This window comes from Anser brachyrhynchus (genome assembly GCF_964034855.1).
Source record: "Anser brachyrhynchus genome assembly, chromosome: 1".
NCBI classification, from domain to species: domain Eukaryota; kingdom Metazoa; phylum Chordata; class Aves; order Anseriformes; family Anatidae; genus Anser; species Anser brachyrhynchus.
Window position 1 is genome coordinate 13,129,071 of NC_137694.1, and position 254,294 is coordinate 13,383,364.

Genomic DNA, 254,294 nt, shown 5'->3' on the forward strand with positions numbered 1-254,294 from the left:
AAAGTATTTTGGAAAAAAACAAACTACTGGGTGACTAACGAAGTACACCTCCCTAACTCTCTCTGTTTATTAATGTGACATTTGTTTGGAACTAATGTGTACAATAAATAAGAGATATTTTTAGGACGTGCCAGGGAAATGTATTCAGATTTTGAGAGAATAATTTGAATGTATTTGGAGTGTTGTACTTTATCAAAGGAAAGGTTGTTACAACATACAAATACGGTATTAAAAACTAGTGGCTTCTGTGGATTCCAGCGGAAACAGGAAATCAGGCAAATGACTCTAAGAATGGGATTTTCACACCTGACTTATATCAGCTCAGAGCTGATGTAAGACTCCTCTTACTGTAAGTGGAGAGAAGCAGGTGCCCCCACAGACAAGTAACCCCACGCTCAGGCCAGCAGAAGCTGAAGCAGGCCTAACTGCACCCCAAAACCGGGAAGAGCAGGGTCGCCAAGGGCCTTTGCCCACCATGAGTGGTTTGTTCCCACCTCTGTACAGTATCCTCATTATTGTGGGTGTAAGGGTTCAGTAAACTTGGTGGGTAGGTGATTTTACTGACACCAGTCCCTCCTAACACCTGCTTTCTCTCCTCAGGGTTGTTTTTCAGTGGGATCACTTCTCTGGTCTGGAAACTACGCCTGTGGTGGATGGGCAACGGAGAAGAGCAATGCTGGGGAAAAATGACTGTTTTGTTCAACCTGAGAGCTGGAGGAAAATGTTTGTCAGACTACAGCAAAGGCTCTGAATGAGCCGTGCAGGTCTAACACCTCACTGCTGCCAATACAGGGAGGTCTTCAGTTCTCTTCCCCTTCCTGCTGCCAGCACCACGTTACCACCACTTCCTTTTGCAATGGCTCTGGCACGTGTAAAAACCCTCTGTGACCTGAGACACCTTAATCACCCGGCAGAAAACAAAATCATTTTAAAAAAAAGTCAATAGATTTTATGTGGGTTCATGAGTAGAGCTGGATCACAGGTGTCATACGTACAGCAGAGCTGGCAAACATGGAGATGGGATGACCTGGGGATGAGGGTAGGAGAAAAAAATCAAGCTAGGGGAAGTCTGACACCATCCTCTCAACGGTCAGGAGTTGTTAGATCAGCTGCTCATCAAACCACACCCTCAGGGCCCCTTCTCATAGCATGCTACATGAGATCTAATTGCAGGCAGACACTGGAAGGGACAGTCCCGCTTTCCTCCAGGCCTCCAGCTGCACGTTGCTGGTAGGCATGACTGTAGATGGGAGGGGAGACGAGGCCCAGCAACCACAATTGGGTTGGATTTGTAAAATGAGCCTTAAAATAAGTGCCAAACCTAGGCTGTATCGTAGAATCATTAAGGTTGGAAAAGACCTTCAAGATCATCTGGTCCAGTCATCACCCTACTACCAACGTCACCCGCTAAACCATGTCCCTAAGCACCACATCCAGCCTTTCCATTGCCCTCTGGGGTTCTTATATTTTTTCATTAATTAGCAGGAGCCTAGACAAAGAAGTCATACTAGAATCCTGTTTTCGAGACTGTTGAAGCTCAATAAGATGAAATTCAACAGATGCATTCATCCTGTGCTGTCTCTGGCTGTAGTCTCCACTGTACCACGCTGTAGCCTTGCATTTTGAAAGAATGCATTTGTATTAAATATATATATATATATTTTTTTTTAATAAACACAACAGTGAAAATGAAAGCACATCTAAAAATGAATTGGAATTGATCTGCTGATAAATGCATTATTATATCTCTTCCTTAAACAGTAGTGAATCTGTTGCAGAGTATTGACAGTGCTCTCTTACAATACAAAATGAAGTCAAAGCTGAAAGATCACAAAGGAAAAAAGAGCAAGTTTCAAAACACTACTGGCTAGTCCTAATGAGGCTGTAGCTGGAAGAATAAACACAGAGCAAAGAGTTCCTTCAACAGCTGTTGAGACCATGTGTGTTCGTAGAGCTTTCATCAGAGCTAGTAGGGGTTATTCTGTGAAAAGAACAAAGGAGCCTTAGAGCCTGGGCCACGAAGAGAGAACTGGCGGAAACAAAAAGGCCACTTGGGATACAGCCACAGATTGCGTTTGGCCCTGGTCTGTTTCCCTCCCTCACTTTGAGGAATACCTTAATTGTTTTTGAAGTCTCCTCAACTTGAAAGATGTTATTGGCTTGAGAGTGTTATTGACTTCAATGAAACTGTTTAAAGAATAAGGTACTGCTCAATATGAGCATGAACAGCAAGACAGATCTTTTTTTCATTAGTAGTTAAAAGACTATATCGTATGATTAATTATTAAACAAAGCATAGAAAAGACATGTCCATGAAGCACTGGGTCTGTGTTGGATGCTGACTGACTTCAGAGAAACTACTCCGATTTATGTTGATATTCTGTGATTAAAGATACTGAATAAGATGTGATTCTCACACTGAAATAAAGATATTTTACTATACCACCATTGAATTATGGCCTTTATTTTTACTATAAAAATTCTGATTTCTAATTGCATCTTATTTGTGTTTAATAAACATATTGACCACCTCCATCAGGAAAGCAACTTATTTATATTTTCTGTGTTCAACTGGTTGAAAACATTCTTCAAGGAAACAACTGTCTAGACAAGATCACAATAAATCCTCTGTTGCTAGAGTGGTGGGAAAAGAGGTTGTCCTTGGTAAGCAGCGCTTTCAAAAGCAGTTATGAGCTGTTTGCCAGGCTGCCATGAGTTTAAATAATTATTTGAGATATACGTTCTGGTGGTTCCCACTAAGATAAGAAGTCTTAAGTATAATTTTCTGATGTGGAACACATTGATGATTTATGACTTTATATATAGTTTTTTTCTTCTCACCATGATAGGCATGAACGAATCTTTATTCTGTTGAGAGCCAAAAAGTATGTTGCATGGGTTAATGCCAAGTTGGCAGTCAATGCCACAGCAACCTCACGCTTGCTTAAAGTTATGATTTTGTAATTCCTGCCACATTAACTTTTTGTAGAATAAAGATAGGCACATATGCAATTAGCACAACAACTTTTGTCAGTGGCAGAATATCCTGATGTTGGTTACAATATGATCAGTAGGGCTGCCATCCCTTGCTGGTGGTAAACTTATTAATCCTGATTCTGTTCAAGATCCACTTCAGCTAAAAATTCCAGGGAGATCCTCCCATTAATAAGATAGGAACAGATTCCTGATTTAAAATAAAAAGGTAGAAAAATCTAATCAGTCAATTTTTTCTAAGAGCTTTATTTTCACATCCCTATACTGCAAGTTGCTGCATCAGGGTTGGCTCCTGTGCCTACACGCAGCTTTAGTCTCAAACCTAAACTATGATCATCAGAAAGGGAAACAAAATATAAATAGAAAGTGAAATTCATGATTTGATTTCATGATGTAAGCAAAAAGGAAGCAAAAATCAGAAATGGCTTATAACACTAATTTCACTTGGCACAGATGAGTATGCTGTTTTTTCTTTTTTTTCTTTTTTTTTTTTCAAGACTACATCAGGACCTCTGTCTTAATTCAAAACCTGCTGAAGTAAATGTAAGGTTTTTTTTTGTTTTGTATTTTTTTTTTTTTTTTAGATGTTTAAGACTTTTTCATCAAGCTTTTAATTTACTGTTTGTAAATTGAGGTGGTATTTTAAACTGCACTATTACTTGAAGTATGCCGAATGAGTCAGTTCTGTGGTTTCTGAGGAATGTGTTGTGCTTCTAGGAATTCAGCCTGGATATTTGGTTCTGCAGACATGGCCTATAACATGTAGAGCCAGACTGTCAGTTCAGGGAATCATGAGTTTTATAGAATGAGATCTAAATCTGTGAACTATTTTTTTGCAGTTGTGAAGGAAATGGGTATTTGCATTGAACATTAAAGGTGGAAGTGAGAAAATAAAAACAGCAGATAACAATAGGAACACAGGAAGAGAAAGAAGAAACACCATCCCAGTTAGAAGTATTTGGCACTATTCAGGTGACAGCTGCTGTAGCAAACACTTAGTGAATATCTTGAGGAGAAAGAGCAGGAGCAGATTAAGTTTCCTTTGTGTCATTGCAAATTCTCATGCAGGACAGTTTGTTTGCTCTGCCGCACCTTAAGTGTCAGACTGTGAAACCCCAAATCTGCTATTGTCTGTTGTTTCTTGAAAGATGGGGTAACTTGTACATGTTAATAAAATAGGCACTCTGAGTTTCACTTTAAGGTTAATGCTGAAACCAGTTGTCAACATTTTATAATCTTTCTTATGATAGTTTAAAAAAATCTGACTGTAAGAGTTAATTCAGAAATTGCATCACTTTCTGCATTTACTGTAAAGCTCATTTATTTGATTGGAAATGTTTCTAGTATTATCTGTATTAGACAAACACACAGGCAGGCAAAAAAATTGTTATTTATTAAATATATTTTCAGGAACTAAATGCAGATATAGGTATTCCTAATGTACGTCATGACTGTAAATTACAATGACAAAGTTAAGCTCTCAGAAATAAGAAATTGCCAAATACGCTGTTCATACTAGATAGCTGTCTTTGAAATATCATTCATCTTGTAGTATGCAATTCTTGTTCCTTAATATTTCACTTTTATTTTGTTCATAGGGTGGATCAGGTTTTAGAACTGAAAGAAGATATAACAAATGAGACTGTTATCTGAACCAAAAATGGTTTTATTATCATTTTTTTTAATATAAGTTTCTGTATTTTTTTTTTTTGAGGAAGAACAAAAAGCACAGCTAATTACTTAATGGAATCAAAATGAAATTCCCAAGCACTTTCCAAGAGTCATCAGCAGTGCTGGATATTTAAGAGTCACATACCTCTACCACTGGAACCAAAACAACTGGCAGAGGTAATATCTTTTTATACGGATAAGCCACTGGAGAACAGTGGATTTTAAATAATTTGCTGGACAACAGAAGAGCTCAGGAATCCCAACCTCAGTTCTGTGAAGACTATCTGACTTCATTTCTACACAGGTTATAAACCTCTGCCTTGTCTTTCCAGATTTCCTGTCCCTTCTGTTCTGGCTCTGTGCTCCTATCAATTCCTTCAGCTCCTGTTGGTAATGTCTTCCCCAGCTCTACTTGGTTGCTTTTCTTATGTTCCTGTGTTTCTGAACCCTGACAGTCATGTATCACCTCATCCCTTCCTGTTTCTCAAATCTTTTCGTCCGTCAAGCTACCACTTCCTCCTCCTTCTCACTGAAAAGACAGGGAAACTTCTGAGAGAGCTTCTCTTGCCTTGGTTTCAGGGACGAATATCAGAGATGCTATGCACAGGCCAAGACTGAACAGATCTCCGCCACACCCACTCGTCTGTATAGCTACTCACCAGCTTACATCATATGAGAACATTTTCATTTTCCTTTAACTGCGTTGACCAGCTTAAGTTCCATGGCAGAGCCGGCAGTTACTCTGGTTAACTCCTACTGAAAGGCCTTTCACATATTGCACAAGATATTCTTCTTAGAAGAACAGCATCATCATATGATTCTGTCTGTAAACATTAGAGAATAATTCATCCATCAACTATGTGGGCTGTCTTTCAAAAACTGTACTAAGTGACACAGTTGATTTTGAAACAAGAGAACCGTGACAGTTTTTTTTTCCTTCTTTCAAAGAAGGACCATCAGACCGGGCAGCTATATTTGATTTTCTTTCTTTTTGCTTTGCATTTGGAGAGCCTACTGTTATAGGTACACACCTCCACATTTTTTGCTTTATGGTAGGACAATGTAAAATTCTGCCAGTTGGCCTCATCCTAGCCTTAACTGAACTCTGTAGCTCTGGGCACAGGAGATTTTCTCCATGTGAAAATTTCCCTTTTTGCACATAGTTAGAGAATCAGTCATTTCTTTGGCTTGGCTTCCCTCCTTTGCTTGCTTCTCTTTTTGAATCAACTCCAAATCTTTTTGAGTCAACTCCAAATACTCATAATCATGAATTACCCCTACCTCATCTCTTAGAAAACACATCCATTTGGGATCTTATCTCTGTTTTCTGCCTCTGTCTCTGAAATAAATATTCCAGATTCTTGCACAATCACTTGATCCAATGAGCTCTAAGAAAAATGATGATTATGAAAGTTATGATAAACTTGTAAAAGTAGCCAAGAGAATTTGAGAGAAAGCACTTTTGCTTTGCAGCTGATTGTCAACTTGCCTCTCAGCTGGACTTTGCAGTTGTACCAGATTCTGATCTGGCCTTTATATATAGCGCCAAAGCTTAGCAAGGAAGGAAAAAACTTGGTACTGGATTACCTCTTAGAACTGGTTCAAGCTGTTCTGTACTTGCAGTACGGTGGTTTGGTGTGCGCTATTACAGCCCATCCACTTTTCTGCCACTTTTAGCTGCTGACATCAGACGGCATCAGAAGGGAAATGGTAATTACAGGCGTGCTATAGATAGCCACGAAGCAGCATCTTATCAGCACTGCAAGTATTTTCAAACGCTTAAAAAAAAAAAGTCCTTAAGTTCATGGTAAGCTTTACCTCCTTTGCTATTTCACGATTTCAAGGTGGATGAACAGCCGGATCAGGCCAGGCCTGGGCTGAGAGGACATCCTGAGGTCCGAGCTGGGCTGCAAATGCCGTTTGTAGAGACTCAGCCTGACTGACGAACAACTGCAATGTGCAACCTGGGAAAACAGGGACTGTTAATGGAAGACGTCTAACACGTCTAAGCTGAATGTGAGACTGGCAACCGATGACCAAGGCCTTTTAACCAGCGGCCACCAGCTGCCTTCGCTCTGACACTTTGACTACACAGGCAATTCCTCAAGGCGCTGTGAGTCAGCCAAGCTTACAAACAGCAGAGATACGCGTCGGGAGGAGCACTTCCTCCAGCTCCACAGCTCCGACAGACAAACGACAGCCTGCGGGTCCACCTGAACCCACACCCACACGGCAGCCGGGGCGCAGCAGGCTCCGCAGCTCCTCTCCCCGCCGTGCCCCGCAGCACGGAGGGGGCCGGAGCGAGGCGGGCCGGCGGCTGAGCGACACCAGCCGGGCCCAATGCGCTCCGAGCTGCCCCGAGGGGCAGGCCCATGGCGGCGGCCGCCCCAACAAGAAGCCGCCTGGGCGAAGCGGGCAGCGGCACGGCCGGAGCAAGGGGGGGGGAACGGGGCCGCCCGATGGCGGCTTGAGGAGGCGCCGCCGCCGCCATGTTCCTTCACCTGGCGGCCGAGTTCGACCTGCAGAGGGATGTGGGGCCCTGGCTGGCCGAGCGGGGTTGGGCTGCGGCTCTAGGTAACGCCGCGGCGGGGGGCGCCGAGGAGAGCCCCGGCCTTTCCTCTTTCCCTCCCTCCTTCCTTCCCCCCTTCCCTCCCCGGCGCGGGTAATGGCGGCGGCGTTGGGCTGCCCCCGGCCGGGGCAGGGCAGGGCGAGCCCAGCCTCGCTGTGGGGGGCTCCGCCCGCGGGTACGTGCAGCTGGGGGGGCGACAAATTTGGGGGCTTCAGGGCGCTTTTCACATCCCCAGAGCTCTTCTGCACCTCACATCTGATTCGTTCTTCCTCACGCTTTTTCTTTTTCTCAAAAAAAGATTTTTTAGTACGACCGCCTCTCCCACCCTACTACCCTTTCTGAGGAGTCTCCACAGCCCCACAGGAGTCTCTAAACCCCCCAGCCAAAAATAAATAATAAAAAGCAACACTTTCGTCTGCTTCGTGAAGGAGTGCTGATTAAAATTAGGTAGCGTTGGGTGTCACGCCATAGAGCAGTAGTGAAATTAGCGAGCGCTTGGTGTAGTGGTGGTTGGAAAAAAAAACAAGAATGACCCCACTGTATTCTTGGCCCTGTGGTTTTTCACTTGTGTTTGTTCTCATTCATCTGCAGGGAAGTCAGTTCAGCGCTGTTTTTAAAAAACTGATGGAAAAAGAGAGAATTTAAACCCCATAACAACAATTACTTCAATAGAAATAGATGGTGGTTGATGCGCCATGGCGAGAACTCAAAACCTCAAGTCCTTTGGTTGCTTTTAATTAACTAACCTGCTTCACGTGTTACGGGGCTGTTATCAAATACTTCTTTGGAGCTTCTTTTTTGTAAATCAGAAACTATCATTTTTTTTTTTTGGTTTTATAAAAACAAAGTTAATTCCCAGGCTGTCTCTGATGAAATCTGTTAAAAGTTATTTCACGTATACAAGACAGTTTACTGAAGAACAGTCAGTGTGCTATCCCCTGAAGGGTTTTGAGGTAAAATTCTGAAGATCTTGTAACATAATCAGTTCACCTATGCATCCATGTCATAAAGATACCAGAAGGGTGCTGACTTGTGTTTGGGGAAGGGACAATCATTTCAAGCTTTCTAAAATGTAATGCAAGCTTTTTGTTCAGTAAATGAGCCTGATAATGCAGAATCAGAATTTCGATTGGAAGGCGTATCTGATCCAGTGCTAACTTCTCTGTATTGCGTTTTAACTTCTCTGTATACAGACTTTTTCCCTCCCCTAGTGTGATGCTCGCTTTTTAGGAACGTGCAGGTGAGAGGTGGGAATTTGTAAAGATTAATTTAAGCATCAAAGAAATACCTATTCACAGAAAGCAAGTCATTTTTAGGAGCCCAGATGCTTTTGTGTCAGTAACTTCAGATGCTGTACATATATATTATTTTATTTACTGCCCTTTATTTGAAAGCCCTCGGTAGTGTGTGAGAATTTCTAATGGCATGGGAGCTGGCAGTAGCTATGATCAAGGGAGGGAAGTGGTAAGTGAAGAGAACCAGCCTTGTTCTCTCTTCCATTTATTTTTGTATGAGCTGCGTATAATGGCCTTCAGGAAATCAAACTGCATTCTCCTGAGTATGTTGATAAGAGTTGTTTGCTGGGCAGGCAGGTTGGGTTGGTTTTTCTTTTTCTTTTTTTTTTTTTTCAGCCCTTCATCTGCTAGTCTAAGCTGTGGAGATGAGGAAGAAGTGTTAATTCTACATGCAAAGTTTTACTGCAGGATTTCCCAAGGGCAGGGATGGTTGCCACTTCTTCTTTGGCTACGTATTCCCACCGACAATGTACAGTGACATTATATTTGTTTCCCAAACACATCTTTTTCAACATCTTTAAGATCTCTATGTTGGAAAATCAAGAAATTCATTGGGACGGAGGTTTCTCATGGACCTTCTTCTCTAGCTAAATCTTTTTCTGAGAAAGTATTCTGTGAGAGAGGTGTGATTTGCGTAGAGGATGTTGTAATCTTGAAAAGTTTGTGGTGGTTGCTAAATTCTGGGAAGTTTCTGCTAAAAGAAGAGTGGAATGTATGGTTAGCTGAGACTTTCTCAGTTGTCACTGGCTAACCTTAGCATAGTGGTATTGTTGTGTACTTTGAGTGATCTGAAACCAGGAGAAAGTGGTGTGTTTTATGCACGTAAGGATTTTTTTTTTGCCCTCCCACAACAAAATTATTTGCCTCTGATATTTCTAAACACTTTTTTTCTTGTCACCACAAGCTGTACAAGCTAATTTGTAGTATCAGATTCGTGAAACTAAGTTTCATGCTGCTTACTCCTGTCCAGGCACAGTGATAACTGAAGTAAGCAGCGTTGAACTTGCCTAAAAGCTTGCCAGGAGTTGTGGAGAGTTCTTGTTCATGCTTACCGAGCTACCTGTATCTTAAAACTGGGGGCAATCCTGCAGCTCTCAAGCTTATTAAGAGCAAAATTCATTCTTCTAATGAACGTTCAATCTGGGATCAATAAATGTTTAGTGCCTGCAGTGATTAGAAAAGAGAACGCAGAATCAGGAAAAGATGCGTTTCTGGCATGTGGAGTGTATTTTCCTCCTCCTCCTCCCCAATGTTTTCTTGTCCTGCGTTGCTTAATTCCCTTGTAGCTGTAAATATATTGCATATATGTTTTGTTTGATCTTGTGGGTCTTGTTGCTGTAGAACTAATCTCTGAAGATGTGGTTTATTTCCAGGTATTCCTTTGGGAGGCTGAGGGGGCGGCTGGGACAAGTGACGCTTTTTCTCATGCTTAGTTCTGTCTCCCTGTAGTGTTCTGAGGGTTGGAGCACAACTTAACCGTTTGAATCATGTGTGTAAGGGATAAATGCATTTTTTGTTTTCTGGGAGTGTAAACCACTGAGTAATCACATTCTATTTTCATCAGAAAAGATTGTGGCAATTTAGAATCACAATTGTAATGAGGAGGTAGGAATTTAGAAATGTAATTATTTTCTGTGTGCTTTGAAACCTTACCTATTTTGTTTTGAAGTTCATGAGATTTAAATCATAGTCTAAGAAATATTCTGTCTGTCTTTACAGAAGGTGGTAATTTTGGCATGTACAAATAAGTATTTATATGTAAAAACGTACTTAATACCTTTGCTTAAATTGTGCATATGTATGATAAACTAACTCAAGTGAAAATCTTGTGCCTTTTGATACTTATTTCAGATACTTCTGAGAATTCATCAGCACTCTACGTTGTAAATGTTGAAAGAAATGGAAAAATTATTTATACCTGGAAGGTAAATCTCTCTTGGAGCTTAATGAAAATATTCCTGAGAATATCACTATATGTGTGCCTACATTTACTTGAGTCTCTGCATCTTATTTTTTTTTGGGGGGGGGGGTGGGGAGGTGGAGGTGGAGGTGTTATAACATGAAAACTTGACTGATTACTTGGAGGTTTGGGCGATGGGAAAATATGCATCTCCACTTCAGACAAAGGTTAAGAGTGATGAAACAGAGTAAAGTACTGACTGACCCGATCAGGTCATAGGGTTTTTGCTGTTGATTTCTTGGGGCCAGAACCTCACCCTGCATGACAAAAACATTTCTTTAACAGATAAACTCTTCATAAGCAGCACATTCTTTCACTCTGAGAGTTTCTTAGGGAGGTCTGACTCTTAAATTCGCTGCTGCAGTTAAACATTTACTCCTACCAATAAGTATGTTAAGATGCCATAAATGTAACACTAACTCTGCTTCTATTTTTCTTTTTTGTTATTTTAAGAAGTTACTTTACTGTAGCACTTCATTGCAAGTACTAGGAAGTAATCTTAGTTTATTTGATGTTTCGAAGTACGTAGCACTATCATTTTTAATATAGGAGTCTGCTCTCATGGCATATATATTGCTTTTAGATTGAAATTCATGTAGTTCCAAGGCTTTTCCAAGTGGTTTGGGAAGGCTTCCCGTTGAGGGGACAAGCTGCGGTTCTTTTCTGTGCAGCTCAGAGAAATCTGTAAACCCAGCTGGATTTTGGAGGGTCTTGGTTCTTGGGAGGTACGACTGGAGACAGCAGATTGCAGTAGGATGAGGCTGTCTTGCATTCCCCTCTGGCTCAACAACGCTAAAACTCTCCAGCTTCACTAGGGTTAAGGGAAGAGGTGAGGCCTTCAGCAAGGTATAGTGCACTTCAGCTGTGGGTGGATGTTTCCTTTAGCACCAGCGTGGGGAGGGGAGACTGTAAGGCAACAGGAGTCATAAAAACAGCGCTCAACGAAGTGTCAGTTTTTTAAATATTGCTCAAATCTCTAAAGATTTAATAAAGGCAATCCATCTAGCTCCTTAAAGGAGATCTGTGTATGTGTGATGTCGCTGCTTTCCAGCACCTATGGAATATCACACTGAGCTTGGAGTAACTCCTTTCTTTCTTGGGCTTTTGACAGCAGAGTCCGGCTGCCTCGTGTGGTGTTCCAGCTCTTGCAGCTGGCAGAGGGGGGTGAGATTTAGCTCAAGGTTTACGCATCTAAATGTAGGTGTCTGCTCGCATACTAGATGTCTAAGATGCCGTTACAGTCAGTGCAGATCTGGTCAAAACAGGGGAATTTAGAGGAATGGCTGCCTGTAGCCTCTGCTTTGGGAGGAGGTGTGTGAGGTGGAGAAGGTGGACAAATATTTGCCAGGCTCTAGTGAATGAATTGGCCAATGACTTGAAGGAGGATTCAAACACCTAACCCTGAACCTGGAGGTAAAGCCAACGCCAAAAATGTTCGCTGTTGTTTCTCTTTCCTGATTCAGGGAATCAAGTGGCCTCTGCAGCCTGTGTGGTAGGGATGGCTGGGTGACAGAGGCTGAGAACTAGAGGTAGTGAAGTCACAGCTCTGCTGTAGTTCTCACCTCTGTTATGCTAGCCTGAAGGAGGTGCTGCTGCCCCTTACTTTCCTGTTCTCTTACCATTATAAAGTAGTCTGATCTTTTTCTTCTTGAATGAGTCAGCCTGCAGAAGGAAGAACCAACGTCTGGGTTCTTTCTGTATTGGGAAGATTGCTGACATACTTGGTTTGCTTTACTGTAAGTGTGGTTCATTGGTTGTTTTTTTTCTTTTTTCACACTTGCTATGGGCAAACTGGAAGATACTTCCTGGAGTGTTTTCACAAAGAACAAATGTGTCTTAAGGTGGTGTTGCATTAAATATGTGATCCTTCTCCCAGTGGAAGTTGTTCGTAGTGTGTGGTACGCATTTCTTTCCTGCCCCTTTCTTTTCTGTCCTTGTGGTGACAAGAAGAACAATGACTTACTAGAGTGAACCCAGAGGAGGGCCACGAGGACGCTCAGAGGGCTGGAGCACCTCTCCTACAAAGACAGGCTGAGGGAGTTGGGGTCGTTCAGCCTGGAGAAGAGAAGGCTCTGGGGAGACCTTAGAGGGGCCTTGAAGTACCTAAAGGGGGCCTGCAGGAAAGCTGGGGAGGGACTCATTGTCGGGGGTTGTAGGGATAGGACAAAGGGGGAATGGCTTTAAACCCAAAAAGGGTATAGTTAGATTAGATATAAGGAAGAAATTCTTTACTCTAAGGATGGTGACACAGTGGAACAGGCTGCCCGGAGAAGCTGTGGCTGCCCCATCCCTGGAGGTGTTCAGGGCCAGGCTGGATGGGGCCTTGGGCAACCTGGTCTGGTGGGAGGTGTCCCTGCCCATGGCAAGGGGGTGATGCCATGAGATCATCTTTAAGGTCCCTTGCAACCCAAACCGTTGTATGATCAATAGAAATTCTGCTTGTCGGCTGGAACTGTTGGTACCAACTTAGATGTAAATTAGTTATGTCTGCATCAGCTGCAGAAACACCTTGGGACAGCGATATCTTAATGCAGGACTGAAATTTTAGGACTGATTTTTATTTTTTCAAGAGTAGAATGGTATTTCTAAATGTCTCTTCACAATTAGAAGACCAAATGCCTTTCCCCTGAAATCAGGAGGGTAGAGAATGAGCTTTATTTTCAAGCGTGTTTCAGAGTATTGCATAGTACTGTAGATTTGAAAACGTCTGTCTTTCGTGACATTGAAAGTTGGCATAACGGAAGATGTTTGTAACAGAGATGAGTGCTAGTGCCAGTGCTTCTACTTCGCAAATCTAGAACAAGAATCTTTGCAGGAAACCTGAAAGCAAGTGTATTAGCTGCTGCACTGGACTGGACGCGGATATAGCCCTGCTACCAGTCTTGTAAAATATATTTTTCAGTAGTAAGTACAGAGGATGTTGGAGTTTGACACATTTGGAAAGAACGGCTATTTGTGAAATCCCTTTTTTAACCTTAAGCTAGTAGGCCTGAAGCCCGTGCCTTAACATAAAGGCATTTTGTTTCCCTTGTTTAAACTAGAAGTCAAAAGAATTTTGTCACTGCCACAACAGTAATGAAATACTTAGAAATAGACCCTTGAGGAAGAGAATACTCAGGCTTTTGCTTTAATTTCACAAAGCAGGATGCCATAACTCTGTAAATAACCATAGATTTCTACCCTTTCCCCCCACCCCTCAAGCTGTAATTAAAAACAATGATGTTCATTGTTTGAGTACAAACTATGTGGCTGGACTTAATTCCAACAGTTTAGCAATTTAGTGCATATACCTAGAGTATCTTGCGTTAATGGATTTCAGCTTGATTTGAAAAACAATATATGCTGCAAGGCAAAATTATTATTTTTTTAAATTGAAGCAGAGTTTGCAAATTTAGAGCATATTAAAGGGTACCAGAAAGTAAGTTTTGATCTGTATAGTCTTAGGGATGTCCCAAATACTGCATGTTGTTATCAATAAGCATGGTGTCATTTGAGCTTGTGAAACCTATTTAGCCTTTAAATAATTGTTTCGTAAGGTAGAGCTGAAATCCTTTTTCCAGCTTCCAGCCAGATCCCTGGAAGCTGTGTTTGGTGATGTTTGATGTTTTGTGATGTGTTTTGGTGTGATGACCCAAGTCTGTGAGATTTGGAATACCAGCCTTAAATCTTCCTGGGGCCAGCGTGGTGTCTCCTTTCATTCCTGCAGTGAGATCTCTTCCTTGCTGTGTAACCAAAACCAGTTTAGAACCGAAGTGAGAGAGGCAAGTGGCATACGGCACAGCTAGTGGGCAGCGGATTGGCTGTGTTTCAGCTTTGTCATGTGTTAATTCTGAAAGGGGAGGAAAAAAAAAACACCACATTGTTCTCATTCTTGCCTCTCCTTCTTGGAATTAGATAATTAACTGCCTGTATTACAGGACAGGGAAGTGTATGAGGGTGTGTGCCAAGGAAAGGGGGGAAAAGAGGAGAGAAGGGTAGGAAAACAAACGAACAAACAAAAAAAAGTGTTTAAATTTGTATGCACATTCAGTGTTCATTTGTTATCATCTATAGGGAAATCAGAGAGATACCCATATCGGACTGTACGACCTTCAAACTAAGGAAAATGAGGTGAGAACAACACGGTGCTTCTACCTGGTGAGGATAATGCTATAGCACTTTAGATTTTGATGCCTTGCAACACAGTATGTCATCTCCATAAGCATTTAAATGTTTGTTTGAAACAGAGGAGAGAAATAGAAGGTACTCACATCATGCTCAGCAGTATTAAGATTACAGAACATGTAAATGACTTGGGAGTAGTAGAGTGTCATGTCTGGAGTCTTGATTTCTAAACAACCAATTCAAGATTCCCTCTGAAACGGAGCATGTGCCCTTAAAAGTAAATGATTTTTTGTTCTGTATTGCCAAGTGTGCCTCCTCGGTCTGTCTGGTGCTGCCACTTGTGAGAAAAATAGCTAAAACTGAATGCACCACAGTTCAGTGGTTTGAGCCGTGACAACGAGTCTTTGCAGGTGTCCCAAAACAGTATGAAATGGGTAAAATTTAAAAATGATGCAAAGGTTTGCTGTACAGCTCTCGTGGCAACTACAGCTCAAAAGAACCACTAAGAAACAAACAAATGAGAGAAAGGAGAAGTGATACAATTGAGGCTTGAAGTTCTTCTGACTTAAGAAGGATTTGATCTAGAAATAAAAAGGTGAACTGCTCAGTGGTGTTTTCCTAAGGAGGAGTAATTAAATGGTTTTCTTTATGTAGTTAAAAATAATAATTTATTATTGCTAATGTATTTCTCTATAGCATCTCTATATGTTTGAGAGAGATCTACGCATTATCAGTTGTTCAGTCAACAGTGAAAGGACATTACTGGGTAAATATGTTTCCTGATTCATCTTTTTGTCATCATTAAAAATGATTTAGGTTAGTTGTATGATACATTTGGGTCTATAATTACATTTGGGTCTGTTTTGAACTGTATGTTGCTCACAGCAGTGTATGCATTTGAGTGGATCCATCACCAAAAAATGTAGGTAACAATACTATCATTACTGTTACATTAAAAGAAAAATCTCCAACACACCCCTTGCTCACTTCCCTCACCTGCATTTATATATGCCTCCTACATCTGGAGGAGCTTCTGTTGTTTCTTAAAATGCGTATTTTTGTAAAATGTTTGTGATGTTTGCTAGCCAAGAGTGTTCAGTAAGATTAATAGCATGCTTGCTGTGTTCTTTTTCTGGATTAGCGGTCAGCTTCCGTCAATACACAGAGGAAGAAAGAGTGAGTCAGCTGTTACAGTCAGGTACTACAACTGGATTGTTTTAATACTGTTAGAAATATTTTATTCTTTCTTGTTTCTTTTTTTTTCTCTTAGTGATAAAACTGTATATATAAAAAAGGCTTACCTAAAACATGTTCTTTTTGCAGTATCCAAATATTTAACCTTGCTAATTGAAATTCATCCCGTTAATAACGTGAGAGTCCTGAAGGCTGTGGATAGCTGCGTTCGAGTACAGGTAAGTCATTCAAGTAATCTGAATGCAAACTTTTTTAATCCACTGTGCTAAAGTGAAAAAGTGATTGAGTGCAGAAAAGTCTCATGTTTCTTGCAACTGTTGTAGAGATAGTATACCACTGTTTTCATTACATTAAAAAAAAAAAAGAAACCTTATGAAATGTTAGAGTATTTCCTTAATGTGAAGACTACTTTTTTCCCCTCTCTTGTCTCCCTAAGCTTGTGATAGTGATTGATGACTCAGTCTGTAATAATAGCTGTTCTTATTAATTGAATGTCATGCATGTGCTTGGCTTTATTTAAATATATGTAACTATTCGGCTAAATAAATACTTTAGATAAGTGCTGTAAACAACTTTAGTTATTTACTTACTTTTGTGAAACTTTCTGTATAGTTTCTTTATCCAGTTGAAGGCAGAAATACTTCTACAGAAAGTCGCCTCTTGCTAGTTTCAGAAGATAAATGTGAGTTAATATTTCAAAAGTACATTGTCATTCTTCTCCTTTAAGATGACCGTCATGGATTGTTTTTTGATAGGCTTTTATTGGGGAAAAAACAATGAAAAGGAAGTTTGAACTATCCTAGGTATCCTGAATATCTTTCAAAAGCTATATGCTTTAATGAGATTTTTTTCAGTGTTAGAAGAACGGACAGCTCTGACTACGTTTTTTTCTTGGTTCATGCATTCATCAGTCATCTTAAATTTTAAAAAAGCTACATTATACTTTTATAATTGCCTGTAGAAATTTAGAGCAGCCCCGTTGATTATGACAGATGGGTTCGGACTTAATAGCATCGCAAGGGGGATAAGAACAGGGCAAAGGTTCCTTGGATTCAGCTGAACGTTGCACGTTGCGCCTAATGTAGTGGGAGTTTCAGCCTAATGACTGAGAATGGGTAGAGGGGGACACTTGCAAATGGCAGTCTTGCCTTTACTCTTATCAAAGACTGACATGGATTTTCTCATCTTTTTGGAGAGGCCTGTCTTTTCTGCTAAGCTAGATGCCAACTGTTTAGGTAGCTGGAGTAAAGTAGGCAGAGTTAATCTCATAATCTGTTCACATAGGGCTTTGATCTATATCAGTCCCATTTATAACATCTGTTGGATTAATTTTGCACCTTTGATATAGGTAGACTACCGATAACTATTAGCAGCTTTGCTTGGGAAGGCTTGCGAGGCAGTATTCCTGCTAGGAAGTGAAACGTGGCTAGGGCAGCATGCAGCCGTGCATGCTCTTTCTCTGCAAGCATTCTCCTTGGCTTGGTCTGGCATGTTTCATGTAGCACTCTTCTGACAGTGCTGCAACGATGTGGGCAGAGGACTGTTTGCCCTGGGTGGTACAGCTGATGCCACCCTCTCTCAGGAGAGGAAGAGTCCAGGTCTCTGCGTAGGCACGTGTACTCATACATCAAATACCTCCTCTTGCACTGAGTTGAGCTTTCTTGGGTCTAAGGGGTTCCCATAATGTTCTAAGAAGTGAAATTGTTTGACTATGTAAAAGCACGTTAAAAATGTATGTTTTTACTGAAATGTTTTTTATTGTTTTAAAGATATTGAACAATTTGATATTTGTGTTGTTGTGGAAGAAGAACACAAAGTGGTAAGTCTCAAAAAATTCTTGAGTTTTGAGGTGTTTTTGCTTTAATTGAAAATTTAAGCATCTATCCTTTAATTTTAGCTAGTTGTATTTGTAACTTGGCAACTTACATTGCTAACCACAAAGCTGATTAAAAAAATTTATCAATTTATGAGGAAAGTTACTTTTTTGTTGTTGTTTCTGAATGTGTTTGAATGTTAGAATTTGGAAGAAAACAGTGTATATTTATTTTTAAACCATTCAGTGTACTTGTAGAGTCACCTTCCTGACTTTGCCTTCTGGGAGTCCAAGTGTCCCAGGAAAAGATTCATTAAAAAAAAAAAGACATGAAACTTAGACTCTGAGTACTGTGAATGTTTCAATCTTTTTTTCCCCTCTAATTTTTTTTTTTGCGTTTTAAACATCAATTTATTTTCAGCAAACTGAGTGTGCATGTTCCACTTAAAGCACTTAGTAAGCATACATCTAATATAGTAACAAAATGTGTCACAAACCCCGATGTTTCATTTTATGGAGAAAATGTAGGCTCTGGAAATACTTAGTAGTTGAAGTACCCTGGAAACTTTCCGACCTTGAACCTGAGCATCTTGCACACAGCAGAGGTGGACCTTGTACTGCTGACATGCAGCGTATTCCCTTCAAGCACCATAGTATTTGAGCCTCTTCTGTCACTGCTCTTCTCTTTAAAGCACACTCTGTGTGTAATCATTACAAAACCTTACTTGATGACCTCTAATGCTCCTTCTTTCCCTTTAGGTGATTCAGAACTCAGGTCAGCTTCCAAGAGCCAGAGTTGCAGATGATCTCATTTGGGCACAATGGGATATGACAGAACAGAGACTCTTCTACGTTGTTCCAAAGGTGAAATCAACGTTATCCTAGTGGTTTTGTTCCTGTCTGTCTCATGACAGTGAAGTTTTCTGAGTGTGTGATGTAATTATAGTGTGAGTTTGGTTTTCATTATAGTCTGTCTTGTTATTGTCTCAAATAACCCAAATCAAAAGCCAGGCTTGCTTGAACAGCCATTTGTGCATAGTAATTGCAGGAAGACTGATAGTCTCAGTGCTTCCTCTAAAAATGGATGGGTTTGTTAGCTTTCTTGGCTTTAAAAAGGTCTTTTGTTCAAAAGGATCTGAATCTACTAAAAGCTGTGGGGAGTGTATTGCCTCTGTTTTACAGAATTCACATCTAGAAGGTACGTTGTACACAGGCTTACTGAATGAGGTTACAGTCTTGGCTAGAAATGCTCAAATTCTTCAAGTTTTTTTTCTTTGCTTGTTTGTGTGTTTCGTCTGAGGGACTACTTGCATTTGATGTATTCTGCATAAATGAAAGTCTACTTTTCTCGGCTTTTCTTAGCCACTAAAAAAGATGTGTTAGGAAATAACAGGAAGTGAACCACGATGGAGAAATATATTCCTGTTTTTGTTTCTCAGATATCCTTTTTGAACTGACCAAAATAAGATATGGTTCCTTTTGCCGTGCAGGTAGCTGCGAAAAAGTTTTTGTTTAACGTTCTAGAATGTGTGTGTGTGTGTGTGTGAGAGAGAGACATGCAGTGCTGTGCTTGAAGTGAGGGCCCACGCAATTATAGACGATTGGTAGATAATGATCTGAGACAGGAAGGAAGTATGTCAGAGTGCCATTGTGGGGGGTTATATGTGGTTTTTAATGTCTTCTTTTGTCCCCCTAACTTCTGCATATTTGTTAGCAAAGCGTGTTAAGTGTGTAGAACACCGGGGAATCCACTTTTCAGTCTATGTGATGTGCATATTTTTAATTAGTTAAAGAACATATCCTCTTCATTCTAGGAATCAAGGTGTACTTTAAAATGTGTCCAGTTTTATCCTGATGAAAATTTTAACTCAATAGTAAGTAATTAGTATTTTATTATATGATAGTTTTGAGTTGGATGTAATTTTATCTTCCAGGCACTGATAATGAGATCAGTTTCAGTGTCTGTTCAATCGTCAAAAACAGACATTTTGCAGAGGGAAACTAGTTTCGTTTTTTCCTTTTTTTTATGTGTTTTGTTTTTTGTTCTCGTTTTGTGTTCTTTTCAAGAATTTATTCATGCATATTCAGATTGCACCATAGTAAGGTAATTTCAGTGGAATTGCACAGATACTGACCTAGAAGTATGTGCTATTCATGATATTACACTGATCTTATACTTGGGTATTGAAAAGCGGGATTATCAAATACACTAGACAAAAACTGTGGACTACTGAGGCAGTTTTAAGTGAGACAGAAAAATCTGTTGCTGTCAAAAGACAGAACATAAAAACTAGAAAAACTGAGCATAATAGGAGGTTAACTATCTCACAATTTCTATATATATATGAGTCTTTTATGATTTTTCTGAGACAGTAAGGATTGTAGGGGATCTATAAACTTTTTTTTGTCTTTGTTATAACGTTGAATCTATTGCAATGTGTGTGGCACATTCTACTGGGCTGAAATGTTAAACATAGTTCAGTAATCATACTGATCTCACTAAATAACAGGTTTGGTTTTGGTTTTTGATTAACAGCTGGAATCACACCTGGATATTTCTGTAAATGACACACGAGTAAAGTAAGGATTTGTTTGTTTTCCTTTTACTTCTCTTTATAAAATCTTAGTCTATATATTAAAATTTGGTTTAGAACCATAGTATCTTTGGAGTTACCTGTGTGGGACTGGAACATAAGAATAATTTGAATGACACACATTTTTGTGTCCAAACCTCCAGCTCTTCTCATTTTCATCAAGGTCAATGGTAAAATGCAATTTAATCCTTGACTGCTTTTTTGGTGCTACTTTTGAAAATGATTTGTCTGAAGAGCTAGCCATATGTTAAAACATAATTTCTCTGAGTATTTGGTACCTATTTAAAGAGATTTGCTTCGGTCTTGAACATGCTGTAGTAGTGATGTGGAAATTCCTGTCAAGGGAAGCTCTCAATTTTTAATTGCTGTTGCATGTTTTACTGGGCAGTTAACCAGACCAGTAGCTCCTTTTTATTGTCCACGAGGCACTGCCTGTGCTCTTTTTGTTCTCCAGCGTGCTATTTCCAGGCAGCCCGCAGTTTCAAAGGGTGCGACTGATATGATTCTGGCTGTGCCTACAGTGACTGCATCTGAGCTTGTCTCCTTAAGGCTCCCTTAGGTTCCCTCTTAATTGAGGAAGAGCAGGATTTCGTAATTCATCCCATCCTCGTCTATCTACAGTTAGTTGAATTTGCGTTCCAAAAGGGCCTGTCAGATATCAGTAACTGTTCAGATATCAATATCAGTTCAGATATCAATAACTGAAGGTAGCTGAGTAGCATCCTACCCAGAATGGGGTGCTCAGAATGTCTCAGCGCTATGCAGAATGCTCAGTACAGTGCTACTGCACGTGCAGGTTGCCCTAAATGGGCAATATATACTCTTGCTGTTAGTACTGAAAAAAATCCAACTCTTCTAAGAGCTTCAATATTTTTTTTTTTCCAAAATTCTTACGGAAACCTCGGGTGAATCTCACTACAGGAGAATAATCCTTCTGGGAAGGGCAGGGGGTAGCCAAACCAACCAACCAAAAACCCCCAACCCCAAAAACCAAACAAACCAATCCAAACTAGACTGACTAGAATTATCTGTTGTATGTTCTGCATGGGAAAACTAGGACTTGTAGATTTTGAAGATATGAAGATGTGAATAATGAAGCTGCGCCACAGGTGGTTCAGGATGGATGTTAGGAAAAGGTGCTTCACCCAGAGGGTGCTCAGGCACTGGGACAGGCTCCCCAGGGAAGTGCTCACAGCACAAAGCCTGCTGGAGTTCAAGAAGCCTTTGGGTAACACTCTCAGACGTGATTTTTGAGTAGGCCTATGTAGAGACAGGAGTTTGTAGAATCACAGAGTGGTTTGGGTTGGAAGGGACCTTAAAGATCACCCAGTTCCAACCCCCTGCCATGGGCAGGGACACCTCCCACCAGCCCAGGCTGCCCAAAGCCCCGTCCAGCCTGGCCTTGAACACCTCCAGGGATGGGGCAGCCACAGCTTCTCTGGGCAGCCTGTGCTAGGGCCTCACCACCCTCACAGTAAAGAACTTCTTCTAAATGTCTAATTTAAATCTACTCTTTTTTAGTTTAAAGCCATTCCCCCTTGTCCTATCCCTACACCCCCTCACAAAGAGTCCCTCCCCTGTAAAGGGGAAAAGCCTACAGCTTTCCTGTAGGCTCCCTTTAGGTACTGGAAGGCTGCTCGAAGATCTCCCTCGAGCCTTTTCTCCAGGCTGAACAACCCCAGCTCCCTCAGCCTGTCTCTGTAGGAGAGGTGCTCCAGCCTTTGAGCATCCTTGTGGTCCTTCTGTGGACTCCCACTAACAGGTCCGTGTCCTGCTTGTGCTGGGGGCCCCAGAGCTGAATGCAGTCTCCAGGTGGGGTCTCAATACCAGAAGGGGACAATCCCCTCCCTCGCCCTGCTGGCCACGCTTCTGTTGATGCAGCCCAGGACACGGTTGGCTTTCTGGGCTGCAAGTGCGCATTGCTGGGTCATGTTGAGCTTCTCATCCACCAACACCCCCAGGTCCTTCCCCACAGGGCTGCTCTCAATCCATTCTCCACCCAGCCTGTGTTTGTGCTTGGGATTGCCCCAACACAGGTGCAGGACCTTGCCCTTGGCCTTGTTGAACCTCATGAGGTAGCACAGGCCCACCTCTGCGGCCTGTCCAGGTCCCTCTGGATGACATTCCTTCCCCCCAGTGTGTTGTGTTGGACTTCATGATCCTTGTGGGTCTTTTCCAACTTGGTATGTTCTGTTATTCTGTGAAGAAAAAACATTAAAGCACAACCAACATGAGACAGAAAAAGAATATAATTTCATCACACATTCCACGTGTGATTTTTTTTCCCTTTCCTTTTCAAGTACTTCCACTGGAATCAGTGCGCCTGCTTGCAGACTTAAATGTAGCTTTACAGACACAAGAATGGTTCAGAAGGCACAGCCACAGAGTTCACAGGCACAATGAGTGACTGGATTTCCGATGCTTGTTCAGAACTCACTTGCGCTTCAAAGTTGGAGTGGTTGGGTTATGCTGCAATAAGTGCATATGAAATCAGGCAGTTGTAATAAAAATTGTTGGTTTCTGGTAACAGTGCAGCCTTGCGATTCTTATATCTAACAGAATTGAGCTGATTGCTTAAAGCCTGATTTCACTTGCATTAGAGAACATTTCATTATAATTCATTTGGTATGTTTGTATTACGTTGTGACTGTTATGGTCTTTGTGTTGTGATGAGTCACAGTGGATGAAGAACTGATTTATTTAATGAACTTTATTTGCTTATAGACTAGTGAATTTTGGATATGACGACTGCCAAGACCAAGATGTTACATCCAAATCTTTGAATCTTCAGGTTTTTACAAGTAAAGCAGGTAATGAATAAATACAAATGTTGTCATATTACTATGTTCTCCACATGTAATTATCATACAGTGTAATCATAATTGATTACTAAGAATTTCTTCACAATACATTATAAATATTTATTTTTTGTATGTGTGAGACTTCTTTATTCCTTTAGAGTATACTTGACAGATAACTGAGGGAGAAGGCAAATGTACACAGCTTTTTTGTTGTTCAGTTTGTTTACCCTCTGAAAGCTGCGTAGCAAGTTAAGCCGAAGACTACTTTGGGTTTTACATATTGACACTAAGACAGTGACTTAGAAATTTTCTGGTAGGTCAGCTCCAAAGAACCGATATAGTGCATCCATGCAGCGAAACGGTTCTGATTAAGCACGCTGCAGCATTTTCTTGTAGTTTCAGAGCGGGGGCGATCCCAAAGCTTGGTTGTGTGTTACGTTAGAGCAATTTAATGTTAAAGCTGACCAAAAATATGTTTGAAAGTAAACGCAAGGAAGGTGTTGGTGAGGTCTGTTGGCCCGGGTGTCTGGCATAGCTTATAATTATGTTACAGAGTGCATGTGCATAAATGGAGCATCTGCATTACAGATTGCAAGAGCTTCACATAAATGTCAGTATGTGATAGTTAGCTGGTCTAAGTATGTGATACCTGGTGTGTACTGAGTATGTGAAACTTAGTGGTTTAATATGTTGGTATGTTCCTTAAACCTTTAGGATTTAGGTTTTAACCTGCGTTCTAATGCATCTTAGAGCTTTTTTTTTGGTTAAAAACCAGCCTCAAGAGATACCTGTTCATCACAGACGCTTGCAGTTTCAACTTACAGAACGTACAGCCAAGCAGAGATGGTATCTGGTTAACCTTTGAATAGTCTACAGAGTTGTATAGAGGTGTGATGTGTCACAGTAGTGGCTTTACATCTCACTTTTTAAGGATGCTTTTATGCACATGGGTGAGTTGCTGAGCTGTTTGCCAGTTGCCTTGAAGTGACCATGAAGGCAAGTCAAGTGAAATAGTTTCCTTATATGGATTTTTTTCTTACCAAGGCGGACGGTACACTTAAAGATTAGAGGGAAGGAACTAGAAGCAAGAGAAAACCAAGTTTCCGTCTAGCAAATATAGATTAGGTTAGTTTTACTCTGTTAGCAAGACTGAGTATTTTTATGTCTAAGTATTTTTATGTCTATGCCTGTCTAAGAATGGAAAAAGTTATTGATTCATATACATGCTTCCTTTTAAAGCTACGCTTTGCTAGGGTTTGCTTAGAGTCAGTCACCTCCTTTTAGACAAGGATGAAATTCAGTCTTCCATCAAGTCTATTGTTTGATTACCCTGAAATAAAATGTTATTTTCAATCTGGCAACGCAGTATTTAAATTCTGTGTGGAACCTCTCACATGTTGTACATTGTGCTTAATGTAAATCTCATAATTTGACAATTACACTTACAAAGTTACTTTATTGTATGTGGCTCTTCACTAGTTGTTTTTTGAAACTGAGGATGACATTGCACAGTTCATTTGGAGTAACTGCAGTTCAGAACAAACACTTTTGGCAGTGAGACCATATGTAGTTGAAGGATGGTGTGGGTAATTGAACTGAAATTCCCTCTTGTCTTTCTTGCTCAAGGTGATTTACAAGAGTAAACTGCATTCTCCTTCAGGCACAGACTATGCCTTCTGTGGAACTGCTAGCATGCTTCAACTATCAGTGCTGATATTCCTGTTTGTATCATTTAGATATCACTGGCAAAGAATAATTGGCATAACTTCTAAATGGAATATTCCACGCAACTTCCCATTTAATGAAACTATTATTGGCTACTGCCAATCTGAACTCTGAATGAAATCACTCTTTATTTCTCAAACTGCTGCAGCAGAAGAAAAGTAGCCCTGTTCTTTACACTGGGCAAAACAAGACAAAAAGTCTCCAGATAAAAACTGCTGTGTACTTCTGGATTAGCTTAGATCAAGTAGATCTAGTCTCAGAATTAACTTGGTATGCTCAGAATTCAGTAGTTCTTTAAACAATACTTGGCTGTTGTGTTTTCTAACACTTTAGAAGTTAAATTTACTTGGTGTTCCAAAAAAAAAAATGCAGGTAGTAAAATGAAGTAAACACTGCGTTACTCTTACCTAACTTTAGCTGCCTAAAAGCTAAGCATCTGGACTCTAATTATGGAGAGAGAGGCATCTCCAGGGGATGGTTGCCTCTATCCATATTTTATCATTTGCTTTGTTTGGGTGGCTGAGGTTAGCTGAGGCAAGTCATTCCCAAGCCAATACACCTAAACAAAGTGCACTAGAGTCCTGTGTCATATTTGAACTGTGGTGTTCAGATGCCATGTTGAGAAACTCTTACAGCCTTACATCTTAAGGTTCTGCATGAACAGAAACCAGGAATTTGAAGTTAAGGTTCCTACAGAAAACTTCCCATCTCCGTGTGTATTTCATAGGAGACTCTTAGAGTTTTGGGGGTGTGATGTTAATATATGAAGCGGCAGAACTGTAGTTGTTGTTTTCCTAATGTTGCTGAATGTAGTAACTCCTCACGGCTACCCTGTGTGAGTAGAACTTTACTTTTAGATGCTGTTTTTTTTCTTTGTTGTGGTTGAGATCTTTTTTTTTCCCTGTTATTTCTGTAAAGATAAGAGTCTGTCCAAATATATCTTCGTGTGAGTTTTCTCACATTATGGCATTTAGCTTCAGCTCGCCCTGCTTGCAAAGGATTTTGAAATGGATGGGTTTGGTCATGCAAAGGCAGAAAGCTTTTACCATATAGGTGCAATAGAACGATAAGCTTTCCCTGAATCAACACAACCCAGCTCTGATTTGCAGAGAGCACTGGTGAGGATAAGAAGGGAATTTGTCTTGCATTGCCAGTCTCTGGCTGCACTAATGGGACTGCCGAGGCAGTCTCAGATGGAACCTTGCTTGGACAGATGAAAACGTGTGCGTCTCGCATCAGCAACTGTGTTAACAAAGCACCATTTGATATTTTCTATTGCTTGTAGTTCGGCTTATGAACATTTGGACCAGGATCCTGGTGTTGAATATGTACGTCCCAGTAATAGTTCCCTGTAGCCACTGTCGTGATCAGCTTGCCTGTACACCCAGCGGCACTTCAGCCTGAACAAATTGACTTGCACTCACTTGCATGCTGCACAATTTACAGAGCAGTGTATGCAGTAGCCTCCTGCATTCACGAAAGACATTTGTAGTGTTGGAAGGGAGCTTTTGGGAATGAAACAGCATTGTGGGTTGCTGGAGCTTCTCCAGTCTTCCTCACGAGTCCTGATGCTGCTACTTTAAAAATTATGCATGCTCTGACAGATGCCAAGTGCTCTGGCAGCGTGCCCTGTCTGTTGTCTAAACGACTTAAATATCCAAGCAAAACTGTATCGAGCTTCCCAACACGATTCAGTCTGCTAAGGATGAGCAGAAGAAAATGACACCTCAGGAGAAAGTTTTTACCTTCCCCACAAGTGTGGAGTGCCTCAGCCAGGTCTGTGTCATGGCCATGGTACAGCTCTGTGGTCTGAAGTACTAGGCATGTAACCAAGTAAAATACCTTGGTAACTGTGTTTTTGTGTTTGTGCTTTTGATGTGCCTTTTTCTTAATCCCTCATATATATATATATATATATATATATATATATATAAATATAGACCTTTCTTTTCTTTTTAGTAGAACATTTGTTTACTTTTTTTTCCTTCTTAAGTGATAAACTTTCAGCAAAGGTAAAAGGTGAACAGTTATAGGCGTAGCCCATCTTTCCCAACTGTATTGGGATAATGTGGTTTGGGAGCTGTTTCTAGCATGGAGGCCAAAGCAGCTTGCCCCAGAGCCTTGGAGTTAGCGGATTGAAGTTTTTGTTAAGAGACGTAGGGAGGGCAAACACCCAATGGAGTCAAAGCAGTCTGTCAGTCTGACAGAGTTAATGTGGATGGGGCAGGGGGAACCATTCCTACACAGAGCATCTTGGCTGTAATAAACTTGTGACAAGGACTGACTTCTGTCCTAAAAAAGGAATTACAGCTCTTCGGGCTGGAAAAAGGGAGAAGCGACTGTCATTTCTAGCTCTAGTAGCATATCGTGCTGCTGCCAATATGAAATTATTATTTAGAAAGCAAACAAACCATGTTTGTTGTTCCATGAGTATTTGATAGTCCCTTAACAGAAAATATCTAGAGATTGAAACAGACTGAAGAGAGAGAGGCTTGATCAGTTTTCTGGCTGCAAGAATAGTTTCTTCTGGGAAAAGCTAAAAATGTACTTCTTCAAGGAACAACAACTGGTCATGTCAGAACTCACAGCTCCATTGTGCCACGCTGTCTCCTCTGGTCTCCCTTACTCTGTGTTTCCCTAGGTAAATGATGGTTGGAGGTGCATAGTCTATATTTCTGTAACCTCTACCTTTTTTGAGAGGTGGTTATTGGTAGTTTCTAATTTGAAACAGCCTTGCTTTGGTTTTGTGCATTGTAAAGGTGTTGTAAGTATTCAAATGGACCAATCAATTTTCTTTTTTCTCTCTTTAGGAGGCTTGTGCGTGTGTTGTAGTCTAGCCTCTGATATTCCTGATGAAATAACATACTCCATATATTTTTTACATAAAGGTAAGATTAACCTGTTGTGCTGACTTTATTTTGGAGAACGTCACTTTGCTGAAGGAGTTGCAGAATACTTTGCAAAACAAATAACTACCGAAGCCTGCAGACAATAAACTACTGTCGCTGGTGTTCTAAAGATAGCAGCTGCATTTGTCTGCAGACTCATCTTTCCTGCTGTAGACTTCCTGCCTGATGCTGAATTAATAGCTTCAAACCAGTGACTTCATGAGTGGCTATTAGTCGGGCCTCTTATTTCTAGCCAGGCTTTCTGACACGCTGAGCGCAAACAACATCAATGAAATCTGTGGGAGCCGCAGGTGTGTTGTACTTATGCCATAAGGCATTTGTATGGGAAATTGAGCCAACAGCTCTTCGCGTGAATGTCTGTTCAGAGTCCCAGTTCAACGTGTCATTTTCACAGCGAGAGGTGCAACACCCACAGACTTAAGAATGGTAGCTGCGTAAGTGGTGCTCTAGCTCTGAATTTTAAGTTATTTTTTTCTTGAAAGTAATAAAGAACATTATTTAACAATATTTTATTCTGATCAGAGGAAACCTTCTGATTAGCAAGATCTTTCCTCATTTGATGTATGGAAGAGAGGTGAATTATTTCTCAAGTGAGAAGCTGCACAGTGTGGAGAACCTGTGTTGAAGCGAACAACAAGCTTCTGTTTTACTTGAAGTCTTTGTTTTCGTGTGTCAGGAAAATTTTCATGTGTCAGTTGCACTAATGGTACTTTGCTGCTGGAACATTGTGGGGTTGGGCTAACTGCATTTTTTGGCTTGAAGGCATTAACAATTTTGGAAAAGTCCATTTTGTTTTGTGGCAGCACTCTGCAATGTGCTGATCTGCAGGGGAGGGTTGGCTTCCCCAGATGTTCTTGATGTGTAGCTGAAGGAGGGGGGTTGCGTGGCTTGGAGCCAACCGTGCCCTTGTACATCCGCTTCTGTACCAAGAAAAGAGTGAGGATAAATCTGGTGACACTAACCAGCTGCATCTGAAGGATGCATCTTCAAGGAATGGAGTTGCTTGGGGCAGAGCTGTTTGTGGATTCACCTAAGATTCACCAGTTGTGGGAGAGAATTATAAGACTGGTCCTGAGGTATTGCATAGAAGCAGCAGGGTATCAGGAGTGTAAGCTGCATTTTAGAGACATAAGGACTGTGCTGCAGCGTCTCTGTGCTCAGAAGGAATCTTCCCCTTAAAGGAGGTCCTAGCAGTTTCTTGCTGTGACATAAACACAAACATGATGATGCCACAGGTGTGGTCTGCAGTGCTGCTATTAGTTTGCACGTGTGCTCAGGTTGGCAAGTAACAGAACAGGGTGGTGAAGTATGCTGATTCATTTAAAGAAAACTTCAGTCAGTATCTTATGTGAAAAACTATTTATTTTTTTTAGGTATTCCTTCATCTGTTGTGTTGCTATTGATCTTGGAGGTCTCACTTTTTCTTTTTTGCAGCAGAGGGAAAGCACATATCTCTGCTAGGGTCAGGAATCGAAGTGCTGTCCCTCTGCATGAGTGGCATGGCTCATGATCTACGTTTTTCCTTGGTGGTTCTGCAAACTGGGGGCCTATTTTATCTTGAATTTTCATGCAGGATTAAGCAGCATCCTGATCGTGACACCATTCAGCCTTTAGGATGTGGCAGCATGGAGAATCGGTCATTTTCTTCCTAGCTATTTTCATCTCAAGCTTTTCTGAGAGATTGAGGAGAGTGAAGGGATCTGTGTCATTCTTAGTGGGTGCCAGAGGAGGTTTGGTGCGAGCCGAGAATAAAACAACAGTTGTGCTGGTGCAAAGCCATGCAAGCACAGTGAGTCTAAAATTAGCATAGGTTGAACAAATCTGAAGTGAACCATAGCAAGAGGGCGTGCAGATGAACAAACTGGAAATTTTCTAAATCAATTGAAAGACCACCAAAATGTGAGGTACAGGTACGTAAAGGATTTGTTTTTTTGGGGGGTAGGTATTTTTGTACAGGTTTGCTCTCAGTTGGAATGCTTCTTTAAACGTGAACATAGACTGCGCAGTGCATGGCCAATTTCCTCACTCTAAAGAACCGCGTTGTGTGGGTGCAGGTCTACTAAGTATGCAGCAACTCTGTGCAGTATGAAGTAAATCCATCTGTGCAGACAAGCCCATAAAGCAGTCTTAAAATATCACTGTTTGGGTATATTGGCACTGCTGAATTTTCTAGCTATAAAGTTATACTTGGCTTATAACAGATGGATTTATTTTTTTAATATATTATGTTTCCCTAGGTTATAGCAAAACTTTTACGGTTTCTCTAGAAAGAACAGAATCTCATCAATTGAAGGAAGTGGCCTTTTTGAATCTTGGTAAGTTAGTCATGTTGTTTCCCTGTGTGCCTGCCACTCTCTGTCCCCAGCAGGGAGACAAAGGTCTAACCCTTTTCTAGGAGGAAAGGATTTTTTTTTCTTGGCTTTAAGTAGTTAAGCTATTTTGCCACACTTTTTTTTTTTTTTCCTTGCTTAATTTTTATATTTGGCATTTGATATTGCAATACCTCACTGTTAGTAAGCAACTTCCTCTGAAATTGACTCAGCTTCTGCTCTGGAGATCAGCTGCTGAGTTCTTGAGTGTCTCAAGCCTCTTGAAACCTGGAAGCCCAAATGTGTTGCTAGTATTTCCTGTGTTAATACAACAGCAGCTTTTAATTAACTCCTTTTATATTTCCTAGATATAATCAATTCCATCAAAGAGAAGTGGGCTAAGATGGGAATCATGTGAAACAGCCTCTTAAAGCAAATAAATGAGCAAGTGCTAAATTGACCACTGTTATTTCTTTAAATAGATTACTATGTTGCTGCTTATTTGCCTGGCCAGTTCCTGCACCTCCTGAATATTCAGCATCCTGACCTACTGTGCTATAGTTTATTTCTGACAGGTATAGTAAGACTGCTACATGAAATGATTTTATTGTTATAGTGGCAAATTGTTTAAATCTTTTAATGGGGAAGTTGCGTTTTGTCAACATTTCCTTTATTGCATAGTGCTCTGAAAAAGTGGGACTGAAAAATAAAAGCAACATTTCTTCTACTTTCCATTTAAAAAAGTTTCTGAAATGACACTTCAAACTTGATCTGTTATGTACTTCTTGCTTGTTATGAAGTGCACCTTTTGCTGAATTTGAAATTCTTTGCTTTAGTTTCATAGTTCCCCTTCACCCATCTTTGCACATGCTTCTCAGTCCTCTGCCGTTCTCGAATTTCACATGGAGATGTAAATTTGATTTTACATTTCCTTCCTCCAATTGAGTTGCTCTAAATGTGTGTGTTTGGAGGGTGTGGGGAAAGGAAATCTGTATTTCCTTCACCTGATCAGGCTGATGCAATTTGATTTAGTCTCATCTGAGAGGCACATTATTTCATTTCCAATAAACATGTCTTTATGGGAAGTGGGTTATTTTTGGAAATGAAGGGCCTTTGTTTGAAAACAGAAATCCATTCTTCTAATTGGTGAAGGAAAGGTAAATAATGGGGACTGGTGCAGGGGCATCACATGGGGCTAATATCTGTTTTAAATATCTAATTAAAAACTCTTTTGCTAGAGAGGAGTGGAAAGCATTGCTGTTACATGCTGAGCCTGATCCCTCTTATGCAAAGGATCTGTAATCCCGCTTTAATAGTAGTGTGGTGGTGAACCTTAGCACTAGTGTAAATAAAGTGGTTTTGACCTGATGGCTCAATCAGTAACCATAGAGCAGACCCTTCCTCTTCTGGCCACTGGGAGAGATGGTGAGTGGTCTGCCAGTACACGGTTGTATCATGGTGCTCAATGCGGGCAACTCTGAACCGTACCAATGCTCTCAGGTGCCAGTTCTATTGTTGTATCCCTGTTACTAGCCTTGTGCCCTTCTCTGTTCTGTCCTTTGTACCCTGATTCATCACATTACTGCACTGTGAGCCTCAAATCTGTATGCCTGTTCTGACTCAGCAGTAGGGAAAGAGGATTAGATGTGGACTGAACTCCTGATTTACTTCCTTGAGCCAGCCAGCACCATTCCACCTCCTGGTCAGCATAATACCAGGGCAGCTAGTACAAGTGGCAGACTGCTCCTTACTGCTGGGGGACCCGGGAGTCTTGAGAGAAGTACTGGTAGCAGACAAATTTTATATTTTTATTCCTTTTTCTTCTCAATCCTGTGCTCTTCAGGTGAGGATGCAAGAATTGACACGCTGCAGAACTGCTCCATCCGGTCCCCACTCATGTCAACAGTCTTGGATGGCTGCGTAGGGAGAATGTATGCAGTGAGCATCAGTGACAGTGCCTTATTACGGTTCCTGCAGAAAAGCAAACGAGACAGCGAGAGGTTGGCAGCTCTACATTGTGCTCTTCTGTGTGTCAGAAGTACAGCTGACTTGGAAATGAAGGTGGGAAAAGAACCTTCTCTGAGTTCTTTCAGTGAATGATGTCTCGTACAGAACAGAGTCAGGGCATGATATAAGTCAAAGAAGAAAAAATTTGATCCACGTGTACTTTTGGTAGTGCCAAGAGGCAGCTGGGGTGCCCAAGGTCCTTTATTGGTGAAAGCTGTCCTGAAAACATTTATATCTGCATCACCACTTTGTGCAAAGTGTTTGATCTGAAACTAAGGTTTCTACAGTTCATTTCAAGTCCCTTACGTATCTCTGTTTAAGCGTGTGTTGTGACAAATCCCTCTGTTTCCATTTGACAGATTATTTGGTGGATTTCTGAGAACCTGTCAACGTGTCATTCTTTTGACCCCATTCAGGAATTTATCATCGGTAGGTATTTCTTTTCCTGCATACTAAATTTTCTGACATAACCTAATTATGACTTAAGGAGAAGCCACAACATCACAAACTGATTCTCTTCTTTTCCAGTTTTTAAACTGTGATCTGTGTTCACTGAGCTGCGTATTGTGGTGTTAGAGACAAATTTAGTAATTTAGAAGATATATAGAACCTCTCAAAATCAGAATGGTATCAGAATTTTCAAATGCGTTTTTCTGTCTAGTGGGACAAATAGATTTATCATTATTTGAGGTCACTGGAGATCAGATTCTCCATCTGCCTCCTGTCTTTGATAGCTGGGATGTAAATAACTGGGATCGGAGAGGAGGAACAAATCTCTTCCAGCCCAGCCCAAGCCATTTTTTCAGAAGGATTTGGCATATCAGGACATTCTCCTGTAATAGCTGACTCCTCGGCATAGCCAGTGCGTGCACTGTGCGCCCGGAGCCTCCATACAAAGGACCCCTGCAGTGCTGAGCTGTAGCCAAGCAGCTGACCCGGCCCTGCAGCCATCTGGACTTCCCTTCCTCCTTTTGTGCAGAAAATGGGACCAGTTCCACCATGGAGGAAGCTGTTTCAGAGACAGCAGCAGGATTTGTCCCTAAACAAGTGTTGCATAGATAAGGAACTGCCTGTGAAGCCTGTTCTTGATAACTGATGGTTTATACAGTCACATCTTTCTGAATCTTTTTGCGTTGTGTTCAGCCTCCCTGTATTCCCGAATGTGTTCAGAAACGCACAACCTGGATAAGCTTTTGCCCTACACATCACTGCTGGACTGGATTGGGGTAAGATAACAGCTGGTACTTTAATAGCTAGAGGAAGTTTTTTTTTTCTGCTTTAATAAAACCTTTAATTATATACATCCTTAGACGTGGTCTAAATCCACATCTGTGCTTTATGCACGTTTTATTTTGTTAAGTCTTAACCCTCGTGGTGTTTTCCATGAGTCCTATATTTTGTCAATAGATAACAACATTTATAAAATGAGAAGAGCTACTGTAATGGAATGGATGATTAGACTTCCCAATTTTCTAATTCAGGTACTAATTTATTGATGATTTATAGGTTTATAATGAATACTAAACATACTTAAGCATAATGCTGAGGTTACTTCTAAGACAAACAGCATCAGCAGAGTTAAGATGTATGAGTAAGCTTGCAGAACTAAAACAACTTTAGGCAAGATCCCACAGTTAGAGCAAACAGCTAATTTGAATTTTTCTTATCTGTAACTGTTCTAGTGTTGCCCTTTTCTAAATGGGATGAATGAGGGCAATGTATTCCGTTTTTCTTTTTGGCAAAACTGGGTGTATAGTTTTGGCTAACTAGGTTATTTTGCAAAGGAGACAGGTAATGGATATTCACTTAGATAACCAAACAGGCCCATGTTTTATGTGGACTGATTTATGTTTTTATCATTTGTCTGTATTTCTAGGTTATCCCTGGAGTAGTCTGTACAACAGACATTATTTCTCTGCCTGTGTTAGAGGTAAATTCTAGTATAAAAACACATTTGTATCTGCAGGTTAGGAGCTGCTTTTCTGGGAGGTGGGAGTGGGGGAAGTGGTGGTTCTGTGGAGAGGCTCAGTACTAACGAAGTGGTGTCCACACAGCCTTGCCTAAAAGAGGGGTGAACAGAAAATTTGCTGTTTGAGATGGCATATACGTTTACTAAAATACCAGTTATCCAAATGGATGGGTGCTAGCTCAAAGATGTATTTGTTTTCCTTTTCTGGGCAGACTTTTCCCATTCAACAGGGAAGGTCCTCTAAGAATTAATTGTTAGTTTTCATTGATACCTCTTCATTTGTGACTTCAGATGGAGGCAAAATTAACACAATGGTTATGTAGGATTTCTCACTACATGTCTGCACTTTGGTGTGCTTGAGGGATATTTCGTAGTGCTGTCATTGGTACCAGTGGTTCATGACCTTCTCGCTGTGTTTTGTCCAGAGCATCCTGTGATTGCACTGATGTCAGGGCTTTGGCGGGCTAAATCTAAGCAAATTCCTGTACAGCGTGGAAAAGGTGGTGAGCTGGATGGGGAGAGCACATGCTGTTTGGGTAGGAAGCTGTACTTTCCATTGAAAACAAGATGAATGATTCTTCCCATCTTCCATTCCACTCCCTCAGCTCCAGTTCAGAGAAACACTTGAATTTTTCCTAAGCGTTCCCCACAAAATCTGAAAGAGGCTTTTAATAAGCCGCATGTTGTGGAGGGCTAATGTGAAGAGTCAGAGCTGAACCCAGCAATACTGGCAACACACAGAAGACTCTGGATACATGAGAATATTGTTTGTAGTGTTTTAAAGAGGTGAGAGTCTCCTGATGCTTACAATTAGCTTATAAAGCTTCAGTTTTCATAAAATCTTCTTAAATTGGTGAAATCACCCCACTAATCACTCACTCTTCAATAGTGCATCACAGCTGTGCTGCTAGAGTCACACGGCTGCTGTCAGGGAATCGGGCTTTGTGTGCTTCGCTTGGGAATGCTGCCCTGAGAGATGGGACACCTGGGAAAATCAGATCTTGGGAAATTTTGTTGCTAGATAATCTCTGTAATTCACTGAGGTCAAAGTTAGCAGGCATTTAATTTGTCTGAGATTGAACCTCAAGCCCCTGGGGGCAAATGCCTTTAGCAGCTATACTTCCTGATTGTGGAACTCATTTCCTATTTCTGTCTGAAACCTAAACAGATTGAAAAGGTCAGAGTTGAACTAAAGACAAATATTTCCTGCTACTTTTGACTGCAGATCTCTCAGACTCTTGAGTAAGGACAATGATGATGGTACACGAGGTAAAGCTTAATGCTTTGCCAGCTTTGTACTCCAGCAATGCAGAGCCACCATGGCTCGAGTTCAGCTGCTCAGTTGATGGAATTTCATTCCATGGGTGTTGTTGACATCACGAATTCAGACCTAGGTGATGAATCTGGGTCTTTAAGTGTTATTTCTGCAATAGATCTTACGGCATTTCACAGAAACAAAAATGGATTGTTGACTTGAGAAGCTTTTTGGTCTACTCAAGCCAATGAACTGTTGAGAGCCTTTGGGAGGGCTATATCCATGTTCACCAGAAAAAAATTGGGCTATTTGGGTAAAGGTATACTTTATCACTAAGTTCCTGCTCAGCAAGAGATACAGAGAGAATAGGTGAGAAAAGGGCAATGGTCAGAGGTTGTCAAAAAACTTTACGTGAGGATTGAGATTAATACGGGTCTGGTTTTTCTTTTTAAACACAGAAACCAAATTTGAAGGGGTGCAATAGGCTTGATCAGAAGGGGGGAAGAAAAGGGCAGGAGGAAGAAGGGAAGAAAATGGGAGGAAATCCAGGAGAAGAGTGAAGTTGTGTAGTGTAAGCTGTTGTCAGGGAGCTCAGCACAGGAAAAGGCAGCCTATCCGTCTGGTGCTGAGCCACTGAGGCAGAGTGAAGTTTTATGGTGCGTGCAGCTACATGGTTGGTTACATGGCGCTCTGCACACCTTCACTGCTGGGTGGACATGTCACTGCAGTTCCCCAGGTGAGCATGGGTGCCTCTTAAAGGTTATTGGCATCTTTCAGCCCTCACAGAAGTATAGCAGAGAGCTGTCTTCATCTTCATTTAAAGCAAAGCTACTTATGAAAGGCTTCATGGCACTTATTCATGGACTGCAAACTGGTAAGGCCTGACTTTGACTTCTGGAGGTACAGTGTCTTTTAGGTGTTCATACTTAGGTATTAATTTCTGACTGTCCAAAAATGTCAGCAAAATAACCACCGAAGGCAAAGGGGTCTCTTCTTTCCTGTCATCGGCCTGATGATCGTCAGGAAATAACAGATTCAAGTGATCTTTTATTTTAAACTTCTGACTTCTTAATGAGATGTAATGCAATGCAGGTTTTCAGTGGTGTCTGCTTTTAATTCTGAAGTCTACCGCTTCCTGTTTTAGCCTTGATATATTAAAGAAACTTGCTGTCTTGCCTCCCCTCCTACCACACATCAAACAACATTCACTGTGGCCTGAATGCAATTTTGCAGTGGTGTTGCTGTCGCAGTTGCATAAAGTGGTCACTAGATGATATCCTTACGCTATATTCCTGATATTTCTCTCATTTCACATTGGTAGCACTCAGGCAACGTACTGCAGTGCTAGTTTGTAGATCTTGGTGGTTGGCTCCAGCAGGGTGAACATATGGTGCCATATGCACTCCTAGCTTCCAGCTGCTTAATGTAACACGAAGCAAGAAGTACATTTTCTGCTGCATCTACAACAATAAAACAGCAATCAGCACTGGTGGCAAGAGGGAAGTGGCTAGCAGAATTGAGTCTCTGCATTTTATTTTCCTTGGCAAATTGTAGGTTATAGTAGGAAGTGGTTTTTAAGGGCTTCTGAGGTTTTCTTGTTATTGTCATAGGAAAGTGGGGAAGAGGGCAAAATCCAGCATGTTATAGCAAGCTGGAGGAACATTGTGAACTGTGTAATTCCAAAAGCTTTCTGCCTTCAAACACCACTGCTGTGATGTCTGTACTGGGAAGGTAGATGTATATACTGGGGGTAAGAACTGTTAGTGCCATCGCTTGTTTTCAAAAACTGCCAAAGAGAAGTGCCTTAATCCCACCTCTTCCTCAGCAAAGATCACATTGCTCTCACTTTATAAACAGAGGCCTCAAATCTTTATACCCTGTCCAAGAACTAGCTCAGGAAACCAGTGTGTTTGTGTGTTTTTTTGTTTTTTTTTTTTCCTCCTGCCTGTTCACAGTTGAGTTTAAATTAATTTCAGCATTAGAGTCAAAGGCTTTGGAATTGCTATGGAGACATTTTGATCTTGTGTCTTTTCTGGGGATGAGGCGCTGTTACTTGAGGCTGGCAAACGGGTGTTTGCAATGGAAGTATATAAGCAGACTGCAACTAGTGGAAGCCTTCAGCTGCCAGGGTCGTGGTGTTGTTTCTCTGTTTGGAACTAATAGAAACCCAGAGTGGGATTTATTTGACCAAAGGTGAGTGCTTGCTTCTGAGTCAGTTGCCTAAGGCTCCTTTTACAGTCAAGTGGAACTCTAGACAGTATAGCCAGTGTAGTCTGGGGTGTAGTTCTTCCCAGCAGAGGCAGTTCAGATGGATTATGACCTGGAAGTCCCCGTGTCTTTGCAGTGACTTCATAGGATCCTAAGGTGGCTAAGTATCTGCATTACATGCACCGAATCTTGAGGTCAAGTTTAGGTAAGTGCTACCCCTGCCGTCAAATTAAGGAAATAAAACTATTGGAAAAAATGGTGGAGCTGATTTTTTTTCTTTTTTCTCTTTGATTACTATGAAGCTACATTTGTCACAGTTCTTTCAAATTCCTTAATGGGATAGATATTTCTGTAATGATGCAGCCTGTATTCATGTTTTCCCTGCAATGCTTTGCAGTTCCAAAACTCTAAAGGCTTCTGGGAGAAACTCAACTCAAACTTGGAGAGTGTGAAGTATGCAGAGCCACACTTGCACTACCACAGTAATGTGCTCAGGAGGGAATGGCGAACCCTTTCAGAAGAGGTAAATACATGTGCCCTGAAATAGTCTCCAGAGCTGCCACTGAAGTGGATGTTTTAAAGCCAGACGTGGAAGGGTTAGGTTTTTTGTTATTGGGAAAAAGAAACGGGAATCAGATTATGAGAAGTGCAAAGACTTGCAGTCATTTACTTATGAGGTGATTGCCTGTAAGTCTTACTCTTTGCAAATAATGTGAGAAACTAAACAAAAACAGAGTTTGCATGTACCTGTATTGTCACATCGGCTAGATGTTTGTGTCTGCGGGTGTGGGGAGTTGGGAGGTGGTTTGAAGCCTCACTGAACATTGTTTCAATTCAAAGTGAAAGCCAATTTAATTTCTCATGTGTGTTTTACCTGGAAACATTATTTGCTTTATTCATTTTGGGATTTTTATTTCTTTATAAAGCAGAAAGAAGAGAGAAGAACCACAACATATTTGAGGAATATTTTTGAAAACGCCAAAAAGTAGGTACCATTTTCTATTATATTTACCCTTTCTTATTTGTTCAAGTATGTTGAAGGATTTAAATGATTTAAGGGATTGTTTAAATAACCAATCAGGTAAATAATTGGATGTCTTGCTCTCAAGAAGAGTATCTGGCTGAAAATCAGTTATGGCAATCCTTGTAATCACTACAGCATGATGTGAAATATCCAGGCCTGTAGAGCGAGGTAATTTATGGTAAACATAAGTCATTCTTGTGCAAACCAGACATACAGTTCTCTTTATCCTAATATCTTTACTAAATATAGTCACATGTACACTTTTTGGATTTCTTTAGCTGCCTTTGAAAGACCAAAGGGCTGTTTCATCTTTTTAATGTCCTTACGAAACCCTTTAGAGTAATGGTTACGAAACAAGCTGATTTTTGTTTCAAACCACAGGGTGCTTTCTCATCTGGACACTTGGGACTCTGGTAAGTAAAACTTTTGTTGATGTAGGCCTCAGCTGTAAGGTTGGTTAGAACATTTCAATCTAGCTGTTGACGGCTGAAAAATAAATTGCTGTGTGTGTTTCCAGCATTGAAGAGTTTGAGGCATTAAGATGAGTTTTTAAATTAGAGGAAAACTTGATAGTAGTGATGGGGTTATATACTGACAAAGAAACCTTTGAAAATAAAGTTCCTCCTTCACAGTGGATCTAGCGTAACATAAGCAGTAAATGTTTGTCTGCCTGAGGATTTCTTCTCCGGGATTTTTCTTCTGGAGCAGAATATTACTGTTGTCTTGCCCACTTAAAGCTGCCTTTGCAAAACAGAACTTGTGTACAGCAGGAAATTATGACTGGTGAAAATCAGTGTGGAGAATGCAGGCATGTAATGAATTTCCCTAGGTCAGGAACACCTGAGAGCTTAAGTGATGTTCAGTTCCTCATGCAAATAAGTAAAACTGAATTTGTTTAAGCAAATTATGTTTTTGTTGTTCTCACATCAGTGTCTTTCTATGTCCCCTGCCACTGTGTGCTATGAAATGATGCTGATCTGAGTGTTGATCACACTTTTGGGTGCAAATTATTGCAAAGAACTTTCAGTGTGTTCATTTCCAGCCCCTAACACAGGTCATTCATACCACTGCTGGTTTTTGCAGTGGGCTCTGATTTTTAGGACTTTTTTGAAAATCAAGCAACAGAAGTTTTTTTTTTTGTGCTGCTAAGTGATGAAGTAAATATGTTTCGAGGTGAGCAGAGATGGTTGGAAAGTAATTTGTAAAAAATGTAGCTGCTTTGTACAATACTGACTAGATTTTGTGGTATGCGATGAAATACAAGTTTTTCTTCCTTTGCTCTTAGTAGACAAGAAGCACTGATTAGGAAATAGAGGGTATTAAATTTCAGTAGATACTATAGGCTCCTTCCACGTGGTTGGAGAATTGTGTTCCTTTACTCAGCGGTCTGCAAGGCTCGGAACACAAGCAGCCAGACCATGGGAGAAAACCAGGGAATTGCAAGGTGACTCTGGTGTATCTACTTCATGTCTGTCCATCTCCTTAGGAAAACTGTGCAGCTGTTTTGGCTTTTGTTTGTAAATGGCAAGATCTAAACGCTGTATGCATTTGCACTTGTGTTACCAGGAGGTTTTCCAAGCCTTTTTCCTTTACCAAATAACCACAATATGATACCTCTCCCTTAAGCAACAAAGAAAAGAGTAATGCAAATGAAGTGTGACAGGCTTGCGTTCCTCTGTGCTCGATGTTGAGTACTTGAGGCAAGGGTGGTAGGTAAAGAGTTATTTTCCTTTCCTCAGTTCTCTCTTACGCAGTCCTTGATTCTGCCACTCAGTTCTGTAGGCGAGTAGATAGAACCACAGCCTCTGTTTGTTTGTGTGTTTCTCAGTGCTTTTGAAGTTGGTTGAAGTTTTGTGATGTTTTTATAGTTTCATGTCCCTGAATGACTCTTGTTCCGTTTATTTCAGAGGAAAGGCTGGTACCTCTCTTTCAAGAAGAAGATCATCAGCAGCAGTTACTAATGGGACTGGTACGTGCTTTTGTTACAGTGTGCGCTAGAGGACGCACAACCTCAACAAATGTAAAGAGTAAGATTGTCAGTTCCAGGGCTTGGTGCTCGCTAAGAGTAGCTGTGGGACACATTTGGTATTTCCTAAGTTCTGGAATTCATGGTCATGATGTCTCGATATCATCTTAATAGGTCATGATATCATAAAGCATGGGGGAAAAACAACAATGGAAAGTTGATTTGTCAAAGAGATTTTCCCCAATACAAATTTTCTTTAGCTAGAAGTTTACTCAGTTCTCCTTGAACTTCATCTGTCAGCTATTTTGGGGCTACTTTACATCCTTAAAATACATTTGAGTGAATTCCCCACTTGCAGTTTCCCTCAAAAGGATGACAGATTTTTTTGCTTCTCAATTTAACACCTTTTTCCTGTCTCCTTTTCCTTCTACCTGTTGTGGTTTAATGAAGCAGGCAGCTAAACACAACACAGCCACTCGCTCACTTTCTCCTTCAGCAGTTGCTGCAACCTGTCATAAAGAACTACATGCAGCAGTCCGGAGTATCCTTTTGGCCAAGAGGCTTTAACCGCTTGGCTTGATTGCAGTGCATGTTTCGCATCCATGGAGAATCTGTGCAGTAGTGTCCATGGTCAAGTCCACCCCGATCAGAGCCCACGTCTCCATTTACAAGTTAACTCTCTCCCAGCCAAAACCACGACACTACCTTCCTGCTAGGACTGCTGTGGCCATTCTGAGGCCGCTGCTTCTTTTGCTTTTTTCTCCCCTGAGGATCTCTCCTAAGGATCTACCATCCTTATGCTTCTGGGTGGTAAATCCTATCTTAAATCCCTACCTGTCCTTCCTCAATCTAAATACACATCTTCTCTTATCTCTCGTTCTCTTGCTGTTAGATCCAAATAAAACTGTTCAGCTTGCATTGGAAGGTCTCAGCACTGCATCTGTGAAGAGTGTATCAACACTGTCCTGTCTGTCCAAATCTAAGGCAAGTTCTCACTCTTTGCAGTCGTGCTGTCTTGTTTCCAAGTGCTGCCTCACATCCTCTGAAATTTCTTTACACATTTCCTCAAGATTATTCAGACAGAGCCAAAAAAAGCAGGTCACCACTGTCCTTTGTGTGTGCTTTCCTACCACCTATATTTCTGCCATGTCTTGACACGTGGAGACTAATCACTTTAAAACTACTAAAACCAGAGATTTTATTCGCATCGGCTTTTCTGTGAGCTTTGCCTCTTCTTGGCAAAGGACCAGGATGGGCCTAATAGTAAACAAGCTACGTGAGGTCAGAGGATATTTCAGATAGGAGGGGGTATAGGTAGTGGTATGGCCTGTATGATAACGAGCACCTGATTTTAAAAACATGACAATGAATATTTACCTGAAGTTGCCATTACTCAGATTCTCAGGTTCTTGGCTACTAGCACAAATGGGACTTGTGCTAGCTTTCTGTATTATAAAACCCTTCAGGTTTATTTGATGTAATAACTACTTATAGTCTCAAAAATCAGTGTTTGTATTAAATTCCTTCCTTCACCCCCATTCTCACTTGGGTTTGACCTGGGGAGATTTAAGACTTGTGAGACTTTTCTCTTCAACATTCTTGACAGTATAGCGTAGCACTCATTTTGCTGAATTTATGCCAAGTAACCATTTTGAATATTCAGATCTGCTGTTGACTTTGGCAAGCTTGTGTGGTAGCTTGGGGTCTCAATCTGATCTGGAATTTTGTAATGGGGAGAAAGCTGTACTAAAGCCTGTTGACCAGGCCCTGCATGTTGTGGGGCTTTTGCGTGCTTTTGAAGAGACCACAAGGACACTGAACTGTTGGCTTCTTTTTTCTAGATGGTTGCTCAGCTAAAGGATCACCTCATGAGACACCTACAGTATGTAGGAAAAAAGAAGATTGACCAAATAGTTCTGGATTATGTTGCAAACCTGGTTAGTTCGATTTCACAGTTGCTGTTGTGAGCAAGCGTGTATTACTGGGGATGAAGGGAGGGCTGGATATGTGCTGCGTGTACCTAGTGTATTTTTGGTGGGAGGAAGTTCTTGTTTAAGCCGTTGAAACATATTTTTCTGCTTAATGTCCGTATTGATAAAGCGAATAATACTTAAATAATATTAAAGAGAGTTGTATTAGGCGCTCAGAATAGTGAAGAAACAGTTCTGTTTACAGCTTGTAGAAATATGATCTACTCCCAGAGTTAAAATCTGAACTCATCCTGAAAGTTGAAAGAACGGTCTTCGGTTCCTGTGGAATACATTGCTACGTGCTTTGAATAATGCAAGTACCAGCAGGCGGAATAGGAACTAAGAAAAACAATTTCAGTCCAATAAATATAGCATGAGAGTAAATCATCACTACTCCTACAAATGGACTTTAATAGGCTTTTTGCGAGTGTAACAGAAGACAGACTTTTGCCTGAATCCATATGAATTACAGCGAAATCTTTCTTTCCAAATTCTTCCTTTTCTGTCTTTGATCATCTTAAAAGAAGCATAAAAAAAGACCGTTGTCCATAGGAATTATTACACCTGGTTTTGTCTGTCTCAACATCAAATCCTTTAAATGCAGAATGCAGAGAGCTCAAGAGCTCGCATAGCAGCTAGTAAGTCATGTTCTTTGTCTTTTTGCTAGCCTCGTCACCAGATTCAGTAGAACTTGGTCCATGCAGCTCTTGGGTTCCGGAATCTCCCTGCGGTGCTATTTCCTACATACAGAAATCTCAGGAAGCTTTCCTGAGGCTACCGGGGTCTGCATGTTTTCTCAAGTCTCCTGCAAATCAGTCGTGCTGTTGATGTTACAGAGTTCTGTGAGCCACTGCAACTTCTGCTGGGGTTACTGACTTCTGTATTCAGGCCTCCTTCTGTAGCTTGACAGAGAGTTTCACTGTTAATCACCAGACTGTTTCCCTGTCTTTATAGGAAGAAAAGAAAAACTAGTGGCTGACTTAAGTAGGAACAGTACAGAGTGAACCAAAGCTTCGTAGCTGATAACAGTACTGAAAGAAGCAGAACTGGAGTGTTTGTTTTGCTTTCATACGTTTTCTAGTTATCATTTGTTCATTTCTAATATAAACTAAGATTAAAAAAAAAAATACTAGAACACCTCCGCAGCCTTGATCTGCAAGACAAAATTATTGTAGGCTGAATCTTGCAGTCAAAACAAATCTCAGCCCTTCCCACCCCCACCATGAGTAAAACTTTAGGATTAATAGTTTTTTCTTTTAAACTTCACTAAAAACAAGAATTCTCTCAACTCCGTTTACGGATTTATTATTCTTGGAAAAGGTGCTATAAACAAAGATCGTATGTCTCTAAAAAGTACTTCAGCTCTTTGGCTGGCACGTGTTGCTAGGTGCTGTTTGGAAATCTTTAGAAACCATTTTATTGTTAGACTTGGGTCTCCCCTCATCCCAGCTAGAAACTCTCACATCCTAAACTGTTCTGTATCCCAAATGTTTGGAGGTTCTTTGGGGAAATTGTTTTGATTCTTCCAACAGTTTTCTGTAGCACATCAGCAATGTGTAGCTGAGCTAAAGAAGCTAATGGAACAGGAAGAGGCTTGAAAAATATTTTGCTTGTCTGTTTGTTTTCTCAAAACATTGTGATGTTTTATTACATTCAGAAGTAATGGAGTAATAGGGTGTTGTGGGACGTAGCCATTGTACAAATCTATTGAGGTTTTACGTTAGAGCAGCCAAGCCATGGGAGCATTAACAGTTTATCTTAAAACAGCATAGTAGTGGTTGGTTGCTATCAGAGAACTGTGCGTAGCAGTATGCAGAGTACTGGGAGGTAGTGTTAATGAACTACCTCCGTGCTAATTCCCTCTCTACAGAGCCTGAAAATACCTGGTTCCCAGTTCACATGCCACCTAGCCTCTAGTATGTATATGTCCATATTCTGTCCTACCTCCCTCCCCCCTATGGTCTCTTTATCTTAGAAAATGTCTGTTTGTTTTACTCTTCTCACTTCAATGAGTCAGGGAAAGGGAGAAATGACAGAAGCAGCTCGCCATCTGCTGCCCCAGCAGCGAGTGGAAGAGGAGACAGAGGCAACAGGCAGCCTGTTGGCACAGGGAAAAGACAGATCAGAGTAAACTGTTGAAATTTCTCTGAAAGTCTCTGTGGTGGCTGCACCTTTTTGGTGGATAACTAGCGACAGACATCAAGTGTGTTCTCAACTGCAGAGGAATAGAAAAGATACACCACTTGGATTTGAGTTTTCTCTGAAGAAGGGTGACTGAAAACTGCAGGACTTACTCCGTTTTCTCCTTTGCTCCTGATGCTTTTCTTTGGTTGCTTCCGTGTCTCTTTTCTTTAGAAACAGCCACAGGAGTTGCAGACTTCTGGTTCCAAATGACCTTAGTGAAACTTCAGTTTACTCAGCACCTTTGCTTGAAAATGTACGTTTCGAGACAGCAAGGCACTTTGCACATGGCAGCTTAGGCCCTGCCTTGCTGTTGATCGTGTTTTCTCTTGCTAGTTCTGAGTGCCCCGAGGGAAATGGATTCAGGTCCTCAACTGGAAAAAAAAACACTCCTGTTGTACCTTGTTGTTAGGAAAGGGAAGGTGGTTTTGCTGTGAAGGCACTGGTCTAGCTTTTCATTTGGTTCCACCAGAGACACGCTGCTAGCCTCGGGCAGGAAGCTGCCCGTGCTCCCCCTGTAAAAAAGATAACTCTGCCTTTCTCATGCGTGTTGTCCTGTGGGTTGCATGCTGAAAGCTGTTTGGGAGGTGACTTCTCTCCCTGTGTTTTCTGTGATGTCCATTGCGGCTGATCCGAGTGAGTTGTGCTGATGGTGTCATGTCACAAGCATGCCAGTATTTAAGTACGTCGTAATAGTTAAGCTGACGGTGGCTTAAGAAGTTGCTTTCTTATATACTCTGCAAAAGCCATGTGGCTGACTGTATTCTTAAGCAAAGAATACTGATTCTGGAGTATCATCCCTGTGAAAATGGTTTTGTTACATAAATAATGACAGGTGATTATGGGGGTTAAGAAGCTTCCCCTCACCTTGACACTGATCTTCAGCTCCAGCTGTAACTCCCCACGCAGAGGCCGTAACTGCAATCTGTGCTGGCCAGAGATGAAAGCCATTGGGCAGCAGGTGTGGTTCTTGTGACCCTTCTCTGAAAACTGGAAATCACTCGTCTCCTGCAAAACGAGTGGAGAAAAGCTGCCGTTCTGCAGGGACGTTAAATGGGAGCTTTCCGCGGCATTCAGAAGTAGGAGCATGGAAATGTTTAGGTGGTTATTCTGAGTCGGGTAGCTGCCTCAGCATCTGCTCTGCAAGGCTGGAGGAAGTTGTGAAGGGCGGAGGGAAAAGGTGCGAAGAGTTTTCTGGCCAGCCCTGCAGAGGAGAGCGCTCAGGAGCGTTAGTGACCGGTATTCCAGGTCTGACCCTTCCATAAGGACTTGTCTTGAGCGTCTGCTTTACCCTCTTGGTCAGAGCTGGGACAAGTTAGAGGTTAGGGTGGGTGGAGTCTATGGGGATTAAAAAGAGTGAGAGAGAGCATTTCTGGATTTTGGCCACCCTTGGGGGAGAAGGGGGCTTATTTCTTCTTGTGCCACCTGTCTCGCCAAACAGGGATCAGGCTTGCTTCCTGAGAGTTTCCTGGGATTGATTAGTTAGGACGCTTTGAGGCCCAGAGATAAAAGGCATAGAGGAAGCGTCTCCGTTCCATAACTGAGATATGGAAGTGGTTACACATGACAGCAGTAAGGGGCTGACTAGAGGAAGTTATTTCAACCTTTTCGTGCATGGTTTCTCTCTTTCAGCTGCAAAAGCTTTGAAAGCCCAAGTGAGAACTGGGCTTGTGGCTTTTGTATGCTGATAGTGTTTTGGAGGACAGCCTGGGAGCAAAAGGAAGCAACAATGTGGGCCAAGAGATTATTTTAATTCACTGTAGACGAGAAGAAAACTCAGTAGAGACTCAGAGGCAGGGAGGCGTTTGCTTGTCTCATCTTTCCTCCTTGCCAGGGCTAGATTTATGATTCCTTCTGTAGACTTTTTTTTTTTTGAATATTCCACTGTCTTTAGCATGATCCAATTTTGTCTGGGCCCTGGGGACCTTTCCTTGCCAAATGCACAGTCACTTGGACACGCAGCTTTTGCTTTCAGGGCAAACAGATTTTTGAGCATTTTATGCAAGAGTGTGAGATCAGTTGATCACTGAGAAGCACGATGTGTCGGCGTGCTGTGTGTCTTGCATAATGCTTGGATGAGCTGGGAGCACTTTAAACTTCTGGAATAGGGCGATCCAGTTACCGTTCAAATTTTAATCAGTTGACCATTTTAAGCCCTGAAGAACAAAAAAAAAAAAAGATAAATGCTGAAATTTTAGTGGGAGGAGTGTGGTGATGAGTTTATAATCTAAAGTGGTGTGTGAAATAAATAAAGGCTAAGGACCTCCTGTACACAGACTCCTAGAAATGTTCAATCTTCTTTTTTGTTTTAGCTGAATCTGGTGCATCGAATAATGAAAGAAGTTTGGAAGAGATATCGGCTTCATTCCTGCGTCTTCTGCTTGTGAGCAAGTCGTTTCTTAAAAGTTTTCAGCCTGCCTTTTGAAATACGGGCGTAATAATTTTGGTCTTCAGCAGTACTTGCCCGAACAGTCAGTCATACTGACGGTCACAGTAAGCACTGTCATTTATTCTTTTAATGATCCTGTTGGTCTTATTGAAGTCAACTTGAATATTAATCGTACAGGCAGTTTTTATGGCTGGAGCTCAAAGCTGCTGAATTCACAGAGCTCTCCAGCTGGGGTGTGGGCGTTGAGCATGTATGAAAGCCAGGTCGCTTACACCAGCACTCAAAATGCTTCACCTGCTGCTGTTGATACCAGGTACTGCTGAGAGACTTGCAAATGCTCAGTAATGGGAGAAAGAGAAAGGGGGCATCACGGAGACTTTGTGTCTCAACACTTGGACGAAAATTTACTTCTATTGGGTGACAGATGCCAAAGCAAGCAAGATGGCATCCCGTGGTGGTTAACTGCTAATGCATAAATTCAGTTCACGTGCAGTACGACAGATTGACCGTGTTACCGGGAGAGTGGGGGTATTTCAGGTTCCTAATATGTTGCTATTTTGTTAAATAGTGAGGAGAGAGGAAGTGCAGCAGAGTTTGCTGTGTTCCACATCATGAGTCGAATTCTAGAAGCCACAAATGGCATGTGCATGCCTTTACCTCCTGGTAAGTCCTGTGTTTTGCTGATTTAGTCCCTGTGTGAGGCAAGCCGTGCTATGAATTCCTCCCAGGAGAGCTCTAGTTGCATGTGTGCCAGGTTTGCTTTGACAGTTATTAAAATCTATTCAAGACAGTTACACAAAACTTGGTGCAAGTGAAACGAAACAAAACTGGGTAGTTACTACAAACAGAGACAAAACACCAGAGGCGTAGTTCTCCATTTTCAGCTTCCAGTGGAGTGCTTGGGCACAGCCCTAGCTCAGAACTAAGATTTAGGCTTCTTTCACCGTGACTTATCTATTTATGTATGTATTTATTTTAGGATAACTGGACTTAAGTGTCAAGAGCTACAAGAGAAAATCCTATCCTGGAGCAAAACCGGGGTGTTTTTTCCTTACGCTGTTGCTCTGCTATTACTCAGTTTTATCCTGCCTTGCTGGAGGAGTTGATCTTGACTGTAGACTTCAGTTTCCTAGAGCTCCTCCTGATCACCTCGTCTTTTCAAAGCACTCGTTTATTTTTGTTAGGGAAAGACTTGTTAACACTGAATATTTAGATTTTCTGTGGCTGAATTTGCCAACACAAACAGGGAATTTACAGCCACACTCTAGAATTAGACTGGATTTTAATCCTTTTAAGGATTAAAAGGATTAATTCTTCTAATGGCTCTTATAGAACGATTGAGCTTGCCGTCATGTTGTTAGCTGTAGGACCAAGGCCTAGCTGTAACTACAGAATGGCAGAAACTGATAGGAGGGTGTTCTGAATTGGATCAGAAAAAAATACCCTACCATCTGTTTCTGCTTTCTGCTCCTGTTTGAACCTTTTTCTAGTTTGCATCTTTTGATCTGTCTTCAATCTGTGAAGCTGGTTTTGGTGTGGTTTTGGTGTACCTCAAACTTAGACCGTGTAGGGGGGCAAATGCTGCCATGTGATGGTGTCCTGCGGTGCAAGACCATCATCTGGCTGATGCTCAGCGGGAAACTCAAGTCTTAACATGGCCTGTGGAAATGTGTGGGTGGCAGCCGCATACTGAGCGTGGTAAAGCCTCCGATTTTGATTAACCGGGAGGAAAGGAGATAAAAGACAAATTAGTGGCATAATTTGGACATAAGCCAACAGCTTGGAGATATTTAGTGTCTGAAATGGCTGTTTTCAGTCCCCTCAGCTTTCTTCTTCCTGACAGGGTTGTTGTTGAGAGGGCTTAGAGGATGCCTATGGGACTTTTGATGAACAGATTTCCTCACTAACTCCAAATGGTTAGAATTTAGGGGACTGTTTGCTTTAGCTAGAGTAATGCTAGTCAATAATACAAAGTTTTGAAAAAGAAAAGTTCCAAATGAGTTTGTCTCTTTCTTTCATAGGTTTTCACACTCTGCACTTGGGGCTTGGTGTTCGATGTCTCCCTCTTCACACTCTCTTACACTATATCGACAACGGAGTTTTGCATTTGACAGAAACGTGTGTCAGGAAACTGCTGAAAGGTACGGTGAGTTTCTGATGGGGACCGATGTCCTTGCGGCCGTTCAGGCTCAGACACAGAACATACTGCCCAGGGGACTCAGCTCTTCTGCCAGCGTGCTGTTACAGTCGAGGTGTAGCTGAGGATGTTGCTCAGCTGAGAGGATGAAATTTGGGCTCAGACTGTATCATTGAGCATTAGTGAAGTTTATGAAATGTCTCTTTGAGGAGAATTTGAGCTTGCCATTTTTCCACTTGAGACTTTTTAGAAAAGTGAATGCTTATGGATCACACTGGAATTGGGGGGGGGGGGAATTCTGTGATTCACTATGAAAGTGCACACTTACATGTAAGGATGCTAGTCTGCTCACTGGTGTCAGCTTTTGTTTTAATTAAGTTTGGAACAAGGTAGTCTTAGTACTGGGATTAACAAATGGCTAAAAATTCCGTGCTGGGAAGTAAAAATTCAAAATAAGCAAACGAAAACCTACCTGACCCAGCATCTCAGTATTTTTAGTAAATCATGAGTTTGTGTACTCCAAATATGATGTATTCTAAATCATTATATCATCATATTCTAAATATGGTGTATTCTAAATGTATCGTTATGTTACCTAAGGGCAGGAGTTGAAACCAGTTCTGTCTGAACCCGTGTCGTCATCAGGAGTAGATCCTGTGCTGTTTGTGCCTTTTCCTCTCAGCAGGAGCTGAGCAGCCTGTTTCCACAGAGGCAGCTTAGGGAAGGAACTAGGATACGTGCACTGGGAATGGTCAAGGTCTGAGGCTTTGGAACAAAATGGGGAGTCGGACAAATTAACAGTTGTAGGCACAGTTAGGATTACACACATTAATCAACTTGTCTAGGTAAGAAGGAAGGAAGAGATGCATGTTTCCTGAGCTACAGGAGCGCTGTGACAGGACTCTACAGCAGTAATGCATTTCATCACAGCTGCAGCCATGTTCTCTTGTGATGTACTGCTTCTCCTGCGTTAAGAGAAAGGACACGATGTTTGTATTAGTCTATGCTTGGTTTTGATAAGTTAATATTAAAAACGTGGGCAGATCTACTTAGTGAAAACATGTTTGAATTACTGTACAAATTATTACCTAAAATGAAGTTATACAAATACACAGAAAAGTGTTTCTGTAAACTGAATCAATGTAAATAACTCTCCTACTAACCCTCGTGTAAAACTAAAATTTTCGTTTCATTATGGAGATACTTCCTCAGAATGTCTTCAGTGGAAGTTGAAAGCTTTAGTTGTGTGTTTGCCACTGGTATTTTTCCTTTTGCTTGTAGATCTGGATGACACGGAGAAGAATGAAAAGCTGAAGTTCAGTATTGTGACGAGGCTTCCTGAGGTACCTTTGGATGTTATTTCTTGGAATTTGGGAGTGGTACAAACTTGCTCCCTGTGCATAGGATCAAGCCAACAGAAGACTTAGCTGCCATTCAAGCAGGGCATAGAAATAACCCAAACCTCCAAAGTTTCTCCATCTGCTGCTCATAACTTGTAGGGTACCATGATAACTTAAATTATAGATCTCTCTGTAGTGTTTTGCAGTGACCCTGCAAGAATCAAATTGACAAGACGGGTGCTGTTCTGCTGAGTACTCATCTGCATAAAGCAATAAGAGTTTTATGGGGTTTAGAGGGGGTTTCTGGATTTCTAATTTTTTTTAGTATCCACAAATGTTTTCTCACTCATGACCTCTTCATCTGTATTTGGTTTATTCATTTTATCAAATACGTTTAAAATTTGGTACAGTAAAAGCTGTAAAATCTGATCCCACCACAACCCCGCGATGATGTAATTACAAGATTTCCCCCCCTGTGAAATCCCTCAGCCTCACCCATGCAGCATGTGACTTGTTTGGGCACATGCTGGAACTTGCTGTCGGTGCTTCTTCGAAAGTTACACCAGAAGAGGAGATGGCCTCCCTCTTTTCCCCTTCTGCTGTTAGCGCACAACGCAGTGCTGCAGAGGAAGCGCAACATCTGTGAGCAGAGAAAAACCAGGGATCCCCCTCTGGGAGTGCCTTTCCGTAGAACAGGCTTTTCTCCACATAAGCTGCTTATTGTTTGTCTGTTATGGACTCGTACGTACGGTTCAAATGGCCAGAAGTGCTGCTTCGGTCTTCCCCTAACAAGGGCTTCTTTATTTGGCAGCAGTTTTGAGAAGGGGTAGGGAAGGAGGACTCCACAACACGTGCTTTGTCCTCTCTCTTGTTTTGGGCCCGGGTTAGCGAGTTGAGGTCATGTGGGGGCCTCTGAGCTGTCAGCCCCAGGCCTGGTGGGTGGGGAACACCACTGAACAGTGCTGAGTGCTGTAGGGGACATGGACTGCCAGCTACACGCAGTAGGCTCAGTGCCTCATTGTGTCTATTTAGAGCTTTGGGAAAAAATGCAGAGAATGGTTTGTTTGCCCAAAAGGACACTTTTGGGGTGACTCGGACTATTTTGAGTTCAGGTTACGTTCACTAGATGACTTCAGAAGCAAGTATTCAAGCAACATTGAAACCCTGCAGAATTTCCTAAATGAACTCTTTCAGTGGTCTGTATTTCATTACAGCTGAAAGTGAGAGAGAAATGGATCTAGACTGGGAGAACAGCGGGAGGAGCCAATTTCACAGCGTTCATATTTGCTTGCTTATTGGTTAGGATCAGAAGCTTTGAGAGACTTCAATTAGAATGTCTTTTGCCTTGGGGAATGTGAATCAATTTTACTGTTTCCCAGGGCAGTGTCCTAAATAATGGGATGTAAAATCTGTTCCTAGTATCTCCTTGTTGGCATTCTGCTTTTGTAAGCTTCCTTCCACTGAGCCTGAGAGAAGCCCTGGTCTGACCAGAGCATTAATAAACGGGGCGTCTTTGCTATTCTTTGGGAGAAGAATGAGTCTAAACCAGAGTCAGGGTAAAGGATAAATGGTCATTTTAAGCCTCAGTTAATGCTTAAGTACACGTGCAAAGTGGGGCAGAGTTAATGGGACAGAATGATTGACTGAAACTTACTGAGTAGCTCAGTGGGCACTGAATAGCAAGGATTTGATTGTTTCCCATGTTCCAGGAGCGTATTGTAAGCTCTTAGCGACTGGCTATGAAAGGGTGGCTCCGTGGATAAAAACGATGACATCTTACCTTCTGTCATCAGTGTTTAAAAGCAAAGTAGTCTGTACAGCCTGGATTTCTTGATTATTTTTTTTTCTCCCTTCCCCCCCCCCCCCCCCCCCTAAGTTTCCACAGTAATGTTCTTTGTTTTCAATTTTTGGTTTTTGCTTACTAGGCTCTCGGTCAAAAGGTCCGTCAGTTGTGGAATCATCCAATAAATGCAAATTTCATTGCACGGAAATATGTGAAACTTCTGCTTGAGAGGCTAGGGAATAGGCAGGTAAGAGCACATAATCCCTTTTTTCTTTATCTTTTTGCTCTGACAGCGTTGAGATTCCTGACCTTGCTGTCAACCATATCACACTGAAGGTAACGCTGAAACTTGGTACTGTGCAACTGTGTGAACTAATCTGAAATGTTCTCCCTTACTTACAGTGTAGCAGGCCTATCTCCGAGAGACTCCCGGTCCCTGTAGAGTTTTTGCCACTTAACTACCTGACTAACATGCTGGCAGAGATAGAGAATCAAGGTAACTTTAATTCTGTACCTTGGAAGACCAGTAAGTGTTACTCTTTGCTCACACTCAGCTATATCTTGAGATACAGATATAGCCGGGTTGTAAAACTCCAGTGCTGTCTGGACATGCAGGTTTGGGTTTCTTTCTGCCGATGGGAATTGTCAGAGCACTTGATCACTGCGCATCTTTTCATCCATATCCTCCACGTGTTGAATCCAGTTGGCAAACTGGCGCAGAGAGTGGTAGGAAGTGTTACTCTGTGCCCACTCTGTGCCCAAATGGGGAGAAAGGCTCATGCATTATGTACGCAGCGTGGTGGCTAAAGCACTGCTTTTCAGCCAGTAAGCAGGGGCAGCCTCAGTCAGATCGTCCACCTCAGGAAAGGCATTCAGGTCACTCAGGTGCTCTGAAGTAACAGGCATCTCAAAGCCGTTCCTTTTGGTGAAATAAGATTCAGATTGGTTAGGGCACTTGCTTCGTACAAGGAAACCTAAGCATCCAAAGACTTTGAATTCCACTGAAAAAGCAAGATGCATAAGGGAAGCATTACGCCGTGTAGCGTTATTGGCCATGCCTTTACCACTGAAAAAATTCAAGTCATGATAAGGACCTGAGTGCTAAAATAGAATTGCCCATGTATGGATACCATCCCATTTAGGAAGGAAAAAGGAGTTAAACCATGTAGATGCATATGAGGATGTGCCCCGATCTATTTTATGTCCTACATTGGACTACGAACATTGCCACTGTACCTAAATCTTGTTTTGGATCTCCAGTGTAGAATTCGTATGGAAATCCCTAGCAGCCTCCAGTGAAGGTCCAGCTTTCCTCTGTATGGGATGTTATGTACTTGTATCCCACTAACAGGAAAGTTTCTGCCATGGGTCAGCATCCAGACAGCTGCACTGAGAGCTGTTTAGTGTAAACAAAACCACAGTTCCACCTATTACTAATCTTTTGTTATTGTAGGCCAAGATATTTAATAGACTGCGGGACTTTGGGTACAAGAACACAGTTCTACAAATACTAACTTTCTTATGGTGTTCTTCTAGGTGTGCATCCGTATGAAAAACAAGATCATGTTAATGTAAGGTTTGTGGAGGAAGCAGCGCTGAAACACACTATGATGCTTCTGGGCCTCAAATATTCCTGAAACAGCTTTCTTCAACAGCACGTTAACTGCGGGACTCAGAAGCTTTTCACACAGAAGTGTGCAACCCATTGTTTGCTCTTTCTTTTTAATTTAAATGTCATGTTGTTTGCCAAATAATCTGCGTTTGGCAGGTTCGGGTAGCCACCGTTACTGACAGAAGCTACTCCAAGCAGCGTTTGGTCCAATGTATTAAGGCTGAAAGTACTGACTTCTAGATAAATCCTAGAGAAATGCACCTGACACAAACCCAGGTTTCCAGTAGGTCTGTGGTTTTGGGTCTGAAGTGGTCAAATAGGTGGAACTAGTGGGTATCAGAGCGTGCTGTGTAAATTGATGTTAAAATAGTTAGTTGACAGATAAGAAAGACAATGCTGAAAAAGGTAGTCCAGTTGTACAGTGACAAGAAGTTGACCGCTCTTTCTCATTCAGATTAATAAGAGCGTTTCCCGGTGTGATTTTTGTAAAATAGGTAAGGATAACAAAGGAGAAATGAGTCTTTGTATATAATGCATCCATAGTAATGTATTCATTCCTTGTGGTGGTCAGGTAGGGCTTCTGCCTCTGGAGTTGGATTCTAAAATATTTGTTTTTATAATTAGCACAAAATGTAATCTCCTTAAAATGTGTGTGACGGGGTTTGTTGTTTTTTTTAAGATGTGTATAATATATTGAATGCAATACAGGGCAAGAAAAAAATTCTTCGGAAACTTGCCTTCACAACAGCTTGGACAGAGTTTTATGTAATTCTTTCCTTCCAACTTCTAGTGTTACAGTTCAAACCTCAGCTTCAAAAAGAACTGATGGAGGTTTTCTCCTCTTTCAATTTTTTTTATACATAACTGAACCAGGTTTGGGTTGTCTTTTTTGTTGTTTTGTTTTAGTTTTGAACTGTGACATTAATTTCAAGTAGTAATAGTGGTTTGGTACGCAGAGAAAACCTTCAGTTCCCACATGTGGGATTTCTGCAGTCTGCGTTGGATTGAAAAACAACTGGATCAAAGCTTCAAACTATTGAACTAGTGAAACTCATTGATAATTCAACAAGCTTTTGGAGGCTTTCACTAACATCCTCTGATACTTTGGGTAGTTTCCTCTTTACTATTCCTTACCAGTTGTATAAAAAGATCCAGTTCTCAGAAGGGTTCAGTACACACTTCTGTCTCAGCAGGTTTTCGTGGTCATTCCCTTGTCATTGCCATTACTGGAGGAAATGTTACGGCTTTCTCAGTAACTCCATGGAGGGAAGGAATATTTTTCTCAATATAATTATTCTTTTTTTAGCAATCCCAGACTGCAGAAAGCTCTGATGGTGTGTTTGTATAAGATGTGGGGACTTTGTTCATGCGATAGTAATAACTAGAGAAGATTTTCTAGCCTTTTTTTTAATGAAATGTGCTATAATAAAATAATCAGATGCAATAAAATTACACTTTTTTCCCCAGGTGAATTGTGATGATTGGTTATTCTTCTTAACATTTAAAAGACTGCACTGCATTTGGCATAGCAGGCTCCTCCTAGCCATAAGGAAGGAACTCGTATCACTGAATGTTTAGCCATGCCTCTGCCACTAAGTACTACTTTGTTTGCAGTGTGGAGTTTGGCTAAACACTAATGGATGTTACTTCAGTGTAGTGTAAATGCTGTTGATTTGTGAGATTCAGCCACTGGTAATGGCCTCTCCTGCTCCAGCTGCTGTCTTCTCAGATTTCAATTGGCTTTACAATTGGTTTTCTGAAGTGTCTCATGTTCGAGCCAGGTTCGCTTGGCTTGAAAGGAGCCAGAGCACCGTAGGGCCGTGGCAATGGGAGGCTGTTTTCATCGTTTGGGATGTAGGCAGTTGGGCGCTGCTCAGCTGTTGTGTGGACACAGCCAGGCACTGCAGCTTGTTCCTCTTCTTCGGCCCGCTGGAAAAGAAACACATCTTGTTCACATGGTGCCTACATGTTTTAAAAATGCCATCAGTACTCTTCTGAGCTCAAATACAGAATGCCCAACAAAGAAATACTGTTAGTCTAATCTTTAGGAAACACAGGTGACTGTTAGTTGTTCATTGAAAAGAATCACGATATATTGACCATGTAGATGGGAGCTTGTCCTTTTATTAAATAATGTATAGTTTGAACGTGTCATGCTTTTGTTATTGAGAAGACAGGTTAAATTAACATAAAAAAATAGAAATATGCAGAAATTGCAAATATGCAAAATATGCAAAAATGCAGATGTAGAAATATGTAGAATATGTAGAAATATCTCAGGAACAAGAGAGTTCTGATGCTTCAAAACCTAGGCTGTATTTATGCTGACAAAAGCTGTTCTTGAAAACTGTCACTGCAGCAAGCTTTTGTCCACAGCACTGAAAGGAAACTGAGTCATAGCAGGAGGAGAAGTGTTAATGGCAGAGGTTTCTTATTCTAAACCAGTTTTACTGCAGCAGTTCTGCGTGACTTTGGGTTCTTTAAATGTACGCACTGTGTATTCCTCTCCCAGCTGTGTGCTCCTTTCAGATTTCCTTGGAGTGATCGAATGAGGGATCCATATAGCAAAGCTCACTTCCTACCTGCAGGAGGTTCCTCAGTTATACACATCTCAGTTGTCTATGACTTTTTCGTCTCTGAGAGCTTTCTGCTCAGGGCTTGGTGGCAGTCTAAACTAAAGAGATCTCAACTGCAGCCAGCTGACTGTAACAGAGCAAAAACTTACTCTAGCTCTGGCTTCAGCTGCTTCTTTATACACCTTCTCGTTGCGTAAAATCTTCAACCATTCAATTTCTGTCTCTTTAGGAGGAGGAAGGCCTTGATCTATCCTTGCTGAAACAGTCATCAAAAATTGTTCTTTGTCTCTCATTTCCTGCTGGAGTTTAATGGCAAGTGCTTGCTTCATGGATAACTCTGCAACAAGAGCCATCATCTTCTGGGTTCTGTCTTTAATCTTCTTCTGTAATTCACTGATCTGGAATAAGTGACAATTATATTTTAGGTCTTCCCCTTAGACACTTACTGGATGTGACACTTCAGTAAGTATAAGGTACGTGAAAACAAGTCAAACTTGACTCTGTTTCCAAAAAACCCCAGTTCTATACTTAAAAATAACTTAGTGAAACAGTATGTGTTTGTTTCCTGTGTACACTCTGAGCCATAGAAACCTCCGCCATAAAAAGTCCCATCTACTCCAGTATAAGTTACGAGGAAGTGTGTTTGTAATTGTAATCTGCCCGTTTCAGCTGAATGCCAGAACTTCCATTTACCTCAAAGGCAGATAGAAAACCTAGATTCTGATTGAGCTTGTGCACAATTAACTTTTTATTAAGAGGTGTAAGAAGTCTGATCGCTACAGGATAATTCAGTGATAATGTGGACACAGCTGTGCTATGGGTTGTTAAGTTATCCTTAGCAGAGCGATGGACAGAAAAGGAACGAGATGGGAATCCTTGATTCGGACTGGAGGTGAGTTTAAATTAAAAAAAAAAAAAAAAAAGCACAAAACAAAATAAAAAGAACACAAAAAAAAAACAACCTCAGAATATTCTTCTTAAAGTGACTGGTAGAGTATTGGGAGGGCCAGAGCAACTGAACTTTTGTCACACTGCCATTTTTGCAGTAATTTATTAGCCAGTGGCCATAATTTCACAAAGACAAATATCAGCCATGTTATTTCCCTTTCTGTAGAAAATGAAAGATTTGCTCTAAAGATGGGTTTTGGTTTAAGCCTCTCCCAGTGCCAAACCTAATAACTAAGAAAAAAAAAAAGTCGACCTTGTCTTACGTTAATTACATCACTTTTTCATTGAGCTCTGCTCTATTTTTTGTTAAGGAGGTGGAGTGAGAGGATTTTTCCTCTTCCCAAATAACGCTACAGGCAACTAAAAGGAAATAGCTATAACTATGTAAAAGTAACTACACTGAAAATCGTAGTTCTTTCCTCTGTGGTTCTCCTTATTTAGGTAACAAAAACTGTGATCCAGTTACCACATTTATCTTTTTTGCGTTGGAGGCAATGTGGGACTTACCTGGCTTTTCCCTTTTTTTTGTTCACTGCCAATGTGTTTGTTATGGAAAGACAGTTAAGTAAACATTGAAGAGGAGGATTCTTCCAAGTTTGCAAGCATTCAACCTGAGAAATAACTAATATATTTTGGTGCAACATCTATTTATGATGCAACTTTCTTTCTAAAAGAAACATTCCCCAATGCTGTTGCTAGGCCCACATTACTGTTATTACCAAATGTCTCATTTTTTACGACTAACGTAGGATTTGCCTATCAATAATTCCAGCCACTAGTTTTGTAATTTGCAAGCAAGTCATCTTACCTCTTGCCCAGATATTTTGTTTCATGTAGGCCAGCAAGCACAGCATGCCATCCCCTTCTTACCCTTGTCGCTAACAGCAGCGTGTCCTGCTGCCCGTTTGCTGCCGTGCCGCGGATTCTGGCTGTTAGCCGGGAAACGTGGTCATAGAGAAAATCCGTCTCCAGCAGCCTCTCCTCTTTCTGTACCAGCTCCACCTCTAGCTGCAGCGAGAGGGAATACACACGACACGGGTAAGTGGCAGGGGAAGGTGCAGCAGGAGGTGTTCTTGGGGGTTGGTTGGAGGGAGTTGACAGCTCCTGAACTAATACCAGCGAACAGCCCTGTTTTTCGCCAGTCATTTTCCCAAAATTTTCACCTGTTCTACCAAATACCAGGAAAAAAATTTTGTTCTTCTCAGTCTTCCGGATCTCCCATATCTGCCTGGGCCCTTTTGGTGGACTGGGGCTTACACTGGCAATATTACTGCCTTGCCATGATTTTCCTGACAACAATGATTATTTTTTTCTAGTGATTTTTTAACTTCTGGTTCCTTGAGTTATGTCATATAGAGAAAAGCTTCAGCTCTTGCTTGAAACAATTTTTCACCCCTGCTGCTAAAAAAAATAATAAAATGTGAGCTCCAAAGTCTAAAACGAAAATCACGTGCAACTAAAAGGGCTTTAAAAACTGAGTAAATTGAAAGAGAGCATTTAAATCTATCTCACAAGTTCAAGAAGCCCAACTTTGTGATGCGTGGGGTTGGAGCAAGAGGCTGTGTTCCAGCGTCCTTGGCTACGCAGAGCTTCCTCCTCTGCCAAACAGTGTGTGGAAGTAAAGCAAAATGTTCAGGCAATTCAGGGGATAACAAGGTGTGTTTGTGCTAAATTACCCGACAAGGGTGTTTGTTTTATCCTGAGTTGTATGTGCAGATTGTAAGAGGACAGCGGGACTGCCTCCGTGTCACAGCGCGTGTGCTGCGGTGGGGCAGCTCAGAGCCGATTGCCGAGGTTGGACGGCTTCGTTCATCGGTTTGCCATTTCGCGTTTACTGTCCTCTGCCCCCTTTTCTGTGCCCTCCCTTAAGTGCATCCCGAGGGGCTGTGCTGAAGTGCCGATGATGTGAATTAACCAGCTAGGGGAGGGTGACGCTAAGCCAGGTGTGCTGCACAGAGCCTGCTGGCCTCTGCTGGAGGAAGTCAAAATGCCCCACATCCATTGTTCCTGGGAGGCAGGCACGGGGCTGCAGTTCCTGCTAACCAGTCATAAATATATTAATTCCTCTTACAGACTGTTTATTTTAGAAATAAAAAACATTTGCTTTTTCTAAACGTCAATCAAAGTGCGAGCAATTGTGAAGTAAGAAGAGATGATACCTGTTCGATCTTCTTTAGCAGTTCGGGTGGCGATGGGTCCGTCCCTCCCAAGTCTCGCTTTCTGCTCTCATTCGCAGGGTCAGCAAAGATTGCCTCCAGCTGTTTAATCCTGTCCTTGCACTGGGAATACTAGCAAACGAAAACCCACAGCAGTTATCTGTGCAGATGGAGGCAAAAAGCCCCGTTATTACTCTGCGACGAGAGGCAGCAGGTCCTGGTGTGTTTGTTTTACTGTGGTTTGCTGTGTGGTTTGCAAACGAAGCACGTGGGGCGCACAGCTCTCAGCCATGCTCACTGACTGCACCTGGTCTTGGAAGCAAGGCTCTGGCCTTGGGGGGAGCATTTGGGATGCAAAATGATGCTGGTCAGAGACTGAAAACGTTTCCCTATGAAACCAGAGGTGGACGGTGGAGGTACAGCATTCTCCTGTCCTATTGCCCTAACGAATGGGGATTTACCTTCTGAACATCTTTGTAAAGTTAGACAAAGGCGGCCCTGGGGGGAGCTGATACCTTCTTCAGCTCCTGCTGGGTGGCCTGGATGAAAGCCGCAGGTGGTTTATCCCAAACCACGTCCTTCGGGCCACACCAGCCTGTGCTGAGGGCCGCCCTCTGTGCCTGCTGCCCATGGGAGGGCAGCTTGGCTGCCTGGGGGGTGCAGGCAGTTTTGCTCCACCCAGGGGAGGGAGGGAAGCCCCGGGGAAGGCTGTGGGCCCTCAAGGCCAGGCTGGATGGGGCCTTGGGCAACCTGGTCTGGTGGGAGGTGTCCCTGCCCATGGCAGGGGGTTGGGACTGGGTGGTCTTTAAGGTCCCTTCCAGTCCAAACCGTTCTGTGACTCTGACTCTCACTGGTGCCCGCTTCCTTCTCCCAGCCCGGTCCCCGCCACCTCTGGCTGCTGCCCCGCACTCAGCTCAGCCCCGCAGGTGCCACCGGGACAAGTGGCAGCACCCGCTGGGCTGGCAGCCTGGGCATCCCGCCGCCCTGCTGCCGAGTGCTGAAGGTCTCGTGCCTGGAGGCTTCCACGTTTTCTCTGCTCGAGTGCCTGGACGCGTACCCTGACGTGACTCGGCGGTGACACTGAGCGCTGGGAGCTGCTGCGACCCGAAGCGCAGGTGTTCCCTGACCCTTCCGACATGAGAAGCTTCCAGAGAAAGCCACTTCCCAGAATACACAGATGGAAATCCACATTCCTCTCTGAAAGCGTCTGGACTTTTAGGACTGACCATGGTTTTTGTGCGCGTTGATACGCACCTGGCCGTCCGTCAGCACATTGTCACACCGCCTTGATCTATCGGCACCACCGGGACACGAGCCCGCGACTTGCTATAAATGCTAACCTCCAGCTGCAGGGGATGACACTGCCAAGGAAACAGTGGTCACTGGCTCTTGAATCTATGAAGGGTCACCAGAAATACGGAGTAAATGTTTAGCTGTTGCTACAGGGATGGGGCTGGTTCACTGAAGTGAACAATTCGTGTTTAACCGCGAAAGGAAGGCTGACGGGTAGTCCCGTGTGGTGAGGGAACAGCCGCAGGGCGCTCGCTCTAAACGCTTCTGGCAAAGCAGCATTGTGCAGATCCTTCTTTTACTCTAAGAGCCGACAGTAAAAACCTTAAATAGCTACAATTTCCTTGTCAAATTGTGATTTGGTTTAAAACGTATGCCATTCACTCTGCAGCTAGTTTCAGGGGTACTGCAAGATTTGTTCTTGCTTATTCTTTAATAAGCAACTAAAACCCAAGCCCAACAACACAGAGAATTGCAAGCGGAAGAACGGGAGAACAGGACGAACACAAACAACAGGATGCAGCAATGCTGCCAGGTATTTTGTATCTATAGGGACAAATAGCTCAACTCTAACTCAGCTGCAAACACCTTGTCGGAGGCAGCGTACCCGTAACGAGAGCAGGGACAGCTCACCAGGTCAGATTTTCTGGGACTGAATGGTTACTTTGGAGAGGAGAGACTAATGCAGAACAAACGCTGCCAAAGCCAGGAAAACAAAAATCTGTAAGAGGTTTCCTGTTAAATACTTACTTTTGTATGCAATATGAATTGGGGTTGATTAAATGCAGGCTAACCCAAATGTATGGGAAGCAAAGCACAACTGGTATGAACCATGATCTTATGTGTCTCTTTATACTTGAAACGTGACAGTCTTTATTTTCTCCTAAGTTGTGGCATTTTCCTTGGGCAGAACTTCAGCTAAGCTCTGAGAGATTCTAAGTCTTAATCGCCCCCAAAAGCCCACCTTTCTTTCTTGGAGCAAATTTGATACAGGGCATAGGAAAAGGCTCTACAAGAGAGGCTCGCTGTGCTTGATTGGAAACAGTCGAAACAGGAAGAATTGCTGAAGAATAAAGAGGCGAGAGGGAACACATACCAGGTAAAGGACTGCTCTGGGAAAGTGGAGGGGCTGGTGCTTCTTCTGGAAAGCTCAGAGAAGGCAGGCGAGGTGCCTAGAGGACTAGAATAGGGCAAATATCACCTGTTTTTAAAAATGGGGGGAAATGGAGGTACAGAATTATAGATAACATTGATAACTTCACTTTCTGAAGAATAAATCTGGAACAAGTCATTCGGCTTCCTTTGTAAATAGCTAAAAAATAAAAAAGGGTGTGGACGTTGGCCAGCACAGTCATGCCGAACCAGTGCAATTACCTACTATGAAAATTTAACGGGTATGTGGATGAGAAACGGTAGGTATCATGCAGCTTAGTTTTTACACAGCTTCAGTATTGTTTCATATGGTATTCTCATAAACAAGCTAAGAAAACAGGGTCTTGACGAAGATATAAGGCAAGTACTACATCAGTAGAATGAGGGTAAGCTGAGAGAGACTGCAAATATTTTGGAGGAGCTGATTCAAATCCCAAATGATCTGAAAAAAGGTTTGAACAAATGAAATTATATCAAACAACACATGCAAGGCGCTGCATATAGGCAGGAAAAATTATCTGTAGGAATACAGAATAAAGGCCAACTGATTAGATACCTTTAAAAACGGCCTGGTATACTTGCAGGGTGAACGTGAATCAAGATGTGCTGCTGCAAGAAAGGCTACTGTCATACCTGGGTACATAAGCAGAATTACAAGCAGCCAGATGCCTGAATGAATCCTCTCACTCTCAGCCACTGCTATTAGGCACTGCGTGTCAAGGAAAAAAATAATAACATAGAAAAAGAAGACAGAAAAGAAGGATCTAAGCAACATTAGCTGTAAGGGCTGATGGAAAGAAGTAGGGTTGTGTAGCCTAACAAAAGGATGGGAGAGGAGCGTGATTAACTTTATTCCAGAAACATGAAATGCTGCTGCAGGGAGGAAAAGAATGATCTGTTTGTCATGTCCCTGGTGGATGGAAGAAAAAAAAAATCAGTAGGCATACATTGCAGCAAGAAAGGATCAGGCTAAAGGTTAAGAAAATCTTTCCTCTGTTAAGGATGCACTGGGACAGCTTGCCTGGGGAACTGGCGTTTCGATCAGCAGAGGTTTGAAAGACCAGCTCAGCCCTCTCAGGAACAGCAGAAAAACGCACGCAGAAGCAGGACTGCCCCGACAAACCTTTCAGCTCTCTACAAGCCCTGGTTTCCTGCCGCTGATGATGTGGTCTGTAGATTTTCATGGGGCAGTATTAAAACCTGGATAAATTTTTTGGCCAAATGCCTTTATGAGATTGTCAGTACATTAGCTTAGCTCTGAGGCATGGAGGTGCCACCTAGAGCACCTTGCCAGCTCAGCGGGTCTGTTCGTTGGACTAATTAATGATTAGTGCCAAGTATTTCTCATTGATGCATGAAGGCAGACTGGTTTTCACGAGTCATTTCAGTCAGCAGGAAAATTCATGTGCAATCAAAATTAAAAAGTTATTCAGTTTTAGGCCCACAGAAAACCGCCTTAGAACCTCGCCAGGCAGTCTGTCTCAGATAAAGTACTTTGAAATATTTCTATTTTTTCTACTTTACATTGATAGTAACAAAAATACCTGGTCCACATTATTAGCACTGGCTTAGAGCAGCTCTGGTATTTTATTGGATAAAATCTATTCATCAGCATTGCTTTCTTTTGTGGAAATGTGCAGCCTTTGGTGTGGAAGTGTAAGAGTGGAACATCCACGAGCTTGATGATTAAGCAGCTCATGTGCAATATGGGAGACCCAGATGAAATTTTTGTTCTAGACACGTCACACAGCCCCCACCTGTGCTTTTCCACTCCCCAGTGGGGACCACATCCACCCAGACAGGGGGGCGGTTGCTGTAGCCTGTTGAATACAATGTGTTCGTTCATCCTTCTGGTCAGAGGTACACCTCCAACAGCAATAGGCAACCCATCTCAGAATAGCTAATTTAGTGATGATTAATGCATTTGGTTAGAATAAGTGATACTTAAATTCAAACAACGTCTCTGAAAAAAAAATCAAAAGATTTCCATCAAATGCAAGCAAAGAGCAAATACTGAAATATTTTTTAACTTGTAATGCTGAAGCTTGTTTTCATTTCAGGTCCCTCTATATTTGAAATATTACCATATATGAAATGATATCTGTTGTTGGAAGATCATTCAGCAAGCAATACCAGAAAGTTTAATTTACCACTGGATTGAGTAAAAAGAAAGAAGTTCTGGGGAAATGGGAAGATTGGGAAATGCAAGAGAAGAGAAAAACAGTACAGAAAAGAATAAGATTACAAAGTTTAGAAAATACTCAAGATTTAAGAAGACAGGAAGGGTAGGAAAGGGGGGAAAGAAAATTTAAGAAGAGCAGGTACAGAATTTGTCCTGCTTAATTCAGACAGTCCAACTGTATTTCAGAAGTAGATGCCTTTTGAGGTACTCTTCCTACATCATTCAAAGTTTCCTATGTAATCAAAGGGGAGAGGTAGGTGCCTCCAGGACAACGACCTCCAAGAGGAACATTTTCCTTGCCACATAAGGTTATCAGGATCTCCTCTGTAGGCAAGAACACCTAACTCTTTCCAGTAATAAACAGACCATATCCATTTATTTGGATAATTTGTCCAGTGGGCTCCTAACATGAACTTAAAGTTGGAGCAGCTGGTAACAACTCTTCAGGTTTCAGCTTGGCATCAGAGGTTGGATTCACAGACAAGATGAGTGATTTAGGTCTGTATTGACCCCACCAAGTCAAAGTTTTGTGCAAATGAGCATTATTGTAAAATACTTGGCACATTGTAACAGAGCAGATAGTGAGTTGGATTTCAACCTGGGGCCAAAGCTGTAATCAGGACAGAAATTGGTGAGCTGAATTTTGCAGCCAACACCAGAATTCAGCTTTGGGCTTATGGCTTTTATTTGAATCATGGAGATAAAGCCAAATGGTTTGAAACTGTTTCTCACTAGACATAATGGCTACTGCCAGCAGGAGGAACAGTACTAATGCTAGAAGGGCTGAGCGCAAGGAGATGGCTGTGTTCATGGCCACTTTGAACCATGTAATACAGCTTCAGTAACCACGGTATTTAGTTACATTAAAAAAGCTGAGAACTGATTGTTTGATTAATCACAATTGTGATTATTGTTCACTGACAAATCTTTGACTTGGGAACATTTATTGAGACTATTCCATGCCTCACAACACTATTTTCCTACTTTTTAATTTTATGCTCTTATTGCAAAAAGACCTAAAGAGCCTGTATCAGCAGCTTCTCTTTAACTGTGATTTCATGTAAACCATCATCACAAAGGAGAACGTTTCAGGAATGCAGAACACAAAAATCAAAGCTTCACTACTGACTCTCAGTTCTCAGAAACTATCTGCCCGTCATTATTGCATTTGTCTCTGTGACTCTCAGTCTCATTCTAAGTCTTACCTTTAAACATCGCTTATTTTCTTTAGTCTATCATGTTGTTTTCGTACTCTCTCTATTCATCATTGAAATCTGTAATTGCACAGTACAGCTCTTTGGGGTATGATTTGTGTAAGGTAGAAAGTTTTATTCTTTTAGCAGAGCATATAATTTCTTTAAAAGACCAAAAGTAACAGAATAGTGCAAGCACTATTTAACAGTGAGTCACAGCTCCCATCAAGCAATTACAGATGGCAATGGTACACCATAATTTACAATTTTGTGCAGGCACTAACTGAGTATGTATGGAAAAAATTACCAACTGGAGATAAGGTCAAAAGTAAATGAGCCATTTCAGAAAGCAAGGAAAGAATGTCCAGAACAATGACGAACACTGCAGTTTGTTAATTGTTTAATGTCATGTTGTAACTAGAACTAAAACTTACACTGTTTTTGTGTAGAAGAAAATGTACATGGCATCATTGTGGGCAGCAGAGTTTCCAGAGTAGGCTCACAGTCAAGTGTGAATTGAGTTATTATTTCAGGAATTTGAAGACCTAAGTATAGCCCCGTCCTTCCACCTACCCCCATCAATACAGTTTTAACAAATTTTATCTCCATTCCCATTTTTTCCCCATGAGTACTATTCTCCAGCTTAGTCATGTTGACATTTACGGCTATGGGGAGGACCAGCTGAGATTCCATAGCCAGGCAGTGTTTGGTATGTGCAAGGCAAAGTGTCAGAGTCATAAGCTAGAAACTCACAAATGTGATGTTAAAAACATGAATCAGTGCTTTGTTTTAAAATACAGAATAACTCAAACAAACAATCAAATGAACAAACAGAAAGGTAAAGGTTTCTTTCCCACCAACCTGTATCTGAAGTACCACCAAATCTGCATCCAGGGCTTTCTTCGTTGGTAGTGCTTTAAACCAAAATTTAATCTGTCTCTTCTTCTCAGCTACCTTCATCTTCAGAAAACTGATCTTTTCATCCATAGCTTGCATCTCAATATCTCCATTTCTACACAACATCTCTTGCATATTTATTTTTTCATATAAAATGCATACCTCTTCTTCTCGACTTTTGAGCAGAAGACCACTGCAATAAGCCCAGAAGGTAAGACTTAAAAATTTTTGGCTCGTATTCAATGCATTCTATTCAAGAACATAACTGGCAAGCTTGAAGGATGATAGTAATAAGCTAGGAAAATGTACCAAAATTTCACAAATGCTATTTTGATATCATTACGACACTTTAAATAGAGAACAAAAGGTTTACAACGTCAAAATTAGAGAACACACAACTGCAGAGGTTACCCTGGTGTTTCATATGATTTTTAAAGCTCTTCTGGCTTCTGTAAGCATTCCTTTTAAAGTGAATTAACAGGATCAGAGAGCTCTACAACTGTGTTTTTATACAAGAGATATACACAAAGCCCAAACAGAGCAGGAGGGTACAAGCTCTCCAGGCATTCAGTAGATAAGCTATGGTACTGTTCTGTAAAAATTCTGTTCTGAAGAACAATTGTCTTTATCTATGGAGAAACAACAAACACCTGTAAAATGCACAGCAGCACTGGCACTGCAGTGAGGCGGGCTGTTTATGAAGCACTGGAGTAAGGCAGCCTTGTAGTATTCATAATTAGACTTGCTCATATGTTGAAAAATATTGTTGACTGATGAATCTCAAAATCACACATTTTATTACATCAAATTCATGTGTATACCTCTCATTTTTTTGCTGAATAGCCCTTTCGTATTTTTTGCGTAGCTGCACAATTTCCTCTTCAATGCGGGAGATAATATTGGTAAGTCTGTCAAGATCCAGAAGCTGTTGCTTTTTCTTTTCTTTCATCTCATCCATGACTCGCTGAAGTTTGGAGTAATCAGTTTTGAGACTGTCTTTAATTGCTACATTACTTGTGTTCTTCAGATGTTGTCTCTGCAGTATTCTTTAACATAACAGAAAAGCAGGAAAGTTTAGTCCTTTTAAATTGAAAGTAATTTCAGCTATTAAAAGCAGAGCTTAAACTAATTCCTAAAATACACAAAGGGTCTTCTATGTCACTCTGCTTGGCAGACACACTACAAGAGGTAGAAAGTCTCTCTGAGAACAGCTTCTCTGTGCGAGTTCTTTCCAGCGTGAACAGATCTGGACTACAGCCCAGCTAAGTGCTTGAAATGGAGCCCTGCACCACAGCTCTATCCTTTACTGGGTAGCCCAAGGGGACATAAGGAATAAAGTTCAAGAGTAGAAGTATAAACTATGATGGGAATTCTTCGTGGGTAGAAAACCTGTCCTTCTCTCCATTTTAAGAGCAATATTTAAATAAGGTCTCCAAGTTTATAGCACACCGCAACACAAGAAAGAACATTATCAATCTCCCTTGTTTCAAAACCTCCCTTGTCTCAAAACAATCCTTGTTTTGAGAAACAAAACAATCACAACATTGATCAGTGACAAGCTCCTCTCGCAGATCCATAAAAATGAAGAAAGGAACACATTATTTCAAGAGACCCTGCTAGCCTTTGGGTGATGGTCCCCTGCTCAAAAGACAGCTTCTTGTTGCCACATGGGTCATTTATTTGCTAACAACAAGGAACTTAGACTTTCTGCATTTAATCTGTGGTTAAGTATCACTTCTTGAGCAAGACACTACCGTAGCTACACTGGGAAGATATTCATGTCAATGTATGAAAGAGGTAGTGAAAGAAGCAACATTGTCCCCTGTTAAAATACAGAACTGCAAATGAAATATCCCGTTTCCCATCCTTGGTTCCAGCATTAAGCTGCTGAATTACTCCGTGCAAAGCTGTGAGCTTCTTTCTGGTTCATTTTGCCTGGGTGTATAACACTTTCCAGGTCCAGAGGGTATTACAGTGTTGAATTAAACTTTTGTAAAGCAAGTTTCAGAGTGAAAGAATGGTAGTATTGCAGAAATGCAATGTATTATTAAATAATTTATGAAGAGCCTTTATCTTTTTGGACTGATGCTCTGTCCTCTAAAATGCGTAGCTTGCAGTTAAGCCAGGGATACAATGATACTAAAGTCTATTACTGGGATTAGAAATATTTCCCATAGGGTACAGAATTACTAATAATTCATTACCTTTAGCTATTTTTAAATCCAGGTTTGCAGAGATCAAAATGTCTGTTGGCTCTCTACTGGAGTATGGTCCAGTATACAACAATAAGTTATTTCTGATGTCTAGACGATATATATACCCGTCTTTTTAGCCTTTCTCCTCCTTTCAGCAGGAATTTATTGGGAAGACCTCAACAATTTTAGTACAAAATATAAGCTTGTGCATTTCAACAAAATGACTTAAATCAATGAAGTGCCACTTCTTTTCCCTCTTTCTCCAGCATGACTTTGAAATCAATCTACACGCAGATTCAAAATATATTTTGAGTGAATGTATCCTGAATACATTCTTAGGTCTGGTTGTGCAATTTTTTGTTGGCACCAGAAAACAAAGTTTGGGGCAAAACAAATTATTTGTAAACTCAGTTTTGGCTGTGCTTCTTTGTATACACAATTAACTCTTTGCCAGCTTCCTGCTTTCCCAGCTTCCAATTTCAGAGACATTGCCATTCCATCTGTGTAGCACCAAGCAGAATATCATCACTAGGATGACAAAAAGACTGCAAAAAGGCATCTTCCCTAAATAGTGATCCAGGAGAAAAGAAATAGAATCACACCCCAACTGTTCCTCCTCACCCTCTTTGTTGTCAATGCAAACTTTCATTTTGGTTAGGATTGTCTGGAAATCGAAACCGTGTTTTCTTTGATCTGAAATAAATGTTATCCTTATAGACTTCAGTTTGAATCTGAACCAAGAAACCTAGTTCTATTTTAATAATTAGGCAGCCACGTTACTAGCTAGTGACTCCTTTACTAGTACCATGCAGCAGCCTGTTGAGGAATAGCTTATTTTTTGGACCTCATTTTTGCCTAAGTATGAGCAAGTAAGAGTACAACAGTGTTGTTCTTATTCACATGCTAGAGGCTTGAGAACTGTGATACAAAGGAAGTGCAGTGACAGTTTCTCCCTTCAAAGGTTAGGAAAGCGAGACAGATGCCAGACAAACTTCAAAAATGCTTCCCTGCCATGCAGTGATGCCCAGCCTAATTGTGAATTGTTAGGGTGATAAGAAATTGGAGCAGATTATGTAAGGGCGTTGCAACATTTTTGTTTGGATCAGGTTTTAAAAATCAGGGTAATAGCTGTCAAGGAAGAAATAGGTGTAGTTGAAGTTGAACTGGATTATCTCTTAGGATTTTCTGTAATTCTTTCCTATTTTTATAGTTGTGATCTATAGCTTAGTTAAAACTCACCTTTCTTTGGTTATAACAGTATTCCTTAAAGTTTCTATTTCATTTCCTATCAGTTTTACCCGGTTTCTAATTTCAGTTGCTTTCTGCTGAGCAGTATGTGCCAAATTTATACATTTATTCCTTTCATTTTGGATTACATCATATATTTTAGCAAATCCTTGGAGTCTGAAGAAAAGACAAGTGTAAAAGAATTAATTATTGTAAGTTAATGCACACATTATCTTGATAAAAAATGCCTTAAAAGGCATTATTTTATTAAATGTATCATTATTATTTTCTTACTGTTTCTGGATTTTTCTTTTCCTCTTTTTATACACTTGTATTTCAAGATCCTTTCTTTTTATTTCTTTAACACTATTTTGGAGTTGTATCTGAAATGTAAAATAGAATTCAGTAAGCACTTTAGAGTTTTCTAATCTAAAAATCTAAAAACTTTAGATTTTTCAAAGAAATATCTTCAAAGAAGGAACTCAAATGGCTACTCCTCTTAGATGAGGAAAAGACAGTAAGGCAGAATTGTTCCAAGAACTTGTTCTAATTATAATGAAATACTTTTACTGTAACATTAAAGAACACAGTCTTTCTATGTATACTAATCTTACAATGACTGTTGTTAATGTAGATAATAGATTTGATGCTGCATCTTAAAATGATTGGTCCCCTGCTATATGGAGTTCTATTATTTCTGTTAATCAGCCTCTCCATCACAATATAATTATCTGGCATATGCACCACTGAAATTGTACCTTGAATTTCTGGTCACTTTTTCAAATAAAATTCCTTTTTCACTTTTTTTTTCTTTCTTTCTTTTTTTTTCTTTTTTTTTTTTTTCTGCCTTTTAAACAATTACTGATGATCAAGTAGAATGACACACATTTTGTTAGGGCTCTTACCTTTTGATTTCAGTTCTGTTCAGCCCTTAATAGTCTGGGTCATTAACCTTTAGTGGACAGGCCTTCTCTCACCTCCCACTGATAGGAGGTCGTACTGGCATTAGGAAAAGCTGGTGGATCTTCGGTTGCAATTCTGGTCAGGTGTGTTAATTTATTTTCTTTATGATTTTATCTGTTTATGGACTTATTTTTAACAAATGTGTAAAGCCTGACATGCTCCTTTGACTCTATTTGTATAGACAGTCAAATATTCCCAAAGTGCTAAAGGGGTAGCTTATCTGATTTATTTTCATCCAGACATACATTGTGAAAGTGTAATCAGTTTGTTCCTGCTATTTAGTGCAGACTGTGCAAAATCATAGGACACGCATGATACTATAATGCCAGCAAACCCAGTGACTATTCAGAAGAAAAAGTTTTCTTTCCCTCTTCCTTCAAATTAATAGAATGACTTAAACCTTGAAGCGTGTCAGGAAAATAAAAATTGGCACCTGTCCTTGGTACAAGTAGCAGGCCTATTATCTTCTAATGTCCATATATTTGCACAATAAAACACATGGTTGTTGTACTTCTGAGAATCTCAGCTGAGGCTATCTGCTTTTCTGCCTCTTTCTTTCAGAATTAATTATTTTATTCTTTAGAAAGAAAACCTCCTTTCAAACACCTTGTTTCAATTGTGTTATGATATTTCAGTACACTATTGCACTGCACCACAAATTGCCACTAAAACAAGAGAATTGTGAGCTTCCTGTGTGGAGGTGGAACTTTGAAGAGGGAAATGAGAGTCTGTAAGGTTCCCCTCACCAGTAATTTAATTTCTCCTTATACCAGCTTTTACTTTAGAACAGGCTTCCAATTATACGAGATATAATTTTTTACCTGGGCTTTCTGAACTTCCCTACATTTTTGCCCCCTCTCTTCAACTTTGAGCCACGTCAGATGTGCAAGTCTGGATAACTCATTTCTGTATTTTTCCTGCTCTTTGAAAAGCCGTCTCTCTTCAGCAATACATTCATCTAACGTGCGGGCATCCATATCTGATATCATTTCCTGAAGAAAAGCAAATTCAGTTCCTTATGCACTGATGCATCAGTGTTGACAAACCTGAAGTTTGAAACACTTTGGTTTTATCTGCAAAGCACACAAATATACAGACTACATGGATTTAAATACAAATATATAATAAAACTGCCTTAAAGATACCAGCTGAAATGTTATGCATAATTCCTTAGCAACAAGTTAAAATATCTTATCACCTCGGAAGTTTCTCTTCCTCAATCTAGCAGGTCTTTCAGCTATTAAATAGAAAAGTAACCAAATTGGAGTATGCACAAATCTTCACTACAAAAGGTTTGGAAAACAAGTTTTACATGAGGAATCTCAAAGAGCTTTGTGTCTTTAAATCAAAATGAGAGGATAACTGGATCAGAGTCTGTTGTAGCCATAAAGTGAAGAGAAATCTGATAACAGACTTCCCAAATTAGAGGTCAAATGTAACAAAATCCAGTGACTGAAAGCTAAAGCTAGACGAACTCAGATGATAAAAGCCACACATTTTTAACACAGATTAACCATCGAAACAATTTAGCAGGAACTGTTGTTGTCTCTCCCACACTGGCAATTTTGAAATCAAGATTTGGACTTTTTCTAAGTTTTCACTGTAGTTCAAAGAAGAGTTAATTCAGGGAACTTCTCTGATCTGTATTGTACTGGTGGTCAGGTTAGATGATCAGAACAGTTATTTGTGTAATCTTTGAATCCACTTACATCCTTTTTAATCTTTAAATAAGCCTATTTCCAGGCTTCACCAACTATATATATAGATCATTACTGACTATTGTGGTCCGTTAAAAACATATCGCATACACAAATAGTGATATGGAAATACCTTTGTATATGTATTCAAAACTAAGCTGAATTCCACCTGAAAAAGCTAACGAATTAAAAGACGGCACAAAATGAAAATGTATATGAGGGTAAGAAGATAAGAGAATATGATCTTAAGAAAAAAGTATGTCTGAAAAATATTGCTTGTTATAAAGTCATCTGTATAGTGGCAAGTACTAATACTCTTACAATTGAAGAATCTGCATTTCCACAGCATATTCAGTATATTTGACAGGCATCGAGAAATCTCGTAGAAGGTGTCACTGCCCTTGGCAGGGGAGTTGGAAGTAGATGGTCTTTAAGGTCCCTTCCAACACAAACCATGATTCTATGAAATAACAAAACTATGAAGATGAAAAATTATAATTTAGCAATTCTGAATTGTCCTTGTTTTAACAAGATACTGTGCCATACCCAAAGAAAATTTATATCCATCATATTTCTAGCTGCAATATAGTTAATGATATTCAGAAGGACTTTAACTAGAAAAAAGATATGTTTTCTACCTTCCAATATGTGACCAGTAACACTGAAATATGTTTTTTAAATATGACAAGCAACCAGTCTTTAAAACTGAAGAAAATACTCTTGCATGTTGTCTCACCAGAAAGATGCAGCTAGAAACTCTCATCAGTTTTTCTTCATTCCTTTTATTCTCATGGCTGTAAAGCAACTGTTACAGTGAGTAAGTATGAGAAAGCAGAACACATCACCTGTTCAGCTAAACTTCTCTTGTTCATTTCAATTTCCTTCTGCAGTTCTCGTCTTCTTTCTAATAGTACTTCATTACTTTTAGGGATAGCTTCTGCCTACAAAAATAAATCACACATTCTGCATGATGCCAACAAAAGATGTGAAAAATGTAAAATGCAGAAAATCTGTTTCAATTAGTTACATACACTATGAAATGATTTTTTTTTCTGTCTTGTTATAGTAGCTAATCCAAGAGTTATTGGTTGTCGAGTAGAGCTCCTCAGCAATACTTGCAAGTTGTTCAAGTTTTTCTATTCAGAATTTAACTGTAAGCACTGAACTTCACAAAGCCCAATTTAAGTAACTGAATTTACACTTGTTATTCTTTTCAGCAAATAAGCCACAATTAAAAAAAAACAGAAAAAACAATTACATAAATATGTTAACTCTGACCTTGCTGAAGGAATAATTAACCAATAATTTTAATGGGGTTTTTATTTCATGCATGTGTCATTTTTTATCATATTTTTTTTTGCTTTAAGTTGTTAAAGTAAGATTTTCCTGTTTCCTCCTTAGCCTTTAGAAAGTCCAAACAAATAACATGGTTATGTGCTATATATTTGTGCTATGTATATTTTTTGTACAATATGGGAGAATCTGTTTATTATAAAATTAAAATGAAACGTGTAAGGGAAGAAATTACTTTCTGATTAAAATACATCTGAACAATCCCACTACAACCATTTGCAGTCGTTACCACTTCTGCTGTGCAAAAGGCTGTGGCAGCTGTAAACAGACGTTTCCACATTTCCATGATGGGATTCAAAAGATGCCATCCAGTTCTTGAGTCTAAATGTAGAAAGCTCATACAAACATCTTTAATCCATTAAGGACTCTTGTCCTTAGACACCAGACAGGACTAAACTTAGGCACTTTTGGCTGTCTTTGCATTGTGTTGCCAGAAGAAAGCACGTCCACGGAGGGAGAGGAACAGCAGCCCTGCTTTGGGGCTGGTGGCAGCCAGGGCCGCCAGTTCTCTTTCACACAGAATGTCGACGTTTAGCAAGAGCTGACCTTTCACAACTTAACAAGAAGAAAAACACATTTGAAGGAAGTGTTTGTGTAATTTCCTTACTCTACAAGCTAGTCGTTCTGCACTTCTGCAGACAATTGAAGAGAAATTTGGGGCAACACACTGATGTACTGCTGTTTCTGCAGTATTTATATTAGCAATTAATTCTGGTGAAAATTTCACTTGGAATCACACTGAATAAATGCAAATCTGGCTTACATCAGTCAAACAGGCACTTGAACTACTTGAATATTAAAATATTTTAACTTCTGTGCTTCCAAATGGAAACCATCTCAAGATAGCAAATGCAAACTAGAATTAAGCTGGCTGCTCCAGTCTTTCGCACTCCAATATTGCATTTGAACTGACTGTGCTGCAGAGCAGGGGTGTTTTCACATTTGCTCTTCTAAAAGAGCAAAGAAGAGAATCAGAGAATGGCGTTGGTGGGCTAAAAAGGCTATATTTTGCTGGCCTGGTTATGTTCTGGTACCATCCTGTAACTTCTGGGGTAAGACATTGCTTGTAACTATACTTTTATCTCCTACCAGCATTCCCTTTCCCTCGCTCCTCATGCATGCTGCAACTGGCAACACACACACCAGCCTGCAGTATAACCTGGCTCAGCACTGAGGGAATTCCTCTGCAATGCAATTTAAACGTTACGGTCCCATTACAGGTCTCCAGCCCTTTCACACAGTGTAAAGTGGTTAGGTTGGGATCTCGCCCAAGACAGTGAACTCTAACCACAGCTGTCAGTGAGTTATGGCATTTGGTTTTAACATTACATGTTTCTGAACAATTGCGATTCTCCCTCCAGGAATATTTCTTCAATAGGAACACAGGAAAAAAAAAAAAAAAAAAAACCACACATTTCTCAGATTCTCTAAGCTGATACTGAACAAAATCTCAGTATGAGCTTTAATGTTAAAGTCTGGAATATAAGCATGCCCTTTAATCAACAGTTCAGGAAACTCAGTTTAAAACTTTTTTGTCTGGTTATATAGAGCTTCTCCCCTCCCCAAGTAGGCTGGAATTACCAGGTAATTAATACACATGTGAATTCAGGAGGAAATTTCAACTTCATCTATGAATATGCCCTATTCAGACAGTAAAAACAATTTTACAGTGATGTAAATAAGACTTTTTTTTCCTGCCTGAATTGCTTAGAAGGATAAAAAAAAAATTGCAGTGACACAATATCAAATTAGGCAACATTAAGCCCTTATGCTTCTAAATCAGATAATTGATAAATTATTCTCCTGGGGAAAAAAAATATACATTTACTTGACTATGCAAGATGAATTTTATAAGATTGACTTTCAATATAGGAAGGGATCTAGGAAAAAAGCTTAAGAAAGAAGGACTAGAAGAATCAGTGATGAGAGAAAAAGAATATGAAAAAGTTGTAAACAAAATATTTTTTTAAGAAAGAATGGGAAGGAGAAAAGAAAGGAATTGCTTCAAATGGACAAACAATGAAACTGCTCTTTAAAAGCAGAATAAATAAAACAGGAAAGAGTAAATCAGTATGAAAAGAGTAATGTGTGAAATAGTAATGTAGGGAGAGAACTGAGAAAAGAGAAATTTGAGTGGAAATGAATTAGGGAATTATATCATATCATTTAATACCAAATTTACGTAGGGCTGGTTTCCTGCCCCAAAGAACAATGTTAAATGTGTTATAAATTATTTAGAACAATGTGCAAGCAATCTTCAAATTTAAAAAAGATGAATCTTTTTGTCACCTGATGTAAGACCTGGGATTCATGCAATACTTGGCTTTATTTGCCAGATACAAATTTCTCTGATGCCAATGGGCAAGCTACTGTACTATGTCACTTCTAAAATGACCATAATCTCGCAGTATTTTAAAGGAAGACATGCTGCCACAGTGCCAATAATCTCCCAGGTCTCTTTGATTAGGATGTTCCCAGCCCAAATTCCATTCCTCAAGAATAGCTCAATATAGCTTGATGCAGTATTTTTGTTACAGCTATAAAACCTTGAGCCTCCTTAGTCGTAGCAACACTCGTGATACTTTTCTGTGCATAGAACACAGAAAAGACACACACTTAGAACAATCTTCTCTCCTTCTGTCTGTTAGGACCAGTCAAAAGATTTCATAGATGGATTTCCTGTAAGAAAATTTGGAATTCTTATGGTAAATATGTTCATACAGACCTCTGATTTGAGTCTCTTGTGCTGTGACTTATCTTGTTCCAAAGACTCATAAATCACATTCAGCTGTAACTCCATCTTCTTTAAATTTCTCAATTCTCTATCTTTCATTGTTTGCTTGTGAATGAGAATATCATGTTTTTGTTTTTTCTCCAAGATACATTTTTTTAAATTATATTCCAGAACTTCTCTATATTAGATACACAGAGAATTTTAGAAACAGGTAACTTGAGCAAGACATGTATGAATCAGGCATGATCATTTTAATGGGGTTTCAGTACTGCATTAATTATCTATGAGCAGCAAGATAAAGTTATAAAATACTGTCACTGGTTGCTTTAAAATTAGCAGGTAACTTTTTGATAGCTTTAATCAATGATAATATTCTTAATTAATTCAATGAGGTTTCACAACCTGTTCAATCTAAATCTGCTAAAAAAAAATCTATAGAAAATAAATTATTACTGGAAGAAGAGGAAAACACTTTTTTTTTTTTTTTAGTATGAGGGAATATTTACATGGTTGCTTCACTCAGACATTTCAATTTACTTTGCCACTATCTAACACAAGATTTCAAAGGCAAAAGCATTGCTGTTGAGGGTATGGCAATGACTGCAACTATACATCTTCCTTTGCAAAGAAGGAATAATGTGAAGCTTGAAATCAACCTAAGAATTTATTTGACTTTATTAAGTACATCTAAGCTCATAATTTCAAGGGAATATGAAAGATATAAGTGGCCAGTCCCCACTGAAATTCAGGAGTATGTGGGTCAGAAATTTACAATGCTCATCTGAAAATGAGAATACTGATTATTTATTTATTTAATTAATTTGCTTAGTTTACTTTCTGTGGGCTACACAGAAAAAAAAAAAAAAGCATCTTCACAGAAGAGATAAACATATTCCCTTTCAGAGCAAAACCTAGAGATTCACTCTCCCAGGATTTTATCAAATACTTTTGCCTTTTAACTTTTTCTTCAAGCCATATCCCAGATTCCAGCAGTTTATATAAACATTTCTGAAGTCAAAACCAAGCCTGACAATTTCTAGTCTGCACTGATTGCAACATAAAACTTGAAAGCATAAGCAATGCAACAGAGAAAAGATCTTTCAGAACAGAGAAGTGCTCACTCACACTCCACGGCTTAGGTCTACTGCTCTAACCTGTCTGCTAGGATTGCTGATTCCTTCTCTCTGCCAATTTCTAGCAATCTTGTCAGAGCAACGCATTCTTGTTGTTTGCTTTCTAGCAAAGCTTGTTTTCCATCCAATTCCTTCATTACATCTTCTCTTTCTTGCAAAACCTCTTCCATCCTTTTTTCAGTGGCTTTTAGGGTATTGTTTAACTCCTGTATTTGGTTATTAAGGGCTTCTTTCTTCTTCTCTGCATCACTGTGGATATATTTTATCAAAACAGTAGAAGTTCACATTTCTACATGTGTACTTACATGTGAAAATGAAAGTTGTCAGTTTTCATGGACACACAAAAGTGTTTCAGTGCCATAGCTGTCTACTTGATATGTTCAAAGACAGATTACATACACTGAAAATTGGCATTGAAAGTGTCAATACAGTTCAACAACAAAATTGCCATGAGACTAATGGGTAGCTTAGCACCTTGACAGTATTATAAAGAGTTAACAGACTTCTGTCACCATGACTAGGTACAGGGTTGTGACACTTCTAAACACGATTCCCAAGGCTGGAAGCTCTGGCGAGTTCATTCTGTGATATCACTTAAGTAGAAAGACTCATTTAAATACCTCATTAATAATCTACACAACGCACTCACTCTTCAGAACTGCTTTCCTCTAGCTCTATAGGGAAAACTTCGTAGATTTATTACAGCACAGTTACATTAAGCAGAGTACTGAGGAGAAAGTAAAGGAAAACCATTACATAAATTTGAAAACTGAGAAACTTAACATTGTCAAGTAATTACTATATTACAAATTGGGACTGCAAGCAGGAGACACAAAACCTTCTGTGTAACTACAAGGGCACAAAAAGCACTGTTCAGCTGGATGGCAATTTGACTGCCAGCATCTGGGAGTGACCTGGCTGACACTGCACAGCAACAATTGGATTTTACAGATGCAGAAAGCAGCACGTCATGCTCCGATGGAGGAAAAAACAGCTACGTGAAAACAGAGAAATGAAAGGCTAGAGGCTGGCTTACATTTCCCAGCTGAAATATTTGACACCAGAATTCACGACGGGAGCTCACAGTAAAACACACCTGACTAAAAAACTGCTCCATAAGCACTGAGGGAAAGGGGTTATTTTGCTCAGACCAGACTGTCAGCTGTGAAAACTGCTGCAGTTTCACTGATACCAACAGAGATAAATTAATATGCTGTCACTGAGGACTAGAATATCTAAAAAAGGTTAATTGCTAGATTACACGGTATACATAGTATAGCATTATTATCTATTAAAACCCAGTAAGTAGATCTGATACGTCTTATTGCAGTGCAGTAAGATGGTTAAGCGATTTTCGGCTAAGCTTTGTTCTAAATTGTTCCTCATTGTACTTAAATTCTGTAGAACCATAGAACGCTTGGGTTGGAAGGGACCTTAAAGGTCATCTAGTCCAAACCCACTGCCAAGGGCCTGGACACCTTCCACTAGAGGAAGGTATTTAATCTTAAATTGTTTCACTGCATATACCATATTTTTTTGTACAGTGCATGGATTTTAACTGGATTGTAAATGCTTTTGAAAATGTTGATCTTTTGAAAATGTTGATCTTAATTTTAACCAACTATATGTAAAGTCTCAATAACAAATGGATGAAAAGAAGTAATACATATATATTTAATTATTTATTGAAAACATACATTTTTTTCCAATTTATCTTCTCAGTTTCTTTTCCAAGTTGTGCTGGAACACCAAGGATCTTAACTAGCTCATCCTAGCAACAAAACAGAAAGGTTAGGTTAATAGTCTCAAAATCTGGTGTGAGTTCAAGAAATTAATATTCCCATTGAACTGCTGTGAAACTAGGCAAGAAATGTATTTCCAAATTACTTGAGCTTGTCCCAGGGAATAGTAGCTGCTACTGCGGAAACTAATCGCTATGGTATTTACCATGTCATTATGTATGCAAAACAAAAAATACATTTGAATGTTCTTAATATGCCTGTATATGTTTCCAATACCATGGAAAGGAAAATTGCGAAGACCTGGGTGCATATTTTTTAAGTCTCTTGGATCTGAGCATATATTAGAGCAGTCTTCAATAACACAGCATAGCAAACATGGCATTCTGAAAACAATTTTGTATTATCAAAACCAGGATTTTTATTATTTCCTGAAGGAATAATAGTGAAAATAGCACAGCAGCATGTTTCATGCTTATTAAGAAATGATTAAATAAGTACATTTAATGATTTGAAATGACAACATCCAGAGGATTCACTGCTCCCTCGGACAAATGCATGTACCCATAAACACATACGTGCACACACACAGATATACACACACACAGATATAATTAATTTTGTGTTACTTTTAAATTATCCTGGTTCTCTAGAAGCTTTTCCACTTCTTTCTTGTCTATTAACATCAGGTTTTGCTTGGATAAAATGTCTTCCTTCATTGCATTAACTTCTGCTTTCCTTTGAATTACTTCTTTGCTGAGCTCGTCACAATTTTCTTTCAACTTCTTAATTCTCTTATCTGCTTCCTTTAAAAATGAAGTAGAAGATCAGGTTATTATTTTCCCTTTTACAGTTGCAGGTTTGTGCTATTAGAAAATTCATTGGCATTGAATTATGATAACATTTTTTTACAACAAGGTATGAAATATGATCAATAATAATTGATCATCAGGATTTCTGTCTGCAAATGAATTTTCCTTATTCACATCCTAGAACTTGCAGCTATCTTTACGTTATCCATTTGCTAAATACAGTAAAAAACATTGTTGAGTAAACTTAAGAATATCGAGATCTTTTATGAATCAGGTATGCACTGCTTGCCCTAAAGTTATCGAACCTGAATGATATACTGTTAATTTTTCTATGTAATTGAAAGAACTCTAGAACTACACACTGTAAAAATATTTTCACTGATGTTTTAATACACTAGCTGACAACATAAAACATGGCTTTTCCCATGTTTCATACTTACACTTTGTTTTGGAATTCTTTCATATTCTTTTTCCAGAAGTGTTTTTTCTTCTTGCAAACTACAGAAAAATCAAAGCAGAGCTAAATATATTAGTAATATATCAAACAATAAGAAAAGTATTGAAGCCAATCTTGTGTTAGATTAAAATATATGGTGATCACTCTCAGGAACAATTTAAAGGTGTCCAAATTTAGGGGAAGATTGCTGAACAGTAGCTGGAACTATGAAAGATACATGCATTATTTTTTTCTACAGTGCACATTTGAACCTAATTTTTCTTAGCTTACAACCTCCTATAGGGGTGCCTCCTTCACCCTTGTGTTTATACAAACAAAATATAAGGGGTCAGAAGGCACACTTCACCCACAGGTCCTCCCAACTGGAGAACACAGTATTTTAATTTGGAGCTGAGGCAAAAGGAAAGAGTAGGTAGGTTATAAATATCCACAAAGACAACACACATCAAAGAAAGTGCAGTTGCTGGTAAGAAACTTTCTTCCTTTGTCTGTTCACATACACTTTCATGGTGTAAACAACTGTAAGTAAAGATCCTTGAACCTAAATGGGCTCTCGTGACAAAAAAAAATGTCCTGAAAATTGACAGGGCTTGTAGACAAAGGCAATTGGGTATAACAGAAAGCTAAATAGAATAGGCAAGGTGATCTTAACCTATGTTCAAAGCTACGTTGCAATTTAATTTCAGACAACAGAGATGATGAAGGAGGGCAGAAGGAGGAAAGAAAAGAATAGGAAAGCTCTGGGTGTATTTTAACTAATGTGAAAAAGATGGACGAGTAAGTACAAAAGTGAAGGTGAACCAACAAGACCTACAACAGGAGCTTCTTGGTGGTGAGTAGGTAAATAGTGCCAAGTATTAAAAACTAGCTTTGGAATCAGTGAAGAAATATATCAGTACAACCCTAGTGCATGCAATGAACATCTCTGATCCTAAATGAGGTGTTTCGGCTACAGCAGTTTGCATGTTGTCACAACCAACTAAACTTAAGTCCATGTACTACCGACTGGGGAACCAGGAAGCAGGTTCTCTCAGTGTAGTTAGTACCTGTGATGACACTTTCTGAGTCTCAGGCTATAAATGAGTAATGATTACAACTGAGGAACGGGTGGAACAGCTAAATTCTGTGTCCCAGACATAGCAAAGAATCAACAGCAGCAATTAATTTTGTGTTTGTAACTCCAGCCAGAGGAAGGGCTGGTTAGGCCTCCTCGAGACTCAAGTAGTCTGTGAGAATCAGCTATACCACTCTTGCAGTAAATGGACCATTAACAGAAGCAGACAAGTTTCATGAAACAGCTTTGTCACTTGAAGCTATAAACTATGCCAAGGGCGCCCTGGGGCAGTCTCACCTACACAAAGCAGCTAGTACAGTTGCTTCTGTATGTGGTCGATATAGAAGAGGTGCAGTCAGTTAGTTATTCTTTTTTCTGTGCAACCTTTCAAGGGCAGATTAAGTCTTTGCGAAGCAGGTGGTGTTGGTCATGGGTAGAGAGTTCAGTCTCCTAGTGGAGCCTCATGAAGGATCCTTCTTTGGATCTTGAGCTCAACTCTTAATCAGTGCTAATGTTTTACCTTTTTTCTTGAATGAATTGTTTCTTATGTTTTGGTCTTCCAACAAAAGGAGCAAAGCTTTTACTCAGAAGCCTCAGGTGACATCTTTCCAATCAGTCAAGGAAAAAAAAGTCCAAAAAGAAAACTGCGTAGTCAATGCTACAGTCCAAAAATTCACAAAGAGGAAGCACTGAATCAGATGGACAACACAGAGGAAATAAAGGCACAGAGTAGATTTTTTTAGTTTGTTTTACAGCATGTATGTATATTTGTTTGGGCAGACTGCAAGCATGCCTCTATAGTGACTGCTAAGCCTAAAAACAATTTTGAATGTCAGTGTTTGAACACCGACAGAGTGAATGAGTGTAGAAAAAGTCTTTCAAAGAAAAAAGCTGAGTTTAGATCAGTCTTCTTCCCCCAAACCCCAAATATTATTAAAATAACTGTAAAATAAAATTTTATTGCAAAGCCTATTGTAACTTCAGAAATTGCAGAGAACAAGAGTGCAGACGGACAAAGGAGTGTTTTGCAGGTATACAGTGCAAGTACAAGTGAGTAGAAGGAAACATCAGGTGGTTTCTTTGCAGCAGTGGGGCTCAGGAGCTCTCAGGAGCTACTCCTGTAGTGTACCTTTGTTTATAGACAACATTGGATCAAACTGAGCTGAAGTTGAGCCACTTCGAATCAGTGATAGCAGCTATGGTTCTGTGCACTATACAGCTGAGTCCTACGTTGGAATGCTACGCTGGTCAAACACAGTATTTTCACTTACCAACAGGTTGCCTAAGTGTATTAATAAGTTAATAAGGACAATTTGTATCCCCAACACATTTCAGCAGGATTCCTAGCAGGACTCCTTGGGACTGGCATAATCACACTAACGAATGTCCACTCTGCACAAACACCCATAGCTTTCTGACTGCCACAAAAACTGATTAAATAAGTCATGCTCAAACTGATTAAAGAGCTACTGCATTGCTCATCAACAGCCTGTGCTGTGCCCTCTTTAATATCACGCCAGATGATCAAAAGAGCAATCCTAAAAACTAGGAGGAGAACATACTTGACACTGTTTTTCTTTTGTCACATTCCTCACTCATGAGGACAAATTCCTGTGGAGCCATTCCAACTTCACAACAAAGGCTCTGCCATCCATCAAAAGTAAAATGATTTGAACACCTCATTTTCTGTGACATGAACAAAGGCAACAGGGAACTGCAAGCACCAAGTGAAGTTGCCTTAAGAGCGAGCAGACCAACTGCTTTCATGCAGAAAACAGTGAAGGGGTAAAAAGAAATGGATGCGAAAGAAAGAAAAGGGTAAAAGACGAGGAGAGGAGAGGAGAGGAGAGGAGAGGAGAGGAGAGGAGAGGAGAGGAGAGGAGAGGAGAGGAGAGGAGAGGAGAGGAGAGGAGAGGAGAGGAGAGGAGAGGAGAGGAGAGGAGAGGAGAGGAGAGGAGAGGAGAGGAGAGGAGAGGAGAGGAGAGGAGAGGAGAGGAGAGGAGAGGAGAGGAGAGGAGAGGAGAGGAGAGGAGAGGAGAGGAGAGGAGAGGAGAGGAGAGGAGAGGAGAGGAGAGGAGAGGAGAGGAGAGGAGAGGAGAGGAGAGGAGAGGAGAGGAGAGGAGAGGAGAGGAGAGGAGAGGAGAGGAGAGGAGAGGAGAGGAGAGGAGAGGAGAGGAGAGGAGAGGAGAGGAGAGGAGAGGAGAGGAGAGGAGAGGAGAGGAGAGGAGAGGAGAGGAGAGGAGAGGAGAGGAGAGGAGAGGAGAGGAGAGGAGAGGAGAGGAGAGGAGAGGAGAGGAGAGGAGAGGAGAGGAGAGGAGAGGAGAGGAGAGGAGAGGAGAGGAGAGGAGAGGAGAGGAGAGGAGAGGAGAGGAGAGGAGAGGAGAGGAGAGGAGAGGAGAGGAGAGGAGAGGAGAGGAGAGGAGAGGAGAGGAGAGGAGAGGAGAGGAGAGGAGAGGAGAGGAGAGGAGAGGAGAGGAGAGGAGAGGAGAGGAGAGGAGAGGAGGGGGGATCTTTTTAAGTACTAATTTCAAAAATGTGAACATTTAAATAATTTACTACATTAATTTTGCATACTTAGCATTCACTTTCATGGATTGCTTTTTACATTTTATTTTTATTTTATTTAAACTCATGGTTTCTTCCTGACATTTTTTTTCTGTTGTGCAAAATAGCTTAGTTTCAAAAAATTGCTTTCATTAGATGCCATTTACCTTTTTACCTTTTAAAAATGCATTTAAGGCATAAAATTAATGTTTCAAAATGTTACTGATGGAATTTATCTTACCCTTATTAGGGTATGGTTTCATGAAGTGTTATGAATCAGTTTAATAGGTTACCCCTAATAAATACGGAGTATCTCAACTCCCACTCCCTGGTATTCTTCTCAGCTTTTGGCCACAGAACCCTCATGCCAGCTCCAGAGTTCCTAAGCTTACAGTTCCTCTGTAACTCATCAAAACAGCAAAAAAATCAACAAATAAGAAACCTCTTTTTCCTACTTTCAGTGAGTTTAAAAGTCTCTCAGAGTTCAAGTAGCTTACTGGTGAGTACCAGACAGGGCAGTGGAGCAGGAAAGGAGCATACACCTGGGGGCAGGGGAGGAGTATTTGCTAATGTTTCTCACTTTGCTCTACTTATTTTCATGAAGTTTAAAAGCAGTACCGTACATGAAAAGCTACCATGGATGCAGATGTAATGAGCTAAGAAAAAAGCATGAGGCATATTGGGCCATTAATGAAAATACACTCCAGATTTCTCTCTGACAGATGTTTGCTCACAGATGCAAACTGCCACAGAAATAAAGTTGTCAGAGAAATTAAGAAATGTGGTGGTAGTTGTCAACAGATGTCCATTTCAGTTCCTCAGCTAGCAGAGAACCAGAACCTTCCTACCGTTATGAAACCCATCACACAGGAAAGTGAACTCCCTCAGCTACCCTTACACAGGTGGGAGTGCTGAGGAACCCACAGAAGTTGCTCAGCACCTTGCAGCTAAAATCTAGTGACCACAAGGACAAGATATCACAGCTGACAAGCTGCCAGCATGACATTCCTGTAAGGCTCTTAACTCCGCTTAGTTTGTATGTGCTGGGAATGCAGTCACAAGTCTAGTTGTAACAAGTTCAATTGTAACCCGATTTACTTATTACTTTTAGTTCTTTACTAAATAAACTATGGATACAAACTGAGCTTTTCATTTTGTAATTACTGAATGACTAATCCAGAAATAATTGCAAGCATTGAAATAATTTTCCATATTTGTAATGCTTGTACAAGGACTAAGTCAGTTTTGCAATCTTGACTTGCCTGCAACAGCACACAGGACTTCATGAATAGCTATTTTGCTACCTGGTAAATGACTGTGAGGGCTACAGGTTAGACTGGGGGGTTGAAAGAAAATTGCTCTCAAGAACGAGGCACCCTTAACCTCATCTATAATCTCGTTACAGATAATTTCATTTCAAATTAATAGCTTACTTTTTAAAATATAGTTTAGATTAGATATTTGTTTATATGATAAATTCATTATTTATCAATGACAAACTAATTGATGCTATAACCTAATAAAACAAAGCATCTCTTCCCTAGTTTGTCTCAAAAGCCAGGGTTCAAAGCCCCCCATGGGCACTAAAATGAAAAATTTAGTGAAATGAAAAATTTCCTCAAGCTAGAACACATCCTTCCTGACCACATTGATCCTTTTTTTGTTCTCTTGCTGATCTGATTTTTCAGAGTATATTTGTACTCAGTGAGGTACTTCAGTCCCAGCTATATGAAGAAACTTCAAGGGTTTGAATGCAATTGCACCAGAACTGAATTGGGATTGTTATTGTTCCTCTTTGCTACATTTACCCAATATTATTTGGGAGGAAGAATATTTCTGGAGTCAGCTCTGAGTTTGGGGTAGTGGTCCAAACTTTATAATGTTGGCAAAATCTTTTCCAGCTGTTATTCACCTCCTGTGCTTGGTGCATAAGCCCCATAAACGGTACAACAGAACAGGAATATAAGCTGGAAGAAGAGTCACATGCCTCTGTTGGAAGGATGTTGCACCCGTGCAGTCACCTTCAGAAAGGATCCCCAACAGCTAAAGCACATCAGAGCTACTTCTGAATAGCTCATGCACTTTGTTTTATGCTATGAAAATATCACAATATTTCTGAAAATGTGCTGATATGACAGTGCTGCAAACAATTTAAATTCACTCTTGGGATGTTGAATATCCAGTGAAATGATAAAGAATTAAAACAAAAGAAAAATAGCACCTTCAGCTGTTGAAAAGTGTACTTGGTCTGGAAAAAAATGTTTACATAGTCAAGCAAATAAGAAATGCAACATGGAAGAGAGAACATAGAAATAGTAAGGGACAAACAAAATCACTTTGTCTATGTTATGGTATATCTCCATGACTCTTGAAGAGAAGAAGACAAGTTTACTGTTGTCAGTTTTGAATCTGAGTGGACAAAGGTTACTGAATGGCATTAGCTATCAGAGAAAGTGAAGGGAGGCAGGACATAAAGGCAGCAGGGACTAGAGAAATGCTTCCGAGAAAAGGGATTAGAGAAACAGGGAAATGGAAGGTCTGCAGAGGCTGTCTCTCACTTCCAACTCAGCAGTATTTCCAAGCAGACAAGATCTTAGCCAAGACAAAAAAAAAAAAAAAAAAAAAAAAAGATAAAGCAATAGATAAGAGACGTGGATATTCCCTTCAAAAGCTTTTCCCCTTCAAGTTTCCTGCCTGGTATACAGAAGAAGGTAAATAAGCAGTATGTTTGTTTTCAGGCTAAACAGCCATTAGTCATAATTCCCAAAGAGAAGTTTTCTTGCAAGTGCCAAGCACATCTGGGACTGTTGTCCAACACAGTTGGACAACGAGGGAAACTGTTCTCCAGCGAGACCAAGGGTCAAGAGAGGTTGGATCACAGGATTCCATCCTTCCCAGAAATGAAGGGAACCTAGCAGCTAACTTACACTATCTTTGATGAGGTTTGCCCTCAGTCCCTGACACTGCCCACGCACATATATATATCTCAGGACATAATTTTACTATGTGGACAAACCATCAGACACAGAGTTCTTCATTTCACATTGATGCTACTCTTAGATCACCTGCTATTCACTACTCTATTCTGGACCCTGATTTCCCCTATATTTTACAGGCACCAACCCATCCTTCCTTTACAAACATGTGTTAACATCCATTTTCTGTTTTTCTTCATAGCTTGTTTCTCATTTCCACACTTAACATTCTTGCTACTTGCCAGAGCTGAGAGGGATGTTAGTGTTGGAGTAGGGTAGAATGAATAGGATTGGCAGCATGCATATCTATGTGGCTCAGAAGGAGAAAGGAGACGCTCAAGGAAGAGGGATCAGCTGAGGATTCCTAAATACAGAGGAATGTATTAGGCTCATGAAATCCTTGCCTCACAAATAGCTGCGCTTTTGGTCGCTCTTAGATACTGCACCATATGTACTTCTGGTCAGACTGTACAGATGGTTTTGATCTCATGCAATACATAAAACCAAACAGAGGAAGTTTCTCATTAAAGTGAAAGAACTTCTTTTTTTTTCATCCTATTGCTGACCCTAAAAAGTATATTTTTAATCCACGCTTTTAATCCACTATTTTAAATTCATATATAAGAATTAATGCAATAAATGTTCAAGGGTAATTGAAATAATATCTAACCGGTGTATCTGTAGAAATCTCCCTTTGACTAGAGGTAGAAAATAGATTGTGAGTAAATATCCCCTAAACATACAAAACCTCATAAATTTTTGGAAAAGTAATGCAAAATTAGTAAAAAATATTTGTAATATATGAAAGGAAATGGGTAAAAAGCATAGTATTTTGAAAAAAAATGTTTTTGGACTGCTTGCAAATTTCAATAAATTCTGTATTTAGTAATTATTTCAGGAAATCTCATGATGTTTAGCTATCTCATAAAAAAATAATTTTTTCCAGATGATTCCTCTATTGCTCCCACTCCCAATTTACTTCCTTCTCAAGTTTCTTTCTCTCTTAGAGCAAACATTTGGCTCTAACAAAAAAAAATCAAGAAAGAACTGCCAGAAAAATCTGCTCTATGCAGTTTGTACAGTGCCCCTGCTCTCCTTGCAGAAAAATAATTTTAACTGCTGAGTTGCTGAGATTATTTATTTGTGTTTATATACCAACTAAACTGTTTTGAAGATGGGTAAAAATAGCAAGAACCCCACAAAATGAAAATATGAGTTCATCTCTGTAGGTACATATTTTTAAAAGTACAATAGCACAGTTTATCATTTTACCATAGAAGCTTCAAGCACAATACACTCATATATGCAGATAATTAAAATGTATATAATATCAAGCCTATTCTGGACTTTTTTCTTTTTATAGAAATGTCAAGTAATCACACCTTTCACAGCAAATTTCTAATTTTTCAGATATGAAAGTATACAAATACTTCTCCTCCTTTAAATAACTGAATAGAAAAACCTGAACAAAGTGTGCTTCTGATGTTAAAAATAGTGTTGGGCCCATTTATGACATTGTTTCCATTAAATCCCAGTCACCAGGTCTCTGAGACACTTTATATTGAAGGTGTCCTAGACTATAATTGTTGCCGTAATTTTTGCCTACCTAAATTTTAATCATAAAATGCAGTAAATCTTAAACAGTATTTCAAAGGACACCAAGGCACCTTCTAAAATTAAAATTATCTGCAAACCACACTATAAATCACACTTCAGAGTAATTTTATTCATCACTAAAACATTGCTGTTACTAGGGCAAATCTGTGGCAATTTGCTTAACAATAAGTGTTAAGAAATGTATCCATGTAAGATGGAGAGGGGACTGAATTACAGTTTACGTTATTATCTTTCTAGATAAACTGTAATAAAAATAAGTGGAGATTGACCATGATCACCTACCATTTCACTCTGAACTGAATTTCATACTCTCTTTCTTTAATAGCATTGTATTCATTTTGGCAACTAAGAAGTTGTTGCCTTATTCGGCAAACTTCACTGGAAGATTCTTCAGGGAACTGTTCTGCTTTTCCCAGTTCATGTTGCTGTTGTTCCAGGTTTACACTAAGACGTTTGGCTTCCTGCAATAGCTGGATCTCAGATTTCTGTAAACTACATTAAATAGAAAAATTTAGAACCAGTCAATAAGAAGCACAAGCTTTGTATTTATATTTCTTTACCTACCTGTAATATTTAAAGAAAGGTTTTGAAGATGAGACTGGATTAAGCTCTGAGTAATCTCGTCTGATCTCATAGTTGTCCCTCTCTTGAAGAGGAGGTTGGACCAGAGACCTCCTGAAGTCTGTTCAAACCTGAATTATTCTATGAACCCATGAGAACAGTGGAATTTTAAGTGATTTTTTTTTCCTGCATACGTAGTGTTGGTGTGGGATTAATCTCATCTAATTTTAACCAGATGCAAGGTTAGTTAGTCTACGTTATTTGTCTAGCACGCCCTAATATCAGTGAAGAGATAGCATTTCAGGTAAATATACCCAAGGCAGATCTGAATTAGTGTGGTGACCAAAAAAAGCAAGGTATTCACCAGAACAGGCCCCATATGGGCTATACAACACCTCCAAGCTCTAAGCAAACACCTGGACACTGACTCAGCGCTGAACTGCACCTTGCTATCGCTGGAGTGTCACTGGTAGCTGAAGTAGCTCTCTTAATGATACCCAAGCTGCAATTACATTTGTGGACTCTGTGGAAATGTATGATAAGGCTCGTAGAACCAAACAATTATCTGACCTCACTTGCGTCTCCAAAGTCTGTCTTCACAGAAACAAATTGTAATAGCCTTTCAATGCTAAGAGACTTGTATTCATAATATGCTTAGGAGCCTTTGTGGTGGTAGCTGAGTAACTGACCTTAAAAACTGTTATTAAACTACATTGGTAATTATGGAAGACTTTTAAGGGGAACTGAAACATGAAAATTCTTATACAATGCAAAACATATAAACCTAGTCTTTATGCTACAAAATTCATTGTATATACCTTCCCTATATTGTTACATTTTAAGTTTTATGCAGTGACATTTTACAAATGATGTGGAAGAATAAAGAACTCTATCACTCTATCAAACTAACTATACTGCACAAACATAGCTGAAATAACATAGCAGGAAAAAAAAATGCTCTGCGTAACATTTCTACTTAGATAGGCACTTCCTTTTTTAAAACAGAGAAAAAGAAAACCACAGACTTGAACAGGGTACAAGAGCGTGCCTTTATCATGAACAAATAACTTCATGTGCTGATGTATTTACATAATAACTTTTTAATAGAAAAATAAATTGAGATATCTATGCAAGATCCTATATGATAGTTGGATCTTACTTACATAAGTCCAAAATAATGAATCTGGTCTGGGGAGAAAATATAATTGGACACAATAATACACATTCATTTAAAACATATTCTTAAATAAAACAAAAATTTTACATAAAATTTCATAAAAGGTAAGATCTTCAATAAAACCAAAATACTTATGATTTACTTTTTTCAAGGTAATAAAATGTTTAAAAAAAAAAAAAAAAAGAATTGAGTGCTGAATCTGGACCAGACCTTGTTCACTATAGTTGCCAACCGCATTTTTTCATGTGAAGATTTAAATTCCAAGGAAGAAATAACTGGAAATATACACAATGTGCACAAATAGAATCCCATGAGTGCAGAAATATGCTTGCTGAGTCTGATGTGGCAGCTTTGGGATTTATGAAGTGATTAATAATTTCACTTAAGAAGATAAGACTCCCAATCAGTCAATGAACTATCATTACCTGACTTTCTTACAGCTTGGTGCATGAGAATATTCATATTTGGGCCACAAGATTGTAGGACCAAACAAGTTTTCAGGGATGAAATATGAGTTCAGGCACTTAAGCTTCAGGTGCAGCCCCACTGCAAAGACGATGAGTGAGACGGCACCAGAAGGGGAGGACAGCCTGTTCCCAGAACTTCGGTAGTGCAGCAAACACAAGTTCAGAAACATCTAACCGCTTGAAGCAAAGTGTCGAAGATGTTATCTGCCAGGTGACATCTCTCAGCTTTTCAGAATGCTGAACTAAGCAAACCTGAAAGGACTATTTACCACTAGGTAAAGGACCACACTATAACTGTGCGCTCTAGCAACAGCCTTAAAAACGATCTGCACACATACTAATTGCATTCATCATATTACACAAATCCATACCAGAGAGATCAGTTACAATAGTCTGGTGGAACTGTCACGAGGATCTACACTTTTTAGGAAGAGGTTCTTCACTGAGAGGGTGGTTGGGTTCCTGGAGAGGTTTATGCCGCATGCCTGTTACTGTTTAAGAGGCATTTGGACAATGACATCAATAATAAGCTTTAATGTTTGGTTAGCCCTGAAACAGTCAAGCAGTTGGACTTTGCAGGGACCTTTGAAGGTCCCTTCCAATTGAACTATTCTACTCTACTCTAATTTCCAGTCTGAACTTCCCCTGACACAGCTTGATGCTATTCCCTTGGGTTCTGTCGCTGGGACTGACTAAAAGAAAGTCACACATGACTTGAAGACCTGCTCATCCAGCATAATTTCTTTCCACATAGCATTATAACAACACTGGTGCACAAAAGACATTCTGCTTTGGGGGACTAAATAAGGAATAGATGAAATTTAACTGTAATAGATGGAAAAAAAAAAAAAAGAAAAAGTTATTGCTCCACAGAATTGTACTGCACATTTAAAGGTGAAGAACTAAAAATTAAAAAAAAATGTATTGATTCTTTCGAGTGCTTGATTATAGGAAAAGAACAAATGCTTTATAAATGATCACAAAGGGTCATGCTCAGTACAGGCTGAAAAGAACATGATGTGAGTCATGAGTGCACTAGGATCTTTTAGTATTTTTCCTGCTCTTCAGAACTGTGACTTTTTCCAAGGGTGGGCAGGGCTTCATCTCAGTTGACTGAGACCAACAGCATAAACATATATTGAATCCATCATTAGGACTCTGTTTTAGGCAACGGAAAACAACAACAATAAAAAACAGATGCTTACAGATGTCTGTTTAAGGAGGAAGTGTATGGACCCTGTCTCTTTCTATTGAGTGTAATGGACTTTAGATACTGAGTTAGATGTGCATGTCTACAGATGTCAACATATGGAGAAGTGAATCCCACCTTTAATATCTGAAAAGTCCTCAAAATATACCAGATATTTTGATGAATTTCTGGTAATTTACTTCCCTTGCTTTCTTTCAGTAGTAAGAGAAATGCATCTAAATGCATCTATGGGAATTATCATTAGGGCTAATTCATGTGTTTTTGTTTTGCTTTAACATATGGCTACATCAAAGTTAAAGAGTGCTACACAGTGCTCTCTGACTTTTGTGTAGAAGTATGGCAGTTATATACTACTGTGAGAGCCACAGAAAGAATGAGAGATGTAATCTGTCATCTAATATTTTCATGCTTTTTGTGAATGGTGTTTACAGCAGTTATATGTACGAGAGAAAAGACAGTTGAGTCTTGTTTTCTCTCGGGCCCTATTCCACTTATAATACACACAAATAAACTGTATTTACATAGAAGAATGTTCTATATAAAGAAATTCTATACAAATACACAAAATAAAATAAGTAGCAACATGATCGTATTTTTTCCAGCCAAAGACTGGAAAATTACACTAGCTAAAGGTCAATCAAGATCAGCAGTTACTGGATTCCTCCTTCAACTCGATGAATACTGATGTAGTAGAAAACTTCTCAATCAACTAGTCCCAAATCCACATAACTTTTAAAGCTCTGAGCTAAATTTACATTTTCTAAGGAGTTGAACTGGTTTAAAAGTGCTGGTTTAATTTTCACTTCTCCAAAACATTTGCCATGCACTAATCTGAACAAAGTCAGATGACTTTTTACACAGCCAGGGCCATGTTCTAGCTCCCCATTTTATGGGGATGAAACTAGAAGACTTGGTCAACCTTAAGGAAAACTGGGTTTTCAGAATCAAACTTTACAGTCACAAATATGAATTACATATATTGCAATACTGCTGCTCTGTCTGTGAGACACCATTCAGTACAGTACAACTGTACCATCTCGTCCCTCTTTTCCTTCCACTCCCACAAGATCTGCTCAAGCCTGGCACAGAGCTATGAGCACGATTCCTTCTCCTGTCTCTTCTCCAGCAAGCACCAGAGCAGGGCAGATTCACAACTACCACACCAAATTTCAGGGTTTAAATCATACTTTGAAGCTTTAGGTTATAACCTTTCAAATTTCTTACCAGACCTGTCTGATGTGACTGTGAATATCCTCAGAGCGTAAAATTCATACCTATTTAGCTGTGGAAGAGTCTTACTTTCCTTCTTAGAAACAGGCCTTTATCTTCTTCAAAGCTCTCTAATACGTTAGCTCAGCAGGTTCAAGTCTTGTCATGTTACAATTCTGGCCACATAATCTTCAAATGTATCTTTATTTTAAACTTGTGTATTATTTACTGCAGTTTGTACTTCCTTCCATTGCCACTATTATTATGTTTATATTAAAAACAAAGATATTGTCCAAACGAGCATTTATGTACCCCAGATTATCTTGAATCTTTGTGTTAAACAATATTTTTTCCTCTTTCACATTGTAAGAAATCACTGTAAGAAAGTCTTAAGTGAGAATTAGGCCTCAACATTATCAGAAAATCACTTTAAAAATTAATGTTTTGGCTACTCAAAGTCTAAACGAAGGTAGAGTGTAAGTTGTAAAATCAAAAATTCACAAAGCAGGAGAAGATACTTAGAAATCTGTGAATATTGTACCTTATCACAGTCTCATGCAGCAGGGTATACTTCGCCTTCAGCTCAGCTACTTTGGAGCCTGAGAGTTTTCCAGCAGAAAATAGCTATGGAAGGGAAACAGACAGTTATGAAATCTTCTAAGCACTAATATTTTCATTATGCTGCAACTTTTTATAACTATAGCTGGCTGTCTTTTTGTTTACTGAGTCTTTGGTAACATACCAAGTTGAACACACAGATGAAAAAATGTTTATTTCTATAGTAATTCAAAGCATAAATAAAATAATATAAAGAAAGTGACTGTCATAACTACACTGCTACCTGCACCAAATTTTCTTCTCTGAGTTTCTGTCTATATTAATATTTCATGATAATTCTGTCTTGACTTTGAACTCAAGCTCTAAGTCACCTATTGCCCACATTGCTTCCCTGGGCTTGGTACATACATACCAGCTGGCTTGTATAGGTGAAACTGAGGCTCAACGCCTGGTTTGTGCTAAACCATCATCTCCATCAGCAACATGGTTGTGAGAAGGAGGAGCTTGGCTCAAGGTAGATCACCCCCAAGCCCCAGAAGGCACTGCCATACAGAATGCACTGCCTTACATACCCAGGCAGGCCTTCAGCAAACACCAGAAGCAAGCCGCTCCACCTACTTAGTTCTACGAAAAACACGTGTGTGAGCAGCATCTTATCCATCTCTTGGGTGATTCCTCAGATGCCTTCAGGGCAGCGGTTTGGCCCAATGAGCCAGTCCTTCTGGTATAAGGAAGGAAATAAGGAATAAATAGGAAATAGAATAAGAGCCCAATTTTGCCATGGGGAGAAACCACAGCAGGAATGCAATACAGTTTCCTGGGATATTTCTTTAGAAAATCTTTTTTTCCCCTCTTTCGGTTACAAGTAAGGAGAATTAGGTACATTCAGTGAAAACACTTAAGGTGATCTGGCTCTATCAAAGTTGAATTGTTTTTACAGAGTCTGTAGCCAGCCTTTTGGGGAAGTAAGTCAAATCTGCAACTTGTATGGGAACGTGCCAAAAAATGTGGTTGTGCAGATCTCCTGAAATAAGAAACAGCAGAAAAGCTACTGCACCACCAGGAAAAGCCCAACAGTCCTGCTTCAATCCTTACATTTGACAAAGCTGCCAGGTAAACTCCTTTTCCTAAACTGAACTAAGGGCCATTTAAGAGACTCATATGTGGTCTGTTCTGTAGATGCTGTTTCCTGAATACCCAGGAGAAACTGTCCATAACCAGTCCTACAGTCAGGAAGCAGAACTCAAGTGAATATATACTCCCAAAGGACGTATATATTTTGTTGATTGCTGTTTGATTTATTTATTCTAAGATTCCCTGCAAATTATTTCAGGATAGCAAGGATGATCCCTATTTTCTGCAGGCCTGAGAAAAGAAAAGCAGATCTGGTTTTCATTTGTTTGAATGAGATTAAAGATAAGCAACTCTCAGATATTTGTTTTGGCATCGTTTATGAGTTAAAAGATGCTGTTCACTTAAGTTCACATTACTAACTAGCTCTGCTGTGAGAAAGAAAATACTCCCCTGTCTCGACCCAATTATTTCTTAGCCTCATGTGGAAGTACCATTTTCCTTTTCCCATGCTCATCTTATTTATACCTGTGACTTCCAGTTCTTCTTACTGCTTAGCTTCTCACTGCAGACATAAGCCATGCTTGACAATGTTTCCGTAGAAACAAACTTACTTGTCCTTGAATGTGTGTCTTTTCCTTTATATGCATAAGTTTTCTACACATCTTAACACTTAATGTCATGGTTCTGTTCAAAGCTAAGAACTCCAAACTACTAAGGCTGGTCCTACATAGTCTTGAAAACCACGTAAGACAGGCTGTATGAACAGCATAACCAGCACGTCAAAATGGGGCGATGTTTGTGAAAAGTATCATCACCATACAGTTCCCATTACTGTAACTTTATCTAGAGAACCATTAGAGAACCAGCACTGGGCTACTCCGATCCAAGGATTTGTTACTGAAGCCCAGCACAGTGTTTTCTCCAAGATTATTGGGAAGGCAGAAGGGAAAGAACCGAGGAGAAGAGGCAAAGGCTTGAGAAGAATTAATCAGTTGTGGAAGAAGGGAGGAAAAGTGTGAGCCAACTGCAGAAAAATTGTATTTGTGGTGATAAAACAGGATGAGGGATGATGCCCCTGATATATGGATATGCACTGCCTTCAAGCCTGCTTTTCCCACTTATGCGATAGTGAGTGACATGTAAATGAAGTGAAACTCAAAAGCTATGTTAGCTGAAACAATTCACTGAGTGCCTAGAAAGGTGATAGCAGTTGTGAATACTTCCCTTACACATTTCTATCATGCTGATGAACAGTAGATTTCCAGTCCCTGAATCCACTGCCTATTGATAATAAAATCACAGAATCACAGAATCGTCTAGGTTGGAAGAGACCTCCAAGATCACCGAGTCCAACCTCTGATCTAACACTAACAAGTCCTCCACTAAACCATATCACTAAGTTCAACATCTAAACGTCTCTTAAAGATCTAGAATGGAAATAGGGCCAAGAAATTGCCTGTCCCTCTATCTGCTGAAAAGGCTATCTGCAGCCCTGAAGTAAAGCTCCTTTTGTGGCCATGGAGTATCCTCCAGCTCAATGGCAATGGCAGGAGCAGGCAGTAAGGAGGATGAAAGGCTCAGGCAGAAAGATTTTATTTTTCATATATAGTGCATAGTCATGCAGGGTGTACACATTGTACTAACCCGTTGTTAGTACAAGATTTTATAGAAAAATATATAATAGCTGGGAAACAGCAAATTTATTCTGCCAACTGTAGGTGGATTCCACCGGCATAACCAAGGATGAGCTAAATTCTAATACATGAATGCCAGTGCTGAAACCCAAACATAAGTATGGATAGAGTCACAAAAGACAGTACAGCCCCTTTGTACCTAAATGCACCTCTTCTTGGACCAGCTTTAATGCTCTTACCCGCTTTAGGACTAGATTTTCACTGTGTTTCCAGCAATTAAAGTGAGACACCTAAGTCATACATCCGTTACTTTGCTAGTCTAACTAAACACCTGTAATTCTTTCTTTAGATATTTGTGACAAATGCCATCAAATGACAGCCAGCCTACTTGAAACAAGGAGTTTCACTTAAAAGAAAGGGAAAAAAAAAAGCAAAAAAGGTACCATTTAAATATACAAATGTCACCTAAATTTACCCTTCATTACAGACCTTCACATGGGATTTGCTGCTGAGCTCAGGAATAGCACAAAGCCTTCATTTAACCAGCAGAATTTTAGGATGTTGTTTTCTGTGAGCTAATTTTTCACTGAGTGTTTCTACTAAACTTCCTCTTTCTCAGGAAATGTGTTATCCCTGTTAAATCTCCTCATTTGAGCACAAACACAAATTACTGTGCATTTCAGTGTTTTTTCATCATATGCATTGCTAAATTGGGGGTTTACCCAATGACAAGACATTTCATGGGTTTAAATTTAGTTGAAAATGATCTTGCATTCAGGCAAAGTTCAAGTTCAAAGTAACTATTCAGTAACTATTCTAGCAATTTTTTTTTCCGCATCGTTTATTCTCAGAATATTTTACTCTTTATTACATAGTATGGAAACAAACACATTTGGCCTTCTTGGCTTGTAATCACAGACCTTGCATATTGTCTGTCTGTGGGGACAAACTTCTGCCCCTGACATTCCATTCCAGGTCATCTCCTCACATATCTTTTCTTTTTTTTTTTTTACAAGGACAAACATCTTATGATGGAGAACAATATAATCCACTAACTACCTCTCTGAGTCATCAGAATAGCATGTGGAAAACTATAATCTAAGGGCAAAGATCCAGAACAAATCTTTGTTCATGAGGATAATTTTTTACTTATATAAACTGACTTAAATAGGGTTACTTGCAAGAATGAGAGTTATTTTCCTTAGCTGAAGGCTGAAACATTGAATCTCACCATAAAACCTTTAAATCAAAATAGACATAAATTTGCCTTTTAATTTTGTTTACATCAATTTGGTTTTAGAAGAAACTGTTGAAATCAGAAATGAAATCATGTCATTAAATTTATGTGTCTGTGCTTACAATGGATTTTGTCCTGAATAGTTGATAATAGGATATAGTAGGTATTCTCTTTCTACTCTTTAAAAAAAATAAATCTGGTAAGGCTGATACAATTAACAACAACAACAACAAAAATTAGACTAATTTAGCTGAAACTTAAGGCTCTGAACTGTTTAGTCAGTATACAGCTATAAGAAATACGTTGTAGACAAATCCAGAACAATTTTAACAAAACTGAAAGATTTCTTTGCTTCTCAAACTCCATTGATTTGTACTAGGAATGGTTACTTATCTCTACATAAAACTGAAGAAAAAAATCTACTATTTTTGACTTTACAGATTGCACAGATAACACAACTGTGGAAAGGAAGAAGCCTATATTTATATACATACATCAATACGAAAGAACTTTTTGTATTATCTTGAAAGAAAGAACAGTTTACAACAGGCTCTGTAATTCTTAGCTGAATGACTTGTGTGTGTGTGTGTGTGTGTGTGTGTGTGTAGGAAAAACATGTATCCCTGTACCCATTTTTTCTAGACTTTACCTGAAAATACTGCCATGAGTTCTGATGGGCTTTTATCTGCCTGTTAATTTTGTGCAAATAGTCCTCCTTTTGTTGGCTCACAGACCTACTCTATTCTGAAATCAGGGACATAGGTAACATCTCTAATAGGACCTATAAAGCACTATAGTGTATGGTAGTAGTTATATCTACATCAAGACTTACACTAGTGTAAACACTAAAAAATCAACCAGAAATATTAAACCCATATATTGAATTTATGGATGTCATTTGCCTCTCTAAACTACAGGTTTTGCATTTGGATGTCAGAGAACTATATAAAAATTCTTGTAACCAGATGCCATAATATAAAACAATTGTACAGCTTTATTACTCAAGTTCAGCAGTAGATTTATTTAAATATCACAAGCTAAATTGGAACTGGAATTCATAAATATTTCTTTTTACCTCTATTTCTGAATGTTCACAATGGATGAGTCATCTTTTCCTTTGAGAGTTTGTCTAACGTGAATTAGGCTCACCTTTGCCTTTACAGTCATAAAAGGCATGTTTTTACACATGATATGTAACACATTAATTCTTAAAAGGCACTAGAGACAAAGCAAAAAACTTTTATTTCTCTATAGCTAACTGATGTTGGCTATGGACACAGACGGAGTATAGATATTGCTCTTTTCTGTCACGATTCTATGTCATGGTAAAAAAATGCTAAGTGTTTAAATACACAAGCACATACAAATCCTGAGTTTACACACACTTTATTTCATTAATCTGCATCTACGCTCAGATTCAAGAGGACCTACTCCATTTCATTTGATCAGTAAGAACTGAGACACATGATCTGACACATTGCCATAGCAGTGTAAATGCAGAATAGCTCAGCTACATAATTAAAATATGGATCTGACATTGATTTGATGATCTTAATTTTGTAAAAATGATTGTTCCTAATATATCTATCAGTGGTTAAATGAAATCTATATTATTTCCACAATATTCATTATAAAAAGCACATAGTCATTAACACAACCTTGTTTTAAAATGCAGCATAATGCAAGTTAATTTCAAAAAATAATAATTGAAATGGTTTAAGTGAATACTCAGTTCCCTGATGCTTTTTCACCTCATCCAGAATAAATTTGATCTTGCGGGCAAATTTTTTATATAAAATTATTAAGAAAGCTTAGCAGTACATACTACTGAATTATATTATCAAAAGATGGACTTTTAATAAAGAAATTACAGTCTCTCACATTTCATCCCAATGGCAAAATAAAGTAAATCTGGTTTAAATAAGAAGTAGTCCACCTTACAATGATCCTGGTCTAGTAGCATTTACAAAGAAAGACATCAAATGTTAGCATTTCAAAGATAAAAGCACCTTTAATGTAGCCAGGAAGGAACACAGATTCTAATATAGGAAGGTCTTAATGATAGTTTGGAATTGTCTGACTAGCACTCAATAAATGGCCATAAACGCACAACCTCCAAAGATAAGTAAGACACTCTGTGTTAAAACATACTGTGGTTGAAGTGATGTATGATAACAGCAGTGTCCATAAAATATAAGGAAAATAAAAGTAAAGAGAGCTAAATTTACAGTACAAGTTAAGGAATGTATGCAATAGATAAAGTCAACCAAAGAAATCAAATAAAGCATCAGTAATCAATGGAGCTAGAAATAATAGTGGTTTTAAACAAATTTTAGAAAAAGTAAAAGCTGTGGTTCAGGTGTATGTGTACTGCAACATCAATATAGTAAATTCTAAATTAAAGTTGTAGAAAAGGCAAAAACACCCAATAATCACTTTTTTTTATGCTTGAAAAATAGCAGAGAGAGATCGGTACCTCCCGACTCATCATTAGAACAGGTAGAATGCTATTTGTTGTAGAGAAGGTTGTAAAGATGCTAAATTTAAATAACATGAAAGATATGAAGATGCTAAACCTTTTCACATCAGTCAGTCAGGTCAGAGCCTAATGTTTCTAAAAGGAATTAGTTAAAGAGCTCTCTGAGCATTATGCATGACTGAAGGCACTACATATGACAGGAATTCACATCTGAAAATAATTTTTTACTCCTCTGAAGAATTCTAAACCGAGTTCATGATTGGAATGTAAAAAGTCATATGGACAAATAGTCTTAATCAATGCAATACTTATAATTTATAATTTATATAAGACCACATGAAATAATAAACACCAATAAATATAAATTATAAGTTAATATTAATAAATATAAACATTAATTAATAAATATAATGTGTAAAATTAATAGATACACATGACAGAAGTCTGTATGGAAGTAGAAGTCCTGTACAAGGTATTTAACGCCCCAGATGTTCAGAAGAGGTGCCTCACAGAGAACATTAATATCTTGTATAAATGTCTTTATTAAAGTCCCCAGATTCCTGTGAAGCCTAGCACCAAGAGTGTTGCCAAGATTATTCAAAACAAAACAAGAGAAAAAAAATCACAAAATGGTCCATCTTGCACTAATTCCTAATAATTGCAACATGGAAATTCAATGTAGGAAACAGAAAATATTACTAACTTGCTTTATTATTGGCTAAAATACTTGAGTTTAAACAACATATGTTTGAATAACATCTGTGTTAATTAAAAAAACAAACAAACAAACAAAACAAACAAACAAAAAAAACACAAAACAGTATACCTTGGTAGCAGTGACTGTAGGTTAGTATTAGAGTTTCCAGGTTTCGATGTTAGGGAAATAAGCTTACAAGTTAGTTCAAAGAAAGTTATCATCAGTTACTTTATTTGTGTGTTCCTCAATGATAAAATAGACAACAGTATTTGCATAAAAACATTTCTAACTGAAGGTTTTGATCATTTTATTTGGGTTTGTTGCATCTGCATTAGCAACTTTTCTATTTAAAAAAATCTGTGTACGAGACTAAGCTCCTATGTTTAAACAAGAAGTTACAGTTCATTCCTCCACCCCAAGATGCACTCATAGTTTGCTTGTAAGACCTCCCATTGCTGGCATAATTAAAATGGTAGTTCTCCTTAGTCGAACTAATGGTCTACATTAAAAACAAGGGAAAGAACGAGTTTGAAACTGGAGTGGAGAGGTGGAAAAAAAGAGCTTGTGAATGACAATTGAAGATGCTTTTTTTCAGTCCTGTGTTAGTTTTCTGGAAAGAATTGAGATCACTTGGTTATACTGGCAAGGGTGAATCTCAGGTCTGGAGTTTGGCATATTGTCAGGTAAATATTCTGAAATTGTTGAGTCTTCCAGTCCTCATCTACGTCAATTATACAGATCATATTTTGCTTTTCTCAGCTTTTATTTCTCATTTTACAATTAACTGGGACCCCATATATTTTTAAACACACTCTAAATTGTTAGATCATCTGGGTAAACTAAAATAAATTTTCCCTATCTAAATGGAGAATTATTGGAAAGTTGGACAAAGATTTGGCTGTGAGTAGATGGTTGCTTGGAAACATCTTTCTGCTTTTTTCCCTGTACTCCCATAAATGTAATTACATAAAAAGTATGAAAGCATGCATCTGATTACTGGATTTACCTGTAACTTTCCCTTTTAGGTTTTCTGTTATGTTAATTTTATAGTATTGTTACCCTCTATTTTGCTTTAGCTCTATTTAACTGATTAACTTGTTCCATTCCATTGCGCGTAATTTTCTAACTGTTACATTTTTGCATGTTACCTCACTATCTGAAGCTTTGATTTTCTCCCAGAAAAACAATACAAAACAAATTTATTTCCTTCAATCAGTACCTCCAATTTTCTTCAGTTTCCTTCAGTCACTTCAACCTAGTACTACATAATCGTATCATATGATAAAGACTGTGGAAAAAGATTTTGCTGAAAGGGGCAGGAACCCTTTAGGTCCAGTAATCCATTAGTAAAACAGAAGAATACTTATGCTTAAATAACAAAAAATACTTCTGCTTAAATGGCTGTTCTGTACCCCTGCATAACTTTACCCAGTGTCCATAACAGCAACAAGTTCACATTTACTGTCTAATAGCTTCTTGTCAGAGCCCTCTTGAACATCTCTTGCACAAAATTCCAAGACAAAGTGAACACAGTCTGAGATTACATACAGTCTTTGCAGGATCCCAGGGAGTTCTTGCATATCCTTTCAGCTTGACTTCAGGTCCACTAGCTTCTGGACAAAGGATCACAATATTTTTTTCCAACACAGGAAGATGGGTGTAGATGAGATGTTGATAAGAAAAGTATGTCAGAATAGGCATGGAAATTAAAACCATGGAAGCAAGAGGACCCACCTTGTACCTAAGGTGCTTTTCCATGTGATCAGAGCTAGAGAAGTCCATCCCTAAGCGCATCAGCACCTCCCCACTAGAATTTTTTCTATTTTAACAGATTACATTAAATGCTTTTTGGCAGTCAGCTCAAAGCAATACATCAAATAACTCATTTGTGATTTCAAAACAATTTTTCTGTAACTCCAATATCATATAAGTAAGAACTATAAGAACTTCTGACTTTTCCAGTTTTGAATTTCAAGGCATTTTATACTGCTTTCAGAATTCTCCAGAAATGAATGAAAATAAGCCAAATTTTCAGCCTAAAAAGATTATGTAATCTGAATATTTATCTGAATGTCTATCTCACATGTTTTAGGAAAAAATGCATCAAGAAAAGCACAGAAGATAAATATAGCCACCACCAAGACAATAGTGATTAATATCAACTACTCATGATCATTAAAAAAGTGACAAATTTGAAGGCTTCCTAGAAAAGACTTAATTTCAGCATTCTGTAAAACCTCTGCATTTCAGGGAAATGATGGAGCCAACACATGTTTCTAATAATGCTTGTAGATGTTGCAGAATAACTAAAATGTATTCTAAGCTTTAGTGGGATAATACCGCTTTCCACCTCTTCATTCTGAGCTGTAGGTTGTTTAGTTACAGCAAGACATTGTGACTACACTTACTGTTATTTTAATGCATAGAATAACCCAATGTTTTATATATATATATATATTTAATTTCAAACATCTAAAGATCTCCTCAAACAAGTATTTTGTCTCATAATAGGAGACAACAGAAAAATATCCAGGGATTAATATATTTTATAGTTTGTGTATATACAGGATTTAAGTATAGTATTAACCACTTGGCAAATGGTTCTTCTTGCCAGTCTGCTGTGTAAGTTTGGAATTTTCTCTCTCTGTTGTTTATTTGAAGAGCTTTTCTTACCTCCTTTGGATAATATTTAAATGCTTAAACATTTAGGGAAGAAAAAAGGATAAATGTTCCACTTTGAACAAAAAGCTCTGTATCTCTGTCAAACTCCCCATTTAGTCCACAATGTTTGGACATTTACTATATTGCTCAAGTGTTTCTTAGTGTGGGGAGAAAGCAGCAGTGTCTCCCACTGACTTTTTAGGGGTTATGTTGATATCGCAGGAGGGAACTGGTACAAGCACGCTGAACCCATGCTATGACTCTTGGTTTTTATCCATATTGCTATCAGTCTCCAGATAATCCATTTCCTTCCTTAGAAGAAGTGAGCTAGGGATATTTGCTGGAATTTGGCTTGTCTGTGTCTGTGTTTGATACCTCCAGATTATCTAGACATAAACTTGGACCCATTACAATACACTGAGTGAACTGAAGCTTTTTCCTCGGGTTCAGTCCAAAGCTCAGAACATGTTCATAACTGAGCTTGCACTTGTGCTAAACTGTGCAGAATGGAGCTCAGCTTGAACATGCACCACTGTCTACACAGAAAAAGTAAAGGCTCTAGCTCCTTAGCATCGCTGTTGCCATCAGCTAAAACCGAGGGTGATATGTTAACAATAAGAGGAAGAAAATATGTGGTATAATAATTTGGCTTCTAAATGGCTAAATAGAATAATTTACATTGTTCTTGGTTTCTGACTGAAACTTTCCATGACTTCTCATTAATTCCGAAGATCATGCCCTGGATATTTCAAGATGGGGCATCCAAAAATGAAGGAACAACAATGAAAAAACTATACAGGTAGTAATTTTCACCTTTGTGGCAACATATTTATCCTAAAAACACAAAACTGCCCTAAAAACTATCAGTCCAGATGTCAGAGAATGCAACATTTGTAAGGACTTCTGTGACAATTTCACCTGATTTCCTAAAAAAATGCAGAGAACAATTTTTACATTCCTCAATATTTTTGCCCCAGGTTTTGATGTATGTACCTCAGTACCACAAGACAAGATGATTCCTCAGAATACAAAACTCACTGCTGGAATCAGTCGCTAAGAAAACTTACATCAATGTTGGAAAAGGGACGAGTCCTAAACCATTTAGAGCCAAACCCAACTCCAAGTGCCATCAACAGATAATCAAATATAACTATTTTATGGTTTCTAGATTTGAAAGAAAGAAAAAAAGAAAGAAAACAAAACAAGACAACAACAACAACAAAAATAACAAACCTTTCCAAGTTGTTTGGTTTTTATTTTTTTAAACCAATTAAAAAAAATGCTAAAGAGCAGTGTGAATGACAAGGGTCCTAGTTACCAAATGGCCTTACTTTTTACAGCAATGAAATTTGGTCCAACTTATGAGTGGAAAATTAGGTGAAAATTTCCACAGTCCTAATCCCATTTTCTTGCAAATAAACTAGGATTTCTCACTCAGGCATTCTTTTGAAACATAAGGTCAAGATCAAGCTCAAGTAAATCATACTACTTCAGAAAACAGTTTTCCATGTAAAAGAAACAGTGTAATATCCAGTTTGGCCATACAAGGTAGGTTCTCTCCGCATACACTCCAGGTCATTTGTAAAGTTTAAATGTTAAGGAATGAAAGCAATTATTTCAATCTTTTTATTTTGTTTGTATTTCCTACTCTGTGCAGAGCTGTTAAATATATATATTTAAGTCATTCTTTGCACTTTCCAGAATGTTTACATAGTTTTTATTACAACATATAGTTATGCAAAAAATAAACTCCAAGTAATAAAGGAGAGGCGTAGAATCCTAGGAAAACTAAGGCTGGGAGGAAGCACTGGATGCCATTTAGTCCAACATCCTGTTCAAAGCAGGGCTTGCTTCAAAGTTTGAAAAGCTCCATTTTTAACTTCCTGATGTTTTCCATGGTCATCATTTCCAATCCAAACACTTCAAACTAGCTTTCTATTATCTCCTAACGTTTACGATGAGCTTTTAACAAGGTGACATGTACATTTGTATAAAATCACATTTATGTGTAAATCTCAGTTCCCTTATAAGTGCTATTTTTAGGGGAACACCAAAAAAAAAAAAAAGTTTCTAAGCTATTTTTATTTGGAAGCTGAAATAATGCAAGTATTTTTATTTGGAAACTGATATAATGCAAAAAAAGATTTTTTTTTGTATGTCATGAAGTGATTCACAAATTTGGACCTCTTTCCTATTCCTTAAGTGTCCTTCCATAAGTCTTGAAAGGAGCATACAGACCATCCAGTACAGTCTCACACCAGCTGGTTTTATTGGAGCAGGGTTTTGCAGGAATCAAAAAGGAATTTTCCTGAGAAGACAGCAGGGAGAGGCTTTTGTCTTTGCTGTCATCACTCTTAGAGTGCATTCTAGTTTATTTTCTCCACATACTCGACTAACTATGAGGTCTTCCATGGCTATAGACAGATGAAAATATTCAGCAGTAAATTCTACATTTTCAGCAGGCAGTTCTGCTGATGTTGTGGAAGAATAGAGATACAGGAACTTAGTTTCATGGATCTCTTTCTTTGCGTATATGGTCCTTGCCTTAACAGAAGGAGTGATATTCTCTGGCCACATGAATTTGGTAAGATGTACTACATTTACATTTGTTTATATAAATATGATTTCTACTGCTTATACTCTCTGTCAGTGTCATCTTTTTGCCTGTTATCAGAATTTATACATAAAGACCAATTTAATTAGGTAAGGGAATATAAGTTGCTCTCTGTAATCTGTATCTGAATAATATCAAGATATATAATATCAGTAATAATATATAATATCAACAATATTCAATAAAGAACAATATCAAATGAAATAGGACTGCCTGCCTTTTTGTGTTCTGATTTGTTCTCCTAGACACGAGGGAGTTGAACAGGCAGTAATAGGATCTAGCAGGCTACATAAAGACTGCTTTCATAAAGAATGACTACTGTATTAATAAAGAAAGTAATCAATCAAAAAGAATCTTAAATCAGAATGTGTTTCTAGAAGAGAGTTTTGGCATATATCCCACGTTGTGAGAAAAACTGAAGATGAATCTATCTACTTTTCGTCCTTGTTCCCAATATCCTGCTTCCACAGAACCACTGAGGTCTAAAAACCACACAAAAATATTACTGCAGAAGCTGAATCTTAACACACCTCACCTCTGTCACCAAAGTGATTTATGTGAACGAGCTCACACGTGCTTCAGGTTTGTTCATATCTACCATTCAAATTGCTTAAATAAACCCCAATATTTTGTAGCAACTCTGCTGTAGGAGATGCCAACTCCCAGCAGAATGCCAGAATCAGATGGCAAGCTGTAGTGTTTTAAGTTGTCTTAGTCACCAGTTAAATGAACATCTGCCTGCAGTCTTCACTTTCTTGTTTTCTGTTTGACCTACATTTCATGATATGCCAGAAAAAACCTTGCTCTAAAAAATCATGGGAAATGGTTTGTTCTGTGTTTGATAAACGTTGAATAAACAGTCCTAAGACAAGTTTGTTAAACCAAAATACATTACTTCTTTAACCTTGCAACCACCGGGTAGCTCTGGGAACAGAATTAAAATCTTCAATAGAATTTGAGAATATCATAAGCTCTTGGTTGTTTTCTTTATCGTTAGGAAAATATGTCTGTAAGATGAAGATCTCTTTTCAGTCAGAAAGTCTCTTTTTCCATAGAAGGAAAAACAAATTCTTAAAGAGAAGACTGAAGGAGACTAAAAGCTACAAGAAGGAGACCTTTATCCAATGAAAAAACCTTGACAGAAGATTCTCACTTGTGGTCATCAGATGTTATTCAGTTAGACCCTTTCACAATTGGGAAAAAAAGGTGTTAAAGGTTGTTTTTTTGGGTTTTGTGATAACTTAACTACTTGAAGTTGTAAGTATTATACAGAACTCTCTAGGGCTCTAGGAAATCCCCATCTGGGAAGAAATATGTTGTTTATAAGTAAACTCTCCAGTTCTCAGTTTTGATCTGGTCCTTATTTCTGCTGTTATTTACTTTTGCCATTAGTTAAGCTACATCAGCATATTACCGTGTAAGATTGCTCAGTGGCCCTTCTAAGGTCAAGGACTTGTGAAAATCTCAGTTTTGAAAGTTTGCTTCATTTATCCTGAGGAAGATAAGAGGCACGGAGCACAAAAAAAGGCTGTGGCATACTATTTTGAAGAAAGAACAGAAGCGAGCCAAATTGTTGAGAATGGACATTCCCTGACAGAATGGGAAGAAAGACTGGTCCTCAATTACAAGACTTCTCCATGTGGAAGAAGCATACAGATACTTGATGGAGGAATGGATCCTTCAGGCTCCAAACAGACTGCTGAGAGCATAGCAGCAGAAAATCAGGCTAATAAAAAAATCAGGATGACGGCAGAGCATCTCACGACTACAAAAATCTTATCCAAAGGAGGAAGTAAAGATCCCAGAACAAGGGGATATAAGGGAGCAAGGAATGTATGTCTGAAGACAAAGATGTTTGAAAGGCTTAGATATCCCATGTTACTATCTGAACTTTCTTTTCTGTGTCATTCAGCATAGCTAGAAATTTCTGCCTTCCCTGAAGTTACTCGGTCCTGATGATACCTTCAATGCAGCACAATAGTTATATAATAATACTTGATATGGATTTAAACATTCCAAGGCAACTCATAAGATGCAGTCTACCAAATATAATAATTATTAATTTTATGGGTACAAAAGTTTGTCCAATCCTAGGTCACACAGCAGATAGCAGAGCTCATTGTAAACTGAATGAACAGCAGTGTGTGTGGGGAATATGGTTTCCCAAATAAAAAGGATTTAGGAACTCTCTTGTATTTCTAAAGATCCTCAAAAAAAAGGCTGGTATAGCTTTACTCAGTTTGGCAATAGCAGCCATACAGGGGAACAAGGCTCTGTAAATACCTGATACAAGGACATAGGTTGCTATCAAGCAGATGAAAATATAAACATTTTATTCACAAATTAAAAATGTGCATTTCATCAACTGCTAGAAACATTTCAGTTTCATTTCCATTTGATGCATTTTTAACAAAATCAAAGTGATGTCAGTGCTTTACACCTGCATTGCAGTCCAGGGCTGATCTTTCACCTCACTGCTGGGGAGCTGGACAAAGACAGATTCAAAACCCATTTCCCAAGAAAGTGCCCAAACAATAATACTATGGGGGCATCTGAAGGAATTGTTGTAGCAGGTTAGACAAGTTGTAGTTTTTTTTGTTTGGTTGTTTTGTTTTGTTTTTTTTTCTTTTTGCCAAGCCTCCCCCCTGTATTATCAGTATTTGCCTGTGTTCTCTATAAAAACTAGTAACATTCCAGAGATCATGAATTCTAGAGTATGTGTGACTAATGTCTGTTTAATGTTTAATCTGTAGTACACGTAATTTCAAATAGAGTTTAGGGAAATATGTCATTCAGATTGGACTAATTAAAGAACTGGTGTAAATATCCTTTACTGATGCAAGTTATTTGACCTTTGACAGAGCTATGAATGCACAAAAACATGTCCATTCAGCCCTACTTTGTGGCAGAAGAAAAAAGACCTAAATCATTAAAACCATGTAGGCACCAAGTGACAATGATAAAGGTGGCTGTAGAACAGAAATGAGGAAGTAGATGAAAGCTGTCACCTACGGCTAAGGTATTCTGGGTGGTTTGATTAGTCATGCAAAGTACATGATTAACTCTTGCAGCTGATAGAAGGCACAATAAAAAAGAAGGAATGTAGGAGCTGAAAATCAGGAGTACAGAAAAGAATGCTGGGCCCATCGGAGAACTTTCCTAGCTCCCAGCTGGGCTTTAGATCTAGAATTCGGGGCATGATTCAGAGAACCAGGTTTTGCACTGGGTTTTCTGGACAACTAATCCAAGAGTTAGGATCCCAAGCATTGAGACGGGGGGGTCTTAAGTTCCCTTACTTTCACTTCAAAATGTTCAACAACCAGTTCAAAGAATCAGATAACAATTAATTTTAACTGTGTAGTCCTATAGAATTCATGAATATTCCTGATAACTGTTCTAAGCAGTGGCAGGCAGAATAGGGAGAAGAAAGAGCTGCACATCCTCTTCATGACTCTATCCTGAAAAATGGAAGCAAAACTATATGAATTTCGATATGCTGTGGGATTAAAATAATTTTCATGTATACATTTATTCAATTTTATTTAAAAAAAAAAGTTTAGAAAGAAGGGGACTCAATGTGAGTGAAGCTATTGTTCTGATAAACCTCAAACTGGGAAAGGGGTTGATTTTTACCTTCTCCACCTGCCGTGGTAAAACTAGAGTCTGGTTTTCAAAAACATTTTAGAAACTCAAATGTTAAGAAACATCTTAGAAAACAATTATAACACAGAGTTAAGTAATTTTCCCTAAAAGAAAGTCCATGTACAAGAAGAAATTAAATTAAACTGCATAAATGATCAGCACACATGCATTTCATCGTTTTGCCTACATACACAAGTTCTGAGTCAGGAATAATCACTGAAACATGCTACTTCTGCCAAGCACTACCTACTTTGCTCTGCTATTAATATCACTTGTGATGCAAGCACTCCCACCCATTTCTGAGAACACTGCAGGCAGTCTGATAACTCACAGGCTTCAAGCTGCCCTTATAAAGTTGTTCCACTTTCGCATACTTCCTCATAGTGCTAGTTTCTCTGCGAAGATGAAGCTGCTTGTTTACTTAGTCTTGCTTAAGACAGCTCTCCTGGCTTTAACAAATGTCTTTGCGGTTGTTCTAGAAGATGAAAAGGATGCTAAAGAAGGAAAAATTACTGGTACTTGTCCTATAAAGCTCAAAACTAATGGGGATTGTGATGAAGGAGAGGATTGTCCATATCAGATAAATCTGCCTCCAATGACTATCCAGCTACCCAAACAATTCAGACTGATTGAGAAGACTCTCAAAGAAGTACAGACCCTTAAAGAAGCAGTAAACAAGCTGAAGAAGTGTTGCCAAGATTGCAAGCTGCAGGCAGATGACAACCAAGAAAGAGACAGGAGTAATGAACTCCTGCCACCTAATGCAGAAACTCCAGCAGAAAACAGTGAAATCCAAGACAACAGAGTAAAGGAACTGCAGAGCAAAGTGAACAGAATGGCAACCAGCTTAAAAAATGCAAAGAACCAGATTCAGACCCTGCAGGGTCGTATAGAGAAGATGAGTCTCCTGAATATGAACAATGTGGAGCATTATGTTGACAGCAAAGTTGCTAATTTGACTTTTGTTGTGAACAGTCTTGATAACAAATGTTCTTCTAAGTGCCCAGCAATGCAACCAAGACCTGGTATGTAATCTGTTAATTCTTTATGCCTGCATAAGCTTTCTGTGAATGTTACAAATATTAGGTAAAAGAATTTAGACGTATTTTAAGCAAATAGCTGTGCTTTTAATTTCACAAGGTGTTTGCCCTTTTACTGTTTATACTTCTGTACAAGATTTCAGCTGCCACTAGAGGGTTAGTGAGAGCTGCAGGTGTTCAGTTCCTCCTAGGACTGGACCTGATTGTGGCACTTAAAACACAGATTGACAGAGGAGTTTTTTTTTTTTTTCATTTTAATAAGTTAACATGAAAAACAAAGATATTATTTTACACCCTTGATTAAGGATATCAAACATCAGTGAATTAGATATATTTTCTCCTTGGATGGCAAGGGGCAAATTTACTCTTTAGGTATGCCGTATAAAACTGCATATTTTTATTCAATGTGAAACTGCAACTATTCTGAAATGGTCTGCAAGTCATTATGAAATATCAAGATAATCAAGCAAAAAGTTTAGTTTTTAAGGGGTGGATAACAATTTTTTTTCTACTATCACAGTTAAAATCTGAAAGGCTTGGCTAAAAAAGCTTATTGACAGTACCTCTCAAGTGGGTAATACGTGCACCATCATTTTAATGCTAAACAGTTAGTACAAATCCAATATATATACAGCATAAAGTAGAAAACAGGTGTTTTCACTGACAAACATTTTCTTTTGAATTTTACCTGTCCTAATTAAAAGCAAGAAATGGAACAAATAATTTCTTGTCAATGTTATTTGCTATTAAAGGAAGACTAAAATATTTTTTGTAAATTCATAAAGTTTTTATACCACATGTAAGAATCTCTGCAAACAAGAACAATTCACAAGATTGTAAGTGTATTGTAACACTTAGATATCACACATATGAAGACAGAGGTTTCTACAGACAAAGCAGAGGAAGATCAGAAGGCATTAGTTTTTAAGCCTCTGTTGCTTAGCATTCAAATTTAAAATGAAACTGTTCTTCTGTCTACCCATACTGAAAACTGAAGGCTCTGCAGATGGCACAGTGTACAGCTGAAATTCTTCAAAGTGTGAAAAGAGCAAATCAATAATAATAAAGGTAGTGCTTATACTGTATCAACAATCAGCTTCAATCAGATATAAATCAGTATAAATCAATTACTCTAATTCAGATATAAAACATTCACAGAAAGAAGGAACGGTGTCTGCTACATTGATAATGGGCAATGAATCAAATTCATGCACAGTACTTCAGGATGAACTAAATTCATTTTAGATGTGTCTCACATTTTTACTAAAATGTTGGGTACTGTTCATAGCATATGATAAAGCAGATGTTCCTTATGTTTTAGAGCAACTGATGTCTAAAAGTGTTTGTAGCAACAATATACATACCATGACAACTAGCAAGGATAACAGCTACATTTTCCCCATGTAGGAGGAGCCATTCCTGATTCTACTGAAAGTAATAGCAAAACTTTAGTCAAACAGGAGTTGAATTAGATTATAAAAAGCATTTTAGCTGAAATGAATATTCTCTGTCAATATCTGCTCTGAAACTTAGTCCACAAAAGATCTTACACAAAGTACAATAGATTCTCATTTATTGGACTGAAGACTTAGATTTTGTTTTTAAGCCTCTGATTCCTATACTTTATGCTTCCATAGATGGCCAATTTTCTGTACCAGCAAACAAGGAATCCTGAGTCTTAACCCCTGCTGTAGCCTGAGAACGCTTCTCCCTTTCAAGAAGTAATTCAATTGTTTAACTTTTTTTGGAAAAAGTATGCAATTGAAGTCTGCAAATGAGCATGCTTATCAATTCAAATCTACAACAGAAAGGAACATTGTCAAAATGTTTTCGACTCAACTCAGAACTTCTGAGAGCTCTCTATTACTTATTTAGGAACACGGAATTATACTACAATGCATTCTGAATGCTGTTGAACACAATGTCATTGCTGAGCTGGGGAATCAAAAATGACAAGAAAGATTTTGACTCTGCAGGAAACACCTGGGGGTATTTTTCTTTGGAATAAAACAGTGCTCTGATGAGGGGAAAAAACTGTGTTAATGGTAGATGCTAAACCTTTTTCCCTACTTTAAAGCCAGCAATGCCACATACACAGGAAAGCTCGTCACTTTTCTAGCTGCATGTTTCTAGGAATCATGGTATTACTACAATAGATGAGACAGTTCTACCATGTTTTTACTGCTTCCTAAAGTATTGTAAAATTAAAACATGAGAAATTTCTAATGATGTAATGTTCTGTATCAAATGGCGGCTATTGGACAACAGCCAGCTTAAAGTCATTCACCTGTGAACAAGGTTTTTCTCTGACATACTGCCAAATGAAGATTTGAATTATAGACAGAGCATGATAGTATACATTGAAGTACAATAAAAAAAAAAAAGGAGCAAGAATGTAAACAGTAAGCATTAGAAATATGGACTGAAGACATTAGCCTGGATTTATAGGAGTTAAGGAAAGGATGAAGAAAAGGAAAAAAGGGAAAGCAGACAAAGTGCCCCTCTACTAGACGGTTTTGATACAAAAAAGTAATTTAAATGTTTTCTGGACAGCCATCTGATGATCCTAGGTGGTATCTATAATAATGGGGAGAAAGGAAAAAGAAAAAAAAAGACAAGGTTGTCCCTAGAATTGAAATTGCCATAACACTATTTCCTCTCTAGAGTGTCTCCAGTCCAAAAGGCTGAACACATGCTTATACAGAAATCTCAAATAGCTTTCTTGGGCTTGACTCGTTACATGTACTAAAGGCAAATACAAGTCCAAAATCATGGCAATGTAATGCACAGCTTTAATTAATATCTGACTTTTCTTATTTAACAAAAACTTCAGATTTAATGCACTTGGTAAGAAAAAGAGCCTATTCAAAGCACAGATAACAGCACAATAGAGACGGCACTGACTTTAGTAGTCAGTAGTCTAGCTCTGTAGGCTATATCAGTCTGGATAAAAATTTTGCTTTTTAAAAAAAATTGATACTATGTTTGTTCTAACACTCTCTGTTTTTCCACCAGTTATGCAAATAATGCAGAGAGACTGTGCAGATCTTTATACAGCAGGCAAAAGGAGTAATGGGATCTACTACATTACCCCTGACCCCAGAAATAACAGCTTCCAAGTTTATTGTGACATGGAAACACAAGGAGGCGGCTGGACGGTGCTGCAGCGGCGTCAGGATGGTAGCACCAACTTTAACAGAACGTGGAATGACTACAAAAATGGCTTTGGAAACCTCAGCAGGGAGTTTTGGCTGGGGAATGACAAAATTCACCTCCTGACAAAGAGCCAGGACATGCAACTGAGAATTGAACTTGAAGATTTCAATGGTATCAGAGAGTACGCTAAATATGAACATTTCTATGTGGCCAATGAGTACCTGAAGTACCGTTTAAGCGTTCACGGCTATAGTGGCACGGCAGGAGATGCCCTTCACTACAGCAGGCATTACAACCATGATCAGAAGTTCTTCACAACTCCTGACAAGGACAATGACAGGTATGCCTCAGGAAACTGTGGGGCATACTACAGCTCTGGCTGGTGGTTTGACGCATGCTTGTCTGCCAACCTCAATGGCAAGTACTATCACAAGAAGTACAAAGGTGTTCGCAATGGAATCTTCTGGGGTACGTGGCATGGTGTTTCGGATGATACTCCCAGTGGATATAGGCAAGCCTTTAAATCAGTAAAAATCATGATCAGACCCAAAAGCTTTGTGCCTTAATTCTATACCTTCTCTTAACTAGTTTGCTTTGAATTGCACTCAAGATGATACTTACTCAGTGTTATACTCAGAATTCATATATTCAGTTATGTTTGTTGTAACATAGTTCTAGACAACATATTTCCGTGGTGTTTCCCGTGTAATTATCAAAGACAGCATGAATGATTCTGAACAGTTGTTGCTAAAACTTAGCATAGGTTAAGTCTTGGTATTGTTATATAAATGTTCTAAACATTGCTTTTGGTGCTTTTACTGTATGTGATACACAAGATTTTTAAATAGTCTTCTACAAGTTGTGTCTGAATGAACATCTACATTTTTACCTGAATATAACTCAGAGGAATATCTGAAAACATACAAATTTATTAAATACTTAGAATGAAACTTTGTACCTCTGATACCGCCCAACTTTTTGTATCATCTATCCTTCACAACTTCAAAGATATACCATGGGAATGTCAATATAAATTAGGAAAAGTGCAATATAATATTATTTTTAAAAAAATAGGGAACAGAGGGCCACATGGTTTGCAAAAAAAAAAAAAAAACTTGAATAAAACAGAAAATGAAGATGATTCCTCAGATCTTATTCCACTTATCAAAGATTATTTAAACAAGTTGGTGAAGGAGCTGGGTAAAAGCAAGTGGAAATAATGCATAGAGCACGTAATGAAAGACAACCTTCTTGCTCGTTTCAATTCTTCTGTTCAAGCTCAATGTCCTTTTCATCATTTGTGGGAGAAAGGAACTGTTACATAGCTTATCACAGATTTACATAGGTAGGTGGACAGGTAGGAAGAAGACATATCAGGAAGAATACAAGTCTTTGTATTAATGCCTCTAAGTGCATACCAAAAAAGAGACTTTTAGGAAAAAAAAAAACTTTTAGGTAAGCCAAATGTTATAAGATGGCTCCTGTAGAGACTCAAGCTCTTATTTACATAGTTCTCACTCTATGTACCATTAGACCTTAAATTATATGTAAGATGATAAATAATTTGTAACACAAGATTGTGTTCTCCCCATTTTCTGAGCACCCATTTTGTAATCAAAGAAACTTGAGTAATCCATTGGCCATTACAAACAGAAAAGAGAATAAGTGAAGGAATATTTTCTTCTAAAATAATAACAAAAGAAACAATCAACTTTTTGCATACATCAAGAAGTGCAATTTAAAGACACTGTTATTATAGCTCACATTGTAGATAGCAAGCACAAATTTGCCCACAGGTACCTATTGCCTACACTAGAAAAGACATGTCTCTATAATCACAGCGATTAACATTCTGAGAGGAGATGCAAATTTTCTTAGCAAGAGGTATTTAGCTAATGCTATGTAGCCAATACCAATTTTGACATGCAGACAAACAATTCAATGACCCTATTTCTTTACCAGTAGAAGTATGGTCTTTGTTGGCCTAGTCTTTTTGGTTAAAAGAGACGTTTCTTGGCAACGATAAGCAACAGATCTGTGCCAACAAAACTATGGCCACACCTGGCCGAATACTTTACAAGTAAGATCTTTACTGTTTTTAAGATGATAACCAAAGCTATCATTGTTACAAGTGATGGAAATGAGAAACAGTGGCAATTTCTAGATTATTCAATATTAATATATATATTTTAAGGGAGTAAATACTTTGAAGGAAGTGTAATTTGGTTTTATACATTTCAATTTTAAAGATTAACAGAAGATTTAATTGTAAGATGTATAATCTTTGCTTGAAAACGTTGTGAAGTCATAGAATATTTATTTTAGGATAAAATGGATAGTTTAAACAACAACAACAAAATGTATGAAGTACTGGTTAGAAGAGCAAATATCTAATTGCATATGATTATATTTAATCATTTTGCATGACATGCACAATTTGCTCCCATTCATTATATGGTAACTAGATAAGTATGACTTACAGTATCTATAAGCTTCTACTTGAAAATGTCTTTTTCCTGCTAATTTGTTGGAAGGGAACCTATTCATTTTTTATTTTTATTTTGCTTAAAGAAAACTCTGTAAAAAAGAAATTTTAACAGAATAAGCAAATGTGACTAATATCACCTACAAAACCCTTGACCAACCTCTTAAAGAAAAAAAAAAAAAGAAGAAAAAAAGAAGGAAAAAAAAATGTAAAACCATTGTAATGTTGTTATACAAATCTGCATACTACCTGCCTGGAACTGTTGTAGCTGAATCTCCATCAATGTGTACTAGTTTTACAAAGTGTAACTCCATGTATTTTCTGCAAGCATTATTTTGTTTTTACTTATTGTAAATAAAATTGTCACATTGTTAAAGCTGTACTGCTGTCATATATTTTTATAAAAGAAAATTCTATGAAGACTATGAAGAAAATTCTCATAAATTGTTTACTGATTTTCTGTAAAAAACGAAGCAGTATGAAAACATGGGTATAGTGTATATATACATATATATATAATGTAAAACGTAAATGACCAAAAACATCTACGTGATGTGAGAGTTATGGAATTGCTAGTAACAACAGTTCTTAGCAGATCTATTTTATGACACTTCAGCTGTCAAATAATACAAAGACTGAAATCTCAGACATCTTTTTGAAAGTATTCATATTTTAGAAGAGAAAAACTTAATTTCCCAATCAAGAGTTTACACAACCTGTATCTTTAGCATGAAAGAGAAGAAACAACTCACATGTTTTTTACATTACACAAAACCTCTCAGATAACATGCAGGTTTCATCAATATGTGAATAGAAATAACAACCCAAATTAAAGCATACAATTTTATATACAAACCAAAGCACTTGGTCTCTGCTTGAAGCTTACTAATTCAAAACATGCTTTTTAATGTACTGAAAACATCTATGTAACAAAGATGATCATATGGCAGTACTTGTGGTTTTGATCTTGTTAATATTTAAACTGTGAATTTTAGTAAAAAAGAGTACTAACAGTGGGTTTGCTAGCAAAATTCCTATGGATTGCTTCCAAAAAGTAAAACACAAATCCATCTGCTCAATGTGATCAGCCAAGCAGACTGTAATGTCTTGGCTTTCCATGCATTGTTTAAAAAAACAAACAAAAAAAATCAGAAAAAAAAACACGCAACAAAACAAAAACAGAGAAGAACTGAAAAGATTTGAAAGCATTTTTTGATTTTTTAATATTTTTTTTCTGTCCTTTGTATGCAAATATGTCTCCTTAGTGGTGTTTTTTTGTTTGTTTGTTTGTTTTTTTACTGGGGTGATGGGGGGAAGGCAACAATGCAGTTAGCTCAGATATCTATGTAAGTTATGGACAACAGCTAGTTTGACACTGTGGTGGAAAATAAATTTCCCCTTTTTGATTATTTTTAAAAGAAATTAAGATGGTTCTCAAACCCACACCCAGAACACTATGTTTATGACCTAAACCAAAATCAAGCAAAAAATAAAAAATAAAAGCACCAAATTTACTTAACTTCTATGACACATAAGTCATAGAAAAATCAAAACAGCAAGGGCGTTTAAGTGTTCAAAAAGAAAGGAGATAAGAACTAAATGCATAAATACTGGCCTACCAAAAAAAAAAAAAAAAAAAGAGATTCAAAATATTTTCATCAATGTGTTCTCTCCTCTTTTTTCCAGGAGATAAAAAAAATATGTTATACATGGGCCTGAAGACATTGACATAACTGTCAAAGAAAAACAGCTGACCAATACCATCCACAGTCCCTGATAAATGCAAACATTCCACCTAGTAAAGTGATAGGTTACATTCACAGCTTTCATGAAATTTTTATGGAGTTATAATATTTCTGCCAGAAGTGAACTTGGCCATCAGCCTCAACATTAAGCAGAAACAGAAAACAATGCTTTAAGATGATGTGTCAAATCTAACACTCACACAAGTCAGGAGAATAGGATATGCATCAATACTATTTTTTAACTTCCTGTTCACCTTTTATTCTGATCTAAGTAAAAGAAGAATCCATTTGGAAAATAATAATTGGACAAAAATACCCCCTATTACCTATTATTATAACGTTTACACAATAAAGTCAAACTGTAGGTCTAATTAATAGTACAGTTCTACCCAAACAGTATGCCAACATTTAGAATTACACAGGGGGAAAAAATAAGTGTGTTTTAACTGCTGTTTTCTAAGCAATTACACAGAGTTGATGACTTGTATGGAGAAGTATAATCCACCCTGAGAAACAGAAATTCTCATTTCTATGTGTGGACAGAGAACAAAAGACCCTTTGCTTACCTCTGCAGCTTAGCCTCTATCTGCTAATCCAACAGATAACGGATTCTTCTTAGCACAGATCTTTAAGGTTGTGTTCATTAAGGAGCACTTGAACACAGGTTTTTGGAATCAAAAATGCTTACTGTTCAGTGAGCATTGCTCTGGCTTCCTCACCACATCATTGTGCTGGCGGAACCGCCGTAAGCAAGGGCTGGATATATGCACAGGGTTGCCCTGGTTCGCAATATCAGGTCTCAAATAGGTATTTTGGGTGAGAAAAAGGGAAAAGAAGGAGATAGTTTTGGAACATAAGACAATAATATGCTTGTCTTTTTAAGTCTCGCGAGTCTCAGAAATTTCTGAGGAAAGGCTGAAGCGCAAGAAGACACTGCAATTACAGGTTATTCCTTCTCCCAGCCCCACTGCCTTCAGGGGCCGAAGATCATAACAAGATCTGCACTTGATAGCATAGAAGAAACAACATATTGTAAATAGTGTTTGCTTTCAAACATACTTTTTAGAAATCAAAAGAAATGCTACTTGCTTTATGATAACCTCAATATATCCAACAGACTCCTGGCTTGGTTTACGCTCGATTTCGCCTTGTAAAAAGAACTTCTCGATAGAAAGAGCATATTACATCGGGTCTGTTCTTCCTCCTGCTGGTTAAAGGCATCTGCAGATTCATCCCACTCCTTTACAGCTTCTAACAGGAATTACGACCAATTAGAACAATCAAGTTTCCCATCACAAACGCTAATCAGATTTTAACATCCATTATGCAAAATATTGCTCGTTTGCTGAAAGCTTTTACAATAAAACAGAGACTCCAGCTTACAGCCACATTATAATCCCTAGCTCACTTTCTAAGTGACCATATCAACAAAGTAAAAAATGTTTATTTAATTAGCAGTTAGGTTCCTGTGGGTGGAGGCAACATCTGTCTTTCCTGTCTGTGCCAGCATATTAATATAGCTTTTCTTGTCGTGCCAGGAGACTTTGAAGCATGTAACGTGGAGTGTGCCAGGATCAGCTTAAGTTTGAAAATGTTGTTTGCATTCAACAGCTGTGTTAAGATTTTCACATCTTTGTTAGAGCCCATACACGTTTGGAGTGTACTGAAGCAAATTAGCCACCGCTATGGTTACCAAAAAAAAAAAAAATCTATATTAGTCTATCAAGCTAGCTTTTTTTTTTTTTTTTTTAGGAAATTTTACATTTAAAGTTATATTAACATTTTCGTATAAAAAAATGAAAGCTGTTTACATCTACCTTCTGACCTAAGTTAGGAGAGAATTAAAAAACAGCTTCTTAGCCAAAAAAAAAATATTCAAAATAAAATAAAATAAAATAAAATAAAATAAAATAAAATGCTATATTTTGAGTGGCATTGTCAAATATCAGAATGCCATTAAAAATATATGAACTACTGGTTATTAATGTTCATATCTGAAAGCTGTAGCCAACCTTCATATAATAGCGCAGATGAGTAAAAAAGAGAAAAATGGAAAGTACTTTTTCCTAAAACCACATTCAAGCGCTGAACGTATGTATCATTTCATGGCCAGCTCTTCTAGCTAACAGCCCCACGTGAATCAGCTTCAGATCAGCAGAAGTGAAACTTGCTTGGCATGTATGTCACTGTATTGTTCTGTCTTTGGTAAGCACAGACTTTGCTCTATGTTTCCAGTGGAAGCAGGATTCTGATTAATGTTTTTTTTAATAGCAGATCTCCACTTTTGGTAGTAATGGGTAAGAGGTTCGTTAACCTCAGAAAGACTCCAAGATTCGAAATAGTGATGAAAAATATTCTTTGGTCACTAACTGAGAGTGTGGTGAGAGGCTTTCTGCTTCCCAATGGGTGGTGGCAATAGGATGCTTGGACACTGGCAAAAAGAAACATGGCGTGACACTAGCAATCATAGAAATCTCGCAAAGGAGTTAATTCTTCTGCAAGTTCAGATTTAGCACATAAAGAGGCCGTGTTCATTAGCAGAAAGGGATTACTGTGGTAACTTCCAAACAAGGTACCAGTTCACTGCATCTGGCAAATAGTAATGCACTTTTTATTCAGAAGTGAAGCATTTTACAGAACTAATAGCTCCCTGGAAGCGCCCACTATGAAGAAACGCACGATAAATATTGTAGAATATTTTTTCTGCTATTTTTTTTTAAAAGATGTACACATTTCAGAGAACTAAGAAATATATTTCTAAACCAAGAACATGCCAACAAAAGGAAGAGAAAGAAAAAGCACACCATAGAAAAGCTCAGACATCATTCTTGATTAAAACCTAACAAGAACTGCTGACATTATACTAAGTGAAAAAGGCCTCAAACTAGGGGAGCTACCCTCCCACCATTTGATTTCTCTTTTTTTCAGAAAAAGAGGAGATTGTATCTAATTGAAAATCATTAACACCACACAGACTGATTTATTTCTAATGGTGTATACTAGAAGAAAACAGGATATGAGATAAGACACACAAGAAAAGGAATTCAATTAGAAGTGTTAGAGCAAAAGTCTTTATTCCGAGGACACAACAACTAAGGCTAATAGAAGTGGAAAGTTCATTTTGTGAATATATGACAGTCCTCTAACCAACAGCAGTGGAAGTATTGAGTTAGGTTGATGTCATCTTGGTAATAAATAAAAACGCTGGTGAAAAGAAGCAAGTCATGATGGACTGAGTGGCTTTTGTTCAAACCTCTATCCAGTTTTTAATATTTTAACCAACCCCCTACGGCTAAAGAGCGTTACTATGTGTTACTAAAAGGGAAGGAGAGAGAGGTCTGCATGTTTGCCTTTTTGCAATTTACATATTTTACAATTTACTTTCTGCTATTTACGTGAGAAAAACACGACCGGTTTGACTGGCAGGTTTCCTGCCAGAGGGACTATAACCATTCTCAGATAAGTCTGAAAATATCTAAAGGTGTCCCTTCTGATGAGCATTTGCTGCTCTAAAGGCAGAAATGAGCAGCCAGTAAGCCAGAGAAAATATAATACAATTCAGTTTCTGTGGAAAAAATTTGAAAGCTGTTCCAAGAGACTAAAGCCAGTATCAATGCAGCAACCTCTATGGTGACCAAAGTCATATATTTATCTCTGAATGATGTATAAAGTTCAACAAACAAAAACAAAAATATGGCAGTGAAAGAAAAGAAATGTGAATAAGGGATGAAAAGTCCAACTGACTCATGTAGCACAAGTACTAACTGTTAAAAAGTATGGTAAGTATGGTAAGAATGAATGAGTCAACTAGTTCCCCTTTAAAAAGTGACAAAATGACCAAAAGAGCTCATTATGAAATCCTATGTAAATCGTTTACTTTGGTTTTCCACAGAAATTTTTTCCCAATTTGGGAACAACTTCTAATACTAAAGTTACCTTATATTTCCCCTTAATGGATTTCAATGTTAACTGAGTTAAACAAGTTGGCCTTAAATTTGACATGCAGAATAACCTCCTAGGAAAGAGGTTTTGGGAAAAATAATCAGCCAAATTATCTGAGTATTTCCTAGAAAGAGGCTAGAAAAATAAGTTTTCCCATGATTAAAAATAAGGAAAACAAAGTAGGAATAGAATATATACTTTAGAATATTATTATACCATTTAGTTTTATTTTACTTTGGGAGGGGTGAGGGCATCTTATACCAGGTGTATGCTTCTTGTCAGTATATCAAAAATTCCATCACATCTGAAAATCTTTAGAGAAAATACATGAATATCTGGAAAACAAAGTATTCCCCAAAGTGCAGTTTCCATACTTTCAGTAAATAGGAGGATTTCTGTAAGGCAAGAGGTCAGTTGTCTTTGAGATTTTAACTGCCCTGGACTTTTAAAGAAGAGTTTAATGTTTTAAAGAACAGATTAGACAAATATCTGCTGAGAACTTACTTCAGTGTAAATTGCCCAGGTAGGTGTCCAGACAGGCCTTGAATATCTCCACAGAAGGAGACTCCACAACCTCCCTGGGCAGCCTGTCCCAGGGCTCCGTCACCCTCACCGTGAAGAAGTTCTTTCGCATGCTGGTGCAGAACTTCCTGCGCTGCATGTTGTGGCCATTGCCCCTTGTCCTGTCCCCACAAACCACTAAAAAGAGGTTGGCCAAATCCCTCTGTCTCCCACACTTAAGATATTTATGAACATTAATGCAATAACCTCTATAGCCAGCATACTACAAAAAAACCACAAGATATCTCTATGTCCATTCCCCTTAAAGCCATGACCACTGACAGAAATATCATGGATACCCCTTAAGCACACCATCCCCAGCAAGAAGTATATGCTCTGCTTCTGCTTCACAAAACATTCATATAACTTAGAATAAAAATTAGAGAAGAAATAGGGGAGCTCTAGGTAGCCTATGGTAACTCTTAACAATAAAATATATATTTCAGGTTAATTGTTTTTAATACAATATGCACTGCTATAGCTAGTGAAAGCTAGGGTGCATGGTACCTCATCTAAGCACTGAAATGCAGGACTTGCTGTTACGTCAGTCGATCCCTCATCTCGGGTATAAACGGTTGGAGCTAGAGCACAGATGGGTTGCTCCTCCTCGATTTCCAGTTCTGTGTCACTGGAACTGGAACTTTCTTCACCAGCCTGACTCATTTTTTGAAGCTCTAGGAGGGAAGAGAATAACAAAACTCAGTTAATTAGATCCTGGGATACATATGACTGTGTAAGATAAACAGGTAGTGTAAAGAACACAACATCAAGATGTGCGACCCAATTATTTGAATTATTTTGAATTATTATTCAAATAACAAAAGCCAGAATGTGGGCAGTCTGGCTGGGTCCACAATTATAACTGCATGAAAGACTTCTAAGAGGTAGCATTATCCCTCCACCATTGTTTGAGTACTTTAAAAGTCCTCCAAGAGTTGACTATGCTATCTTTACATAAATGTTCGAGAACACACAGAACAATATTTCTTAAAGAGCAGGCTTTGAATAACAGATTCAGGCTGGAAAACACCTCTGAGGTTATCTGGTCCTCTCTCCTGCTCAGAGCAGGACTAACTTCAAATCTAAATCCAGTTCCTTAGGGCTTTGACTACCACAGTTTTGAAAATCTCTGGAGACCCCAACTGCTGCCTTCAGGTAGATGGAAATGTCCAGGAAGATGGTGGTGGATCTTCTCTCTGCCATCTCCATAGGACTAATGAACGAATGTGCTTTCTCTTCTCTCCACCCAGCGTAAACCCACCCTTCACTTTGCCTCCTGACCTTGCAGGGAGCAAATACATAGAAAGGGAGCCCCTTCACAGAACATAGAGGTCTTGAGGACAAGACACAGTCTAACTTTTGTGAGCAATGTCGTTAAAATTATTTGTGTTTCTAAGTCATTCTATTGTCAAACTTAAAAAGACGAATAAATAAATAATTAGACCAAAAACCACCACTACCAACAAAAACCGCCACCAACAAAAACAAACAAACAGAAACATGCGAAATGAGAAAACATGGTATAATATCTAAGAACAGGAGGTAGAGAAATACTGGAAAAAAAAAATTATCCTAAGATCTCCTCCTGTCAGAGTTCTTATGTAGTACACTAACATTTCAGTTATGGAGCAAGTCACATTTTTAGTATCCGTGACCTGTGTTAAAATAATATGATCCTGAGAAATATCCAAGTGAACTAACCACTCGAGGAAAATCTTACAGGATTTAAGTGATATTTAGATCTCTAGTACAGTGTTGGATCTGGTTTTTGTTTGTTTGCTTGTTTGTTGTTGTTTTGTTCTTTTTCCAAAAGAGTGCTAAAAGAAGCTAACATGCAGATTTTATAAACATAGCTTTAGTATAAACTTTATCCCAAATTAGAGGACACAGTTTAGGAAAAAATACATAGGGAGAGAAATAGAAGAAAGTTGGAACAAGTAGAGTTTTTGAAAAATATAACTTTCCTACAATTATGTCTGGGCAAATCCCACCTTCACAGCTCTCCTTAGGAATAGAAATCTCTAAGATCTCCGCACTTAGAACAGCTAGACCAAGGGCATTTACTTCTGAGCAAGATGAGACTTAACGACAAGTTACTATAACTTTACGTAACTTCACTTTGTGGTTATTATCCCAGTTCAGCACTTCAGGACTATGTTCTTAGGCATTGATTGTCAGGATTGGCTGAGGCACGTGAAAATACAGAGCCAGGAACAGAGAATGGGAGGTTGAATATGGGGGATGCAACGCTCCTGGCACCCTGATCGGACATAGCAATGTCAGTCAGGTCCGTACTTCTCATGACATCAAATATTAATGGCTGCCAAAACCATCTGGCATAACAGTATCTTAAAGAGTTTTTTATATTCAGAGTTTTAAAATATTGACCTTTTGCATGAAGGTGGCACAAAACAAGACAAATGTTTTAGGAAAAAGTTGTATGAGATACAGAATGACCAGAGGCAATAAACACCTTACAAAAGGAAGAGAAGGGATGGAGAACCTCTCTGGCACACAGAAATCTAGCCATGACATAGTAAGATAGGGGAGCAAGTATGTTTGTAGAGCAAAACACAGAGGAAAGTGAAGACAGGGCATATATGGAGGAATTCAAGCATTCCTTCCTATTTCACTAATTCACTACAGTGGGACTTAGATGCAGTGAACTGACAAATAGCATCCCAATATTTTAGTTCAAAATTTTGGGAGAAAGATTGCTGACGGCTGCAAGTGTTACCTGACTCTACTGGATCTTTCTAGAGTAACTATTACTGAAAGTAACTATTATGCAGGGAACATTGTATTCTGCTGTAGTACAGTCATGATAAAACCCCTATCAGCTGCCAAAACGCAGGACTTACACCATATTATCTTGACATCATTCAGCCATTCACATAACATATGGGAGACTTCTCTCCTTTAAAAAAAATTATCATAAATCAAAAAGAATCCAAATTAAAACCATAATAAAATCAAGGAGGGTTTTTGTGAATATGGCAATAGTATATATTGGATTTCTCCAATGAAACAACCAGAGTAATTTTACATTCCAAAACCAGAAATCTGATGGTTCAGAAAGATGTGATTTCTTCATAGCTGTGGTGGGGAAATGGATAAAAAAATGTTGTGCTGTGCATAGCCATCTTTTGAAAAATTAGTTGTCTATAAAGGTAGTGAAACTTGTACTGGTAAGTTTATGACTTTCTTCAGTGCTTTTTGGAATTTCTTCAAGAACAGTTTGACTTGTAGAGAGATTTCAGCAGCTGTATTTGCTTATGGAAAAAAAAAAAAAAAAGCAATTTCATGATCTCTCCTGAAGGAGTCAAAACATTGTGAAACAACTGCAAACACCGCAGAGGCCAAGAAATAAACTCTGAAGCACTGTACATAAGCATGTATACATGATTACTCAAGTTGTTTTTCACCAATAAAAGTGCTGAAATTTTTAGAATATGCATTTCACGTTCATGTCTGCTGCTGGTGCTTTTGTGACTCTGAATATATCGGAAGAATTTAGAAAGTGGGAAAAGCACAAGTGAAAGAAACTCTAAGCAGAGAGATGCCAAAAACTGAGAGCTTCATCTGTGTAGGCATTTTTGTTGATACTTGTATGTGAACCAGAGTTGATGCAAATCAAACACTTGCAGTTGATGCAAGTTAACACTTCTTCAGAGTACGGTAGTACAAAAAAGTCGTTGCTAGAGACTCCAATTTGCTGGGCAGAAAGAAAACAAAAACAATCTCCTGGATGTGACAAGTTTAAAACATAATGATAAGACACAAATGCAGACACATCAGCCAGAGGAGAAAAGTTAGCCTTAGCTAGTGTGATAAGCACTAAGAAGGAAGGGAACGGACTTGCCTTTTCAAAATATTAGGAAGTGGTACTGTAACAAAAGATATACAAAGTTTAGCATTCTTCAATTACCTACTATAGAATTATATTTAAAATCTAGCTTACAGAACATCACATATATGAAGTTCAAAAATCAAAGTGGGAAAATTGTATTTTTGCAGTATCTTATAAATGGTTTAATTCAAATAGAAATGAAAGCTGGAATGATTTCTAAACTTACAGAATAGTTCAATAAACATGAATGTTCTCAAACTCTAGAACTGCAAATAATACCAAGGCCTTGGAATTACAAGTCCATTTTAGAACCCAGGTCAAATCACACTGAGAACTGTCCTGTGAAACAGCTTCAGGACAGCAATAACAAAAGTCCAAAATCAGATTCCCATGACGAATTCCAGCACCTTTACTTCAGTATCTCTCCAGCAAACAGCAGTGTTAATACAAATGCCAGTGCAGAATGCAGAAAGGTCATGCTTAGCTGCACTGGCTCTTTCCAGAATGACAATTGCAAAAAGTAGTAAAATTAGTAAAATTTCATTCTGAACATGAAGAGATACAGCTCCGTGTATGTAGATGCATCAGCTAGGCTAATTAAGAAGACACCAGTCTTGTAAAAGTCCCTGTTGAGGGAAGTATGCTTCACATAATCAACTTCGTTAACATGCAGTGATGAACCCATTAAACCTTATCTTAATTCCTTGCATTTATTAAATGAATTAGAAAAAGATTCTGGTTCAGAAAATTGTCAATCAGATTTTGATATCAGTTTCCCAGTCTTACCCTTCAAGCCCAGCCTGAACGTGATTTTTTAATTTTAAGCACAATGAAAAAAATACATAAAGCACATTATTTTTCTCTAAGCCATTGTTACAGGAATAAAGGTATGAATTCACTGTTAGAGTAACATCAAATTGTTTATGTTGTTATTGCTGGAGACAAAACCTGTTGTATGATGAAGAGAATATGTTAAATTAATGCCTTTTAAACTGTTTTATTAAAACTTGTGTATGAATGTACATTCAAGTTAATTTGTACTTCCAATCTGATAACTTCTGAGGCTGTGAGGTCTGTGAAATGAATTAAAACAATGAGCAGTTATTTGTGGAAGTAGGCTAACTCCAGTGGACATACAGATGCAGCTTATTACTAATATTGGATGCAGGTTCACAGCTGGATTTATAGATGGTACATTATACATTGACATGTGTGCTGCTTTCCTTCATTATGAAAATATAATTTCTTAAACTATTCCCTCACTCATTCTTTGCTGCCACACAAAACTGATATTTCATTTAAGCCAGGTTAGTTAAACTGGTATAGACTGACATGTAAATTTTCCAACCCACCAAATGGTTTTTTGTTTAATACAAGAACACAAGTCTAAGGTTTAGACAAGTTTAAATGAGTAGGTGCAAAGTAAAACTAGGTTGAACTGAGGCCACAGACATGGATCTCCTTCCATAGCCAGCTGCACCAGTGGATGCTGTGCACCGTTTCCTTCTTTTCTAAGGGGGATGTTCTTTCCTTCTCCCTCACCACTGATCTGTGAGAGCAATGGCCATAGGATTAGTTTCTCAGGCAAAATCCACTAAGGAAGCCTGAATATTTCCAAATCAGTGATATGAACATAATTGACTAGAAGTCCGCCACGTTCCCATCTGTCCTGCTCAGAGAGGCAGAGGCAGCACCCAGAGCAGGGAGACAATGACCAGAACAGACGAGCTACTGGGCATGACACCGGGTATCTATCCACATCTTTATGCTGCTTCCTTTTACACACAGATCTTAAAAAATAAACATGGCTCTGAAACCAAGACAACTGACTTTGTGCTTTACACTGAATGAGTAAGAAAAAACATAAATAATTCAGTTGGAACATCTGAACAGCGATACCTGGAAAGACCCAGAGCCAATCTAGCTCAGCACGCCTCCAGCCAACACTGGATGCCTGGGGGCAGGCAGAAGAATCCCTCAGTCACAGTACAGTGATGCTTCCCCGAACTCATCCACTCTCACCTTAAACTCATGCAAAACATTCAGTATCTGCAAAATCTGAGGGAATGGAGTTTCTCACCTCACCTCTGCATGACGTGAACAGTTCTTTTTGCTTGTTTTGAATCACCTAGTTCTTTTACTGCATGAGTCACTGAATAATCTCAACCTTTCTGCGCCACTAGGTGTTTTCTAGCACTGTCTCTTCATTTGGTAATCCTTTCTGCAGGCTGAAGAGCCCAACCTACCTGCTGTTACTGGTATGAAAACCCTTCTCTGCATTCTACTGTCCCTGTCATCTTTTCCAGTTCTACCATATCTTCTTTGAAGAGAAGGGAAGAGATGAGATCTACAGATGATATTGGTAACACAGGAGTACCATGGATTTATTCAATGGCCCAGTGATGTTCTTTTCATCCCCTAAGCTTTTATTTCCTAATGCTTGTTTCCTGAAGTTTACAGTCTAGTAAATAGCAGGACCTCTGTTTTAACTGGGCAGAGCTAGTGGTTCAGCATGAAGGGCTGTGCCTTTAAAACACAAAGCTATGTCAACATTAAGTGATAGCTGAAATTAAAATTACGTAGTATACAATAGGGCATTATACCTGTGTAATTCAGAGTGTTTGATTAGACTGTACAATTCCATAGACAACTATTTTGGGGAAATGACAGCACACTGCATACCTAAATTGCTTAACGATTTCTGTTATGAGTTCCCTTGTTTCTGTTTGTTTTCAAGTCCCTGCTGTTTGGGATGGAATCACCCTGAGCACCCCACAGACTCTAGCTGCTGGAGTTGTAGTTAGATATGGCTAAGATAAGGAGGATTTGAATGGTGAGGTTTGTCACTTCCCTTTTCACTTGGTTTCCATGCGGAACTTACTTTCCTCAGAAAATATCTGGTAACGTGACAAACAAAAAAACAACCCTGAAATCCAAACCCCTGTGTGTTCTGGAGACAGCTTCTCTCTGCCACCCCTGAGCAGAAACTGTTACCATCACTACACACCCACTAGATTACAGAGGAAAACAAACAAAAAAGCTTTGTCTACCCACCAAGCCCAACAGATGACTTATTAAGAAATAGGAAAGTTCAGGGAAGGAGTTCAGAAAGATGCTGAGAAATATAAATTGCCAGCTACAACAAATGGATTAAAATAATGTCATAAAAATATTTCACGGTAGAATCGCATAGGATTTTTTAATAAACTTTAAAAAACAAAACAAAACGACTGTATCCTGACAGCAAAATTCTTAAGCTTTATATGTAGGATCACTGATAAGCAGCTAGCCCTGTGTGTGGTAAACTTTGCTCAAACACTTTCTGTTAACTTGATCTGATTTTTTTTTTTTGAGTGTTCCTTTGGGGACCTAGGAGTTGGACTCGATGGTCCTTTTGGATCCCTTCCAACTTGGATATTCTATGATTCTGAGATTCTGTGATTAACTTGAAGCGTTCTTGCAGGTAGGAACCTCGGCAGGAGAATAACTTCAGCACGAGGATACTCCTGCAGGGCGTAATCAACTGGAAATCAATCAAGAGCATGAAAATGAAAGTGAATCAACATTATAGCCAAAATATAGATGGCATAAGTAAAACTTTAAAAACATTAAGTTTAGTTTATATGGAGAAAGAACTCTTCCTAGCAGTTCCTCTTTTTCAGGGTGTGGGTTTTTTTTTTCAGTATTTATAAATACATTTTGAAGGATGTTTAGGTACCTAGCATGTATCTAATGGAGAGAAGTAGGAAAAAAAAAAAAAAAAAAAAGGAGGAAAAACAAAACTGCGCTGCACTTAGCCAAGGCTTAAACTCCTCTGGTCCCCGCGGCAGCGAAGGGGACTCGTGGGGCCGGCTGCCACCCGGCGGCAGCGCCTTGCAGCGCCTTGTAGTGCCTTGCAGAGCTTTGTAGAGCTTTGTAGTGCCTTGCAGAGCTTTGTAGAGCCTTGTAGAGCCTTGTAGTGCCTTTCAGAGCCTTGTAGTGCCTTGCAGAGCTTTATAGAGCCTTGCAGAGCCCTGCAGTGCCTTGCAGAGCTTTGTAGAGCCTTGCAGCGCCTTGCACTGCTGGCTCACTGCTGCTGCCCCGGCAACTTGTGTAGCGAACAGGTGGATTCAGTATTCGGGCTCAACAGCAAGAATTGCTTAATATATATATATGTGTGTGTGTGTGTGTATGTATATTTCAAAAATCAACTATTTCTAAAGACCTGGAAAAATTAACATCCATCCCTCCTCACGTCCCGAGATATTTCATGGTCCGTTTTCCACTCTCCAGAATCCTATTCCTCTACACTAAGCCAGCGTACGGCAGGCAGGCCCTTTTTGGGCTGCATTTGATGATTCTTGAGGCTGAACAACACAAAGCAAAGCAGTGAGTGAACCCGAAGAGCTCTGCCGGTCAGCACGAGGCCTTACCGAGCCTTCCACTGAGGAAATTACCGCCGGACAAGGAGCGCCAGGGCCGCCTTCCTCCCCCTCGGGCTCAAAAATACGCAACCTGTGGCACAGCGACATAGACAGACGTGAGGGTAACGGGACAGAAGGAGCTGGGCGAGCACATGCCCTATTGCGTGGCTTGTAGGGTTATTTTGGGGGAAAAACACCCTCCCCACACACAAAATACCACCATGGGGTGTAAAAGGGAGGACCCAACAGACATCCCCGGGCTTCATTATTTGTTGTGGTGTGGGGCAGCACCTTTCTGTGCCTCCCTCGGCGCTCGGGGGCACGAAGCCAGCCCTGGCCCCACAAAACTCCCCCCCCCCCGTCCCCTTTTTAATGGCTGTGGAGCCGCACCTCCCCTTTTTAATCGCTGTACAACAGCACCGCGGGCTGGGCGGGGGCACAGAAAGCTTTTAGCTGAACGCAGGGGCTCCCCACTTGCGTACAAGCCGCAGACGACTGTTGTATTTAAGGTGATTTATTTATGGAGAGCTCGTCAAATGTGGTGCCCCCCCCCCCCCCCGGCCTGAGGCGGCCACAGCCCCCCCCCTAGCCTCACCTGCGCTCCCCGCCCCGCCCCGCCCGCCGCGTCCCCGTTCCCATGGCAACGCGAGCCCGCCTCCTCCCCCTCCCCTCAACACCCCCTCCCCTTTCCCCCCCCTCCCTTCCCATTGGCTCTAGCGCCGCCCAATAGCGGCCGAAGGCGAGCCCTCACCTCCCTCCCCTTCCCCCCGCCGCCGCCCAATGAGAACACCCGGGTAGTTTCCGCGAACTACGACTCCCAGGAGCCTCCTCGGCGGGGGGCGCTCATGGCGGCCGCCGCCTGTTTACGAGGCGTCACGTGACCTTGGCGAGGCGGGGAGGGGGAAGGAGGAGGAGGAAGGGGGGCGCCGCTATGAGGGCGCTGCGGGCGGGCTGCCGCTGGTGGCCCCGCGCCTGGAGCAGCTCCTCCGCCGCGCCCGGCGGCGCCCGCAAGCCCCTGAAGGAATGGGAGCTGGAGGTCGGCCCCCGGGGGCGGCTGCGGGTGCGGCTGCCGTGCGAGGTGAGCGTGAGGCCGCTGGAGCCGCGGCGCCGCCCGGGCTCCGACCGCCTGCTGCTGGTCACCGTCCGCGGCGACAGGCGGGACCCGGAGCGCGTCCGGGTGCGGTACGACGAGGAGCTGCAGCTCGCCGCCATCGCGGCCGAAGGCGTGGGCAGCGGGGCCGCCGTGGAGGTCCGGGCGCCGGCGGAGTTCGGTGGGTGAGGTGGGTGGGCAGGGGGGAGCCGGTGCCGTGGGGAGGGCGCTGGGCCGGTGCGGGGTGGGGGTCCCCGGTGGGCGCTGGGCACCTCTGCGGGCGCTTTTGGGGCCGTGAGGGTGGGGGTTGCTGTGTGGCCCTCCTCGGGGGTCAAAATCGCCTGGAAGAAGCGGTAGCAAAAGTAGATGAAATGCCAAGGGCAGCTCTTCTTTTTAGGGCACGTTTCACGTCATCGTCTTGACACAAGGGAAAAGTCTGGGCAAGGCTTCTTGTACGCGACCTACAAGCCGTTTCTGAGAGCCACCATAGCCACTGATACCAACAAACATCTACCCACAAACCATTTCTGAGAGCCACCGTCGCTGCTGGTAACAGCAGACATCTGTACTGAAGCACTGATGGTGGCCTTAAGTTCAGGGATGGCAAAGGGTGAGCTTGCGGGGGTAATTCCCCTCGATGAGCTTAGCGAGCTGTTGACCCAGAGGTGATACGGTTTTGCTGGTTGTTGTTCCCCCCCCTCCCTGCTGCTTTATTTCTTCTGATGCTCTGCTGCAGCTGTGCTATGAGAAATGGTGAATAATCCTATCCAATTCACATTTAATATGTGTCATCTGAGAGGTTTTTGGACCACCGCATTAAATTTTCTCAGTTACTGCTTTTCCTAACTCCTATAGCAAAGGCATTCAGAACCCTTAATCTTTTTACTCATCTCAACTTTGACTCATTTAGGATAGCCATACTAATTCATAGTATGAATTCAACTAGTTCTCTGTCCTGTCTCCAGCAGCAGGCATAAGAGGATGCTTAGGGAAGAGTAAGAACAGGGCAAACAGCCAAGTGTACTGTCAGCTGTTTTCAGCTTGGGCATCTTCTGAGCCTGATATAGCTCAGACCCTCAGTGGATCTCTCATCCAAGTGCTTGTCCATTTACATGTGTAAACAGTGCCGTGGTGAAAGCTTACTGGCAAACTCCATGCCTTTTGGCAAAGGATTCCCTGAGGTGTACTGTCCATTGAACTCCTGCTATTTTCTCACACAAGTGCGCAATGTTCCAAGATCTTCTTCACTTTGTCAGTCAGTTTTAACAAGTCTGAATAATTCAGCTGGTGAAAAGTTTTCAACTTTGCTATTCGTACTGATTTCCAAGTTCACAAAGTGTTTGAGATGATGCATAATTTATAGTTAAAAGTCAGAAAATGATCCAGGACTTTGTCGAAGACTTCTTAAAGTCCAAGGTCAGTGTTTGTGAGCAGATCAAATATTATCAGTGTATTCATTGCCTCTTTCACCAAACAGTAGCAGTGTCATGAGGCAGGAGTGTCATCTGCTTGTAGATTCAAATCTTCCCGAAGAGTTGTCTATCTGCTAGGTTCTTATTTTCTTGGGTTTTTGTGGTTGGTTTTCTTTTTCCCTGCTTGGCACATACAAAGATTATGTTGGCTTCTCTGTAGTTTACTAATAGAGTTCATCCCAGATTACAAACAATCAAACCAAAACCCATCCTTTGGTTTATTACCCTTCATTTCTCTGACACCAGTTGTCTTTTTGTTGTAGTTGTTAAGCAGCAGTCTTATACCTTGTTTTCTAAAGGGTGTTTGAGTGACTAGTTTGTGTTGCTTGATGCTTGTTACTCTTTTTTGAAGGATGGGAGGGGAGAATTCCTTGTGTTAAGACCTGGAAAATCTCAGCCTTCATAAAGAGCTTGAATGTGGAGAACCTTCCTCAAGGCCTTAGCAATGAATTCTAATAAAAAGAATTAATTTAGGCGTTGTCCTATTTTGAAATTATGTTCATGTTATGTATTGAACATCAACCAACTCTGCAGACACTCCCAGTCTCCTTCCTCCCATTCTTGAGATGGGCTTTATTAGCTTCTGGGTTTCTAAGCAAGTCGTTCCACTTAGTTTTGGGGTAAGATTATACAATTTGGGTACCCTGTACAGTCTGTGGATTATAGTCACCTTCTACTACTTGGTGTTTGTTAGACCATAATTAGCACAATGTTAGTATTGTCTCTTTGTGCTATCTAGACATATCCAGAGATAAATCTCTTGATGTAAATATTTTTTTGTCCTCAGTGAAGCTACTCGCCAGTAGCTTCAGCTACTCACTTCAGCTCTGGCATGTCTTTTGGATTCTCTGAGTAGTTGTTTGTTTTTTGGGTTGTTCCTTTTCCTGTGGTAGGAAAGAAATGTCCATTAAACATCAGTGCACAAGATCTCACTCCTCGGAAAATGCATCTCAGACTACAAATAATGTCAGAAAAGGCTCTGGACTCATAGAAGCACAGAATTGGAATCGCAGGATCACTTTGCTTAGAAAAGACCTTTATGATCATGAAGTCCAAAAATGCTGTAAGCATTCGTCTCTCAACATTCTGGCTTTTCTCTGGCCTTCCTTGCCCATGTGAGGGTGTTGGCCCTGTTCTGTTTAGACTGTTTTATCTCAACACTTTTCTAGCACTCGACTGTAAGAAGTTGAGAAGTCGATGTGGATGTCCTTACAGTATTCTAGCTAGTTTCCTTTTTAGAAGTGAAAGCATTTCAGAACAGCTTTTGCAATTTGGGTTGGAACTTACCCAGGAAGCTTTAAGTTGGCTAAAACTCCACGGAACCTGACGAACATTTGCAGAAGGTGCTGGATGACAAGTTTAAATACAGACCTTAAACCAAAGGCAACTTGTATGAGCCCTACCGGGCTGACTGCTGAAGGATGCTCTGTTTCTGTTCCAGTGGCTAGTCTTGTGCTGTGCATAGTCTTTCAATATCCTACTCAATCTGATCATCCTCTGACACATTTAACCTTCACAAATAATAGATGTTGATGAATTGCTCCTTAATCTAGCAGATTTTATATTTATTTTACTTCAGGTTGTATGTATCTTAGCTATTTATTCCCGGGATGGTACAGGCACATAGCTGTAGGTTGTGAGTCTGCTCATCAGAGGAAGGGAATCCCACTTGGCATCTAGATAGAACAGCATGTGCTGACTAACCCTGAAACCAGCTCTCTCTTGTTAGTGTATCTTGACTAAACCCTCAGGTAAAGCCAGCTGAGGTCTGGCATAACCAGAATTTGAGAATCATCCTTCTTTTCTTACTATGTAGTTCTTATGTTTAGTTTTAGTAGGTATGTATTATTAGAATTACAGGGTAATTCAGGTTTGATGGGGGCCTCAGGAGGTTTCTAGTTCCAGGTTTTGAAAACCTCCAAGGATGAAGACTCTACAACCTCCTTTAGCGGACAGTTCCAGTCCTTTTCTGTATTATACCCTGGGGAAGGGACTGTTCTGGCAGCTACGCCAAAATCATGTAGGAGAACCATCAAGTCTGAAGCAGTGGCCAAGCTTCCCTGAGTAGAATACCAAAATTCTGTCCCCTCAAGCATTCGAGGCCTCGGCCAATTTAGAAGACAGTGTTTTTTTGTCTGGTTGTTCTGGTGTCAGTTGTCTCTTTGTGAGACCTTAACTATACCACGTCAGTCTTCTGTAAGCCCATAAGATCACTCTCATTTTTGGTTAAATACTGTAGATTCTTGTAGGTATAACTAGGCAAGCTGAATGCACGTGTGGGTTTTGAAAGCTGTTGTGAATCACCAATATCACAAAATTATGTTATCACTTAAACATTTTTTCATCCTACTTATGAGGGGAGAACCCAGGATCCTGGGAATACTTGTTTCTGCTTTTTGTTCTTTTGTAAATGTAATGGAAAACAGATATGTTTTCAACAGTGTATTTTCTTAAGTCTTAACATATTAACTGAGTTGAGAAACAACAGTCATCAGTGTCTATTCCTAAACATGGCAGATTTACAGCCTCAGAGCAGCAAATACTGTAATCTGATGCCCTTAGTAAATAAAACTGAATTATCTTAACAAGTATGGTCACGTACTGGTAAGCTTCCCATACAAGCAGAGAATTGGATCATCATGAAGTATTTCTAGTGGTTCAGTGCTGGTGAGTCACTTAGAAACAGGCTGATAAGCTATTTATTTTAAATAGTATAGGTTAAGGTGGTATTTCTGGGGTACCTCTGCCTGCAGTCTCATATCACAGGTCTTTTTTTTTTCTCCTGTGCACATTTATTTTCAATGCAAGTCCTTTGCACCTTAAAGATCTTTGTGCGTTCTTCAAGGTTTGCGTGGCTGAAGTTGGCTACAGCCCTCAGCTTTGCCAAGGAGAAATCAGACTATCTGTGGAGCTTTGGTACTGAAATGGATTGTAACCTATTCCTCCTTGTTGGTTGACGTTCTGTTAGCAATATTATCCAGCTCTTAGCCTGCCTCTTCTGGGAGTCACTTATTCTTCCATCAGGAAGCCTGTTCACGTGACAGGCATTCCTTGTCCACTAACTCTTCCTCAGTCAAGGCTAGCAATGCACTGTGACTCTGCAAAGGGTCAAGAATGTATTTCCAGGCCAGGAATGCTGTGTTTCTTAACAGCACGCACATGAATTTGTGGACTTCTGCATCCTATTTTGGCACAGATCTTCAGTACGTCTAGGATTACATTACTAGTCTACTTTTCACATGATGGCTGTAATATACCATGCAGGATCAGAAGTTTTTGTTACCTTTATTCTTAGCAAAGTCTCATTAAGTAGGTATCATGGCTGAACTGACTGTTCTTAAGCCTCATCCTCTTTTTTTTTTTTAACAGAAGTGACAAGAGGTAGAAGCTGCCATGCTGATGGAATTTAAAGGTTTGCACAAGCAAGCTGCTTTTTGTCTTCTCTTCTCTGAAAGCAAGGTAGCAAAAGTCTTGGATGTAGGCTCTCCTGAGGACCATGCAGTTTTCCAGTGGGTGAACTGAGCAGTTTTGAGCAAGACAGCTTGTATTTCAGAAACAATACTGTTTTCCTTTTTGAACTCTCCAGGTTTGTGCTGTACAAGGACATGCTGTTTCAAGCTCAGATGTCCGTGCCTCTATCAGTGTCTCTCTGTGAATTGCATTTAAACAATCCAACTACTTCCCAGGAAAGAAAACACTTTGGAAATGTCTCACCTATGTGTCTCAACAACTTAAAAGCCTGCAGATCAGCATTGATCAAATTGAAATAGCTCGAATACCACTCTGATATTTTTAGTCTGGTGAAACTACCTAGGCTTTGCCAATACAAACATTGTAATGCTGGCCTTCCAGCCTCTGTTAGTCACCAATCCCTTGTCAGCATCCTTTTGTGCTTTTACATGCCTCAATTTAAGAATTTAAATTTAAGAAATGTACAGTCAGGTAAAATCTTGGTCACAGTATCACTTTCTTGGAGGTCTGTGCATCTCCCTCTTTCTCTGTGAGGAGGCTAAGAAAACAGTATCTACAAACAAAAAGGCTTTCTGGGAAACTTGCTTCTCCAGTCCAGTTCTTCTGGCATCTTTTTCTTTTCAAATTGTTGCCCCGCAAATACTGTCTGCATCCTTCACTAACCTTAGCCTTTAGGTAACTGCAGCAAGAAGGTAGCAGTTGTGAAGCAAAGAAATTAAACATATTTTATCTGTCTCCTGCTGTACTGAATCCTCCTGTTTTGTTAGGTGACAAAACCTTCCTTTGTTGTGAGTTGGAGTTTTCTCTTTGTTGTCTGCAAGCTGCCCTCAGTGTGGTTCCAGTGCCTGGTCTGAGCAGCAGTGTGCCAGTTGATCTTCAGCCTCTGCCATTTCGTGGGCCTGACTTGGAGTTTCTTGTTGGGGCAGAGCCTGTTATATATACTCTGATTCTTCTCCTCTATTTCTTAGAATGTTTCCAGTCACCTTAGCAGATGGTGAAGATGAAGGGAGGGCTTTCATAGTTGCTTAAATGAAGGTTTCTTTCCCAGATTTCTCCCTTCCTCGTTCCCCCTGGTCATTAGTGTGCAGTAAGCTCACTGCATCTCTTCTAGCACTAATTACTTGCTTCTTGCAACATATTAAATGACACCTATTACATTCTTCTATATTCTTCCATTCTTTTTCTGATTCTTTTCCATAAGAAAAGACAAAACTTTTTCTTTCTTCTCCTTGCTTTACCTTTTACCAGTGTCTATGGTGGCCATTAAAATAAATGGTTATTACTGCAGTCAGAATCCCCAGATTGCACCTTCTCGCACTTCTCCCTGGTCCTTTGAGCTCATCCCTGAGTTTAAGTAGGAGAAAAATGTTTGTGCTGCTCCTGCATGAGCCCATAAATTACTCACTTGATAGTCACATTATCTACAAGATCCAGTGAGTTTTCTTTATGTCAGCTTGTGAACAATAATAAGGTGAGGTGATTCAGACTGCAAACAGTTACTCAAGCTCCTTCATGCCCGGAGGGTAAGTCAGGCCTTCCAGCAGGCTAGGGAAGAAGGGTGCACGCAAGCTTCTGTACCTATTTTTGTGTTACGCTGCTTGCTGGCTGAAGCAGCACAGGTCTAAGCAAGGTGAACTCTAACTTAATACAAACACATCTCCTGTAATGGAGTGCTGCTACTCCTTATGGTTTCAAACAGCTTGTCAGCTTTTCCACCCCAAAACCTGTGACAGGGTAGAATTGCTAGTAGATATGGTGACTAAGGTAGCTGTGTGGTGGAGGTGGAGTGTAGGAATGGCTTAAAAAAAAAAAATCACTAAAGGACTGTACCTTGCCAGAGGTAAGCAGATGATAATTAATTATACAGCATTTATCCTACTGCATGTAGTTACTGTATTGTAACCAAGTACTACATTAAACAGATCTGAGTCTTATTGTTCTGTTGCTAATTCTCTTTTAATTCTAGATTTGGATATCAAAACATCAGGCACTGGCTGTGTGAAGATTCAGAAAATTGAATGCAGTAACTGCAAAATAGAAACTGAGAAGGGGACTAGTGTCTTGCAGTCAATAAAGGTACAATGAACCCTTCTTATTCTTTTAGTGTTTTAAAAGGGATTGCGTGATGGAATATGGTATAAAAAATAAAACACCGGGTGCCAGTTCTAGAGATTAAAAACCCTTTGGTATTTCTAAATGTTACTGCGTGTGTAGCACCTTGCCTTATTTATTGCATACAATTATGACAAAAAGTCAATAGCCATAAATAACATGAAGTAGGAAGTCCAGGCATCTTTGATAGCTGAAGACAGCAGAAACAGTGGTGCTGCTGCGCGTGTGCACACACACGACAAAAATAAAGTCTGGGAATTCCTTTCTCTGAACAGCAAACTAATAGTTATGTTAGCTCATTTGGGACTATGAGGTGCTTCACAGCATACATTATCTCTTTTTTTTTAACGTCTATTTTTTCTTAATTCTGAGGTACCAGTGCTGTTGACAAACTCTATAGATTAATGTGTAACTTGAAACTGAAATGACATGTCCTAAGTACCCAACTGAATATACTGATAAATACTGTATATGACAGGGTCATGACCTTGTTTTTTTGATCTTAAGACTTCAAGTTTGCTGACGCACTCTTTTGTGGACGTAATGAAAGAATAAGCAACTTAGGTGCTGTTTGGAATAAATTTCACTTAATTAAGATTGTTCGTGCAGCAATTAGTATAAACTCAAAAGATTTTTTTGTTTCTTTTTTAAAGTATTTCTGAGATACGGAAAACCTTCCAACATCTTTTCCTTGCAGTGATAAGAGATGGTTACATAGCATGCATGGGGAAACTCAACTTACTGGGAAACTTAACATACCATAGAGTCAGGTTTACTCCGTGTTCAGTGACCTACAGACAATCTGTATTGTCCAGATTCTGTGTAGTTGAACATACTTTTTGTCAGATTTTTGGTTACTTTTTAACAGTACTGTATGTTACAGATGTTGTGGAACTGGTTAAAAATGAGGACTATATATAACATATATATGTATTATATATATATATATATATATATCAGCAAGTGAAAATATGAGAAACTGCATAAAATGAGAAGAAGCAGTTTTAGCCAGCATTATTGATGGTAATCACAGGATGCCATCACAACTGGCAAGAATTTTTGTGATGTCATGGAGAAAGTTGTCTTCCCTCAAAATCCTAACTAATCTGGTGGCCATCTTTTCTCAGATACTTGAAAGATAAGAGACTTTTAAAATTTAACACTTTGTAAATGAGAAAATGTTCTGGATGCCATCTCCAAGCAATTGGAAGAGAAGAATGTTATGAGGAGTAGTCAGCATGGATTCACCAAGGGGAAATCGTGCTTGACCAACCTCGTTGCCTTCTGTGATAACATCACCAGCAGGGTAGATGGAGGGAGAGCAGTGGATGTCATCTACCTTGATTTAACAAGGCTTTTGTTACGACATCCCACGACATCCTGCTAGCAAAGCTGAGAAAATGTGGGATAGAGGAGTGGACAGTAAGGTGGGTTGAGAACTGGCTGACTGGCTGAGTTCAGAGGGTGGTGATCGGCGGCGCAGAGTCCGACTGGAGACCTGTGACTAGCGGCGTTCCCTAGGGGTTGGTGCTGGGTCCGGTCCTGTTCAACATCTTCATCGACGACCTTGATGGGGGAATAGTTTCTGCCCTCAGCAAGTACACAGATGAGACAAAGCTGGGAGGAGTGGCTGACATGCCAGAAGGCTGTGCTGCCATTGAGCGAGACCTGGACCGGCTGGAGAGATGGGCAGGAAGAAACCAAATGAGGTTTAACAAGAGCAAGTGTAGAGTCCTGCACCTGGGAAGGAACAACCAGACGTATCAGTACAGGCTGGGGCCGACCTGCTGGAGAGGAGCTCTGAGGAGAAGGACCTGGGGGTCCTGGTGGATGACAGGTTGGCCATGAGCCAGCACTGTGCCTTGGTGGCCAAGAGGGCCAATGGGATCCTGGCGTGCATAAAAAGGAGCATGGCCAGCAGGTCAAGGGAGGTCATCCTCCCCCTCTACTCTGCCCTGGTCAGGCCTCACCTGGAGTACTGTGTCCAGTTCTGGGCTCCCCGGTACAAAAAAGACAGGGATCTCCTGGAAAGAGTCCAGCGGAGGGCCACAGTGATGATACGGGGCCTGGAGCATCTCCCCTGTGAGGAAAGGCTGCGAGACCTGAGTCTGTTCAGCCTAGAGAAAAGAAGACTGAGAGGGGATCTTATCAATGTGTATAAATAACTGAAGTGTGGGGGACAGAGGGATTTGGTCAACCTCTTTTCAGTGGTTTGTGGGGACAGGACAAGGGGCAATGGCCACAAAATGGATGACAGGAAGTTCCGCACCAACATGCGAAAGAACTTCTTCACAGTGAGGGTGAAACTGGAACAGGCTGCCCAGGGAGGTTGTGGACTCTGTAGAACCTGAAACCCTGAGCATGGCATCAGCTCTGAAGCCAATCATTCACCTGATTTGTACATTGCCTCCTCCTTGGGTCCCCAGGTCTCTAACTGGGAGGAGTGAGGAGAACACTACTTGGGTTCCCCATCCCTTCAACATCTTTCCAAGGGCCACAAAGTCCCTTTTGATGTTTCATAGTTTCCTTGTTGCAACCTCACTTGTCCCTACATAAAAGAGTAGAAATGGGTGGTAGTCCTGTCGCTTAACCAAGCTTGGTAGCCTCTTTGTGATGTTGTGGATGTGGGTCCCAGGCAGGCAGCAAACCTCTCGCAAGAGATTGGGCGGCAAATGGGCACTTCAGTGCCTCTCAAAGTGGAGTCTCCAATCACCAACACCCTTTGTGCTTTTTTTGTGGCACTGGTTCTTATATACGTGGTTTGCTGGTCCACGTTTATACTGTTGCCCTTTCCTGGGGCTTGTTGTTTTTATTTTTATTTTATTCTATTTCATTTTATTTTTGCCCCAGAGCATCATACCTATTGCATAGGGGCACTTCAGGGGCAAGGGGGAGATTCCTCCTCCTGCTCTGAGCAGAGATGAGGGTCCAGCTTCCCTTGTCTTTGTGGTGGTTTTACCTTGCTAGGCAGCTGAACTCTACCACAACCCCTCTCTCACTCCCCCTCCTCAGAAGAGGAAGGGAAGAAGTAAAGGAAAGAACAACTCAGGGGTTGAGATAATTATTTTTCCCTTTAATTAAATTATTCTTATTAATAATAATCTTTCCTTAATTAAACAATTTAAGAGGAAAAAAGGGAAAGGGAGGGGGAAAAGGGGGGAAATAAAGGCTGTGTGGAAGTGCAGAGGAAAGAAATTACTCTCTGCTTCCCACAACTGAACAATGCTTGACCGTGTCCTTGAAGCAGGGCCTCAATGCACGTAGTCGTTGTTTGGGAGGACAGACGTTTTCGCAATGAGAGCCCACTCCTACCCTCTTCTTCCTTTTTCCACCTTTTATTGCTGTGTGTGACACCACATCATATGGTATGGAATACCCCTTTGGTTGGTTTAGGTCAGCTGCACTGGTGATGTTCCTTTCTCACTTTTTGCCCACCCCCAGCCTGCTGTCTCTGGGAGGGTTAGAGAGAGGCCTGGTCCTGTGCCAGCACTACTCAGCAGCAGACACACCACTGGTGTGATATCAGTTCTGTTCTAGCTACAAGTGCAGAGCATAGCACTGTGTGGGCTGCTGCAGGGAAAGTTAACATCCCAGTACAGTCTTGTGTGTCCATCAATTAGGGCAATTTAGGATCGGAGGCTCCCTTAGCAGTCCCTTGAGAGGACTTGAGGCAGGGCTGTTGCTCAGCCTGTGCCAGCGCTTGATACCAAGCATCAGTCTCTTGCTCAGATTTCCTGGATGATTCACAGCCTGTTAAGCAAGACAGCAACTTGCTCAAAAAGCACACTTGTGACCACGACACCCAGTTCTGCCGTTGGGCCCTAGGGGGACTTCAGGATTCTGGAATTCCCCACAGCTGGGGGTCGGGGAAGCTCTTTCAGCCCTCAGGGGCTCTGTTTGCATGTAGGCATCTGCCATGGGGGTGTCATGGCCCTTCCATCTGGGTTTTGGTCTCAGCCCACAAGAGATGCAGAGGCCATGGTTTTCTGCCTGGCGGACACCATGGCTGGGCTCTTCACGGGCAGGTTACAACCACCATTGGGAAAGAGTGGTGAGGGGACCCTCCCTGCGCGAACCGCCGTGCCCCGCCCTGTCTGCACGTCCTGGCCCCTGCGCGCCCTAGGGGCTGCTTTTGTACGGCCAGGGAGGGGGCGCTGCTGGCTCCGCCCGGTCTTCGTCAGCCTCTCTCGGCTGTCTCGAGTGGCCTCGATGCCGGAAAAAAGAAGCCCTGCCCGCCTCGATGCCCCGCTCCGCTGCAGAAGGCATCTGCCCCGGAGCAGATCGCCTCGACGAGTGGCCGCAAAATGGCGGCGACGCCCGGTGTAAACGGCCCGCCGCTGCCGGCTCCGCCCGCGCCTCGTCAGCCTCCCTCACGAGAGACGCCGGGCCCTGGCTGCTCCCTCGGCTGCCTGGAGTGGCCTCGAGGCTGCGAAAAAAAAGCTCTGCCTGCCTCGATCCCCCGCTCCCCTGCAGAAGGCGTTTGCCCCTGAGTTGATCGCCTCAGATTCTTGATGATTGCGTTAATGGCCTTGATTTTGGAAGCAGCACAAAGCATTGTGCTTTGCGGTTGGCGCAGCGCTTCCGTCATCTGCGCCCCATGAAATGGCTGGTCCAGATAGCCTATTTCACACTTACTTTCACAAACAGACAGTTTCTGTGCATCTGAGAAACCGGTGACAGAAAATGAACATGTTTAGAGAGCAAAAAGTAGGAGAGAAGAGACTGCCTTCAGCAGAGAAGGAAAAGCGGAAGTGTTTATCAAGTTCTACTTTCAATTGTATTTGTCACATCGTAGAAATACTTTTTGAATTACAGGCTGTACATAATACAACTTTATGTGCTCTTGATTGCTAAGCTCAATCTATGCCCACCATTTTCACAGGTTATGTTTTTTAATGGCAACTACACAGTGAAAATAGAAATTCAGACAGTATGGTGGACCGGTGTCTAATCTTACACAATTCTAATTTGCACAGGAAGATACCTCTAGCTAAAAGCACAGCACATCTCCTTTCCATCTTGTGGAGATGTTATAGTCTCTCTTTCAGAAGGAACAGCATTTTCTTGACCTGTCTTTTCTAACTGCGGACTAGAAACATCTTTGGAAATCTTTTGGGCCTTCTCATTCAAAAGTGCATTGCTTTCTGCAGCGGAAAGAATAAAAGAAAAGAAAAGAACAAATGAACAGAAATGCATAGAAAAAAAAGAAGAATCATTGAGGGACATGTTATTGCCTGCTGTTTTGCGGTACCTGAATTCATAGAATTACAGAACATCCCGAGTTGGAAGGGACCCATAAAGATCATCGAGTCCAACTCCTGGCACCGCACAGGTCTACCCAAAATTTTAGACCATGTGACTGAGTGCACCGTCCTAGCGCTTCTTAAATTCCGAGAGGCTTGGTGCAGTGACTACTTCTCTGGGGAGCCTGTTCCAGTGTGCAACCACCCTCTCGGTGAAGAACCTGTTCCTGAGGTCTAGCCTAAACCTCCCCTGCCTCAGCTTGACACAGGTGTCAAATCAACATATAATGAAATCTTTTTCCCTAGAAACAGTAGCTACTGGTAACACTTTAATTGGTTTGCCAGCACAACTTTTACCCTGTTAGAAATGATGTTGACCTCTACCTTTATGTAGCATGCATAGTGTCCTGTGCGACAGTTGATACCATGATGTACCAGCACCGCATATAAGGTGTAAAGGAGTGGTTCTCCAACTGATTGAGACATGTAGGCTTGAAGGTCCAAATACTCAGGATGTTTAACGTCCTGAAAAATCCCAAACGGTTCCTTTACGGCAGTGTACCATGATGATTTAGTAGGTTACAAGCACCACAAGGAACCCTATGTTCCAAGAGCTTTGAACTGTCAAAGTTAGGTGAGGCTCGAGGAGGGCAAGTCGGAGCATGATGCACACACACAAGCTGTGTCTGCATAACAGCTGAGAGAGCCACATGGTATGAGGAGGTGTAGAGTTAACACCCTAGCAAGTTGAGAAGAAAACGGGGTGCAAAATTTTTGGAAGAATTTGTAAAGAGTTAAGAAGATAATGAGACATTGGTATCTTACATTGGCAAAGCAGTTGCTGCTGTCTGCCTTGGACACAGCAGCCTGATACAGCGCCATTTTTTCTTCACGGAGACATTCTCCTGGAAGTCCAGCAGCGTGTTGCCTGTCTTGGGGGAGTTCTCTTCTGGTAGTCCTCTTACACATTTGTGACCACCTACTGCAACTACAAACAGATGTCATAGTTGGGGAGAGGGAGATGGGTGCATGCGTTTCAAATCTTGAAAGAAAAGCATAGGTGAAATGAGCAGTATTGCCAACTTTTTAGCAACTATGTCATATTTTTACTTTAGAACACACAAAGTATGGAGTGTTCAATTTGTGGAAACGAGAAAGCTACAATTAAATTTAACGCATTGTTACCAAAGCAATGCGTCACCAAATCCAAGCTATCTTAACCCAACTAGAAATTGAAGTTATTGCTTTTTTGTAATTGATGAATGCTACCCATATTTTTGATAATATATTTGTAGATTTGGGTTGTCTTCATCGAAAGTTATCTTCTCAAACATAGGACACCATTCTGTTGTATTTTTTTCAAAAAGTACTTAATGGGCTTTTGTCACTCCTCCATAATACAAAAGACAAAATGGAGAAAGCTGGAAAGCTTGTTTTGCATTGATAAGAACACCACGTTCTCTTCCTGGGGAGTATGGGGGGCTGATGATACGAGTGCAGTTGGCCTTTGGTAAATCAGAGATCGAGTGCATTGAACTAAAGCGAGAAATCAGATCAAAGTAGTAAGGCTAACCTTCAGCGTTGCTGTTCTGTCCATTTTGTGTTGACATTTTCTCAAAGATTGCTCTCCCACTTTTCACGCTGGAGTCCACCATAGAAATATGTGAATGGCTCCCAGGCTGACTTGTCGATGTCGGTGGCAGTGAGCTTCTCCCACTTTGCTGTTGGAAGACGTCGAGGGGATGCGAGTTAAAAGCTACTGGTGGGGGACAGATAAGGTTTTAAGGGGGCAGAAAGGATATGAAGAGGCAGGAAGGACATTGGAAGGGGGTGCTGTTCTGGCAGTAGAGTTCTCCAGATGCTCTAGGGTAAATTTCTGTGGCACTGCAGGTTGCAAATTGTGAATTCGTGTGCTGCTGAGCTGATAGTTCAGCACACTGTCATGTTTGGCTGTATCTTGCACTTTCCACGTGCTGTTGTCTCCTTGCAAAACAAGGTTATTTGGCATAGTTGCACGTTCTTTCCTCATGTTTCCAAAAGCACTAGAACCACAAGTGGGATATTGTGGGAATCATTTTCAACTGCAGAACCTTCCTGCACTCACCTTCCTGCCACCCAGGGTATCAGATTGTCTCTTCAGCTCCTTCATGGTGATGGAGAAGGGCTCAATCTGGCAAGCGCCACCCAGGGGTTCCTCCTTGAACACGTCTGCCCTCTCACTGTCTGCTGGGTCTTTCTCCATGGTGCTGCCACGGCTGCTTTTCACTGGTGCCGGGGACCGTGGGGCTGGTGGGCGTTGAAGCTCCAGGCTGGGTCTCGGGGCACTTGCAGACTCCCATCTCTCCTTGAGGAGCTTCACAGAGTCCTTTTGCGGGGTCGAGTCGGACAGCTCCATCGTGCCCTGCCAATGCAGTAGGTACATGATGACGTAGCTTGTACTTCAGACTGGACTTCTCTCTGCAGTGTTGGGTTGTTTGGACTTTTTCTTTGTGTGCTTGCTTTGTTTTGAGACAAATATTTAACCAGGATTTGAGTTGTCTGCAGTATTTTACTGGGGAAGGAGAAGCACAGAAGAAGAGCTAGGTTTCTGCAATCCAAGGGTACTCATGAAGGAAATTCTGTTCTGACATCTACACTTGTCAGCAGTGAGTTTGAATTTAGGCCTAAAGCTGACTAAGCCACATCCCTACCTGCTCGTGGTTGCTTAAATCACTCCAACTTGCTTATAGCAGTTCATTTTTAAATAAAATACTTGATGAAGACTGCATGTCTGAAACTGTCAGTAATTTGAATCGTTTCCTGGGCTTTACAAAAAAGAAGGAAGAAAACTGGGGGAATAAGAAAAACCAAAGAGATTTGGAGTTGGGCTTCAATGGCCTTTAGCATTTCACACCACATTTGCTGACTGCACTTTTTAACTTTTTTCTGGCCACTTGTAAAGCTATCTTGTTTAAATGAAGGGGAGAGCAGACAAGGTATGTACATAATGAGAGAAGGACCAACATGTTGCCACGAGGGCTGTAACTCATTCAAGCCAATGTGTTTTCCAGACCACCACAGCCCAGACCCCAGGACCCAGAGGAAGGGACAGAACAAAAAGTATCTGAGCCCTTAGTTTATGGCCGTGCTGGGAAGGGAGGCAGGGGGATGTGAAAGAGAGGACTGGAAGCCGCTTCAGTTCTTCCATCTATCTGGTGACTAATATTCACCAGCCACATTACTTGGGGATCTCTTCTCCACTATAGACTCCCTGAATGTGCACGTGAGAGCTAGCTGCATGTTTCTGACACCGTCACTTGAAGGGCTTGTAGTTTCTTCTGCAGGTAAGCAGAGCCTCAAGTATCTGCAGCATTTCTTTTTTTTCTTTCTTTTGCCCCCTCCTGCCCATTCATCACATGAACAGTATCAGGCTTCGAGCTAGACAGCCTGTGTCCAAAAAAATGCATGAACTTGTGTATTTGTAAGGAGCTAATCTTACTGCTGAGCTCTTCTCAGTTGAGTTTTCCTCTTGTGACACTGCTGCACTCATTATGTGCCTGTTTAAAGGAAGGCGAATTTAAACATTTTCTTATTCACTGGTCTCATGGGACTAACGAACATGAAGCACGATTCACAGTTCACAGTAAATATCTGAGAAAATCCTAATCCTACCTCTGTCACAGTCGCACTTCCAAGAAGTGAAGATCGCAGGAAGAGGCGCCGCCTTTTAACCTCCCTGTCTGCATTATGGGCACACAGTCAGTCCACATTTCCAGGTTACTGTCTCCATCTGTGGGCATACAGAAACCAAGACAACCAAGTCAGCATCCTGGCTTTTCTTACCCAAAAAGATCAGCCAGAGACACCCGGGGGCAGAATCTGCTGTTGGTGCATAACCCCTCCCAGAAAAAACTTGGTGTCCTTAGGGACAAGTTCTTGGGCGGGCTGTTGCGGTAGATAATAAAAGCCCCCAAACAGAGAGAGCATTGGTTTTACATTTTCATTCTCCACTACTTCAATAACTTCAAATTCTCTCTTAGAGCTAACTGATGAAGTGTTTGACCAGCTCTGGCATGCCATGCTTGGTTTTCTTTCATTTACGAATATTGATGGTTTTGTGTGTGTTTGGTTTTGATACTTCAGAGAAGCATCAAAATGTTGGGTAATTTACCCTTGGGGGCATTCTCTCTTCCTGTAGTACGGCAGAGACTTCTGACTTTCAGGCTACAGCTCTTTGGCCAACAAAACTTTTGAAGGACTCTCTAATAGGCCAACCCATTCTTTCTAAATGGGGAATTAAGGGAGAAATCCAAGCATCTCCCCTATGAGGAAAGGCTGAGAGACCTGGGTCTGTTCAGCCTGGAGAAAAGAAGACTGAGAGGGGATCTCATCAATGTGTATAAATACCTGAAGGGTGGGAGACGGAGGGATTTGGCCAACCTCTTTTCAGTGGTTTGTGGGGACAGGACAAGGGGCAATGGCCACAAAATGGGTGACAGAAAGTTCCACACCAACATGCGAAAGAACTTCTTCATGGTGAGGGTGGAGGAGCACTGGAACAGGCTGCCCAGGGAGGTTGTGGAGTCTCCTGCTCTGGAGATATTCAAGGCCCGTCTGGACGCCTACCTGGGCAGCCTGCTCTAGGGAACCTGCTTTGGCAGGGGGGTTGGACCCGATGATCTCTGGAGGTCCCTTCCAATCCCTACAATTCTGTGATTCTGTGATATAGTTCTATTATCCATGAGACTTCAAGCAGCAATGAAGTGATGCTTACTAATGAACTGAAAAGCAGGCTGCAGAGTAGCCAGTGTAAGACTTCCGAGACCAGCTCCCCTGTGATTTCAGTATAGTTTAGAAGAGCTTGATGTTGCTTCTTTCTTTTCTGTCAACTCATGGACCCTTGTTTGATTCAGAAAATAAGGAAAATGTCAGGAAAATTACAAGTATAAAGGGCGATCCATCCTTGTGGTGTTTTTACTCAAGTGGGCAGCCAAGCTCAACCACAGCCGCTCTCTCACTCCCTCTCCTCAAAGGGAAAGGGGGGAGAAAATACAATGCAAAGGGCTCATGGGTTCAGATAAGGACGGGGAGATCGCTGAACAATTATCGTGATGGGCAAAACAGAGTAAGGAGATAGTAAGATTTATTGCCTATTACTAACAAGCTAGAGAAGTGAGAAACAAAGGAAAGAAACCAAAACCACCTTCCCCCCATCCGCCCTCTTCTACCTCCTCCCCCTGTGTGGCGCAGGGGAATGAGGGAATGGGGGTTGTGGTCAGTCTATAGCACTTCGTCTCCGCCGCTCCTTCTCGGTCACTCTTGTCCCCTGCTCTAACGTGGGGTCCCTCCCACAGGATGCCGTCCTTCCCAGACTGATCCGGTGTGGGCTGCCCACAGGCAGCAGCTCTTCAAGAACTGCTCCCACATGGCTCCGTACCACGGGGTCCATCCCCCAGGAGCAAACTGCTCCAGCACGGGTCCCCCACGGGCGGCAGCTCCCCCCAGACCCCCTGCTCCTGCGTGGGCTCCTCTCCACGGGCTGCAGCTCCGGCCCGGGGCCTGCTCCTGCGGGGGCTCTCCATGGGCCGCAGCCTCCTCCAGGCCACATCCACCTGCTCCACCGTGGTACTCCATGGGCTGCAGGGGGACAGCCTGCTTCACCATGGTCCTCACCACAGGCCGCAGGGGACTTCTGCTCTGGCGCCTGGAGCACCTCTCCCCCTCCTTCTTCACTGACCTTGGCGCCTGCAAGGCCGTTTCTCACTCCCCTCTCTCTCCCAGCTGCTGTGTAGCAGCAGGTTTTTTTTCCCTTCCTTAAATCTGCTCTCACAGAGGCACAAACAACATCACTTACTGGCTCAGCTCTGGCCAGCCGCGGGGCCCTTATCTAACAGGGGGAAGCTTCCAGATTCTTCTCACAGAAGCCACGCCCATGACCCCCTGCTACCAAACCTTGCCACATAAACCCACTACAATCCTTTATGCATGTGTCTGCTATGCTGGTGGCCACAGGAAGCGTCTTTGCTCCCTTAAGCCCCAGATGAAAGGAATGACCTTGTCCCAGAAGGAAGAAAGCATTTAAAATGTAAAGAATCAAGAAAGAACTGCAGGTTTCAGTTAAAATACTTACTAAATAAACTTTCAGTAGATTACAAGGCTCTGGCTGCTTTTTAATACACCGAAAGCATTACCTGAAGTATTCTTTTGAATTGTGGGTGGTTATTGATTGTCTCTGTTCCTGTGACTGTAAATGTTTCAATATATAGAATCATAGAATCAGTCAGGTTGGAAAAGACCTGTTAGATCATCTAGTCCAACCTTTAACCTAGTACTAAAGTCCCCCACTAACTACAGAAGACATTTTACCACTTTCCTTGGTTTCGTTGGCTATGAAGTAGCAAGGTAAAGGTTTTGAATGAAAACTTCCAACCATCTTGGTGTTTGCAGGATTAAAAAATTGTCCAACTACAGCATTTCTTTTAGCTGTACAATCATTTTTTAGTCCAACATTGTTTTTAAGAAGCATTATAGTTCTAGTAAGATAGCTGTAACCCAGTTTTCTAGTGTGGTTTTAGGAATGATGTTCTGTAGTGAGAAACAGAATTATTAATTTCTTGAGTTTTCTTCCCAAGCTTCTGAAAATGTTTCAGATTAGATTCTTTTAGTACAGCATGAGAGCTGACTGTCCTATACAAATTGTGTTATGGAATGATATCACCCTCTCTTGGATGGATTGAGGAGTTTGTTGCTTGACTGTCATGCTCTTGACAGCAAAGCAGGAGACCTTTTCTTTAGAGAAGAGAGCCAAAGATCAATGATCAATGACTTTATTTTTAAATAAAAAAAATCTAGTTGTGGGGGTTTGAAAAGTCTTGATGTTTTTGGTAAACTGTGTGGTGTCTTCATAGAAAACCTAGAAGTTTGCCATCTACTTTTCTTAAGCATGTGTGTAATAGGCCAGAAAAAATGAGTATTCTGGTTTTGTGTTTGTTTGCTTTGTAAATGGATATTTCACTAGTACTTTTGGTGTGGTAGGCGTTTTTCAGCCAGTGTGAGATTTGCAAGGAGTTGGTGATTTTTGCGTTTTCCAAAATATAGTTATGACTTCTAGGTCATCTTTAGAGTAGAAATTATTTCAAAATTCCTTACTGAGAAAGTAGTGCTTCCTATTTTTAATCTCTTTCCTGCTGCTTATTACAACTCATCAGCTTAGCAGTGAGAATAAAACCAGGGAGACTCATTAGTTTTGTTTCTATGTTGAGTGATCACTTCTCACTCCTTGACTATGCCAGTTGTAATAAGAATTTCCAGATGTCTTGCACACAGTCACTGGAAGATCTGCCAGGCATCCTTACCACAGACCAAGTCTGAGCCTGATTTGTCAACGTTCTGCACTGTTGTCCTTTCTTTTTTGAAATGAACAGTTTTTTTTCATCTCTCCTTTAATAGTTGTCATAACCTTTCACCTCTTCCTCGTTCAAACCTCTCTCCTTTGCTATCAGAAGCCCTATGACAAATTACTGTTTTTTCCCTTTAAGCTAGGGAAAATGCACCTTCGTAATGAAAAAGCCATTTGACCATTCTAGCTTGCTTCCTACCCCAGCAAATCCTGCTGTTAGATGTATCCATTGATAATTACCCATAAAAGTCTGATTTTAAGAGGCTGAGGATGTTCTAATAAGTTGGGTGACAGAGACCTGTGTGTTCCCAAAGCTTTATCTATTCCCAAAATGATAGAATAAAAGGGGGCAGGGAGGAGATGAGGAAATAAGTGATATAGGTAGTGGTTTTATTTTTAATTAACTATCTGGCCAACCTGGTAAGTAATTGCTATAATAATTCTTCTGAAGTTACACGTTCATGTATCTTTCTTATAGTGATACCTACACAAAACATCTAATTTAACTTCATTATCAGAAGGATTTTTGTATTGCCATGTTTACTGTATATGGAGAAGATCATCTGTTATATACGAATTTAACAGAACAACTGGCTGGCTTACAACCTTTGAAAGCTCTGAAATGCTACTGTAGTGTCAAGTTAGGGCTGTGCCATTTTATTCTTTAAAAGCCCCTCAATGAAGAGGCAAAAGCAAGATTTGGGTTCACTACGATTAAGAAACACTGGTCTGGAATTTTTCCTGTCTTACGAAACCCTACAAAACTTCTGATTTTTAGTATTTCATCAAAAATGTGTAGGAACAGTAATAATCCATGTTTTCCATGTTGGAAACTTGAATATTTTTTTCCTTAATCTTTTTGCCATTTGATAAGGGCTAGTGAATGCAATTTATTATGACTTATCCAGGCAGGTATTACTTAACCTAAGGGTCATGAAAATCTGATAGGCTTGATTGTCAAATTTAACTTGTTTTCTAGTTGTGATTGTTCTAACCATGTGAATTAAAATTTTTTTTTTTCAGAGCCATAAAATCGACATACGAACGAAAGGTGGCAAAGTAATTGGTCTTGGAACGCTTTGTGGAAATACAGATATTCATGCAACAGAGAAGGGTGTAAGTAAGAATTGACACTTTCTCTCCAGTGACTTGTTCAGCTTGCTGTTGCAAAATGACTACATTTTGAAGAACATGTGCTGAGGAATACTTAATGACCCTCATTGGTTGATTGCCATTTCACTTTTAACTTATGTTTGTCTAACTACCCTATCTTATATTATGCTTGGTTTGGATTAGTAAACAGGCTCCACAGAAAGAGGAGCAATGAGCATGTGATCATTCTATCAGCACTGGGGTTGGGCTAGCTGTTACAACTTACCAGATTTAATTGTGTAGACCCTCACCACGGTCCTGAGCTTTTTATTTGGCTAATGTCTAGACACCTAGATTCTGTAGTAGGCACCTGAGTTTATTTCAGTATCTTATGAATAGTGAGTGACCTGATACTTGCACATGCTTCCTACCTCCAGTTTTATGTAGTAAGAATTAAGAGTAGAAAGTTTCATATATTTGTTTGCAGCTGAGGAAATACAATAATCACATGTAATCCTGCTGAGATGCAGTGAGAATAACCATGAGCAGAAGGTTTTAGAGAAGTAGCTTGCCTTTTTCAGCAGGTGGCAGTATGAGACAAGCCTCATACTATGCTAATCTGGTTTTGTTTCTTAACCTGAGTCGTCAATTCTCCATTATTTAGGATAGTGCAGAGTTAGGATCCTTTACATAATAGCAGTTTTCACACCCAGTCTGGTTCTTAGGCTCAACTTGAATGTTCAGTCTTAATACCCATGCAGCTGGTTGCATTAGGGTTCATTCAGTCAGAGGTATTGATACATGAACATGTGGAGCCAAGTCTGGAAGTAGGTTGGGTGCATGCAGAAGTCTGTCAAAATCACCAAGTACCCTTAAAACCAGCAGCACTGGGAAGAAGCAGAAAGAGTTCTAGTAGCTCTCTTTAGACAAGGATAGAACTGAGACCAGGCTGTTAAGTTCCAGTAGTCCAAAATTGCCTCCGCGGGGTGCCATTTGGTGCTATTGCATGCCTTGTAGATTGGGCTCTGAGATTATATGGTGACTTGTGTAGAGTCAGCTGTGAGCTGTTTTTAACTTCCTGCTGAAAATTAACCAACTTGCCATTGGATTTTCCAAAAGCTGTCAACATTACCTGCATTTCTTTGCAGTGGATGCTAGCGTTCCTTTTCGTGTACGAAGGAGCCCTGAGGCTGCTGTAGCTGAGCTATTTATTGCTGTTTCTTTATGAACATTATTTCATCCCAGCAAGACCTCCTAGCGTAAAGCAGAGTGGGTAAGGTCTGACATGTTCTGATGCCACAGGTGGACCATCAGCACTGGCTGATTAGTTCCTTTAGGCCTTTTTACTAGTTAATGGAGTTGGGATCCATCCCAAGCCACTAGCGATCACAGAAAATAGAAGAGCAGAGATAATTTATAGCCTTCTTACTGCCTGTTATGTCTTCCTGCAGAGGGCTTCTGTTGGAAGGATTTGAAAATTGGAATCCTTGCTTTCTACCAGTGAAAAAGGTTCAGTGCTATCTAGGGGGAGTGCTTTGACCGCTGTGGATTCATGCTCTTTGCAACCTACTAGCACGGTGGTCATCTGTAAATTAGACTCAGTGTTGATTAGTCGTTTGTCCCGAAGTAGTTTGTTACACCAGTGGAGTGAAGGGAGTTTGTTTCAAATGGTGTCTTAGTGGTGCTGATCCAGATATGTATGGTGGAAAAATCATGAGATGTAGATGTATGTGGAAATGAGAAACGTAGTGGTTTTGCTTTGAAATTTTAGAATCATTCGTTTTTTTCTTTGTTGGTGGTGTTTTTTCAGGCACGCTGTCCGTCTGAAGCGATAAAACTTCATGCAGATTAATCTGAAGTGCTTCTTTGTGATTATAAATATTTATACAGTACGTAGTATTGCTAGAAGCTAGTCTTATGGTTGCAAAACTGTAGTAATTCAAAGTGAGCAATGTTAACAGGAATTTGCAGCAATGGAACAGTTCTGGCTCACATTACTGAACTCATTAGAAAAAACTGTTGTGTAGTTAGAAAGGATAGTGTGAGACTTCTTTTCTCAATTGGTCACTTCTGTTAATAATCAGTTTGCCTTACATCTCCCCTGTGTGACCGTGTGAGGTGTTTCTTCCATCAGACGTAGTCATCATTATGTAGTTACGGCTCTGTCAGCATTTCCAGCCCCCTCCTGGAGGTGGGGAAGGGAAGGATGTGGTAGAAGACACTAAACATGTAGAGAATATTTTTAAGGGGGTGAAAATGGAGAAGGTATTAGTAAAATGGTTGAACAGAATAACACGCAAAAAAGCAAAGCGAAGAAAAGTAGAATGTGTGGAAGGAGTCGTTTTTGTCTTATTTAAACATAGCAAGGTGTTAGTTTTCATCTTGAAAGTATGGTCAGGTGTGAAAACAGTCTGATTTGTGATGATGGACTGATCCTTTTTTTTCTTTAAAGGGTAAGAGTCTGAGGGAGCTTGAGCATGTGGTCAGAAACTGTAACTCCCAAGGCTTTACTCTGAAGGGAGGGAGTTTTCCCAGAAAACCTGGTGACTTGATGGACAAAAATAATCAAATCTGTTTGACTGGGGAGTCATTAGCTAATCTGTGCCACGGGCACTTTTCTATATCACTTTTTTAACAGAGCCAAACATCTATGTTCTGCCAAAAAAATCATGAAAGTTAAATAATTTGAGATTGAAAACATATTTCGTCTCAGCACAAAAGCAACCCTATTTTTTCATGCTTCCCCATCTAGAATATTTTTTAGTCTTTTACTTGAGCAGTCTGACTCTTTAACTTGGATTGTTCTGAAACAAATATTCATTATATTGGTAGAGGTTTTTATAGTTATTAGCTGACTCAATATTTCTTTTTATCATGTACTGAGATGAGTTTTCTTCTTCCTGCTGTGCATTTTTAAGAAAAGTACTTGTGTCTGGTAAATAAGATAAGTTAATTAGTGAGCTTGTTTTTAATAAGGTGCCTCACTAGGTATTTATCTTAAATATTAATAGAGTCAAAACCATAACATAGTAACAGATGTAGCTTTTTGCTTCAGGCTTTCATTTTGCTGCTCAAGAATGCCAATAGGCAGGCATTTTATACCCAAACTGTATAGAATTTTTTTTTTTCCCTAAATCATGGCTAGCTCTATTTTTGACCCGCTGATAGCAACAATAGCCCTACTTAAGTTGGCAGGGTACATTGCAAGCTGCTTAAATACCCTCAGAATAGGCTTAGATTATAGGGTCCGGAATGACAATGACTTTTCTTTTATTTGTTGCCCTCAGTATGTGCCACAGCAGTTTTACACTTTGTCATAGTCGGTGCTGGTGACTGAGGGAGTATCGGAGTATTTGGTGTGAAACATTTCTAGGGCAGATGCAATCTAAATTGATGTTTTTTAAGGTATCTGCTTGTTAGAATTTCATTAGAGATGTCAAAATACAGAAAAAATGAATCACTGTCACTGTCAGTAGCAACAGGTTGCTGTAGTTTTAAGTTGTTCCTTCCTAGTATCATTGGTTTTGTTTAGTGCTGATGCTTAGATTCTGCACCGTTACGAGCAGCAGCATCTACAGCAGGGATTGTAGACATTGGTTGTCACATCTGTAATTCTAGCACAGCATTTCGGATAACCAGATTTTCATAAAGATTAACATAATATTTTTCATTATTTGAGACCTACTCTGTATTCTTGCGTTATATCATGTCAAAAGTCTTGAGGCAAGGGTCCCTTTTGTAACCTTTACTTAAGGCATAAAGCTTGGTAGGTATGGATTGATAAGACCACCGTATAATTTGGCTATGGTACAGTCCATGCCTCTTTAGCTAATCTTTTGTAACACAGTATTGCATGGAATCTGCAAGACTGGGTGGTGTTTGTCCGAATACCTCTTACATCATCCAGAGCGTGTTCTTTTATGTAGCATAACACTGAAAGGGGCAGCAGACTTAATTTTTCTATTAACTTTTTTCCCACAGGAAGACAATGTTAAAATAACAAAATGGATGTCAGTTGACATAAGGTAGTTTGATCCTAGTAGGCCATATGTCATTTCATGTAACAATGATTTTGTGCAATTCACTTGAAGTCAGTGTAAGCAAAGTAAAAACAGTGGAATGGGGTTTAAGTCTGACCTGTCACAAGATTCCATCATAAATCAAGTTTAACTTAGTAAGAATAGAATTAAATTCACATGATAGTTGCACAAGAATGTGACTTGTTCTGTTTTGTTCAAGTAGACTTAAAATATGTCACGTGACTCATTACTAATAAATAGGTTATCTCTGCTATCTATCACCTTTTACTTCCCAAATCTGTCCATTGTGCAGCACTCAAATCTTATCGTTTCTTTCCATTTCTATTGGAAAGAAATAAAAATAGAGATCTTATCACTCATTTTTCAAGGCCTTGTATAGCTTGGGGCTTATGTCCAAGGGTAGAGCCCTGAATAACCAAGGTAATGTGAACAGTTATACTGATAGGAAAGAGCAGCTATGTGTTTTTTTTCATTGCAAACCTTCACCAAAGCTATGTCTACAAAGTAAGCCAATTAAAAATCTGCATAAAAAGCTACATTTAACAAGAAAGACACTAGGTATTTTGATATACGGTGGCAGAAAATTGATAATCAACACTGTCATAATTGTGCATGACATTAGTTTTCATTATTAAAGCTATACTTTAATTTTCAAAATGATTTTTTTTTTAAATTGAGCTTTTCTTTCATCCATTTGTGACTGGGTTTTTCACTATTCTGATGGATGCAATTCACAGTAATGTTGTAAAGAATTACTAATTTGTTGGTCAGAGCTCTTAAATGAAAAATGTTTTTGTCTTGTGTAGCTTTTAAGAACTTGATTCAGTTTGTTCTGCTTTCCATTTGTTCTGTCTCATAATACTGTTACTTCCTTCTGCCTCTTCAAACCATGATGACAAGTTTTCCGTTATGTTTATTTAAGTTTATTTCTCTTAGAGTGTGAATATAGAGAAGCTGCAGGGGACGTCCATCAACATAACCACGGAAGATGGGCTGCTGAAAACTAAGTATCTCTATGCAGAGTCTTCATCTCTCTCATCAGTAACTGGTGATATTCTGCTGGGAAGTATTCATGGTAAGAGCTAGGTTAGGAAAATACTGCAAAAAATGTAGTTGCTTTAAAGGTATTAATAATGTTCACAGTAACAAAAGCACTACTGTTATTAGTCTATCACTAAACAGTCAGCTATGCACAGCACATGAACGAAACAATTCTATATTTATTAGAGGTTGAATTAAGGAGAGTTAATTTACCATATAGCATGTTGTATTTACCTTTTAAAATAATTTTATAAGTATGCTTATAAAATAGGAAAAGGTGTATGTTATGGGAAAGAAACATACCAAACATACTAAAGATGTCAAAACGTTTTTAAAATAAGCAGTAACAATTACACTAAAACAAGTAGTAAACAGGCTCTGCCCCACATGCTTTATTTTCCTCTTAGGAAGCTGTGACAGCTTATACTAAGACTCATGTTAGAACTTGGTTCTATCTCAAAGTTTTAAGCACAAATTGTGTGTGTGTACCGACACAATAGAGTGGTGACGGTTTCTGTTCTTGGGGGAGGGAGGGAATCTCTCATCCATCCACCCTTTACTGTCCTTTATCTAGAACTAAAACCAATTAACTTGAATGTCTTTCAAAAATAGGAGTCAGGGTTGGAACCTGGGGTCTTTCTAATTTAACAAAATTCCCACTGAATTCTGTCTGTGCCATAATGCGTTTGTGATTTTTACATTAAGTAAAACTGAAGATGTACAAACGGTGAAAATTATTCAGGTCAGTCCAAGTTCCAGATTTCTAGCTATATACCTTATAAACAATTTGCTGCAATTTTGTGTTATGTCGCTTCAGAAACGATTTTTCATCTTTAAAGGAACAGCTCCATTGTCCGTTCATAGTAAACACAAAACTGTTTTCTAAACCTGCTAGGTAAAGTTCACTTCAGCATGCGTTGGTAGAAGTAAGATATTTTTGTTGTATTTTTCTGACATGTAGGTTTTATTGCTTACTGGTACTTATAGCCAATAAGCTGCTGTTTTTTGCTTTTTTTCTTAACTTCAAACAGTTATAATAATCGTGTGGTGTGATCAGTTTGTGAGCACATTCGTGCATCTGTGCACATCCAAAAGTTTTTTAATCTTGGTACAAAAATGAAATAATAACAGCTGTTGTTAGTGACATACTTCCGTAGTAACGCATCATTTGTAATTTCACTAAAGAACAGTGTGAAAACAAGCACAACTGTATCCAAATTATACATTACTTCAGGGTTATTTTCATGGGCAGTCTACTAAATGGGTCTGGAATGCCTAACATTATTTTAACTGTTTCTCTTAAAAACAATTGGTCTATGTTTTTCACACGCACACAGCTTCAATGAAGTCAAGGGAACACAAACGTTACAAACATGACTGAGTCCTGTTTTGTTGTTAAAACCTGGGCTGTGTAATCCTAGTCGGTGCCCAGGCTTTAGTGGAAACTTGGCTCTGGAAGGGCGTGAACTGAATTTAGTATTTCAGGTCCTGATTTTAAACCAGCTCTGTGAAGAAACACTGGTTATTCGGTATTGTAGACCTTACGCATTCCTATAGCAGTGGTACTATCTTCAATATTTATGCTGCCTACTGCCTCAGATTACGGAGGTATAAGCATATAGCTAGAAGTAAATTTTTCTTTGCCATCACAAAATACACAGCAAAGCAAAACACCAATACCACCATGATACAAATCAGCTGCGGACAAAAGATTGTGGTCAATGACTCTGGTCAGAGTTGTGGTCATTGGCTCAGTGTCCAGGTGGAGATCAGTAACGCGTGGTGTTCCTCAGGGGGCTGGTGTTGGGACTGGCACTGTTTAACATCTTTGTCAGTGACGTGGGCAGTGGGATCGAGTGCACCCTCACCAAGTTTGCCAGTGACACCAGCCTGTGAGGTGCAGTTGACATGCTCAAGGGAAGGGATGCCATCCAAAGGGACCTGGGCAGGCCTGAGAGGTGGGCCTGTGCTACCTCATGAGGTTCAACAAGGCCAAGTGCAAGGTCCTGCAGCTGGGCCGGGGCAATCCCAAGCACAAACACAGGCTGGGTAGAGAATGGATTGAGAGCAGCCCTGTGGGGAAGGCCCTGGGGGTGTTGGTGGATGAGAAGCTCAACATGACCCAGCAATGTGTGCTTGCAGCCCAGAAAGCCAACTGTGTCCTGGGCTGCATCAACAGAAATGTGGCCACCAGGGTGAGGGAAGTGATTGTCCCCCTCTGCTCTGCTCTCATGAGACCCCACCTGGAGCCCTGCGTCCAGCTCTGGGGCCCCCATTACAAGAAGGACATGGACCTGTTAGTGTGAGTCCAGAGGAGGGCTATGGAGATAATCAGAGGGCTGGAGCACATCTCCTGTGAAGACAGGTGGAGAGAGTTGGGGTTCGTTTTTCTTGAGAAGAGAAGGCTCTGGGGAGGCCTTATAGTGGTCTACCAGTACCTAAAAGGGAGCTACAGGAAAGCTGGAGAGACATTCTGTCAGGGAACGTCGTGATAGGACTAGGGGTAATGGGGTAACTTAAAGGGGGGTAAGTTTAGATCTTTGGAAAAAAATCTTCACTCTGAGGGTGGTGAGGCCCTAGCACAGGCTGCCCAGAGAAGCTGTGGCTGCCCCATCCCTGGGGGTGTTCAAGGCCAGGCTGGATGGGGCTTTGGGCAGCCTGGTCTGGTGGGAGGTGTCCCTGCCCATGGCAGGGGGGTTGGAACTAGATGATGTAGTCCCTTCCAACCCAAACCATTATATGATTCTATGCTTTTGCAAGCAATTGCACCTTTAAATGTAAAAGCTAAGTTAACTCATATAATCAATAGGACAACTAGATTGAAGTGCCCAGAAATGTGTTGTCCCACCATATGTTTTGGATCTGAGGTCATTGTATTACTTAAGATACCCTTAGAACAGGGGTTACAATTTCTGTCGAAATATCAGTGAGTACACGTTTCTTTTTTTCCTGTAGCCTTAGACATGGCTGAAGGGAAGGGAGTAAATGATCCCAGTTGAAATGATCTTGCAAGGCAACATAAAGGTAGAGAGAATATGTGTGTAGGTGTTCTTAACTGCTCTTTTGCTTGCTTAATCAGAGCAACCCAGCCTCCTGAGAATCACTGAAACAAACAGAAGGAACATAATGGAAATAATGTAAAGTGATGCCCTTAATTTATATACTAAAAGCCATCTTTTGCCCCTGGTCTTACACTGACCCTGACTTGCAAAACTGTATTTTGAAGTTTTACGGATATGTTAGAAAAAATAACTCTCCAGAAGCAGCAAACAGAAAGTAAACAACACAAACAAAAAGCATTAAGATGCTGTTACAAATTTTCCATTAAAACTATTAGATTTTGGACCTTATAATATTGTGGTACAGTACTGAATTCAGTTGAATGTAATAATCAAGCTAGTAGTTACTCTTTCCTTCTTTGCTGTTGACGTATCCAGAAAATAAATGGCTATATTAAATTCCAAGTGTTGGCCTACACGGAACAATAACTTAACTAAAAGTATGCTTCTGTGCACTGTTCCTAGACATAGCAGGTCACAATACAGCAGGAAACTCCTATCTGCTTTGAAAGCAACTTCTGTTCTAGCTAAATGTTTGAAATGAGGCTATCATACTAATATGTTTACAGTATGCAGTTTTAGTCATGTGTGCAATATGTTTGTGACTGATAGGAGTTTGATTTCAAAATGTTAAGTGTTCTTCAAGGATCTGGTTAATAAAACAGATTAAAAAAGAAAAAAAAAAAACAGAAAAACAACAGAAAAACAAAGAAGAGACCAGTAAATCCATAAGGCCCAAGAGCTGTATTCAGACTGTGTATAATCTTTGGGAGATATATGTTTGATAAAACCTTAAGCTTTTTGTAGGTTGTGCAAAAATAAGTATTAGTAATGATAAGGTGATATAACTATAGTGTGCCTTTAAAAAAAAAAAAAATGCTGATGGTGAGGCCAGACATCTTTCAAATTCACTGCAAAATGCCTTTTTTCAGCTCTGCTTATCAGATCAGCTTAGTATTGTATGGTATATGCTTGAAATGATGAATTTAAGACTATTGATGACCAATTTCTTTTCTAGCTTTTAGTCCATGGACTGCTGAGAAGTACATAGGAGGTCATATAGAGTGGAATGCATTCTACCTTACTGGCTGTTTACTATTCTGTAATGACAGAAGATAGGAGAAGTGCTTGAACAGCTTCTGAAGGATCTGAAAATTTTTGTGAATCCTATGTATTATCAAATTAGACTAAGTTACTGTAATCAACCTTATTTTGGGTCTTCTGTACTTCTGGGGGGAAGAGAGAGTGGTAGGAATGAACTGTCATGGCTTAGTTTTTTCATTTAAAGCGCTTTTTTTCTGAGGCAATTACACATGTATAACGTAACTTGATAGCCTCTTCCAACTTTTAGACTGTTAACAGAAAAGCCATTATGATGTTATGCGTGCATCCCTCATCCTTCCAGATTCTCTTGATGCTATAAGTAAAGGTGAAGATTGTGTATTTTGAGATTTAATGATAAAATACCCAAACCTATTCAAAGCAATGCAAGGTCAGTAAGAGACCATTGTATCTTTTATGCCTTGTACACTCTTCTGTTTGATGTTCTCCAGTCTGCCCAACACATGGAGATCTCCCAGATTCAATGGAGAATGTTGGAAATGGTTTGTCATGTACGTAACAAGAATAAGTTTGGAGGGAGTAGGTAATATTCTGTGATTCTTAGGCAATTTTCCAGGAAGTAGCCTTTGAAGATAAAGCAAAAAGTCCCACAGGTTTGTGGAGGAGGGGTATACACATATATATTTAGGTATACAAAAAAGGAAAATAGGATGAGTAATAAAATATCTTTTATTAAAATACTATAATAATCCATAGTGCTGTTGCAGGCATCTGATCAAGTTTTTTTTTAAAAAAAGGCCAAAAATTAAATAAGAAAAGTGCTCAATTTGGGTCTCTGCCTTTCTTTCCATCACACCCAGTCAGTGCCTTAATGCGTTATTCAGAATATTTTTCTTGCCTGGAATTGCTTCTTTGTTTCCAATGTGTGTTGAGATTTTTGTTTGTAAAGCAATAATAATGAAGCAATATAATTCATTTATACTGTTTTGCTTTTACATGCAATGCAGATATACTACTGTAACTATAACAGCCTTGTATAGGATCACTTTATTTTAGTCTAAAATTTGAGAAACCAGTCACAAATAAGCCACTTTGAATGTTGAAATGTCCTTTTTTTCTTAATAGGTAACACCAGCCTTCAGACCAAAACAGGGAGTATCACAGTAGGTAGGTTTTGCTTTATTTTGCTTTCTTTCTAAGAAAAAGCTTCTTTCTCTCTCTTCTGTCACTATTCACTTCTCCATTTTAAATTGAAATATTCAAAGGGAAAGTAAAAACCTATTTTTCTAATAATCATCAGATGTTTGTCCTCAGTTTTTCAGGAGTATTATTCATTGCTTTGTATTTGAAAGATATTTTCCAAACTTGGCTCTGACAGCCTTCTGTAGTTATGCAACACCAATTCTAGCTTTCCACCATACCCCCTGGGCTTTAGCATTAGACTGAGTCTAACTATTTTCTTTTAGATTAAGTTGGGACAAAAGGACATGAGAAAATGCTAAGAGTACATCAAATGCAATTACTTTGCTTTTAACCCAGTTCTCTATCTTATGTTTATCAATTATTAAATATGTTTAACTTTCATATCACGTAGTGTTATTCATTGATGTTTTACATATTGTGAGGTAGGAAAAAAGCTTGTGAGAACTTAGTATGTCCAAACCATTGTATTGACTATTGAGTTTTCCATTCAGAAATAAAAGTAGCTTTTAAATCTTCTCTCAGCAATTGAGTTTTTATACAGTGGGATAACTGAGTTATCAGTTACATTATACATTCTACTATGAAAATATTAGGGCACCTTCTGTGTTGATGTACTGGAAATTGGTCAAGAAAGTGAGAAACTCAATTTCTGGTTATTTCTGTGGCATTAAATTAAAGTAATAGAGCTGTAGACAATGCTCAGTGAATCTACCTTGAAGGATTTCCCCTTCTGTAAGTAAATTTGGTTATAGGCCTCAGTCTAAGACTTCTGTTAACAACAGTGACTACAGTCACTAACTAGGCATCTTGCAGGGACAAGATGTCCTGTCACAACTCTTCTTATGTTTCTAAGCAATCTATATTAATATTCTTGGAAAATGAATGCAATGCACATTTTTATGAGTTAGTCATTAAACCACAGAATTAAATCAAGCTTGCTAGTCTGTTTTTCCTTCAGTTAAATAAACTCATAGACTATGAAGAGTGTTTGAACATTTCTTAACACAGGAGGTAGTTTTTTCCACCAACAGATGATGATTATTTTCCATTAATTAACCAGGTTCAGCTTAAACGTTAAGAAGCATGAACATTAAGTAGCATTGAACCGACTTTACTTTTTGGATTTCAATTCTGAAAATGTTAGTTACAGTTACTCTCTTCCTAAAGAGCATTAGCCCCTCCTCGCTTTAATTTTGTATGGATTTTTCCAAAGGCAAGTGACTTTTAAGATCCAGTGGTTCAGCTCTGAAAACTTGAAAATGTCAAGTTTTAAGTGAAAAGTTTTCACATATGAGGAATTTATGCCACAAGGTAACTTGTTGGATTGCCGGAGAGCTGATGGGGATTTGCTGATAGCTCTAAGAACAGCTTGGCTCTTCTGTCTTCCTCAGCTGGATTTTCATAGGCATATAGTTACTTGTTTTACTGCAGGCAGAATTTTATCGATTAATTGAAAAATGCAATCATCACCATTCTATGATCTCTAGATTTTGAGTATGTATTTTTCTGAGAGGTTTATTTACCATTCAAAACATAGTTGAGAATGCTGGATTTTTTTTTTCACAGTATTTGAGGGAAATTCTTGGATAATTCTATATTAAAACAGGAAACTAATGCTGTTGTCTTTCACTCTTTAATTTTCTGGGTATTTTTTGCTATTTGTAGAATAGTTTTATCTTATTTATGTATTTATTTTGGGATGACTTGTTTCTGTTTTAAAAAAAAATCTTTTTTTGAAGATCCTATCCAAACCTCAGCTTAATTTTAAGCATCTAACATATGATAGGGTTTCACACTGACATTGTTCAAATATTAAAGTAGGGATAACACTTTTTGTCTATACCATGAACTTTGTTAGCTGCAGACAAATTGTTTTCCAACCTCGTACTAAAAGCTTTCTACTTCTAACACGTTTTGTGGGTTTTGGATGGGTTCTTAATTTGAAACAACCAGACCTATTTTTACTTCTAGCTTACATTATTACTTAGGAAAGTCATTAGAAATCTGAATAATCTTATAAAAAACAGTGGAGTACTTTGTTCTTAGAGCTAATTTGAACTTTAAGTTTCTACTTGGTAAGTTCATAGGAAAACTCAGGTTGGGAGACACCACAGGATGTCAGGGTCACAGAATGGAAAGTACCTTTGGAGCTCATCTTGCCCAACACCCCTGCTCAGTTTGTAGTCTCCAACCTCCTGCTCAAAGCAGTATCAGCTGTGAACTTGCTCAGGGTTTTGTCCTGTAGTCTTGAAGACTTCCAAGGATGCAGACTGTACAGCCTCTCCAGGCAAACTGTTCCAGGGCTTAACTGCCTTCAGTATGAAAAAGATTTTGGATATATCCAGTCTGAAACTCTCTTGTTTCAAATTACATCTTTTGTGCTCTTACTTTTCTCCGGTCTAAGGAGACAGATTTTCATCTTGATCACCTCCTGGCTAGGTGAGGTGACAGCTCACCAGGGGGCTGCTGTCGGTCTGCTCTCCACGCTGAGCGAGCCCTCACCTCCTCTTGGCAGGGAAGGTGCTCCATGCCCTGACCATCTTGGTGCTTCTCCACTGGGTTGACTCCCGTTTATGAATGTCTGTCTTCTATTAGGAGCTCTGGAACTGGATGCTGTGTTCTAGATGTGGTCTAACAGGTACTGGGTCAAGGGGAATAATCTCCTCTGTTGATGTACTGGCCGTGCTCCAGTTAATGTTGTCAGGGATTCTGTTGGCTTCCTCTTCTGCCAGGGCACATGGCTGGCTCGTGTTCAGTCCAGCCAAAACTTGTTTATTCCTCAACGTTGTTGTCATCGTCTGATTATTCTCTACTCTGCTGCCAAGCCAAATTTTACCCTACCAGCTCAAAAAATAAAAATAAAAATAAAATCTTTATTACTTACCTTTAGCCCAAGGGAAACAACTTCTAGATTTTGGTAAGAATAACACTGATTTATGGGCAGCAGGGGTGTACTTTGGAAAGCACTCAGACATCCAGGAAAGTCCAGTTATCTTTCTTCTTCCCCATACAGATGCCAGTGTCAGTTTGTGGTATTCTGCTAACTTCTTCCTTCACAACCCATGCTGGAGGACCAAAAGGCATCTGTGACTTACTATGACAGACTTGCTGTCTAAAATGAATTGAAACCTAGCAATTCAGAGCAAAGTTTTAACTCTTATCTGAGGACTATATTCAAATATCAAGTAGCTACTATCTAGGTTTTTGAGAAAATGAACTGAGGTGTCTAAGACCATCCGTTGTGATTTGTAAGTGTTACTGTAAGGCAGTTCTGTAGTACTGAGACAGAAGGCCAAAATTTTGAGAGGGCATTGACTGTGAAAAACAACGTTTAGACATATTCATAGAATCAAAGAATGGCTTGGGTTGGAAGGGACCTTAAAGATCACCCAGTTCCAACCCCCGTACAATGGGCAGGGATGCCATTTGTTGAAGATTGTCATTTTTCTTATGGTAGCTAATCTTTGGACTTTCTGTAAAATACCTTTTTAAAAGGTTACTCCATGAAAACAGTTCTGGGCATTTTTCATGTTCTCCTTAGAGTAATATCAGCATCTTATTTCACATATCAGTCTTTATCTCAGGCAAGGTATTGTTCTTAATGCTTAACAACTTTGTTAAGGACATCTTGCTTCACTGGTTTGTTTTGTTGCTGTTGGGTTGGTTGGGGTTTTTTTTTGGTAGTAGTAAATACTTAAATAACTGAAGTTGCTCAAGAGTGCAACTCTTGAACAGATGGTCATCTGTTCTGTTTCCAGTAGAACGATTCATCCTTGTATTTCCCCTTGAGTTGTCAGTCCTTGGGAAACTGAATTTGAATTATGCACTCTTTCTTGTTTCGGCTCTCTGTTACTCACATTAACCTCAGTTAATCACGGGCATGTATTTAAATATAAAAATATATTGCCTTACTTTTGTTCTGTCATAACTGTAAATTATATGTTGTCTCTATCGTTATTAAAGTTATGTATTTTGTCCTACCGGATTCTGTTTTTTAATATAATTTTTCCTGTTGAAATAGTTATTTATTTGAATTTGCCTTTCTTAGTTATAGAACCTTGTCTGCACTGTTTTTAATCCACTTTTCTGTCCTGTCTTCCTCCCCACTTCTCATTTGTTTAAGTTACAAAGATGCAAAACTTAAACAGCATCTTTAATAGACTTTGCAGAAGTGATGGGAAACTTTAAGTCTCTTGGTATTATTTGTATCTAATTTCATATTCATCAAATTATTCCATAAGTCACATTCAGTTGTTTCTATAAAACATATTTCCTGTTGTTTCTGTAGATCAAAGCTGAACATGCAGTTTAATGTCATCTTTAGTCTTTGGTTAATGCTGCCAAGGTTTGAAACTTGGCTGTAGTTTTTTCTTCCATTAAAATAAAAAACCTTTCTGTTCACTGTTGTACTATAGAAGTCAAAATCTGTCAAGTCATCCTCCCAAAACAGTGTTCTCCAAGGGCATTCTACTTTGTCTCAAGGATTTTTATTGTTGTTGTTTTGTGTTGTTTTTTATTTTCCAGGTAAATCTGTTCCTCAGTGAACCTATGCCTATTGCCATCTTCCTGCATCCTTTAGTTTTTTATGCATTCTTCAAACAGAATCCAGTCTCTCACAAATTTAGGGTTCTATTCTTTTCTTAAAGAATTGAAAATGGAAAAAATCAGCAAAAAAAAATCTTGTAGTGTGGCTACTAGATTCACAAAAGGAATCTTTCCACTGTGAAGAATTTTACAGGAGCCACTTTCACATTTGAAGACTGGGAGTTAGGAAGGATTCACTGAATAACCATTAGTCTCTGTAAAGTACCATCAACTGATGGTGTTGTACAGACTGCTAACAGTTGTTCTCCCTGGAGAGGGTCACTGTCGTATCACAGAAGTCTTTTTTTTCTTCATAGTGCAGAAAAAATGAACTAATAGTATTTTTTGTTTAAAACAGAAGAATTAGAGGCTGGATATTTCCTGTGTCAGTTGCCAACAAATCTCTGACAAAGTTATGTGGATATTCAGTGATTGGCTGTTAGTACATTTGATTGGTGTATTTGGAAAAACAGCTTTTATGGGATATTGTCTATCTGCTGGGACCAACATTTTTAATAAAAAGGTTGATTTGTATAAACTTTACCTGTTCCAGTATGATTACCTGTTTGAATATTAGGAACATCCTTTTAAAAAGATATCAGGAAAATGTTTCATTGTGACTTACCCAAGCAAAGCTTTTTCCAGTTCATTAATTTAAATTGACGAAGAGTTAATTTGTTCCTTCAGATTTGGACCAGAACTTCTTTAACATAAAATCCTCTGAGAAGGGAAAAGCGTTCACATCCAATTCTAGTTGTTCTTGTTGTTTTTTCTTGTTGGCCAAAGATGGTGTCAGTTTATCAGCTGAGCAAATGTGGATTGGCTACTTTTTCTTTTTTATTACATTAACCTACCAAAAAAATTTCGTTTTAGCTGAGGGACGATAATCCCTTTCCATGTTTCGACTGCTGTAATGCACTGATCTTCCCCATCTGTGCCTGGGATCAGAAAAGCTCCAGATGAGTTTGTTTATGTACAGAAAGCCTTAATTAATGCTACACATCCTTGTTATGATTAATCAAGCTTATTCTCCCATTAATATTTTCACTTTTAAAATAACAAATTTCAGTCTGGTTTGATTTTTGTTGTTTAGCGAGTTCTGAAAACTCAGCTGTGCTTCTTGTTCTATGCACCCCCAGAAACTAAGAACATTCTCATTCAGTATTTCAAGATTTTTGGCTAATATTTTTGTTCCTAGTAGCCTTTCTGATAAGGTGCTTCACTCACTCCCTTTTGCTCATGTACGTATGTAATTTTTCTTCACCCTTCTCTACAGTTGCTTCACAACTTCTTTGCCGTTTTTATCAGCTATAGATCTGTTCAGTAGTTAAAAAGTTAACTGTCCAGGACCTCATTGTAATACCGTGGAAATCTGTGTGCTTACAACTGGAATAGGTTGCAAATTATTAAAGAATACTTCTCAAGTATACAATACAAATAATGCTTTTTTAAGGGCTTCTATTTCTAAAAAAGGTTGTTCAGAAAGTTTTGTTGTCGTAAATTACAGCTAATAAGCTATAGAAGAAAGTGTACGTCTGTTTATTCCAGGGCAAAGAATGAATGTTGATTCCCTATGTGCATTAAATTACAGTGGTTATTTCAGACGTTTGTTTAAAATTCAGAGTTCTTCCGTGTAACCACACATTAAACGCACAACTGCCTGTTGTTTGTCTGTGGTAACTTCCATGGGTAAAGTTCCCCCTGTGCAAAGTCCAAACAAATGAACTCTTTTGGAAATTAAAATAGGTCTTAAATGTTCAGATTTTATGCTCAATCTTCATACAAATGTGAATTTGTCCTTGTGGAAAGAAGTAGGCATCGTTATACGTGGGCAGAAGGAGCGTTGTTGAGCCCTAGTAGATCCTACAAGTCCTGCAGGGGTTTGGCTTTGGGACCAGTGCATGCCATAATTCCAGATTGGGAGGAAAACTTTTGCTAAGAAACCTGTTTTTCTGAGCAAAGTCTGACATTCGGTAAATGAGTAGAAGATACTGCTGCAACATACAAGAATTGATGAAGTCAATTCAAACAACAAATAAAGATTCTAGCAAATATTTATTTAAACAGAATGATCAATAACATGTTTTTAAACCAATGAATGATACACAAATCCTTTCATTTTCTTTTTCTTTTTTTTTTAGATTCATCAGATGGAAGTCTAAAAGCTTCTACACATCAAGGGGCAATAGATGTTTATGTCAGTCAACTAAGAGAAGTGGATCTGAAATCCCAGAAAGGTTAGCAAACTGCAACAAATATATTTTTTTTAGCAACTAATGATATAAAAGAAAGATTAGGGTTTTTTGTTCATCTGTCTAGAAAAGATTATTTTGAGATTTTTTCATTATCTACTTTCTTTTTTACCTCATTATTAGATACTTATAATAGAATAAACTCTGTAAGGGACAATGATACTTAAAATGGATTACAGAATTTTTGTATTTTTAATACTTTCTCATTATTTTCTCAGTCTACCCAGCAGAATTCTGCAGAGTTGACTTGGATTACAGTCTTTGTCTTGAAAACGTTTACTCCACGACACTAATATGTATATTATTTATATATATCTATCTTTTATATATTTGTACATAATGGCAAACATCATGCATTTATACTGCTTTTTCCTGCCTTTTCCTAGTGAAATATCCAATTATTGAAACAGGCAGAAAAATAGAGATGAGAGTGCCTTAACCATTTATCCTTTTTTTTTCCTCATGATTACTCACTGGAACTTTGCTTTCTAGTTAAAAGGTCACTCCTAAAGTTGGATTCATAGTTTTGCCATTCAGAAGTTATGATATCGTAAATAACAAAGCCCTGAAGACATCTTGTTAATCCTACTTTTGGAGAAAATAAACAAGCAAACAAAAAACCCTCCAGCATTCTTGTGTTAACATCATGGTGTTTTAAAGGAATATGGTATTTGGTAGCTTCCTCTGGTTGTCTATGAGATAATCTTATGCCCTATTAAAACTTAGCAGTTAATCAGAAGGGAAATCATGAACAAAATGCCTTGGAATCATATGTGCCATTCTTCTGTCCAAACTAAGGTGGTTCCATGGGTACAAATAAGTTTATTTTTGTATTATTTCTTAGTTACGTTTTGAATCGTTAAGTTATGTCTCTTTAAATTAGTAGCAAAGAAGAATGTATTTAATAAAAGCTAATTCATGTTACTTTCAAAACATTGCCTGACATCTCTTCTGGCAGCACAGTTTAGTATAGGCAAAGTTGATAAAATTCTGTTTTCGTTTACCCCGTAACTTTGGAGTAACTGCTGACAGCTGCTGAGTAGAAAATGTCCTATCTGTGATAAATTAGCTGCATGTGTTGGATTTTATGAGTCACATCACTGAGCTACTCTCCAAGGAGGACCTAAAGAAAAGACCTTTCCCCTTTCTTATCCTAAGGCTTCTGTGAATCCAGCAAAATTTAGGCCTAAATTCTACTGGCAGTTATTTCTTCAGGAGTATCCCTGGCAATTGATTCGCCCGAATTTAAATTGCATAGATAGGGTTGCTTTCTGATTGCCACATAGTTATTACATCAGTTTTATAATCATGTTCTGTTTCAGTGTTGGAGATAATGTTTGTGTTTTTCTACATTGATTACTGAAATTGGGTAGAAGCTAAGAAGTGTGTCTACAGAGCTTATATTTTAAATACTGCTTGGTTTTTGTTTCAATGTGCAGGATGCAACCTTCAAACATTGTGACTAATTCCAAATATGACTAACAGTGGTAGGTTGGGGGCCCAGAACTTGCCTTCAATCTGATGCATAGAAGCATGGATTTCGGGGAAGCAGACGTCAGAATTACCATTTTTTTTTTGCTAGTGTTAACAGACTGTAAGTGGCATCCCATCATTCCAGAGGAGCAATTCTTTTATAATGTGCTTGTATTGTACTACATGCTGGATTAATCGTCAAATCCCATGTCCATGCTCAGGGATGTAAATATGCAACTAGAAAATGAAACTAGAGTCATAATATTTGTTGAAATCTGTTTTATTTGCTTCTCTTGGCAATCCCCATAATAAGGTCCTCTAGTGAGAGATGTTGCTAGGAGTGTATGTTAATTTTCATAGTGTCTGAAGAAATACTGTGATCCCATTTTATAAATGTGACATACCTTCATTTGTCATAACCAGAATACTGTATCTGTGTTTATCCTTTGACAGAAAAAAAAAGTTACTGTGTCTGAACGCTCTTAAAAAAAATATGATTTGCCTTAAGTTATCTAAATAATTGCCTGTTTTGTGATTTGATCGCAATGTTGATCTAACTAGCTTTCGTTTAAATTTATATCAGGTTCTATTACAGTCAAGGTACCTGCCTCTCTCAAAGCCTATTTAGAGTTGTCTGGAAGAAAAGTGGATGTGAGCTCAGAGATCCAGTTAAAAGATACACAAAGTGCCTCCAAAGATGATCACGTTACTTTAAGTGGTAAGGCTTACTAATCTTGGCTACCATTAAATGTCTGTCTGGCCTTAGTCAAAGACATCTACACTTTCGTTTGAGTTTATTGCTCTTGGCCTCTTCCTGTTTCATCTGTTTCAGCTTCACACATCTGCTTGTGCCATTGTACTCTCCATGTTACTACATGGCGCTTTTGTTTTGTTTGGTAAATGATTTGCAAATACAAACAACTGCTTCTCTAACAAAAATCTTAGAGCCAAATTCACCCTCAGCATTATTCCAGTGAATTTGTGGGAAGGCTGAATTTGACCCATTGCTTTGTTGGCTTAAGCAATCACATGTAATAAATCGCCAGGGAATGTCTATTAAAATACAATGAAAATTGTTCATCGTGCATCTCCGTTGGGTGGGAGGGTGAATTAAAAGGTGCGTGTGGCAAATTTATAAATGTACGGTATAAGTGTTAAACAGAGTGGGTTAGTCTGAGAAGTGATGGGTGGGAGACAGCTAGGAGAAGAGCAGAAGTTGTTGGAATATGGAGGAATAGAGTAGATGGAAAGGTGCTTGTGGTTCCTGGAAACATTATTCTAATGCATTTAAAATTGAACATGCAAACCCCAAGTCTTGCTGTTTCCTGCTACAGAAAACAGCCCTACAGTTCATTGTCAGGGTGTGTATTTCTCTCCTTTCTCCAGACCTGTCCATCCAGAATTTAAGGCTGTTAGTGTTAGCAGTTACTCAGTTTGCTCAAGAGGCACTGTTAATGTAATGTGTCTGAAGGCTCCAGCTTTGTTTGTGGAAGTGTTACATCGGTATGACCTGATAATGATAACAGATTGGACGAGGGTTTGAGTTTTTCTTTGTTTTAAAGCTATGAGAATATGTGCAAAACTTCTTTTCTTCCCCAATTTAAAATGGTAATTCTTAAATCCTCAAAGTTAGGAAATGCTAGAAGTGTATGTACATAATCTTAATGTGTAACCTGCATGTATGCAATAGTCTTGAAACGTATAGGCATATCTCTTCCAGCCTTGAACAGTAACTAGCATCCAAGTTTATTAGCAGTAATTAAATACAAATTTTTGAAAACAATGGTTAAAACTCCTCAGGCTGGTAACCTGCAGAAGGGCCCCAGATTCCAGTCAGGCTCTAGGTAACGAACAGCCTTGGCACTAAAGCAACACAACTCCCAGTGAATGAGGACCACTGGCCGGTCATCTTGCTGCTCTGGCAATGCTAAAGATAAGATTAGTGTTTCAAATATACACAGATGAATGGCTTCTCTGGGTTCATGATCCAGTCAGTGTTTATGTAGCGCAGTCATCGCTGAAGTGGAAGCAGTTTTTCAGCCTACCATACTGTACATAAATGATCCGGGCAGTTTAGGCCAAAAGCGGCTCCAAATTAGCTAACCCTCAAATATACGGATCTCAAAGCCAAAATCAGCAACGGTTATGCAAAGGCACCAGCATTTGGCCATTGATCGTAGCTGTTTTTAAGAGGTTACAGCATTGTGCAAAAAAACTATTAAATGTAGATGTAAAATTATCAGAATACAGGTAAATGGAAAATAGACCCTGGGAGGAATTTTCTGCAGGATGCAATTCAGCTAAACTAGTGCTGGGCTGAAGTGGCTTGTCTTCATCTTACAGCAGGCCTTTAGCTTTGTTGAGTGTTTTCTCTCATAATATAAGCAATGATCAGATTCTCCTGCTCTTTGCTCCTCTGCTCTATAAGAAGCAACAAACCTGAAGGGAGACAAATTATTTGGTTTTGGCACGTGCTTTGTTCCTTCTCTTACTCTTCTGAAAATAGCTCTTTGGCTTTCTTTGCCAAGTAAGTCAGTAATGTTTCTTTGACATGGCAAGGGAGAAGCTTCCTGCTTCTCCTTCTCTTTACCTTAACCCATAAGGGACACTTATTCTTTCTGCAGCCAAGCACTTGTCCCTTCGTTCTCAACAATCTCTTCTTAAAGTTGATATATGAGAATTTTCTTCTACAAGTAGATGCTGAAATAATTAAAATAACATTTAATACCATTTCTATATCATAAAATCATTGTTTACTGTTTAAGTTTTAAATACAGAGTCTATAGCTATCTTTCTTTAGCTGCAACTAAGTAAACGTAAAATGGGGAGAGAGGAGGGGTTTTGCTGAGTGGGAAAAAAAAAACTTATTACAAGAGGCATGGCAGCTCAGATTTTTATGCTTCTGAGGTCAAAGGTTTGTTTAAAAATAGATGGTTTTTCAGAGACTGGCCAGTTCTCATGTGGATAACACTGGAACTGGCTGCTTTCAGGAAGCTTTACTTGCCTCTGGGAGTATCGTGTGAGAGGTTAGAGAGGAGGCTCTCCAGTGAGAGTTGTGTGAGTTGAGTGAATGTGCACCTCACTATCACCTGCTCCAGGAAGGCCTTCCCTCCTGCTCTTACTGCAGCTATCACCCATGTTCTCACCTTGCTTCAAGGCTCCCACTTCCACACTGAGTGAAGAGGTCAGCACGCTACAGTCCCCCACGCAGTGACATCCAGGGTTCTGCAAGATAGCCAAGGAAAAGACCTGGGTGTAGTCAAAGCAAGAAGATGAGAGCCTGGAGTGAGAGCTTCAGAGGCAGGGTGATGAGACTGTGAAAAGGTGTTTTCTTCTGTAGAACAAAGAGCAAAGGACTTGCCTGCAAAATTGGCATGCTTGTCAAGGAAGGGATGGAAGTAGAGAACAGTGCCAGGGAGTTCACTCTTTGGCAAGGATAATTTGCAGATATAAGGCCTCTGTTTCCTTGACATCAGTAGGCACTCTTGTAGTGTGGTATGACAGTTATAAAAACAGATTTTTCATGCTAAGCACTGCTCCAACGTCTATCTGTAAAACCATTTCTTTGGCCATCTAGTTTGAGAGTATTTGATTAATACCAGTAACTTCTGGTGGTAATCATGTCAAGACATTTTTTTACGTTCCTTGGCGAAGAGGGTAGGAAGAGAGGGTTCTTATGAGAATGTTCTGCAGGCTTCTCAAGCCCTTAAGTCTTGCTGCTAAATGACTCTGCCTTCCCTATTTCTCCAGGTCTGCCTGTACTCTTAAATCAGCTCATTTAAGAAGCCAGCAGAGACCATTAACTATATCTGGAACTACATTTGGAATTAGGAATGGTAGCAGGCTGATAAGTGATTCCGTGATTTAAGCAGAAAAGGAGCTCAGAATCACAGAATGGTTGAAAGGGACCCTAAAGACCACCCAGTTCCAACCCCCCTGCCATGGGCAGGGACACCTCCCACCAGACCAGGTTGCCCCCATCCAGCCTGACCTTGAACACCTCCAGGGATGGGGCAGCCACAGCTTCTCTGGGCAGCCTGTGCTAGGGCCTCACCATCCTCAGGGTAAAGAATTTCTTCCTGATACCTAATCTAAACCTACCCTCTTATAATTTAAAGCCATTTGTCTTTGTCGTATCACCACACCCCTTGACAAAGAGTCCTGCCCCAACTTTTTCCTGTAGGCTCCCTTTAGGTACTGGAAGGCCGCTAGAAGGTGTAAGCTTAGGAGACTCTTAAGGGTCATGAGCATGTTAAAAGGAAAGATTAAAATTAAAAGTAAGTGATATGTAAGTTCAAAGTTTAAAGGTAGGAACCTATGCATTCCCAAGGTAAGGAGTGTTTCAGTAGAAACATTGGTAAATGGGAAGAAATAATGTTACACAGCTGCAAAAAATTAAAATAAAAAATAGCGTATTAACAGAACTGTTCAGTAAAACTCAATCCCCTAGCTTTACATAGCATTAGTAACACTGCTGGAATGTGTCCAATTTTGAGTCCACTTCAAAAAGGATGTGGACAACTGTAGAGACTTTGAAGGAGAACAAATACTCAGAGACCTAAAAACATGAGAATAAAAACTAGTCTTGTTTTCTTCTAAAGAAAATGAGACTGAGGGAAAGTGAACTTTTTCACTATGTAAGAAATTGCTGCAGAGATGGAAAAAAATGCATTGTTCTCTGCACCCATGTGATGCAGCTAGAACTTGCAATTTGACCTTACAGAAAAGAAGGCTTAGCTAAATAGTAAGATAAGCTTTTTGGTAGTAATTGTAAGGTAAGTAACTGTCAGGAGAGGACACAGTACTTGCAGTACTGCAGATTTTGAAAAACAGCCCAGTCAAGCATGTCAAGTTAATTGGATCCTCTGGAAATTGCCTTTAGCCCTGCCTCCTCTTGTCCTAAGCCGATGTGGCCATCTGCTTCCACCTACTTTAAAGGAACTGCAAGGAAGGCTGTGAGGCATGTGGGTGGATAAATCTGGGGAGTAAATGATTGCAGTTAGTGGGCATGCAAACTTTGCCAGCTTGTGTGTTGACAGCTGTAAGTTCACTGGAAAAAGTCTTGCAGTCATTCCTTTGGATCCTTGTAGCTGATGGTATCAATTTCCAAATCTAACTGGAATATAATCCAGATTTACATGGTGTAAATCTTCTGTCTCTTGAGTGGTGCCAGTGACTCATCTGATTCCAGATCTTTTTCTACCCTTGGTCCCAGTTCCAGTGCCAGGTTCATATCCAGCAGCCACCTTTGACCTGATGCCATCCATCTACTTGGAGCCGAGTGAGCTTTTAACTTTGGCGGTCTCTTGCTCCATCTGGTTTTCAGTCGTTGTGTGGGTTTCCTTGGTAAAAGTCCCACCGTGTCACAGGTGCTGCTCAGTGACTGTGGATGTTTGTCTTCACAGGTTACTACAAACTTCCAAGAGGTTGGAAAACCACCCTCTTCATATCTTTCTGCCCTCTGACAAGGAACAAACATATTATTTGTGAAAGTCTTTCTTATCCCAAGTCAAGAAGCATATTTGTTCCCTTATTTTAGCCAGCGTGACAACAGCTGCAGCAGTTCACAGGTTTCTTAGCTTTTCTTACTAATCCCACCAATCTACAGCACTAACACTTCACTGAGCCATATCCAAACAGTGTTTCTGTGAGCTATCTGGTGACCAGGCACACTCACAATAGGGCTCTCTCTTTCACGTTAACTTACACCTTTCCTAAGATGTCTGTCCTGGGGATGGAGAGGAATCTCCTGTTGTCTTCTCTAACTTTTTTTTTTTCCTGTGAAAGTTACCAGATACATGTTGCCTCTAATGTATAGACTGATCCATCATCCAATTATTCTTTTAATGACTAGGAACTCATTAGATGGCCGTCTTCTTCATGTGCCTCTGGAGAGAGTGAGTCTGTCCAGTTATCGGATCCCTTTGGAAAGATGGGCATTGGCACCACCATGCTATCTCTGACTTGTTGGGTTTCTCCAATAACTCAGTTCAGTCTTTTTACCCTGTCCGGTTCTCCAGGTAGCTGGTGGTGAGTGGCACCTTTCTCCTCGCAACAAGCATCCACTCAGGCGTGCACTGAAATAACGAGGGCTTTGTGTCTGCAGGAGGCTAGGTCTGGATCCCTCTCTGGACTGTATGGGATTTAGACAGATTGTTTGTACCTCAGTCTCCTTCAGCAGTAACTTCTCACGGCTCACAGAACGGCTCCTTGTCCCGTGGTACTGTGAGAGCTGCCTGTGAAGTGTTGGGGGCTCACCTTTGGGGTTGCTTTGAGGTTCAGCTCAGCCAATGTGCAAGAAGAGAGCTGACTGCATGAGGGTTTTATACCGTGTACAAGGCTTTGCGGATGTATTTATTGCTTTTGGTATCAGAAATTCTGGAGCATTTAGGGTAATTTCTACATTTTTAGCTGCATGGAATTCCAGGGTTAAACACAAACACAGTTGCAGGGGCAGTGAATATCGTGAAGCAAACAACTTGCCTTTAAAAGGGAAATAACTGAAAGAGCTTGTATCAGCCCTCGGCTGCAACTTAAGGTTCTGAAACTTAACAGCTGCGAAAGCCTACCACTCCCTTTCCCCCCTCTGCAGCTGACTTGTCTCTGCTGCATTCAGTTACAGCTCTGATCCAAGGAGTAACACTACTTGCTGTTTTCTCATTGTTTTCTCTGTTCTCAAGGCGCTTCTTCAAAACTTTGCTTCTTTCCTAGAAGCAATTTTTATTGAATCTTTGCCAGTAGCATTGAGTGAGAAGAGCTTTGTTTTACAGTTTTATACTCTCCCTCTAAACACTGTCCCTTTGTGAAGCTTTGATCCTTAAGTTATATCTCAAAAAACAAACAAACAAAAAAGGCTCTATCTGGAAACGATTACATTCCTTCAAGTCAAATAAGAAGTTAGTCCAAATTTTAAAAAATACATTAGATGAGACACTATCCTACAGATTTTTATTGGTTTCAGCTTACATTTAATTCAAGCTGTTCACAGCATTGTTGAGATGCACCACAGTGCTGACAATATCAGTGAACAGCATTTAAAAAACTTCCTTTTTCCCAAGTCTTATGCTATGAAGTTGGCCATGTAGCATGCTGGTGCATCTGCCTTTTCCTGAGTTCATGCTGGTGTCTTGACTGGTGGGTTTTGAAATGAAGTCCTTTTGTTTTGTATTCTCAATCCAACAGTTGTTTGGCTTTCATGATTTAAAAATGCAAACTCATCCTCAAAATCCACTTATGTTCCCACAGTATGGGCAGTGAGTATAGCTAAGACCAAATTGCGATCAAAAGGTCTCCAGCTAAGCCTTGTTGCTTGATTAGCACCTCCTACACAAAGCTATTTAAATATCTGAAGCTTGATTTGAACCTGCTACTGGCAATAGGATTAATAACCTTAAAATACTTTGAAGATCTGCATCCCTGGGGAATGGAACTTGATACTGAGTTTGCTGCAGGCTGTCTTATATTTTTGCATTCCCTTCACAGGCAAATCTCCAAAAGAAGCATAAGGAACAAAACATTTTTCTAAGTTCACGTAGCAAATACAAAATGAGAAACAGAGCTCAGACAACAACTAAGCATTGAAATGACTCGTTAATTTGTCTCTGTGTTTCTTCAAAACTCTTCTTCATCTTTTTAGCAAAAATGTATCAGGATGAAATGAACAGGGCTGATTCTGTGCATCAGTGTTTGTTCCTTCTGCAGAAGTACAAGACATGGTGACAAAAACATGAGAGGGGGGAAACGAGTAGGACCAAGCACTCCAATATACACTTCCTGAAAATACATCGTTGTCCTGCATTTGTTGTGTCTTCTCCCCTTAGAAAGACAACTGTGTTTTCAGTGCTTGACTGCTAAGGGATCAGCAGAAATCTTCCTTTGCATTACTTCGTTGGTTCATATTTTTGACACCTGGAGACTATTTCCTGTTTAATATTCAGACTGTTCTAATACTTTAAGGGCTAGAGACAGTTGTGTTCATTTCTGTTCTCTGTTCTCTGATACAGTACTCTAGTACAAATCACATTCAAAGAAGCTTTCTGGGCAGTTGAATGAGAATACAACACATTTGTTCAACTTGCTAACGATCATCATAGATTTATTTGAAGTCCATAGTTAGATGGAGGATAGAACTGTGGATTCTGCCTTCCAGATCCTACCTTTCGAGTAGGATGGATGTAGTAAGTGTGTGGTGTGCTTGAGAATCCTGCTACTTTGCTGTAGCCGGCAGTGCAGAAATTGTGCTAGGACATCTGCGTGGTGATCCTTGAAGGCGTGTTGCAGTCTGTCAGCAAAGGATACAGAAATACTTCTTCATTCAATGGGCAAACTCAGTCAGCGTTGGACTCCTCTGAAAATCCTGTATTTCTAAACAGTGCCTCAGCCTGCTAGTGCACTGAAGTGGGCTTGGCCCGTAACCTTAAAGTAATCCCAGTTAGCAGTACCAAAAAGCTGAAACGCAATTGAAAAATTCTGGCACGTTGGCTTGAGTTGTGGAAACCAATGCAGTGATGTCAGTTGGAGTTTCGCCACTGGTTTTGACATGGCCAAAATTTTACTTCGGCTGTGTTACAGGTCAGAGCAGAGCATGTTTGCAAAGTTGTTTCAGAATCTGCCTTCCTGCCATCTCTCATGCTATTCCAGGCTCAAGTTAGTTCTAAACTTAGAATTCGCTCAGGCACATGAACACTGAAATAATAATAAAAGATACTTTGTAAAAATAAACCAGAGTGAAGGTTGATCTTCTGATAAAGGCACTGATTTGGGACTTTAAAAATCTGTTTAATTCCCAATTTGGTCACAAGTCTTTTGTATAATTTGGAAGGTCACTTAATCTCTCTTGGCCCCAATTTCTAAATTGTAAAATGAGGGTAAGTTGAACTTTCTCCTTTGTCTGTTACACAGTGAGTTTTTCCGAGCGTGACCTTGCTTGCTAAGTTTATATGAAACATGTAAGAAGGCAGACATCTCGGGGTTGTGGGTTTTTTTAAGCCATTAGCATAAGAAAGCAGTAATAGTAACACATCTAGTCATTTGGATCATCAGGTCCTACAGCATCTCTTTTCCATGTTTACAGTGGTGATGAAAACTTCAAATTACATAACCAGACCCATGTTTGATGTGGTTTTTATTATGGGCTAGGAAATATGTCTATGATATTGTATAATAAAAAAAACCACAGTAAAAAAAATACTGTAATAACAAAATATGGGAAGTGGGATGTATGCAAAGAACTATGTCAAAAAGGAAGTGTCAGAAGCTCTGGTTAAATATACATAAATTCTACCAAAAAAAGTATTGAAAATATTTCCAGGGAGCTTGAAAAAAGGTGGTATGAAAGTGATACGTTTACTGAGTGCCAGAAGAAACTAAACAGAACTCTCTTTTCCAGGTCACATGAATCAAAGTAATGAAACAGACAAGTGGATCAAGGCTGACACAGAAAGTGGCGAAGTACGTCTTAAAAGCCAAAGCTGGATCCAGTCTGTGAAGCTGAAGGTTTCATAAAGGCAAAATAGCCAAAGCGATCAAATCAAGAAATTGTAAAGGAACATTTCTCTAAAACTAAGAAACATTGTTGATACGAATTCTTATAGGAGACAAACACTATTTAAAATGAGGGCTTTTTAAACTAAGATTTGCCTGTGACAGTGGCTGGTTGTTAACAGGTTTTGTTTACTTTTACTGTCTTTTAGGAATTACACCATTTAACATATTCAAAATTTGTATATCCAAGTCAGTCTAAAAGCTGGTAACTTTCAAATAAAAGTTGGGGGCTATAAAAAAACAACACAAAAACAGCACTTTCAACACCTGGTATTTGAAAATATGAAAATTTACTTCTAAGGTAATCTGCTCTGCAAGCTATATTATAAATTTTATAGAAATATATCTTTCCTGTGGGACTTATATTGGTTTATGCAAAATGTGGAGAATTTTCTTCAACCAAATTGTGTATTTTGGATGGGATAAAACCACTTTCAGAGCTGTAATTCTTACTTGGCCTTCTTGTTTTGTGTTTAACTCCTAAGCAGTTTCTGCCTTGTCAATGGGCACTTTATGTGTCAAACTATTAGTCTGAAATGATGACACCCATTCCATGTTGTCCTGAACCACTTGTGGATAGAATTAGCAAGTCTATCTCTGTCTACCATTTGTCTACATAGAAAAACTTTAAAAATAAATTCTCAAAAGTGCAAAAGGTCTGGCTGATTTCAAGAAAGAACACTCCACCACCAGGACTTCAGATAAGATTCCATATGAATGTTCTCCTAAAATAAAAGCTATTATTGGAAGCTATTGGGCTAATTAATTTAATCTGTTTGATATGTTTCCAGTCATTTACTATCAGCCTTGCGTGACCGGACTCTAAGCTCTTGGAGGCAGAAAGGCAGAGGAAGGCGAGGGAAGTTTGTGTGCCCTGCACAAGAGACCATTGTTTTTATGGAGGACTTTGTGTTACTGTGATACAAACGCACAGTAAAATAAACGGAGCTTTTAAAAGCCTTTCCGTTTATGTAGGGCCCCTTGTAAAAGAAGTACTGAAGTTTGTATTTTACAACTGAAATGCAGGAATACCTGCCAACTGAGTGGATGGAGAGTAGAAGAATTTTGAGTGTCGGCTCAGGTTTTAAATATGTGTGTATGTACTTTAGATCATAATCAACATAAAATGAACTTCTCCTTTCCTTTCGGATTCCAAAAGGGGAAGTTGCCCCTTGCTAATTTTCTGCAGAAGGGCAGTATTTTTACTTTAATTAAGGGTGGTAAAAAATTCCACAGTTTCCCTTTGTGTGTACTGTTTGCTTGGATGGGGTGGGCATTGTTGTCTGTGGCAAATTATATATATATTTTAATATGCTAATATATAAAACAGTAAAAATATAATTACTAAAAGCAATATAATATTACTAGTTATTACTAAAAGTTATTATACTACTGTTAAAAGACATACATTTAATAAATGTATAATGGTTTTAGGTTTCCTGAAAAATTTTTGAAACTATTACTTCCTGAGCATAACAGCAGACAAAGTGAAAGAAGCACTCCTAAATTTATACTGTATTTGAAAATAAGCGTAGTAGATATTTCACAAAACTGAGTCCATTCAATGGTTCCATTATTCACCCAGAATACAAAGATGGTCAGCCTCAGCAATTAAGGTCTTATTTTTTGGGACTGCTGCATCAGCTATTTAGGGGAAAACATAGTAAGAAAGCATGTTATTTCCTCCATGTTCAAAATTCAGCAAGCTAATGCATTCATATTCTAAAACGTGCTGTAATTAAACGTAAGGACAGCCAGTTATTTCCTACAACAAGTTTAAGTAAGCCATCAGAAAAATGTTGCTACCGATGAAGCTACTCTGACTATATTCCTTCTAAGCTAATAAATGCTGAGACCACTAGAACTTTAACATAAAATATCAAGAATGAGCTGAAGAAAGTTAAATGTTTGGAAGTTTCCGCCAAAGACATTTGAGCGGTGCTTTCTTTTGCTATAATGAGGTGAAACTTTATATCTCTAGACAAGGAAAGATTAGTGGGTTATCAGTAATCATGATTTGAAGGGCATATCCCGTGTATGCTTATGGCCCGTTTCAGGGGAAACCATGTTCTTACAGCTGGAGAAAAATTAGTCTGTAATACTTTTCTCATCTGTGCTCCTTTTCCTTTGAAGCTCCTGGCTTTGTCTGCTGCCAGCTAGCCTGTAGTTCAGCTCTGAAAATGTAACCATCAGCTGGCTTAGAGAGGTGAACTTGCAGCCTGAGAGGGCTTTGTAAGAATTAGTGCTCTGGGTGCACAAGTGACTGTTGAAAAGTAGAACTGTGCTTAAAACTGTGCTTAAATGTGCACGTACAGTTGTGTATTAACAAATAGGCAGTCACTGTGCTTCCTTGTTCAAGAACACCACTTGACGAGTGTGAAATTCTGTGGGAAGTCTGAGTGTTTATGTTCTGGAGAAGACCTTCCTGGCAAACGAGAACCCCAAGCACATACAGATTTTTTTATTGCTTACTCTGCGTGAGACTACAAAAACTTCTCCATATTGAAAGATGAAGACAGCTTGAACCAACATCTGAAAGTTAGTAATGCGTTTCAACGCAGCTGTCTTGCTTGAAGGCATACGTGCTGCAAGAAGGGTTCACAATGCATGCTTACTAATTCAATAAACAGTCTTTTATTAAAGGATGATTAATTTTAAGAAAAATACTGTGTTCTTTTCATGCTCTTGTGGGAAAAAAATAAATAAAAACCCAACTACAACACCAACCTTGAGCTGTAGGTGTTGCACGATTTCTTCATTTTTCATTTTGAAGAGTTTGTTTAGTCAGGCTCTGACTTGTGTTTTTTGGTGAAGGTGTTACCACCCCTGACATACCCAAGCCAGGCAGGAGGATCAGCATCGTTATATTTTTCTTCCTCCGATTTGGCTGTATATTTTAAGGCAGCTTGCCTGCAGCAAGAGTTTAAAACAATATATATGACGAGGAAAAAAATTTTGCAGAGGCTGTTCCTACAAAGCACACTAAGAGCTTCTTTGTCTTAACTGAAGCTCTCAATATTATGAGAGGTGTCGTGGAAACTAGGAAAGATGGTAATTAGATCAGAGTCACAGAATAAATTGGGTTGGAAGGGGCTGTGGAGATCACTTAGCCCTGGTGCTGCACGAACCAGCTCCAAGTAGACCAGGTGGGCATGGCTGTGCCAGCTGAGCCCTGAACGTCTCCAGGGATGGAGATTGCACAGCCTCTCTGGGATCTGGTTCAAGCGTTTGACCAGCCTACCGATTAAAAAATAGTTTCCTTGTGTGGAATCAGAGCGCTCTGTATGCCGGCTTGTGTCTGTTACCTCTTATCCCAGCAGTGTGCACCTTTGAGAAGAGTCTCACCTTCTCCTCTCTTGTGTATCCCCTGATCCCAGCGTTGCAGGCAGCCATAAGGCCTCTCCCGCCCCGTGCCTTCTCCTCGTGACTGAACAAACCAATTCTTCTGGGTGCTCATTTCATACCCTGTGCTCCAGCCCTTTGACAGCCTTGATGGCCCTCATCTGCGTTTGTTCTGGCTTGACTGGGGAGCCTGCAGTAGCTGATCCAGGAGAGGATCGCTTTCGGGGCCCAAAAGCACAGCCTGTGCCATGGCTCCCTGTCCTACTCAGCCAGTAGCTGTCACCTCTTTCCTACTTCTGTGACCCCTCTGATCTGCCCCAGCATTTTGTGGCCACTGCCCCCTTGCAGTGTTGTTAGAACACAGAAACGGGGGAAAGTCAGGCCTGCTGAGACAGACCTCAAAAATAAGTTCATGAGCAACCCTCCCCTCTCCCTCCTTTCCAGGCACCGTGTCTCCCTATCAGCCCAGCAGCTTCCATTGGCTTCCCCGAGCTGAAGAAACTCGACCCATCGCTTGCAGTCTTTTGAAAGCCTGTTTCTTTCCATCGCTTCTGCAACTTGGCTCTTGGCCTGCTCCCAGCTGCACAGAGCAGCCGCCCCCCAGCCTCCCTCCCCTCTGGCTCTTGCCTCGCTGTCTGCAGGCCAGAAAGCTCCCCCGGGCCGAGCACACGCATGTGCTGGCTGGGGAAGAGCCGGCTCCCCGCATCTCCCATCCTCGTCAGGCAACTCAGCCTGGCCTGGTGTGTCACAGCCACTGCATGGTAGCCTTCCTCCCTCCTAAGCTCATACAGTATACGGTGTATAGACAGCACTAGGAAAAAAAAATCCAAACGGAAATGGTCTGTTATCCAACAGTAATGTCACTACGATATTAGTAATATTATTATTTTTTGCTTTTCCAAAGCGAAAACCAAGAAGGTGGTTACAAAAGAGCCAGACATACACAGCTGTCATGCTTGGGCCACCACAGCAGGAAAGGGCAAGTGGGGAGGGTTGGAAAAGGAACACAATTAGTGAGGCGGGGAGGGCTCCTTTTCAACCACGGCAGGAGATTTTATATTTTTTTAGGTAGAACACTGACACACTGTATTAGCCACATGAACACAAGGCTGGATCTGTTTTTATATTAGGGAGGCCTGCGCCGCTGAGGAATGTGTGCACAAGTTATATGAGCTATAAGCTCTAAGCTATAAAATAAAAATCATCTCATCCAAGTCCAAATTCCTGTTTTTCATGGAAACTAATGTATAGTGCCTGTCTGAAGCATGTATAGGGAGAGCTGTTACTGTTTTTTTGGAAACTTTTGCTGTCCCATGCCTGGAGCTACAGTTGATTAGTTTGCCAGAAACAGCCATTCGTTAATCATCAACACATGGCAAAATACATTGTTTATTTAAGATACGCTGTACCATGATAGAGCCTGTTTATTTGTTTATATGGTATCTTAAATGAGCACACTGATGAATAAAAGCATTTCAGTCAGTAATTACAATTATCTTTAGAAGCAAGTATCTCATGGTATAAGACAGACAAAATTACTGGACCAAAACCATGGCTTGAGCAATATTGGAATAAGTAATTCAATCCTTACACAAAGTTTCAGTCCCTTTACTGAGAGGGGTTAGCCAGGAAATACAGTTCTGCATCGTGGTCTGACTTCTGAGCTGTTCCAAAATTCAGAAATGTTTGACTGGGTCCCTTATAATTAAAGCAGAGGTTTTGAGGTGATAAGGTGAGGTTACCAAAAAAATAATTAAAAAAAAAATCAAGAATAAAGAGTTTTGGAAAAGAAAACTCTAAACATGGAGAAACTGTAGTAAAAATGCATGGGAAACTAAGCTGCAGAAGCATGTGGAGACAAGGCAGCTAGCAGTAAAAGCAAAAAGCATCCTGCAAGCATCCTTCAGGTTACAGGAAGTGGTCAGATGACATAAAATTTGGAGTATTCTGAGGTTCATGTCGACTACTGTAGCTGTACTATTTTAGGATATCCAATTCAAGTGCACATGAAAACTGAAACATGGCAGTCCGGGAGCTTCCATCTAGCAGTGGAGTTTCTGCCCATGTCACATGTGAAGATCAATTTACAGTGAGTGAGAAGACAGTACTGTGTTATTTGCTGTCTCAGAAGAAAACTTAAGTTTTCTTAGCCCTTTACCAACTCGTGTACGCTGTCTTCATTTCTGGTTACACGGGTGTTGGACTCCCAAATCCTTCGTGTCTTGAGACCTGAATACTGGAAAATATTTGCTCTTTCAAGAAAATAGAGTTCTTGCAATCTCCTTTCCAACCAACAGCAACCATCAAAAACCAAACCAAAGCAAACCAAAACCAAAAATGAGAATGTTCTCCAAATGTCTAATATATTTTAGCCGTTAAGAAGCGATGTCATTTCCAGTTAAAAGGCAGAAATTGTAAAAGTAATTGTTAATGAGTCATTTGTTAATGAAGTACTCATGAGGTTAAAAGAAATGGAACTGGCTTCATATTAGTGCTGACAAAAAGAAGGAAGCATTTACTTCTGCTCTCAAAGAGCAGCTTTTGGTAGAACCAGACTGTAGCGTACCTGATGCCTTTTTGGTTAGAAGCACTGCTCTGGTTAGCAAGGCCTTCTGATGGCAGTTTCCAGATTTCCTCATTCTGATGCCAAATTTCCTCATTCGTTTTGCACTCCATAAGGTTAATAGAGACCCACACCTTTCTCAGCACTTCAGCTACCTTTAAATAGTACTTGGTGTTTTGAAGTTGAATGAGAATGTTACAGTGAAGTGAAGTTTCTCTAAAGATGTCAATGTGCTGCTTCTCGCAGGATTACTCCTCAGTGAATCACAACTGACACAATCTTTTCCTACAGAAGCCACATTTTAAAACGTGGTGAGTTGGCTTTCCCTTCCTCTAATAGGAAAAATAAATTGCACCAGTATCAGTCCCACAGTTAGATTATCCACGATTCTTTGTGTCATTAATTAAAAGACCATTAGCCTCTAGATACAGAAATATGCAGCAGGATTGTCAGTCCATAGGCCAATTTTTAAATTTAATTTTTAAATAAACCTGGCACCGGGCTAGTATGCTGGCAAATAATAATCTCAAATGCTACCTGATACTGGAAAGAATGGACAATTTTTATGCTCATAACTATTTCCTATGAAGCTGCATTGGACTGAAACTTCAAGAACTTTGTGGTTGCATATGTTCTCTATTTTAATCTAATGGCAAAAATGAAGCTTTGAAAAAGTTATGTGACAGTACATGAGATATGCCTTGATACTTGCAAGGCTCATTCAATTAAGACGTCTGCTAGGACTGGTTAGTGTTTCATAATAAATAATGGGGAATTCCTTTGGCAAAATGAAGTATACATGATTTATAGATTTTGCTATAAGATAGCAACTTCAAATTAAAAACATTTCTTCTATTGCTAATTTAGAATCAAAGCCACTAGCATGTTTAGTTCTCCAGATTCATCTAATTTTTTACATAGGTATCTCTTCCATCTCCTTGAATAGGGAACAAAATGTCTCTGAAATGTACATTTCGTGCCTGTAGTATATAAATTACACCTGAAAACAGCTTTTTCCAATACATTCTGTGAATATCTAAGAATCTGAATAAAGTTTTAGGAGTTAGCTTGAAAACAGAGAATGAGGACCCGTTGTTCATTTTTGTGACAATCTGTTACTTACATTTCATGACTAAAAACATTCAGGTTGTGAATGAAGTACATAGCTTTATAAAAGTACATTGTGACATGGAAGTGACTGTACTGTCATTGCTTTTGATGTCGTTATTTAAAACCTGCTGCAATATGACCAACAGCTTAGAATCGCTGCCATATTTTACTATGTTTTTGATGCAATTTTTGGCAGAAAGCCAATATCTTCCCAATATTGACTTTGAACGATAAAAAAAGATTTTTTAGAAAGTGTGACATATACAAGATGTAGAATATATCTGAATCTAACTGTGAACTCCCTTCTATTTTCTGAATATCATTGCATTTAATGGCAGTTGAAAAGCCACTCTGATCTTGACATAGTCAGTGCATTCTGCAGCCTGCCTAGGTCTAGGGAGGCTCTTCAGTTGTGTTAGAAAGAACAAGTAAAGAACCTTCAGTACTGAATTATTTTACATGGTTGAGCCACCTGACTCAAATTGCACAGGGTAAGAGTTTCCTGTCTTTGAACATACAGGGCAAAGGATCAGAGCCTGAGGCTAGCTAGCAAAGAACCAACCACCATCACATACCAGAAAATCAAGATTGAGAAAGTAAACTTGGTAGTTTTCCTAGTTGTAAAAATCACAAAAAGGGGAAAGATAACACTGGGTGGAGATGTGTGTCTCAGGGCTGCTTTTTGTTTTGAAAAATCTGTGACTCTCTAGGGCTTTCTTTACAGTAAAAATAACCAGTTGGGAAATTCCTTGGCTGAGTCAGAAGAGTTTAATCAAGATGTTCAGAGACCCCATAGCATACAGGACTCAGGCAGAGGCACGGTCCTGGGTCATCCTGCAAAATCCACACTATTGCAAGTGTGTTTCTGAGAAATCAAGTCAGCTCTTTGATCATGGCACACCAAACAAATTGGAACTTGCTCAGATTTTCATTCCTATTACATCTAATTTCTACAGGAAAATGTATAAGCAACCAGAGCTCAGAAGGGCTGCCTAGTGCTCTAAACAAAGATATAAAGGCACAGAAAAAGAAAGTCAACAACAGTAATCCGGGATTAGAGAAAATCCCTTGAGGCTTTATATGAGAAAATCTGTAAGTCAGAAAGTAATTAGGAAGCTAAAAGTATCTTAATATTTTTTTTCAGTATGAAGTGTAGTATATTTAGAATATTTTTTTTCAGTTACTACTGTTGCATACCAATCCTTCAAAACACTTTCCATAGCTAACACATAGCTAGCAATCTAATTAGAAGTAGATGTTTTGAGAAGAAAGTTCTAAAATGACATTAAGAAAGCTAAGCCAGAGAGGAAAAAAAAAAAAGGCCTGACCAAAAAAAAAAAAAGTAATGAGAGCAGAATTGTCTGTGGTGAGGCAGAGGGAAGTAAACCAAGGAGGGTTTGGAAAGCATGAAGCACATAAAATATCTTTTAAGTTGCTAAGCATCTGCATGAGTTTTGTAGTCTCTAAAGTGACTATTAAACCCTGGAATGATTTAGCAAGGAGTGCTCTATCTACAGTGGTCTTGTAAGCACTGTAGGAGTGGGGTTAGCATTCTCCTGGTGTGGACACTCTCTACATAATCTAGTGTTACATATTTCTTACTCTTGTTGAAGTAATAAAGCTTGATTCAGTTATATACACAGAATTGTCAACCCTCCTTAAACTTTAGCTCTTTTCCAAACGATTTCAGTACCTTTGGAGTGGCTGGCCACTGTGGAGCTCTAGGTGTAAGGTGACTGCTCTGTTAACGCTCTTAAACACAATGGAAGGGCGATGGATCTGCATCTTGGAGACACAGAGCTGAAAACTCAAACTGAAATCTGACCAAAATAGACTCCATGGGGAATCAAGAGTACAGGTCCATTTACAACAGTGGGAAAATTGGATTGTGCTGTGGTAAATGACCTGTTTTTTCCAATTGTATGTTTCACTTCATGAAACTACGCTAACGATACCTTGACTCATTCGCTGTATCCATGCTATATTTTAAACACAGGTCCACAACAATGCTCAGATCTACTTCTGCCCTATACTAACATTCAGTTGTTGGGAAATATGCTCTCACAGGCTCCCACAAACTCTCTGAGTGGGCTCAAGTACTCAGTGCGATGGCTGAGCATATTAGGTCCAGCCTGGTTTTCTCCCTCAAATTCCACGTTTCCTTGAGTTGATACCCTGTGTCTGTATAAACTTCCCTAAAAGAACCTTTTGTGCCGTAAAGATATATGGTGTCCCTATTTCTCTTCACTTCTGACTGACACTAGAGTATGTAGATACATACACGGAGCCATACAAATCCTAAGGCAACAATGTGGACAGTCCCCAACCTCCCCACCCCTCCCAAATAAAGGAGCAAGATGAAGATCAAAGGAGCAAGAAGATGTCAGCGAAGACAGGCGTTATGTTTTTGGGTTTAAACCTAAATTAAGATTAGGAAATATCCTCTTACTAGGTAATATTTCTACAGTACAGAATCTTGAGAGTCTGGAGTTGCTTACACTCTTTCCAAAGACATTTCAGTGCTTTGTAAGATTAATGCAACCCGAAACATCCAAGAAGTGGAGATAAAGGCAGGCTGTGGCCAAGTATTGTATATAGGTGTCAGTCATCTGTAAATGAAGCAACAAGGCACACAGAAGTTAGAAGATTATTGAACAGCTGGAAGGAAAAATAAAACAACATAGCACACAATTTCAGTGTCTGATTTGTGGGAAAATGATGTTTTAAAATAACCTTGTGGAAATAAAGTTTCTGGCACAACAGAATTCTGAATCTCTGCAAGAGGCTCTACAGGAACTGTCACTTAAATATCAGGAGCATATAAGATATTAGTTAAACATGATTTCAGCACCGTCTAAAATCCTGTGGGATGTTTTTCACCTAATCAGAGTAGTTTAACATTCCCAACCTCATGATTTTGCATGTGGTACATGCAAAGGCCTTTAACCTTTCCTGGTATTGCATTGTTCTCACTGAACTATTAGGATGTGCTTAGAGTTTAGTTACACCACTTTTGTATCCTGGTTCCCTGTTACAAATGAGTCTCATAGCAAACCCTTACTAACATGTAGTTGTGTTTGTTTAGCTCTGAAGTAGAGCTGCTTAGTTTCACCTCACAGTTCCGTTTTTCTAAAATGATATTCATAGCCATTAATGCTAGAAGACTTGTTTGAGAAACACGTGAGATGCTGAGTCTTCAAAGTACAAAAGCACTCATGCAAGTTATTTAAAAGCCCCACTGACCTTTGCGGGAACAGTCAGGAATAAACTGACACAGTTTAATAGCCTTGTTCAGTCAGGACCAAAACTCAAGCGGGGACCTGCTAAAGACCTTTAAAAGATACTTGATTAAAATCAGAATGTTTCTGACCCCGGTGAAGTGGAACGGTGGAGAGAGAAGTGTGTTTCACTAGCACTGAACAGCCAATTGCGTGAGAATCTCAGGTGAACAAGGAGGCAAGAGGAAGCTGGGACCTTGGTTTGTGGGACAGAAAATTCCAATTTAGGTATGTTAAGATCCAAAATAGATTAATAAATTGATTACAAGGTGAATAAATAGACTAATATTCCTACTGAAATAAACAAAATTTGCTGACCGAACTCAATATTCAGTATCAATACATTTAAGAGAAATCTACATTCATCACACACTTAAGGCTAATCCCTCCACAGGACTGAATTACAGAATTCACTGTCCGTTGAACGGTGTCTTCGGAGCTTTGCTATTTAAATACCTGAATTATTGAACCAGAGATTTATTTTCAATTCTTGCTGTATTTTTTCATGTACAGGATATGTTTCCCAGAGCAACTTCACTTTTTTTTTTTTTTTTTTCTCCCTATGAAGTAAGTTAAGAGCCTGATTACTCTTGAATCAGGCTCATTCCTTGCATAAGACTTTGAACTGCACTGCTGAATATTTTATGGTATCATCATTTGCAGAATGACTTGTACCTGTCCTGGGTGGACAGAAACATGACAGGGAGGCTCACTGCACTTTCACTGAAGCCAATGGGGTTTATTCAATGAAAATTAATTTGCCCCTGTAGATGTGATTAAAGTGATAAGCTATTCTAATGTTACAGTAACTTGCACAGCACATGCCCAAACACTCTTATTGGACATGTGTTTCCACATGGTGTTTTCCATGTTCTCTTGCTATGTTTTTTGTTTTAATCCAGTTGTTTTTGTGTTGTTGTTATATATATATATATATATATATATCTGATACTGCACAACATGACCGTCAGATGTATTAACGTATACCCTTTGGAAAAGGTTCATTCTTAGTTTAATCTCCTGAACATCTTTAAACAGTCTCTCAGTGGAAAATATTTCTTTATGTAGCAGCTGGATCCCCTCAGTTTATACTAGAGTTTGCCAAAGGATTTGAATCACCCATTAGTTTTAACACAGGTGTACCCAGCTCATTTTATGGAGTTGCAAGCTGGATTCAAGTCAAAAGAAAGAAAAAAAAATCTTGTAAACTTCTGTGTAGGTTTATTTTAAAAAGTCTTGATGTTCTTTTCTGAATATGGTAGTTAACAGATCAGATTTTAACCTTTTAAAGAAGAAGATATTACTTAGAAACAAAGTGTTGGAAGGGGATTACTATGTCACTCAGTTTAATTCTTGTCCCTGTTTGAAGGAATAACAAAATATGATCCAGTTCATTCCCTTCTTAAGAAGGGAATTAACATTACATGATACTTTGCCTCTATCCCAAACTGTCCCAATTTCCAGCCTAAATGTATCCACTGATATTTTATGCTATTTTTTTTGTGTGTGATATGTCTATAAGGTGTACAATGGAAAGTGAGGTTTGCAAAAAATACCTAATTTAACTATGTTGTAACCATGTACAACTTCTATTATTACTGTTATCATGAAAAAATAGCTTGATATCTATCAAAAAGCAATGGATACAGGAGAGTGAGACCCATATATAAAATAATTAATGGTGTGCTGTGGGTATCCGTAAGATATAAACTAAGGGCCAGAAAGACCCAGAGCAACTCTCTTGGCCTACATCCAGGAGAGGGCATACAGTGCGTCCATGAGGCATGTAACTGTGGTTCAGCAGCCAGTTTCTCCAGACTGGATGCTGCTACGAACAGTTTCATCTGTTACGAGCAGTGTTTCATCTCTGGTTACAGAGCTTGCATTTATGCCAGCTTTTGAAAATGTATTCCTTAGGCATCTAGCTTTTCTTATGCGTTATATTAAGAGGCTTGGCGGAGAGTTGAGCTAGGCAGAGTCTAACAGGGCTGGCTTTACCTGGGTTCAGAAACAACAACAAAGCGTGAAAACACTAAAAGTTACTAAAACAAAGACACTGTTTTTGGAATCACCCAAAACACCAGAAGCTGAAAATATCTGTAGGATAAAGGAGGGAGAAGCTTTTACCTGATCCAGTACAGACACCTTTATGTCCTATCTGCAACCATTAGAAGAATGCCAAATTCTCTAAAGAACCAAGTCTCAGAACTTTAGTCGGTTGAACTTAGGCTCTGATTTTAAAGTTAGATGTGTGCATTGTAGAATTGTGAGGAGACATAGATTCCAGCAGGTCAAATTTTTAAATGAAATAAAATGTATTTCTTTGCAATAGCAATGCCAAAATTACTGTCCCAGTTCTTACCTGTGGACACACATACCTTTGGACAACAAGCTATGCTGACAGATGCTAGTCTGTGACAGTAAAGTGCCAAATATTTCACAGCTTCATCTGTCAGCTGAGGGCAATTGGAGACGTGACAATATTCTAGGTGTTTTGTGCCCTTGCAGAACTCCTGAAAATGCAACAAACAGAGCTATCGTTCTTTGTTAACATGCCTATTCTATTCTTCTCAATTTACAATATATTTATGTCAATCCTTTGATCCATTTCAGGCACTTCAATTGTTCTATGCACCCTTCATTAGCCGTGAAGTTACTCAGCTGTAGGCTGTGAATTCCACTGGAAAAAGAAGAGCTGCATTAAGAGGCTATTTTCCATTGCTGATGCAGATATGTTATACAGTGTGTTCATTAGAATAAAATTCTGCTCCATACTTCTAATACAGCTCAATGTGGAAACTTTTGCTTTAAGAAACTGCAGACTTGTTAACTCAAAAATAAAACAACCTAAAGCAGTACTTCTTCACTTAATGGTGCCATGATGTGAGTATACCAGACCATTTTGTGACATTGGCTTCAGTAAGAATCTCTTCTCTTCTATCATTTCCAGCCTAAAACCATGGTAAGATAACTTAAATTTGTCACTGAGCTGGTCTTCCATATTTTTCTAATCATGGCCTAAAGCTGACATAATTTGGCATAGATTGGAATGAAAAATCTACCTCTACAAGTAGAACCTTTCTCTAAAGGAGAAAGAAGGAAATATTTATATTGCAGATTGAATACAAAAACTGACTGCTTGAAGATTTTCAAAACCTTTCTAGAATTAGTCCTGAGGTAAACAGACTAAGGACTACATGGATAAATACCACATGTACATGCAGACAGAGATACATAAATACACTTACTTATTTTTCATTGTGAAAAAGAGTCTATAGTAAACAGCCTATGGCCACTTTTTCTTTACATTAAGCAGGAACTCAGGCACTAAAATATAGTTGATCACTGGTAAATGTTAGCTTTTTGATGATCAAAAGGTGTGTGACTGTGTGTGATTTTCAAAAGTCTTACATTAACAGATGCAAAGAAACTTGAATGAAAGTCTGAAATTTGTTTCCCAGACCAACTTTTTTAGAAATTTCATCTGTATCATAACTCTAGCTGTTTTTGTTGTTGTTGTTGTTGTTTTGTTGTTTTTTGTTTTGTTTTGTTTTGTTTTTCCTACCAATACAGCTGTACCAAGGTAGTGCTTCTTGGGCTTTGGGTTCTTGTTTTATATCACAAAATATTTGAATGTGAATGTTTTAATGTAGGACTGGTTAGAGTGAACAATACAGAATTTATAAAAATTGGCTTTTGTACCTCTCCTATTTTAATCCTAGATTTACAGGGTGTTAACAACAACACAGAAATATTCTAAACCCCAAAACTGGTGGTTTTTTTATTTTGTTTTGTTTTGTTTTCTGTGTGTAAGAGAAATCGAAATACCTTCAGAATTAGTCTCAGACATGACAACTTAATCACTACATTCTCAGCTAGGGTATGCAGCACAAGCTGAAGCCAAGATTTCAATGCCTGTGAGATATGATTATCTTGTTTTTACTGGTATAGTTAGTCTACATACATACCTAAAACATCCGTCAAAGTTAGGTTCTGAATTTGCTCTTAAGTGCTATTTGCAACAATGCGGGAGTAAACTTTAAGTCATATTTCACAAAGGAAATGGTGCTTTGTTTGCTCTCTTCATCTCTGGATCCCTGGCTCTATGCCTATGATGAAAATACCCAAGATCTCCAGAAAAGCTGGTGAAGATATGAAATTTTTGCAAAACATTAAGGACACAACAAATAATTGAATAGTATAAGAAGGAAATATGATTTTCTAACTTATTTGCACAATTTTAATTCTGCTTAAATAAGACCTGAAGGCACACAAGCATCAAAGAAAATATGTAGTATGAAAATGCTGCTCATAAACTGAGCATTGTCTGAGCTATGAATGAGATCCTATTTACAAAATACGTGATCACATAATCATTTACATACTGCTATAATGCCTGTAAACAAGTAAATGAATTAACACTCTAAGATCAACATTTTTTTTGCAATTTTACAACTTTCTGCATTTTACCTTAACAGTGTTATTAAAGACCTCTTAATATGCATTTTCTTCTCATATAATTTAAATATTCTTTATATAATCAAAGAATAATAAGGATGTACAGCATAAAATGGGGCAACTTTCTACAGATTTTTCCATAAACTCATATCCTTTGATTTCACCTTTAAAGACGGACTTACCATTTTGTTTCGAGTTACTTTCTTATCTTTTCTTCTTCCTGCCCTCCCTAGATCCATGACCACATGGTTTGTCCTACATCTTCATGTGCTCACTTCTGATTCTTTCTTCATCAGAAAGTTCATATTCATATTGCAGTTACAGAAAGTGTAAACACTTCTTTTTCACATTCTTTTTTCACTTTATGTTGTGCGACACTTACTGAAATGACACTTACCTTCTCAGGCATAGTGCGATGTAGAAGTGAATATTCTCCTCTGAAAGGAGCAGTGCTGGCTCTGCACCGACTTTCAGTGAGATACACAAGATGTACATACTTGGTCATTGTTTTGTGGGAACAAAACCATGGAACTTTACACTCATGAAAGGCCAGTCAGAATTATTCCTAAAGAAGCAAATTCTAATGGTCTGACATACACATTGGGTAAGAAGATTCAATCCAGATGCATCCCTTGTGGTGCAGCAACAACTGACTCATTCTTATAATATATAGCTATAAAATGATGGATGTTGGAGCTTTATAATGGAAAAAATGTAGAGGCTGAAGACTGGGATTACATGATGGCAGTGCCTGTACCTGCAGCCTGACAGTCTGAAAGTGTTTATGGGCATAAAATTGATGCTGTTAAACAACATGATTTAAACATTTCTGTTACATGTGGTTAGAAACAATTCTCAGTTACAGAAAAAAAGCAGGATGTAAATACTCTCTCCTTCTCAACAAAATGCATAGTTCTTTTTTCCACTGTAAAGTTATCAACTAATGCTTATTATATTGTTCTGAAACACAAAGCTGTAAATCAACGCAATTGTATTGAATCTATCAAATCTCCATAAGGATGTAGATAAACTTCAAGCATATACACAACCTGTGATAAAGAACAATACATTTTGGAGACAGTCATCTCCTTTTCTTCATCTGAATCTTCAAACTAGATTCACTTCATGCCCCCTAGATAACGTATGGAAGTAAACAGCAAGAAGTTGACCCCTATTCACCCTTTTCGTGCCACTTGCAATTGGACAGATCTCAGACATATTCCCTCAGTCATCCCCTTTCCAGACCGCAGGTTCCTTGCTTACTGATTTGCTCCTTTTAAGGAAAGTGTTCCATACATCTGATCATCCCTCCTGCCCCCTCTGAGTCTCTTCCAGTCTGCAGTGCAATGTTTTACCCATAAAAAGAATTCCAGTAACACAGAATAACCGATTTTAGCAAAACAAGATAATGAATACTAATAAATCAGAATTTCATATGTAGTTACTGCTGTGATGATAGTATAAGGAAGATAAATATTTGGATGGCAAATCTCATTGTTGACTAACTAAAAAAGCAAGTCCATAAATCAAAAATACAAAATAATTTATAAGCATTGTAAATGGAGTTCAAATACTGTATTAGAATTAATATTTCTATGAAATTGCTAATTATTCAAAAGAGTTTTTTTTTTACTGTGTAACTTCAAAACTTATCATCAACATAAAAAATCGCCTTTGCTGCAACTTCAATTTTTAGGTTGTTTTTTTACATATTAATTAATTTCCTGTGTGATTACTTCTTAAAGATTATTGACCCCGGAAAATTTCTAAGCTTATAGGCTAATGTTAAGGTCAGAACAGTAACAAATACATATTTATATTTTAGCCTAATTTTTTTTTTTTTAAGAACAACGTCTCTCTTTATATGGTCAAAATCCAATATTTAAATTTTTAAACCAACATATATAATAATCAAAAGAAAAACAGTGGGGAAAAAATAAGTTTAGTGAGATTCAACAGATAATTCTGCGGGGAGTATGAGGTCTTTAGAATAAGAGGTCAGTATTTCAAATATCTAGCTGAAAGTACATGTAGTCTAATTTCAAGTAGATTACTTTCATCATTACACATGAACAAATTATGCAGTTGATGTTTTCATAGGACATTTTAAAAGTGGAAAAGTGGTTGTGTTCTTTTTTTTTAAATAACGGTGTAATTTGTGCTGTGTTTTTTTTTCTATAAAATAGCTAAGAAATCTGTTCAATCTGGATGAGATGTGTATGCTTTTCTTATTGAAATATAATTTGTTATTTTTAAGGATTTGTGCTGGTAAGAAATATACTGTTAGACTAAGACATATTTGTATCACTAAAAGACAGTTGCGTGTAGCAATGTATCAGCAGCGCATGAAGAACCACACATAACAGGCTAAATGAAATTTAACCATTCCACTGAACTAGTCATACTAAGTCAAGTAAGCACGGCATTCAACAAACGGCAACCTAATAAAGCAGTAATACCTGAAAGCTCACACTAGCGGTGAGAAAAGTACATTCTAAATAGAAATTCATGAAGGATTTTTAAAGCAAGGATGAAAGAATAGTGCCAGCAATTTAGATTCTAATTTGCACAGTACAATTCAGTAAAAAGGCTCCCGTAGAATCAATTTCATTCAACGCAAAGGGCAGAATTTGAGATTCATTATAATTTACAGAAGGAATGAAAAAAATGAAAAGGAATAAGAAGGGGAAAATGATTTGTAATGGTGAAAGTGTAGAACGTTGCAATGAAGAATGAATGATGATGTAAAGAGTAAAATATTATCTGTTTTGGACATCGTTAAATTGACAAAATAGAGAGGCTTCCAGGACACACCAAGAAAAGAAGTTAAGTTTTACCTGAATCCCAGTATCACTGACATGTTTGCATTCTGATAAAGAAAGTTGCTTTATTTTTCCACAGCAGCCAAGGGCTCTCAACCCCTAAAAAAAAATCCAGAAAAAAAATAACCTTAGAAATCAATATATGCAATTATATGTAATTACATTTAATATCCTAAGATGGCCAAAAATATCCAAGTTTTGTATGTTAAACCTTCTACCTAAGAATTACAGCATCTTTTAAGACAGAAAAATAATAACTCTTCAGAATACTCTCTCAGAACATTATTTACTTTTTACAAAGAAAAACAAGTGTTGGAGACACTATATAAATGAGCTAGCCAAAGTCACTCACTGAAATCCTTGTGGGAAATATAGTCTGGATTTCTCTCCTCCACCAAATGCTTCATTACATGACTGTTCTCAGATATTCAAAATAACTTTCTTTTTGGTTGCATTGTTTTTAATCAAACTAGAAATAATTATCATTATTGTCTAGTTAAGCTCTGATTCTGAAGTGTTTCTTAAAAGGACTTTCCTGCATCCATTAGAATCTAACAGAATAGCAGGACTTGTTTTATCCACCTCTGTCCGTAAGAGCCGATAAATGCTAGGCTCTTAACGTACATCCTACTCTTCTGCAGAATGCATGTAGTTTACCCTCCTATTTTTTCCTGATGTACATACAGGAGTTAGGAATTCATTGTAGAAAATATTCAATGGCAAAAGCAAAAAAAAAAAAGAAAAAAATTTAACCTGTTCAGAAAGAAAGAAACTGGAGAAAAGTAGTATCTTAAAATTGCTGCCTTTAGGATTTTCTTATTGGTGAAGGTCTTATGACTAAAGCTATGCCTATAAATACAACTTCTGAGTACAACAAGACAATACTTGAGATGTTTGAGTCACACTGATAGGTACATTCTACTTTAGAAAAAAAAAAAAAACATATTCAGGACAATAGGGAGGTGAAAACTTTGGTAAATTCCTATTTTAGGAGTGCAAAAGGATCAGAAGATGCTTTACCTTTTTTACTGCTCATACCCCAGGAAACAGAACCATGTTCTTAACCTCAACTTTAATTTGAAGGAGAAATAAATGTTAATTTTGTAAAATGTGTTTTAATATTCACAGCAGAGTAGTTGTGTGCTCCATATTATTGAACAAACTTTTCTTCATGAAAACAAAGTTATCACTTCATTCCATGTGGTTAATAAATTATCTACAATTAAGTAGTGAACAGCACTACACAGAGAGGAAATATCATACTGACAAAATAAACACATTTAAGTAGTGTCTGGAATCCAGATGTGGACACTGTAGTGATAATGCTGGGAGAGTGCGGCTGGAGTTCAAATTTTGTGAATTCCTGAAACCTCACAGGCTGAATAAAAACAGAAAATGGAACAATGAAAAAGATTTTCAATCCTAGCTGCTTATGAAAACAATTAAATTTGCATTTTTTTTCTCAGCAGACACAGTTATATGCTGACCATTACTTACAACAGCTTCATGAAAATCTACAGATTTCAAATTTTTGTTGTCCAGAACAATCTTATTCAAGAAAACAAATAATTGTCTACCTAATCCTCAAATGTGTTCATGTCAGAACAAGAATTCCTTAAAGAAGAGACTCGTAGTGATAGGGTCAACCTTTAGGACATTGTTTTTTCATCCATTTCCCTTTACCTAAAAATGGTACGACTTTATGGTACTTGGTAATGAAATATTAACTTTTTTTTTTTTCTACATGACAACTAACACTGCTATTATTTCAAAGCTAATCTATAATGATTTTATGTGACTATACTGACACTGTGTCATAATAAAAATATTTTTACAATAAAAATCAAAGTCTCCTTTAAGGTGTTTCATTAATAACACCAGATTTGAGAAGGCAAAGACTAAAGACACGGTATAAAAGGAATGTCATTAGGAGCTGCCAATCACACATAAAAAAAATGAAACTTGGATGTTTGTAAAAATAAACCTCTTCAAACAAGTTCAGTGCAGGAAGTCTAATCTATATGAATTTTTAAACTATTAGTTTTTAATTTAACATATGTAGCATATGTTAACATAAAGTAGCCAATTATGACTACTTTTAGTAGAATTCCTGTTTTATTCAGTAGCATTCCCTGATAAACAACATCAGGGATTCCCATCTGGGATACTGACCTATTTCTGAGACTTCTATACTAAGCCTCCAGACATTTTTAAAAAATATGTCGAGAGCTATGATTGTATCATCAGAACTCCTGGAAACATATACTAGCAAAACAGACACTACACAGCATACAGACTATGACACCTACTCTGTAGGTTTCCAAAACATCTTTCTTCTTTATCATAAAGAAATCTCCCATGTATCTTGGATTAATCTTCTGTTGCCATAGCGAAAGGGAAGACTTTGTCTTGCATGTCTTGTATAGCATGTTTATTACAGTCTCCATTTAAAAAACAACTTTAAAAGAAACATTTTATTCTTCCCCAGCAGCTGTTTTTTTCAAGCAACTGAATTTTACAGTTTTGTTCTGTTTAAATGTTTTGTTCAGTTAATTCATTATGGGAGGCCTACAAACATTTGCAGAACATCATTTATTATTATTTCACCACAGTTTTTGTTGATAAGAAAATAAGAATCTACTGTACCAGATGGTGAGGGTCTTCATTTGCTGAAGACAAAAGTCATCTGAGGCTGTAGCATACAAAAAAGCAATTCTTTATTATTTATATTTGCAAACTGCAACCCTATGCCTTTCAACTGCAGACTGCAATGAATGTATCATCTCTTACTAACATGTGCTACATTATTTTCAGCTTCCGAGATTTCCATTCACGCATCTCTTGGTAACCCTAAAGGTCAGCATCTGTAAAGTATCTATGTCTTTATGTTCCAGAGATACACAGATGTCTCTTCCTGTTCATACCTCAAATCAAACAGGCTGACCTCAAAGTGACTCCAATCCTGGAAGACAGCTCTTCTTAAGAGGTAGCTCCCACCTTCCATTTGTGAGCCATTTTGAAATGACTCAGGCCATCCTCTAAAACGCTTATATTTCTGTACAAAGTAGCCACAGTCCACCAGTTTCATGCATCAAACACCTAGTAGAAAATGAAAATGTAACCCATATCTTGCAGTATCATTTCCCTAATAAGATATATGTGGGAGAATAACATTCAGTTTCAGATAAGCAAACACCTTCTGGAAAATTGGTAAGTTCTTAATCAAAGCAGCTATATTATTTCCAATGCCTGAGCTAATAGGTCAGACCTGTTTATGGGAACTGTAAAGACATTTTTTAATTGCAGTGCAGAAATCTCCCTGTATGACTGTGTGTATAACACATTCCATAAAACTTAATTTCTGTATCTAAAACCACTTGTGACTAGACCAAATCAAAACTCATGAAATATGTTTCTTGATACTAAGTCCAGACAACAGGGCTTCCATTGTAGCAAAATATCCTGTAAAACCACTGAGCCCAGTTTTCAACTTGGCTGGTTACCTTTAATTCCTACTGATTTTTGTTGGAAGTCAAGGTGTTAGCACATCTGGCACTGATTGCAGAGACTCTCTGTGCATTTCCTATTTCTACACAGAATTAAGTTCCTAAGTCTTCAGGCCAAATCCTCTTTCTCTATTCCCCCAGGGAAACCGGACTGCTAACATCTGAATCTGGAGCTTGCATGAATATGTTAGCATGTCCTTCTCCCTGCCTTGGGGACGTGTTTTGTCACTTCCTTTCCTTTGGAAATCAAATGCAGCTAATTCATTTGCAGTCTGTTGCTGCTTATAGCTATCAGCCCTGGTAAAATTTTTTCTCTTAACCTTTGCAAGGTTCTTCCTCAGTCCTACTGGTCTAATTTTTTAACAGACCAAAATGTAAAGCCAGGCTATGGATTCAAGACACCATAAATCCAGAATCCCACTGCAAAAAAAAAAACACACAGTGCAAAAAAAAAAATACTCTATATAACTGTGTAAAGCCAAAATGATTTTTCCCCCGTGATCTGTTTAGAATCTTATTATTAAAATATTAGTAGATATTTATGTTGCAGCCTGGCCTTCAGGACCAGCCAGGATCTGAAAATCATTAAGTACAAACACATAAGAAAAGAAAGCAGAACTAATTGTTTATATACTACCCTCAACTTTAAAGAGCAATTTTGCATAGCCAGCATGCAAAGAATTTGTGACTGATGACTTGGTGCCACACACGATTCCTGCAGGGACATGCCAGTCAGAGGAGAGACTGGGACCTTAGGTTCATTGCAAGAGAGACTTCATGCATAACAGCCATTGAGAAGAAACTGTGACAGAAAACTCCTTCTAACACTTCATATTTCCTTTTAATTTTTGATTTTAGAAGTGTACCAGAGTTCTTTCCATTTTTAAATTGTTTATATATCTCAGGAGTCAACTGATTTACTTTAACAATTCCTTTTTTATTCCTTGTTAGGCTTTTTCTGACTGTCTAAATCCTGTTTGGCTTAAGCCATTTTCTTCAAATGTCCCAATACTTCTATATTTAATGTTTTTTTTTTATGTCCCAAGTAGATGGGTGGTCCAGGCCGTGTGCATTAGCAGCTTGTGTCAGATCGAGGAGGAACGCTACGCAGCTGCATGCTTTCAGACTCTCAGACTTGGAGCAAAGCTGCCAAAGCTGTGTCATATAGAACATCAGAGAAGGTTTAAGACATTTTATGAAAAATACGGAGAGCATGAGAACAAATCTTATAACTAAAACTGCTTCTCTAATTCATGGAAGCATTTCCACTGGGACTGCTTTTATATGAAAGACAAATAGGTTTCGGCCCTAAATGCCAGTGTTTCCATCTCAGTAATAGAAACATAACCACCTTGCATATATTGTAAATAACGTAAATAGAATATCTAGATGAATAGAATGTACTAGAATATCTACAACATCCAAGGTGATTTGTGATTAGCGTATCATCTATGCTTTCATGAAAATGTTCACAATACTAACAATTTGAAACCGAGAAATCTATGGTCCATATTCCAGGGTTTTTAGGAGAGCAAGAGGTAAGGGAAAACTATGTGAGATGGAAGGCTAGCTAGGGAAAAAAAAAAAAAAGGTTTTCACAAAGAATTTAAAGGTAATTTTTTTCAAGGAACTGTACATTTTTGTACTGTCATTGTGTTGTTTGGTGTCATTTTATTTTTTTTTTTAATCTATAACTGAGCTTGCAAATCATTTCATTGCTAAGTCTCTCTTTTAAGGTGTTCATGACTCTAAGAAACCTATTTCTAGTACAAGAATGACAAAAACAGAACAACCGTGTCCTTCCCACCACTAAAAAAATGTTTTGAGACTTAGAAATATGTGTCATTGTTTTTTTTTAAAACAATTTTGAATGAAGAAGGAAACATTTTCAGAAATGTAAAAAGATGAATACAACTGAGAATTATATATAGACTGTATATGTATTCACATGTTGTTATTTTACTGATATTCTTTAAAGGAAAACCTATATGGAAGGATGATGGCTTATGATTGCATGAAGTGTTTATTATCTGCATATCGGGAGGACAGGAGAAACATAATGCTAATTTTGACGTCCTGCCAAGAGAAAACAAGAGAAATGAAGATGAGGTTTCACTTTTTTTAAAGAAGAGCAGGTGTGGTGAGGCAATACTGCAGGAACTGCTCAGCAGTGCTCAGGAAACGCCCTAAAAACAGCTGAGAAAGATGCAAATCAGATGCTTCCTTTTTAGCATCATAATGGACTCTAAGTCTTGTAAAAGAAATAATGGTTTTCTTTAAAGTGTTTTCTTTCCTTTGAAGAGGGCACACTAAAATAACAGAGTGAATAAATTAATCCTTTAAATGGAATTGTGTTTTATTTTACTGAATGTTGAGTATTATATATGAATATATATTATATATTATATGATTATATAGAATCAAAGCCCTAGTGAGAAAAGGAGAGCAAAGTCTTTGGGACGCCACCAGTCCTTCACATTCATGAAGTTGTAATCCTCTTCATTGGTTGATACTTGCTTTCATTAATGAATGGTCTTTGACTTAGCAAGAGACTTAAGAATACATACAAACTTAAGCATGTGATGAAATTACTTGCTTTATCCTAGGTTCTGTTTAGAAATTTGCCTTTGTTTCTCTATGCATTACTGTCTGTGCATAAGTTCCTATACAATACTGAAATCTGAATACATGCAGTGATTATTTTTATTCGTTTTCCAGTCTTTCTATTGACTATTAGTTTCAGGACAAGTATAGTAAATTTCTACAAACATGAGAGAGATTATCAGTGTATTTCTTATTAGCACTATGTTTTATCATTACTTTGAGTCTACAAAGAGTCTACAGTGTTTTTCTGTACTAACAAGTTCTCTTGTCAGGTACAATTCTAAGGGTCGATATATTTCTTCCAAATGCAAAAAATTCCCTGAATGAAAGACAGGCTTCAACAGGGACATTTCTCTTATTGGCACCAGAGAAACTACAGAAGAGGAAGGCAACAGCAACAGAAGAAAATAAACTCCATTTTGATTAAGATCTTAAGTATGGCAGTTATACATGAGGTACAAATCTGTAAGAAAATCTGACTACTGTATCTTTTCTCCCCTATCCTCCCCCTAAGTACATATCATCCTTATTACAGTAAATTCTGCTCTATTTAGATGGGCAGAATGATTTTGCCATCATTTGAAAAACTAGAAGGAATCATCTCTTGTGTAATGCAGATCAATGTTCCATATTCTACACGTTTCACAAAGGCACCACATTCACCTAGACACCAAAAACAAGAGATCTGCTGTGCAGGCTACAAGAAAGAACATGAACCTTACAATTTCTCTTTATTAGCATACAAATAGTAGTTTTTTACAAAGCAGAGTGCAAGATCTTTTTCATCAAATCGTGTTTTAAGATTAGAAGATGTATTTAAGATTTAATGTTTTAAATGCTTAAATGTTATAACATTAGAAAATGCACGAGTGCCATACACTTAAAGAAAGCAAACAGTGAGAACCATACCAGTTTTCTATCTTGTACTAGCATTCAGATCAGAAATTACAGGAATGATAAATGGTCAATTTCCGAGTGAGTTTATCTGTCTTGTGGGAAGGAGGAAACGGAATGTCTTAAAAATGCAGTGTAAGCAGAACAGCTTGGATTAGTGCCGAGGGCAAGGGTTGTGCTATGTGAAAACTAGGGTAAGAAGAAATACAGCACTTTAGAAGACTAATTCTGAGAAGCAAAGAGAAAGAAAACATTTATGTTGAAACACTGTGGGACTGTAATTCTAGGAATTATATATTTCATTCAGGTATAATATTGTGATATTTAAAATAACGACATTAAATTAAATCTTCATGGATTTCCCAGCCCTCTTTACTTGACATAATATTGTGTTGTATTGTACTGGATTTTATTTTATTTTATTTTATTTTTAGGTCTCCATAACGGATACAAGTATTTTAATTACTTTAGCACAAATTCTGTGTTAGAACCAAGCAATAAGGTTCTTGGTCAGAATTCTTCTTGAACAGCAACTGAGTGAATATTCTGTATAGCAACAGTTTTCATCATGATGTTTCTCCTAGATTTCTGTGTTCAGTGAAGAGTTTGCCCTAAAAGTAAAAGTAACAGCTAGAACTGGCTCTAAACCCTACCCACGAGGCAGGACCTGCCAAGAACATCTTATGTGGAGGCCTGCTATGTTTAACCTGGCTCCCACACTTGCTATGTTGCTTTCCAGAGTCTTAGCTTCTTGACAGTTTGAAGATACCTTCTTAGTAATTCTTTCACTAGCAATTAGTTTCTGGACCACAGTGTAGATCTGTGCCTCTGTTAGAGCTAACATTTTTCACCATAAACCTATTTAAAGGAAAATGTAATTTTTACAAATTCATTATTTAAAATACCAGTTTTTCGTTTTTCCTCAGGCCTAATCATCTTGGAGAAAAAAAAAAATAATCTGCTTAGCGTTTTTTACAGATCAGTTTCAGAGAGACACCCAGCCTCCTCTTTTCATCAGTTTCAGTTTCTCTCTCAAATCTGAGAACTATCCAGTGTGAGAATTAACTTTTATTGGGTAGTGCCTGTATATTGGCAAATATTGTATTACACAATTCTAAAATCTGTTTTAATGATATTGCAGCTCCACTGCTTCTTATCCATGCAGATTAAATGAATGGATTTTACTGTATTTTTTTCTGAAAGCTTAAATAGATAGCAAGCACATTGTTTATTATTTAATTATATATATATATAATATGCATGCATATATACAATTATATATATATATACCATATCTGAGATGTTGGTTGCAGAGATATCAATGGACATCAGTGACGACGTATTTCCCAAAGCTTCAATTCCAGCATCAGTAACATTTTCACAGTGACGTAGATTAAGGTAGGTCAGTTGATGACATCTAAATTAAATAGTAATAATTTAGACAATAAGTAATAAATAAATAAATAAATAAGAAAAACAGAAATGTTGGCTTTTCACTTCTGTTACAGAAATGTAGTATAACAAGTACATTTTTCTCATAACCCTTGCCAAGTTTTTTTCAGGGGACCTATGAAAATAAGCTCTCCATACCCATGGGATTATATCAGACTTTTGATATATGGCTTATGTAAGCACTTCCAGAGACTACACTCATAACGTTTTGCATTCCAAAGGTTTCAAACCATGAAGAGTAATAAAATTAAATGAAAATATGGAAATCAAGGAGCTATATTACAAATTCATATATATATTAATGAGTTTGATGCTTGACTTTTCCCCGTCTCCAAATCTGTCATATCTTGCACAGGAACGTCAAAGTTCACCGCAACTACAGAATTCAGTACTCTATGGCTGTAACCACACCCACTTACAACAATGCAAATAATAGTACAAAGCAAACGTAGACATTGCTAAGATCTTCAAATCAGCACTCACTGAGCATACATGCATGACTGAATTTTACCTCCTAAGTAAGCACAGTACGTAGTGTGTTCTTATAAGCAAAACAGAAGACCTAAGAAATGATTGCAAACAATGATTGCATCTACGTTCAGAGCCCTAGGGGCAACACTCCATCAATAAAACAGAGAAGGCATTCCCTAACTTACCAGCAAGCATGCTATAACTGTTTACAACTAATGTTATGAAAGCCTACCAAGGGGCCTGCTGAGATATCTAGTAATGAGTGGAAAGACTGACTCCGATCTTCTCTTGAACTTTAAAATTTGTAGTTTGATTGCCAATACCAATACTCCTTCTGTTGAATGGGGAATGAAGAGGTTTAGCAACAGAGTGCTTTTTGTTTGTGCAGGCATGAGTATTTACTCAGTTTTCAAAAATGTGACCTAAATGAATTTTGTCACTGACAACAACCACTTAAGCACTTTTTTTCCCTAGAATTAAGACTTCTCAGGTTTCCATATTAATATTGATGATTTCCCCTTTGTTTCAATGGCTATACACCTCCATCACTGATTTTAAAAGAGAAATGTAAGCAATATTCATAGAATGTATTTTTCCTGTTCTACGCAATTCAATATTTAATTTAAATTCAGCAGTCTATATTGTAGATAAACAGAAATGAATACTGATTTTTTAATACCTTTTTAATTCCCAAAAATCTTAGAATAATTAATGGCTTGATTAGGAGATGCTACTCTTTGTAACTGCTAAACTGCTAAAAACCAGAACTTTCTGAGAAAAAGTCTATTGGAGATCATGAGAAATTCCATCAGTTCTGTCTCTCAGATGTGAAAGCATATCAAAAGACAGAGCTTGGAAAACATATCTAGATATCAAAACCTGTTTAAACATTTCAGAGTAATATTTGTTATTGATATAATATTTGGTATTAATATCTTTATTGATTTAAGTAAAGAAAATTATTTAAAGGAGAAATGGTATTTCAGCACAGAAGCAAAATACAGGGGTAGTACATGTATATGTATGTAGTAGCTATACGTGCACTGACTGAACAGTTCAACTATTTCTTGAATTATTTCACTTAATGAATTGCATGTCACACGCACAACTGTCTAACTCATAATATACTAAAAGGTTATTAAGATTAGGTAAATGGAAAACCTTTCAGCCAACCCGGGCGGCTTGGAGTGTTGACTACAACTTGGGTAAGTGTTCAATACAGCTCATATCTTTGACACGTTTAACATTACTTGTACAATTAGCTTTCCAATACGTTCACGATATTTCAGAGAATCACAGAATATCCTGAGTTGGAAGGGACCCACAAGGATCATCGAGTCCAACTCCTGGATCCCCAAAGGACCACCCAAAAATCAGACCATATGTCTGAGAGTGTTGTCCAAACGCTTCTTGAACTGCAGCAGGCTCGGTTCCTGCTAAAGTTCAAGATTTCTTCTGTGTTCCCTGATGGACAAACAAGCTATCCCAGATTTCTCTAGGACAGAATCATATTTTGGCTTATACAGTTTGTTGCAGAACAATCACTGCAAATCCCAAAGTCCTAAAAAAAAAGCATAGGTAAGAATAGTACTGCTGAAATAATTGTGCAGTGAACACACATACTAAGTTTCTCCAGTCAGCTGATGAACCATATAAAAACACAGATCACACACTGCTTCACTTGGATTATCATACATGAAGATGACAAACATAAATGGGGAAAATATGGCAAGGGTGTGAATCACCGCATTGCCTGTGTCAACTTTTAGCCAACTTTTTACTCATATCTATTGTTTCTTAATTTTAATAATTATGACCAGTTTCTTTCTTCATTATTCATATGTAGTCAAACACTTCCTATAATAGTAAGCATTCTGAATTGTTAGATTTGCTCTTTCTGTCCCATTCATTTCTCAAAATAAAATAAAATAAAATAAATCCATATGACTCTAAAGTTAGAAAAAGTTAGACTTTTAGACTAAGAAGTCAATGAAAAAATAGGAAACCGACAAAGAGTTTTAACATCCTATAAACTAAACATTTCAAAATCTGTTCTTAAGATCCTGTTACCATTATGGTGCTTCCCTTGATTTCTGTCATAAATGCTAAATGTTTCTAATTCAGAGTGAATTCTTATATGAAAATACTCTCCAAATAAGAGAAAGAAACAACAACAACAACAACAACAAAAACACTAAGATTTCCCCTTTGGTAGTCTCATATTTCTTTTCTTAAGAAAACTCTTTACAAAGTTTTGATTTGTTACAATCTATAAATTTGGCAATGCTGAAACTTTTACAAATGTCTGCAAAAGTAATAAAACAAAATACAGAGTTTTACAATAGCTTTATAATTGCTTTAAAAGTTTTGTTAATGCAATACAGCAATTCTTTAGCGTTAGAGGTAGTAGAAACATGTACAAACACACTCACAGCCCAAGAAACCATCTGGCCAACAGACTGGAAAATCCAGCCTTCTAAATGTTAATCCAGAAAATTCAGGCAGCTGTCCCATCTGCACAACTGAATTACCAACATGATGTCATGGTATTACTCCAGCACTTCTCAGTGCATCTATGCACGCAATGTTATCAGATTTTTACACAGCATCAGCAGGCACAAAAAGTACTTAGATACATATTAAAGCAGAATCCCTAAAACTAATCCCTAAAATGATGTCAGAAATGTTACGAGAAGCAGCAGTTCTAGCTTCCTTGTATTATTTTATAGTTCTGTTGATTTTGAAATACATGTAGATTTTGCCTTCCCTTTTCCCACCCACCCTTGACACTATTACCGTGCCACAAAACTGGGAACAAGAGTGCAACTTTGGAAGCTCTTTCTTTGTTCTTTTTTTTTTTTTACTGATGCATGATACATCTGAAATGGAAAACAGTCTTCACACCAAATACATCCTTCCTCTACAACATAACAGACTATGTTGTCTTCATAATTGTACAAAAAAAAAAGTATTCACAAATGTAAACAATAGCCAAATTTTAAGACAGCTCTAGTTCTTGCATTGTCTTTTGTTATCTTTTTCATCTTCTTCGAAGCCCTATTCCAGCACTAAAATGTGCCGTAACTTTTAAGTAATATAACTTCTACTGTTGAGTCTTTTGTTTGAACTGGTGTAATAATTAATGTTTTTTTGAAAACATGGTACAGGAAAAAAGAACTACTTGTATAATTTTAAAAAAATGTTAATATATATGTATTAATATGGCAAGGCTTTATTTTTAAAATTGAAATATATGCTAATAGGACTTACGATGAGCATAATTAACTTCACTAAAATTCTTTTAGAATGTTTTGCAGAAAACTGGGTGCGATAAGCTGTCTGCTACACTCAGGACATGAATATACTTCAGTTGTGAAATCATCTTAAGACCAACATCTATCTTCTGGCAACGAGCAATATGAATAAGCCTGATGTATGGGCAGCGTTTACTTATCAACTTGAAATGCAAATCAGTAATTTGGTCATTTCCCATTGAAATATATAAAGACGTAAGTTACACGTCTGACATACATTAGGGGCCTGATCCAAATATCCAGTAAAATCAGTTGACAGATTCTTACTGATTTCAAATGATGTGGATGAATTTTCAAAATCATTCTAATAATTTTGTGAAATATTATACTAACCTTCAATCCTGACCTTAACGAGTTTACATTCAGCAAGGGCTTTAAAAGTTGGATCAGAAAGATGTGGAGAGTCAAGAAACACAACAGGCATTATCTGTCAACATTTTTAAACCAGAGCCTTTGAAGGGAAAAAAGTGAAATAAAATATTCATATACCTATGCTGTCATATAACAAAGGATCAGCAAACAGTCTGCATACATTACTGCATGTTACAATTTTGAATAAATAGTTATTATAACCCATTCTAATAATAACTTCTAAACTGTGAGCACTATATAAATAACTGGAATTCTCCATATATTCATTATATTTGGGCAGCTCGGTCTTGGGCATACAAAGTAGCTCCTTTAACATATAAATCCTGTGTAAAGGACAGGACAGTTTCCTTTTAGCCACTTGTTCTACAGATATCATGGATGCGAACCACATGAGAAAAGGTTGTCCTTGATATTCACATGTAGTGATCTCACTATTTCCCAGAGTACTGGAATTGGGAGGATATCCCAGCAGTAATAAAAGGATGTGGCAAAACAGATTGTCAGTTCTAGTTAATATTAAAATGTCAAGCAATGCTACTTTACTATAGAAGTTGAAGGTGTTTTGCATGAAGAGTTATGACACAAATAACAATCTTGCGCAGCTCAGCCTCCAGCGTTGTACTACGCGAGTCATTCACTTGGAAAACATCCACAAAAGAACTGTCTGGCATGTACTATTAGGTACCAAGTAAGGTCTATGGGGACATGAATCCAAAAGGAGGAAACTTCAAAGATGAAGTGTACTGGGAGGGACTCCAACTGCTGCCTGATTTGCCAAGTTAAGGGGAGCAGCAGTGTAAAGCACTGGGTTTACTTAGGGCATATGTTTTGTCTGACAGCGAACACCTTTAGCAGACAGGAGGTAGTCACAGGAAAGAAAGCCAGAAGCTAAGCAGTAGCTACTGATCCATCACACTACAGTATGGTGACATTGCACTAGAAAATGCTTCCAGCTCTTGCACTTGCAACCTCTACCCTCTGTAGCACATTTGACTGCTCCCCACAACTACATGTCAGTGGAAGCAAGAGTCAAACCTGCTTTCCTTCCACTCTAGCATTGAGCAAGGAGTTTAATGCACTGGGTTTCCATCTCTTTTTGTTTTTGGAAACTTAACGATTTGGATCCTTTTGTGTCTGAGGTTTGGTGGCTGTGTTTTGTTTGCTTGTTTGTTTGTTTTTCCTTAACTATCTGACTCTTTAAGCTACAGTCAAGGCAGACTGCCTTTTCTTTTCTGGCATAATGCCCCATCTTTTAACTTACAGCCAGGTTGGCTTGCTCTTTATGTGTTCTCAGGCCTGAAGCATTTGTGCAGGTCTCATGTCCACACACAAGGAATACAGTGTGGCTCAAGTGACACTCTTAGTACTGTGGATGCAAGTGGAGCATCAATGTTTTTCCTACAGTGGTCTGTAACAGCCTGCAGGCAACATGTGGTGATACAAATCCAATCAACTACCCTCTGTCAGCTGCTTGTATTCAAGGCCAGGTCTGTCATGGAGCAGCTGCTCTGAAAACAGCTATATTTCAAGAAATAGCTGAAGAAAGTAAGAGAGCAACATTTTAGGGGTGGAGGGGGCAGTCCAGTGCAGGGGCAAGATACGACTTCTAAACAGACTGTCAAAAAATAGAAAAATGGTCTTAAGTGATATAAGAACCTGGTCTATTAATGGCTTTTAGCTATCAAATATCTATCATCAGACAGGGAAATAAAATAATCTGAGAAGAGTCCATTTCCATCAAGTAATCCTGGAGTTTGAATTCGCAGTTCTCAAATGTACAGGGTTACAAGAGATGTCAGGTCCTGCAGTGGTCAGACATGGGCCTCATACCAGGATAGTAGTAATCTTGCACGAAGGTCTCTGGATATGACTTGACCATGAGAGGCTGCAGTAGGATGAAAAATGATCCTAGAAGAAACATTGAGGAAACAAGCCAAAGCTTCAAAAGATCATAAGAGCAAGTTTCTCAATGATAAGAACAAGAAGGGAACTGGAGGGCTACACAGCCAGGAAATATTAGGCAGCAATATGCTGTTTCAATGCTAGCTTAAAAGATCTGAAATGGCGTGTTGTGTTGATACCTTCCTATAAATGCATAAAGGAGAGAAAAGCATGTGTATGCTTTTTATGGATATCAGAAAAGGTTTCTCTTGTGAGAGAACTGATGCTAACTGTTATACAGACAAATTAAGGTAATTTTCCTTCAGTAAGGTGCCTAAAGTTAAGTGGAATTCCCATTCTGAAAAGGATAGACAGCATCTAGCAGGTAATCAGATCAAACTCAACAATGTTTAGGGACAGAAGTAGCACATCTGTTTCTGAAATTCAGTAATGATTGCAAAATGTTAACTGTAGTCTAAAGGATTTTTAATCTCTTTGGAAAAACACTGTTTGCTTAACATAGCAATTTGATACCACAAATAGCAGCAATTTAGTGTTTTCCTCCATGCAAGCCAAAAACAATTATACTGAAGCAGATAATAATACCCTTGTACTGATCGTTTCATTTATTTTCATTTAAATCACTTTTTAACTTAAAGCTGGATAACGGTTTTCGTGCATTCAGATAATATTCAATTAAGTTAGTGAACATTAAAATGCTGTTGCAATATCATAGGTATTTGCCTTATTTTAATTTACTACAGTAACAATAACATCTTAATATTGAATTTATTTACTCAAGCCCCTGTTGATTATCAATGAAACTTAAGACACTCTTGGAGATTAGGGGTAGGAATACAAAATTTCATGCACATTTTAGTGAAACAATTGCTTTCTCAACTCACTTGGAGTTTCAGTGTTGTTGGAATTCTCACCAGAGAATCACCATTAGGACACACATGGAATTTAATACTGTATTCTTTGCTTTGGATGAATAAAGTTCCTCTTTAACCTCTTTATTCAGATGAACTGTGAGGATTCAGGATGTTTTGAAATTTATTATAAGATGCTATAAAATTTTGCAAAACCAACTTTTTCTGCATGACTCAGTAAGATAGTTTTTTACATATTTTTTTTTCACGTGCTATATCAGAAGTGAATGCAATGATCCAATATAAAACATAAATCCCTCTCTGTGAGGAGTTCTCAGTCTGATATGTAAATGACTGGTTTATTGTTCTTTTCTTAACTGTATGCTGATATCTAAAATGAAACTATACCAAAACAAACATGGAGCAAACCACATGTAAAGATCTGTCCCCACAGATTTAAAAAATGTAGTGAAATGATTAAATGTTTGTAAGAATGTCAAAATTAATTTAATCTTTTTATATAGTTTCTTAATTCCAAAGAATAGGAAAACATAATTTTGATTCAGTTTTTGTCTTATTTCTTATCACATACAGGACTGCTTTAAATTCTGTCTTTCTCCCCCTGAACAGATCGTTTCTGTGGAATCCACCCTGCAAGAGAGAACACTCTGCAGCACAGAAGTGAGTTTTAAGAAGCATTTTTCTGTGATTCCACTATTGTCAAACAACACATTGTCAATGCAGGAACTTGAAAATAAGTGTTCAGCATTGAGGAAGTACTCTTGTGGTGTGCAAGGAACTATAATATTTTTTTTTTTCCAAATTTGTCAAGAATGGTAAAATAAATTGTGACATACTTTCAGATGTTTGGCTTATTGCACTGATGGCTTGCCTCCACATGCTATTTTTCTTTTAGTATTCCACTGTCCAAAAAAGCTTATATTTACATACTCCTGAACTATCACATTTTAAAAATACAGAATAGTGTATGTGTGCCTTATCCTATGGTTACACAAGTTTGTAATCAGGAAATATAAACAATGAGTCTTCTTCTTTGATAATTAATAAACACAGCTCAGATTTTCTTCTCAAATGCTGGTCCCTTTTCCTGCTCGATATGTCTGAAGATGCCAGAATTTGACAGTAACTGCCAAAATGAGAATTCTCTCAAGGAAGTCAGAGCAGGAGGAACTCAGATGGTGAAACCTGGTGAAGCCTCTATGTCTGCCAACAGCTTCTCTGACATCCCCACAAGCACTGCAACACGTCAAGAAATGAACGGGTCAAATTTATTTTTCCCCAGTGCCTTGTGATCTCTTAGCCAGCTGTTCTTAACTTCAGCAATTGATAGGCTGCTCTAAAATACTTTGGGCCAAAATAGTTCATCTGGAAATCAGTAAGCCATAAATCTTGGCATCAAGAAAAAGGTCAATTTCTTTGAAAATCTCCATCTTTCTAATTTAACCTCTCACCAAACTTTTCTAGTTGTATAATCTCAGTCTAATATGTCAGTAAATGACATTCAATTCCTATATATTCTTTATTTTTTCAGTTTTGTTTTCTTAACAGCAGAAAATATTCCATCTCTATCAGTCAGCTTCAGAAGTAGGACAAACAAATCAGGATTTTATGGTACTTCTTTGAGATTGTTGATGATGTACTAGGACACCTTTTGAAGAGGACCCAAGGAAATCCTTATTTTTTGTAAGATTAACATAAAATTATTCAACAAGTATTTACCATCCATGCCATGAAGACACAACCTTAATTTCTGAAATGTTATACAAAAAAGCCGTAGCTACAATTCATCCTGTATTGTTATCAAGAACATAATACTCAACCATAAGAAAGACAGTTTTGTTTTATGACAACAGAGTAGAAGACGTGCTTAATTTCCACTTTTCTGTCCACCTAGGTTTTAATGATTTTTTTAAATGTTCTGGTCTTCAAGTTGCTGCCTGTAAAACCATTAGCATAATCACCCATTTTACAGATGGGCTTTCTAAATAGATGTTCAAGCTCTACAGCAGTAATAAGAACTCATATAAAAAGAACTGTAATGTTAAAATGAAGAAAAGAAAACAGGCTTCCACAGAATGTATATCCTGGTCTATAGAATACTCTTTAGCATAATTTATATGCTTATACTATAGTTTCACTACATTTTTCTAATTCTGAAATGTTAACCATACATACAGAAGTTCCCTTTGGTTTAATTCATCCAGTGAGGAAAAATTTTTTAAAAAATAAATAAATAATTAAAAAAAATCTGTCCTATTAAAATGCTTTCTGCAATAGTGATGCAATCTGATGCTCTTTTTGGTTTTAACTGTTTACTTAAGTGCTCAGTTATGACCCAGAATCAGGGGGGAAACCCAAAATGGAGGAAGCTGTGGACTGCCTTTAAGAGCGCTCAAATACTGGTGAGCAAATCCACTTCATTCCACTGGAAAGGGGAAGACCGTGGTTTTCATAGTTTGATGATGATCACTCACTCTTCTCTGACTGCAGTTAGATTATGCTTTCTAGAGGCAGGTCCTTACACTTCATGTTTGCACTTCTGAACAAGCAGGAGTTTCGCTTTTGGAATAAATAACCAATTACTGGTACTTTGAAGACGTAACTCAGAGGCAGATAGCTCTTAACTGTCCTCTAACCTCAGCCCTCATTTCAAATTTCATGTTATCACTGTGCAATACTTCCCATAGTCTCAGCGTGATTGTCAGAAACGAGACAGACACTCAGAGAAGGAAGAGTAAGAACAAGACTTGTCATATCTGCTTTCATCCTTGGTTCTGGAAAGTTTTTGTGAAATGGGAAGCTAAGCCATTACTCCATTACCCTCATTTCTTTATCATTTTGCACGTATTTTTTTTGTTAGGAGAATCCTCTCAGTGTATGCAGGGATATACATAGGAGTCTTTATTAACACACTGCAGACTTTTACTACCTTACAATTTAGTATTACATATACTTTTGTAGCACATTTCAAGATATAAAATACACTTGAAAGTTTCTAAAATAATACCAGATTCTAAAATCTTAGGCATTTTCAGAATTTTAGTAGGAGACTAAAATAATCAAAAAAAAAACACCACTATTTTTAGTTATAGACACTACTTCAATTTATATTTTAAATCATTATAAAATAGCAAGAGAAGTTCAGTTTTGAATTAATTTCCTTTTCAGGAAATCAAGTGCAAATTTATATTTTTGCAATGCACAGTGGCTTTTATTTCTTGATACCTTAGCAAAAACTGCATTTTCAAACCTCCTGATTTAAAATCCTAACTAATCATAACATAGAATTAGTCTATTTATGGCTACAAAAAGCAAGCCTTGTTCTCATTATGCAGTAAGTACTCGCTGTTTGTGGATCTGACACTTTGTTGGACGTGACCCAAACCTATAGTGCTATTATTCCTCAGTAAAATTTAAACAGCTGTAGTCATGTAATTCAAAACCCTGGAAGCCTGCTGCAGTGCTTGTTCTGCTTCAGTATACCATGAATGCAGGATGCAGCCAGTCATATAAAGGATTCTCTTCTTCACAGAATGAAAGAAAGACGTGAAGTACAAACCTGAATGCAATTTCAGGTCCAAACAGATGAGCTTGTGACATCCTGTTCCAGAGCCCAGGTACTGTAAACCTTTGTCTGTGAATTTTCTGCAGGGAGCTAAACTCAGATACTGCAAACTGGGAAAGCTCCTTTTCAAAATTAAAAGAGAGAGAAAGGGTGCAGATTACTACAAGAATATGTTAAAGACTCAACAGAACATAAAATACTATAGCTAAAATATTCTGGAAATTACTGTAAGAAATGATGTTATGCATTAAATAGAATTCGCTTCTTGCTGGGGTTTGAAAGTTTCTTTTGTTTTTCTGCTGCACTTTTTCCTCTGCTCCATGAATTGCATATTAGTGGGGAATAGCACTATCATACAGCATATTTCACTGTATCAAAACAATATCATTTTAAAGTTATCTCAACTGCAAAACCATCCTTTTTTAGTTAACTGTGATTTTTGTGTGCATACTTTGAAAATGAATAGACTTCTCAGTGTAAGCTTGGCGGACTGTCTTTGCTATTGATTTTACAAGCAGTGCCTGGTGGAAATGAAAACCAGAGCTCTATTAAAGGACGTTAACAGCACAAATGTACAGTTAGTGCTTCTCTGCTCATATAATTATTTAGAAGAGTACTACTAAAAGAATCTGAAAAATTGAAAGAGATACAAAAGTGAATTAAGTGCCTATATCTCATATTTTTTAATGTTTTCTAAAGTTTTAATCAGTTCTTCTGGAAAATATTTCCTTATACTAAATGTTAGCTAAAAGAAAGCAAACTGTATAAACGGAAAATGTTAATCTACAGCACGCTGTAGAAACCAAGAATCTATACTCAGAATATATTTAAGTTTCCATCTGCAGACTTGGTTGATAGCATACTGAAAACTATTTATTTTACTGAACTAAATTTCTAACTGGAATAAATAACTATTGCCACAAGCACCACAAATGAAAGCATACAGAAAATCACAGCCTAGAATTAGGACCTACTGCTCTGGTAGACATTTAGTCTACATTTGCAGTTCTGCAAGTCAGCAAAAGTAGTCATTTTGAAGAAAGACAGGAACACCCACTGAGGAACTGACTACTTAAGGAGTGGCACAAATTTTCAGAACTGACTTTAAACTTTCAATATAGAGTGGGGAAACATGCTGTCTTGAACTGAATGGGGAAAAAAAAAAAGAGAGGGAGAGAGAGAGAGAGAGAGAGAAGAAGCTGGAAAATAATGATATCTTTTAAAAAGGATGATACAAAAATATTACAAATGAAATGGAATTGAAAATGAAAAAGACTACATTTCATGAAAAAAAAAGAAAACAAGACAGACAAAAACAGATATTAGAATATGAGGTCATGCATTTGTGTTTTTTTTACTAAATAGAAACATTTTTTTCACATTAAATACAGAAATACAAGTATGCTTCTTGATAGAAGCATAAGTCTGTCTGCATTTTAGTGACATATGCCCCAGAAGTGAGTGGGGAAAATCAAACTCAGAGAGAGTGAACTTCCAAACACATCTCAGAAAAAAGATAATGAATTAATAGACTTTTATAAACTCCAGCAGTTTTAAATCTTTTTAAAGTATATGTTGCTACAAGGTTGCACAACTTAAGATACAGAGAAGCCTTTCTTATTGCATTTTGAAGGCTGTTCAAAATCTATTAGTACTCTTGAAGAAACACTGATTTTCCTTGCAGGTCATATGACCCATTTTTATGACCTGAGAATTTTAATACATGACTTCTTCTGCCATTTTTAAAGTGACAGGTTTCTTAGAACTTAAGCTTGAGCAAGTAGACTTGTTTTAAAATAAATCCTTGTTTTGTGTTACAGCTGAATTCTTCAGGAATTGTGTCATATTGGCTTTTTTGATTAATTTGGCATTAGCAGTCTCGGGATCGTTGTTTTAAATGCAATCTGATAAAATCACCTTCTCACACTTATTCCAAATAGATGATATTCATGTCTACCATATGCAGAAGAACTTTTCAGATGGAAACTACTTGATGATCCATGTTGTTTAATACAGAGGTTAAAATTTTTGTGTGGAAACATAGGAGAGAATTGAAAATGGCATGCTTTCACCACTTTCAGACTACACTTGTTCATTGTTCCAATAATGGACATTTGATATACAATAGCAAACTTCATGTACAATACTACAAAATAAAATACTGCCACCTTTAAGAACTTTGTACTAGTTACCTTATTAGACAGGACCTGTGGTGAGATGTGTTTTTTGACATGGCACATAAATCGTTTATGAATTGTGTCTGCTATGAAAGTCTTCACAGGGCAGCAAATTTTTTAACTTCCTTGTAATCTCAGAAACAGTGATCTTTCATTTTTGCCCCAAAATTGTCAATAAAAAGGCTGGTATCTTATACTTCTATATCAGGAACATAATGTGTGGCTGGAAAAACTTACTGTTACTGAGGTACACGTTAATTGCAAAATATATACCAGTATTTTACCAGAGAAGAATTTTCCTTTTTATTTCAAATATTTTATCACATTGAAAGCTTCCTCTACTCTGGAGAATGCTTCCTTGGTGAAATGTGATTTACATATCAAATGAAATACATGGATCTGACTTTTGGTGGTAACAGAATACTTAGGTAACCAGAATAACATAGGCTAGGATTATCTATAGAACAGCTGTTCCAGACTTCAGTAAAACTATGTGATAATTTAGAAAGACAAAATATTAGCCAACATGGAGAAAACACAGATTATGATGAGAATAAAACTGATGAAGAGGTGACTGGCAGGAATGGAGACACTAAACAGAAAACTTTGTGGAAGCATATGTTAGTAATCTGAGGATACAGCCTTACAGCCTTATAGACCGAGAAGAACAAAAATATATTATGCAAAAAATCTTCATCTATCTTCAAAATCTATATACTTCTTTGTGGAGGCCACTATCCTGGGTCATCAAGCTTCTTTACCTTAATGGCAGCCTTTAATGCAGCAAGCAATCTTTAACCCACCAAGCAATCTTTGAGTCTCATAGAGGGATGCATCTGAACAGGAAAGGCAGACCTCTGTAGCCAACCATCCAAACAAGATTTTAGAATAACATTTTTTTTTCTCCCAGATGGCACACAAGTTCTTGTCTCACACAATACACCTATCAACAATCATTTCTAGAAAAAATCCTTTTTTGTGACCAAACCTTCATGCAAACTTTTTGCATCATCAGTAGTAACTGGACATGCCATAGAATTTTTTTGACTAGCATGTTCTCTTTAAAGTTTCTGTAGAACTCTGCGAAATGTATAGGACAGGCTAGCAAATATTTTTAATTAAACTAGTATTAGAGAACAGGCGTATTAGGATTACATTGTGGTAGATATCTGCTGCAGACTGCTTGATCAAGAAAGCAGATGGAACCATCTTTGGACAGCTGGAGGAAGCCTTACTCATGATAGACTTTAACCCCTCTGGTATCTGCTGGAAGGACAACATGTCTGGTTGCAAACAATCCAAACACTTCTGCAGTGTGTTGAAGACAATTTCTTGATCCAGATTGCTGATGAGCAGTCCAGAGATGATGTTCTGCTGCACTGACTTCACAAATTTAAAAACAAACAAACAAGCAAACAAACAAACGGTCCAGATGTGAAGAACTGGAGTGGTCTTGGTTACTGCAACCATGAAAAAGAGGAGCTTAAAATCCTGAGAGAAGACAGCAAGACAAATTGTGAGAGAAAGCCTAGTCTTGAGAGCAGATCTTGACTTTTTCAGTGGTCTACTTGACAGGATCTTATGGTAATTGGATCTCAGTGCCATGGAGGGCAAAAGGAGAGCCGGATGGTCTTTAAGACCAAGGTACACAATGGCTTTTTTGCCTCAGTTTTAATCCTAAGGCTTGCCTTCAGGTCTGCCAGAAGCCTTATAGAAGAGTCAGGGAGTGAAGCAACATGCACAGCAGAAGATATTATCAGGGAGCCTTTAAGGAAATAAGACCAGGTGGGATGCAGGAGTATTAAGCAAGTTGACTCCTGTCACTGTGTGGTGGTTTCACACCAACGGATAGCTAAACTCCACTACAAACACTCTCTCATTCTCCCTCCACAAAGGAAGAGGGGGAGAAAATGTGATGGAAAAGGAATCAAGGGTTGAGATGAAGACAAGGAGATCACTCGCCAATTACTGTCATGGGCAAAACAGACTCAACATAGGGAGACTAATATAATTTATTGCTAAACAGTCTAGAACAGTGAGAAACCAAAAGAAAACTAAAAATCCTTCTATGTCCTCCCCCTGAGTGGTGTAGGGGAATGGGGAATGGGGGTTGTGGTCAGTCCACGATGCTTCATCACCTGCTGCTCCTTCACGGTCACTCTCTTCCCCCGCTCCAGCGTGGGGTCCTTCCCACAGGATGCCATCCTTCTCAAAGTGATCCTACATGGGCTTCCTACAGACTGCAGCTCTTCAAGAAATGCTCAAATATGGGTTTATACAATGGGGTCCATCCATCAGGAACAGACTGCTCCAGCACAGGTCCCTCATGGGCAGCAGCTCCTGCCAGACCTCCTGTTCCTGCATGGGCTCATCTCCACAGGCCGCAGCCTCCTTCAGGCCACATCCACCTGCTCCCCTGTGGGCTCCTCCATGGGCTGCAGGGGGACAGCCTGCTCCACCAGGGGCCTCTCCACAGGCCGCAGGGGAACTTTAGCTCTGGCACCTGGAGCACCTCCTGCCCTCCTTGTGCGCTCACCTTGGGGTCTGCAGGGCTGCTTCTCTCACATTTTCTTACACCTCTCTCACAGATGCTGTTGCACAACATTTTTTCCCTTTCTTAAACCTGCTCTCACAGAGGCCCAACCAGCATCGCTCCCTGGCTCAGCTGGCAGTGGCCAGTAGCTGGTCCCTTTTGGAGCCAGCTGGAGACGGCTCTGATCTGACACGGGGCAGCTGCTGGGATCTGCTCACAGAGGACACCCTTGCAGCCCCCCTGCTACCAAAACCTTGCCACATAAACCCAATATAGACTGAGAGGCCTCACTCATCATTGTTGAAAGGTCTAGGTAAGCAGAGGAAATCCCAGATGACTGGAAGAAAGGAAATGTCACATCCACCATCAGGAAGAAGAAGGATCCAGGAAACTACAGCCAGTCGGCCTCACCTAAGTCCCTAGGAAGGTTAGGTAGCAAACGATCCTTGAAGCCGTGCCCAAACACATGAAGTATAAAAAGGTGATAGGGAACAGCCAGCGTGAATTTACGAAGGATAGAGCATTCTTTGATGAGGTAATAGCTCTCTATGGTGAAATGACCGGATCCTCAGATAAGGTGAGAACAGCAGCTTCTGTTTATTCTGACTACAGCAAGGTCTTCAACGCAGTATGCTTTATAGCCAAAGGAGTAAAATATAGGTTGGATAAGTGGACTTCAAAGTGAGCGGATTTTTTTCTGGATTACAAAGCCAAAGGATTGTCACCAATGGTAATAAATCCCTTTGGTGGCTTGTGACAGCTGGCATCCCTCCAGGGTCAATACGTCTTTAGTAATGATCTAGATGACAGAACAGAGCGCATTCTCAGCAAATTCACAAAAGACACCAAACTGGGGGTGTGTCAATATACTGGAGAGTAGGACCACTATTCAGAGAGATTTAGTCTGGAAAAATAGGCCGACAGAAACCTCATGAAATGCAAAAAAGACAAATGAAAAGTCCCACGTCTGGGATGGAATAGCCCTATGAAATAGGCTAGGCACAGACTGGCCAGAAGGCAGAACTGGACTATCAAATCCATGCACCTGACAGTCCTGGTCAATAGTAATTTCAACATAAATCAACAGTGTGCTGTCATGAAAAAGGTGGCCAACTGCATAATATTAGCACGTGTATATGCTGATACCTACGAGGCTGTATTAGCAGGAGTCTAATCAGCAAGTCAAGGGAAGTAATAATTCCCCTCTATTTGATACTTGTGAGACAGCAACCTTTTGGGGCTCCCCAGTACAAGAAGATATTGCCATTCTCTGGCAAGTCCAGTGGAGGGCCTCCAATATTCTTAGAGGTGCATGATGTACAAGGAGTCTCTGAGAAAATCGGGTTTGTTTAGGCTGAAGAAGAGACTGTTAAGGGAGAGATCTTATTGCTCTCTATAACTACCTAATGAGAGTATAGAAAAGACAAAAACAGATTCTTCTTGGAAGTGTTAAAGAACAAGAGACCGAAGACAAGTTGCAACACAGTATATTCCAGTTAGATACAAAGATATTTTTTTTATTATTATTTTTTTCCCACCATGAGGGAGGCCAAAATTGGAGCAAGTTGCCCAGAGAGGCTGTGGAATCTCCATCCTCGGAGATACTCAGAACTCAGCTAGAAAAGGTGCTGTGACCTAACGTGGTTAGATCTGCTTTGGTTGGGTGCTTGAACTAGATGATTTCCAGGGGTCCCCTTCAACCTAAATGAGTCTACGAATAGTCCAGAATGAAGTTCTCAATATATACCATGTTGCTGCTAATACTCAGAAGGCTAAAAATATTATCAAATGGTTAATCACTTGAATTTTTCTCCTGAGATATCCACCTGTCCAGTCACAGTTGGAGGGGAAAGGACATAGTGGATGCTGTGAAAAAAAATATATACTTTCAGGTAGTCGTATTAGACTGACAACCTGCTCTGTCATGCTCTAATTGTTATCAGTATGTCTCTTGTCTAAAGATAGGTGAGGTACATATACATGATCTGCAATATCACTCTGCCTTGAAAGAGGACACAGAACTTTTTTTCCATATCTTTTCCCCTTTTTTCCTCCTCTTTCATCTTTTATCTTTTTTTTTTTTTTAACCTTAAAATCTGTCATGAAAAACCTGGCAGATCAGTAAGATACTTGTGACAGACTTCATAGTAAAGAAGAAAACTGGATGAAAAGAGAGAATCAGCAGCTCATGAATTTAAGTATTATAATTAATTATGACGATAAAGACCTGAAGCTGCTGCAATAAAAGCTGAAGAGATTTTAATAGGTCATCTTAGTGGAAACCTTCAGTGGAGATAGAAAAATAAGCCTAAGCAACATTTGACAGACGTTTGCCAAGTCTATTCTTGGAAAACCTATGTTTGAGATTCTTTTTATGTTGTATTCTTGTATCTGGTGGATGTTTACACACTGATTATTGTGTTAATGACAAACATCACATAACCAAAAATGTAATACTACTATAAGAACCTTCTTTTAAATTCAGAAGTCATAACATAACATTATGGAAAAAAATTACACTTAGGAAGTTGAAATTTATCTTTAATTTTCTTTAAAACCTAAATATTTTAATCTTAAATTAAATATTTCATGTTTAATATTTAAATTTTAATTTAAATTTATCTTCAAAATCTAAAGAAACACATTTCTTTCCCTGCAAGTATTGTTAAGTATTTCTTACCTCACAATTTCATCAGTTCACCAATTTTGCCAGTCCTTTGAGTTTGCCAAAATATGATATTCTGAAGTTTTTTACGGTTATTTCACTATTTTATGCCAATTCCTTCTTTTCATTTTCCTTTTTTTTTTTTTTTTTTCCTTCCTGGAAGAGTTCTTAGTTTTAATATGATGCATGCCACTTTAAAACTTACTACATAATAGTTGGGTCAGAAGCCACTGCCCTATGAAACATAATTAAAATTCTAATAATATTCTGAATATTCTGAAATGTCTTCTATATTCTATAACAAGCTAAACATCTGATGTAATCCAGGCAAGTGAATACATTTAATATCACTGAAAAGGAGAGAAAGAGATTTTTTAAATAAGGTTTGCACTTTTTTCCTGCTATATGGAGACATGCTGAACCGAATTATATCTGGGAGATGCTTAATAGCTATGTTATGTGTATTCAGATGTGAATGGCATATAATCAGCATGTTGTAAGACCATGCCAAAAGGAGCATTTTGAACATCTCTTCACATAGTTCATGTAATAAAAGCTCTGGATAGTTGGATAATCTAAGACAAACAATATAATCCTAAAATATCAAAATTTTGCTACTTGTTGAAAATTTTCCTCTTTTCATTACTTTGAAAAAATACTTCAGTATTTTTAATCAGTGGAATGCTGATTTACCAGCTTCATCTACAATAATTAGTAAAATGGGCAAGGAGTGTCACCTGATACAGCAAAACTCACAGCTAAATGTTCTTCCTCCAAATACACAGGGTAAAGTCATTTATAGCTCATACTGAGAACAAATCTTAATCCTTGCTGTCCCATGAACTATGTCCAGGCATCACATGGGAACATACTTGCTGGTATGTATCAAATACATGTTGGCAAAACAATATAATGCTGAAAGTATTGAAGGAAAAAAATGGACAAAACATATAATGGTGATTGCACACTTAGACACCTTTCACATAAAGGTTCTCACAAATACCTAGAAATGTAGTGAGACATATTGAGAGCCCGGGGTGTACTAATGAACGAAGGAATAAAGAATTCGGAAATAATGTAGGATTAAAATGTATTGTTGCTGACAGCTCTAAACTGAAAACAAGCGACAACCTCCTCAGAGACTGGTGAAATTTTGAAGCCTTTTTATTAAACTTAATTCAGATTGAACATAAGAATTTCCCCAAGTAATGTATAAAATAAATGAGAACTTATCTGATTACCTCTGAATCCTAAAAAGCTCTGTTTTCAAATAGAAGTAATTAGTTAAAAACATAGAATCATAGAATATCCCGAGTTGAAAGGGACCCATAAGGATCATCAAGTCCAACTCCTAACACAAGTCCGTACTTTTTATCAGTGAGATTTGTGTACCCAAGTAACTAAAGCACATTAAAAAATCTTCCTTCTCACTATGAAATAGATTTGTAGAGAAAGTTTGTGTTACTTACATTTAGTCCCTGGCATTCAGAAAGATTTAAGTCTTGCAAACTCTTACATTCACCTAAAAAAAAAAATAAAAATCTTTTGAAAGGTTAAAAGTTCAAAATCTCAGAGTGCCACAGAAACATAAGAATTCTTATCACAAATTCAGTCCATTTAGGCCAATATCCTCCTAGAAGCTATCGCCATATCAGATTACAGAACGGAAAGCACAAGAAATACAAAAGTAGAATACATAGCTGAAGTAAGTTGTCCAGAGGAAACGTCTCTTCTTACACTCTATCAGCTAATTGCTGGCTTAGCTTTCCATCTGTTTTATGTCTTATGTTAATAAAACATGAGAAAGCTACCTAATTAAGTAATTTGGTGTTAGGAAATGACAGAATTAAGCTTTCTACATGAATTACCTGTTCCCTCCCACTGATATGTTGTGATACCATTATTTGATTGTATACATGAAATATTTTTTTGCTTCAAAAGTAGAGGTGCAGCAACCAGACAAAATGCAGGAAATGCCCTGCTTATTATCTGCAGCTATGGAATTTCAGAGAATTTTGCTATTTGTGAAATTCTCTTCTGTGTACATATAATCTGTACATATAATTTATTATTTTTGGAATCTCCAATTTTGCAGAGATTTTTACGATTTTAACATAATAATGAAAAGTAGATGTCTGACACTAGAAACAGCCCTCACACATCCACTCTTTGCTAAATTTTAAGTCTATCCTCAAAGGTAATGATGCAAAAACTCCTGTTAAACGCTTTTAAACACAAAAATATTTTGCCTTAGTCTTATCTTCAAAAACAACTGATTTGCCTAAACTGAAATGAAAACAAAAAGTAAACCTGATACAGATATCTAATATGGAAAATGTAGTATGAAATGTTTATATAGTTAAAAGAAATGCATAAAAAAACTTTAATATATATATATATATATATATTCACCTGGTAAGCCAAATACATGTTTTCAATTGCAGTCAAGCATTAGTCTGACAGTAGGTCTGTACATTCTTTTCTATTGGAACTATGACTTCATTGGCATCCTGTTACACTGTGTAACTCAAAGCGTTTTTGAAGAGTAGGACCTTGATCCCTCAGGATCCCTGAGAGGGATTGCACAACTCAAAAGAATCTAAGCAATGAAAATCATCATTAAGGCTGCTAAGCCACAGAAACAACACACCTCTTATATTATTCTTGCCCTAATACTAAGTGAGACGTAGTTATCAACCTGTAAATGCTACTGAAAGGAGTTGCACATTTTGGTATTATAGCTGACTATAATTTAGTTTGCAGGCAGGATGTAAGACTAGTAATAAATGCCAATTAAGACCCAGGAGATAGAAAGGAAGAGGAAAGAATATTTCCATAATTATTTATTACTTTTCCTTCTCCAAGTTGTATTTTTTTCTATTTCCAAGCTCTCCTGATAGAGTGAGATTTCACATTACCAGAACAGTGAACAGCTCAAAACAATGCAGAGGATCACAGTTATGACTGAAGTTATTAAAACACATGATCAAATTACACTGAGTAGCACGTAACTGCCAAAAAGTAACAAACAAATTTTCATTTTTCATGTAAGGAGTAAAGTCATCAGTGCAATGCACTCTATGAATTAACTGAATATAAATGCAGATAGACAACTGGCAACTACGGGAACAAAATGGAAAAACCAATCAACAGATTTTCAAAGTTATTAAAAGTTAAGTAAATATTGACAACTGGCCACGTGGATTAGAGGGAAGTAGTAACATGCACAGACAGGACTGTTCCATTTGTATGGTAAGTTAGAATTACACATACACTGGGAATGTTCTACAGTCCAGATGTGATTTAAACTGATCTATTAATTTGCTTAAACATTACAGATTGCTTTGCTTTCAGAGGAATTTTGCCTAATATTAGTTGATTTATTATACAACTTTTCCTCCAGATGAAGAGAAGGTTTTTTGAGGCCAGAACAGTTGATTTTTAGAAACAGAATATCTGTCCAATGATTTGCATTCAAGATTGCATTCATTGCCCCTTCTTAAGTGCAAAGGTCAAAAAAAAAAAAAAAAGAGTCCACAGTCATAGAAAAAAAATGAGTAGTCAAGCCAAAAAATGAAGAATTAAAAAAAAAAAAAAAAAAAATCAGAAGGAATGAACAAAAAATAGGAAATTTATGAGATGAAAAGAAGTCAGATAATATAAAAACCTCAGGGGTTAAAATGTTTCTGAGGAAACAAAACCATGCGGCCAAACTTTACTGAAAATGACTGGAAAAGGGGCAGTGCATAGGAACACTGCAAGAAATTCAGGATGGAACATAGGCTAGAAATGTACTAACAATACTAAGGCAATTTTGGACATATTTGCATGAAGTAGTCCTTGTCTTCCCCTAAGAATAATCCCTGGTGATTTTGTTTGGCTTGCCTGGAAAGGCAGAAGTTCCTGGCTTACACCTCTACACTCTGCCTCCTCAGGTGGGTAGACCTGGGAGTGGCCACTGACAGGACCTGCAGGTTCCTTTTGCACCGTCTACCCTCAGATGACATATAATAACCTCAGTTGCTTTTGAAAAAGACTGTATCTGGGTCCTTCTCAGAGCAGTCTAGCCAACTTGGTCTATCTGACGTGGACCATAAGAGACACCTGGTAGTAGCAAAGCTAGTTAGGATGAAATGGGACTCGAGCTCAAAAGCAAAAACTTAAAAACAAATAAACTTTAAAGTCTCAGGTTTGATAGGAACACTGGATGACTTTATCTGGCCTGGCTTTTTATGTGTTCCAGTAGGTCAACACCTGGAAAGATGGAAAACGTCAGCCTCAAGCTCCTCTGTGAAGCTTATCTTCAAAGACGAACTTAAATACAAAGAAGATTCAGCCTGATGGCATTTTCCTAAACATAGAGATCCTTCTAACAAAAATCAGTTAGAAAATGATCTCCACAGATTACCATGTTTTATCAAAATGAATGACAGTAGACCACAGACAGTAAAACCAACAAAAATAAGATAGAACATTTTTTCAAAGTATTTGTGAAGCTCCAAGTAGGGTAATGATTGAGTACTTGACTGAACGTTGCACATTATGTACAAGCCACCATGGAAAGGCCTATTTCATCTGTTCTAATATTTTATTTTTCTTCCAACACAGGGATTCCTCACACCTCAGCTGTGCCTCCTCCAATCTGGACAACACTGTTTGAAACAACCAAAAACTTCAACTGACGTTCCAGTTGTCGCAAACACTAACTGGTGCTAGCTGAATGTCAGGATGCAAGTAGTTACTATTATAGTACTACTTCTTCTTTGTAAAGCATCTGACTTTAGGAAGACAAGGAGTAGGAATTTGAGAAACCATGAAAGGGAAAAAATCTCAAGGAAAGCATCTGGCACTGTTAAGCGCAATGCCCTAGGCCTACCATGTGATATATACACTTATCTTCATGAGAAATACCTAGACTGTCAGGAAAGAAAACTGATTTTTGTGGCACCTGATTGGCCTGAGGATTTGAAACACATGCTACTAGCAAGAAACAGGATTCGTAAATTGAAGAATAATATGTTTTCTAAGTATAAAGCACTGAAAAGTCTGGATTTACAGCAGAATGATATATCAAAAATTGAGAGCCAGGCTTTCTTTGGTTTGAATAAACTTACTACACTCTTACTCCAGCATAATCAAATCAAGACTTTATCCGAGGAGATTTTTATTTATATGCCCAGTCTAAACTACCTACGTCTTTATGATAATCCCTGGCATTGCAACTGTGAACTAGAAACTCTTGTTACAATGCTACAGGTTCCAACAAACAGGAATTTGGGAAATTATGCCAAGTGTGTGCACCCAATAGAACTGAAAAATCAGAAGCTAAAACAGATAAAAGCTGGACAACTATGTAGTGAAGAGGACAGGCAGGACCCCCAGAACATAAAACAGGAGAAGCCTGTCAAACCAGAATTTGATTCGTCTTTGTGCCACATATATGTGTTTCCTGTACCAACTCTGAACTGCAAGAGGAAAGGTTTGTATCAGTCTTTATAACTGACTGAATTATTTTCATATTCTAGCTCCCTTGCTACTTTTCGTCATATATTATTTACAGCAAACCAATATAGTACTGGTATTATCTTGACTTACTTTAACTAATACGGTTAATTACTTTTCTCTCTTTTTTACTGTAAATATTTTTCTTACAAATATTCTTTAGTGCTCATTGTACAACAAAAATCAAAAGGAATGAAATTAAGCCCCTGCTTAAGTTACTGAAGCACCAGAACCTCACCTGTCTGATTTTACAACTATAAGCATACTCATCAGTCATATTACAGCTGTCCCAAAATTTTTGTACTGATAAAAAGAAGCACAGAGTGTATTTTCTTCTTTCCCATGTACAAACACAAAGATAGCAAGAAATTTGACAGAAGGGAACTATGAAGCAGGACTGGAGCAGCCAGCTGTGCTTACAGTCCCCAAAGGAACCTAATTGCAAAGAAGAGCCATTGCAACCTCACATATTCTGTGCAAGATTTCTTCTACTGTGGGAAGAAATTGCATGCTTTTCTTCACAAAGAAATACCTCCACTGTGTTCTTTCTCCCAGTACAAACATTTCAAGGCTGAAGTGCCTTCAAGAAATGTTTTTCAGACACTTGGATCCATTCCATTCCCAAATGCATCTCAGGCTCCATAGTTAAGCCCTAAGGGCAAACCAGCTGGGGCATTTATCAACACAAAAAATGCGCATTTATTCATGCTTTATATTTCTCATATTTTGCGCCACAATGAAACCAAGCAAAGAACAAAACAATTCAGAAGAGAGTTGTTCTTCAACATTATAAAATCTGAAATAAAACGCATTGCTAGTAGCCCAGACTAGGAGGATTTTCTAACAACTTCTGCAAAGTATATCCTGTAATACTAGACCACTGCAGAATATTTTGCCTACTTTTTATCATCCAACATGTTTTCTACACTTCTATTTGTCTTTACTCTTGAACTTTAATGCCAGAGAGAAGCTCAGAAGTCAACTTAAGGATATGATACCTAAATATAAAGCATTAATCACTTCAATATTTGATTATATGGTTTGTCTGTTATGTATGTCATAAAAAAGTCTTGATGCGTTTATTTTTTCCTCAGTGCTAAATTCCTTTCACCATGCAGCTACTACGTCTTTTTATTAACGATTTATGTTTTTCTATTGGCTAACATTCATTCATTTCTTAATATTTACCTACCTTTCCTTGTAGATAAGATTTTAATTATTAGATTACAGATTATGATCTTAATTATCCTTCATAGGATCCTAATTACATCATCATTGACTCATGTCTCCAGTAAACAGTGCAACTGAACAGAAAAATGGTGTATAATATAAATGGCAATATAAGACTGTTTCCATCTATTCCCCTTTAGTCATATAGAAGAGATAAGTTGAATACATTAACAATACTCAAAAACTTTTGGCAAGATAAATGTTACTTTTTTTTTTTTTTTCTAAGTTCATAGAAACCTTCAATGTGGTCTGATCTTCATGGGAGTTTCACAGGAGTTTCACAGTATTTAAAAAGAAAAATGGATTACTGTCTTCTCTAGTAATAATCAAGGAATAGTTACTTCAACAGCCACAGGAGTGTACTAGAGGGTACAGGGACTCCCTTCTTCAGGTCAAGAGCTAACTATATCACTCCTGGACTTCTGGAATGTCTAGCATGCACACACTAAGTAAGTCCAATTGTAGGAAGTATCAGATCTACTGTGCATATGCTTGACAGCTGGATGCACATATCCCATGGATATTTGGGGTTTCTGAACATATGGCAATCTTTGATGAAAGCATTGTACTTATTGTCCCTGCATATGATTAGCGTGCAGCAGATGCACAATTTCATTGGTATTTTCATCAGAAATAGGAGTATAACGCACTCAAAATCCCAAGAAAACATAAAAATTCCCCTAAATCCACATGGACAAGATTTCAGAGTAGAAAGCAAGGTGTAACACCTGCCATATCAGTAACATGAGAGAAAAGATTGTAACCCATTATTCTTCAACGATGATAGGGATGGAGTGACCAGCAGTATAGCAGTACTATGGATCTCTAAGGAGACATGAGAAAGCCTGCTCTTTGTCCCTCGGGATCCCAGTTAATGCCAGAAAGCTCATGGAGCAGACATATGAAAAATAAATATAACTACATGTATGTCCTCCTTTTTAAGAACTTCTTATTCATATCTCATCAGATCAGTGATATGTCAGAACGGTCAGTGCTTCAAAACTAAAGTATCTTATGTTCTTGACCATTAAAAAAAAAAAAAAGCCACAATAATTGGATGCAAAAGTACTTTCTGCTTGCTTTTCTGCAAAAGAATTGGGATTCACAAGTTGAAAGAAACTGCTTTCCAGTACAGCCAAACTCTTTGCATTCAACTCATGATAAATAGTCACTGAAACTTTGACATCTGCACAAGCAGGAAACATTCCAAACGAAGCAGACTGGAGTGTTTATAATGTTTACATATTTATAATACATTTATTTATCATACCAATCCTCTACTAAAATTCAAATATAAGGCAAGAAGTCTCTGATGTGTCACTTTAGACTCTATAACGACTGATGCATTAGACATCTTCAGAAATTCAGAATTATACTGACAATACCAATTTCAGCACAAATCCAGGAACCTATTTTTATTCAAAAATGATCAAAGACAAGGAACCATCCTTTCTACTGTAACAAAAGCCCAAGATTAGAACATTTAGTAGACAAAAACCATGAAGATTAGGTTTATTAAGCTTATCCTGAGAGGATTCAAACCACAGTTGCATTTCTCAACAATGTGCCCATACTACTGAAATAGAAACTATTCTTTCTCTAACTCTTTCAAAAAGAACACCATGAGGGTGTGTATGTAGATGACAGAGAGGTGCTTGGCTACTCTGGTAATGCCAATAATTCAAGTAGGATAGAGAAGTAGATAGACAGAATGCTTAGAAATGCTACTATGCTGCCTGGACATATAATAACTATGAGTATAGAAACAAAATACAAAGTATTAAATACTATTTTAAGTACTAAGAAACTATAATTATAGAAGTACAACTACATATATTACTAAATATTGTAATAACTGCCACTTTTATTGCTGATAAAATTTAGAACATTTTGCTTTTTGGCAACAGAAAACAAACGATGTAAGACAGCACACGATAGATTATGGAAGATGTTCACATACCAATGTACCTTTATTTACATAGTTACTGTCTTTTTTCTTTTTTTAATCTAAATGATCAAGCATTTCACACATACTTTTCTTCAGTATAGTATGAATACTGCACTATCTACCCCATTCCTATGTAAATGGATAGTATAGTTCCATTAAAATAAAAATGTAAAACACAGAAAGATGCCTTACTATAAGCTCTAATGAAGATAGCAACTTTTATATAACGTGTAAAGATGGGAATGAAAAAAACAATCAAAGTCAGAAGAAAAAAACAAACATCTTGACACAAGTATTGGGAAAAAAAAGTGAAAGCAAGCAAGAAATAATGCTAGACTGACAAAGCTCTGTGTGGAATGCAACTGTGATATCTAAGCAGTAAAAATTATCTAAAGCTAACACAAGTTATGTCTTTTCCTTTTTTTTAAGATTTAAAGAAAGTTCCGGGTAACATACCTCCAGATATAGTTAAACTTGATTTGTCCAACAACAAAATTAGACAACTACGATCCAAAGAGTTTGAAGATGTCAGTGAACTGAAGGTATTAAACCTAAACAGTAATGGAATTGCTTACATTGATCCTGGTAAGGATAATTTTAAATACTCTTTAAAAAGTTATTTGTGTTTTATTAATTATAAACTTTGGTAACGTCTTTGTCATACACAAACATGGGGAAAAAAAGGATTTAAAAATTCAGAAGTTGGTTCAAATTTAATCTTTTGTAGAAAACTCATAAACGTTTGCACTGAAATGTGTTAATCATGGAAGTCAGTGAAGAGACACTGATTTCAGCTGCTATTTCTTAATACTAAGCCAACCAAGTGCAAAAATAGAATTTCACCGACTGAAGACTAATCATTTACCAAAATGCCAAATAGTTGAATGCCTTTAAATATCTATGCCAAATCTAAAAATAAAGTTGTCATACAGTGAGCCTGCTTTTAAATAATACTGGATAGAAAATAATAGAGAAACTAAAAGAATTTAAACTATTTTGGTTTAAAAATCACTATATATAAGTGCTCTTAAGTTATGTATTATTAGAACGTGTGGCCTTGTTTAGAAATTTGTTTATTGCCTTTATGTATTTGATTTTTAATTATGAAAGCAGACACAAAGAAAGAGAGATAGAAAGAATGAAAAATAAGAGCCTTCTCTAGTAGCATTTTAGAAGTTAAATAGTAGGAGAAAGTGGTAATAACAATAAAATTGTACTTATGAGGTTTAACATTATATATAGTCAACTTATTTAAATTAAGCCTTCTGCTATGCAATTAAACTGAGCATACTTGTAAAAAGTATGAACTGCTTTCTGAAATATGACTCAGAATTGTTATTATGAAGATCCATGTTTATTTTCTTCTGCATCTTAAAATATTCATTTTAAAGGTTCTGTATATACATGCATACACAAATGCATACATACATATAAAAACAGCTAGCCATCCACTTTGTCTAACATGTAATCAACTATATTTCTACTTCTGTATCAGGGCAATAACAGCAAAATTCTATGAGAAAATCAAGCATTCATTTACCTCCACTGTCCCTATACTACACACATGCATATTCATACGTTTTGTAACTTTATTAGCAGTACAGCTCCTCTAATGTTGGCATATTCAGAACAACATATGTCAATACTCAGGGCACAAGCCATATTCTAAAGTTCAGTGTTTGAAAAGTATTTTTGTAGCCTTTAGCAATATATATGTATATTTTTATATATATTTTTATTTTTTTTATATATTGCTAAAGGCTACAAATATATATATATATATATATATAACTATGAAGAAGTTATTTCCTGTTGCAAATAAGCATATTTTCTCTAATTCATCTTAATAAATTATCTTTCTGTTGACTAGCTGCTTTCTCAGGACTCAACAACTTAGAGGAGCTGGACCTATCAAACAACAGCTTGCAGAATTTTGAATATGGAGTACTAGAAGATCTTTACTTTCTGAAAGTACTGTGGCTGAGAGAGAATCCTTGGAGATGTGATTACAACATTCATTATCTTTTCTACTGGTTAAAGCATCACTACAATGTTCACTATAATGGCCTAGAATGCAAAATGCCTGAGGAATACAAAGGATGGTCTGTTGGAAAATATGTTCGAAGTTACTACGAGGAGTGTCCAAAAGACAAGATGCCCATTTATCCAGAAACTTTTGATTTGGACAAAGATGATGAGGAATGGGAACGACAAAAAGGACAATCAGTTCAAACAGCAAAAAAGCATAGTGTAATTGTCACTGTGATAGGCAAATAAGGGAATCCTTTTTTTCTTTTTTTTTTTTTTTAGTACATTCAAATATTTGATATTCTGTCAAAAAAAAAAAACATGCTGTTTACATTTTTTGTTAATTATACTGATTGTTGTAAGATTATTTTCCTACAAAGATTTCTGTTTAGTGCAGTTAATAAGTACCGAATGGCATTAGTTACACATCATCCTTCAACGGTTAATTGTTTCTGACTATTTGTTCTGCACATTCTTGTGAAATATTTTGTCAAATATTCAAAACTATGCAGTAGAAATGGATAGACACAAATGTAGATATGTGGTGGGGAGGAGCAGTGTATGAACATTATGCATGAACACAGCTTATGTGCTGACATGGAACTTTCTGCAGGATTGTGACCAAGACACCTCTTTCTTGAATGTATCACCAGTTCTTTATATCTATCGGTTTCCTGAAATATTCCCAGAAAACATTTCTAAGATTTTTGTATCAGCTTCCTGTTGTTTTATTGTATATGAAAACTCAAAATGAAGACTAATCTTAAATACAGTTCTAGAAAAACAGGAATGGCAGTTGTTATACCGATCAGGATTCACGCCCCAAAGTTGGGTTCTACTTGCTGATTTGCCAATGTTCCTGTTCAGTCTTAAGTCAGTGCTCAGCCTCTGCCTCTTCCATACCTGAGCTCTATGAAAAAAGGAATAGCTGAAACACAGCTGGCTCCCAAGATACAGTTCCAGTTTTGCTTGTATTGGCTTTGTTTGCCTTTTGCAATAGGCAGTGCTGAAGTCTTTCCAGGAGGCATTTTAGGTTGTCATGTCAGCTTGACACAGATTACATGACATCACTTCTAGGTCAAGAGGAACATGTGAAGACTGCTGCAGTCTGCATCCCATATGCTGGTGCCCATCCCAGCTGAAGGTAAGCATGCTTTTGAGTAAAAGTGTTGGATAGTCTCAAATTTCACCTTCCCCTGACTCATTTGTAAAATGCACATTATAGTATCTCTTTATCACACCGTTGTCTATGTGAATATACATTCATAAAACCCTGTGACTATTGTAATACAGAGCCATATAAATGCCCTAGCTAAATAGCCAGTAGCTCTAAAGATAATTTCTACTGACTAAATGTTCCTTTACAAAAAGAAAAACAAACAAACAAACTTTTTTCTGAATGACTTTCATTGGCTTTTACATAATACTTCTGATTTTTTAATGTCTGCACCATATAATATTGAACTAGACCTAGTGTCTGTTAAAGACAAATATTATCAACCCTTTTTCACACATGGAAAGGATCAGTAACTCCCCAAGTTTATATGGCAGACAAATTGGAGATGCTGGATTAAAGCTTCAGTATTCCCAGTTCACGCCCTACGTCAAGCTCTTACTCTTTCATAAATAAGAAATATGTAAGTGCAGGACAGAGATTCAGGGCCAAAATTTTAGATATCTTTTGGCTATCATGGAAGAAGTTCTGGAACACACCAGGGAGAAAACTTGCTTCTTTATAGCTCTGCACACAATTATGCATGGTGTTTGCAGATTCCTCCAGTGCTCCAGCCACAATCCCAAAAGGTCACATATTTTATTTTAAAAGTCTAATACAAAGCACTCAGCACTGTTATGCTAGCATGAAATAAAAGCGCAGCATAAAAGAAAAACTTGGAAAATATTAAAGGTTGTAGAAATACCAAGCAATTCTTAAGTAAAAACATATTACATATATTAATATTACAGGAATGGCAGTTGTTACACTGATCAGGATTCAAACCCAAAAGTTGGATTCTACTTGCTGATTTACCATCGTTCTTGTTCAGTCTTGAGTGAATACTCAGCCTCTGCCTGTAATATGTTACATTAATATATTAATGATGCCTGTAATATGTTACATATATTAACATACTTTAACTGTATTCCTTCATGTTCTCCATTATTCAGATTATGAGTCTATTTAATAGCGCTTTACTGATAATCTGAATAATTAAGCCATTCCATATGCATTACCTTTTAGAAACTTCATTGGAAATACAATAATATATTACTCATCCCTGTTCCTGGGAATATCTTAAGCATTATCTTAATTATTAAAGGGTAATCCTGAGAAGATGGAGCACTGAAGAAATTCCCATTTGGCCAGTAATACTCACTAGATGGGACATTTTCTAGAAACTTTTAAAAGTGACAGAAGGAAAAAAAAAATCTATCATGGCTAGTAGCCTGCCTTAACCAAAGTACTCCTCCTCCTCTCAAATTCTGGAGGATTTTGTCAGTACAGAAGGGAACTGCTGGGAATGATTGAAAAGGACAGACAATGGAATCAGAGCAGAACGTCTCTTACTGGCAGTACAGCCAATAGAAAAATGCTGAGTAGGAAAAAATGAGTTTATAAACCATGTTAGGATAATTTCTGCACAGAGTCAGTGTTAAGAAAAAGAAAATAGCTTGAGGTAGACCAAAGTCAGGGTAGGAAAGACAATCCAGGAAAAGATCGTAGGGGAAAGCTGGGTGGGAGTTCTATGATCTCTGGTCAGCAGGAGGTTAGGAGTTGGAAAAGAAGTGGAATAAAACTGAGGAACACAAACAGTGGCCTAATTGTTAGAAATAACAAATTCAAAGGACCTTGAGATTCCTAAACAGATCACAAAGTGTCCCTCTTAGGATGAAGACTACTACCTACAGGCAGCAGGGATAAATAGGGAGAGCAATCAGTCAGGGTTCTCAAACAGGGGCACCAGAAGATGTTGCATCTGCTGAAGGTTCGAGGGGATGATCAGCTGAACTTGCTGCCTGTACCTAACTGCACAAGATGTTTGGTGACACCTCTGAAGTGTGTAATGTGTAAGTGAAGGAAATATCAACACAGACATGCTGAGGGATCATGGTTCAACAACCATCCAGCAATAAGGGTTTCAGTGCAGACTTGTGAAATCGCTGTCATCTCAGAAGCCTGAGGATGATAATAAAGAAAGACTCATGCAATTACATGAAAATGAAATTCAAATACTTTGAGTGGACCTATCTAGACTTCTGAGAATCAGAAGGGAAAAAGACTTGCAGTCACGAGAAGAATGGACCAAAGTGTTGAATGCTGGACTTATCCTTGCTATTATTTTCTTCAGATGGCTTCTGGAGTTTTCAAGGAGTAACTAGAATTTGTATGCTTTTAACTACAATCCACTGGGGAAATAGAAAGAGATAATAAAGGGAAGAGGAAAGGGAGAGGCCCTGGAAAAAACAGCAGAAAAACACTAGGGTTTTCCTTATGTTGGCATTTTCAGACACCCATACTGAGGAAGTGGCAAGAGAGACAGTAATTCCAGTAACAGTTGATTAAAAAAAAAAAAAGAAAGAAAAGAAAAAAAAACAGCATTACAGGCTTATTTTGTATTTCTCTGAGCTTCTCTGAAACCTACTGTAAACTAAAGTACACCCCCCATGAAGCCCCACAACCACAAACCACAATTTAATCTTGAAATTTCTTTGTCTCTGAACTGTTTAGTCACAAAGGCTTCAGGAGCACTTCTACGTCTAAAAGAAACTCAGGGGCCTTCCTCTTCCTTTGCATGCTTTTTAAGTCCTTTACTTTAGTAATTTGTCTCTCAGTTTCCCCTCTTCCTCTTTCCATATCCGTGAAATAATTGTATGATAGTGCTGCTTGTTTTCGTGATATGCAGTATGTACCAGGAGCGTTGTCTTAAGGGAACAACCACAATACTCTATAGCAGCAGTGCCTCTCTCCACACAATACACATTAAAGATTATTTTGCATCACCTTTGACCATGATGGGGTGCAAGAAAAATGAATAGCTATGGCAGTACTGTGACCACTAATGGGGATAAAGCACTTCAAATCCCTTTGAGGAAATCTTAGCTCCAGCACTAGGAACATGAATGGCAGTTTTTAAATGCAATTCCCAGTCACACATGGAGGTGAAACGATTCTCTAAGATTGTTGAGTGGGTGGAGTAATACCACAAGCAGCTGAGCTGTAATCCATCAATCTCATGTACTCATTTTTCTTTGGCACAGTAACACATTCATTTGCCAAAGACAGTCTGAACTGGAATCATATATCATCCGTATGTAGAAATTAAACAATAACTGCTGTTTCATGCATACTCTACATACCACTGTTGCTCTAAATAAAAACAATGTTTAGAAATTTCAGCTAATAATTTACAAACAAAAAAATATTAACAAGATTACCAAGTCAAACAGACCTAAAAAGCAGCTAACATCATTGCTGTTTTACCATTAACAATGAAAACACATTGCCAAAATCTGTGTAATCTTGGATTTGTTTGGAAAGATGAGGTCAGAACTGTAGCTCAGGGAAGTTCCAATGGAAAGGTTCATAACATCTGTAGCCTGTAACTGAACAGACAGTTCAAGGCAGTTTGTTAGCTGAAGAAGTGTCAAAAGAAGAGAATTTCAATATGATTTTCAATCACTAAAAGATGATAGAGAAATAGTTTTGCAGCAATTTTAAGCCACCAACATGAACTTCAAAAGAATGGCATAAGCAGACGATCCAATTGATATCAATGTTTTGTTAACAGAAGAAATATGTTATTACTCTAAATAGCAACAGTACAATGATATAAATGTGTTTTATTCTTAAAAGGAATTCCTGGGTATCTTCAAGGTTAGATAGAAGATAGAGCTTCAAAGTTTCTGAAAAGCTCCTGTGGACCATCACACTATTGACCACAATAAGTTTAAAATGAATGGCAACGAATAGATGAAAATAAACAATCTTTGATTTTGAGCCTAATGAAGACATAAGTTATCAGCAAAAATGGAAAATACATAGATTGTAGATAAAAAGAACGAATTTAGTGTCTTTGAAATGTAAGATAAATGGAAATGGATGACAACCAACACACTGATATTCCAACAGGTATAACACACATACTGATACCTCTAAATTAAATTATTTTAACTAGATATGAATCATTTAAACCGCATGACAGAAAAGACAGAGCACATATAAAGTTTAATGCTACATCAACTGTTCTTTATGGGGTTTTAGCTCGGAGGAGTGCTGTTTTTATTTCAGGCCTTTATCTTCAAACCACATCTTAGACCTTTACAGCTACAACAAGGTCGTTTCTGCAACAGTTTATAACTATAACTTGAACTCCTTTCTTTCTTTCTTTCTTTCCTTTCTTTCTCTCTTTCTTTTTTTCTTTCTTTCTCTTTCTTTCTTTCTTTCTTTCTTTCTTTCTTTCTTTCTTTCTTTCTTTCTTTCTCTTTCTTTCTTTCTTTCTTTTTCTTCCTTCCGTCCTTCCTTCCTTCCTTCCTTCCTTCCTCCCCCCCTCCCTCCCTTCCTCCCTTCCTCCTTTCCTCCCTTCTTCCCTTCCTCCCTTCCTTTCTGAAATTGTATATAGTGCTTCTCAGCTGCGATTATCATAGCCATAAATTCCAATCCTTTTTCTTGATCAGCAGCACAAGAAAAGCACCTGCAGGAGATGGTTTACTTTCCCTGTATTCCAAACCTTTTTATCTGACCAACAATCTAGCAGTCAGCTCTGTCTTTTAGCCTTCTTTCACGGTAGCACAACACACGATTCCCTTTTCTGTCTAGAGCTGTCATCTGCCTTTTCTATCCAATCTCTCATTTGCTCATGTTGATACAGCTCCAGTAAAACTATAAATGGTTCCCTCTGATTTTATTCAGCCCTCCAGTGAAACTCCCTACTTACATAGTTTAACTCTTGAGACTGGCCTTGTGTAACACCCGTTTTATGAAGTGGTTCGAATTAAGAGACATCATTGCAAAAAATAACTCTTTCTTATATTCATTCTAAATTAATTGTAGATGTTACATAAAGCAGCTCCAAAGAGATTTCATCTACAAACCAATACATCAGTAGATGTTATGCAAAGTACTAGTAACATTTAACATAGCTGGATTTGTCCAACCCACTATCTAAAAAAATGATTAATTGTATATTAGCCTTGTAGCATGCAAGCTAGCAGCACTGAATTCTCAACAGCAGAACATCATTAAAAACATTTCATCCAAGACTTCCACACAAAACCAGCAAGAATTGTAGTAGTATATATGAAAGATAAATAGCATGATAAATGTAATGCTACGCAATTTTAGATTTTATATCACACACACATTATTAACAAGATCACAGCGTCCTAAAATAGCAATAGAATAACAGAAGTTCTGTTATTCTACTGAAAACATATTTAAAAAGAAGGATTTCTCTTCTTTATGACAACCATTAAAGAATTAGTTCCCAGAATTTCATATAAGCAAAGTATGAAACTATGTTTTTAACTGTCCCAGAGCAATCAGAAGTTATACACAAAATTTAAAATAATATATTATTGTAGAATACAAATGAAAATGTTTTCCAGAAGAAACTCTGGAAAGCAAATGTTAGAATGTAGGTCATGTCACACAATAAACATTAATACGGTTTAGTTTTGTCCTCAAATACATAAGGAAAAGAAAGAATGTAAGATAAAAGGATGTAACATAAAAGGCTGTAACATTACTAAGTACAGCCCCCTGAATGGAATAGACGTGGCTGAGTATGATTCATTTTGGCTTGGTGGTTTTATGACCTGCCAAAGTTCATTGTAATATTAAATTAAATTATTTTTCTAAATAACTTGCATGCTGATATCATTGAAAATATTATTCTATCCTCTGATTTAAAAGCCAAGACCACGATCATTTTTTTTTTTTATTCTTGGCCATTTGTTCTTTTCCGTCACCACTCTAGAGAGCAAATTGTTCTCACCCATAATTACACAACCACTTTCAGTGTGTTTTCGTTTGCTTTAGGAATTGTTATATGCTGCATCAACAATTTAAGGCATGTATTATCTGACCAAATAATACTTGCATTGTAGTCTCAAAACATAAAATACACTTTTTATTTGGAAAATAAGAACATTTTCTTTTCCTTTTAATACATTTGCATTCAATTAAAGTGCAGACTAGAAAATAATCAATTGGCAACATTCTCCTATTTGAAAAACACTGAATAAAATCTGCATTAAGAATCAAAAACATTTCTTGAGATTTTTCCCAGTTGTAACAGAAGACTTTTTTTTTTACATGAAACCACCGTTTTAACACTATTCATGATAAAATGGCAGAATAACAGTTAGGATGCAGGCAGCTCCTAATGAATCAAGCACACTTTCACAGCTAGTACCAAACCTTTAATACTGATCATAAAGGCTTTTATTTTTCCTGCCCACTTACCTGCTTAGCAGAGCTATCAGCTGCATTGGGAAAAAGATTACTGTCCTGGAACTATTGCAAAATGCTGTAACAAAGGGAATTAACCTCTGATCACATGGTCGCATGTACTTCCACATGTGTCATCAGGAAGGACTAAGATGTTTTTCCATACCCAAAGGGATTTGCTTTTGGGAGCAGAATTGAGTACCTGTTACTTGTGCTAAAGTTTGAACATCATATTAATACCTTGGACAACTCTGGGGTTCTGTTACTTTTACTTTACAAAATTACATCTGGAGATCTAGAGCAGACAAAATTTGCCTAGATCTTAAACTGCCAGAAGGATAGTATACTGTGAATAGTACACAGCTACAACCCCAAAAGACTTTCAGAAGTTACTGTCTCTAACTGAAACCACTCAGGAGGCACTCTCACCATAAAATGCCAGTGGTGCCTTCCAGTAACAGCTTTTGTAGGAAGACCCAGAATTGTGTTACTCTGTAAGCAGAGTAGGAGGAATTAAAAAATATTAAGGATGGACCAAAATGATCCAAACCTGTTTCTAAACTATTGATGGTTGTGATGTTTGTCTTTCAAAGTTGATAATACTGCACATAAGCAGATTCATATTTTAGAAGTCTGTTAAACTGGTCTTACACTGCAGATGTTAATTATTTTTAAAATAGCCATTCTCCATGGGTTTTCAGGCAGCAAAATATATTATCTGAACAGACACCATGCATGTTTTTGATTTAGTTTGAATGACTGGCAGGCAAGCATTTTTCCCGTTCTACAAGGTGCAAAGGGTTTATAATTGGGTAGTACAGATCTTCATGCATCTGTTTTTCATTTCTTTGTGGGGGAAAAACAGTCATTTCTTTGGAGAATCAAAACTTCCCATGAACTGCATTTCCTGACCTTGACTTTAAGTCAATGCAGTTATCATCCAAATTTTGGAATAAAAATACAGCAGAAGGTTGTGCTGCCATCCAGAGGGAAGTTGGCAGTCTGGAGAAGTGGGCTGATAGGAACCTCATGAAGTGCAGCAAGGAGAAGGAACAACCCCAAGCACCAGGACATGTCAGCAGCCACCCAGATGGAAACAGCTCTGCAAAAAAAAAGAACCTGGAAGTACTGCTGCAGTAAATGACACATATTCATCTATCCTAAAAAAAAAAAAAAAAAAAAACTATTGTTAAATTAAATACTTAAATACTTCATAGTATTCTTCTTAACTTCTCTGAATAATAAAAAGTGTGTTGTATTATGGCAGAAAAAAATGTTAAATCTATACTGATAGCTGCTGATATACACTTAAATGCTCTAAAATACACTGTTATCACTAAGTGTCATTCTGAAACACTAAATGATTCTGGTAGCAAATCATTCCAAAAAGATCTTGTCCTGATAAGTAAACTTAGATACAGGAATCTCAGGCCAAAAGTAAATGACATTTGGTGAGCTTCTTCCATAGCTCTTCACCTGACATTTTTATGGCCAAGTGCCAAACAGTATTTCTGTCAATAGAGTACTAATGTTTCAGCTTAGAAGAGACTCAATAACCAAAATGAGGGAAAAGAGGGAAAAATTGGTAAAATTTAATGCCTTGGCTATAGAAGAAAATATGCATTATAATATAATCATCTGAAAATATAAGATGAATTTAAGACTGAAAAACTAAAACCATGTGCAGAATTTTACATAAAACAGTAGGATTATTTACATACTAAAAAATCCCACAACTCTAATCATTTGCAGAACTGAAGTACTATATGATATATTGAAATGTAGTTGAATATCTGATATGAAACCCAACACTTAAAATGTGCAGTTGTAAGTATGAAAAAAAAACCACCTGAAAGAAACACAATTAATAAAGTCCCACAACATTTCTCCTCAAGCAGCTTTTATATAAGGAATATTTTATGCCTGTATTGTAATTACTTTCATAACTTCACAATAATACATCAATGGCAACATTGTTTGGTAACTGGCTAACACCAAGAACACAAAAAGAACTTTCTAATTTTATCCCATAACCTATCACTCAAGAGAAAAAATTCCTTTTAATATACCTTTTCAAAGTGCTCAGTGCTTAAGATATGTACCTCAACAATAAGGTGTCAGAGTAAAAACACTCCAAAGATGACAGTGTGCTTTACAAAATAGTATTTCCATATTAGTTATTTAATTTTTCATGCAATAATGAACACAATAAAAGATTGTTTTTCATTACAGCAGTGTATGAAGTGTAATTTGAAATATGCTCTAGAAAAGTGCAGGCATGCCCTGTACAGAGTTCACTCAAAGTATATGGGCACAAGAGAAACCTTGAGTCAAATAGTGGGTTACGTGTTGTACTCAGAAACAATATATATAAAGCCATTGCAAAAGTAAGGAAATTATTGCAAATTTTGTTTCACCTCTGTTAATCAACATAGCTAAGAAGTGAAGAATGACTACTCACTTAAGTGTACAGTGTGTTGATTTTCAAAGTGCAAGTTATTCTGGTTATACTGAAATTTGTTTTATATTAAATAAGTCACTAAGAAACGTGAGTCGAAAAGGGACTTTTTAATAAAAGGATTTGCTTCACTGCATTTGAGACACTTCTATCATGACCTATATTCTGTGCAGCTCTACTGAAATGAACAGGATTGAAAAATTTATCAACCAGAACCTATTTTTTTTTACCACCGAGACTAAGTTCAATGATAAGAAACACAGAAAAATACCAAGAGTATTTAACCAAGATCTTAAAAGATTTTCAACATATAAAAACTTATACAAAGGTTATACTTTCCTTAGCTAGGAAAGGAAAAAACAGACAGGAATATCACTGATAATGCATCTTTTACTTACTACTACCATTTAACTGGGTAGACAATGCATTCAAGCAGTTGGCCTAATCCTAACCCTCAAAATATGTTGTTGTCCCACAAGCAGTCCATGCTCACTACATATCAACTGCTTAAAATTATTTTTAAAATCATTATTTCTAGTTTTATGCTTTTATTCTAGAATCCTGTGAGTTTGCTACAGCCATACTAATTTTAAAGACATTTATGTGGTTCAGAGTGCATTAGGCACTTACAAAGTTCTTTTAAGCTAAAGAAATGTGTAGCCCCTTTTCAATAGCATATTCCTTCCATACGCCCCATGCTTTTGAAGACTTGCATCCCATGATAATTACAGCTGGAACCATCACAGTCTTATCTAACCAAAAATCCGTTTGATTTGGAACTATGGATTATTTCCTTAACCTCAAAACTCAATCTAATTTAAAACTCACAAGAATTTTGACACAGCTCCCAAAAAAAGTGTATTTGAAGAAATTGAACTGTATAACTTGTATTGACTGTATTATTATTCATTTGTAGGGCCTAGTTTCCCGGTAGAAGAACAAAAGTGAAGCTTTTGATTTGACACACTAGGTAGTAGCCTTCTGAATATTCAGCTCTGAACTGGCCAGTTGAACCATTCATTTCATGCAAAGTCAAGACCACAGTAACCAACTTTAAGGCAGAGCAATCATTTTCTGTCCGTAATTCACCAGAGTACTGTCGTACCAGTGACGTTCTTAGGAAACTTTATCATAAAAAATGACATTTACAAAGCAAATGATTTCCAGATGACTTTGAAGATAGATTTTATCCCAGCAGCAAATAGAAACCGACAGACATTTTTCTGCATGGGTGCAGAAGAGAACGTTGCAATAAATGATAGTATACTAATGAAGATCTGTACCAAAACAACCTGTGATTTTGAAACAAGACACTGCCAAAAACGTCTGCAGTGCTAGAGATAACGATAAAGTCTCCTTACAAGTTCCAAAGCTTTGAGAAGTCTGGGCATGCTCCACTTGCCGCAGTCTGTGAATGCTCAGAGTAAACACCCATTCTGTAGAAGATACCAAAAAGGAACAAAGATTAAAAGTAGTAGAACAAAGATCCACACCTCTCACTTCCTTTTCTCCTTTTTGTGCCCTAAAAAGCACAACCTCACACTTCCAAACCACCTGGACACCTGTCTGGAACGTCCCCAAATCCCTGCATTAGTAGTGTCTTATTTTGTTTATGGCAATCCTTAACCAAAACAACCCAAGAGAATCAACTCGCATCCCCTGTGGCCCAGCTTTGTTTGAGATAGCTCTGTCATAAAAATATATTACAGCTGTGCTCCCATGCATCTCAGCAGCCACAGCACACCCCACTACAGCCCACTTTGCCTCATCATTGAGAAATGTTTCATTGATGGATCCCAGTAAGCTTAGGTTCAATGCATTGTAGTTCAATGAACACTTTACACCAGCAAAATATGCAGCTTTGGGATTTTAGATATGCAAACACTATTTAAACATTTACAAAAATAATTCCTCTTCCTACGATGACATCTTTATATACGGATCACAGATATAGGGCTTAAAAATCATGTGGATTATGCCATTGTCTTTTTTTCTTATACTTTATTATTTCCTATTCAAAATCAGTATAATACTCAGCTTCTACTTGATTCTCCTCATAAATGCACATAAAATTATACACTATGCTGAGACCAATGTCTAGGCTGGCAACTACCTTGCTTTTCAGATCCAAACCTCAGAGTTGGAATTGCACTAGAAATGGAAAACATCAATGTTTTCTGCAAAGCCACTGAGGTAACACTTGACATTATAGTTGATTTATACAGGCTATAAAATTAATTTTATACATAAACAGAAGGGAAATTTTGTTTTTTCATATTTTTATAGCTGCTTTGTAGCCTTTTTCAAAAGGTATGGCTACATACCCCACAATAGCTGTCACTCTTTAATATATTATATATGAATTCTAGTTTGTGTCTATACATTTTATGTATGTATGATCTGATTCTTTGCAGCAGCAGCACCCACAAATAACCAAGTGACCTCCACCACTCCTTCATTCCCTTCTCAAATACTGAGAACCCCAGAAAACTAAGTAAAATAAAAAGAACAGATCAAAAACTTATCCTCTCAAAAGAACTACAGACATTGTAAGAGAGCTATTCTTTCTTATTTGAGCTATTGATGACAATGACTTTATTTCTCAGGTAAGGTGCAGTTCACAGACCAAAAACACTAAATCATAGAATCATGGAATGTCTTGGGTTGGAAGGGACCTTAAAGATCATCTAATTCCAACCCCCTGCCATGGGCAGGGACACCTCCCACTAGACCAGCATGGGCCCAAAGCCCCATCCAGCCTGGCCTTGAACACTTCCAGGGATGGGGCATCCACAGCTTCACTATATTTTGAGTCCGTGATTTGGATGTCAAAAAGATTAAGAAAAAAGAAACAGTGAAATTGATCAGTGAAATCAAATACTATATATAAAAAAATAATATTTCAGTGAAGAGAACATAGGGGATATCAAGCAGAAATAAAAAAAAACTATAAAAGATCACAAGTCCATTATGAAATAATGCAAACAAAAAAAAAAACAACTTTTAAGAAAAATTTGAAGAAATTGAGTTTCCATTAGTCTAGGGAAAGAAAGAAAGAAAGAAAGAAAGAAAGAAAGAAAGAAAGAAAGAAAGAAAGAAAGAAAGAAAGAAAGAAAGAAAGAAAGAAAGAAAGAAAGAAAGAAAGAAAGAAAAGAATGAACGAACATGCAATACTACAGTTGTCCTTCTATATCTAAAAAGTGTTGCAAGTGCAATGGAAAAAAAAATTGTTCTTCATAGACATCAAAAGAAAGACACGAGAAGATAACTGCAATTTTCTGGAAAAAAAAAAAAAAGTCATCATTCAAGATTGTTTTTTGTACATTAACCTTATAAAAAACTGCTATAATCTACAGTGTGCTCAGAGACCCTTCTTGCTAGAGACTTTTAAGAACACACAGCTGTTTAAGTAGCTTAATTAAAAAGTAGCTTATATTATCCTATATCATGGACAGGGGCTAAGCTTGATTAGCATGGCATGTAGTCTATCAAAAGAAGGATTAAAAAGGAAATTTTGAAATGTTAAATACACATTATAGAATTGCTTATCTACTACTTTTAATGAACAGTTGTCTTGAAGTTCTACTGGAATAAACCAAATGATTATAAAGGTACATTAAGACCAGTTTTTGTTTGTGAAAAATACCAGTGTGTCTTAAATCCAGCAAGAGATTCAATGTAGACAGTTTGTTTTCTATTACCTGAGCCATGCTCAAACATTATGTGTTTTAGGGAATCTACGGTACGATATTATTTAATTATACACTTCAATAAGTTTACACTTTAATTACAAATTTTAATAACTTTTTATGCTATGTGATCAATAAGATACAGAGACTGGAAAGATTTGCAAGGCAAATCGCTGCAAAATAGTATCAATTTTTCATTAATAAAGGACTCAAGGAGGAAGACAAAAACTCTCAGGACTGCACGGGAAGTCAAAACTGCATCTACATTAACATGCTCTGATGCAAATCAGTCAGGATCTAATAGCACATTGGCATGCCCCTATAACTGTTTCTCACAACACACTGCTCACTCTTGAACTTTTTCCACAGATTACTACTTCTTTAGTTGTGGTCATAACATAGTAGAGTTCTACCATAAGCAGACCCCCAAAGTCATCAAATTTTATTTAAGAAAAAAAGACCAAATTTTTTCAGTTGTTCCAGCAAACTTGTTTACAGTGCAACCCACAAACAGTTATATTGGCACTGGTATGTTGAATGGAGTTTATCCATATGCCAGCTTTGTCATGAAAAGAAACATATTGTGTAATTATGCCTTCTAGATGCTACTCTGCTTCTGTGAATTTAGGATTCACAAAAGCTGCCCTGCCCGAAAGCAATATTTAGAAGAGAACGAAGAAGTTAGTAACAAAAAACAACAGGAAAGCTCTGAAAACTAGTTTGGGACTCCAGCTCTGCAGAAGCAACATTTGAGCCATACATGGTTATTTGAGCTCAAACCCACAGCCATAAGTTGTGGCCTGGTCTTTACTTTTACCTTAATTGTATCTGGGTGGACTCATGTTGATAGAGTCCGTGTTCACAGTTGCTGCTGTGTGGAGACACACAAAAAAAAAAAAAAAAAATCATACCTGCAGGATCTGTGGAACACAAAGTCTCAGGCAGAGTGAACTAAGCATTTATTTCTTCCGTCTTCTGACATATTTTTTTTTTTTATTTTGAGCTTCACTCCTTCTCAATTTCCCATGAAGAATTCCCTGTAATTGAAGCCAAGTCTGTGACTCTTATTCCTCCTGTTTTATCCCTATCACTGTACTCTTCACTTCCCAGAAACCATACTGACCCACTCCGCACTGTACTTCTGACATATACTCCACTTTCCTAACACCTCTCAAGTCTACTTTGCATCAGCACCACTGATATTTAGAGAAGAGTACCAGCACCATCTGTCCTCGCAAAGCAATGCAGGGAACCACCGCCTCTCACAGCATTCACGGCACCAAGTTGCCCCAGGTCAACCAACGAATAGCAACCTGCAATACACCCCAGCAAAAGGATGAAGTGTTGGAGCAAGCATATGTAATTTACACACCTTAATTTTCTTTTACATAACATGTATTTTTGTCTTATCCAAAACAAATATATAGACTTACATGTCATCTTTTCCTTCTGAATCTGAACCCACATGCTCCACCTCTGTATAATTATTAAGATTTGGGCGTTATAATGGACTATTGCTAAAGCCATCTTCTGCTCTGCCTTTTTCTTTTGTTCTTTCTCAGCAGATTGTATTTTATCCATCCTCTGATTTTTAAAACAGAATGAATAATTTAATATGGCTCCCAACCTGAATGAAGTAAAAATCTGCAAAACTGCAATTTGCTTTCAAACACAAAGCAGTCAAGCTCATCAGTATAGGTTTCTGAATAGAAATGCTATTTGGTATTTCATTTGAATAAGATACGCATTGCTAGTTACTGATTTTAATAAAATTTCTACTTTTTCTTAATATTCTACATTATAAAACAATAAAAACCTGTTTGCTTTCACCATAATATATTCCTTCTGCTGTCAGCTACACTTTAATGTGTGGATCCATATTTATGGAAGGACTTTTGAATATTTACACAAATAAATTTAAAAATGCTAGATGCGTGCATTTGCTCAACTGGTTCCCTGAACTTGGACCATGTAAATGTTATTTACATCTTCTTTCCAATCCAATGAAACTTAATAGAATAGTATAAAAAATCAATCTATATCTTAATAATTTTAAGCTTTGGTAAAAATCCCATTTCCCTTCTATGTGAAGCAATAAGATGTAATTAGATTTAGAATAAAAAATGCATTTCATATGACTCATAGGTCACTGACACATTAAAATATAGTAACTCACTTTATCTGATTTGCTGAAAAGACTATTGAATAAATTAGACCTTACAAGACTACTTGCATTCGCCAACATCTCTCTTATTTTGGATTTAAAAAAATATATCATTTCATTTAATATAGTTGGAGCAATAATGAATGGAACATTCTATGGTTCCAGTCCAACTTCTATGACAATTAAACAAAACTATTCGCTCAGACAATCTTCAAAATGTTGCTGAAAACAAAAAAGGAATAATTGTCCATGTCCTTGGCATATACTGGAAAATATTTCCAGTAGAAAGGATTATGAAGTAATGGAATAAACTGACTGCAGAGATTTTCATGTCTCCAATACTTGCAATTTTTAAGATCACTAAAATCAGGCTAAAGAAATGCTCACCAAGGCTAACCTAGGTATAGCTTGCAAAGCCTTGACTTCTCTACTAGTCCTATGACTCTGTGATTCTTAGTAAGGATTTACACTAATTTTCCTAACAAAGTTTTATGGGCTTATAATAAAGAATCAAGTGAATATGTTGAGTTATGTTTATTGTGTTTGAAAACATACCTATGTATTATCCCCATTTTTTGAGAGGTAACGTTGGATTACAGAAAGTCTGAATTACTTATTCCCAGGAATAACGGAAACTGAAGAAAGAGCTGAAGAGAACCTGGATCTGTCAGTTACAAACCTAAATTCAAATTATACTTTTATTCCTGGGTATATTATCATGTCCCTGGCAAATACAGCTGATCAAAGCATAAAAACGTCAATAGACTTGGTTCAGGTCTGAAACAGGCAGAAATTCAGAATTTACTAGATTTAACATAAAATAACATTCCCAAGGAAAAATAAAACTAAATCTAAGTTTCTGATCTCTCTTCATGTTGTTTTATTAAAATGAAAACTTTTTCCTTCCCCAGAGGAGCTACAGAAATATTCTTTTGATAAAGGATTTTTCCAAAGATATTCCTGAGTTATCCATAAAATGTATATACTTACCCAAAACACAGCTTCATTAAGTTTCTGCTGTAAAAGTTCCATGCTTTGGCACGTAAGTCTTCCATCATTTAAACAATTTATTTGTGGTATTAATACACAAAACAGTACTGTATTAAGAATATTTAAATGTTAGAGAAAAATAAGAAATTTTATATTATTATTTTCCATGTTCATTGGTGCAAATTAAACTATATATTTAAAAGAGATCAATGTTCAGGTATAATTTTCTGTTTATAGTTAGAAGTACTTCTGCTACCAAATTACACCTCTGTTTTAATACATACAATTAAAGGAAGAGCTAAATTAGCATATAAAACAGAAATAATGTGTGTGCTTGTGGGAAGGCTTGATCTAACTGAAACTGTCTTTTATCCCTCAAATCCACTCTTTAATTGATCAACTTTATCCAGCAATTAAGCATATTAAAGAAACACTTTACTGTCTGCATGAATCTTTCTATGACCCATTACTATGAAAACCATTTGTCACATGAGTCTAACCCATATTTATTTTAATAATCCTTTTGAACTTCTAAAAAATCAAAATTGTAAAAGACTGTGGGCTATGGTCATATATTTTAAGACTATGCCTGTAGAAAAAAAAAATCGAATGTTTGAGAAATGAGAAAATAGCAACTGGGCCTTAGAATTAGAAAATACTAGTTCTTATCTCTTTTATTGTTCTTATTCCTTAGAAAATCTATGAGAGGATTTCACTGCAACATGTATGTTTACTTATATGAATACTGCATAAATCAATCATTCTACTTTTACACTGATTAATATAACATATGAATGCTTGGAAGAAGGAAGCAGCTGAAATGAAATTGCAACAAATTCATAGTATAGACATACTGAGAATACAAAATTGAATAGAGTTATACAGAGATAACTAAGAAAAAAATGGTTATAACGCATTCTTTGCATGGTCATATGGCAGCTTTCTTCTCTGGATGTCTTAAAATAACAGTTCTTCTATTTAATGCTGATGTTATTTGGATCAGTAAAACCAAAACGTTTACCTCTTTATTGCTTTATGTACAATAACACTATGCTTTAACTGTAACTATTCATTATTAGTGTTGATAGCACTTTTCAAGATGTTTCAGTTTAAGAGTAATTTTAGGTTCATATGCGTAATCCTGCAGAGTGTTAAATAATGCAGAGTTTCTAAGGGAAGACAGAACAAAGGTACACATGTCCATATTAAAAAATACAAGAAAATTGTTGTCAGAAAATCTTTATCGAGTTATTTTCATTATTTAGTATCCTTGACCTCTGCCTAAACATGTATCAGAAAAGTCAAGTAATGCAATTCAATGTAGCATAACCAATACAACAGAATGTCATTTATTCTATAAAATAATATTTAACAGTATCTGTTAGAATTAGAATGACAGTTGTAACAGGGTTTGGTTTTGCTGAGCTACACTAAGGTATAGAGATATGAATCTATAAGACAAGTATTTTAAATATATCCACATTTTGAATGTTTATTACACTTTATGTATAAAATAAAGCAATTAAATTTTCAGTGTATTTAAAATGTGTAAACTACAACTGAATGAATCTGTAAGGTTAGTGAATTTAAGTATGCTGAGAAACACTTCAGATAGTCTGTCCTGTATTATTAAACTGTTCAAACATTCCCTAGTACATATTTAACCTTTGCCATCCAGCTCTTCCTTGAAAATTTCCTGGTCATGGTTGGATAATTAGAACAATCCGGGGACCATACACTACAGGCAG

At 38.5% G+C, this 254,294-nt stretch overlaps 6 protein-coding genes and 2 long non-coding RNA genes across 14 annotated transcripts; 5 read left to right on the forward strand and 3 right to left on the reverse strand.

The window, feature by feature from the left end:
* Nucleotides 1–3,760: 3,760 nt before the first annotated feature.
* On the reverse strand, nucleotides 3,761–6,332 carry LOC308187097. The gene is made up of 3 exons (XR_013944462.1): nucleotides 5,947–6,332; nucleotides 5,325–5,489; nucleotides 3,761–4,611 (listed from the first exon to the last, which is right to left on the reverse strand). It is a non-coding gene; the product is annotated as an uncharacterized lncRNA (long non-coding RNA).
* Nucleotides 6,333–7,012: 680 nt separating this feature from the next.
* Nucleotides 7,013–55,245, forward strand: GSAP (gamma-secretase activating protein). Its single transcript, XM_080575324.1, has 31 exons — nucleotides 7,013–7,239; nucleotides 10,381–10,454; nucleotides 14,543–14,599; nucleotides 15,290–15,359; nucleotides 15,735–15,791; nucleotides 15,917–16,005; nucleotides 16,400–16,469; nucleotides 17,557–17,606; nucleotides 18,360–18,464; nucleotides 19,415–19,474; nucleotides 20,137–20,180; nucleotides 22,919–23,004; nucleotides 27,531–27,608; nucleotides 29,867–29,944; nucleotides 30,421–30,513; nucleotides 31,782–31,999; nucleotides 32,305–32,374; nucleotides 33,089–33,171; nucleotides 33,822–33,875; nucleotides 37,775–37,900; nucleotides 38,304–38,362; nucleotides 38,783–38,814; nucleotides 40,309–40,370; nucleotides 42,209–42,304; nucleotides 46,831–46,901; nucleotides 47,476–47,570; nucleotides 48,929–49,048; nucleotides 50,326–50,387; nucleotides 52,310–52,414; nucleotides 52,570–52,663; nucleotides 53,704–55,245. Exons 1-31 carry the CDS (start codon nucleotides 7,155–7,157, stop codon nucleotides 53,802–53,804), a joined length of 2,544 nt encoding a protein of 847 aa, XP_080431450.1. The 5' UTR covers nucleotides 7,013–7,154; the 3' UTR covers nucleotides 53,805–55,245.
* Nucleotides 54,952–131,711, reverse strand: CCDC146 (coiled-coil domain containing 146). 6 transcript variants are annotated; one of them, XM_080575317.1, is made up of 20 exons: nucleotides 131,671–131,711; nucleotides 131,085–131,166; nucleotides 123,330–123,496; nucleotides 93,839–93,921; nucleotides 88,956–89,165; nucleotides 80,467–80,524; nucleotides 79,844–80,020; nucleotides 79,173–79,246; nucleotides 77,497–77,724; nucleotides 76,334–76,520; nucleotides 73,101–73,196; nucleotides 71,380–71,550; nucleotides 69,890–69,978; nucleotides 69,608–69,772; nucleotides 66,995–67,219; nucleotides 66,138–66,366; nucleotides 59,463–59,591; nucleotides 58,174–58,311; nucleotides 56,505–56,753; nucleotides 54,952–55,708 (listed from the first exon to the last, which is right to left on the reverse strand). In XM_080575317.1, the coding sequence occupies exons 3-20, from the start codon at nucleotides 123,483–123,485 to the stop codon at nucleotides 55,505–55,507; spliced, it is 2,868 nt and encodes a 955-aa protein (XP_080431443.1). In that variant the 5' UTR covers nucleotides 123,486–123,496; nucleotides 131,085–131,166; nucleotides 131,671–131,711; the 3' UTR covers nucleotides 54,952–55,504. The 6 variants fall into 6 exon arrangements, with proteins under 6 accessions (XP_080431443.1, XP_080431442.1, XP_080431444.1 ...); XM_080575316.1 differs by lacking the exon at nucleotides 131,671–131,711 and adding an exon at nucleotides 131,466–131,614; XM_080575318.1 differs by lacking the exons at nucleotides 123,330–123,496; nucleotides 131,671–131,711 and having other exon boundaries at nucleotides 131,085–131,424.
* Nucleotides 58,207–96,993, forward strand: LOC308187101. The gene is made up of 3 exons (XR_013944463.1): nucleotides 58,207–58,341; nucleotides 59,540–63,069; nucleotides 96,913–96,993. It is a non-coding gene; the product is annotated as an uncharacterized lncRNA (long non-coding RNA).
* Nucleotides 110,156–116,956, forward strand: FGL2 (fibrinogen like 2). Its single transcript, XM_080575331.1, has 2 exons — nucleotides 110,156–110,918; nucleotides 113,949–116,956. Exons 1-2 carry the CDS (start codon nucleotides 110,171–110,173, stop codon nucleotides 114,653–114,655), a joined length of 1,455 nt encoding a protein of 484 aa, XP_080431457.1. The 5' UTR covers nucleotides 110,156–110,170; the 3' UTR covers nucleotides 114,656–116,956.
* Nucleotides 131,712–131,962: 251 nt separating the features above from the next.
* On the forward strand, nucleotides 131,963–183,916 carry FAM185A (family with sequence similarity 185 member A). The gene is made up of 8 exons (XM_080575368.1): nucleotides 131,963–132,346; nucleotides 139,075–139,184; nucleotides 152,865–152,957; nucleotides 157,910–158,048; nucleotides 163,261–163,302; nucleotides 170,064–170,159; nucleotides 172,231–172,365; nucleotides 181,036–183,916. The coding sequence occupies exons 1-8, from the start codon at nucleotides 132,007–132,009 to the stop codon at nucleotides 181,149–181,151; spliced, it is 1,071 nt and encodes a 356-aa protein (XP_080431494.1). The 5' UTR covers nucleotides 131,963–132,006; the 3' UTR covers nucleotides 181,152–183,916.
* Nucleotides 172,372–225,099, reverse strand: FBXL13 (F-box and leucine rich repeat protein 13). Its single transcript, XM_080575386.1, has 7 exons — nucleotides 218,690–225,099; nucleotides 217,710–217,837; nucleotides 207,058–207,184; nucleotides 198,779–198,862; nucleotides 193,862–193,996; nucleotides 174,794–174,872; nucleotides 172,372–174,347 (listed from the first exon to the last, which is right to left on the reverse strand). Exons 1-7 carry the CDS (start codon nucleotides 218,702–218,704, stop codon nucleotides 174,136–174,138), a joined length of 780 nt encoding a protein of 259 aa, XP_080431512.1. The 5' UTR covers nucleotides 218,705–225,099; the 3' UTR covers nucleotides 172,372–174,135.
* On the forward strand, nucleotides 217,627–239,390 carry LRRC17 (leucine rich repeat containing 17). Of its 2 annotated transcripts, XR_013944591.1 has the most exons (5): nucleotides 217,627–217,767; nucleotides 229,699–230,569; nucleotides 234,200–234,355; nucleotides 235,641–236,942; nucleotides 237,764–239,390. XR_013944591.1 is itself a non-coding variant. In XM_080575366.1 (4 exons), the coding sequence occupies exons 2-4, from the start codon at nucleotides 229,819–229,821 to the stop codon at nucleotides 236,045–236,047; spliced, it is 1,314 nt and encodes a 437-aa protein (XP_080431492.1). In that variant the 5' UTR covers nucleotides 217,627–217,767; nucleotides 229,699–229,818; the 3' UTR covers nucleotides 236,048–239,390. The 2 variants fall into 2 exon arrangements, 1 of the variants encoding a protein (XP_080431492.1); XM_080575366.1 differs by having other exon boundaries at nucleotides 235,641–239,390.
* Nucleotides 239,391–254,294: the final 14,904 nt, after the last annotated feature.

Excerpts from the sequence above, each read along its gene's own strand:
- GSAP (XM_080575324.1), top strand. The coding sequence starts at position 7,155 with ATGTTCCTTCACCTGGCGGCCGAGTTCGACCTGCAGAGGGATGTGGGG. Across the intron at positions 16,006-16,399 it reads ATAGCTGCGTTCGAGTACAG|TTTCTTTATCCAGTTGAAGG; the intron begins GTAAGTCATTCA and ends CTTTCTGTATAG. Across the intron at positions 18,465-19,414 it reads TCTTCTACGTTGTTCCAAAG|GAATCAAGGTGTACTTTAAA; the intron begins GTGAAATCAACG and ends TCTTCATTCTAG.
- FGL2 (XM_080575331.1), top strand. The coding sequence starts at position 110,171 with ATGCAAGCACTCCCACCCATTTCTGAGAACACTGCAGGCAGTCTGATA. Across the intron at positions 110,919-113,948 it reads AGCAATGCAACCAAGACCTG|TTATGCAAATAATGCAGAGA; the intron begins GTATGTAATCTG and ends TTTTTCCACCAG.
- CCDC146 (XM_080575317.1), bottom strand. The coding sequence starts at position 123,485 with ATGAGTCAGGCTGGTGAAGAAAGTTCCAGTTCCAGTGACACAGAACTG. Across the intron at positions 66,367-66,994 it reads ATTCAGCAAAAAAATGAGAG|TGGTCTTCTGCTCAAAAGTC; the intron begins GTATACACATGA and ends GGCTTATTGCAG. Across the intron at positions 59,592-66,137 it reads TGGTGGTACTTCAGATACAG|TATTCCCAGTGCAAGGACAG; the intron begins GTTGGTGGGAAA and ends TTCGTTTGCTAG.
- FAM185A (XM_080575368.1), top strand. The coding sequence starts at position 132,007 with ATGAGGGCGCTGCGGGCGGGCTGCCGCTGGTGGCCCCGCGCCTGGAGC. Across the intron at positions 139,185-152,864 it reads GTGTCTTGCAGTCAATAAAG|AGCCATAAAATCGACATACG; the intron begins GTACAATGAACC and ends TTTTTTTTTCAG. Across the intron at positions 152,958-157,909 it reads TTCATGCAACAGAGAAGGGT|AGTGTGAATATAGAGAAGCT; the intron begins GTAAGTAAGAAT and ends TATTTCTCTTAG.
- FBXL13 (XM_080575386.1), bottom strand. Across the intron at positions 193,997-198,778 it reads TCAGTGATACTGGGATTCAG|GAGTTCTGCAAGGGCACAAA; the intron begins GTAAAACTTAAC and ends TTGCATTTTCAG. Across the intron at positions 174,873-193,861 it reads GCATAGCTTGTTGTCCAAAG|AACCCTGGATGTCACTGCGT; the intron begins GTATGTGTGTCC and ends GCTATCTTGCAG.
- LRRC17 (XM_080575366.1), top strand. The coding sequence starts at position 229,819 with ATGCAAGTAGTTACTATTATAGTACTACTTCTTCTTTGTAAAGCATCT. Across the intron at positions 230,570-234,199 it reads TCTGAACTGCAAGAGGAAAG|ATTTAAAGAAAGTTCCGGGT; the intron begins GTTTGTATCAGT and ends CTTTTTTTTAAG. Across the intron at positions 234,356-235,640 it reads AATTGCTTACATTGATCCTG|CTGCTTTCTCAGGACTCAAC; the intron begins GTAAGGATAATT and ends TCTGTTGACTAG.